Below are 279,459 nucleotides of genomic sequence, written 5' to 3' on the forward strand. Positions count from 1 at the left end.
AGTTTGCTCACCTCTGCTTTAAGGAGATGCGAAGCTGCTCTGGGACTCGGCCGCACCTACCCCCTTATCCTCTGCCCCCTCCCCATCAGTGTCTTCATCCCCCCTCCACGCATACAGACCCGCACGGCTCCCCCCATCAGAACCAGCTCTCCTGGGCTCCAACCCATCCCCCCCAGCCTTGCCCTGCAGGGACCCGTCCTCCTGGGCCCCGAGAGGGGAATTCCCTCCATTTCGGTGGCTCATGAGGTCCGTTTACCGGCTGGGGCTGGCGGTGGATTGGGTGGGTCCCCTCAGCGCCGGGCTCCTGTTCGGGATCAGCCGGGGAGATTTTCCTTTGGGGGCTACCCCTCAATTGGTTGAGGATCCCTATGGAGATCCTCTGGCCCATCCCCTCCCACACCCGCCGTCTGTTTCTCTTTGAACAGGAGGGTTCTTAGAACATCGGGGTGTCCCATGACGCCGATTGTTGGGTTTGTCCTGCAACACGAAGCCGCCGCCGGCCGAGCACCCCCAGGCACCCCAGAAGCGCCCCAGGGGGGCCAGGAACTGCCGGGGCTGCTTCTTGCCACTGGAGTCAAGCGCCTTTTTTTTTTTTAATCATCTCTTTCCACGCGTAAACTATTTGTTTCAGAAACAACGTGGCAAATGTCGCTGCTCCCCCACAGCCGCTGGCGCTCAGATGTCAGGGTGACGTGGGCCCCAGAAACGCCACAGATTGTTCTGACTCATGGGGCAAGTCGCCCCATCTCCCTGTGCTCGGTTCCCCCATCTGTACACCGGGGCGACACATGCAAATCCAGCTTTGTAAAGGGCCGTGAGGTCCAGAGATGACCCCGGGCAAGTGTCACCCCTTTGGAACTGAGCAGTTAGCTAAATTTGGGGTAGCGCGGGCAGGAGGAGAAGTCAAGGATAGCATCAGAAACACCTGCCTCTCCCTTGTTTATTTACGAAGATGATACAGAAAGTTCCGTTTCCCTGAACATAGTGGGAATCGAACAGCAGGAGACGCCGGTTCCTTTGCTCGCTGTTCCACGCCTGCCTTTCCCGCCTGCACTCTGTGCCCAAAAAGCTCGCTCTCTCTTTGCTTTCTCTCAGGGCCGCGTTACTGGCACTTCTGGCTACTTGGCTTTCTTACTGCTTGCCACTCACTGTCCTGCTTTTCACTCGCCCAACCTCCCACCCCCCGCCCAAATGATGCCCAGCCAACCCCTGCCCCCATAGTTCCAATCCCTGGACCCTGAGTGGCCCTACATGTCCCTTTGGTTTGGCCAGAGATATGGGCCTGCTTAACTGTTTCAGCCCCTGGTTACAGCGGGCATCTTTACATGGAGCCTGATTGTAAAGCCGCAGCCAGACTCGACCTGGAACAAGACTTAACCCATTCCACCCCACTCCTATTATTACCTACCTGACAGCTGGAAAACCGGAGACACCAGAAATTGCCTGGCTCGGTGCGCATTGCAAAACCGTGTCTCATGTTGTATCTGAGAACGGGCGTGTGAGATTACATAAGTGTTTCCTGCTAGGGAGGTTTGCTAGGCTGCAGGATAGGGGAATGGTTTGTGAGAAAATCAGGACGTCAAACTTATTTAAAACTGGCTGTGCTGGCCAGAGTGGTGGAGAATACCTCTCAGGAGGGGGCAGTCCTGCGCTGGAAGAGATGGACTAGGCCAGGGGTGGGCAAACTTTTTGGCCCGAGGGCCACATTGGGGAATAGAAATTGTATGGCGGGCCATGAATGCTCACAAAATTGGGGTTGGGGTGCAGGAGGGCTCTGGTTGGGGGTGCGGGGCTCTGGGGTGGGGCTGGGGATGAGGTGTTTGGGGTGTAGGAGGGCACTCTGGGCTGGGACCGAGGGTTTGGCAGGCAGGAGGGGAATCAGGGCTGGGGCAGGGGTGCAGGAATGGGTACAGGTTCTGGCTGAGGGTGCGGGATCTAGGGTGGGGCTGGGGATGAGAGGTTTGGGGTGCAGGAGGGTGGGATTGAGGGGTTTGGAGAGTGGGAGGGGGATCAGGGCTGGGTTAGGGGGTTGAGGTGTGGGGGGAGGCTCAGGGGTGCAGGCTCCAAGCAGCGCTTACCTCAAGCGGCTCCCGGAAGCAGTGGCATGTCCCTTCTCTGGCTCCTACGCAGAAGCGCGGCCAGGCGGCTCTGCACGCTGCCCCGTCTGCAGGCACCGCCCCTGCAGCTCCCATTGGAGCGCATAGGAGCCGGAACGAGGCCATGCCGCAGCTTCTGTGAGCCGTGTGGTGCGGCCTCGACGCAGTGCCCCAGCGGGAGCGCTGGAGGGGGGCTGAGCCGCGTGTTCCAGCCCCCGACCCAGCGCCCCGACGAGAGGGCTGGAGAGGGGCCGAATCGCATGGTGCGGCCCCCGACCCTGCTCCCCAGCGGGAGCTCGTGGGCCAGCTTAAAACAGCTCGTGGGTCAGATTTGGCCTGTGGGCCGTAGTTTGCCCACCCCTGGACTAGGCGCTGATTTGGGTCTTTTCCATTTACACTGTTTGCTTGACAGTTCACTGGGGAGTCCTTCGTTGGGCTCATGTAGCCAAAGATCAACAAGCGGCCGATTAATGAGCAGAATATTTTTATTGAAGCAAATTCCGAAGCTGAGCCCAAACTGGCAATATACTTGCCCCCAACGCATGCAGGTATTTGCACAGGCAGTTACTAGCGTTGCACGCACAGCCGCAGTAACTGCGCATGCCGGTAACTAACTGGACGTGTAATTGGTCAGTTGGCCCAGAGTCACAGACGTTATCTACACACATCGCAACGCTTGGAGGTACAAAAACCTGGCCTCAGCTTTGCAGGAGGGGCGAAGAGATGGAGGTGGAGACGGAGCATTTGCAGAGTGTCTTGGGAGGTCATTTTAGACATCCATTCCCCCACGTGACTGCTGCTGTTTTCATTCCCTGGCTGGCACCCCTCACCCCCTTTCTCCTATGTCCCCCCACAAGCTCTCCCTTCTCTGATCTCACCTCTCTCCTGGCCACCAGCATGTTCTCCCTACAGCAAAGGTGGCCAACCTGTTAATATGCGGCTCCTTGTACAGGCACCGACTCTGGGGCTGGAACTACAGGTGCCAACTTTCCAATGTGCCGGGGGGGCTCACTGCTCAACCCCTGGCTCTGCCACAGGCCCTGCCCCCACTCCACCCCTTCCCCTCCCCTCCCCTGAGCCTGCCGTGCCCTCGCTCCTCCCCCTCCCCCAGAGCCTCCTGCACGCCACAAAACACCTGATCGGGAGGTGTGAGGAGGGAGAGGGAAGTGCGGATCGGCAGGGCTGCCGGTGGGAGGGAGGCGCTGGGAGCGGGGCGGGAGGACTGATGGGGGGCTGCCGACGTATTCCTGTGGCTCTTTGGCAATGTACATTGGTAAATTCTGGCTCCTTCTCAGGCTCAGGTTGGCCACCCCTGCCCTATAGCTAACCGCATGGGCCTGAGGTGGGGGGCTGGCTTGTCTGTGCCTCTGGTCTCCTTGGTCTGCACACACCCTCCGGAGGGCGCTTGATTCAGCTGCTTCCTGGTTGAGTTTCTGGATCCCCTCTGTCCGTGACTGGGGGGAGGGGATGCTGTTTTCACGGTAAGAGCCTGGCTAAATATAATACGTTTTCCGGCTGGAGTGGGAAGAATTCACAGCACGTGCGGGAGGGAGACGTTCTCAGCGCAAAGCCGCGTCCCTCCCCTTTAGCACTGGATCTTCCGCACCGCCCGGGTGAATTTCTTCAGCTCCCTCTCCCCTCGCTGCCACCTCCTCACCCAGGAGATGACCAAGCGGCCGGCTGCCTTGTGGCCCATGGCCAGGACCACGGTCCCCTGCCCGCGGAGTTCTTCGCAGGCGCAGGTCTCGCCATGTGTCAGCCAGAGGACTGGCTTCTTCAGCTCTTCTTCCGACCAGCCTCCCTGCTTGTAGAGGGTCCGGCTCTTAAGCTCCGGGGTCACTTTCAAGTCTCCGTCCGCGCTGGACAGCGCTTTGATGCTCATTTTCAAGGCTGCGGGAGAGAGGGAGTCAGTGAGTGTTGAACAGAATGCAGGGAAACAAAGGGGGCGCTCGGCCAAACGGAAGCGGCTCAAAGGAATGACAAAAAACTCATCTGTGGAACTTGCTGCTGCAGGAAAGTACAGCGGCAGCCAGCGCAGTGAGAATTTTAGAAGGACTAGATGTTGCTAAGAGGAGCGTCTGACTCTGCAGTGACATGAGCTTAGGATATAACTGTAAGGGCGACTGTAGTTGGCCCATTTAATGAAGCAGGGCTCAGTGTGTGCCCAGCTGGGCTAATGAAGAGGGCAGGGCTGCACCCTGGGGCTATACGAGGCCTCAGAGAGAGCTGCTAGAGACAGAAGGTGGGTCCTGGGAGAGGGTGGAGGCAGGAGAGCGGCAGACGGAGATGCCCGCTGGCTCTAAGTCGGAGAGCTGGAACCAAGGGCCAGAGAAGGCTGGAGGTAGGGGAGCAGCAGAGGGGCTTACCCACTGGATCTCCTTGCTGCGGGGCTGGGTGCCAGAGGAACCCTGGGAGGCTCCCAGCGGAGAAGCTGTGGGGTTTCCCGCTGGGAAGAGTGGGGCTGTACCCCAGAAGGAAGGACTGGGGTGGCTGTCCCAGCAAAGGTGGACTGTTAAGAGTCCAGGTCTGGTGGGAGACACCAGGATGGAGGAGGAAGCCGGGTTTTAAAGCCCACATGCACAGGTGGTGACATGGACGATGCTGGCTGTGGACTTAGGCACTGCCTTCTGCTAATAACCCGTGATGGACCGGAGGGCAGGCTTGTACTGAAGTTACTGGGGTCCAAGCGGGAAACTGAGGCGAGGGGCCGCTTGCAGAGCTGCCCTGAGGCCATGAGGTGCCCGGGAGGAGCGACCATCCCACGTGCCTCTGGGCGTAACGTGACCACGGGCAGGGATCAGGAAGGAGCTCTTCCCCACCCCTGGTGGAGACGCTGAATCAGGCACATCGCAGGGATGCCTGCCTTACGATGACCAGTCTGGGACCAACTGCTGCTCTAGGTGGACACTGGTCTGTTCCAGGAGGGGACAAGTTGTTTTTTGCCCCTCGCCCCCAGCCGCCCCCTCTCCTCTCAGCTGACGAGTCTGATTTTCCAGCTGACAGCTGCGGGGGAGCCCTGACGTTTTCGACTCACCAAAATCTTGGCTGCAGAAGTTTTCCAGGAACTCCTTTTCGCTGTGCCCTCGGCTGATACAGGCTGTGCACACTGCGTCTGGCAGGGAAAGAAACAGCTGCATTGAGAACAGCGAGCAAGGAACTGTCTGTGACAGCACAACCCAGATCAGGGCTGAAGAACGTTTCTTCGGTTTTACATAGAGCAGAAATCACATCTGCCTCTCCTGGAAGCCTCTATGGATGACTGGAGAGCTGGTCTCTGTGCAATTCAACCTGATTAACGGAGATGCAAAGGGATTTTAACTCAGATTTTGTAAATCTTTTTTTTTTATTTTGGTTTTCGCTAACAACCAGGGCCGGATGAACCTTTTGTGGGCCCTGTCAGCCCGGTCCGTGGCCACGCCCCACACTCTGCCCCAAGGCCCCACCCCCGCTCGGCCTCTTCCCCTGAGGCCCCGCCCACTGCTCACACCGGGAGGAGAAGGCAGAGAGGAGCAGGCAGCGGTTGGGGGGGCGGGTAGAGACGAGCAAGTGGTGGGCAAGGCAGGGAAGGGGCAGAGAGGAGAGAGCGGGGGGCGGTACCTCAGGGGGAAGAGGCCGGGCGGGGGCGGGGGCGGGGCCTCAGGGCGGAGCACAGGCAGAGCAGTGGGCGTGGCCACAGTCCGGGCACCGGGGCCCCTTCTGAGTGTGGGCCAGACGCCACTGGTGCCATTGTAAACCCGCTTCTGCTAACACCTAATTGTGGGGTTACCAGATAGCAACTGCGAAAAAACGTGACAAGGGGTGGGGGGTAAAAGTCCCAAAACACGGGACTGTCCCTTTAAAAACAGGGCATCTGGTCACCCTAGCTAAGGGTCTCAACTGCCTGAAAACACTTGGAGGAAACCTCTCTTTGTTACGGATCCAGCACCTCGGGGCTTTCAGACACAGCTTGAGAAAGCTCACAAGCCACATTCCTGTGCCCTTCAGTGACTTTTCCCGGCAAAACCAGAACTGACGTTCCTGATATTTTAAGGTAAAACACAAAGTGAGAAATCAATCGTTTTTAAAAGGCACTTTTCAGACCTTCCTTATACATCCCAGAGAAACAAAAACTGGCATCAAGAAGCCAGGCTTTCCCTTTTGTCGGTCACCCGTCACTGAATTAAGCCTGGAAACACTGGAGTTCAGAGTCGGGAGGAAAGCTCCGAGAACGAGTCATGCTCTGAAAAACACCCCTCCCAGCGCAGTCTATTCAGCTTCTCAGTGAGACGCTTGAGATGCGGGACAGCTGTGACGATCAGTCGCAGACCCATCGGTGGCATCTCTCAGCAAGGCCTGGGGGATTTCAAATAAGGGACAGGTGGGCTTCTCAGCCTCGGCAGGCCGCTCACTTAGGAGAAGGAAAACTCCGATTTCAAACCAGAGGGTCAGGTGTGGCCAGATGACCTGTACAGCTCACCCAGGGGATATGCTCGTTGGCCTGGCGTATGACCGGGAGTTTTAGAAGAAGGCTATAAAAGTCGCCAGCCCCGACCAGGGCCATGTGAGGAGAAGAGGAATGAGAAGGTAGATGGGTGAGTTGATCATAGGGTGACCAGATGTCCTGATTTTATAGGGACAGTCCCGATTTTTGGGTCTTTTTCTTATATAGGCTCTTATTACCCCCCACCCCCTGTCCCTATTTTTCACATTTGCTGTCTGGTCCCCCTAGTTGATCATGGTCTATAAGCACCTACATGCGGAGAAGACTGCCCATGCGGGAGGACTCTTTAATCTAGCAAAGCTCCAACAGCCAACGGCTGGACGCTGAAGTCAGCAAAGGTCAAACTGGAAAGGGGACACAGATTTTTAACAGTGAGGGTCATTAACCATTGGAACCGTTTTTCAAGGGACGGGGTCCATTCTCAGAACCGTCACAGCGCGCCTACAAGTTACGCTCTCATTCCACCGCAAGGCATTTGGTCCTTTGCAGGAATCGCTGGATGGAATTCCATAGCCTGCAGGAGCTGAGACTGGATCCCGGCTAATCTTAAAATCTATAATCTACGCTGGCGACGAGGGTGATATAAATATATCTAGACCAGGGGGCGGCAACCTTTCAGAAGCGCTGTGCCGAGTCTTCATTTATTCACTCTGATTTAAGGTTTCGCGTGCCAGTCATACATTTTAACGTTTTTAGAAGGGCTCTTTCTATAAGATACAACTAAACTATTGTATGTAAAGTAAATACGATTTTTAAAATGTTTAAGAAGCTTCATTTAAAATTAAATTAAAATGCAGAGCCCCCCGGACCGGTGGCCAGGACCCAGGCAGTGTGAGTGCCACTGAAAATCAGCTTGCGTGCCGCCTTTGGCACCCGTGCCATAGGTTGCCTACCCCTGATCTAGACCGAGAGACCAGGGCATTTCTTACAGACGCGCTACGTTTCCAGGCCACTGCGCTCTGCCTGGCCCCTGGCATTTGGAGAGAGACTTAATCAAATGCTTGAACTTTTGGGGGGGCAGTAACGTGATACACAAGCATGCAAACAGCTGCAGGCCGCACAGTTAAACAGGAACAGGCATCCAGCGACCCTGAACCGGAGCCAAAGCTTGATTGTGATGACCTGACGTTGAACCTTTGGTGCCTTTGCCAGGATCTCCAGGCTAAACACCGAGCGCCGCCTGGCTGCTTGGCCTCACCTTCCTTCGTGAGCTGGAGTCGGTCGTCCGGGCCGGCCAGCGGGACGCACAGTTCGTTCCCCTGAGGGAACCTGCTGCAGTCGAACATCTCAGGCCAGGGGAAGCCAAAGGCAGCCATGACAGGGGTGCAGCCATCTCTCACCGCCTCGCAGAGGGACCTGCAAGGGTAGACGGGATCCTCCAGGTCGCTGATGCACACGGGGGCGAAGAGGGAGCACAGGAATTTCTTGGTGTCCCCGTGGCACTGCTTGGTGAGCAGCGGCACCCAGGAGGCGGCTTGCTGCAGAGCTTCCTTCATGCTCTCGTGGCCCAGCAGGTTGGGCAGACGCATCTCGTTGTACCCGACCCCGTGGCAGAGGGTCATGCTGCTGGGGATGGGCTTGCAGCTGCTCCGCTGGGAGCTGAGCCGGGCCAGCTGGTAGGTGAAAGGAGCAGCCAGAGAAGGGGAGCGCCACGTCCACGCCACGAGGACGAGGAGCAGCAGGACGTCCATCGGGAGCCGGGACGGGGACTCTGCAGGAGCAAAAGGAGGCCTCGTCACTGAGGACAATTGCAGTTCGCTGGAGCTGCTAAATCTGGGCGGGAAGTAAGATTCATAGATTCATAGATTCTAGGACTGGAAGGGACCTCGAGAGGTCATCGAGTCCAGTCCCCTGCCCGCATGGCAGGACCAAATACTGTCTAGACCATCCCTGATAGACATTTATCTAACCTACTCTTAAGATGGGACCGTCCTCCCTAGAGCACCAGCCCCAAAGTCACCTCCGTCGTGTGAAATGTGTCAGGAGGCCTCAGTCCAGCCTGGTGCCCATCCCCACAACTGACTCCCTCCAGGCCCCCCACTGCTGGCAATCTCAGGTGAGCAGGCCAGGCTAGAATAGTGACTCTGCCCCTTCCCCCCTGAGAGGTCAGAGGTGAGGCACGTACAGTGCCTAGCGCAGGTGGGGCCTGGCCTGGGACTGGGGTTCCAGGCGTGACTGCAGTAATAGATGGGACAACCCTAGGGGAAGCTTGTCCTAGATACTAAGGGTGAAATCCTGGCCCTACTGAAGTCTATGGGGGTTTTGCCATTGACTTCAGTGAAACCAGGATTTTGCCCCTGCTGCTGTCATGCGTGGGGAGTATGTCAATCAAACGCCACCTCCGGTAACTCCTGGCATTACGGAAGCTCCCACGGCCTCCTGCACTAGCGCGGAGGTGCTGGTGGGGCAGGGGAGCGGCAAAGCAGTTTGTTTCATCAACACTCTTAACTTTGCTCCCCACTGAAATGCAGTCACCTCTGGGGCGGAACGCGCCAGCCGTTTATCAGCAAAGACTGGCACTACGTTGACGTTCAGGAAAGGAAGGGAAGAGTAGCCCTGGAGCCACATGAACCAGCCAGGAGCACCTGGAGGCTAAATCCAATCACCCAAATTGCAATCAGGCCAGGACCCCTGGGCTTACCTGCCCTGACTCTTGCAAAAAATGTTCTGGGACTTTTAACCACCATTAGTGGTAGCCAGGAGCTCAGCGCTTCCAGTAGCACAGCTCCTCCTAGCCCCCCTCCACAGCCCGCCTCAGGCCTGGCTCAGACGGCCGTCTCCTCACCCACCAGAGCGACTGGTTGCCGCATGTTGGTGGTTCTCGCCACCGCTTGTGAAGCAAATCTCCCTTCACAAAGGCCTTGTCTGTGCGAGGAAAACGAACACACGTGCTCAGCCAGGGGCAGCCGCACTGGTGCTCCCCGGGGCGCAAGTGCCGGCAGAGCCTGGGCTCAGGCCCTGCGTGACGGGGGGGGGGAAGGACACCTGAGCCCAGCTGCACCAGGGCGGGGACAGGGACACTTGCCTCCTAGGCGAGGCTGAAGGGAACCGGTTCCCCAGCAAACCTGGGCTTCCTGGGCTGTGCAGCAACATGCTCTGACAAGGACCTCGCTCCCTCTCCCTCCTCCGCGCCCGCAGAGCGGCCCCTCTCTTTGTTTGTCTCCTTTCAACCAGGAACGATGAAAGAGGGAGAGCGTCAACGATGTGGACTCCCAGGGTCTGATCTTAGCTCTGCCACCGACTCCCTGTGAGACCGTGGGCATGGCCCTGCCCCTCCCCGTGCCTCAGTTTCCCCCTCTATAACAAGCGGGAGAGTATATTGATCCCCCCACCTCCCTCCCTGGGGATCTGCGAGGATTAATTAGCTCATGTTTGTAAAGAGCTTTGAGAGTCTCGGGTCAAATGGCTGGAGAAAGGCCACTTATTATTGTTCTGAGCAGGACAGAAATCCCGCCTCCTCGGCTTTTCGCTTCTCCCAGCTCTGTTCTAGTCTCAGCTCCCACAGTTGATTCCCAGGGGGATTGTTTCCCTGTGGAGAGCAATGCACCTCGCCTGGCCTCTTGATCTCCACTCTGCTCTCCCGCCCAGCATCAACGGAGGGGACTCCCAGCCTCGACCCCTCCTCAGCCCTGTTCCCTTCTGGAGTTGTTTCATGCATGCAACTCCAGAAATTAACCCAAGGCAAAGCCATTTCCAGCCCTGACGGTACCTTCTCTGCTGGGATCCAGGCAAGACAATCTGGAAGCGGATCGGCACCTTTAGCCTCTTGCTTTAGATCCTTCCCCTCCTGGGCTTGCAGGGCTGGTAGTTCTAAGTGTCTCCTGCAGGAATTCTGACCCTCTTATAAGAACCACAAACCCTTACCTGGGAGCTCCGGCTGGCTTTGTGAGCCTGAAACCAGGATGTTTATCCTCCGAAAATTATAGGTTTCGGTAACAGGAGCGTAGACCACAGGGATGTGTTTGGTCATGACCACACAAGTGCATGAATTTAACTGCAGGAAATCCAAGGCCTAGGAAGGGGCTGTAAAATCCTACCATGTAATTATACCTCTTTTCTCCAGCACAATAAAAGCAACGCTGCAGGCGCTGCTTTCTCCAAGCCACCCACCTGCCTCATTGCTCCAGCCGCCCTGGCGAAGAGCCACAGAAATGTTCAATGGGTCCGATGTTAAAACCAAACCCTTATCTTCTCAAGCATCAGCGAGGGGGGAGGTGTTACCGCCATCCAGAGCTGCAAAGAGAGGCCAGAAAACAACCAAACACCCAACAGCATTGGGCTAAAGGCCCCTCGCCAGCAAAGGAAATCAGCAAAGAAACGGACTGAGGCAAATTGTTTGTAAGGGGGCGGGGGGATTTTTTTATAATGGTTTGTAAGCAAGTAGCCACAAAGAAATTCAGAACCAACTGTTGGTGGTGACCCCCGAGGCTGCTGAGGTATCTATAATAAAATATTTTGCATTTCTATCGCATCCTTCATCCAAGTGATCTCCAAGCACTTTAATCATCCCTGGGAGGGGGTCACACCACTGAAGTCAGTGGATGTCCACCAGGGGATGAATTTGGCCCATTAAGTGACAAAGGCAAGGAAGAGAGGATGGGCTTGTCGTGAAGTCACTGGATTGGGGGGGAAGTCTGGGCTCTGTTCCTGGCTCTGCCATAGGCTCCCTGGGTGACCTTGAGCTAGTCATTTTGTCTCTCCGTGCCTCAGTTTCCCCATCTGCAAAATGGGGCTCTGACTCTCCCCCCCCCAGTTCTGCCACGGCACCTCAATCCTGACTTGACCCCTAGCTGGGAACCTGTCCTGAGCTAAGCCTCCTCACTACACAGTCATTCAGGGACAGACGGGGACCAGCGTCCATGCAGGAAAGTGCAATTGCCCAGAGATGTCATTTACTGGGAATTTATTCAGGAGTCACCAGAGAGCCTGGCTGTGCAGAGCCGACCAGACCAGCGCACTGAACCCTGGCCGCCACCAGAGAGAAGGGGAAGTTTTAGCAAGGTTGTGCCCCTGCCCCCGGGGCCTGGAACACCCCAGGGGTCAGAGTAAGTGGCTCGGGGACAGAAAGGGAAGTTGACGGGAAGGGCTGCTGGAGGAGTAGGTCTGAAAAAGTCAGCTTTTAGAATTAGTCATGAACTTGAGCCAAGCCGTTAATTACACTCCCCTCCTCTTAGGCATCGTGAAACTGAAGTTCCAGGCAGAGGAGAGCTTTCCCTGGTCCAAATCTCTCACTCCCCGAGACTCACTTGGGAAACAAGGAGAACATTTGGGTAACTGCTTCAGACAATCACAGACCTTAGAGACAGAGGGGGACGAGCAGGTCGCTCGGGGTGGCCACAAGGGGGCCAGGAATAGCTCTCTGCAGTGGGTTTAACAAGGGATGGGGGTTGCACTGATGGGTAAAAAATCCATCTGCCTCTTTAGGGTGTGAGCTTCTAGAAGTATCCATGGCCTTGTGGGTGAGCCACTGAGTCAGGAGATCTGTGTATAGTGCCAGGCTCTGACACTGATGCACCATGTTGCCTCGGGCAAGTCATCTGAGGCCACATTTTCAGAAGCGGCCATTGATTTGGGGAGCCCAGCATGAGATGCTTTGGGCCTGGTTTTCAGAAGTACCCACCATTCTAATGAGCTTGAAGAGGGAGTTCAGTCTCCACGGCCTCTTCAGACATTGGCCTCGGCACAAGGCTGCCAGCTACAGAGCCTGACTTGCACCCGGGTTACACACACAAACTGGGGGAATGCCCCTGCAAACAATAAACCCCTTTGTCTGTCAGGTGCAGGACCTGTGTGCGGGGAAACCACACCGCTGGCTTTTTCAAACAGCCCACACTTTGGTTCCAGTTCTGCTCCTGCTGGCATTAGCAACTCCCCTGCGGCTCTTTCTGTTATTTACTCCATCCCCAGGAAGTAAAGCCCCTCCCGCTGGAACTTAGTTGACAATCTTGTTGACAGGGCAGGAGCCAGACTAGATTCCAGTTCCCGCTCCCATAGCTCTCCCAGGCTAGTAGGACTCAAAGCTTGTTAGCGGTAACATCAGCTCTGCAGGTGTGACTTGAAGACACATGAAAAGACGCCATTTTCTGACCACCATTGCCCAGCCTCGGGCAGCTGTGACAGCAAGTTACTGTCTGGAACCGCCTCCGATTATCATAACAATGCACAACTACTGAGGTAACTGCAGTACAAGGTGGTCAGCTAACTGCATGCACATAGTGCTGGGGAATAGGACTTGCAACCTTCGGCTCTGAGACTGTGCGATTCGTTGCAGTCTCCCGTCGCTTTGACGGACGAGCGTTCAGCCGGCTTGACTTGAGTTCTGGGTTTATTTGTGTTTATGGCTTCTCACGAGTCCGATCCTGGATTTGCAAATGCAAAGAGGTCTGTTGAGTGCCATCCAGGAGAGGGCAGTAGCGTGCCCGCTCAGCATATGCACCTGCCCACCCATATACATCTGACACTAGAGTCCTGATCCGAACAACCTCACTGCAAAACTAATGCTCAAAAATGTAGATTAACTCCCAATGAGCAGGGTGCAGCTTCCTGGGAAAGACAGATGAACATTAAGTAGCTAAAACAACAAGGAGTCCTTGTGGCACTTTAGAGACTAACAAATTTATTTGGGCATAAGCTTTCGTGGGCTAGAACCCACTTCATCGGATGCATGGAGTGGAAAATATAAGAGCAGGTATAAATACTTGAAAAGATGTGAGTTTGCCTTACCAAGTGTGAGGTCAGTCTAACGAAACTATTCAATTAACAGCAGGATACCAAGGGAGGAAAGATAACTTTTGAAGTGGTAATGAGAGTGGCCCATTTCAGACAGTTGACAAGAAGGTGTGAGTAACAGTAGGGGGAAATTAGTCTTGGGGAAATTAGGTTTAGGTTTTGTAATGACCCAACCACTCCCAGTCTTTATTCAGGCCTAATCTGATGGTATCCAGTTTGCAAATTAATTCTAGTTCTGCAGTTTCACGTTGGAGTCTGTTTTTGAAGTTTTTTTGTTGAAGAATTGCCACTTTTAGGTCTGTTATTGAGTGATCAAGGAGGTTGAAGTGTTCTCCGACTAGTTTTTGAATGTTATGATTCCTGATGTCAGATTTGTGTCCATTTATTCTTTTGTGTAGAGACTGTCCGGTTTGGCCAATGTACATGGCAGAGGGATATTGCTGGCACACGATGGCATATATCACATTAGTAGATGTGCAGAACAAGCCCCTGATGGTGTGGCTGATGTGGTTAGGTCCTATGATGGTGTCCCTTGAATAGATATGTGGACAGAGTTGGAACCGGGGTTTGTTGCAGGGATTGGTTCCTGGGTTAGTGTTTTTGTTCTGAGGTGTGTAGTTGCTGGTGAGTATTTGCTTCAGGTTGGGGGGCTGTCTGTAAGCGAGGACTGGCCTGTCCCCCAAGGTCTGTGAGAGTGAGGGAGCTAAGAGTAAGTGGCTAGAGCGCTGCAGATCCCCACACAGTAACATAACTCCAGGAGATTATTCTGTGACAGTGAAATACTCAAAGCACCAGCAGGACTTTGCCAGTTACAAGCTGGAAATAGAAATCAAGAGACTCAGCCCACATGGAAACCCAAAGAGGAACAGCTCTGTAGCTCATGTGATGGAAGAGAGATTAAAACTGAAACGCATTTTCTACTCGACTGTTCAAAATATGAAGCAAGAGGGGAAAGCAGCTTCCTCAAATCCTCTCAGAAAACCCTAAAAAGCCAGGAAGAAAAATGGAGCTGAGTTTGGTTAGGAGAAGTGAAAGAGACAGAAAAATCCTAGGCTGGCGCCTCACTGAACTTCATTTCATTTTGGCAATTTCATCCCTAACTGTAGGAGTAAATACATCAGAGGGGTAAATACCAGGGAAGGGGGAGGAGTTATTTCAGTTATGTGCCAATGTAGACACAAGAGCAAACAGATATAAACGGGCCACCGACAAGTTTAGGCTTGAAATGAGATGAAGGTTTCTAACCATCAGAGGAGTGAAGTTCTGGAACAGCCTTCCAAGGGGAGCAGTGGGGGGCAAAAAACCCTAACTGGCTTCAAGACTGAGCTTGATAAGTTTATGGAGGGAACGGTGTGATGGGACTGCCTACAATAACATATGGCCCATCGGCAACTGCTAGCAACAAATACCCCCAATAGCTGGTGATGGGACACTAGATGGGGAGTTCTCTGAGTTACTACAGAGAATTCTTTCTCAGGTGTCTGGCTGGTGGGTCTTGCCCACATGTTCAGGGTCTAACTGATCGCCACATTTGGGGTCAGGAAGGAATTGTCCCCCATGTCAGATGGGCAGAGATGCTGGAGTTTTTCTCACCTTCCTCTGCAGCGTGGGGCGGGGGTCACTTGCAGGTTTAAACTAGTGTAAATGGTGAATTCTTGGTAACTTGAAGTCTTTAAACCGTGATTTGAGGACATCAGTAACTCGGCCAGAGGCTAGGAGTCTATTACAGGAGTGGGTGGGCGAGATTCTGTGGCCTGTGATGTGCAGGTCAGACTAGATGATCATGATGGTCCCTTCTGGCCTTAGTCTGTGAGTCTATGCTGGAGCTGGATGAATAAGGTGTGTTGAGTAACTTTCCCAACCTGCTCTTATAACACAGGCCACACAACAAAGTTCAAACTTTCCCCTGTTCTGGGATTTGGTTTATTAACAACGAAATTAATGATAACAAAATATATAGCTCAGTTCAAACTTTCCCCTCGCCTGGCATGCTCTTACGGTTCCTCCTGCTGCATTGCTCAGCCCACACCTTTGGTCCTCTCGCTCTAGAGAGCCACACCCACTTCCTGCATGTCCTGATGAAGTAACCAGTCACCAGAACCTACTTGATCCTATTGGGAAAGGGTTAACCTTTGCTGACAGGATGGAGCGTGCCAGGCAAACGGACCTTGTGCCTACACACAAAAGTGCTGTGATCAGTTATCAGCTGGGAAACTTGTGCAAATGGAGCCACCACCATTCATCAGCGCAGGTGCAGTCCACTGAGTGGCAAACAGTCCTCCCACTGGTGTCCCACGGCGCACTGCACAAGTGGCCTGTCTGGCCATCTTTCTGCATGTCGCTGCCCAAGCGTCAACATAGCTGAAAGCTCCGGACAGTCAGTGCTGCACAAAACATGGGGCTCTGCTACACATCGTTTTCAGAGCAGGCTGTTTCATCTGGAGACTGAGCTTCCCCAGCCACGCCAGTGAATATTCCCCATAACCCACCTCACTCAAAGGGCTTGGTGACCCTTTCGTGAATGAACTAGCACGAGGATATTTGTTTTAATTATTCACCCAGCACAGCTCATCCTGCTGACAAGGCTGGTGGAGTTGGACGTACATTTCATCTCGTAGCTGACAGTCATGTGAACACAAACCATTGCATTGTTTGGGTTATGAAGAAAAAGGGAAGTGTGCATATAAACCCTAGGGCCACTGCAGCTCAGGTTGTGTGCGACGGGTCTGCAACAGGCAACACCACCCAACGAGAGAGGCATTGGCAGTGACTCCACAGTTACCGCTGCACTGAGATTTGCACTTAAAACAGGACCGCGGTCCCTCTGTTACAACACATGTTCACGAGTGGGCTTAAATCTCTGCATTTCCCACCCTGACTCTCCAGGGGTCATGTGAATTTTCTATCCTGTTGTGCGAGTTATACTTTGACTCTTTAGCAGAGGAAACGTTTTAAAATCATCCAAAACGTGGCTCTATCTGGCTCCCTCTCGCTAAGCAGCTGTAGAAGGCCAAATCCATTGGCGCAACAGTGACACCAACGTACACACCAGCCGAACAGCTGGCTGGGCTCCATTATACTAACAGCTCGTAGATAAGGGAACGGCTCCGTGTTTTTACTGAAGCACCAAAATGGCTGTTTTCCTTGTGCCGGAGTTTTTATCTCCAGGAAAAGCACCTGGAACTGCTCAGATCCTTCAGCTGCTTCCCTTACCGATCATGGCCCCCCCACCTCACGAACTCTCCTCCCTGGCTCCTGGCTATAGACCTCACAGCAGCTCACCCTAGCTACCTCCGGACTCCCCCCTTCCCTCTAGCTCCGGCAGCCTTGGCAGCTGAGTCCAAGGCAGGCCTTTTTGTCAGGCCTGGATCCACCTTCTGGCAAAGGACAGGAGTTTCCCTTGAGCAAAGCAGCGGGGCTCTGCCAACTTGGGCTGCAACTTTTCCCATCTCTAGGACTGCAGTAAATTACCCCCCCCCCCCTGCAACTATCACAGCCATGAGGAAGGAGGCTGCAGGATAACCAGAGTCCACCGTGCGGTCTAGTGGTTTGGATTCAGATGTAGGATTCAGTCCCTGTCTGAGACAGCGGGAGATGGGGGGGTCCAGTCCCCCTGTCTGAGATGGGTGGTTCAGTCCATGTGTCTGAGCTGGTTGGGGGATGGGGAGATCTGATCCCCATGTCTGAGCCCGTGGGGGGATGACAATCCCCATGTGTGATGGGGAATCCTGGCCCCGTGTCTGGGATGGGGGGATGGGCGGTTTGGGCCCTGTGTCTGGGATGGGGGGGTCCAGGCCCCATGTCTGGGATGGGGGGGTCCAGGCCCGATGTGTGAGGTGGGAAGATGGGGGGATCCCGGTCCAGTGTCTGAGATGGGGGGGTCTGGGCCCCATGTTTGGAATGGAGGGATGGGGGGTCGGAACGGCTACGGGCCCCGTGTCTGGGATGGCGCGGCTGTAGCGCCACCAGCCACCGGTGCTCCAGGCAGCACGGTAAGGGGCCAGGGAGTGGCGGGGGGAGTTTGGATAGAGGGCAGGGGAGTTCGGGGTGGTGGTCAGGGGGCGGGGGTGTGGATGGGGGCAGGGCAGAGAACAGGGGTTGAATGGGGCACGGGTCCCAGGGGGGCAGTCAGGAAGGAGGGGGGGTTGGATGGGGCGGCAGGGGACAGTCAGGGGCAGGGGTTCCAGGGCCGGTCAGGGAGAAGGGGGGGGTGAATGGGGCAGCGGTCCCAGGGGGGCAATTAGGAATGAGAGGGGGGGATGGGGGTTCTGGGGCAGTCAGGGAGAAGGGGGGTTGGATGGGGTGGCAGGGGGCAGTCGGGGCGGGGGTCCCGGGGGCGGTGAGGGAGGAGGGGGGCAGTCGGGGCAGGGGTCCCGGGGGCGGTGAGGGAGAAGGGGGGGTGGATGGGGTGGCGGGGGGCAGTCGGGGCGGGGGTCCCGGGGGCGGTGAGGGAGGAGGGAGGCAGTCGGGGGTGTCCCGGGGGCGGTGAGGGAGAAGGGGGGGGTTGGATGGGGTGGCGGGGGGCAGTCGGGGCGGGGGTCCCGGGGGCGGTGAGGGAGAAGGGGGGGGATGGGGTGGCGGGGGGCAGTCGGGGGGGGGTCCCGGGGGCGGTGAGGGAGGAGGGGGGTAGTCGGGGGGGTCCCGGGGGCGGTCAGGGGCAGCGAGCGGGGGGGGGGGGTAGATCGGGGCTCCGGGCCCCGTGTCTGGGGCGGGGGGGGTCCGGGGAGCTGTGGAAAACGCCTCAGGGCAGCCTGCCCACGATCCACTTCTCGGTTGTTGCTTGTACTTGTCTGAATTCCCCCCATCTGAGCGCTGATTGGCTCCCCATACGCACGTGACGGCAGGGGGGCCGCTCTCTCCGGACTCCGCCCTCTCGCTGCGGCCCTCCCCGTCCCGCGAGTGTCACTCGGCGTTCGATTGGCTCGGCCTCCTCACGTGCGGCGGGGGCCCGGGTCCGCGCTCGCCATTGGCGCTCCGGGTCACGTGTCCGGAAGCGGGGAACGGGAAGGGCGAGTGAGTGGCTGCCCCCTCCCTCCCCGCAGGGTTGTTTGTTGGCTGGAGGGGCGGGCGCCGCTGCTCATGTGATCGGGGCGGCAGGGCCCCAGCCGGACACCGTAGCGCGTCCCTCCCCTCCCCCTCCCCGGAGACCGGCCCCGCCGCGCTCGGCCATGGGGTGCTGCTATAGCAGCGAGAACGAGGCCACCGACCAGGTGAGGGGCGGCGATGCGGGGGGATGAGCCGTGGGGCGGGGGGAGGCCTGGCTGTCCGGGGGGGGCAGGGTGTGTGGAGGGGGGGGTCCCTGGGAGGGGCTAAGTGGAGGTCTCTGGGAGGTGGGAGGGGCTGGGTTGGGGTGTCCAGGGGAGGGGGTTACTGTGGGGAGGGGCTAGGTGGGGGTGTTGGGGGTCTCTGGGAGGTGGGAGGGGCTGGGTTGGGGTGTCCAGGGGAGGGGGTTACTGTGGGGAGGGGCTAGGTGGGGGTGTTGGGGGTCTCTGGGAGGCAGGAGGGGCTGGGTGGGGGTGTTGGGGGTCTCTGGGAGGCGGGAGGGGCTGGGTTGGGGTGTCCAGGGGAGGGGGTTACTGTGGGGAGGGGCTAGGTGGGGGTGTTGGGGGTCTCTGGGAGGCGGGAGGGGCTGGGTTGGGGTGTCCAGGAGAGGGGGTCACTGAGGGGTCTTTGGGCAGGTTCAGGGTGTCAGGAGAAGCAGTGCTGTGGTGAGCGGGAGGGGAGAGAGCAAGGGGCTGGAGAAGAAGAATGACTGGGGGCCACAGTCGCTGGGGAAGCAAAGGGTCAGAGAGGAGCTATGGGTAGGGGTGGGGCCTGCTATGGAAGAAGAGGTCCTGGGGAGAAGGTGAGTGGGGTTTGGGGAGAGGGTGTCTTCTTGCCAGGCTGTGACTCCCCAGAGATGGGGTCACTCTCCCCACCCACCGGGAGTCCAAGCGGCATCGTGTTTGCTGGCTGGCCTGACCTCTTTCTGGGGGAGGTCCCAAGCTGGGGAAGAAAGTCCCAGCATGCAACTGAGAGTAGGGGCCCTGGGACAGTAGGGATTTCATGGGAGGGAGGAGGAGAGGGTGCTTTCTGTCTGATCTTTCCCCAGGTGGGGAGGGCAGGGGAGTCAGGGTGTTTGCGGGGAGGGGGCCATTGGGAAGGGGCTGTTACAAACCAGCTGAAGAATTCTGTTCCTGATGAGCATCTGTGACCGTCCCTTTGGAAGGTTTCTGGGATTGGTTCCCCAGCATCTGAACTCAAATGGTCCCTCTGGGGGGAAGGCAGAGGGCAAAGGCAGGGCACTAACTGGTCTATCCAGTTCCTGGGAAACTTTCCCTTGTTTGGTTCGCTGGCTCCTGGGTGGGGGAGGGAATCTGCCTCTGTTTTATGATTTGGCTTAGCTAATGAGTTACCAGTTCCAGAAAATGGGAAACCAACTCTTTCCAGGAGAAATTCCTGCCCCTGGGGCATTTGTCACCCTGTTTGGACTGGGTTTAATGGCTGTCTCCAGCCAGCGGCCAGGGTCTCCAGTAGTACGCAGTCACATACTGGTGATGGGTTGGGAATGAGATATGGAGCCTTTCTCCTCCAAAACCACCAAGTGCCATCTGGTGGTGGTCGGTTCATGAGCTATGCAGAAGGTTTAGCAACCTCATTTAGACTGCAGTTGACCTCCAAAAACCTACCAGCATAATTGACACTGTAACTGTTCCCCTTGCTGCTGGTCTCAGCAGAGAGGCCATAGATAGAATGATCCATGGAGACTGAATTTCCATCTCATGCTCACGGCTCGTTTTTCCGGAGAGGAACTGAGCCAGCAGACAGGGTGTGGGGCTGTGTCCCAGACTGTCTCCATTAGGTGGCTAAAGGGCTATTCACCATCTGGAAATGCACCCCCATGCAAGTGAGAGACTTCGGAGGACCACAAACAGCCACATCTCGGTTCACGTGGGGTGTGGGGGGGTTGTGGCTTGTTTCATTCTTTGGCTTGTTTCCAAACCATAATGGACAAAATACAGAGATGGAGTCATCAGTGACTCTAGCTTCAATGTAACTGGGTACCAAGGTATCCCTTGGGAGTTTCTGTATTGTTAAAATGTACATCAGTGTGTTTTAGTATGGGGCTGTGGTTAGACATGCTTTGGAAAGAAGCCAGGAAAGATCTCCGAAAATGCTGGAGTGTGTCTTGCCAGAAAGATGATAAAGGTGGGGCCTGGAGGGTGGGGTGAGGAGTGGAAGAGATTCCCCTTGTCCCAGCAGGGAGGGGGCTGATTTTATTGCCTGCAAAGCCAAGGGCCTCCATCATATCCTAAGGAAATGGGGCCCTATGGACTTGCAGTGAGCTCCCCACTAGGGGATGACTGGAGGGGACAATTTGGGCCCAGGATGATGGCAAACCCTTGGGACTAGTGAGGGTGTTTGTGAAAAGACATGGATGGAGCTTGGCCTCATCCTCTGGGATTTGAAGGACATGGCTGGGTTATTAGGAGTTAGGATTTAACAGTGTGGGCTCAGAACCAATATATTTGAGAACTTGCACGGCAGGGCAGTCTATAAACACGTGCTACGGTGATTAAAGTGAAGTCTAGGCACTCCTCTAGACTTCTACTCAACCATCTTAATGCGTGCTAAGCACAGCTTGCCTCGCCTATGCTAGCGTTCTCGGGTGCGCTTGCTGAGACTTTCCACCAACAGCCCTTTAACCCTAGTCTACACAGAGCCCTGGCTGTGAATGTAGGGCCAAGAGATTCAGGCCTTGTCCCCACTCAGGTGGTCAGTAACAACGTAGCTACATAAAAGCCCGGTTGTGGGTGTGTTGTATTAGTGTACGCCCAGAGCAGCGAGTGAGGCCGTCCCAGTGTGGGAATGAGAACCAGTCATTCTGCCTTCAAAAACTTTCGCAACAGTGGACAGGCAGGAGTGACTTGAATTCCAGTGTCCTCTTCTTTGTAGCTGTTGTTGTCAGTAGCTACCGGTGTGGTGCTCTGCTCTTGTTCGGTTATGATAACAGTCGGTTGTTTGCGTGTTCCCTCTGCGCGCTGCCCCAGCTCTGCGCAGATCGCTGACACAGCAGACCCCGCGAGAACCCCCAGTGACCACAGACTCTAGTAAGTGACAATAAACCTGGCTCAGGTTCCTTCGTACAACAAAGCACAGTAATAGTTTCCTATAGACTCTACAGGACGTATTACGAATCTGTGCCCCCGGCAATGGACACAGCTCAGTCAGTGGCAGGACTGTCCACTGCCCCCTAGGCTGGCCAAAGATGCGCACTCTGGGACGTACTTTTATACAGTTACAGGACAGATAACTCATCCCTACTGACGTATTGAGGTACAGCCCCTTGGCTCATTAGGGTGCTGTCACCCCCCTTTGATCATGTTTTTTCAGACAAACAGATCTATCCATCATGCTGTACTTTTGACTCTGTCTTTAAGATACACCAGCCTGTTCCTTGTTATGTCTATGGAGTGTCCTTGTATCGGACTGTCCAGGTGCCATCTTGGCACAAGTTCCTCTTATATGTTAAGCACCTGCTTCTAACGACCTTCTTCTCACCAACTTCTGTGAGCGGGGCCTGCCTCTGGCTCACAGCCCAGCTTTTGCTTAGCAGTGCCTGGAAGTACTTTGGTTCAGGCTTCAGTCCTCAGACTAGGCCTCTGACACAAGAATTTATATTTCAGGGCCTCATCTTACTACAGCTGTCTAGCTCTGTGCCATCCCAAATTGCCGTTCATCGGTTCTCAGCCCAGGCACCACTATACGCAGTCATCCAGTGGAAGCCAAAAGGTTATGGGGCTGCCGGTGGGACAGCTATTAATAGCTGAACTTTAATGAAAGAGTCTGATCCTTGGCCACAGCGTGAGCAGCTGCTCCTCAGACTTTGTTTACTTCCCCAACTGATGCTCCCTGCCCCATGGCCTTGGGGGTCTACAGGGAATCTTCTGTTTTCTAGTGTGTGTTAAAACTGTTTACTTTTGCTGGGGTACACAGCAGTCACCTGCCGAGAATGCAGCAGAATCACCACATTCAGCCGGGTAGAACTGGCTTTTTTTCCACTACATGGCAAACCGGATCTGAAATCAGGTACAGAAGCCTAGAAATAAGAGCAGAGGTTTGTGGGACACTTCCCGCCCCACGTGCTCTGGTCAGTGTCGGATTATTCTCTGCAGTGTAGTTGCTACTGTCTTGCCCGGTCTAGTTTATGGGCTTGTCTTGAGTAGGATGTAGCTAGCATGTGTTGGCCGAAACGGATCTTTTCCCTCAGTCAAATGAAACCTCAATTGTCTCAACACCGGAGTTGTCACTGCTTCCCCTAGGACACTAGTGTCCAGCTGACCAGATCTCATCCTAGGAAGGCTCTCCCTAAGATTCAGCCTAAATCTTCTTTCATGTCATTATTGTAGCCCTGTGGAATCACCACGGAAACATATCCAGCCAGGCACTCCCCCTTTGCCATGATTAAAAGCCACGGCAGCTTAGTTGATTGGCTGAGTCAGACGTGCCAGACAAATGGATGAGTAGAACTTCCCATGGCAGCTTTAGTCTGGGGTTGTAACCTCAAGTGCCTCTGCATTCCTGTCTCTCCTGGGGTGTGCACCGTCCATAGAGTTGTTTTGCATCTATCATGTGTACCCCCTGCATCCCCTTATTTAGCCAAACTGTGTGCACTTACGTGTGGCTCCTTCTCCCATTGAAGTAAATGGCAAAGCTTTCATGGATCTCGCCTTTAGTCTTTAATCTCTCCTCATAAACTAGCCTCTCCCTTAATCACCTTGTTCGCCGCTCTGTCCATCTTTCCGGCGTTGTCCAGACCTGGATGCAATCGCATTGGAACTGTTCAGACTGGGATGCTGGGGACTAAATTTAAAGTGCATTGAGCCCAGGAGTACTAAATGCAAAATACGGCACCACCCGTGAACTAAGGGTGCAAACAGGTGCAGAGGACTGGACTAGCCAGGCAGGTGTCGACAGACTTCTCTATTGCTCTTCAAACTCTCAGCCTTCATCTCTAAAACAAACAAATCTCCAGCTGGTCTGGCTGGGCAAAACCTCTCCAAACTGTGAGGTGAGTGTTACAGACATCTTCCTGAGTTTGCAGAAGGCCTGAAACAGGAGCTCTGAGGTGTGAGCTGCCCCAGGCATTCGTGGGGGCCGTCTCTAGTGCCACTGGCACTTTAGGGTAAGCTATTTCACAGCTCCACTGAGCATTGGAGGAAGGAGAGGGAGGAGCGTGCTATGAAGAGCTACCCCAGTGTTTCACAAGTGAGGAAGAGGAAAGACTAGTTATGGTGGCACGAAGGAGGTTTGAGATAAGATGGGTGGGTCTAGTGGGGGGTATGATTGCTTCAAACCCTCTTCTTACAGGTGGGCTCCGCTTTGGAAGTTTGGCTTTGGGGGCTGGCTGGCTCCTCTAATCACCCACTGGCTGCTCCAGACCAGGGATTTCTAACGCACCCATTGCTGTGCTCAGGTGGTGCTGTTCCCTCCCCACGCCGGGATACTGCCTGTGGACTGTGCTGCGAGCCTGCCTAGCCCAGGGTAGCACAGCCCTGCTCTCCCATGCAGCACAGCAAAGCTTAGGATCCACCGCCAGCCAGGAGATGGGGGAAGTGATGGCGAAGAGTTGCTGGTGCGTTTGTCCGTAGTAGCCGTGGTAACCCTTGACAGCTGACGCGCTGCAGGAGCCTGCGCTCAGCTGCCTGGTGGCTCGGAATCTTCCTTCTTCATCGTGTCGGGTTCTTGGCAATAACTTGAATCGAATCCAGAAGTCAGGCCAACCTCCAGGCTGGAGGAAACTGACTCATGGGAATTAGAGCAGAAAAAGATCTAACCGTTCATCTGGGCCAACTCCCTGCAAGCGCAGGACTGTTCCCTACAGCATGAATTCCCCCTCCGACCTCCTCCCTCATGTTACCCTTGTTCCACTAACCTCCCCGCTCCTTGGTGTCTACACCTCTTAGCTACCTGCCTCTTTCTCCCTTAGCCATTGCTCAGCCAAGCTGTGTTTAGCTAGCTTCACCTTCCTTCCTGTGGTCCCTCCTGCTCTCTGGTCACGTAGCCTCTCTTCTGCAATTTGTCAGTGTTTTCCTGGTAATGAGGTGCCCTGTGGTGGTTGCCTGCCTTTCCTGAACGAATGCCAATGCAGTGGTGCTGCTGGAGGTGGGGAGATGCCGCTCGTAGCTAGCAAGAAGCTGGAGGGGAAGGGAAAAATACAAAGCTTGAAGCAAGGCTAGTCGACGCTATACTGCGCTATCGCAGACCTGAAAATGGGTATTCTTCTTACAGCTTGACTGTGGGATTTGATATCCCAGTTTACACTAGGAATCCATCTGCCGCAATATCCCCTGATGCTTTAGAGCGGCGGAGGGTGTGGGAATATAATACAATACCATGCTACCAGGTGGGGAAGGGAGAGGGGGATGTCCACCCCTGGCCATCAGAGCAGCAGCCGAAGCAGGATTTGTTTATTCGGGCCATGTTATATAGAAGACACTAAATTCTCCAGCTGCAGTATCGGGCTCTGCATCCTGGGGCAGAGGGTTCCACAGGATAAGGAGTTAGAGGCACATCTGCCTTTCTGTCCCTGGCTCAGAGCAGAGCCCTGGACTTCAGCAGCTCACTGACTAATGTAAACGGATTTTATTTTTCAGCTGAGATTCAGCTCATAGACTCCTAGACTTTAAGGTCAGAAGGGACCATTATGATCATCTGGTCTGACCCCCTGCATGCTGCAGGCCACAAAACCGTCCCTACCCCTTCCCTTGACTCTGCTGTTGAAGTCCCCAAATCCTGTGTTTTAGTGACTTCAATTGGCAGAGAACCTTCCTGCTAGCGATCCCTGCCCCATGCTGCGGAGGAAGGCGAAAAACCTCCAGGGCCTCTGCCAATCTACCCTGGAGGAAAATTCCTTCCCGACCCCAAATATGGCAATCAGTAAGACCCCGAGCATGTAGGCAAGATTCTCCAGCCTGACTCCTGTTAGCCATTATACTATTTACCTGCCATTGCTTGGTATTCCTTGGCTAATATGTTTTACCATTAAACCATTCCCTCCATAAACTTATCTAACTTAATCTTAAAACCAGACAGGTCCCTCGCCCCCACCGTTTCCCTCGGAAGGCCATTCCAATATTTCACCCCTCTGACGGTCAGAAACCTTCATCTAATTTCAAGCCTGAACTTCCCCACGGCCAGTTTATATCCATTCGTTCTAGTGTCCACATTAGTACTAAGCTGGAATAATTCCTCTCCCTCCCTTGTATATCCCAGCTAAAGAGTGAGATCCAAATTCTAGGACAGTGGTTCTCAACCGGGGTCGGGGGCCTCAAGCAGGTTTCAGGGGGGCCACCAAGCAGGGCCAGCATTAGACTCGCTGGGGCTCAGGGCAGAAAGCCGAAGCCCCACTGCATGGGGCTGAAGCGCAGGTCCCTGAGCCCCACCACCTGGGGCTGAAGCCGAAGCCTGAGCAATGTTGGGGAGGGAGGTGTGTGGTGGGGGGGCTCAGAAAGAAAAAGATTGAGAGCCCCTGTTCTAGGACAGTGTTTTTCAAACCGTGGGTCGCAACCCACTGCTGAGTCGCTGGCTCGCCTTGCTCTAGTGAGCACCGCTGACCAAGACGTTAAAAGTCCCATTGGCGGTGCTGCCTGGCTAAGGCCGGCTAGTGCCTACACGTTCCGATACCGCGCTGCATCCCAGAAGCAGCCAGCAGCGGGTCTGGCTTCTAGGCAGGGGGACCACGGGGCTCCGCGCCCTGCCCCGAGCACCGGCTCCACACTCCCATTGGCCGGCAACTGGCCAATGGAAATTGGGGGGGTGGTGCCTCTGGGCGAGAGTTGCACGGAGCCGCTTGCTCGCCTCCACCTTGGAGCCAGACCCGCTGCTACGCCTTTGACCAGGAGCTGCCAGAGGTAAGTCCACGCCCCAACCCCGCACCCCAATTCCCAGCCCTGAGCCCCCAAACCTGGAACCCCTTCCTGCACCCCAGAGCCTGCACCCCCAGCCCCACCCCAGAGCCTGCACCCCAGCCCAGAGCTCTGACTCCCTCCCACACCCCAACCCCCTGCCCCAGCCCTCAACCCAGAACCTCTTCTTGAACCCCAAACCTCTCATCCCTGGCCCCACCCCGAGCCTGCATCCCCAGCCCAGAGCTATGACCCCCTCCTGCACCCTGACCCCCAGCCCAGAGCCCCCTCCCACACCCTGTACCCCTTATTCCCGGCCCCACCCTGCAGCCCTCATCCCCACCCCCTAACCCTCTGCCCCAGCCCTGAGCCCCTCCCACACCCCAAACCCCTCATCCCCAGCTCCGTTGGGTCGTGGGCATCAACAATTTTCTTCAACTGGGTCCCCAGGAAAAAAGTTTGAAAACCACCGTTCTAGGACACCTACAATCAAGGAAGCTGCGCTGCATTTTTAGAGAAGTGCGAGCGAGCTCCCCCTTGTGGCCCGCCTAGGAAATACTTCACCTGGGAAGTCAGCAGGACTCGCATGTTAGTCGGCTGCTGGGATTTCTAGGAGGGCGCTTTCCCTGGGCTCCATCTCCTCTCTGCCTCTGGCTAGTCACTGTCCAATACGTCTGAATTTCTGCACCCCTCTCGTCACTGGAAGAGCTTTCTGCCTTGTCCCCAATGAGAGGGGGTCTTCTACTGGCAATTGGCTTTTCCAAGTCACCTGTCTGTATAATTTAGGGCACAGTGAATGAGATTCATCCGTGTCAGTGGTGTGAAACATGCTGCCGCCAGCGTACTGAGCCCCCCCCTGCAATGGCCTCCCAGGGACCCTTCCCAGCAAAAGCCGCAGGGCTGGAGCTGGGTCATCTAGTGACTGCAGAAAAGGGATAGTTCAGTGGTTTGAGCATTGGCCTGCTAAACCCAGGGTTGTGAGTTCGATCCTTGAGGGGGCCACTTATGGATCTGGGGCAAGATCAGTACTTGGTCCTGCTGGTGAAGGCAGGGGGCTGGACTTGATGGCCTTTCAGGGTCCCTTCCAGTTCTAGGAGATAGGTACATCTCCATATATTCTAAAAGGCCCTTTCCGAAGGCAGAGCTCCCTGGGGAAGGAGGTGGGAGGCTGGGATAGTGCCAGCGTGAGCCCTCGAGGTGCTCCCGGCTGTCTTGCGCTAACAAGATTGAAACTGTGGGGAGAGGAAACCTGAGCTCCCCTCTGGAGCAGAGACTGACGAGCAGAAAATCAGCTCCACACAGCAACTAAGGCCTTGGCTGTGCCAGTTGGTTTAGAGACTGATCGAGGTCGGAGGAAGCCAGGTGAGAGCCCCCCTGCGGCGGTCAGAGGAGTCTCATGGGAGAACAGGGAAGGAAAAGCAGACGGGTGGGCGTGCCCTCCCTCAGAACACAACGGGCCCAGCCTGTCGCTGAGGATCACCTGGGTGTCCGTTCTGGGCGGAGGGGCTGCCTCGCTGACGTCCCGATTGTTCCCTTGGCAGGGGCCCGCTCTGCCTCTGAGCTCCTGGGGAGAAGGTGCTGCTGCCCCACGTGCTGTGAACGCTGCCCTGGCTCCCCTCTGCTCCCCTTGCTGCTGCCACAGCCTGGCCAGTCTCCTTTTCACTCTTCTCCTTCCCCGACCCCAGCCGTGCTGTCTGGCAGCCGCAGGGCTTTCTGCTTCGCCCATTGCTTAATCCCTCCCTCGCTTGCCTCCCTTTCCTCACCCAGCCCCGAGCAACACAGGCCTGATCCCAGTGAGGCCTGAGATCTGGGAGTGAAGGATGGTGTGTGTGGGCATTGAGCTCCAAGTCGGTGGAGGAAGAAACTGGGGATGTGGTTACTACACTGTCGGTCTCGCCGTCCCCCAGGGGAGGGGGAATCTCCCCCTCCCAGAGTTGGACACAGTCAGGAAGGAGTTTTGCTGCATCAGATTTGATGGGCCAGAGGCTGCTGAACAAATCAGACCACAGTCCGCGCTGGCAAAAGGGCTTGGATTGCGTTCCACAGGAGCAGCTCGGGGGCAGTGTCTCTTCCCAGTGCTGAGTGGCCTTTTCTGGAGCCCGCGATCTGCTTGCTAGCGGGGGTGTGGAGCTCTGGCCCAGCGGCGCTCGAGGCAGAGGAGTGAGACGTTCGTTTCCAGTTAGAATGGCAGCGTGTATTCTGACCCCTCTGGTGTTTGATTTCCGTCCCCGGAGACGTGGGGAAGCTTGGCGTGAGGCCTGAGGTCATGAAATCCCGACGAGTAGGTTGTGCCACTCCTTTTGGTGGCCTTGGCTCATCAGTTATGCGCAGCTGTGCCTTGGTGGAATGTACTGTCATTATAGCTCCCCTTCTCCCCTTGCTAGGGGTGGGACATCTGGGGATTGGTTGTGCTCTGAGCAGGGGGTTGGACTAGATACCTCCTGAGGTCCCTTCCAACCCTGATATTCTATGATCCGCCCAAAGGCCCAGTCACTGCTGATTAACCTGGCTTCCTTCAACAAGATCATGAGAACCTGGATGTGGGGCAGTCCCGTCCAAGGCTGCCTAACTCCCAGTGGTAGAAGGACCCAGGGGGCCATTAGCGCAATTGTTGGTGTCGCTGGATATGAACTATTCAGTTACCCCAATGGGCTTTTTCCATTTCTATCTCCCAATGAGTGCCGGATTGTTCCATGCAGTCTGCTCTCCAGCGTCTTGTCTCGCAGCTCAGGCTGACACCCGCTTTAAATTTCCCTTTCTTCAGTTTTTCCTCTACTCCTGACGATAGTCTCACCCCAAATTCCGTACGCCCTTCAAAGCTTACCAATGCTTCTAGCTGGCTGTCTCCTGCCTCCTTGTTGTTTTTGCCAGGTGAAGTACACCTCTAATCGCTCCCACTCCCTGAGTGGAATTGCTCTGTGGTTGTGCTCTGGTCTGTTTAATCAGATTAATCCGACACCAGTAGTACAATTGCCTGTTCTGCCCCCTGCTGACTGCAGGATGGCCCTGCTGGATACTTACTAGGGCTTTATCCAGCCTTCTTTCAGCTATCTCCAGGCCTTGCCTTAGAACGAGATGCTCTTGGCCATCTGAACTCTCTGCAGTGTAATGTCGGAAGCCCTGTCTGGGCTGAGGAAATCAGTCATGTTTAAAACATAGAATTGTAGGACTGGAAGGGACCTCAAGAGATCTTCTAAGTCAGTCCCCTGCACTCAAGGCAGGACTATTATCTAGACCATCCAACATGTTAACTAGCCCTTTTAAAACACTACTTTACAACTGGTGTAAGTAGTTGAACACCCTAAAATGTGTTATCTGGTCATGGCTGACCCTAGGACAATCTGGTCATGGCTGATCCTAGGACAACCTTTCTCCTCAGTCTAGACAGGGCTGTCTTATTGCCTGTAACTGCCCTGGTCCGATTCAGATTCCCACCCTGCATTCCCTTGCATAGACGTAGGCTTCTCTCAGATACGTGGGTGCGTTTGCTTAACTCTGTGATCTGCTTATGTGCCTAAGAATTACAGGGTCCCGAGACAGCCTGTTAACACCAGGAGTGGCTACTCCGACTAGCTGCATTCCTCGCTGCTGTAGGCCTTGGATCAGCCAACAAGCGAGGCCTCCTCTCCCTGGGGGACACGTCCCCATTTGAATCAGTGGAGGGTCTCTGGGGAGGGGCCCCCACTTGCTGGCCCTGGGATGCACTTGCCACAGGCTGCAAGGTTGATCTGGCAGGGGTGGCTGCAGGGAAGGGAGGCTCTTGGTTCATTGCTTGTTGGGCTGGTGCTGTGGGTGGGTTGGGGCGTCTTTACGTTCTAATTGAGAGCGCTGAGCGTGCAATGGGCTGGTCCCAATCAGAGTAAAACACAGTAGCGGAGAGCAGGCACGCCGCCCTCGACTGCACAATCACTCCAGAGCAGCCGACAGAACACTCATCATTTCTTTAAACAGCTGCTGGCCCATGTGGGGAAGCAGCTGATGGAACTGGGACTTGCACCAAACATGGCTGCTATCAAACCTTCGCAGGTTAGCCGAGAGTCTTCAACAGTTGTGTTCCCTAAAGGTCTCACTTCGGGGAACGGCCTACGCAGGGTTTGGGGAGCTGGCCCCTAGTCATGCCCGTTGGTGGGGCACACTGTTCTGTATCCAAGCTAGAATGAGCCTTAGAAACGGGCTGGATTCACGTCAATCAGCAAGCAGGAAACTTTAAATCATCGTAAGTACATAAGAATGGCCATACTGGGTCAGACCAAAGGTCCGTCCAGCCCAGTATCCTGTCTACCAACAGTGGCCAATGCCAGGTGCCCCAGAAGAAGTGAACCTAATAGGTAATGATCAAGGGGGGAGGGATAGCTCAGTGGTTTCAGCATTGGCCTGCTAAACCCAGGGTTGTGAGTTCAATCCTTGAGGGGGCCACTTAGGGATCTGGGACAAAATCAGAACTTGGTCTTGCTAGTGAAGGCAGGGGGCTGGACTCAATGACCTTTCAAGGTCCCTTCCAGTTCTAGGAGATGGGATATCTCCATTAATAATAAAAGTGATCTCTCTCCTGCCATCCATCTCCACCCTCTGACAAAGAGAGGCTAGAGACACCATTCCTTACCCATCCTGGCTAATACCCATCAATGGACTTAACCTCCATGAATTTATCTAGTTCTCTTTTAAACCCTGTTATAGTCCTAGCCTATAGTCCTTGCTTTGCATTTGTATTTTTGAGTTCTTTGCCAAAAGAGGCTGATGCTTGTTGACTGGTAGAACCTGGTACTTTTGGCTATACTCTCGACACACTTATTTAAGCAGTTCTATAGCTTAACATCAGTTTATTCGGTGTCCTAGTTTTTACTCTGTTATACTAGAAGCTAGTGAATAACCTACTTCATTTTTATCTGTGTCGAGCTGCATTTGGATGGAAATTGGATTTCAGTTAATTCCATAAACAGTCTTTTCAAATTGTTTGTATTCAGCAAAACTACTTTGAATATCCTGGATACGTAAGAGGAAAAATAAGTGTCAAAACAACTTTTGCACTTAAAGGTCCTTTTAATGAAAGGAAATATGGTATTAACTGTAGCCACTGAAAAAACAACGAGGAATCCTTGTGGCACCTTAGAGACTAACAAATTTATTTCCTGGTCACCCTGTTCTGCAAGTTTTTAAAGCTGGCAGGTCTGATCTCATCTCTCTCCCCTTGTTTCTGTTCCGAGACGGGCAGAGGGAAAACAAGCTTTCTGCCTTTCCAACCCCCAATAGGTTTCTGGACTTTGAATGAGCTGATCATTGAACTGCATTAATTGAATGAACTGATGAGAATATTCTCCCTGCATCTGCACAAGAGGCGACTGCTATCAAAAGCTGGTTTAACGCTTCAGCCAACTCTGGTTCCAGGTGCTTCGCTGGTGATTTCCACCAGTTCAGTGGTTTGAGTTTGGCAGCAAACGTGCTGTTTGTTGGATATTTTTTTAATGCTTTGAACAAGTTTAGGTGGTAAATTGTCATAATTTCATTTTAAATGGGGTTATTTTTTAACATTGAAATAAACCTTTTTTTAAATCTGTGGTTGCCTGCCTAGGAAGTGTCCACGGAAGGAGGAAATGTCTCCATGTGAGAGTCTGTGCTTCCTAGAGTCGTTTTCCCTGGAGAATGCGAGATTTGGGATTATGATGCGGTTTTATATGCCGGGAGGGATCTCCCCTCCCCTCCTATTGGGTCCTGTACAGTCTTTCCCTCTAATTTTTCCCACCCATGTGCGGAATGAATTTGTTATTTGCACCAATGGTGCAATGTGTGACACCTCACCGCAATATTGGTGCACCATAACAAAATTCATGTGGTGGGGCCGAAGGGTTCGGTATGTGTGTGTGTGTGGTGCGGGGGGGAGAGACAGGGCTAGGGCAAAGGATTAGGGTGCAGGGGTGTGAGGGCTCCAGCTGGGGGTGTGGGCTCTGGGGTGGGGCTGGGGATGAGGGGTTTGGGGTGCAGGAGGGTGCTCCGGGGCTACGTCAGGGAGAGAGGACTCCCCCCTCAGCGCTCTCTCCACACAGCAGCACCTGAGCTCGGGGGGAAGAGGTCCCTCTCCACATTGCGGCAGCTCCGTGTCTGGGGCTGCACGATAGGCACTCCTCTCCTGGCAGGTGCAGGCCAGGGGAGGGGTGCCCCGATGGTGGCTGGGGCCGGGTTGCCCCAGCTCCAGCAGGTTGGGGACCGGCTAGGTTAGGGGCGGAGAAGGGGCACTCCTCCCCTAGCCTCAGGAGGTCCCCTGGGTGGGTTCCCTGAGCGCCTGCGTGACACTAAGAAGTCTGCTGCACGGCCGCGCAGCTTACAGGGAACTTGGGTCCTGTACTGTTAGGGCTGCCAACCCTCCAGGATTGTCCTGGAGTCTCCAGGAATTAAAGATTAATCTTGAATTAAAGACTGTCATGTGATGAAACCTCCAGGAATACAGCCAACCAAAATTGGCAACCCTGTACTGGATAGTGCTTCCAGATCACTGCCGCGCCGCGTCCCTCTGAGCCTAGCGGGAGAGGGGAATCTGGCTGCTGGAGCTTTGGTTGTCGCTGTACAGGCTGGGACTGCCTGGCCAGCTGGTCTGTTCCAACAGGCTTTTCGTAGAAGCCACATCGGTGCCAGCAACGTGGCTGGCGCAAGGACTGGACTGACGTGGGGCTAGTGGAGCTTTTCGTTTGCAAGCCCCCAGCCCAGGTGCTCAGTGAAAGTTAGAACCATCTGTTAGCTTAGGTGAAGCAAGTCAGGCTTGACAAAGACCTGGCTGGGATGATTTAGTTGGGGTTGGTCCTGCTTTGAGCAGGGAGTTGGACTAGATACCTCCTGAGGTCCCTTCCAACCCTGGTATTCTATGATTCTAAGTCGACGATCTCCGTCCAGGTGGGGACACATCCATTGAACAGGGGGTGGGAGGCTTGCTCTCTTGATGCCCGTGCTGTATCTGAGCTGTGGGTACTGGACTTGAGTCTCCAGAGCTGTCAGCTGACCCCTTTCGCCTCAAATCACTGGCTGAGGCGGATCTACAAGTGCTGATTCAGTGATGTCTGTTAGAGGGGTGATGATTTTATCAAACAACACTTCACACAGGCGAAAGCTCTAGTATCGACCCAGCAAAAGAGTGTGGGTGTAGTTATACCGGCCAAAACCTCTTCTCGTGTAGCTCACTCCAGATCACTGCCCCTCCTGCGTGGCGTAGATAAGCAGTGATTGTCTGAACATCCCATCTGGCTGGCCACGACTGCTCCTGTAGCCTCCTAGACAGATTCAGACTGGAAATAAGGGGTAAACTTAGAACTGTGAGAGCGATTAACCATTGGAACAACTTACCAAGGGATATGGTGGATTCTCCATCACTGGCAGCAGTTAAATCAAGACTGGCTGGTTTTCTAGAAGATCTGCTCTAGGGATTACTTTGGGGCAGTCCTCTGGCCTGTCTTATGCAGGCGGTGAAACTAGATCAGTGGTTCTCAACCTGTTTACCATCATGGGCCACATATGCAGTTCCCTGAGTTATGTGGGCCACATCCACAGGATATATATACTATCTGTATGGCCTGGAGGACGTCACATGGGCCACAGTTGTGTGCTGAGTGGTTGAGAACCACTGGACTAGATGATCACCATGTTTATCAGGCCTCCCTGGGGACTGCATGGTTCATTACTGGCAGTGGGGGCAGCCTGGTATGGATTGCAAAGATCTCCAGGTACCCAGAGAGCGTGAGAGTAGCTTTCTTCCTGCCACTGAAACAGGTCTTGGGGGCTGCTAGAGAAAATGGCCCCAGCAGAAGGTAGGATGGCAAAGTGATTCTGGGGGCAAGGAGAGAGGCATTGGACATGTTGGGGTGGTCGGTGTAATCCAACTGTAAATGTCCTTAGTATAAAGTAACCCATTCAAGCAGCCCTGGGAGGGTTGCTTCGGGATCTAAGGTGTTACTCCTGTCTGGAACAGGTGAGTTTCCTCTGAAACCAGAGCTGATTCTCCTACTCCCCTTCCTCCCCACCAGGAAGAGGAGACGAAGCGGCTGCTGGAGCCTGTCAGCCCCCCCAACAAGGTGTTAAATGGAGCTGATCAAAACTATTGCAGTGTCCCGTCAGCCCGCACGGATGAGCAGGCCATGCTGTCGTCCATCCTCGCGAAGACGGCCACGTGAGTCGTAGCCGGGAGCCGCGGCCCTGCTCGTGGGGTAGAGGGGTATGCCAGCTTGTGGGGCAGTGGTGGAGGGGCCTGTTCCGGCAGCAGCCAGGGCATGTGCCAATGGGGTGCTTTCCTCTGCCCCATCAGGGAGGCTGAATGCTAACAGATGGCTGAGTGCTCGGACATTATACCCACGTCCCTCTGTGGCAAGTCACTTAGTTTGGTGTCAAAATGCCATCGGGACACGTCATCCTAGCATGGTGTGGTTGGAGCCAGGATGTAGGTTCTGGTCTCACCTCTGCCACTGACTTGTGTGGTCTTGAGTATGTCAACCTGTCTGTGGCTCAGTTTCTCTATGTAGCCAATGGGAGATGGGGAGAGGTTGACACCTATAGGGGAAGTCGCATTGACCGATGAATAGGGCACTGGTCTGGGAAAGAACAGGTTAGAGACTAGTTAGATGTATTCAAGTCGGCAGGGCCTGATGGAATTCACCATAGGGTAATAGCTGAAGCAATCTCAGAACCATTGCCAATCATCTTTGAGAACTCATGGAGGACGGGTGACATCCCAGAGGACAGGAAGAGGGCAGATATAGTCCTGGTTTTCAAAGGGAGGAACAAAAATGACCTGGAGGATTATAGACCGGTCATCTTAACTTCAATACCTGGAAAGATACTGGAACAAATTAATAGACAATCCATTTGTAAGCACCTAGAGTATAAATAGGATTATAAGGAATAGCCAACATGGACTTGTCAAGAACAGATTATGCCAAGCTAACCTAATTTCCTTCTTTGACAGAGTGACTGGTCTAGTGGATGGGGAGGGAAGCAGTAGAGGTGGTAGATCTTGATTTCAGTAAGGCTTTTGACACAGCCCCACATGATATTCTCATAAGCAAGCCAGGGAAATGTGGTCTAGATGAAATTACTATAATGTGGTACACAACTGGTTGAAAGACCGTACTCGGAGTAGTTATCAGTGGTTCATTGTCAAAATGGGAGGACTGCTATCTAGTGAGGTCTTGTAGGGTTCAGTCATGGGGCCCGGTACTACTCAATATTTTCATTAATGACTTGAATAATGGAGTAGTGTGTATGCTTATAAAATTTCCAGAGGACACCGAGCTGGGAGGAGTTGCAAGCGCTTTGGAGGACAGGGTTAGAATGCAAAAGGGCCTTTCCAAATCAGAATTGGTCTGAAATCAACAAGATGAAATGCAGTAAAGACAAGTGCAAAGTCCTTCACGTAGGGAGGAACAATCAAATGCATAACTGCAAAATAGTGACTAACTGGCTTGGTGGTAGTGCTGCTGAAAAGGATCCTAGGAGGTTATGGGGGATCAGAAATTGAATGAGTCAACAACGTATTGCAGTTACAAAAAAGGCTAATGTAATTCTTGAGTGTTGTATGTACGAGACAGTAGGGAATTGTCCCACTCGACCCAGCCATAGTGTAGCCTCAGCTGGAGTACTGTGTCCACTGGAAACACACCTGCTCAATGACCATTCCGCATTAAGTCTCAAAATGTAGTTTTGTAATCAAAATGTCGTGCGGCATAAAGTCAAAGTATCTTATGTCAACGTCATTACCTTTATCAACCAACTTTGTAATGTCTTTTATATCAAATTAGTTTGACAAGATTTATTTCCCTGAACTGATGATTTGCACTAACTACATTACCCTCCTTCAGTTCATAATTAATTGAGTCCCGTATCAACTGCTTCAATATCTTACCCAGAATTGATGTCAGGCTGACAGTCCTATAATTACTCAAGTCATCTCATTTACCCTTTTTAAAAATTGGCCCAACATTAGCTTTCTTCCAGTCTTCTAGAAGGTCCTCAGTTCTCCAAGATTTACTGAAAGCGAACTCCTCAGCCAGACCTCTTAAAACTCTTGGAAGCAAGTTATCTGGACCTGTTGACTTTAAAGTGTCTGTCTTTAGTAGCTTCTGGTTTAACATCCTCCAGAGATACTAGTGGAATGGACAGTGTATTATCTGCATCATCTTTCTTCCCCCAAATACAGAACAGAAGTATTTATTGAACGTCTCTGCCTATTCTGCATTAATATAGATAATTCTACTATTTCCATCTAGTAACTGACCAGTACCATTGTCAGGATTCTTTTTATTCCTAATATATTTTTAAAAAATCCTTCTTACTGTCCTTAACTCTGCTGGCTATAGATTTCTCCTTTTTTTCCCCTTGGCTTCCCTTATCAATTGTCTACAATTCCTAACTTCTGATTTATATTCATTACTCTCAACATCCCCTTTCTTCCATTTGTTATATATACTTTAAACAAGCCCAACCTGCTCTGCTTCAGAATGACATCCTTACTACTTTATAGAAGCTTAAATTGCACAGAACATAGAAATTGTGCAGAGACCCTACAGTTCTCTGTAACTTCCCCTCTAACTGTAACACAGTCTTCCAAGCTGGGTCAGACCAAGCCCATGGAATGTGTAGTGCCTGACTCTGATGCTGACAAACACCTGTCACAGCCTATGCTAATAGGCTGCCGAGCTCCTTGAGTGTATGGAAGGGAGTTCTAACCCAGCAGAGATGCCCATCTGTGTATCAGTCTAGCTATAATGTTGTCTCCAAGGTGCTTTACCATCAAAAGCAACAACTCTAGACAATGTATCAAATACAACTCCATTGTGGGCTACAAAACTAGGGCTGATTTGGCTTGTCGCACTGTGTCTGGGGGAGGATTTTATAGCTCCGGAGTGTAGTCACTGAAGGTTCTAGACCATTTCGGCTTGGTAAGCAGGGTTTACTCGCTGGATCCCCAGCTACCATGGGGGGATAAGGCAGCCGAGTGGCTGAGCTGGGCTCTGTGCTGTTCACGCAGGCGCTCACGGTCCCCCAAGAGCAGGCTTTCTGCAGGAATCACTGGGCAGGATTCTCTGGCCTGCTTCCTGCAGGAGGTTGGACTGGATGGTCGTGGTGGCCTGGATCTGTGAATCTCTTCCACAGTCCTGGCCATGGTGCGAGAACTAATGAGGTCTGGGAGGCAGGAACCCCTGAGCCCCTCTGGCCTTGGCGAGTTGCTTAACTCTTCCCAGCCCATCCGTGAAATGGAGGGAATCTGAAGATGGTCCTGGCTCAAACAAAAGCTTGTCCTTGGTTTAAAGCACCCCCAGCTGCCAGGCTGCCAATGCAGGGGCTGGGGGGCGTAATATGGTCACAGGCATCCCTCTGCTTTCCGCACTAGCTGCAGGCGGCAGAGAAGCCCTGCTGCTAAGAGGACGGCAGGGACTAAGCCTTGGTGCTCGGCTCCCTCTTAGTAAGGAACTAGAGAGTGGGAGCTCGTCACTGCCCATCTGTACCGTAGCACCTTCCATCTGAGGATCTCAAAGCGCTTACTCCTTACAACCCCTGTAAGGGAGAGAGGAGGATCTCTCCCCACTTTACAGTTGGGAAGCTGAGGCAGAGGTTAAGTGACATGCCCAAGGTTACAGCACTAGGCTGTGTTAGAGGCTGGAGTAGAACCCAGATCTCCTGACTCCCAGTGCTTTAGCCTTCTCGGCTGAGTCTGACTCCAAAGCTAGTGAGACGTGCAGGCGGCTCAGTGACGCGTCCATGCAGTGAGCTCGTGGACTGGAATGAGTCTCGGTGCGATTCAGCCGACTACCGTGCCACTTGGAGACACTTAGCTTCATAGAATCTTAGACTATCCGGACTGGAAGGGACCTCAGGAGGTCATCTAGTCCAGCCCCCTGCTCAAAGCAGGACCCCCCCAACCGATGGGGTGGGTCTGTGCAGGCTGGGGGGTTTGGGGTGCAGAAGGGTGCTCTGGGCTGGGATCAAGGGGTTCGGAGGGCAGGAGGGGGCTCTGGGTTGAGGCAGGGAGTTGGGGTGCAGGGTGGGGGACTCAGGGGTGCAAGCTCTGGGTGGGGCTTGCCTCAAGCAGCTCCCGGAAGCAGTGGCATGTCCCTCCTCTGGCTCCTATGCGGAGGTGTGGCCGGGCGGCTCTGCACGCTGCCCCGTCCGCAGGCGCCGCCCCCGCAGCTCCCTGAAGCAGTGGTTCCTGGCCAATGGGAGCAGGGGGCGGCGCTTGGGGCAGGGGGCAGCATGCGGAGAGCCCCCTAGCTGTCCCTATGTGTTGGAGCTGAAGGGGGGATGTACCGCTGCTTCCAGGAGCCGCGCAGCAAGCCCCTGACCCTGCTCCCCAGCAGGAGCTCAAGGGCCAGATTTAAAGGCCTGACGGGCCAGATGTGGCCCATGGGCCGTAGTTTTCCCACCCCTGGTTTATAAAGTCATGTGAGTTACCCCACCAAGTCTGTTATTCCAATCACTGCATAGTTCCTTGACTGTGCCAGGACTTGGAATCCTTCCTGGTTGTTTCGCAGGGTGCTCGCATTCATGTACAGGCACCTAGGATAACTAGCCGATTGTTCTGCTTTCTCAGTATGAATCAGGAGACCTCCGCTCTTGCACCTTCCTCCTTGTGTTTCCTCCCAGTATCCCACTTACTGCAGGGCTTAGGTCATCATCCCTTGGTTCATAACAGAACCAAGCTGCCCCTGCCCCATCAGCGATGCCCCATCTTCAAAGGGGAGGGTATTCACCAACTGTGGTGCCTGGCTCTCTGCACTGGCGAGGGTTTGATCCAAGGGCGTGGGTGGGCCGTGATGTCTCAGGGAGTTGGGGCAGGAGACGAGAGCCACCCACTAACAGCCGAACCTGCATCTTGTATCTTTCCCCAGTAACATCATTGATGTGTCGGCTGCAGATTCCCAGGGAATGGAGCAGCATGAGTACATGGACAGAGCCAGGCAATACAGGTAAAGGACTGTCCCTGGGTGGGGTGACAGGATCCAGGGCTGCCCGGTTGTAGGTGGAAGAACTGGGGGTGTAATGCGCCCTGCGTTCCAGCCGTTATTCACTCCCGAGGCACCGTGGGGAGCAGTGGGTGTCTGGCCAGGGAATCCCAGCTGTGTGTCGGGCCCCAGGGTAGTGGGGAGACATCTAAAAGTGCCAGCAAAACCTAACGTATGGCAGGTGATTGGGGGTGGGGGTGGGAAAGGGGCCCTCCCATCTAGCATCCTCACCCACCCGGCCTCATGTTGAAGAAGCCAAAGGTTGCACTGGCCTGTCTTTCTTGGGCCCTTTACAGCGGGCTCTGATACTGATGAGACCCAGGCCCTGCCGTCTTCCATCAACCTCTGTCCAACCCACTGACGCTCAAGCCCAGCTCTACTGGGCGTCTTTCGGATGGAAGCAAAGGCCCTCAGGTTCCTGAGCCATCTAGCTCCACCCTAATGAACTGGGTATTTGGCAGCTGCGCTTGGCTGGCCCTCGGGACAGGCCTCGTGCCGGGTGTTGGGATGTTTAAACACTGCTCCTGCGTGAAGTATGTCTGTGTTCTCCGTCTGAGGGAAAGACGGGGAGGATCCAAGTGGGCCCCCTCCACAGCTGGAAGGCTGGTTGGGTGTGCGATGCCCCCCAATGATCCCCTTCCTGGGCCTGTCCCCGCATTGTGTGAGTGCAGTCAGCCTCCTTTCCCTCGGGCTGCCCTGCAGAGGGGGCGGTCAGTTCCGTGTTACCCGGGGGGGCTGACTGCACTGCAGGGGACTCTGCCCGCTGGGAGCTCACTGCTGGCTCTCTGCTCTCCCCTGGCTCTAGCACGCGACTGGCAATGCTGAGTAACAACCTGACGCACTGGAAGAAGCTCCCGCCTCTGCCGTCTCTGACCAGCCAACCGCATCAAGTGCTAGCGAGCGAGACTGTCCCCTATCCAGACTTACAGCAGGTGAGGAGCCTGGGGCAGGGATACCAAAGATCTTTGAGTGGCTCCCTGCCACTTCCCCCTGGGGTCTGTCCAGTTCTAACTCTCCAGGCACTGGGGATCACCTTGGGAGATGATTCCCCTGTCCCAGAGATCTTGCTCTTGGCAAGCTTTCCCTCCGCCTCAATTTCCCTTTGCTCAGTTTCATCCCGTTCCTAGTTTTACTACGTGAAAGCCAAACCTTCCACTCCTTCCCTGCTGGATACACCACCCCAGTACAGGTGGTGGCCCTGCTCCTCTTTAGATGCTTTGTGCTGGCTCTACAGATCCTGTTTCTGCTCATCCCTGCTGTCGTGTGTCCCCCCGCTTCTCCCTCCAAACTTCTAAATGTGGATCTTCTGACTGTAAAAGTGGCACCGTAGCCTCAGGGTTCCCTTCCGCTGCAGGTCAGATTTGTGCAGTTGAAAAGTTAGACGTCTCCGACTGCTGTCGCCACAAACTGCCCTGGGATGTGAGCACCGACGTGGGCTCCTTCCTCCTTGTGCCTCTTCTCCGCTGATGCAGGCTGAGCAGAGTCCGGTGCGGTCAGTGGGTTTGCACAAGTGTAACGGGAACTGGGCAAACGATTCTCTTGCTGATGCACAAGAAGGAACAGGCCCCAAAGCTGGATTGGCCCAACGGGCCGAAGAGGAAAAACACTGTGGTCGCTAGTCAGCGCCTCGGACCTGCTCCCTGTGTGTGACTTGGAGCTGGCGGAGTTACGCCGGTCCTGTTTTAATGCCTTCCCAGCCAGCAGTTCCATTGCTGCCTCGGTCAGAACACGCGAGCCCGTGTGATACGAACGCCATGGTGTCCGCGCAAACCTCCATCGGCCACATCAGGCTGCCTGGTAAAGCAGGATGACGCCAGCTGTTCCTGTGCTACCTGGGCCCAGAGGAGCATGTAAAAACATCCTGGCCCCCCACAGACACATTCGCATTTTAAAGTGAACCTGCCCATGCGTCCATGCATGGAGTAATGGCACTCCAGCTGCCTCGCCGCTCGGTGGGTTTTATCCCCTTCCCAGCTGGCTTAGTAAATCACCGTGCACTGCCAGTGCCCCCCAGCATGCCTGCTGCGTAGTGCCTATAGATCTCTCTTGATCTGTATTTAGGAGCAAGCACACTAGGAAACCACAGTCTCTCCTTTCTAAGCCCTGTTGCTACTTGCCACCAGCTGAGGTGGCAGCAGGAGCGAGGTGCTAGCAGGAGCGAGGTGCTGGCTTGTGAAAGGCCAGGGTTCAGGAATGTAGACGGACTTTCTTCCACTGAGCCCTCTTGCCCTCAGTCCAGCGAAGCAATGGGCCAGATTAGCCAGGGCTTCTAGAACTATAGACACGCTGAGCCCGTCCCACCTCGGGCTCTGCTCTGAGCAGATTTCCTACCTCACCAGGGTTTGGCCGGGAACAAATGGTGGTGCCGTCTCAGGAGACGGCCTTTGTTGCCTGTCGGTGCTGAATCAGTCCTCCAGCACGGAGTAAGAGGCGCTGTGCTGCTGGAGACATCTCCTTGGGGATAAGATATAAATGTCGTGGCTTTGACAAAAGATGAGCCGTGTGAGTGTTGGCGCCGATGTCTAGGGCGAATTCCAACTCTGGCAACTGCTTCCAGTTCCATTTGGATACATTGTCCCCCTCCTGTCCTGCGCTGTCCTATGCAGCACTAAATAGCTCCCCCATCCCACTCCAGAGGGGGCTGCATGCTTGTAGTGCGTGAATGCACTCCCTGGGGAAAGCTTGTAAGTTTGTAACGCCCTTGGGATGAAACGCTTAGATTATCTGTGGGAAAATGTTTCAAACTAAGTTGCTGCTGTTCCTTGGAAACGTAGCTCCAACGGAGTGGCAAGCTGCCATGGGATGTAGTCCATAATGAGCACACCTCTTGAGTTTGGGTCCAAGATCCCATCACCTTGGGGGTCTCTGCCTTTAGTGGTGGTTGGAGGCTCTCTAAAATGAGCCTCCAGGCACTGAGCTGTCTGCTAGTTTTGTGTGATGTGGGGTCAGTGTGGCTTACCACTGGAGCTGTCTAAAAGCTCCTGCCAAAAATCACGATAGTCTGTTTTTTACCACTAAACACAATGTTTTGCAGCAAATGTCTGCTTTCTGTGGGCAACTTCAGCTCTTGCTAAAAAGTCAAACACCTGAAAACCAAAACTTTCCATTCAGAAATGTCTAAACGTTATGTGACACTTTTTGATCAACACAGTGTTTGCAATTCCCAAATCAGGATGTTTCTTTTAATTCTGTTCTGAGGCTAAACCTCATTCTTCTGAGCTGCCACAGTGTCCATGGGAGTTGTAGTTTGAGTAGCTTGTACTCCCATTTTCCTCTATGGGATGAACTCCTTGGCTGGACTACATTTCCCAAGATGCATCACAATGGGTCAGCAAGAGGGAAGTCTGATGCATCATGGGAAATGTAGTCACACCAGGCAAGCCATCCCCTGGAGACAATGGAGTCAGGAGGCACCCAAACTGTAACTCCCACAAGGCTGTTCAAATGGACCCAGTCTAATGTTAAACTGACTTGAAACCAAGGTGGCGATTTGGTCTGACAAATGGAAGTGTTTTCATTCAGGTTGACGCAATAGAACGTTCACTCTGGTTTCCGGCACAGTTGAATTTTTCCAGGGGGCGGGAGGGACACTTGTTCTGACCAGCTCCACTAACCACCAGTAGAAGGCTCTAAGACTGCTGCGAGCCCCAGAATTTAAAGTGAGCGTCCGGTCAGCTTTGTGACTAAGGCCTTGGGTGGGTTCTCCTCTCCCTTGGTTCTAGGGAGCTCTGAAGGCCTCTTGGGCCGGTAGCTATGTGGAAACCCTGTTCAGTTGCCATAGCTGGAAGGTGGGGGATGGGGAGGAGGGTGCAGTGGGGCTTCCCCGATCAGAGCTTTGTGGGGCGATCCAGGTGCTGCCGCCGCCAATGGTATCGCTTGTTTTGTTTGCCTTTACTGTGGCAGCGTGTGAATGCTATTGGATCGCATGCGTGCGTCAGGAAGGGGAAAGGTGATCTCTGCGCCGGGAGCTCACAGCTGGGATCCCTGCCTCTGGGCTGGAGCAGTCTAACAATAAATGGAGCATCCCAGGGAAAAGGTGGCTGAGACGAGGGCGGCCGGAGCATGAGCAGTGCCGACTTCCCCCGTGCTGCCCTTCCGATGTGCCTAGAATGGCTTGGTCAGCGGCGTCTGCTGAGATTAAGATGGGGGGGCTCTTCGGGACGGGGTGTAGAGACTCTCTGTTCTGCAGGCAGTGGCTGTAATGGCTTTAGCAGGTGAGTGATCCCGCTCCAAGCTGTCACTCACGCCGCTGCCCCTGGTTCTTGCCCACAGGTCTCCCGGATAGCCGCCTATGCCTTCAGTGCGCTCTCGCAGATCCGAGTGGACGCGAAAGAAGAACTGGTTGTACAGTTTGGGATCCCGTGAGCACGCTCGCCCGAGAGCACCTCTTTCACTCGTTTTTTTTCTTTGCTTTTTTTCCTCCCTCCAATCGGCGTCTCGCCGCTACGGAACTTGTACATAGCCCAGATGTCCGACTAATCACAAAGGAGACAATAACCACCACTTAGAAGGCCAGCCTGCTCCAGGCCTTCCCTTTCTCTGGTGTGGGTGGGGTGAGGCAGGCCAGGCCAGTGTAGATGGGTTGGGGGGAGGGGCTTTATCACATAGGAAGCCTTTATTGCACAGTGTTGACCACAAAGGGAAGAATCTCTCTAGTCACTGGAGCGGCCCTGGGGAAGGAGTAGGGGCAGCGCGGCCTCCTGGCTCTTCAGTCAGGGCAGATTGCAGTATTTGTACCTAGCTGCCACCTGTTGCGTTATCGGTTGGGGGCGGGGGAAATGGTTGCGTTCACAGTGACACATTGGAAATTCACCCCACGTAGCATTGGTTTAAAAGCTTTCCCACGACGATCATGGTTAGTTTCAGGGTGGGGCAGGGCTGAGTTGTATTTTTAAAGGAAGCCCAGCAACGAATTGTGGCCACCGGGTCTGAGGCTCTGCTCGCAGGACTGGCTGTTTCTAACACCACTTGTTTTTACATGGTTGAACCTTTGTGTTTTAATTATTATTATTGTTTTTTTGCCACCATAGATAAAATACATTCATCCAACCCTCCCAGTCTCCTCTGTCCCTTCTTTCCAAGCCACATCCCACGAGCTTGTGTGGAGATCTTGGGGGAGAAGGAGCTGGCAGGGTCTGCCAGGAGGATCTGGTCTCGTCATCCAGCATAATGGAGCTGGGAACCAGTTAGTGGCCTGAGTTGTGGTCACACCCCATGCGATGGGCTGTGATTTAGTAGACGCGTCGAACAACCCATCTCCATTGCCGGGACTGTCCGACTCCCTCACCTTGCACTGTTGACTTGTTCCCTGACCTCTCTGCGATGAGCTCGTCTTATAAACGCCAAGCCTTCCAGCCGCATGGCGGTGACGAACGCCCCAGGTACAGTGGCGTAGTCAGGTGGAGTGATCAGAAAAAAGGTACCACCCGCTGTGGCGCCTGTACTCACTGGGTCTTCGGCAGCACCTCGACGGCGGGACCTTCACTCGCTCCGCGGGGCTTCAGTGGCGGGTTCTTCAGTGCCACCGAAGACACCCGGAGCTAGCGAAGGGCCCGCCGCTGAAGAGCCAGAGTCCCGCCCCGTCAGTAAAAGCGCCGCCGGGTGAGTAAAAGCGCCGCAGCGGGTGGCACCTTTTTTTGTGAGTGAGTTAAAAAGCGCGCGGCGCTTTTACGGACGGGGCGGTGCTCTGGGTCTTCGGCAGCACCGAAAGACTCACTGCCGAAGCCCCGCGGAGTGAGTGAAGGTCCCGCCGCCGAAGACCGCGCCACAGCGGGTGGTGCATTTTTTTTTGTTTTTGTGAGTGAGTTAAAAAGGCGCCACTTTTGGGGAATGCGCTCAGGGGGAGCGGCCGCTGCCCCCCCCCTAGTTATGCTACTGCCCTGGTATAATTCATACTTGGGGGGGCCCTACCAAATTCACAGCCATGAAAAACATGTCACGGACCGTGAAATCTGGTCTACCCCCGTGAAATCTGGTCTTTTGTGTGCTTTTACCCTCTACTATACAGATTTCACGGGGGAGACCAGCCTTTCTCAAATTGGGGGTCCTGACCCAAAAGGGAGTTTCGGGTGGTCACAAGTTTATTTTAGGGAGGATTGTGGTATTGCCACCACCATTTCTGCACTGCCTTCGGAGCTCGGTGACTGTTGGCCAGGCGCCCAGCTCTGAAGGCGGCGCCCCGCCAGCAGCGGTGCAGAAGTAAGGGTGGTAATACCATCCCAGGCCACCCTTACTTCTGCACTGCTGCCTTCAGGTCTCCTCACTCTGCCTAAACCAAGCCCGCAACCTGTCACAGCTGCCCTCGCCCATCCTCGTTGAAGGCAAAGTGACCCCCTGATGGGGGTACTTGGAGTTCAGAATTCAAGGCCAGCTTTCCCCTTAGGCCTTAGCTAGGCTGTGCAATAACAGGGCAATCCAAGCAGCTTTCAACTCCCCGCATGCAGTAGGTCAGTATTAAACACTTCATAAAGGGGAAACTGAGGCACTGGGGTTTAAGGGACTCGTCCAAGCACGCTGACTCCCAGTCCTGGCCGTGATTGTCCCTCCCCCCCCATTCTGGTCATCAAAGCAGGCAACTGTGGGCAATGTTAGTTTCTAGCACGGTTCTAGTCTCACAGGAAGGATTTTCAAATCTTCTCCTCTGACCCTGGCCAACTGCTGACTCTGAACTCTGTTTCCTGCCCAGCTGTGGGGAACTGCTTGTCAAGCTGCCTCAGAGTAGCTCCCAAACAACCCATGCTGGCTTCTTCACATGCCACCCTGGCGGCTTCTGCCTGCCACCAGAAATGCTCCTGCTATAAACGTGAGACCCAGAGGCGGTCCTCCACCAGTGACTCCAGCTATGTCTACGTGTGCTGCAGTCAAACCTTTGATTGCAGTCTAGACGTAACTGGGCTGCTTTGATCCACCTAGTTTGAGTAACAGGAGCATACCCCGTATCTCAGGTGGGTTTAGGCAGTCTGCACTGCCACAACTTCTCCCATAGGCTTTGAGCTAGCGTGATCAAAGCTAACTCAGGTACATCTATACGGGTAGCAGTCCTAGGTGCTGGAAGTAGGGGTGCTCCTGCACCCCCTGGCTTGAAGTGCTTTCCATCATATCCAGCGTTTACAGTTTGGTTCAGCGGCTCTCAGCACCCGCACTACCCAAACTGTTCCAGCGCCCCTGGCAGCAGTCACAGCTTTGAGTGCAACAGAGACATACCCTCTGTTGTACTCAAAACCCACGTTCTGTGGGCCACAATCAATCTAACAGGCATTCAGATTGTCGAGTTGATGTGGACGAGCTGCACTGGCTTCAGATCAGATCGTCGGAAACGAAAGAACTGCATTTATCTGTAATACCCCTCTGGGGTAATCTAGACGTGTGACTGCAGCAAAACAAGGGTATGAAACCGCATCTCCTCAAGGCGGCTGGAGCAGTCCCACCAAACGTTGTATTGTCTGAATTTTTTTCAGTCCAGTAAGATTCTTGGAATTAAAAAATTCACTGGTTTTTCACTCAGTTGCTCTGCTCACAATTTGGATCCCTGCAATAAGGTGCTGATTTTTAACAGAGGGGACGATTGGAGCAGCCTCCCTTGGGCTGCTGCCGATTCTCCACATCGTAATCTTTAAATGGCTATTGGCTTTCTAAGGCTATGTCTACACTACCGCGGTAAGTTGACCTTAGCTACGCCACTCCAGATACGTGAATAACGTAGCTGGAGTTGACATAGCTTCCATCAACTTACCACGGGGTCCACACTATGCTGGGTCGACTTACCTTACTCTTCTTGTTTGGGGTCGACTGGAGAGCGATCTGGGGTCGATTTGGCAGGGCTTCACTAGACCTGCTAAATCAACCCCGGTGCATCGAGCCGGGGGTAGTGTAGATATACCCTAAGAGATGCTCCACTCAGCCACACGTTACTGGCCTTGCTGTAGGACCAGGGGGTGCAATTCTCTAGCCAGGGCTGTGTGCGGCAGCCTAGATGATCAGTACCCCCCTATGGAAATCATGGAGCCGTGTCAAGAAATTGGACCACTTACAAAAAATGTAAACTCCACGTGGACGAGAGTTGACGTGTTTAATAGTGCGCCAGCAAAACCGGGGCAAGGAGCCCTCAGACCATTAACCCAGGAGCTTCTTCCATAGTACCCCAGAGTGTCTCTCCCACCTGCTCCTGGACTAGCTGGTGGAGTTCATTCCTGGTCCTACGGACAAGGGATGTGGCAGACCGTGCACAAGGGCGATCACCACCCACTGTCACTCTGATTTGTGGAGCTGGCCTGAGCGTCCCATGCAGCCATGGCTTTGGGAGGCTGGCACAGCAGCATTAACACATCAGGGTCTCCTGAGAGAGGATCACAACGCTCTCTCTCTGCCGCCCCCCCCCCCCAATACCATCACTAAAGGGGTTGTCTTCTGCTTTAGCAAGGCTGGCAGCTGCTTGGGTCTGAAGTGCACTGAAGCCCATGGGCAAGCGCAGGGAATGTGGGGGCAGGGGTTTGTGCTAAAGGAGAGCTGGGAGTGGGAGGTGCAGCTTTGGCAGGCTGAATTTCACCCCCTTTGGCACCGTTTTTCCTCAGTCTGAGGAGACATTGTCTGCTGCAAGGCGCATCTGCTGGGCTGCATATCCCTGCAGGTGGGACAGTCTTCAGGGGGGGAGAAACAGGTGCTGTGCCATTTTGCCCCAGGGTAGAGGGAAGCCAGGCAGGTGCTACACCTCTCCCTTGCATGGCCAATGGCTCCTTGGGCACAGTTAGCAGCTGGTGTCACTTAGAGCAGCCCTGAGGTTGCTCTCAACTATGTCAGACCCAGGGTAGACCTAGCTACAGCTGGAACCCTGGCTCCCTCCCCACACTGTACTTACGGGAGAAGGGAGCCCCTAGGCCTGATCTGTAGCTCCATCGTATTTACCCCTCTTGGGGCCTTACCGAAGCCTCTCTAGTCACGGAAGTGGCCCTGGGGAAGCGGTAGGGGCAGTGAACAGCTGGAGGGGGGGTGGGGGGGGGGAGAGGTGTCTGGGAGGGGAATAGGTCTGACACCATGGAACCACTGCTAGCCCCCGGCCCCAACCTAGCCCCCTGGGTATGCACTGTCAGTTAATGGTCAGGGATCGGATTCCTGCTCTACACAGCCGCACCCACGGCCTGGGATGGTTCAAACATGCTTTGCCTCTGGGCAAACTCTGCCTCGGGGAAGACAAAGAGCGAGGTGACAATTTCCTGTTGGGGCTGGAGCAGTTGTGCTCGAAGCCTCTTGGAAAGTGATGACAGTGGCAGGCAGGGACTTGCATGGGGATGACTTGACTGGCCTGGGGCACAAGGGAAACCTGGCTGGCTCAGCTGGGAACGACTCTGAGCATTAAGCACTAATGCCCAGGGGGCAGGGCTGAGTTGTCCCAGAAGCTGCAGGCCCTGTGACTGATGGGAGCCCGTGAGTTCAATCAAATGGTCCTGTGGGACAGTCACTTACCAGCTTTCTTCCCCCAAAGGAGTCGGGGGCCTTCAGGCTCATCCCACCCCTGCTAGTGAGGAGACTGAGCCTTTGGAGGTGGGCTGAGCGTGTGATGAGGTTAGTGCCCGCAGGAGCGACTGGGCTCACACGGCAGAGCCCACCTGCCGGGGCCAGGGGAGGCAGGTTCGTGGAAGGCGGACAGTCCTGTCGTATGTAGCACTTAGAGCTGTTTGCCTCCCCGGGGCGGGGCCCCTCTCTTTGCCCCTGGGCTCTAGCCGGGGGCTGTGTCGGGGTGGTTCTGTGCCCTGGCTGCCTTTGGGTCTGATGTGCTGGGGGTGGAGGGTTGCACTGTACAGTCTAGCCATAGAGAACCCCCCTGAGCAAGCCTGGGGCACAAGAGCCTCCGGGAGTGGTGCTGCCCCATCCTCCCCGCGAAGGAAGCAGCCCGCGTGGGATCGCGGGCACCTCCTTACCACAGATGGACTCTCCCTGGCACCTCAGCAGGAGAACGGGGCTGGGACACCTTAAAGGAGTGCAGTGGGCAAGGCCAGCTCCTCCGCTGCTGGGGGCACAACCACCTCCTGGGAGGCCCAGGGCCCCATTTCTTCCCCCACCAGCTGCCTGCTGATCTCAGGAGAGGAGATGGGGCATTTCCCAGCCCCTCAGGAGAGCGGGTGGAGCGAGCCGAGCAGAGACCCTCTGTGCTAACAGTGGCAGGTGTGTACCCGGCCCACTGCCACGGCAGCCCTCCCCGTCCGTCTCCAGGGATGACTGAGCCCTGCCCCTTGTAGCGATTCATCGTCCTACCCTACAGAGCTCGAAGCCTTTATTCCTACGCTAACACGCGGGCTTTACGCTGCCCACCCCCGCGGGGCGCTGGGCCCCGTTGAACGGTGCGGATGCTGCTTCAGCCCGTCCCCTCAGTAGTTGTTCCGCCTTTTCTTGACCACCTTGGGTTTGACGTTCATGCGTCTCCAGAAGGTGGCGGTGGAGCGGTCCTGCTTCGTCACGCCGCTGAAATCGAAGGACTTCAGCTGGGGCAGCACGGACAGCACATAGCTCCTGTGGGAGAGCGGCCGGTCAGGCCCGGAACGGGGGCGGCTATCAGGCCAGGGCTACTCCCTGGCCTCCCCACTGAAATGTCGGGGGCTGCTTCTCCTCCCCTGCCCCCAGCTCACGCTGTACGCCCCAGCCTGGGCCTAGAGAAGCCCTCGGTAGTAGATGGAGGCCCTGCTTCCTCTCCCAAGGGGGCCAGAACGAACTGCTGCAATCCGTACTGCCCAGGAGTCCCTGATCTGCCTCCTTGCAGCCTGTCTCCTAGGGCCAGTCAGCACAGGGTGTCGGCTCGGGGTGCCTTGGGGATCATATTGGCACTGGGCCCCTGGAGCAGAGCAGATTGTATAAAATCAAGGGCAAGACCAGCGATGGGCTTCCCATGGGCTCCTCCCTGGCTGGGTGGATCTTGGCACCTACTCTGCAAGGGACTAGACCTGAAGAACAAATACAGCTCGTCAGCACCTCCGTTACCTGCTGCCGCTGCTCTCGGACCCTACTGCCTGACTGGGGTCGCACGTCTCCCGAAAGGGAGCAGGGTTAACGAACAGCTGGTCGAGCCCCGATAGTGGCGGCATCATTGAATTTCAAATCCGATGGGCCGGCCTGCTCCGTCACGCGTCTCGGAGCGATGGCAAGTGATTCTCCGAGGACCAGTCCAGAACCACTGCTTGGGGCCTACACAACTCCAGCGTGAGCGAGGAGACCGGGCAGGGACTCAGGGGATCTGGATTCTCTGCCCTGCCCTGCTGGTGACCTTGGGTGAGGTCTGGGGATGGACTTTCGCTATGTGAACGTGCAGTGCCCAGCACGATGGGACCCTAATCCTGCTGAGGGTCTCTGGCCCTGGCTGTCCTCTGGCACTGAGGAGAGGATCTGTAGACGCACATGCATGGGGCAGGCTAGCGCGTGAGCAGGGTTGACAGGAGCCGGGCCCAGCCTTTTAAAAGTTTTCCCTTGGCATGGTCTGGTTTGTGTATCCCAGAGGGGGCATGTGGGGTCTTGGGCAGGGCGTAGCAGGAGTCTATTGACTCCAGTGGAGGTGGATGGGGCCCTGAGCGAGTCTCTCTGGGCACCTTGGCAGCAGAGGGCAGAGAGCTGTTCCCCAGGGCTGGGTTCTTCTCTTTGCCCACTGTCCTTCCCTCTCCCCGACGCACTAGCTGGCTGAGCCCCTCTGCCCCACCTGTAGCCTTTCTCCTCCTCGATGGGGTTTCCGTGCAGGGTCAGCGTGCGCAGGCGCGGCAGGACGGCCAGCTTGTCCACCTCGCCGAGGTTCTGGATGCTGTTCCCATGCAGGTTGAGGGCCCGGAGGTCGGGGTACATAGTCAGCACCTGCAGCCACAGACCCCCCCAGCCCCAGTGAGGGAGGGCGTGGAGAGCCTGGACGCAAAGCAAGCCTCTCCCAGGGTATAAGCTGGGCCATAAGACCCCCCCGTCAAAAGCAACCCCAGCCGGGCTTTGCCTTTCCCTAGCCTCCTTCACCCCAGGATTCCACAGGGCTTCATGAGCATGGAGCAGGGACCTTCCCACAAACAAACCAGGGAACTGCAACCTCGCTGGAGCTACTGTAAGGTGGGGGCATAACTGGTTGAAAAACCGTTCCCAGAGAGTAGTTATCTGTGGTTCTCAGTCATGCTGGAAGGACATAATGAGCGGGGTCCTGCAGGGATCGGTTCTGGGTGCGGTTCTCTTCAATATCTTCATCAGTGATTTAGATAATGGCCTAGAGAGAACACTTATAAATTTGCGGACGATACCAAGCTGGGAGGGGTCGCAAGTGCATTGGAGGATAGGATTAAAATTCAAAATGATCTGGACAAACTGGAGCAATGGTCTGAAGTAAATAGGATGAAATTCAATAGGGACAAATGCAAAGTACTCTACTTAGGAAGGAACAATCAGTTGCACACATACAGAATGGGAAATGACTGTCTAGGAAGGAGTAAGGCAGAAAGGAATCGGGGGGTCATAGTGGATCACAAGCTATATATGAGTCAACAGCGTAACGCTGTTGCAAAAAAAAAAAAAAAAACATCATTCTGGGATGTATTAGCAGGAGTGTTGTAAGCAAGACATAAGAAGTAATTCTTCTGCTCTATTCCACATTGGTTAGGACTCAACTGGAGTATTGTGTCCAGTTCTGGGTGCCACATTTCAGGAAAGATGTGGACAAATTTGAAAAAGTCCAGAGAAGAGCAACAAAAGTGACTAAAGATCTAGAAAACATGACCTAGGAGGGAAGATTGAAAGAATTGGGTTTGTTTAGTCTGGAGAAGAGAAGACTGAGCAGGGACAGGATAATAGTTTTCAAGTACATAAAAGGTTGTTACAGAGAGGAGGGAGAAAAATTGTTCTCCTTAACTTCTGAGGCTAGGACAAGAAGCAATGGGCTTAAATTGCAGCAAGGGCAGTTTAGGTTGGACATTAGGAAAAACTTCCTAACTGTCAGGGTTGTTTAGCAGTGGAATAAATTGCCCAGGGAGGTTGTGGAATCTCCATCATTGGGGATTTTTAAGAGCAGGTTAGACAAACACCTGTCAGGGATGATGTAAATAATACTTGGTCCTGCCTTGAGTGCAGGGGACTGGACTAGACGACCTCTGCAGTCCTGTGATTCTATACATAAGCACCGACTCCATGGGTGCTCCGGGGCTGGAGCACCCACAGGGAAAAATTAGTGGGTGCTGACCATCCACCGACAGCCAAGCTCCCCTCACCCCCCGCCACACCGCCTCCTCCCCTGAGTTCGCCACGTCCCTACTCCTCTGCCTACCTCCCAGCGCTTTCCGCCTGGCCGCAGCCAAACAGCTGTTTGCAGTGTTCGCATGCACCAGGAGGGAGAAGGAGGAGTGGGAACATGGCATGGTCAGGGGAGGAGGCGAGGCCGGGGCGGGGATTTGTGGAAGGAGTTGGAATGGGGGCAGAGTTGGGGTGGGGACTTTGGGGAAGGGGTTGGAGCGGGGGCGGAGGGGGGGGTCAAGCACCCACAGGAAAGAGGGGAAGTTGGCGCCTAGGATTCTATAAGTGGGGCAGGACCACTATCCCAGCTCTGCGGAGTGGGAAACTGAGGCACAGGGAAGAGCTGGGACTCACCCAAGGCCCCACTGGGACCCAGCTGGGAAAAGCAGCCTGATTTTACCCAGAGCTTAGGGGACACACAATAGGGCTGTGATTTCTGAAAGAGCTCACCATTGGCCTGTCAGCCCCCCTTGAACTCCGGGGGGCTTTTACAATGGCAGCAGAGTTAGGCCAACACTGAGTCCCTCCGAGCTCCCCGCAGCTCTGACTGGCGGGGATCCCCTGAATCGCCCGAGTTCCCTAAAGGTGGCCAGGGCATCAGCCCCGCTCCCCACAGCAAGCCTGCTCTGCCAGCTGTTCCCCTCTGCCACCGGGCTGCATCAGTGCAGGGGCAGGGGGCAGAACGGACCTGGCGGTGAGCAGCATTTGGGCTCTAATCCAAGTCTGGTGAGTCAGGGCTGCAGAGCAGTAACACCGGCATGGCCCAAGCACCCGGCGCCACCTGGGAGCACTTTGGAAATGGATTCTCCCAAACCCCTCCACTCCCTGCTAGCCCTGGGCAGGGTTTGCTCTTACATCCCATGTACAGGTGAGCAGCTGCAGTGTGTAATCCGGCTGTACTCACGTGGCTGTGGCGCTCAAAGGGGGTGGAGGGGTATCACCGTTATTTTACAGGTGGGGAAACTGAGGCACACAGAGGGGCAGGAATTTGCCCGAGGCCTCAGGAGGAGTTGGTGTCAGAAGCAGGGTTAGGAGCCTGCCCTGTTGAGGGCTAACCCCCTAAGCCACCAGCCCCCAGTGCTCCCGCTCAGCCGTACCGGGTCGATGGTAGACAAGTCGTTGAAGGAGAGGTCGACCCAGGAGAGCTCGTCGGGGTACTCCAGCAGCTGCTCCATGGTGGAGGCGAAGTCCGTCAGCTCGTTGATGGTGTTGTTATTCAGGCGCACCGCCTGGGTCAGCAGCTTCCCCCCGGCCGAGCGCTTGATGACCTTGAGGCCAGTGCGGGGCTCCTCTGTCAGCAGGTCTAGTGGGGAGAGTAGGGAGGGGGTTAGAGCAGCCTAGGGAAAGGGCACGACCTGCTGCTGATTCGGTCGGCGGCAGCAGTGACCGGCTGGGCAGCCACAGACCCCGGTCTATCTTGGTTCTGGTACGGCTCCCATCACCTTGGTATCTGGGCACGTCCCTGCACTCTAGTTAACCCACCCCGCAGCTGCAGGATCAGAGAGGGAGGGCGCCGCTGGTTCCCCGCGCTCATCGCCAGTGCCGGCACAGCGTGGTTCTCTGCGGCGGGTTTTAGGGACCCCTGTTGCTCGTTGCTCCGAAGCTGGTGGAAATGCTGGTCCTGTGGCTAAGGCAATGGGCCGAGGTGCAGCAGACCCACCTTCCACTTTTAGCTCTGCCACAGGTTCCTGGGTGACCCCGGGCAAGTCGCTCCCTCTCTCTGGGCCACGGGGAACAGGTCATGGTACGCCCTTCCTTCCACTTGCGTCTGGGCTCTTCAGGGCAGGGGCTATGTGTCCGAGCAACACCTCGGACAGCAGGGCCCGGAGTCTGGCTGGGGGCATTACCAGCGTTTTGCTAAGGAGGGGCCCAGGTTACCTGCCTGGTCACCCCAAATTTAGCGGTGCAACCTGGTGTACAGGGTCACCACACCACTCCAGGCTGGCCCGGCCGGCCCTCTGTCATGGCAGCAGGGAAGGGGCACCGCCATGACGCCACCCAGATCTGGGGGAGGGCTGGCCCCCTGTCACCCCCTGCACTGCCCCATTGCACCCCTGAGTACAACATCGCTTGACGTTGTCCCTGCCGTTGATGAGAACTTAGAAATTAATGGAGATATCCCATCTCCTAGAACTAGAAGGGACCTTGAAAGGTCATTGAGTCCAGCCCCCTGTCTTCACTAGCGGGACCAAGTACTGATTTTGCCCCAGATCCCCAAGTGGCCCCCTCAAGGATTGAACTCACAACCCTGGGTTTAGCAGGCCAATGCTCAAACCACTGAGCTATCGCTCCCCCCAGCAGTAACAGGACTGCTCTGCGAGAGAGCTCCCGGGATCTGACCCTCTTCCCTGGCCGGGTCTGTGAAGCCCGCGGCGGTGGGACAGCAGGGAGCCAGCGGACTAAGACTGAACCACCTGCCAGCGACGGGCACCTTCATCATGCATAACTCAAAGCAGCCCAGGCTGGCCCAGCGACACGCCCTTTGCAGGGGGACCCCGACACTGGGGACAGAGGCCCTTCGCACAGCCGTGCGCTTTGCTTGCTCTGGCTGAATCCCATCACACGACAGAGGTGGCGGCAGCATTGAAACATGCAGTTGGCTGATTTCCCGCTTTGCTCTCCGTCCTTTCCCGGTCACTCCCGGTGCCTCGTGCTGCAGCTCCGGAAGCAGCGGGGAAGGGTTAGAGGAGGAAGCGGGAGGCAGGACTCCCGGTTCTATTTCCAGCTCTGGAAGGGTGGGTGTGCGCTGCTGGTGGGAGGCAGGACGCCTGGGTTCTCCTCTCACCTCTGCCACTGACTCCTCTCGTGAGCCCGAGCAAGGCACTGGAGCTCCAGGCCTGAGTTTCCCCAGTGGTAGACTGGTCCTTGCATGAAACGGCCTTTCTGCAGGGCGGGACAGCTAAGGAGCCAATGAGCGACAGCTGTGGTGGGGACAGAGCCCTAGCGCCCCCCCATCCCCCCATGCCCAAAACAAGTCTGTGCTAGTTTGCTTTGCAGAGTAACAGCCGCACCTTGGATGAAGCTGATGCCTCGGAAGGAGTAGTCCAGAGGAGGCGCCTGCAGTGAGATCTTACAGCAATCCCATCGCACGCTCATCTTTCAGGCCACGCTAGGAAAAACCGCAGGAGAGGGATTTTAATAAAGAAACCGGAACAGCCCTTAAGGCGTCACAGCCACAGCCAGGACTAGAACACAGCTCCTTTTGGGTCCAAAGTCCAGGGCCCTTCCACCTCAACTAGCAGAGCCTCTTCTTTAGTAACGAGCAGTACGGGGCTCATGACACACGGCTGTGTAGTCCTAATTCCATCCAGGAGAGGGCAGTGGTGCACAGACACACTAGCTGGCTCCCAACGATATTTTGTGCTGCTGAGGTGGAGCACAAATCAAAGGACATTTTCGTCTTCAACCCCCCCAGCATCATCATTGCATTCCCCCCTTAAGCAACCAGACTAGTATGAACAGGGCTGCACCTGCAGCACCGCAAGGTAACGACGTCAAAACACCATCAGATGGCGCCATTCAACCCAGACGACCCCAGCGACTTTCACATCCGTGCCTCTGGAGTGCAGCCACCTCTGGGGTGGAACTGGCAGCTGTTTAAGAGCACGAGGCACATGACGGGTTAGGGTAGGAACAAGAATACCGCATCCAATCAAAAGGGCAGGGGAGCTGAGGTTGGCAACATTTAACGTCACGTTTAATTTTGTGGAGCGCAGGTCTCTGAATTCACTAGGGAGGGACGCACCTAGCTGGTTGCTGGCCCAGGAAGTACAGGCCTGCCCCTCGGAGCCAAAGAGCTCAGCCCAGAAGGGGATTTAACAATGAAGTTTTGTTCCCAGTTCTGCTACTCTCTCCTTGTACAAATTCCCTAATCCCACCGTGCCTCAGTTTCCCTGTACGGGACCAGAGAATGCAGGCCACACCTACAGAATGGGGGACTATCTTGGAAAGCAGTGACCCTGAAAAGGAGCTGGGGGTCACAGTGCATGAACAATATGAATCCCCCGTGTGACACAAGGGCTAGCGTGGCCCTTGGTTGTACAAAGAGGGGAGCAGGGTTCGAGAGGCGATTTCCCCTCTGTATCCGGCATTGGGGAGACTGGATACTGATCGCCGGACACCGGATACTGCCTCCAGTTCAGCTGTCCACATCTGTAAAAGGTTGTTTACAACTTGAAGAGGGTGCAAAAAGGAGCCCCCCAAAATGATTCAAGGGCTGGCAAACAATGCCTTTGAGTGAGAGACTTAAAGATCTCCGTCTGTTTAGCTTCTCCAATAGCCGGTTGAGAGGTGACGTGATTACCACGGGTAACTACCTTCCCAGGGGGACTACGCCGGATCACGGGCTCTTTAGTCTAGTGGAGAAAGGCAGAACCAGAGCCAACGGCTGGAAGTTCAAGCCAGACAAATTGAAATGAGAAATAAGGCACTAAACCAGAGGTGAGCAAACTACGGCCCATGGGCCACATCTGGCCTGTGGGACCCTCCTGCCCGGCCCTTGAGCTCCTGGCCCCTCCCCCGCTGTTCCACCTCCCGCGCAGCAGCTCGCTCTGCCGCCGGCGCAATGCTCTGGGCGGTGGGGCTGTGAGCTCCTAGGGCAGCGCCGCTGCAGAGCCCGGCCTGACCCAGTGCTTTGTGCTGCGCGGTAGCGTGGCGGGCTCTGGCCAGGCGGCACGGCTCTAGCGCTGCCAGCCACCAGTGCTCCAGGCAGCACGGTAAGGGGGCAGGGAACGGGGGTGTTGAATGGGGGCAGGGATCCCGGGGGGGGGCAGTCAGGGGCAGAGGTTCTGGGGGCAGTCAGGGAGGAAGGGGTGGTTAGATGGGGTAGGGATCCCAGGGGGGCAATCAGGAATGAGAGGAGGGGTTAGATGGGGCGGCGGGGGGCAATCAGGGATGGGGGTTCCAGACGCGGTCAGGGGACAGGGGGCGGGGAGGGTGGATGGGGCAGGGGGGGTTGGATGGGGCAGGAGTCCCGAGGGGGGGAGCGTCAGAGGGCGAGAAGCAGGGAGTGGGGTAGGAGGCGGGGGCGGGGGCCAGGCCATGCCTGGCTATTTGGGGAGGCATAGCCTCCCCTAACCAGCCCTCCATACAATTTCTGAAACCCGATGCTGCCCTCAGGCCAAAAAGTTTGCCCGCCCCTGCACTAAACACAATGTTTATGGAGGGTGATTAGCTATTGGAACAAACTCGCCAGGGAAATAAATGGTGGATTCTCCCATCTCTTCGATCCAGGCAGGAGGCCTTATGGAAGATGCTTTAGCCAAACACAGGTTATCATCCCCAACACAGCAGCTGGGTGAAATTCTCTGGCCTGTGCTATCTAGAAGCTCAGACTGGATGATCTATGAATCTGCGGAAGGGGAACCATGCTCGCCTCCCAGCAGGGTTAATTAGCTAATGTCTGGAAAGCCCGGAGTGTTACTATTCTCCACAGCCCTCAGCTGTTGCATGCCGGTGGAAATGCACGGCTGCCTCTGCCCTGGCACGCTGATTTCACAGATGTTGTTTTATCTTCTAAGAGCTGATTTTCTCACACTGCTTTTCAGTCCCCAAGCACTTGACAAGCTAACAACACATCTAAAGGGCCAAAGCTGTTTAAACATTCATTCACTGAGCTTCCCAAATGTCATATTAGGAAGTCAGTGTGGTTACCTCCATTTTACAGGTGGGGAAACTGAGGCACGTAGGGGGTTAGATATTTGCCCAAAGTCACACAGTGAGCCAGAGGGCAAGCCAGATATAGATGGTGGTCTCCTGACTGCAACTCCCCTGCATTTAACAAGGGCCCATGGCCCCTCCATTTTCCTATGAGGCGATCACTCTGCCTTTGAAACGCAGCCACCTGGCATACAGCACAAGAGGTGATGGTGTTAAAGGGGACGCTTTGAAAACGTCTACTCCACAAACAGCACCACTGGACTGGTAACGTCCTGAGTGCAGCGAGGCGCCTTCTGAAAGACAGAGTGAGTTGGTCCCCGACGCTGGAGCCAGATCTCTTTAATACAGGATCTCTCTGTGTCAGCAAACGGCTCCGTTCCAGGGGTGCTCACATCCGTCTCAAGGCTGTGAAAACAGCAACTACAGTACAAAGGACAGAGCCCCAGAGTGTGGGGCTGAACGGGACTCAGCGACGGCAGAATGCGGTTTGGCAATTGGGACACAGATGCCAATTCTGCCCTTTGCCGGGGGCCATTTGTACACAGTCAACTTGCAGGTTACAAGCACTTTAAGGCACCCAGCTACCAGGGTGATGAGGGCCGTATAAGAACCTGGATAGGTAACTAGAACCCGTCTTTCTTGGGAGCAGGGGGAGCTGCCTCAGTTTCCACTGAGCCATCCCAGGAATGGCACCCTCGCTGTAAGCGCTGCTTCACCGAAAGTGAGGCCCAGGGAACTGGGCGCCCCCTGCAGCTGCGCCCCCTGGTTGCTGCCTGCCCAGCTCTACACACCCAATTCACAGAGCTACACACTCAGTTCAGAGCGCCGCACTCTGTCACATCATAGGTTTACATTTACAGCACCGTATTTTCACACTCGGCCTGCCCTTGCACAATTACCACGCTCACTGCCCGGCTTTCCGTGTACGCTGTGCTCTTGCGTAGCTTTTCACACTCGTCAAGCAATTACATGGATTTTACACTCACCAGTGCCCTGCACAGATTTTCATGCCCACTAGGCCCTGGCCCCTCTTTTCACACTCAATAGCACCCTGCACAGATTTTCACACCCACCTTCCCCAGGCATCTTTTTTCACACTCACCAGTGTCCTGAACAGATTTTCATGCCCACTAGCCCCTGGCCCCTCTTTTCACACTCACCAGTGCCTGGCCCCTCTTTTCACACTCACCAGTGCCTGGCCCCTCTTTTCACACTCCCTGCAAAGATTTTTCACACTCACCATCTCTGCTCCTCTCTCTCTCTGTCTCTCTCCCCTCACTATATGGAACTCTCGGGGTAGCTATGGTAACCAGAACCACACCAAAAGCCTCACCCAGCCCGGACTCCGCAAGGCATGCTGGGAAGTGTAGTTACGGGGGGTAATTGGGAACTACATTTCCCAGAGGGGCACGCGGCGAGAGTTCCTCACCTCTCGCGAGATCTACTCCCGCCCCACCCTAGGGCTCCTGGGAGCTGTAGTTCCCCTCACGTAATATGCGTCAGATGACGTACACGCGGCCTGCAGCCAATAGGGAGGGTGGAATGGGGGGCGGCGCAGCTGTTTGAATCGGTGAGGGCCGCGCTGCCGCGCAGGGGCCAGGGGGAGTCACGGGGCATCGCCCGCCCCGCTGCTTCGAGGCAATACGGTAAAGGGGGGCTGGGGCCTGCCCCTGGCGGCGGCGGGCGGGGCTGCCGTACTGGGGACTCGCCCGGCCACGGGGCGGTGACCTGGGGGAGGGGCACAGGGGGATGGTGACTGGGGAGGAGCTATGGGGGGCGGGAGCTGGGGGGCAGGGGGTGCTGGGGGGATGGCGACTTGGGAGGAGCTATGGGGAGCTGGGGGGATGGTAGCTGGGGGGCAGGGGGTGCTGGGGGGATGGCGACTTGGGAGGAGCTATGGGGAGCTGGGGGGATGGTAGCTGGGCGGCAGGGGGGATGGCGACTTGGGAGGAGCTGGGGGATAGTGACGGGGAGGGAGGAGCTGGGGGGATGGTGACTTGGGGGAAGAGGGGGCTGAGAAGACAGTGGCTGGGGAGTGCTGGGGGGATGGTGACTTGGGAGGAGTTATGGGGGGTGGGAGCTGGGGGGGCTGAGCTGGGGGGAGCTGGGAGGTGATGACTTGGGGGGGATGGTGACTTGGGAGGAGCTATGGGGGGCGGGAGCTGGGGGGCAGGGGGTGCTGGGGGGATGGTGACTTGGGAGGAGTTATGGGGGGTGGGAGCTGGGGGGCTGAGCTGGGGGGAGCTGGGAGGTGATGACTTGGGGGGGATGGTGACTTGGGAGGAGCTATGGGGAGCTGGGGGGATGGTAGCTGGGGGGCAGGGGGTGCTGGGGGGATGGTGATTTGGGAGGAGCTGGGGGGATGGTAGCTGGGGGGCAGGGGGTGCTGGGGGGATGGTGACTTGGGAGGAGCTATGGGGGGTGGGAGCTGGGGGAAGCTGGGAGGTGATGACTGGGGGGGATGGTGACTTGGGAGGAGCTATGGGGAGCTGGGGGGATGGTAGCTGGGGGGCAGGGGATGCTGGGGGGATGGTGACTTGGGAGGAACTATGGGGGGCAGGGGGTGCTGGGGGGATGGCGACTTGGGAGGAGCTGGGGGATAGTGACGGGGAGGGAGGAGCTGGGGGGATGGTGACTTGGGGGAAGAGGGGGCTGAGAGGACGGTGACTGGGGATTACAGGGGGGATGGTGACTTGGGAGGAGCTGAGGGGAGAGGGGGAGCTGGGGGCTGGGAGGATGGTGACTTGGGACGAGCTGGGGGGTGGGAGCTGGGGGTAGGGAGAAGCTGGGGGGATGGTGACTTGGGAAGAGCTGGGGGTGGTAGCTGGGGGCATGGTGACTTGGGAAGAGCTGGGAGGGGGCAGTGACTGGGGTAGGGGGAAGCTGGGGGGATGGTGACTTGGGAAGAGCTGGGAGGGGGCAGTGACTGGGGTAGGGGGAAGCTGGGGGGATGGTGACTTGGGAGGAGCTGGGAGGGGGCAGTGACTGGGGTAGGGGGAAGCTGGGGGGATGGTGACTTGGGACGAGCTGGGGGTAGGGAGAAGCTGGGCGGATGGTGACTTGGGAAGAGTTGGGAGGGGGCAGTGACCAGGGGGAGGGGGAAGCTGGGGGGATGGTGACTTGTGGGGAGGGGGGCTGAGAGGATGGTGATGAGGGGGGCGGAGGGGACACTTGGTCTTAAGGGAGTCTATTTGCCTGTCCCAAGATTGGTGGCTCCCTGCCTCTCCTGTGCTCTGTACAGCACCTTGCTTGCAGAGCTAAACCGCTGCTCCAGCCCTGCCCTGCAGGTGCATCAGGACAGAGGAGTCCTCGGTGTCAGCCTTGGGCAGCAAGTGTCTGACCTTCCCCCGGGCTGAGGAGGGAGCGGGGAAGCTTCCTGCTGGCCATCTCCAGGCCAGGCAGCTATGCCCTGAGAGCAAGGAGCTGTCAGGTTTTCTCCTGCCAGCCGTGGAGCAGATGCTGGGGGTTGGCTTGGTGTGTGTGATTGTGCAAGAGTGGCCTGTGAGGAGGATGTGAGTGGTGTTGCGTATGAGTTTGCTGGAATATGTGCATGCACAGAAATGGACAGATTTACCCAAGGTTCTCCTGTGGGTGTCCATGATCTGAGAGGCTCCTGTGTTTTCGTGAATGGCTCCAATTTAATCTGTTTATTAATCTGTCTGGCCTTGCTTTGAGCCACTCCACTGAAGGTGCATCTGTCATGCACCTGAGGCTTATGTACCTGTAGCCCCTCACCCTTTCTCCAGATTGTGAGCACATCTGAGATGCCAAACAGTCCCTGAGAAAGTGCCATGCTGGCTTTCCTGTTCTCTCTCTTCCTAGCATGATTTTAATTAGTAGGCAGACTTCTTTTCTGCAGGGTGGATTTGATTTAAATCCAATTGATTTAAATCACTAGTCAGGAAGACTTGATTTAATCATGGATTTCTACATAAAAGTGCATTCTTGTTGGGTGTTATAACCTTAATACATATTCTTCACAACTCCGAGATAGATGTAGATTTCATTTTTAGAAGCTTTGAGCAGGGGGTTGGACTAGATACCTCCTGAGGTCCCTTCCAACCCTGAGATTCTATGATTCTAAGGTACACACTGTACATTTTTAAAGTGATTTATTTTGAAAACTTTTCAGATTAGTTTTACAGCTACATCAGAAACAGAATGATTGATTGGTTATTTCATTTACCAAAGGTAATTGCAGCAGATATTTATGAAGTCACTGGGAGGTTAACGATCTCCAATTCAACAGGTTAATCATTAATATTTGGAGATTTTTCTTGCCATGCTGTATTAGGAGGAGAACATCACCAGACAGACATTTAAATTGTTTTATTTAACTAAAACAACAACCTTATGTATTCTGGATTTTTTTTCTTCAACAGCAAACGTATTTTAACAAAATAAGCATATGAATGTTTGAATTTAGTTAAACATTCAAGTTTTTTAAAAATAGGTTTGTGTTTGTTAAAATTGTTTTAAACTAAAATAGTTAAATGAAATATTAAAAAAAAAAAACCAACAAAAATTAAAATCGACTATGTCAGCCAGGTCAGCATGAGAAACTTAAAATATTGTCTTCTACTATTAAAATATTAGCTGCTAACTCAGTCGTCTTCACCTTCATTTTTCTGTTTGTTCATAATCTGGAAAAGAAAAACAAGCTTTCCTGCTTTTTCAGGTCCCAAACAATTTCTCAATTTGGAACGAATTAGTCCAAAGGCAGAAAATATTCTTTCTGCACCGGCAGAAGACGCTACTGCTGTTAAAAGTGAGATGATCACTTCAACAGTCTCTGAATCCAAGTGCTTAAGTGACTTCCACCAGTTCACTGGTGTGACTTTCTTTAAAACATCATCAGCAAACATATATTTCTTGAATGGTTCTTATGCCCAAACTGGGCTTCTTTTACGGCCTGCTGCCATTATAGGTTTTCCCTTCTAGTGAGAGAATGGTATGGTAGATCTCAAATCAATTTATGTATTTAAAAACAATTTTGTTGTTAACAAGCATGTTATCTCTGGAGACATAAAGCCACAGTTTGAGAACTGCAAAACTAAGCATCTCTGATTGTATCTTCTAGACTGAGCCCCATTGGGTAGATAGAAAGAGTAACCTAAATAATCTCTACAGAAGCCCCTGGAACCCCATAAGATTGGGACCCTAATCCATGAACTATTGGAACTCCTTTACAAAACTTTTCTTAAACGTTACATGAATATATTGTCTCATACTATAGAATTAGAATTTATAATCCCTATTCCATGATGAGATATCATTGAGCTATAAAGTATCTTAATTAAAACTATCTTTAGATAGGTTTTTTCCCAAAAAAGCATTTTATCAAAAAAATCTGATTTAAATTAAAAAAAATCTGATTTTTTCTTTTAAATCATTGATTTTTATCCACCCTGCTTTTCTGTATCTGTCAGGAAATGCCTCAAGCATTACTGTATTTTGAATGACTCCCTCACACTCTCTCTCTCACTTCATTTGTTGGTAGCTCCTGCAAAGATCTGGTCTTGAGCCCTGTTTGGCGGGGATTCGCTGGGGGGCAGCATAGCCTGACTTCAAAACACAGACATTTTAAGTTGACCTCTCTGGTGGCACGCTCTCCTTTCTCTTTAGTTTTGCCAGTCTTCTGCTATGTCTCTTGTTCCTAGCTCACTTTCACTCTTGACTTGTGCATGTTGTACCTCTGATCTAGGAGTTACACTAGAGACCTGGAGTAGCAGAAGGCATTTCTGCTCAGTGTTGGTGTATTTTAGTGTCTCCTCTTGGAGGAGGTGGGCTCTCTAGACTTCCTTTTCTGTTGTGGGGAAAATTGTACATATTTAAAGCAATTGAAGTATTTTAACGAGGTGTTTTTGTGGAGGTGTACATAGAGTATTAATACCCCAACTTTACTTGTGCCTGCTAGAGATACTCTACCCTTTTCATATCAAGTCCTAAAATCTTTTCTCCTCCCACCACCCCCCATTTTCAAGTGTCTGCTGCTGCATATGTATGTGTTGAAGGTGATTGGTTGGGGTTATGCAAAACTGTGCGAGTCTCCTTCCATACAGCTTGGATTATTGGGCAGGTATGTGCAAGATCCTTGTTTTAGTTGGGTATCTTCCAAGCAGCTTATATGTTGGTGTAGAGCTATTCAAGAAACATGAATTAATGGATCCAACTCTTCAAACGTGTAAGTGCCACCCGAGTCCAAGCCTGCCCAACTCCTTGGGTCCGAGTTTGGGTAGCTAGCCCGAAGTGCCGTCTGTATCACAACTTCCATATGGCTGTTTTTAGCTTGCTAGCTTGAGCTGAGCCAGTGTGAGTCTGTGTACCTGAGTTGGGAATCACACATCCCAGCTGCAAGGTAGACATACTCTCCGTGCCTCAGTTTTCCCATCTGCAAAATGGGGATAAGGTGCTCCAGGGATGGGTGAGGATCTAGTGATCTCTGGTACTTAGCTGGCCGCGATCACTGGAGTATCTGAGCCCCTCACAATCTTTAATGTATTTTTTTTTCCTTTGCAACACACCTGTGAGGCAGGGCAGTGCTATCATCCTCACTTTACAGATGGGGAAACTGAGGCACCAAGGGACTTGCCCAAAGTCACACAGGAAGTCTGCAGTGGAGCAGGGAGTTGAACCCAGCTCTCTCAAGTGCTAAGCTAGTAACCTGACCACTGGACCACCTCTCCTCTCTGGGTGGCATTACAAACCCTGAAACAAAATATCGCTCTCCTCCCACGCTTTGTCTTGTCTACGTTAAGGTCTCTGGAGCAGGGACTGTCTCTTAGGCTATGTCTATACTACACAGCTTTGTAGGGTAGTGTAGCCACTGTTTGTTGGCTCTCCTGCCAACAAAAAACTTCCACCCCCAGTGAGCGGCATTTGCATTGTCTACAGAAGAGCGCTCCTGCTAGGGTGACCAGACAGCAAATGTGAAAAATCGGGACGGAAAAAGCCCCGAATAGCAGGACTGTCCCTATAAAATTGGGACATCTGGTCACACTAGCTCCTGCCGACAATGCGCTGTTCACACTGGCACTTGTCATGGCAAGACTTTTGTCTTTTGGGCGGGGAGGGGTTCAACACCTCTGAAAGACACAAGTTTTGTCATTCAATTGCCAACGTAGACATAGCGTTAGGCACGGCAGCTGGGAGGGGTCATTCCTAGCTTGGGTAGACGTGTGTGTGCTCACTCTGATCGAGCCAAGGGGATTGTATTCAGGTGGCTGGCCTGAGCCGCGGCCTGCACCACTGTGGCCACACTGCTATTTTTAGCATGCTCGCTTGATCAGACGTAGCACGTCTACCCAGACTGAGAACTAAACCTCCCAGCCGCAGCGTCTGTGGGCGCTTACAGCATCCGGCACAGCGGGGCACTGACCTCAGTTCTGCACTACAAATAACCTCTTTGTACAATTGTTTTATCTGCTATGTTACAGGTAACACCTCAGGCTGCCGTATAATTGAAAGCCTGCACCTTGTCTAATCAGGCTTGCTGTTTCCTCTGTATAGTCAGCCAGCTCCCCTGTTAGCTTTCATCTATCACAGCAACAGGGGGAGAGATGCACTTTCCTGTTTTTAAAGAAATGTAATAGTAAAGCCACAGAAATTGAAAGGGCAACTTGGTGGCCAGTTTTGGTTGCTTGTGTCTTTTTAAACAGATGCTGATCACACCTTTTCTTTTGTTGTAGTGTTTTTATGGCTGGACCCATCTAAGGGGACTGCATTGCCTTTTGTCTTTCTCTCGAAGGTAAGTCTCCTTTATGTGTCTCCTCTGCTTCATATTCCCAGTAACTACTTTCACTATTGTGTCATGCTTCTCTAGTATAAATATAATCTGTTTGAACGCAAGAATGGCCCTACTGGGTCCATTTAGCCCAGTATCCTGTCTTCCAACAGTGGCCAGTGCCAGGTGCCCCAGAGGGAATGAACAGAACAGGTCATCACCAAGTGATCCATCCCCCGTCGCTCATTCCCAGCTTCTGGCAAACAGGTTTGCCAACAGATGTCGGGGTTTCCCATTAAAGTTATGTTCTGAGGTGGTCAGGATGCTGCAGCTTATCCCCTAGGATAGAAATGGAGTGGGCAGGAGTTGGGTGGGATTTGTAGGCCTGACACTTCTTTATATCGTGATATGCCTTAAAGCTGTAGTGGTAAGAGGTAAGACTGTCTTTTTCACTGCCAAGGCTGTGCTCTGGGATTTAACATCCGATTGTCCATGTGGAGGCTGAGCAGGACTTGAAAAAACATATCCAACATAAAAATACTAACCCAAGGAGTAAATCGGCTAGTCAGGGTGAAGAAGACCCTGCCCTCCACTCCCCTGCTCCCAAAGCCACTTGTTCACAGCTCACTCCCCTCCATGAATTCTCTGCCTCCCTTCCCTTGCTGAAAGAGAAATCAATTCTGGGGCCTCTGCTCCTTCTTGGCCAGCCTCTGCTCCCGCTCCTCGGACTCCTGTGTGATGCTGTAGCTAAGAAGGCAAACATGATCCTTGGGTATGTACGCAGAGGAAGGTCAAGTAAGACTAGGGAGGTGGTATTACCTCTGTATATGGCATTAGTAGGACCATTACTGGATATTGTGTCCATTTCTGATGTCCACAGTTTAAAAAGAATGGTGAAAAATTGGAAAATCTGTAGAAAAGAGCAACAAGAATCGTTCACAGGTCAATCTGCATTGTAGTGTTTAAGAAGCTAAATCTATTTAACTTTGTCTTGGATAAGCTAAGAGGTGACTCGATTGTGGTCTACAAATACCTATATAGGGAAGAGGTTGTAGACAGCTCTTTAATCTAGCAGGAAAAGGCATAAAGAGAGCCAACAGTTGGAAAATTCTGACTAGAAATAAGGTGCAAATTTTTGACAGTGAGGAAATTAAGGACTGGAGCACCGTGCTGATTTTCAGTAAGTCTTGGAGCACTGGGGAAGTTCCAGAAGACTGGAAGAAAGTTTGATGGGCCAATTTTTAAAAAGAGTTAATGGGATGATCTGGGTAATTATAGGCTTATCAGCCTGACATCAGTCCTGGGCAAGATAATGGAGCAGCGGAAATGGGACTTGATTAATCAAGAATTAAAGGAGGGTAATGTAATGAATGCAAATCAACATGGGTTATGGAAAATAGATTCTGTCAAACCAACTTGCTTTCTTTTGATGAGATGTCAAGTTTGTTAAAGGTGTTGACGTAATATACTGTGTCTAGTTCTGGTGCCCGCAATTCAAGAAGGAAGTCGATAAATTGGAAAGAGCTCAGAGAAGAGCCACGAGAATGATTACAGTGATAGACTGAGCTTTCTGAGTCTATTCAACTTAACAAAGAGAAGGTGAAGGGGTGACTTGATTACAGTCCAGTCTGTGACACTGGCTACTCGCAGAAATCCCAGCTTCTCTTTCTTTCTTTGAGTATCTCCATGGGGATTACATAATGTTTTTAATAATGGGCTCTTCAGTCTAGCAGAGGAAGGTATAATATGGTCCAATGGCTGGAAGTGGATTCTTGACCAATTCAGACTAGAAATAAGGTGCAAATTTTTAACAGTGAGGGTGATTAATTATTGGAACAATTTCTGATGGGTGGTGGTGGATTCTCCATCACCGACAATTTTTAAATCAAGCTTGGATGTTTTTCTAAGAGAGAGGCACTAGGAATTGTTGTGGGGAAGTTCTGTGTCCTAGGTTATACAAGAGGTCAAACTAGATGATCACAATTATTCTTTCTGGCCTTGGAATCCATATACTTATCTAGGGGTTTGATGGATTCTCCATCTCTTGAAGTCTTTAAACCAAGACAGGATCCTGTTCTAAAAGAGATACTTTAATCCAAACAGTAGTTATGGGTTTGATGAAGAAGTAACTGGGAGAGATTCTCTGGACTTTGATGTGCAGGAGGTCAGAACAGACACTCATAATGATCCCATCTGGCTTTAAAAATCTGCAAAAATCTACCTCACGCTCTTCTGTAATCTTAACTCCTTCATGCTTTCTTCCCCATGGCTCCTCTCTGCCTCCCTGCACTTTCAACGGCCTGCAGCTTGCACACCCATCCAAAGTTCCCATTTGCCTGGGTGAGTGGGATTTCAAAGTTCTCTGTAAGACTGGGAACGGGCAAGGGGAGCAGGAAGAACGAAGCTTTAGCAGAAACATAGGTGTGAAAACAAACTCAGTGTTGGAAAAGGAAGGTGTTTGCTCAACAGTGTTTTTTGGCTGGGCTGGAGTTGAGAGAGGAGGTTGCAGTTGTTGGGGAAACTGCTTTTCTGAGCATATGGTCCATAAGAGGAGAGGGGAAATGGGGGCTGTCACAGTTTCAGGCTAACTGCACCTGTATCCCCCAATTCTTTGGTCTACTCCAGGAGTGCCCGGTCAGATCTCTGCTCTCTAGCAAGTTACCACAGAGCTCTTTCTAAGTAAGCACGTTTATTCTTAAGGAAAAGCATCACACATTAAAAACAATAAAGAGATTTAAACACACACTAAACATACCAGGAGTCACCCACAAGTCACCCATTTGGATTCCGTTGGGACCTATGGAGTCCTAATAATCCAGTCTTTCCAGCCCTCCCCAAGTGCTGGAGCCTGTCTTGGAGAGAAGGTCTTTTCCGTTTGCTGGATTAGAAGGAAGACCTTGTGTCAGTTCAAACTCACGTTTTATCCCAAAAGCCCTTTCTTTGTTTGAGTCTCTGGAAAACCCAGTTTGCAAACCACACCAAGGGGGTTGTACCTCTTGTGTTGGTCCTCAGGTACCCAGGACTGAGTTATCTTGTTACCTTTTGCCTCCCCTGAGCAAGAGTCTTGCCTATGGTGGCTGGCACTGTGGATTGATTTCAGTCACCAAGTGGAAAGCCTTGATTTAGATCATCGGTTGTAATCAACTTTTCCATTTGTACTTCAGTTATTTTCTAAAGAATGGTGTATTTTCACGTTGATTTTACAGCTAAACAGAGCCGTCGTACCAGATTTGGTACATCTTTTTTGCTACCTAGTAGGATATGCGATAGCTATCTATATTTAAGCAATTATATAGCTTAATATTTTCAGATTCTTATTAAATTGTGGACTTTTAGTATGTTAGAAAACGGTGAATGATATATTGCTTCTATGCTAGAAAATTCACTTTTTGCTCATGATTTGTCACGCTGCACTAGGATGGTAACTGGAATTTAAACACATACACAAGCATTTACAATTGATTTTTATTAAACCAAACCACTTTAAATGTTTTGGATACATAAACTTCTCATCAAAACATGTTTCACATTTACAACTGAATGATTTATTAAACAGGGGGATTAACTGTTATCAGTGAATTAAACTGATTATTTCAGCTCAGCTCAAATGATCCCCGTGAGATACATGATGGTATCTCCTGGAGTCAGAGGCCAGGTCCCAACCCCTGTGAGGACTTTGCCATCTGCTGCACTCACTAGCACAGCCCCTGGGTCTCCCAGAAGATCAAGCTCTTAATTCAGTACATGATCCACTGTGCCATGTTTATAACGCTTGGCCTCAAAAGTCAAATGTCTTTCCCTCATCCTTTGGCTAGGAAACTCAAGGTTTGATAGAGGATGGATTCAGCATTTTTATTTAAATGTTTGAAGAGATTATTATAAGTTTAGGCCTTGAAATATATTGCATTATATTCAGCTTTCATTTTAAACAGATGTCTTTTTAAAATTGAAAGACTTACTATGATTTGAACAAAATAAAAGAATCCATTTTTTTAAATCCTCATTTTGTTATCCTCCCTGGCTTCTGTGTCACACCTCAAAAGAGTTGTTTAGTCTCTGTGACTCGCCTTAATCACCCCCCACTGTTGGTTCCTGGAAGGACTGTGGTAACCCTCCCCCATGGAGTGGAACACAGTCCTACATAAATCATTCATAAATGTAATACAATAGTCCCTCCAAGATGCTGCATTAGGTTGCAATATGTGTCACAGGGGATTTTGTAGAGAAAAGCAGTAGAACCAGTTAAGCACTGCTCTTGCTAGCAAGGTGATATCACTGTTCTCCAAGTCAGCATGCACAGAGGCCAGCTGTTAAACCATTATCCCAAACCATATTCCAAACCTGGGGGCAGGGCACTTATACTCTCTGCCTGTGTCCGCTCTTAAGGTTTTGCTAACCCCATTTAAGTCCAAATGTAGACAGAGGCCATCTACAAAATAATTGCTACTCTGTTGGGAGAAATGAATCCTAGAATATCAGGGTTGGAAGGGACCTCAGGAGGTCATCTAGTCCAACCCCCAGCTCAAAGCAGGACCAATCCCCAACTAAATCATCCCAGCCAGGGCTTTGTCAAGCCTGACCTTAAAAACCTCTACGGAAGGAGATTCCACCACCTCCCTAAGTAACCCATTCCAGTGCTTCACCACCCTCCTAGTGAAAAAGTTTTTCCTAATATCCAACCTATACCGCCCCCACTGCAACTTGAGACCATTACTCCTTGTTCTGTCATCTGCCACCACTGAGAACAGTCTAGATCCATCCTCTTTGGAACCCCCTTTCAGGTAGTTGAAAGCAGCTATCAAATCCCCCCTCATTCTTCTCTTCTGCAGACTAAATAATCCCAGTTCCCTCAGCCTCTCCTCATAAATTGTGCTCCAGCCCCCTAATGATTTTTGTTGCCCTCCGCTGGACTCTTTCCAATTTTTCCACATCCTTCTTGTAGTGTGGGGCCCAAAACTGGACACAGTACTCCAGATGAGGCCTCACCAATGTCAAATAGAGGGGAATGATTATGCCCCTCAATCTGCTGGCAGTGCCCCTATTTATACAGCCCAAAATGCCGTTAGCCTTCTTGGCCACAAGGGCACGCTGTCAACTCATATCCAGCTTCTCGTCCACTGTAACCCCTAGGTCCTTTTCTGAAGAACTGCTGCCTAGCCACTCGGTCCCTAGTCTGTAGCAGTGCATGGGATTCTTCCGTCCTACGTGCAGGACTCTGCACTTGTCCTTGTTGATCCTCATCAGGTTTCTTTTTGCCCAATCCTCTAATTTGTCTAGAACCCTCTGTATCCTATCTTTACCCTCCAGCGTATCTACCACTCCTCCCAGTTTAGTGTCATCTGCAAACTTGCTGAGAGTGCAGCCCACGCTATCCTCCAGATCATTAATGAAGATATTGATCTAGTTATGACATGATTGTAATGTAGGTGGGATCTAACTCCGGTTCTGAACCATAACTAGAGCCATACAACTGTCCAGTTCAGAACAAGCTTAAATAATGGTTCAGTCCTGTGCACTGTGCAAGACCAGACTGTTTGGAGGGATTACCATGCTGTGTGTTTTACTGTAGGAATCCGTGTTGACAGGACCTCAGAGATAACAGGCAAATGTTTATTTGTATTACTGTCGCACCTCAGAATCCTAGTTACGAACCAGGACTCCATTGTGCTAGGTGCTGTACAAACAGTCCCTGCCCAAAGAGCTTCCAATCTCAGTATAAGACACAAGGCAACCTACAGATACAGGGCAGGTGGATACAGACACAAGGGGGATAATATTGGTCAGCATGATTGGCTGTAGTCTCAGCACACCAGCAGCCTGACCGTTGTCAAGGGTTTTATCGGCATTGCGAAAAAGGAGAATTTTGAGGAGGATAATGAGGAAAATCCAGCTGTGCGTTTCTGGTGAAGTACCATGATCTTCAGTGGAGAGTTGACCAGTGCTTGCACTTTAAAGCCTAAATATGTTGATTTAACAGGCCTTTGGAATGATTAGATGTTCTCTTCTCTAAGGGATTTTTGGCTGGAGATGTAATACTCAGTGCTTGTAGTCTTTGTCAGTTCTTCAGATGTTAAGTATTTAATCCTCCCGACACCTCTGTGCGATATCTCTATCTGTGGGGGAAGAACAGTGGGACTGGCCTAGTGCTTTAGATTATGAACCCTCAATAGATGAGACATGCCCTCCAGTTTCTCCTCCTCAGACCCACTACTATCACTTCTCTTTTTGTCTGGAATTAATTTTTCCTGGCAGGGCTAAAATTTGCTGACTAATGCCCTGGTGGCTGATGAAAGTATAGATGGTCTGATCCCGGAGTCTGAGGGAAACTGGCCCCAGTACTGCTTGCTATGTTCTCAGTGGCCTCACGTACTTTTGGGGTGGGGGATGAGACAAAACTGAGCCTTGTGGAACACTGCTCAAGAGTTCCTTGACCCCAGAGACAGCCAAAGATTCCTTGCCTCAGCCGTTGCAAACAGGGAACGTTGAAGACAAGTTGGTGTTTGCAGAGACTGCTAGCATCAAGAAATGGCTTTTCAAAATGAGGTCTAACACTGTCTGTCCCACTGTCTTCCCACAGAGAAGAGAGACAGACTTGAAGAATAATGGCCCCACTTGATTTTTACGATCAGTGCCACCATGGTTCTGGCTTGCAAGCCAGAACGTGTTCCTGGGATCTCTAGAACCTCAGCGAGCGAAACGGTCAGATTCTAGTAGAAAACACCTTGTTTGTTCTCCATCGGCTGCAGATCTGCCCCTATAAAGGAGGTCAAACTAATAGTCCAGAAGTGGTCATCCTAGTGGGCTGATTGTGACATGGTGCTAAAATGTGGAAGCTTCATTCTTCCGTAAGCAGATGAGTGATGGATACTTAGAGATTTGTTCCTTGGACTAGGGTCAGGTGCTCTGTATTATAAATAGTATTAATAAAGGGGCTGACCTGGGATTTCATGACTTCTAAAAAATTGTTGCTTATTTTAAATTCTGTTCCAAGCCAATTTTAATGCCTGGCGTTTTTAAGATGTGAAGTGCTCCAGAAATGCCAAGACTGGCGTTCTTGTATCCTTACTCTATTGTGCACCTTAGCCTGTTGTGGGAGGCTGGTGAGAGCTGAGCTGCTGTGGTGGCTATTTTTAGTAACACTCGCTTTTGCTGGTGCATAAAGAACTCTCCCAATCAGATTTAGGAAACAGATTTAAAGAGACATTGTCAGATGAAAAACAAATTCAGAGGTTGAAAAAAAAAAAACTCGTCTACCACGAAAAAAACCCACTGATGTTCTTTCCGTGACAGAAATCTGATTTACTCTTCGATATTGTGTAAGTTTGCTTTTTGCATTGCTCTTGGCTTGGACAAAATAATCAACTAGTCAATTTGCTTTTATTCTATTCCTTTTCATTTTCAAATTCTTATACGTTGCCTCAGTGCTGCAATATGTTGTACACACTTTAGGGAAAAATTAAATTGTTGATTAAACTTACCATTGGAATTAAAAGGGGCAATCATGGAAACTACAGTCTTGATCTGTGTAAAACCTTATTCCTGTAGAGCCTACGTTTCGTATTAGATGTGATCTGACCTTTTAAAGAGAATGGGGAGGTGATAAGTGACAGTCAGCAAAGAACAAATCATGTCAAAACAACCTGATAGCTTTCTTTGACAGGGTAATAAGCCTTGTAGATGGGGGAAAGTGGTAGACTTGGTATATCTTGACTTCAGTAAGGCTTTTGATACTGTCTCATGACCTTCTCATAAACAAACTAGGGAAATACAACCTCGATGGAGCTACTGTGAGGTGCGTGCATAACTGATTGATAATTACTCTCTAGGAATAGTTTTCCAATGGTTCAGTCAAGCTGGAAGGGCATATCAAAGGGGGTCCCGGAGGGATCAGTTATGGGTCTGGTTCTGTTCAGTATCTTCATCAATGATTTAGATAATAGCATAGAAAGGACACTTAAAGTTTGAGGACAATACCAAGCTGGGAGGGGTTGCAAGTGCTTTAGAGGATAGGATTAAAATTCAAAATGATCTGGACAAACTGGAGAAATGGTCTGAAGTAAATAGGATGAAATTCAATAAGGACTAATGCAATGTACTCCACTTAGGAAGGACAATCAGTTGCACACATACAAAATGGGAAACGACTGCCTAGGAAGGAATACTGCGGAAAGGGATCTGGGGGTCATAGTGGATCACAAGTTAAATATGAGTCAACAGTGTAACACTGTTGCAAAAAAGCAAACATCATTCTGGGGAGTGTTGTAAGCAAGACACGAGAAGTAATTCTTCTGCTCTATTCCACATTGGTTAGGACTCAACTGGAGTATTGTGTCCAGTTCTGGGTGCCACATTTCAGGAAAGATGTGGACAAATTGGAGAAAGTCCAGAGAAGAGCAACAAAAATGATTCAAGGTCTAGAAAACATGACCTATGAGGGAAGATTGAAATAACTGGGTTTGTTTAATCTGGAGAAGAGAAGACTGAGGGGGGATATAAGTTTTCAAGTATGTCAAAGGTTGTTCTAAGGAGGAGGGAGAAAAACTGTTTTCCTTAACCTCTGAGGATAGGACAAGAAGCAATGGGCTTAAATTGCAGCAAGGGCAGTTTAGGTTGGACATTAGGGAAAACTTCCTAACTGTCAGGGTGGTTAAGCACTGGAATAAATTGCCTAGGAAGGTTGTGGGATCTCCATCATTGGAGGTTTTTAAGAGCAAGTTGGACAAACACCTGTCAGGGATGATGTAGACAATACTTAGTCCTGCCATGAGTGTAGGGGACTAGACTAGATGACCTTTCGAGGTCCCTTCTAGTTCTATGATTAAATCTAGGGTCTCCTGACTTTGAGGATCAGGACACTGGACTTATACACGTGTAAGTGTTTACCTGATAAAGTCTGAATCCCTTGGAACATGGGTGCTGAATATGATGGCCTGTGGATAAAAACATTGGACAAGAGACGGGTTCAATTCCAGGCTTAGCCACTGACTACTTGTGTGACCTTTGTCAAGCCACTTTATATCTCTGTTCCTTAGTTCCATTGCAAGGTAGGATAAATTCAGCAAAGCTTGTGAGGCACTTGGGTTTATAAAAATATGGTAATAAGTGAATATAATGTAACTGGAATATGCTTCATGCAAAAGGTCTCTTGTAAGGTATCGTTACAAAGCTTATAATCTACTGAGTGTAATCATCCTATTTGTATAAATGTACCACTCTTGTATCTGGGACTAGAAATATGAAATATAACTCTCAGGGCCTATTGTAATTATGCAAAGTGTGGGCCATTAATGGTGGTTTGGAATCTTAATGGCTCCCATCAACCAGGACAATTGACTGGGGCTCTGTTTGCAAGCAAGCCTTCCTGTAAGTCAGGCTGGGAGGAATGAAGGCTTAGGGTCTTACAGTGATGTGATCATGTGACATGAACTGGAATCCATCTTTAACCTGGTGCTTTTCCAGTGAGGGGGTGGAAACCCAGAGAGAGACACAGGATTCCCGCCTTATGCAAAAGATATATAAAGGGGTGGAACAGAACAAAGAGAGGAGAGGGGCCATTATGAAGAATCCCCTAGCTACCACCTGAGCTGGAACAAGAGCTGTACCAGGGGAAAGAATTATGCCCAGGCCTGGAAAGTGTCCAGTCTGAGGAAAAAACTTACTGAAGCATCTCTGAGGGTGCGATTATCTGTATTCAGTTTGATTACATATAGATTTGCGCATTTTATTTTATTTTATTTTGCTTGGTGACTTACTTTGTTCTGTCTGTTACTACTTAATCCTACTTTCTGTATTTAATAAAATCACTTTTTACTTATTAATTAACTCAGAGTATGTATTAATACCTGGGGGAGCAAACAACTGTGCATATCTCTCTATCTGTGTTACAGAGGACGAACAATTTATGAGTTTACCCTGCATAAGCTTTATACAGGGTAAAATGTATTTATTTTGGTTTAGACCCCATTGGGAGTTGGGCATCTGAGTGCTAAAGACAAGCACACTTCTGTTAGCTGTTTTCAGGTAAACCTGCAGTTTTGGGGCAAGTCAGTCAGACCCTGGGTCTTTGTTGGAGCAGACGGGAGTGTCTGGCTTAGCAAGACAGGGTGCTGGAGTCCTGAGCTGGCAGGGAAAATAGGAGCAGAGGTAGTCCTGGCACATCAATTGGCAGCTCCCAGGGGGGTTTCTGTGATCCAACCCATCACAGTGGTCACTGAAATACCTAGACATAGGTAAAATGTCATTGAAAACTTGCTACATTTGTTACCCATCTGTCACGGAGTGTGGGGGCGACACAAGGCCCTGCACCCCCGGCTTCCTGCGATTCACCATGACTCTCAGCCAGCCAGTAAAGCAGAAGGTTTATTTAGACGACAGGAATACAGTCAAGACAGGTCTTGCAGGCACAGACAACAGGACCCCCCTCAGTTAGGTCCATCTTGGGGTCCCAGGGCGCCCCAGCCCCCTTGCGAGGTCAGAGCCCCATCTCCCTCCCAGCCATATCATCAGTCAGCTCCTGAAACTCTGCCTTCAGCGACCCCTCCCACAGCCTTTGTTCAGTTTCCCGGGCAAAGGTGTGACCTGGCCTCTAACCCCTTCCTGGGTTCTCATGTTACATGCTCAGGTATTCTCCGTAGGTCAGTCTCCCATCCCCCAATGCAGACTATCCTAGCCACACTCCCCTGTCAGCATTCAAAGACTACAGTAAGGAACAGTCCCAGTTTGTCACATCTCTCCCCCCTTCGAGACCGAACTGAGCAGGGTCACTTTAGCCAGTGACCCGGGGAAGTTCGAATCTACCCCCGTTCCCGTGGATGCCCGAGCATCCCTCCCATTCCTTGGTGAGAATTACACCAGGCCCCTCCAGGTTCACCCCCCCCCTTAGGTCGGGGTTGCTCGGTGGCACTCGTAGTTCGCATGTGGGAAGGTTTATGCGGCCTGTGCCCTTTTCCCACCCCAATACCCCTGGGGTTCCAACTGGGCTGGGGTCTTCTCCCAGTGTTCCAGTCTGGAGGTCGGTGATTCGGGCTCTCTTGGTTCAGAGCCCCCCTTTTAACCTTGGCCACCCTCTGGGAAGGCTCCTCTATGCTGGGCAAGGGTCCTAAAGCCATTTTCCCCTTGTCCCGGGCCTTCCTCCACCTCTGCCAGGGGTCACAGGATCGGCAGTACTGTCGGACAGTAACAAAGACCCCAGGCCAGTAAAAGCTCCGTAGCAGCCTCTGCTGGGTACTCCAGGTTCCCTGGTGCCCTGAGAGGGGAATGTCATGGTCCCGGTACAGCAGCTGGTGGTGATACTTCTGGGGTACCACCAGCTGCCTCCTGATCCCCCCCGACTCCATTTTCCCTGGGGGGGGGCCCATTCTCGGTACAGGAACCCTTTCTCGCACAGGAACCTTTTCCAGCCATCTCTCCCCATGGTCTGTACCGCACTGAGGTCGGCCAGGTCCCTTATCTTCCGCAAGGAGGGATCTTTCTGCACCTCGGCCTGGAACTCAGCAGCTGGGACAGGGATGGCCACCTGCTCTTTCTCGCTGGCTGGGTCTGAAGCCGCAGCCTCCCTGAGCCGTGTCCCTGGGTGTTCCCTCCCCACCAGGTTAGGGTCATGCGCCTCAGGCAAGGCACCCTCCCCAAGGTCAGGGTACAGTGCCCCTCGCCGGCTCTGGCTACAGGTCATGACCAGGGCACCCTGGGGGTTGCTTGGCCAGTCCTCCAGGTCCCCCCCCCCCCAACACTTCAGTGGGCAAATACGGGTGAGCCCCCAACTTCAGGTGTACCCTCACCACAGGTACCTTGAATGGGGTCCCACCAACCCCCGTCAGGGTCAGGTAGGTGTCGGGCACCACCCGATCTGGGGCCACCACCTCGGGCTGGGCCAGCGTCACCTCTGCGCCCATATCCCAGTATCCATTGACCTTCCTCCCATCCACCTCCAGGGGAACAAGGTACTCTCTCCGGAGGGACAGCCCCGCGCCCACCGTATAAACCAAAAACCCTGAGTCTGGAGCAACCAGCCCCCCAGAGGAGCTGGCCTGGAGCTCTCCTCCCTCCTTAGCAGGTGGTACTCTGCCAGCCCCCCTTCCCTGGGAATGCTGCCTCTCGCCTGGCTGGGTCTCTACCCAGTCAACCCTCTGTGGGTTCGGTCTACTCAGTCTGTCCCTGAGCCTGGGACACTGGGCCCGTATGTGGCCTCTCTGGCCACAGTGATAGCAGCCCATGTCCCATGGGTTCCCTCGAGTGGGTTGGATGGCCCTGACACCGGATGTTCCCCTTTGATAGGGTTTTTCCGTATTTTCCCGCTGGGAGGTCCTATGGTGACTCTCTCTCTGCGTTGTGGTGGGACTGTTCCTTTGGGACTCCTCCCTGTTATCCCCTGACCGGCTCTTCACAAACTCATCGGCCAGCCGCCCTGCGTGTCGCGGATTCTCTGGCTTTTTGTCCCTTAACCACAGCCTCAGGTCGGATGGGCACCGCTCATACAGTTGCTCCAGTACCTCCTTCGTCTGGGCCCCATCTGCCCACTTGCTGGCGTATCCCTCCATGCGGACGGCTAGTTGCAGATATGAGATCTCAGGGGTTTTATCCTGACTCCGGAACCTTTCCCGGTACATCTCAGGAGTCAGCCCAAACTCACGTAGCAGGGCCTTTTTGAATAGTTCGTAGTCCCCTTTCTCCGCCTCCTCCAGTTGGTGGTACAATGCCACGGCTTTGGGGTCCAGTAGGGGGGTGAGAACTCGGAGTCTGTCCGCAGGATCAACCTGGTGCAGCTCGCAGGCCGTCTCAAAGGCATCCAGGAAGTCATCCATGTCCTCCCCCTCCTTACGTGGGGCCAGGATGCACTTATCAAAGCTCCGTGCAGTCCTGGGTCCCCCCTCACTCACCGCAGCCAGGGGCTCGCGGCCCCTCAGTCTCGCCAGCTCCAGTTCACGATGCCTCTGTTTCTCACGATCCTCCAGCTCTCAGTTTTAGCTCTTTCTCCCATTCCAGCTCTTTCTCCCATTCCAGCCACTTCCACTCCACAGATGCCGTGCGTCGCCGGGAGGATCCCCTGCTGGCCGGCGAGTTTCGCCGGGAGGATCCCCTGTTGGCCGGGGGGGTCACGGCGCCCTCGGTATTTGGTGGGCTCCTCCCCACCCTTCCTCTAGGCATAGGAAGGAGGGGGTCTCGGGAAGCCCTCAGCAGCCGGCTGACCACTCCCAGATGGGACAGACACTGGTGCCTGCGCTGCATTTGCCAGGCTGCTTCCCTCTGAGACAGGAATCAGTTCATTCGAGCGATCTCCCTCCTCCAGCTGGGCAATAAGCTGTTCTTTGGTGAGCCTCCCACTGCGCAGCCCCCTCTGCTTGCACAGTTCCACCAGGTCGCTCTTAAGCCGCTTGGCATACATCTTCCTGCTGGCCATTCACAGGCCGGGGTGCTCACTGCTCCCTACAGTTTCCAGGGAGACCCCTAGTGTGCCAGCCCTTCTCGAGGTCACCACCTCTCTGCCAGGGTCAAGCTGCAGACTCCTCCGCCCCTGGGACCACTTGCTGCGATCCCCCGGGGGGCCCTGTTACTGCAAAAGTCCTTCTCGCTTGTCACACACTCCCAGGGGTGATAACCGTGTCTCTGACTTCAGCATGCCTGGTCCCCGTCGATCCCCCTTCGTTTTACTGCTCCCCAGTCACTTACTGCAGGAAGCACCGTCCACGGGGTGCAGTAGATCCCACCTCTGCCACCAGTTGTCACGGAGTGTGGGGGGACACAAGGCCCTGCACCTCCGGCTTCCTGCGATTCACCATGACTCTCAGCCAGCCAGTAAAGCAGAAGGTTTATTTAGATGATAGGAATACAGTCCAAGACAGGTCTTGCAGGCACAGACAACAGGACGCCCCTCAGCTAGGTCCATCTTGGGGTCCCAGGGCGCCCCAGCCCCCTTGCGAGGTCAGAGCCCCGTCTCCCTCCCAGCCAGCTCCTGAAACTCTGCCTTCAGTGACCTCTCCCACAGCCTTTGTTCAGTTTCCCGGGCAAAGGTGTCACCTGGCCTCTAACCCCTTCCTGGGTTCTTATGTTACATGCTCAGGTATTCTCCGTTGGTCAGTCTCCCATCCCCCAATGCAGACTATCCTAGCCACACTCCCCTGTCAGCATTCAAAGACCACAGTAAGAACAGTCCCAGTTCGTCTCACTATCACAGTGACCACACTCTGAAAGGCCATGTCTGTGCTGGGTATCTTTTTTGCACTGGGTCAGCTACACCGATGCAAAGCCACAGTGCGGATGTGCTGCACTGGGGTCAGAGGGGGCTTACAGTAGTGATTTATTCTCATTGCGCCAGTGAAATGTTTAGTAATTTCCCTCATCTGAGGTGACTCTGATCTAACTCATTCACTTGAAAAGTCAAGTGAAGACCGGCACGCTGCTTCTATCACACGCTAAGATGGTCAAGCTAAAGCCCAGGTTAGCATACGTTAAAGTATACACTGCCCAAACTACACCAGATTTTTCAAAAGTGCCAGAATGTGTTTTAATATCACACCTCTAAAGTCTAAGTCTAGACAAGGCCCAATTGATGTGAAAACTCAAGTTAGTTAAGGGGACAATGTCGACTTGAAATCTAGTCAAGTATCAGAGGGGTAGTCGTGTTAGTCTGAATCTGTAAAAAGCAACAGAGGGTCCTGTGGCACCTTTGGGTATGTCTACACTACGAGAGTAGTTCAATTTTACTTAAATCAAATTTTTGGAATCGATATTGCAAAGTCGAACGTGTGTGTCCACACTAAGGACAGTAATTCGACTTTGTGAGCCCACACTAACGGGGAAAGCGTCGACATTGGAAGCGGTGCACTGTGGGCAGCTATCCCACAGTTCCCGCAGTCCCCGCTGCCCATTGGAATTCTGGGTCGAGCCGCCAATGCCTTCTGGACACTGATAAAGAAAGAATGCTTCGGGAAAGCCTGCAAAGACCAGGGCCGTATGCTGCCATGCTCTGCAGGGCAATGATCCCGGAGTACTTGATTGTCTCCTGGCGCGGAAACGTTTCATATCACGGAGGACCCAATAAGGCCGCTCTCCCCAGGAACCTGATGCAAAGGCTTTCCAATTACCTCCAGGAGAGCTTCCTCGAGATGTCCCAGGAGGATTTCTGCTCTATCCCCGGACATATAGACCGCATTTTACTGTAGCTGCACTGGCAGGGACTAAACAGTAGAGCGGCTTGGGCAGAACAATCATGCTAAACCGGACATTGTTAGATTTTTTTTCAATAGTTGCACTGCCCAGGACTGAAACGTTAAGCGCCTAGGGCAAACTAATAATGAGAAACCCATTGTTGTTATTCTTAATATTCCTGTTCTGTTAAAAATAAATGTTTAGATGTTTAAAACACTTACTGGCTGATCCTTCCCCAGATTCTGTGTCCGGGTTAACGGCTGGGGACGGTTGGTAGGGGATCTCTGTAAGGGTGATGAAGAGATCCTGGCTGTCGGGGAAATCAGCGTTGTAAGCGCTGTCGATTGCCTCGTCCTCCTCATCTTCCCCGTCCGCTAACATGTCCGAGGAACCGGCCGTGGACAATATCCCATCCTCAGAGTCCACGGTCAGTGGTGGGGTAGTGGTGGCGGCCGCACCGAGGATGGAATGCAGTGCCTCATAGAAACGGGATGTCTGGGGCTGGGATCCAGAGCGTCCGTTTGCCTCTTTGGTCTTCTGGTAGCCTTGTCTCAGCTCCTTGATTTTCACGCGGCACTGCGTTGCATCCCGGCTGTATCCTCTCTCTGCCATGGCTTTAGAGATCTTCTCGTAGATCTTTGCATTCCGTCTTTTGGAGCGCAGCTTGGAAAGCACGGACTCATCGCCCCACACAGCGATCAGATCCAAGACTTCCCGATCAGTCCATGCTGAGGCCCTCTTTCTATTCTGAGATTGCACGGCCATCACTGCTGGAGAGCTCTGCATCGTTGCCAGTGCTGCTGAGCTCGCGATGTCCAAACAGGAAATGAGATTCAAACTGCCCAGACAGGAAAAGGAATTCAAATTTTCCCGGGGCTTTTCCTGTGTGGCTGGTCAGAGCATCCGAGCTCGGACTGCTGTCCAGAGCGTCAGAGTGGTGCACTGTGGGATAGCTCCCGGAGCTATTACCGTCGATTTCCATCCATACCTAGCCTAATTCGACATGGCCATGTCGAATTTAGCGCTACTCCCCTCGTTGGGGAGGAGTACAGAAGTCGAATTTAAGAGACCTCTATGTCGAACTAAATAGCTTCGTGGTGTGGACGGGTGCAGGGTTAATTCGATGTAACGGCGCTAACTTCGACATAAACGCCTAGTGTAGACCAGGCCTTTGAGACTAACAGAAGTATTGGGAGCATAAGCTTTCGTGGGTAAGAACCTCACTTCTTCAGATCTAGTGTATTTTTTAAAATTGAGTTAAAAGGATTTTCTTGATCTATATATAAAGACTCTTATTAGGGTTGTCGATTAATCACTGTTGACTCACATGATTAACTCAAATTAATCGTGATTAATCGCAGTTTTAATTGCACTGTTAAACAATATCTTTTTCTACATTTTCAAATATATTGATTTCAATTACAACACAATACAAAGTGTACAGTGCTCACTGTATGTCATTTATTAAAAAAAATTTGCACAGTAAAAATGATAAACAAAAGAAACAGTATTTTTCAATTAACTTTATGCAAGTACTGTAGTGCAATCTTTTTATCCTGAAAGTGCAACTTATGAATGTAGATTTTTTTGTTTGTTTGTTTGTTACATAACTGCACTCAAAAAAAAAAAAAGTAAAACTTTAGAGCCTACAAGGCCACTCAGTCCTACTTCTTGTTCAGCCAATCGCTAAGACAAACAAGTTTGTTTACATTTATGGGAGTTAATGCTGCCCCCATCTTATTTACAATGTTACCTGAAAGTGAGAACAGGCATTCGCATGGCACTTTTGTAGCTGGCATTACAAGGTATTTATGTGCCAGATATGCTAAACATTCGTATGCCCCTTTATGCTTCGGCCACCATTCCCGAGGACATGTTTCCATGTTGATACTTATTTAAAAACAAAACAAAAAGTTAATTAAATTTGTGACTGAACTCCTTGGGGAAGAATTGTATATCCCCTGCTCTTTTACACCCGCATTCTGCCATATTTCAGGTTATAGCAGTCTCGGATGATTACCCAGCACGTGTTGGTTTTACGAACGCTTTCACTGCAGCTTTGACAAAATGCAAAGAAGGTACCAATGTGAGATTCCTAAAGATAGCTACAGCACTCGACCCAAGGTTTAAGAATCTGAAGTGCCTTCCAAAATCTGAGAGGGACGAGGTGTGGAGCATGCTTTCAGAAGTCTTAAAAGAGCAACACTTCGGTGTGGAAATTACAGAACCCGAACTACCAAAAAAGAAAATCCACCTTCTATTGGAGGCATCTAACTCATGATGATGGAAATGAACGTGCGTCGCTCCGCTCTGCTTTGGATTGTTATCAAGCAGAACCCGTCATTAGCATAGATGCATGTCCCCTGGAATGGTGGTTGAAGCATGAAAGGACATAGGAATCTTTAGCGCATCTGGCACGTAAATATCTTGAAATGCTGGCTACAACAGTGCCATGTGAATGCCTATTCTCACTTTCAGGTGACGTAAACAAGCAGCAGGCAGCATTATCTCCCATAAATGTAAACAAACTTGTTGGTCTTAGCGATTGGCTGAACAAGAAGTAGGATCGAGTGGCCTTGTAGGTGCTAAAGTTTTATATTGTTTTGTTTTTGAGTGCAGTTATGTAACTGTAGTAGGTTTGTGCCGGGGCTCGACCCTCCTGGGCTGAGGGGAGCCAAACTGACTCACTACAAGCACAGACAGTCAACGTCCAGGCCCTTCGGTGCAGGCCTGAGTGGCCCACAGTTCAGGGAGCTCAGGCCCTCAGGCAGGGCTGGGCAAATAAACAGTTACTCCAGGGCCCAGGCCCTCTGGTGCAGGGGCTGAGCAACCGTCAGTTAAGGGGCTCAGGCCCTCGGGTGCAGGGGCTGAGCAACAACACCACAGTTTGTTTGGTAGGCCCAGGTTCCTACACCTGAGCGTTGGGTGAGGGGGAAACCTGCCACCCGAGAGTGGGGTGGCAGGGGGGGACGCAGGCCCACCCACTCCACTGCGTCCCAGCCCGGGGCCCTAGCAGCGGCTCGTGTCGCTGCTGGTCAGTGGGGTGTCCTGACCGAAACACACTGACATCGGCTCACATGTGTCTACAGCCTGACCGGGGTCGGCTATCCCCGGGCTACTTCAGTGTTCCCCCTCAGGGGCTACCTCGTTGGCGATGCCGGGTTCGGGCCAGTCCAGCAGCATCGGTTCCTCTGGTCCAGGGCTTGGGGTCAGGTCCGGCAGCTCCTCGGGGAAATCTGGCCCCTGGGGCTCGGGCGGCTCCTCCGGATAACAGCAGGGGTGGAGGGGCTCTGGGGGCTCCTTGCCTTCGTAGTTGGCGTGAGGCAGGCCCGACGGCTCCTCCCAATACCGGGGGGCTCCTGCGGCTCCTCCTCGTAGTGGGCTCTGGGCAGGTCCAGCCAGTTAGGGCAACGGTCTCGGGTCTCAGAGGTCTCCCGGCCGCGAGCTCCCGGTGGCACGTCTGCTTCCTGCGGCGGCTGGGCTCTGACTGAGCTCCGGCGGCCAGCCTTTATACTTCCTGTCCTGCCCCTTGACTTCCGGGGGGCGGGAACAGGCGGCGGTGGCTCCGCCGACTCGGGTGCCGGCAAGGGTGCTCCCTCTGCTGGGCAGGAGAGGAGCCACACCGACTCACTACAGTAACAAACAAAAATCTCCATTTGTAAGTTGCACTTTCACGATTTTTATTTTTGAGTGCAGTTTTTTTGTACATAATTCTACAGTTGTAAGTTCAACTTTCATGATAAAGGGATTGCATTACAGTACTTGTATTAGGGGAATTGAAAAATACTATTTCTTTTGTTTTTTACAGTGCAAATATTTGTAATCAAATATAAATATAAAGTGAGCACTGTACACTTTGTATTCTGTGTTGTAGTTGAAATCAATATATTTGAAAATGTAGAAAACATCCAAATATATTGAAATAAACGGTATTCTATTTAACAGTGTGATTAATCACGATTAATTTTTGACAGCCCTACTTATACCACTTGCCATCATAATATGTTAGTACCTGTCCATTAGTGCCTGTGCTAACTTCTCTGGTCTCACAACCACACTTATGAATGTTTTTTAAAAAAATGAGTCTCCCCCTTGCGTAAAAGGCTCAAACAGGAGAAACTGAACGTGGGGGAGAGGGGGAAATGAAATGGGCCATATACGAAGTGCTATAATTGGCACAAAATGAATGGAAAAAAGACCTTCTCCAGTCTTTCAATTATAGTTAAGATTTGCAGAATTCAATTTTTTTGTAACTTTGATAGATAATATTGATTTTTTTAAAGCATTTTATTTATTTATATCGATATATATTTTCACAGTTGTAGGAATTTAGGGCGTGGAGGGTCCAGAGGATTACTTAATGACTATAGATGTTGGGATTCAAAAAGTTAAAGCTTTATAAACTGCTAAAACACAAATTGTCTATCACTTGTCAAAATATACAAAGTAAATATTCTTAAATCAAAACAAAATGGTAACTTTGAGTGTGATATAATATCTCATTGAAAGGTGACATAGGGCCAGAAAGAGTTAATTAACTCACAGACTGACCTGACCCAGGACCGAACTTTAAAGACTGGTTAGGAAGATATATAAATGAATAGAGCTTTGAAATGCAAGTCTGCATTGTTAGAGATAGAAGAGTAGATGTTTGCTCAGGTCTTGTGATGTAAGCAAACAAGTCTTGTCTATTGCTATAGCTTTGATTCAAAGATCAAAAAAGGAGTATTAAATATTTAGGAAGACACTTGAGTGAAATATTATTATTGTCTCTGTCTCTTTGAAGGTTGTGATAACCTGTATCTGAACTGTTTAATGGGTAAATTACCCTGTGCTAATTGCCATGAGGTGGTAAAGTTTGCAGATGACTCTAAACTGCTCAACATAGTTAAGACCAAAGCAGACTGTGAAGAACTTCAAAAAGATCTCACAAAACTAAGTGATTGGGCAACAAAATGCCAAACGAAATTTAATGTGGATAAATGTAAAGTAATGCACATTTGAAAAAATAACCCCAACTATACATACAATATGATGGGGGGGCTAATTTAGCTACAACAAATCAGGAAAAAGATCTTGGAGTCATCGTGGATAGTTCTCTGAAGATGTCCACGCAGTGTGCAGAGATGGTCAAAAAAGCAAACAGGATGTTAGGAATCATTAAAAAGGGGATAGAGAATAAGACGGAGAATATATTATTGCCCTTATATAAATCGATGGTATGCCCCCATCTTGAATACTGCATACAGATGTGGTCTCCTCATCTCAAAAAAGATATACTGGCACTAGAAAAGGTTCAGAGAAGGGCAACTAAAATGATTAAGGGTTTGGAAAGAGTCCCATATGAGGCGAGATTAAAGAGGCTAGGACTTTTCAGCTTGGAAAAGAGGAGACTAAGGGGGGATATTATAGAGTTATATAAAATTGAGTGATGTGGAGAAAGTAAATAAGGAAAAGTTATTTACTTATTCCCATAATACAAGAACTAGGGGACACCAAATGAAATTAATAGGCAGCAGGTTTAAAACAAATAAAAGGAAGTTCTTCTTCACACAGCGCACAGTCAACTTGTGGAACTCCTTACCTGAGAAGGTTGTGAAGGCTAGGACTATAACAGCATTTAAAAGAGAACTGGATAAATTCATGGAGGTGAAGTCCATTAATGGCTATTAGCCACAATAGGTAAGAAATGGTATCCCTAGCCTGTTTGTCAGAGGGTGGAGATGGATGGCAGGAGAGAGATCACTTGATCATTACCTGTTAGGTTCACTCCTTCTGGGGCACCTGGCATTGGCCACTGTCGGTAGACAGGATACTGGGCTAGATGGACCTTTGGTCTGACCCAGTACGGCCGTTCTTATGTTCTTAGGAGAAGGAAAGTTAAGCCTATTGTTTTCTCAGGCCAAAAGGCTGCTGGAAATGTATAAAAACCCTGGGACATGACCCTTTGTCATCTCAAATTTGCTTTGGGTTTCAAGAAGGGGAAAACCTAAGCCATAAGAATTGAGATCCCCAGTCACTGACTGGAGTCACCCCGAATGTGACTCTTGCATCTGAAGAAGTGAGGTTCTTACCCACGAAAGCTTATGCTCCCAGTACTTCTGTTAGTCTCAAAGGTGCCACAGGACCCTCTGTTACCCTGAATGTGGACATTGGACTATAATCTATGAACTATTTCTAAAAGGACTTCTGGCAAATACAAGCTAATCTCTGCTATGTATCTGAACCTCAAAAATTGAGTTCAAGTCTGTATGTATATTGATCTTTTAACTAACTCTCTCAGTTTATAAGAATTGGCTATAAGTGTGTATTTTGGGTAAGATCTTAGTTATAATTGGACCTTGGTGTGTGGCTGATCCTTTGGGATTGGAAGAACCTTTTCTTTTATATGATGAGGTAAGCTTTTCAGTAATCATCATCATATCTGACGTGTGTCTGGATGGAGGCCTGAAACTGGGCACTTTAAAGGAACTGCATTGTTTGGACTTCTGAGTAACCAGTGAGATAATAGAGAAGCTGTTCTGTGCTGGTTTGGTAAATCTAAGTATTGGAATAACCACCAGCGTTTGGGGTTTGTCTGTCCTGTTTTGTTTGCAGTTCATCCTAATTAAGTGACCTCAGCTGGCTCCCACAGCCAGCATTGTTACAACCTGTTTTTACTGTTCATTCATTAGTCTGTTTGTAACAAGGCTAATTCAGAAGTCTAAATGACTGGATTTTAACTAATAAGTTCTCAAGCAGCATTTTTCTTACTTATCTATAATAGAAATATACCGATAGGCAAATATTTTTTAGTCAGTTGGGTGTATGGTGAAATAGATCTTTACCGTCATTTACCAATAAAAATTTAATCCTTCCAAGCCTAATTATAGTGATCTTGGGTGTTACTTGTACCAATAGTAGGCAAAATGCTTTCAGACAAGTGATTCTTTTACTTGTCAAGGTTGAACGGGACTAGAAATAGAGGGTGGAAATGGAGCAGAGGCGTTGTTGTTGTAACGGGAGCAGGAATTGGACTTCTGGGTTCTAGTCTGAGCTCTAGGCAGAAACAGTCTTTTTCTGTGTTTGGACAACATCTAGCACAGTGGGGTTCCGGCCTAAGACTAGGGCTCTTAGGTGCTAATAGAAATAATAATGGCTCTACCTGTGTGACCTTGGGCAAGTAACTAAACTGTGCCTTCATTTCCCCATCTGAAAAATGGGAGGGTTCTTGCTTCAAGTGTATTTGTAAGGCTTAATTAGGGGCTGTCTGCAAAGCACTTTGAGATGCTCAGAGGTCAGTAAAGCATTGTCCCTGCCCAGACATGGTAAGAACGCTCTGCAGCTTGTGTATATTGAATACTTTACAGACGCTAATGAAGTAAACCTCAAACCATCTGCAAAATAGGGAGAAGTGTCCTCATTTCTAGAGCGGAGAGAACAAAGGCTGTGACTTTCCCACTGTCATACGGTGAATCATTTGCAGAACCAGGAGCCAGAAGCAAGGTCTCGTGTACCCAGTCCTGTGCTCTGACCACAGGTCCACTCCAAGACACAAACTTCTGTTGACAGCTTTGTGTCTATTCCACCAGCCATGCTGGCCCTTCAGTCCCCCTAAAATGTATCAGCAGACATTAAGCTCACAGGCAAGTCTAGCTATACTAGACTGAATTTAGAAAGGAAGCTGTATAGATTGACAAGGTCTACAATGCTTATTGTATGCTCCAACGTGCATGCAAGGCTGTAATCTAGCTTCTGGGTGTGCAGCAACTGGGCAGGCTAATGCAGTGGCCGTTGTATACATTGCAGTGGCCGTTGTATACATAACAGCAGCTGTGGTATAGCTTTGGGCATCTGTTCCTGCTTTACTGACAGGGCACGTCCTAGGGCTGAAAGCTCTGCTGGGTTGGCTTCTGTTGCACATCCTGTTGGTATGCATTTGGGAGGGCCCTTTGAATAGCGGTAGGGGGAAACACTCTGACCCTTCCCCTCAAATTCCCCAGTCATTGCCAGAGCAGGCAGGCAGCTGGAAACCCTCTGGCCACTGCAGGAATATGCATAGGTTTCAGCAGCCATATTTCCAAGGGAAGGCTGGGATGTACTCAACCACAACAGAGAGGATCAGTTCAAAGATGTCTGCGTACTTCAGTCAGCAGTAGGGAAAGGGTTAAACACTGACCTGCCCAGGTTGAAGGACACTTTTCACCCTTCATGAATTTACAGATTCCCCCCCCCCCCCCCCCCCCCCCCACTAACTTCTTAAACCAGCCATGATTGGGATGTTTATCCTGTTTGGTTTTTTAAATCTGGTATCAGCTAGGTCCTTTTTTGAGTCCCTGTGTCGTGGAGAGTTAAACATGGAGCTCTAAAACCCGCTTCAGCATAGTTCCAGCTCCCCGGATTTCAGGTGGAATTCTGCCAGTCCACAACTGCATAAAACCCAGGTGCGCTTAAACAAGGCTTTTCCCGGGCACACCATCTGAAAAGCCAGGTTAGCTGGATCTGTGTCTTCAAGTCTGAATTGCAGAGTGTCCGGGCTCTCAAACCCACACTGAAAATGATTTTAAATTGGCACTTGGGTCCCCAGCCCCTTTTTGTGATGATCGTTGTGTTACAGTGGCAGAGTCGAAGTAATAGTCTCTGTGAGCAGGCTGCCTATTTTTATAATGCCCCATCACTAGCCCCACTCTGGTTCCAAGACCTTTTGGAGCTGAAAGGGGGGGGGGGAATTGCTCTTAAATGGCTAAATTGAAAATTACTGTCCATGGATCGAGGGCCAGAAGGGAACATTGTGATAATCTAGTCTGGGACTTTATAGCCAATTCCCTTGGTAAATTGTTCCAATGATAAATTTTTAACAGTGAGAGTAATTAACCCCTTACTGCCAGTCTGAATTTGTCTAGTTTCACATGAAGCTAGGAAACTAACACGGGTGCCTAAGGATTTCCCTTTAATGTCTGTGTGGCGCTGCGTAAGTGCCAAATCTGATCATTCCTTTTCTGGTGGAATGCCGAGGTATAAACCGGTCGCACCAAGCGTCTGTATCTAGGAAAAGGTTTAATGGGGCGGATCGGTTTCCTACAATGTGTCCATTTAGCATGACTGTCCATTTCTGAATTTGGTGGCAGCTTGCCACCTACTGGGGCTGCTCGTGCCGCGCATCTTTTGGTGCCGTGTGCCTTTAAAGAAAGCAGACTCCTTGCTGTGACGTCTCTCTGGCTGTGGGCCAGGAAGCGGGGGAACCATCTCCTGCCAGCCTGAGAAGAAAACCAACAACTTTTCTTTTGTGTGTGGTTACTCTCCCTTTTTTGGTCTCTTCCAAGGTTTTAAATGCTAATGGCGGATTAAAACCCTTACACAGATTGTGGCTTTAGAAGTCTGGTAAGGCCTCAGCGAAGACTTTCTCTATCTTCCTTGTTTGTTTAAACATGGATGGAGGGGGGTGGCGTGGAGGGGGGTGTTTTAAAAAATAATCATAAAATCACGGTCTCCTAGCTCCAAAGTCGGGCTGGATTATTGGGATTCTTTAAAATCAGCAGGATCAAGATCTCCTGCTTGCCCTGAAAGGTGCGAATAAGTAGCTAAACTCTGAAGCGACAGGCTAAGTTTGATTTGCCAACATCCGGGAGTTTTGGCTTCCCGTGGAGAGGGTGGGTTTTTTTTCAAAATAAGTGTCTTTGTACTGACTGCGCTCGGTGGTGGGGGGTGGCCCCTTTCATCAGGCCGGTGGGGGCTGGGAATAGACGCAAACCTGATTTTTTTGGTGGGGGGAGTGGGAAAGATGTACGTGAAAGACTGTGGTGTTGGTTAATGACCCAAGTGGCAAGCGCTCAAATTCAGGCAAATTGCTGCGTGCTTTCTGCAAAAGGAGCACCGCCCCCTGTTCCTCCTCTTTCCTCTAAATCCAGGCCAGAGCTCTGAGGAATAGGGAATCAGGGGGCGGGGGAGGGAGAATATAAGCAAGCAGCAGTGCTGGGGACTAGAGGAGTGGGAGTGGATCGTCTCTTCCTCTGGGTGTGTGGTTTGTTAGCAGAATTGCTAAATCCAAAGGAACATCCTTGCCTAACGTGGTATTTTGGCTGGGTTAGTCACTGCAGCAGAGCATAGTCCCTTGTGTTAAAACCAGTCCTGTCTCTGTCCATTGCTGCTGTAACTCCCCTGACCGGCCATGGATTGAAGCTTTAGTGCAGCGTATTCTGTCAGGGTTGGATTTTACTCCCCTTGTGTTCAGTCCAGGTGAGGATGCCGCTTCTGCAGCGGTGTGGGGCTTCGGGTGTCAGGGTGGTACCTGCAGTTGTAAAGAACTGGTAGCAAGACTAAGGCTTTGGTTATGTCACATTTGAAAGCTTTTATTCAGGTATCGCCAACACCGATTCCGCCACCGTGCGCGCGGCCTTGCAGTGGAAATTAAATGTTTCTTCCCTTTGATACTTTGAGCTGCTGACCTTTCTTCCCCATCCCTGAAGTGAGGGAGCCTAGAGGAAGAGAGCAGCAAGCATATTTGCCTAAAGCATGGAAGATCGCTGGCTGGCATGTCTCCTACTCCAAGGGAATATATGGTCCCTACTCTCCCTAGGGAGTGAGCCACTCTGCCCGGCGTAGAACCTTCTGTCGGGCATCGGCTGCACCACAGGCTGGCTGTGATATAGCTCAGTGGTTTGAGCATTGGCCTGCTAAACCCAGGGTTGTGAGTTCAATCCTTGAGGGGGCCACTTGGGGATCTGGGGCAAAATCAGTACTTGGTCCTGCTAGTGAAGGCAGGGGGCTGGACTCGATGACCTTTCAAGGTCCCTTCCAGTTCTAGGAGATGGGATATCTCCATTAATTATAAGTGGTCTGAGCACAAGGCTGAGAGCGGAGAATGCTGGAGTTCTAATCCCATCTTGGACACTGACTTCCTTTGTTCTTGGGCAATTCACTTAATTTACTATTTTATTATTTGCATTGAAGGGCTCACCCAGGTTCAGGCCCTTTTAGGCTAGGCATCCTACGCCTTAAACGAGTTCATGCCCTAAAGAATTTATAATCTAAACGGCAAGAGGAGACAAACAAGTGGACAGGAGGAGGAAGGACTAAGTAGTAACAGGATGTTTCACGCTGTGCCTCGCTTTTTCCATCTGGATAACGGGGCTAGCACCTCAGAGGTGTAGCAAAGATCAGTTACTTAAGTTAAAATTTTCAATCTTGTGTTCCAAAAGGTAAGTACCCAAATAAGAGGGGCCAGACTTTCACAGGTGCTGAGCGTCCCATTGACGTCAACAGGACCTGCAGGTGGGAAATAGGGCAGCTTATTGAGGTGCACAACTTAACGCATTCAAGTGAGAACTATAGCAGCCTGGAGGGTTTTTTAAAAAAAATGTGAATTTCTTGCAGTCTCCAGCAGCTTTCACCAGCAAGTCTCTACCCTGCTCCCACTGCATCTCAGTCCTGATTCGGAGGAACTACCTCCAGGGATGAGGCAACAGTTTGCCAAAAGATTGAATACCCCAGGGAATCTGCTGAAATTGCCAACAAAGAGTGCCAATTGTGATGGTAGTTTTTGTGATGTGAAAAGCTGCCTGCTAGGAATTAGACCAAGACTGTTTAACTCAGGTGCACTACAGATGCTCATCACCAGAGTATCTGGACGCTTGCGTAATCGCCATGACCCCTGCGAAGTTGGGAGCGGAACCCTGGACCGTCAGCTCTTGAATCTCTGCCACTTGAGCTCAAAGAGAATCAAAAAGCGTCTCCCTTCACGTACATCCAGCTGCTGTCATCAGCAGGTAAACGTTTGGCCCTGCCAACCTGAGCCAGGTTTGGACGAGTGAACCAAGCCAATAGGTTCTGTATCCTGTTAGTATTTCTTTGTGTGCTGGAATTTCGGTGGTAACAGGTGGCGTGTTTCCAGCAAAGCCATGGTTTGCGCAGATGTTCTCTGCCCTCTTCACCAGACGGTGGTGAGAAATGGCGTGGTCTAAGCAGACGCTGAAAACTCCAAGCAGTCACTCAACCAGCAGCGCGAAGGAAATCTTCCCTGGTGACTGAGGGTCTAACCCATGACCTCCTGCAGCATCGATTCGCTTTTATCTTTTAAAGCATATGTTCCAAGTCCTTGTGGCTGCAAGGAAAGCTCTCCCAACGGAAACGGAGTGTGAACTGCTGCAGTGCTGTCTTTGAGTCTGTAGATAGACTGCTCCGTTATCGCTGCTGCTGCCCCAGGCTCTGGCAAACAGCAGCTGGATGTAAATGAACCAGACCGGCCCATTTCACTGCTGGTGTTTAGAACCTGTGAGTGACAATGCCATGGTCAAGAATCAGGTCACTTGGTGCTCTTGCTTGGGAGAGCTCTGAGGAGGTGCAGCTAACCTGGGAAGTGGAGTTATCCTGGTGAGGAAGGCGACAAAACAAGTCTGAAGGAGAGAATTAGAGAAGACCTGACTTGCACCCCTTAGAGAAGCCAGGGAGCTCTGGAGCGTGGAGCAGAGATCTAGCTTGGCTTTTCCAACAGCAAGAAGGGGCCTGTGGACCTTCCTGTTCTGGCACCTATTAGCCAGAGGCTGATATGAGTGTCCCTAAGCAGCCAGGAGGGACAGCATGCCGGTAAAAAGCACAGCACCCTGCCCTTCCCCGGCAGCTGGGTTTGGCAGTGGGCCTGAACCTCACTGGTGGGTGTCCCGCTAGCCTCTTCTTCCTTACGTGGCTAGAAGGTTTAATCCTCCGGCTGGTGGGTGTCTGAACTTCCTCTGAGCTCTGGTTATAACCACTTCTTCCCCCTCCCCAAATCTGAGTGGTGGCCCCCTTAGCCATCCGGTCTCCTTCAGCTCTGTACTGTAGTGCCTAGTATTACGCACGTTTTATCTGCGTTCGTTCTCTGCTGTGCTGTAACAGTGTGGCAACCCCACAGGAAGCAAAGGTCGCTGCGCTGCCGACGAGCTGCCATTAACCAAGTGAGACTGGGGTAAAGAGGCAGGCGACTCCAACGTGCTAGTAATAGGCTGTGGCACTGGGGGGGGTCTCCTCTGCTGGTGCTTACTGCAGCTTCCCCGGCTGGAGTTGTGCGAATTGGCATCCGAAGTCGGGGAGTTCGATTTCATCCCCTCCAGCAGGTGGTTTGTGTTGGCTCCAGCCACCAGAAGGAAATGGATCTGGCAGCTCTAAAAGTGACTGGCTCTTAGCACTCACTTCATGGTATATGCCAGAGGTAGGAGTACAGCAGTGCGGTGGCGCTAGGGACGGGGTATCTCCCCTCCCTCCCAGGACAGCACTGGTGCTGCTGCTGCGATTCCCCAGAAAGAGTTAACAGGAGACCATGGAGAGGAGCAAGGGGAGGAGTTTCTTATCATGGTGTTTGAAATGTGAGAAGGGCCCAATACAGGAGCCCTTTCATCTCTCCAGAGAACAAGCCTCCCCAGCTCTCTCCGGAGCACCTCTTTCCAGGGAATCTGACCAATTTTGAGTGGTTTTTCTCTCTCCCTGAAGGAGTCTGATTCTTCCAAAGAAACCCAGGCAAGGAAGAGAACCTGAAGAACCTTAAAGGGTGTGTTTTAAAGCGCTGCCTTGGAAGCTTTTTAGGGGTGGGAGGCTCAGACGTGGCTAAGGAAAGTCAGAGATGTGCAGGTCTTAGCTTTCAGCTCATGCCACAGCAAAGCCTCTAGCATGCTCCGCTGGGTGCATTTCCACTGGGTGCATTTCCACGGGCATGTCTCTTGGGCGTGGCTTCCCTGGGATTTCAGAGGTAAGGGGAGGAGCCTGGGTCCCAGGAGCTCCTGATCTCTGGCCAGCACTTGCTGAAGCTAGAGTTCGTAGGAACGGTGCTGATTTCAAAGTAATTCATTAACCTTGCTTGCCTAGCTTAGGAGGACCATTGGCCAGGATCATCCCTGGCAGGTGCGAACCAGGCTCTGTGAACACCAAGAGGTTCTTGCTGACGCTTCCCTCCAGTTCGATTCCACCCGTGACGGAGCGAGAATGCTAGTGCAGACGAGGCCTTGGGGTCCATGGAGTTTCACCAGGGAGAGATTTAGCCTAGTACACGGAAGCCTGTGATCGTGCTCACTACAACTCTACAATCCGTTCCTTCCTCGATTGTTGTTCCCTCCGATGTTTCAGTGCAACCCTGGGGAGGAGGGAATCTCTCTTTTCAGATGAGATTTGAAAGGGAGGTCTTGAGAACTTGCGGTCACTACGAGAGTGTCCTAGCTAGTGTCTGGTTCGGTTAATTACATTCTGCTGACCTAAATTCCCTCTGCAGTTCCAACTGGCTACAGTGTTCTGCTGCCTTTCCTGACCTCTGGATTGTGTGGCGTATTGCCCTGTGCTGTTAGACCGCTGTGTTTTGCCCCTTTGATGGTTGCGTTTCAGCAAAGGGGGAAATAATCCCGATGTGCCCTTTGCCTGCCTTACCAGGCTGCTGTGAAGCACCGAATTGCTCCCGCCTCTCCTGAAGCCTGGCTAACATTCAAAGGCCTCAGAGTTGAGCCACGCTTTGCTTGGTTTCAGCTTAGCAGTTCATTTTTAGATCTTCTCCGGGTTTTCCTGGGATCCTGCTCTCTTCCAGATAGAGCAGCCGTTGACGAGGGCCATCACCCAAGCAGAATCAGCTGCTGCTGACGGGTTGCCAGCTCCTAAGCTGAGAGCCTGCTGGAGTAAAGAGAAATCCTCCCTCTGCTGTGATCTAGCAAAGCTGGGGGGGGAGGAGAGAAACAGAACCAGCCATTTAGTGGGGGAGCTGTGGGTAGGAAGAACCAGAAGTGGCCGCTGCTAGCATCTATGCTGGATGCTGTTAGAAGCCCCCCTTCCACCCCCCGTAGCTTCCCCCAGTGGGCTCTCAGTCTCAGCAACGGGTGTGGGGCGAAGAGGCTGCCTTCGGGGCGAAGGATGGGAGACCACAGCTGCCACTAGCAGTGAAGGAAACCTGGCAGTCTGCTGCAGAACAGGTCGTTTTAGGCCTTTATGCCACTGACTCGAGGGACGGATCTGATGGGGAAACTGACTCCCCCTCCTTCTCCTGATGGCGGAGCCTTGGCTTTAAACGTTCAGGGTGGGTGGGGAGGAGCCGGTCTGAGATGTAAGTCTCTAAGGACCAAGCTGCTTGGCTGAAAGGCGATCTAGAACACCGGCTTGCAGTAGCTGTCTCTGGGGTCTGAATGAGGACGTCCTGCACCGGTAGCATGCACCGACAGAATGACTTTCCATCGCATTTCACAAACATCAGCTACTCCTTGCGATCCCCCTGGGAATCAGGCAGCTCTAGCCCCACTGCCCAGATGGGGAGATGAAGGCAGAGTGTTTTCAAGGCCAGAGGAAGGGCTGGTGTCAGAGCTGGGTTAGAAATTGGAAGTCTTTGACCCCAGTTCTCTGTTTAGTCCTGTACCTACTGCTGTCAATGGAGCTGCTCCTCAGAGTGGCAGTGAAATGGGGGTCAGACAAAACGTAGGAGTTGAAATAGAAGGCACTGTAATGATTAGGGGGCGAAGGGGGGTGCTGGGGAACAGGGCTAGTCTAAAAATGCTTGGTCTCTGCCTTACTGAGTTACAGTGGCAAGTCCGGGTTCTGAGTGGGGACAGCACACGCCTTTGGGTACTGAAATACTCCAGTGTTTGTACTTGTCCAAGATGTGGTAATGACGCTTCTCCGCTAGTCTCGGGCCATACAAAGGGAAGGCCCTGGGGGGATCCAGGGCAGCCCTGCTTGTGGTCCTTCGGACTGTGTTATAATTCGACGACTCCTGCCCCTACCGTAGTGCTTGTCCCTTAACAGATTTCAGTGTAGCCGGGTTAGTCTGTATCCGCAAAAAGAGCAGGAGGACTTGTGGCACCTTAGAGACTAACAAATTTATTAGAGCATAAGCTTTCGTGGGCTACAGCCCACTTCTTCGGATGCATATCGAATGGAACATATATTGAGGAGATATATATACACACATACAGAGAGCATAAACAGGTGGGAGTTGTCTTACCAACTCTGAGAGGCCAATTAATTAAGAGGAAAAAAACTTTTGAAGTGATAATCAAGCTAGCCCAGTACAGACAGGTTGATAAGTGTGAGAATACTTACATGGGGAGATAGATTCAATGTTTGTAATGGCTCAGCCATTCCCAGTCTCTATTCAAGCCTAAGTTGATTGTATCTAGTTTGCATATCAATTCAAGTTCAGCAGTTTCTCATTGGAGTCTGTTTTTGAAGCTGTTCTGTTGCAAAATTGCCACCCGCAGGTCTGTTAGTGAGTGACCAGACAGGTTAAAGTGTTCTCCTACTGGTTTTTGAATGTTATGATTCCTGATGTCAGATTTGTGTCCATTTTATTCTTTTGTGTAGAGACTGACCAGGTTTGGCCAGTGTACATGGCAGAGGGGCATTGCTGGCACATGATGGCATATATCACATTGGTTGGGGAGCTGTCTGTAAGCGAGGACAGGTCTGTCTCCCAAGATCTGTGAGAGTGAGGGATCATCTTTCAGGATAGGTTGTAGATCTCTGATGATGCACTGGAGAGGTTTTAGTTGGGGGCTGAAGGTGACAGCTAGTGGTGTTCTGTTATTTTCTTTGTTGGGCCTGTCTTGTAGGAGGTGACTTCTGGGTATTCGTCTGGCCTGTCAATCTGTTTTTTCACTTCAGCAGGTGGTTACTGTAGTTTTAAGAATGCTTGATAGAGATCTTGTAGGTGCTTGTCTCTGTCTGAGGGATTGGAGCAAATGCGGTTGTATCTTAGAGCTTGGCTGTAGAGAATGGATCATGTGGTGTGTCCTGGATGGAAGCTGGAGGCATGTAGGTAAGTATAGCGGTCAGTAGGTTTCCGGTATAGGGTGGTATTTATGTGACCATCGCTTATTAGCACAGTAGTGTCCAGGAAATGGACTGCTTGTGTGGATTGATCTAGGCTGAGGTTGATGGTGGGATGGAAATTATTGAAATCATGGTGAAATTCCTCAAGGGCTTCTTTTCCATGGGTCCAGATGATGAAGATGTCATCAATGTAGCGTATTGAAATCCTAATGGAATTCCTCAAGGGCTTCTTTTCCATGGGTCCAGATGATGAAGATGTCATCAATGTGGCGCAAGTAGAGGAGGGGCGTTAGGGGACGAGAGCTAAGGAAGCGTTGTTCTAAGTCAGCCATAAAAACGTTGGCATACTGTGGGGCCATGTGGATACCCATAGCAGTGCCGCTGACTTGAAGGTATATGTTGTCCCCAAATGTGAAATAGTTGTGGGTGAGGACAAAGTCACAAAGTTATCTTAGCAGAAGATCCCACAGCCCCGAGGAGATTAGTTCCTTGTTTGGAACCCCGGTGCTCCCCCCCAAGAGCCAGAGGAGGTGGCACCAAATGCTGTGGGGAAGGAGGAGACCCTGCAAATTTCTGCTAAATCTTAACTGGTGGCTAGTTTGGAACCTGATTCTGTAAATGGATATGGAGGGTTAAATCCAGGCCTACTGTAACTCCAATTTGTGCTTACAGCAGGGCTGGATCTGGCTGATAGAGCGCCGAGTAAATCTCTCTGGTCTCCCCATCACCGTGGCATTCACCACCTGCTCCCCACATCAACAGTGGGGAGACACCTTTAACCTAGAACCCCAGCTCTCTGCATAACTTACAATGCCCAACAAAGATTAATGTGCTGTGACGTTATTGACATAATCTGGGACCATATAGAACATGGTTGCAACCAAGGTCCTGTAGTGGCACCAAATCTTGTATAAAGGGGATCAAACGAGGTGTCTAAGACAAGGTTATGGTTGGCTGGTTATGATTATGCTGTCTGTGTGCATATATCATTTTTTGTATTTAAAGTTTTATAAGTATTGGCTCTATACTGTCTGTATTTCAAACTTATGCTATGCTTCTGGGTGACACCCCAGACAAGTTGGTGTCAGCTCTGCCTAGCCTGCTTGATGGCCCATTAAGGACCATCAGCTATACAATGGACCCATTGAGAGAAGGCAGATACACCTTGTAACTCAAAGTATGCAGGGACTTGCCCAGGTAACTCCAGACTCCATTTTGCTGTAATTTTCCCCAGTAAGAACAAAGAGGTGTTCTTATACATGGAAAAGACTATCCAGCGCCCAGCACGATGGGACTCTGATATTGGTCAGTATCTAGACACTACTGTAATAAAATGTATTATGCCACAGAGAGAACAGCTTGGGGAAGTGACATAAACACACTGTAGAACTTTGAATGGCTTTCAGCTGAGACGTAAACTTCAGGCCCTGACCTCTCTTAGACAACATAGGTCCAAGGCATTTTTTAATTGATATCGGAGCAGTGTTTCGACTCGGAGATTTAGGTCCTCAGACTACTACTTCACTGTGCATTCAGGTGGATGTGGCATTCTTTGCTACTCCTCCTAAACAGTTGTAACATCGTTGTGTGTGGCAGAAATGCATCTGTTCTACCCCAGAGGTGGCTGCACTTGTAGGCTGGATAAAGTGATTCCCCCGGACTAGTTCATAAGGAACTTTGAGATTTTTCAGGATGAAAGGTGCTAAATAAATATCTGGCAATACACAGTAGCAGGGGTCTGGGAGGGATAGCTCAGTGGTTTGAGCATTGGCCTGCTAAACCCAGGGTTGTGAGTTCAATCCTTGAGGGGGCCATTTAGGGATTTGGGGATTTAGTTGGGGATTGGTCCTGCTTTGAGCAGGGGGTTGGACTAGATGATCTCCTGAGGTCCCTTCCAACCCTGATATTCTATGATTCTAAGCCAGGAGACCTGGGATGTATTTGGCTCTACCACAGCAGAGCCACTTAACCTCTGTCTTCCTGCCAGTGAATTGAGATGCTGTCTTACTGCTTCTGTAAAATGTGCTGAGATACTCAGAGGAAAGGGGCTATGGAAGCCTTTCATTAGTTCCTCTCTTACCCGAATCAATGTTGGGTGCTCGTTGTGCATGAATCTGCATGTTCCATTCAGGCTTTAACTACTTTTTTTTTTCTTGTCCCTTTTAGGTTTGGAGGGTAACCTGGCAGCGTCACAAAGATGTCTCTTCACGCTACGAGGGCCAGTGCTCTCCTGGCCTGGGTAAAGTGTTCATGCCTTACTTCTGCGTGCCTTGTAGTATGAGTGGATAGGCTCTTCTCCCCTTGGTGCAAGGCCTTCTTAATTGCTCCTGCTTCTTTGAGCATGCACTTCTCCCTGGGGATGTGGGTAGGGAGCAGTGGGGTGGGGAACCTCCTCTGCAGCACTGAACAGGGATCAACCATTCGAGTGAATGCAGTTGGATGGGCACTGGTGGGTCTGGAGCCTTCGTGCCTTGTGTTGTAACCTTCTGGGCTGCTCTCTGTAAGGCTCTGAGTTCTACAGATTTGACCGGGCAGTAGGTGGGGGGGGACATTTGCTCACAATTCCTGTGAATGAGTACAGTAACTCCTCGCTTAACGTAGTAGTTGTAGTTCTGTTCCTGAAAAATGCGACTTTTAAACAAAATGATGTGAAGCGAATTCAGTTTCCCCATAAGAATTAATGTAAATGGGGTGTGTGTGTTAGGTTCCAGGGAAAATTTTTTTGCTGGACGTGTGTGTGTGTGTGTGTGTGCGCGCGTGCGCACACTCTATAAGTTTTAAACAAACAATTTAATACTGTCCACAGCAATGATGATTGTGAAGCTTGGTTGAGGTGGTGGAGTCAGAGGGTGGGATATTTCCCAGGGAATGCCTTACTGCTAAATGATGAACTAGCACTCAGCTGAGCCCTCAAGTGTTAACACGTTGTTGTTAATGTAGCTTCACACTCTACAAGGCAGCACGAATGGCGGGAGGGGGAGACAGCATAGTGGAGAGAGACAGAGACGCACACCGTGTGTGTGAGTGACAGAGACACTTACATTGCCACTTTAAGTACACTGACCGCACTCTACGTACATTGCCTTTTTAAGTAGATCAGCAAGTTGAGACAGCAGCTGCTGCCAGCAGGTTCCCTCTAAACTGAGACGTGTTGTGTCGTGTTCTTCCCCTCCCTCCCCCCCCCCCCCCCGCTCTGTGGAGATGGGTTAAAGGAGCGGGGGGGGCAGGGGAACACCCTGACAGGCTCCCGGGAGCAGCTCCAAGGCAGAATGCAGGAGCAGCACACAGCAGTGGGGGGAGGGACAGCTGAACTGCCGGCAATTGATAGCCCGCTGGGCGACTGCCGTACAGGGAACTGAAGGGAGCTGATGGGGGGCTGCCGGCCCACCCTGGTTCCAAGCCCCCACCAGCTCGCTCCAATGGGCTGCTCTTCCTGCAAGCAGTGGACAAAGCAGGCGGCTGCCAAACAATGTTATAAGGAAGCATTGCGCAGCTTTAAACGAGCATGTTCTCTAATTGATCAGCAACGTGACACGGTTAACCGGGACGACGTTCAGTGAGGAGTTACTGTAACTGGAAACACTGGGTCCAGTGAGTCCCGCCTTGGAAACTTGCCCTGAAACCAGTGCAGGGGCCACGTGGCTAAAGCACAGCGGGAGGCCAGCAGGGACTTGCTCTGGGGTTTCTTACTGTGCAACTGACACGACTCTGTCCGGTCAGTCTAGTTGTAAATGAGGCAGAATGTCCTTGGCAAACTTTATGCTGCCTCTGAGCATCTCTGGGGAAACACATTATGAATGAGGCCCATGTTAGTGTCTTGTCTTTGGCTGTGTGACTGTCTTGTCACAGAGCGCAGGAGTCGTATTGGACATCCAGCTTCAGGGCTTGAATTGGACCAGCTCCTGCCCTAGAATCTAAGCTTTCAAGGCCAAGTCACCCAGTCAGTCATTGGCAGAGCTGGGCGACATGTGCTTGCTAGCGGGTTCCTAGTTTTTGACTGCCCTGTCCTGTCCCCAGGTGAACAGCCTGAAGGTCGACAATCCCCTGAGTGATCTGTCACAGCTCCGGGACTGCAGTGTCTTCCTCAAGATCATCGACAAAGTGTGAGTGGAAGCAACTACAGAGTTTCCCTTCGAACTGCCTTGCTGGTCTCCAACCAAGAATTAGAGGGTTTTAGGCTGCTACCCATCACCGTAATATCTGAGCACTGAGCCTATCTGCCATGGGAAAGGCCAGTGGGTCCCGAGCCGGACTCTCAGCTGGGGAGCATTAGGGAGAAGTCCCCTGGAGGTCTGATGGGAAAGGTGTGGCTGTTACCCTGGTTCCTTGGTGCACTATGCTCTCAAATCCCCCGTTCTGCTGCCTGTTTGCTTTTCATTCACAGTCGTTTTTTCTGGTTGCAATTCCGGCTGCCCCAGCACTGAAGTACCTCCCCCACGGCGGGAGAGTTTGAATCCCCTGCACCTTGGTTCCTTAGGTTATTACAAATCCAGTCCCTTCTAAAATGGAGTCTGTCGCCGTGCTGCCGAACCCTGTGAAACTGCAGTTCTGTCCTGGGAAGCAGCATGACACGGGGGGGGGGGGAGGGGGGCGCACAGTACTGACTGTGCCTCCAGTACTTCAGCATCAATCCTCTTGGTGTACGCTTTTCACAAAATGATCACTCCATGTTCGACTTCTTAGCCCTCCCTCAAGGGAAACCTGCACAACACCTTCAGCAGACGAGCCTGGGAGCTTAAATTCCAACCTTTGCTAGACACTAAACATGACGGACTCCATAAAGGCACTGGATTTATGGCTCATTACAACAACCCATAATCCACTAACCCCCCCTTTGCCCTAGACTGCAGAGGGAGTTAGCTGCCCACTTCACCTGGAATGATCTCTTGCAAGGCATGTTAACTCTTTATGCTTAACAATCTGTTCCCCCTTGTATTTAGCCATGACTCTGAGTGTCTTTCCCAGACCTGAAGAGGAGCTCTGTATAAGCTTGTCTCTCTCACCGATAGAAGTTGGTCTCATACAAGATAATTACCCCCATCTCCACCTTGTCTCTCTAATATCCTGTGACCGACACAGCTCCACCGACCCAGCAAACAGAGTCAAAGGTGGCTTTTCTAACTGGCAGCCCTGCAGGCTCCCCGGGAATCAAGCAGGGTCCTTTCTTTCTCAGACACTGCTCCGCAGTTAAGGTTCTGCTGGCCAAATCCTGCCTACAGTGACGCCTGTGCAACTCAGTTGCCTTCGTCAGGGCCGCACAGGTGTAACCAGGGACAGAATTTGGTCCTGCAGTTGGAACTCTGGTAACTCCTCTAATGATGCACCATCCACAATAGAGTCCAGCCTACCCTCCCGTAGCTGTTGGCTCTGAAGGGCTAATGGGAGTGTTTCCCCCACAAGGGCGTTTGGCACCCCAACCCATTACCCAGTTCCTAGGGGTCAGGACCTAAACTTCTATAGGTTTGCAGGGCCTTTTGCTAGTGAAAGAGCTTTACCCAGTAATATTCTTAACAGTTACCAAAACCGAATACACACACTAAGCACACAGTGCTCGCCACTCCCAATAAGAAGAAGAACAGGAGTACTTGTGGCACCTTAGAGACTAACAAATTTATTAGAATATTTATTTATTCTATATGCATCCGAAGAAGTGGGCTGTAGTCCACGAAAGCTTATGCTCTAATAAATTTGTTAGTCTCTAAGGTGCCACAAGTACTCCTGTTCTTCTTTTTGCGGATACAGACTAACACGGCTGCTACTCTGAAACTCCCAATAAGGCAGCTGAACTTTTCCTGGTGGCCAGTTAGGATCAGGTTGTCTGGGGCTCCTCCAGCTTCTGCATGATGTGGTTGGCAGGGGGGTGAGGTCTGGCAGCTCTGATCTTGGGCTGTGTCCTGCAGTTGGTTCCCAAAGAACTTCCTTTTGGACCCCAGTTTATATAGTGAAACTTGAGACCTACTTCGCTCTGCCTTAACCAAAGTACTACAATATCATTCTCTGTCCAGTCGTAAGATACTGCGAAACAATTCTTTACCCGGTCATACCCCACCACATTAGTTGATTTAAATCTTGCAAAATTAGCTATGCAACAGACAAACAATCAAAGAACCAGACAAACAAGCGAGAAATAGGGACCGTAGAGGCAAAACAATAAAGTACACATTTCACAACCACAACTCTTGATAAGTGATTCCTTGCCAGACAGTTGAAGATCTGGTTCTTTGTCTGGCGATGGTGGGTATTATTAGGACAGGAGTGCCTTCTTAACAGCCCAATATTACATCGTTTTGATGGAATGTGAGGATGTGACTTTCTACTTTTTAGCTGATGGTTGCTGATGTCCTAATGTGGCTGCAGAAAAAGGCCTCAGACCTTTCAGGTGTCAAAGCTGCTAAACTCCTCCTCCTTGCTGAAATTGACACTGGTGATGCTGGAATCACACAGGACAGCTCTGTGCAGTAAATAGGTGCCGCGTCCCATAGACACTCCTTACTTACCCGTTCCAAGGCTGGGAGCTCCCCTGTCAATGCCACTTGGAAGGGAGTAACTTGGGGAAGCCCTGGCAGTGGTGAGGCAGTTCTCCAGCACAGCGCCAGGCTCCTCCTCCCAGTGCCTGCCTTGCTGCCCCCTGGGAATGCCAGGTTTGCTTCTGTGTATCTGCAGGATTGAGGAATTTCCCCCCCCCCCCCCCCCAATCGCAAAGGGCTCTGTATTCATTTCCATAAGTGAGGGGTGCAGAGACCTGTGGGGGAGGAAGTGCTGTTACTCTGGGGAATGGGTTTGTAGGAGTAGCTCTTCTGGGAGCAGTGTTTATTGGCTGCGAGTTGGAGTGATCGTGTCAAACATAATGGAAGCTGAAATAGTAGAACTGAGCATGCGCCAGGATTTAATTCTATGTGATTATTGAACTAGAAAAGGAGTCCCTGGTAGGAGAGGGTGCAGTGAGACTCATTTACATTTAGACATCGCACTGCATTTCAAATCCTTCCCTCAGGAGTCTTTTTGTGGAAGCCTGTGATCTATAATTATCTCTCGTACTTCATAAGGAGAGCCCGCTCTCGAGCTGGGCTCTGATTGTGTGGGGGGTGTGGAGGAAGGAGCTGCCTGCAAGGGATATATTTAGTCAGCCCTGGTTAATCTCCTTCATCTCTAACTCAGATCAACAAAGGAGCGGCGCAAGGAGCATGGGCTGTATGTACTGACTGGGCCTGGCGGTAGTACAGGATCATAAAGGGGGGCGATTTGCCGGGGAACTCTCTGAAGTATGAGGAGACTGGTTTGAAAATCCCGGAGTGCCGACGCGCCACATGCAGATTACAAAATTCCAAATGCAAAATCAGCATCCAACATTCTGTTTCGCTACCGGCCAAGCCACTGAGTTCAAGGACCTCCGGTTTCCCCTGCAAGGGCCGAGGATGTCAGACAAGCCTGACACTAGCAAGGGTTGCAGACATGTGAGCAATTCGCGCATGAGCTAATGCAATCGACTCTTGTAGGGGAAACGTGGCATCTTGAACTGGGCCTTGGCAGTTAACTCCCAATTCCCCTTCTTAAAAATTTGGTGCAATTTTTAAATGCAACTATCTAAGACTGTAAAAAGCGAGAGAGAGTCCTGTGGCACCTTATAGACTAACCTGGCTACCCAACTGATACACCAAGCCTGCATTCAGTCTTAGATAAAGTAAGAGTGCATCTCCACTGGCTCCTACTGGTGTTTGCAGGTGCATTTCCATGTCCAAATTTGGCCCGTAATCTGTTCATGTTTGGGTTCTTAACACAAACCTCCTTTAAAGCACCAGAACGGTCAGACCCATGTGACCAGCTCGGAGCCATTCCAGCAGAGCTGTGTACCACAAATGGAGACGCTTCCAAAGCTTTCCAGGTAGCAAGAGGCACTTTCCACACTAAATCCTATTGTGGAGCTGTGTGCAAATGGTTCTAATCGGCGAGCTGCTTCCCACCAGGTTAGAAAGAGCTGTAGGGGTGGGGTGCACTCTTTAAATCCACTACGTCATTCATTTAGTGGAGAAATATATATTTGAGAGCTCCCTCTGCTGGCTAGTCCACCGCAGTAACATTAATTCCCAGAGCTGTGCTGTCCGGCTGGTTCACAAATAAGGAAATAAACAAAACCACGTGAATGTCAAGCTCCTGCCCAAACAGGGAGGGGCGGGTCTGTGTTTACCAGTTGGACCTAGTTGGAATCTGGGGTGGCGATCGAGAAGCGATTGTGTTTCATGGAGGTGGTCAGGGGCTCCAGCCAGTCTTGTCAGGTCTGTAACCTGCATGATGTGGGTGGACTCCACGATCTTGGCTGGGCTTGTTACTCGAGCTGACACAGGAAACCGGCGAGGCCTGTGGTCTACTGCATAGCAGCCAGCCTGTCTGTATTAAAGCAACACCCCCTGTATAAGCAGCATCTGCCTCACTTGAGTATCGGAGTAACCCGTGTGCACTCTTTCAGCCATGGCTCTGAGGAGGGACGGTCTGTTCTGCAGCAGCCCTTGCCGGAGAGGATCGAGTTCATCCGGAGCTTTCTACAGAGTAAGAATCTCGCAGCTGTGTCTGAGCTCACCACCTCCCCTGCATGTTCCACCCCTGTGGTTGTGGCCTAATTCCAGGTTCTTCTAGGTAGAATAGGTCAGGCTCAGGGTCATCAATGTAGCCTAGGCCCCTTGGATGTAAGTAGTGCTACCCTGAATCCATGGCATCAAGCAGCAGTACTTCTCGTGGGCGCCTGCAAACGCACACCCTAGAGGCATCCTGCTGGGCAGGCTCCCAGAGGCGAGGGTGATGGTGGGCTCCAATGGCCAGTGCCAAACACAAGGTGCTAATGTTTGGTGTTCTAATGCCACCTGACCCACTGATGGGCTGGACCTTTGGGACGTGTCAGTGACGCCTTGTGCCTCAGCCAAACCCAGCTGGAAACCCTGTGCCGGCTAGCTGCTGAGCTGAATAGCCCCAGGGGACGTGGGGACTGAGCTGAGAGTTGATGGTTTGCAGGGAGCCGGTGGTAGAAGACTAAAGGGAACAGAGGGATCCCAAAGGTGGTGCGGGGGAGTTTAATTGGAGGAGTGGGTTGCAGGAAGCACACTAAAGGGTGAAGCAGAGGAATTTTTGGCAGGGGATGGCCGGGTTACCGTTGCTGTAGATATGAGGCCTGGCTCTGTCAGTGGGCCTGCTGCCATGTTTCCTAGTGCCTATGGAGTGAAGGCAGAGATTCCCTTCTCCTGGGGTTTCAGATCAGTGGTGTCTTGTTTACGCGGCCCCTCACTCTAATGGTGGGTGAGTAGGGGCTGGGGTGGGAGGTTGGCCCACAATGGCGTTGGACACGGAAGATGAGGGAGGAGACCCGAGGTCCAGACTAGTCCATCCCCCAAGGGTCAGCACAAGCATGTGTGCCTAGAACTCTCTGGATTCTCGTTGCAGAACACTGCAAGCACAAGTCAACCATGGAAAGCCCCGTGTCCATACCGAAACTCTTGGAGGGAGAGGAACTGGAGCTGGCCAAGGTACCTGTCTTTGCACCTGGACCAGCACTCAGTAAAGACAGGCCTATCCGGGGATGGCAAGTCTTATGGGATCTTCAGTGTCACAGCCATCCTATCTAAACTTGGTCCTAACAGGGACCCCATAGCCCCCTGAAGAACGTATGCACTCCAAGGGGTACAGAGTGCAAGGTGGAGGTTCCAGTGCACTGGGGAGTTCCTGGTTGGAGAGGAACAGCTTAGCACTTCCTTCCCCTCCCAGATCCACTCTGTGAAGGGCATCTCAACCCGCCCCTTGTTCCAGAGTGCTTGGGGTCTGAATCTTAGCGGGATTGAGAACTCTGGGCAGGGGATCCTGCCAGATGCCCCTGAGCAAAGGGGTGAATATCTCCGGTGTCTCCAGACACATCTCTCCCGGCAGCCTGGTAAAGGCAGCAAGGCAGCACTGCTGGGATAGTGGAGTGACTCTGCATTTGGATGTGTGATTGTGAGGCGTGTTTCGCCTTTGTGACGCTGCAGTGTCTGTTTCCAGGTGACCATGCTGCTCCTGTACCACGCCTCCATGAGCACCAAAAGCTCCAGGGACTGGAACGAATTTGAATACAAAATCCAGGTAGCCCTCGCCAGCTGCATGCGGACTCCTGCTGTAGGCTTTTGCATGACGTCCCCCTTCCTCTGCTGCAATCCGGTTCCCGGCTGGGTTCTCCCTACAGCCACTGCCCAAGCAATGGGCTGGCCTTGTGGCTCAGGCTTGGGGTGCTAGTCCCATCTCTGCCATTGAGTTGCAGTGTGCCCTTGGGTGAGTCACTTCACCTTGGTTCCATCATCTGGAAAATGGGGCTAATAATGACCTGCTTCACTAAGGTGTTGAGATGGATGGTCTCCAAGGAGGCATCTTTCTCCTTCTCCCCTTCCAGTGGATCCACAAACCCCTGTTGTTGATGGATAGACTTGGATATGGATTCTGTGTTTCAATGCATGGAGAAAGACCCCCTCAGATTTGGCCAGGCTTTAACTTCTGGGTCACGGTGTCAGCTCCCCAATACTTCCCCTTCCCGGCACGACAGATTGGGGTATGGGGAGCTGGCATAACTACTGAACTGCCTTCCCAGTGCTTGCACCGTCGCTAAGCAACAGCTGCTCCTTTCGAGGACAGGGGCTGCAGCCACCGCATATCTGCTAACACTGATGGGTCTGTGTCTCAGGCTGAGCTAGCGACAGTCCTCAAGTTCGTGCTTGACAACGAAGAGAGCCTGAATGAGAACCTGGAGCTCTTCCTGCAGAAGAAAGGTGAGTGCTGTGTGTACGGAGGGTTAAAAGCAATGAATCGTTCAGGCTGGCTTGGATGGAGTCACCTAACCCAAAATAGCATGCACTGCTGGCACCAAAGCTAAGTAAGCAGCCAAGCCCTGGGTAGGGGGCAGTAGTCGTTGGACGTAATGTCAAACCCTGCTGGCATATCTCCAGAGCCTCACTAAGTCTGAAGGTTAATAGAAAGTGATTGGCCTGGATGATGAGAGCAGTGAGAACTGTTCCTGAATGCCCCAAGCGTTTGGCACCATCCTACACTATTGTAACGCCCCCCATGTTAATGCTGTTGCTTCTAGTCAGTAAGGGAAACGTTTTCTAGCAGCATGAAAACTGAAGTGCTGAAACTAACCAGCGGCTGCAGTTCAAGAGAGAAGTAGATGCAGTGCAGACTTCCCCAAATGGTTCTGATGCAAGCCCGAGATGCAAGACGGAGCTCTCAGATGGCAGGGTCTGCCACGCACAGGCACGACTCCATGTATGCGCTCTGTTCTAGTGACCGCTCCTTTCCCCGGGATCTTGCACTGATGTATAATGCTTCTACGGGGCCTGTCTTCTCGGGGAGAGTCTCTCTCCTTGTGCTGCAACAGAGCAGGCCACAGCTACCAAATCTTCAGAGAAGTGGCGCCGTCTGTATTCCCAAAACCAGAGCTCCTGGCTGCCACAATAACAGGCAATATAGAAATCCTTGACACAGCTAAGCGCTTGGTCTCTGGCCGGCTCTGAAAAGAATAGGCTGTTCTGCACGGGCATCTCACGTTCTGGTGGATCCCAACCATTTGGCAAACAGCACAACCTACAGTGCGTCTAAAAGGCAGCCACCTCTGGGGAGGTAGCTAGGCGGGATGCCCGCAGCACAGCAGTGGGGGAAGGGGATGTTTTGCCTCAGCCACCAAAGCAGGCAGGGTAAACCCCTTACTCTTGGGTTCCCATGTAGAGCGACAAGACCGCGTGGGGAGGAGGGTTTTAAGGCCTTATCTGGATACCCCCAATAACCTGTTTGGAAGGATGAAGGGCTGGGCTAACCTGTGGTTCCTAGAAATGTAGGTATTTCAAACATGAGGCTTTATGCTTCGAAGCCGTCCCCTCTGGCACTACAGCAGGCAACTCAGGGTCTCACGTTTGCTCTCCCCAGTGCCACTTTCATCCTCCAGCATCTCCAGCACCAGCTCCGAGGAGCAGTCTCCCGTGTTCTCCCGCCAGCACAAGCGAGAGGTGCGCTTCCTGGAGCTGCAGAAGATCGCCTCCTCATCCAGCATGAACAAGTACGTCCTCAGCCTTCCTGGGGATCCTGGCTTTCAGGGGGGCAGCCCAGCTTTAACGGCGTCCTGGGGCCCTAGGGCAGCGTGTCTGCTCAGCAGATAAAAACTCCTTCCTGAGTTGGGCCTTTCCTATTGCAAACCTCTCCTATTCAGTACAGGAGCACAGGCATTGCCAGATCAGCTCAAACCACTGGTCCGTTTAGCCCAGTGTCCTGTCGCTGATCGCCAGGAAACCAAGCGCATCCCCCTGAAGCAGCAAGTTCTGAGATTCTGATCAGCCTGCCCCCATGGCAAAGGCCAGCCTGCAGCATCTTGTGAAAGGCTGGGAGAGCAGCAGAGATCAGAGACAGCTCAGCAAGAACTAAAATCCCTCACACTCTGGTGACTCTGACTGCAGTATAAAGGGAGATTGAAGGGACTTGGTCCTGGAATGGAAGGTATTTCTGCACCCCTCCCAGGCCTGAGCCCCGTTCAGTGAGTGGGGTTGAAGTAAGGGTCCTCCTTTTCACACTGGTGTACACTACTAAGTGGTCACTGCGATAGACATTGTTACCATAACAGGTCTGAGATTCTGCTTAAGGAGTAAGTGTGAGGTGACTGCTCCACCTTCTCTGGCCTGTGGTATCAGGTGTTGTATGGCTGGTGCTTTCTTTACAGCTTCCTTCCTGTCTCGCCCGCCTCCCCCATGGGCGACATCATGCAGACCCCGCAGTTCCAACTGAGACGGCTGAAGAAGCAGCTGGCAGACGAGAGGGAAAACCGGGATGAGCTGGAGCTGGAACTGACAGAGAACCGCAAACTCATCACAGAGAAGGGTCAGTAGCTCTCGGCGTGATCGGGGGAGTCGGGGGGAGAGGGGGGTTCTGGCTGACAGTGTGTATTGGCGCACCCCCTTCCTGCTGCAAGTACCGCCAAGCCCACAGTGTTGGTGCAGTGGGTTGGAGGCTGAAGGCTTGCAAGTCTTGAGCATCTCTGCTCTCCAGTGTTGGAAGGGAGCCCTAGAGGGCTACCCAGTCCCTTTCCGTACATGGTGGCTGCGCTGTGTTTCAGGAGCAGGGCCCCCAGTGGTGCTGGCTGTTTGTCAGGAGTCCAAGGACTGCATTGAACTTGCCTTGCAGACAATCAGTACGGCCAGTGGAGCAGGCATGTTTTGGAGCGGATGTGGTGTGACGCTTCCCGGGGGTACCCAGCATTGCGAGGCACCTTGCTACCACCTGCCCTTAGCGTGAGGAAGCCGGTCTGTGGGTCAGCTTTTCAATTTAACTGGCCACAGGCAACACTAGCATTATCTAGGCACTGCAGGCCCCGCTGTCACTTTGCAGGTTAGCGAGAGGCACACTCGAGCCCTCTGAGCGTTTCCCCAGCCCTGTTCCACTAGATACTCGCAGTATTTACAGTTTCGCTGCCTCCAAAGTGCACCTCCGATCAGCACTCCACGTAACCCACCGATTTCCAGTGAAATGGAATATAAACTTGTTTTAACAAAGCACGGAGATTCAAGCCAGTAGCAAGTAAGTATTGGAAACAAATGATTACGTATAAAATAAACCATAACATGCAGTCTAGAGCGTAGACTTAATTAACTGGATATCCTTATAGTTAATAAAATATCGCTCATCCCCAAATCCTTGCAGCGTTGTACAGCCTGGCTGGTTGTGACTCCCCTTTCATGAAGCAAACACACGAACAGTTTGCCTCCTAGGTTGAGGGTCCTGTGTCTCCTTGCATCCTCCGATATACCCTAACGATCCTTTGTCTTTAGTCGCAAACAGCCCGACACCCGCTGATTGGGTTTTTTCCTTGTAGGATTTGCAATCGTTAGACCAGTATTCGGCTTAGTATGCAAACAGGCCTCCATTGTAAGACATACAATATGCACATAGCCAGAGACAGAGATAAGCAACTGTTGCCTCCTAGCTGAAAAAAACCTGTCTGAGGTTTATCACCTCCTGGTGGCCTACCTTAACTCCAGGATTTTAAGAACATACTTTTCAGTGTAGATACATAACTCCTTAAATATCATCCACAGAGACCTCCCATGCCACCCGTTGGAGAACTGTTATGCATATATCTGACCCAGGGGATCCCTGTAAAAACCCTGATCCCAAGGGATCCAGTGGTCTCATGCGGGTTCCCCCCCGTCCAAGTTCTGACCGGAGCAAATAGGCGACGCTGCACGGTCTGTATTTGCAATGAGCTCAATATCTTGGCGGTTTCTCTGTTGGCTACGTGGCTCTGCATGATGGTGGTTCCCCCTGCTACGTTACCAGCAAAAACTCGCTCCAGCACAGCCATGCGAGTAATCGAACTCCTCCTGGGTCTGGGAGTCAAGCAGCAGCTGCAGGCCATGCTCGGGGCACCCCTGGTATGATCCGTGCTGGCTGGGACGGGGTTTGTGGTGTGGATGCTCACCCATTAGGAAGTGGACTAAGGTCCAGCTTGTCCTTTAGGCTTCCAACCGGCTAGTAACAGTGGCTTCTCTTCCACCTCCCCAGAGACTCAAATCACCATGATGCAGCAACGGATCGACCGCCTGACTCTCCTCAATGAGAGACAGACTGCTGATCAGCTGGAGCCAAAGCCGCTGGAAGAGCTGCGGGAAAAGAACGAAAGGTAACTCCTCTGAAGCAGCGTCTTTCTACTCGGGCTCCTGGTAGGCTGGTGCCCAGGGCTTGTGGGTCCCTCAGATCGGTGTGACCCATCATTTATCTAATGCATGGGCCAAGCATGATTAGAAAACATCGCCTGACGCCCTACTCTGCATCCTCTGCTATGGGGATTGGTCCTGCTTTGAGCAGGGAGTTGGACTAGATGACCTCCTGAGGTCCCTTCCAACCCTGATAGTCTATGATAATGCAGGCCCATAGAAGTACCGTAGATAGATAAAATGAGGCTGCAGCCCATATTGTTGGAGTCTGTGGGCTCTATTGTAATCTCCCCGATACCAGGGAGGAGGTGGATCTCTGCCACTGTGTAGTTTTAGTGTCTCTGTTCCTTGGACTGCTCGTGAGCCCTCACGCGTACATGTGCTGTAATCAGACTCGCGCTGGCTCTGTGGGGAGGACCTGGGTACTCACCAAACTCCAAGCCTACCGTTGTCTTCCTGTCCTGCCAGAAAACTGGCCCTCAGAGATTGTGCAGCAGCTCCTCAGCGGGCGTAAATTGGTGTTGACTTACCCCAGTTCTAGCTCTAGAGTGTGATGCACCATGAACAGCACCTTCTCCCTTTGCGGGGCATGCACCATCCCTCCAGGGTGACCAGCGAGAGGGAGACAAGGCTAGTGACTGTGTTCCCAGACTCCATGGCATGCTGCCTCGTCTCTGAAGTCCTGGCAGAAGCTGCTCACTCTGCAATGGCACATTTAGGCTGAGGAAGTACCGGAGAAATCTGTCTTGCTTCAGCCTGGAAAGGGTGATCCCTGCCGGGGTGTCTACCAGGTGGAATCCTGCAGCAGCCTCTAAGCTTCCCCTTCAGAGTAGACATGATACGTTCCATGGAAGTCTGAACATAGGGCAAAGCAAAGGTCAATCTCCATTCGAGACTTGGTGGCCGGGCATAGTCTGGCTGTGGGGCTGGGAGACAGGAACTCTGAGTCCTAAACCAGGCTCTGACCTTTTATTGTGACATCGAGGTGCCAAGAGAATACGGGATGTGCCTCGTTTCCCCATCAGCGTCCTCAGGAGGATTAAGTGACGCTGTCTGAGGCCTTGGCTACACTTACCCGCTAGTTCGGCGGCTGGCAATCGAACTTCTGGGTTCGACTTATCGCGTCTAATCTGGACGCGATAAGTCGAACCCGGAAGTGCTCGCCGTCGACTGCGGTACTCCAGCTCGGCGAGAGGAGTACCGCGGAGTCGACGGGGGAGCCTGCCTGCCGAGTGTGGACCAAGGTAAGTTCGAACTAAGGTACTTCGAACTTCAGCTACGTTATTCACGTAGCTGAAGTTGCGTACCTTAGTTCGAATTACGGGGGTAGTGTAGACCTGGCCTGAGAGCAGCTTCCCAGCTCCTCTCTCAAGTCGCTCTTCTGCTAGGCAGACGGTGTAACGCCACCTCCTCTCCCACAGCTTGATCCTGCGTCTGCACGAGGCTCTAAAGCAATGCCAGGACCTGAAGACTGAAAAAGGCCAGATGGACCGAAAAATCAACCAGCTCTCCGAGGAGAACGGGGACCTCTCATTCAAGGTACGGGGCACCCCTTCTTCCACCCGGTAATGGTACAAACCATTGCAGTCAGAGCATGGAGTAGCATCAGCAACAGCTTTGCATCTGTACTGTAGCTGCATTTATAATGGCTAGTTTTATACCAGGCCTGTGTTTTGGCCTGACCTTGCCCTGACAGTGATGTCTGAGAGTAAATTTGCCGTCCTTCGTTTGAATCTGCTGGTACTGGACGCTTTGCCATTCAGCTCCTTTTTATAAAACGTTCCTGTTAGTAAGGAAGGGTTGGCAGCGTAGGTTGCGTTCAACTGACCCCTCCAGAATGATGCTTTCGGGGAAGAACGTGGGCCGGGTGTTGCGATGAGATGGGAAGGAAGAAGGGTGTGGTGATGGTAAAGCCGTGGACTGGGATTCACGAGTTACCAGCTCTGCCACCCGTTTCCTGAGTGACTTAAACTACCCTGCACCTCCATTCCCGGTCTGCAAACTGTGGCTAACACTGATCTCGTTACGCTTGTTTTTTGTTTTCGTTTAGATAATTCCCTTTCTTTTATTTTCACTTCTTTTAGGGTATTTTTGAGAATGTCTAACTGCCTTTGGACCCCAGTGGCCAGTATTTTTTATTTATTCATTTGTTGTTCAGATACACGGAGTTTCTCATGCAGTGTGGCGTTCTCCTCCTGGCAGCTAGCCAAGCGAAGGAATGCCTCATTGCGTGCTTCCCACAATAGCCAGATTGCAGCCAAGTCTCTCTTTATCGGGGCCGATGGCCTGTAGACCAACAGCTATTTTGCCAATCTATCTTCCAAATCCACTCTAGTATGGACATCGGGTAATGCTTGTGCAGTCCATGGGCTGCGCCCAAACTTTTGCAAAATTGTCTTAAAAGGAGTAATTTCCTGTAGGAATGGCAATTTTTTTCTTCTCTTTTTGAATTTTGTTTTTAGGGGACTCCTTTCGCCTAAACACATTTCTTTATGAATTTCTTTTACCTTTACTTTTTTGTGCCCACGCTCGTGCTGGGACTTACAAAACACAAAAGTCTATACCCACTAAAAACTCTTCCTGACAGAGCAGGAGGGGGAAATGCTAAGCCCCTTCCTTTTGGGCTTGATCCTGCTACGACCGAGGGTATATTCCCCTATGCAATTTTTTCCCGACAGACAGGTAGGACCGAGGACTCTAATTCTCCCCCTTATGGCCTGGCACGTCTACGGCTGGGGCTGTATATACCTAGACAGTTTGTATATCTTATCTGTATAGTTTTCCCCGACAGATGGGTCGGAGTGAGGACTCTAATCCTTCCCCTATTGCCTGGCACTTCTACAACCGGGGGTGTGCACGCCTGAATGATCGATCACTTTATACGTATGAGCAAAAAGAACGAGGAGTACTTGTGGCACCTAAGAGACTAACACATTTATTTGAGCATAAGCTTTCGTGGGCTAATGCTCAAATCATAGAATCATAGAACAAGGTTGGAAGGGACCTCAGGAGGTCATCTAGTCCAACCCCCTGCTCAAAGCAGGACCAATCCCACTAAATCATTCCAGCCACGGCTTTGTCAAGCCTGACCTTAAAAACCTCTAAGGAAGGAGATTCCACCACCTCCCTAGGTAACCCATTCCAGTGCTTCACCACCCTCCTAGTGAAAAAGTTTTTCCTAATATCCAACCTAAGCCTCCCACAATGCAACTTGAGTCCATTACTTCTTGTTCTGTCATTTGTTACCACTGAGAACAGTCTAGATCCATCCTCTTTGGAACCCCCTTTCAGGTAGTTGAAAGGAGCTATCAACTCCCCCCTCATTCTTCTCCTCTGCAGACTAAACAAGCCCAGTTCCCTCAGCCTCTCCTCATAAGTCATGTGCTCCAGCCCCCTAATGATTTTTGTTGCCCTCCACTGGACTCTTTCCAATTTTTCCACATCCTTCTTGTAGTGTGGGGCCCAAAACTGGACACAGTACTCCAGATGAGGCCTCACCAATGCCAAATAGAGGGGAATGATCATGTTCCTCGATCTGCTGACAATGCTCCTACTTATACAGTCTAAAATGCCGTTAGCCTTCTTGGCAACAAGAGCACACTGTCAACTCATATCCAGCTTCTCATCCACTGTAACCCCTAGGTCCTTTTCTGCAGAACTGCTGCCTAGCCACTCGGTCACTAGTCTGTAGCAGTGCATGGGATTCTTCCGTCCTAAGTGCAGGACTCTGCACTTGTCCTTGTTGAACCTCATCAGATTTCTTTTGGCCCAATCCTCCAATTTGTCTAGGACTAAATTTGTTAGTCTCTAAGGTGCCACAAGTACTCCTCGTACTTTTTGCTGATACAGACTAACACAGCTACCACTCTGAAACCTTTCTACGTATGGTATACCTTTTAGCAATATTTAGCAGTATTTTCAACAATCACAGTGCATGTCTTCCCCCTTTCGCAATTCTCCACCAAAAATGTTATGCTTATAAGAAGCACATGGGATCTTTTCAGGGGAAAAGGCAATACGCCACGTTTATTGAAGATACAATTAGCCTATGCATTCAATCACACACCACACACACTGTCCCGCCAGTCGATGTTATAGTTACCAGTCCAGAATCTGGATCGATCTAGTGGCCAGCTAGGTTGATCACGGGTAGGGAGGAGCCGGGTTCCATCAGTTGCAACACGATGCTCCGGGGAAGTCTTGGCAGGATGAACCCAAAGTTTCATAGCAAGGCACCCTGTTTATATAGTGATTTTCCTTTATTGGGACCAATGAGTTTTGCACCATCATGCTATAATCAATTGTTTGACGAGTGCTTGTTTTCTTAAATAGTCCTTCTCATTCTTTATCATGTTCTTTTATTAAGTTCCTTAGGGAGTTATCCTAGGCTGGTTTTGATCACAGCTATCCTGTCCCCGTTGATAAGTACCTGTCTCCTTTTTAGAATCATCAATCTGCCCTCTTCTGACATTTCAATAGGGGCGTGTTGCAGCCTCCTGGCGCCCTTGCGTCTGTCTCCAGCTCCTTCCTAGACCATCTGGTTCAGCGATGTCTTTCACCCTTATTTTTTAACACACCCATTCCTCATTCACACACACAACAATTAATTTACACAGAGCATTTTGAACAGGAACATCAAGTTGCAATGCAAAAGCAAACAATCACGGCATTCTTTTACTGACTTCAAAATGCTAAACCTACCACAAAATGGTGACCCTCAAAGATCTGTTACTGCCTTGAAATCAGTCCAGACACAAATGATGCATCTCTACCAATGGCCCCTTAGGCCATTCCTTTCTGCTATTCAAAAAGGGTGGCTGGCAGGATATGATCAAATCCTGCCTCCATACATTTAATACATGCTACGTTATTATCTCCGTATTTTTTATTTTTCATTCTAAATTATACAAAATACAAACCTAAAATCCGACTACTACACTCTTCCTCCCGGTGGGATTGAGAGAATAACCGTGTGTGTGCAAGGCTGCCGGATACAGCAGTGCCAGGGGGCATGCAGACGATGGGAAATAATCCCCTGCATGCCGCTGAGTATGTGGCTCTTGTGTCGAGGAAGGCTGAGCTGAACACCTGCTCTGCGTGCACTTGATAACCAGGTGGTGTTTGGGCGTCTTTCATTTTGGTCCAGCTGCGGGAGTTCGCCAGCCACTTGATGCAGCTGCAAGAGGCTTTGAACGAGCTCTCCGAGGAACACAATGCGGCACTGGTGGAGTCGGGGGAGAAACAAGCCCACCTGGAGACTGAGCTTCACACCACCCTCCATGAGAAGGTAGAGAACGTTGTGCGGTACGCCCGACAGAACCAGGCAGTTCCTCTATGTCAGGAGCCCTACTGGGTGGGTGATCGGGACCCAGCACGCCGAACCAATCCTCTGGGCTAAGGAGTAGTGTGGAGGCAGCTTGTCTGTCTCTGAGGGAGGAGTGCCTTGTGTGGATCAGCAGTAATACCAACACACAGTTGTGCGGAGCGTTAGCTACGAGTCCTTTCTGTCCTGGTGAGAAGAGGTCAGCAATGCAGAGCATGAAGGGGGGTGGGGGTCTGGAATCCCAGCAGTAGGAAGAGGAGCCTTGGAGCGCCAGACAGGGATGCAGGGCGCGTTATCAGCTAGGGTGAGAAGTTTGCTGCTGCAGGTGGAGACCAGAGAAGCACCAAAAATGATCAGAGGTTTGAGAAAACCCGACCTGTTAGGAAAGGTTAAAAAACCTGGTCTTGAGAGAACTAAACTGAGGCGGGGACCTGATAAGTCTTGGTACATTAAGGGCTGTTATAAAGAGGACAGTGATCATTTGTTCTGCCTGTTAGGAAGATTTTCCTAAGCTCTAACCTAACTCTCAGGGGAGTTAAGTTCTGCAATAGGCTTCCAAGGGAGGTTGTGGAATCTCCATCACTGGAGGTTTGTAAGAACAGGTTAGGCAAACACCTGCCAGGGATGTTCCAGGTTTCCTTGGTCCTGCCTCTGGACAGGGGGGTAGACACTATGACCATCTCAAGGTCCCTTCCAGCGCCACATTTCTATGATTGATTGTTCCCCTTCCACTTTTGCTACGTTCCTCACTCTTGTGTCTTGTTCCCCAGAAATGCTTGGAAGAGAAGATGGAGATTCTGCAGGGGAAGATCTCTCTGCTGGAAGACCAGCTGACAAAGCTGGGGGAGAGTGCCACGCAGGAGAAAGGAGAGGTTATGGGGGACATCCTGAAGGTATGGCTTCTTGCACAAGTCAAAGGAGGAACTACAGTGGAAGCAAGTGCAGAGGACTTCAGAAAAATGCCCTGATATATTGAGGAAAGCAGAGCACAGGAAGCCCTGCCTAAATGTGTGTGTCCGTAGAGATTCATAACCAGCCCCTTGTTGAAATGGGGTCTGCAGCCAACACAGCAGCAAGAAACTAAGGAGCTGAACGCTTGCATGCCGAGGAGAACCCCAGTCCCTTTGAGAGTGATTCTCCATTTCCCAGCTCAGAAGTCACTGACAGCTCTTCTGACTTGCCGAGCAGCACTGGCAGGGACATCTTTCTCCCGGCTGGGCGGGGGGAAGTGGTAGAAGGGTGAGGCACCCCTGGTTATGGAGGGAGGCTGAAACAAAGATGGCTAAGCTACAGTTCTCTCCCGCTGCCGGGCATGGTGAGGGAGAGAGATTCCCAAGCACGATCCCTTTCTGCATAGAACGTATTTCAGAGGGGGGCTCCTGATGTGCTCGCTGGCTGCTGTGGTCTCCTGTTACCCTATAGTGGTGGTGCTGGCAGAGGTCTCAGCTCAGTAAAGGCAGTTTTCTCTCTGGAGCGTGGCAATGGTGGGAGAACTAAAAAACACACAGGAGCCAGGTAGAGTTAATGAGCGTTGGGTTTGCCATGAATGTGCTGCAGCTCGGGGGAGGAAGAGCTAGCAGCTCTCTGTGGGGCAGACGTGTCTGGATCTCCTGAACTGTTGTGGAATACCGCTGATGAGTGTTTCCTTTCTCTCATCAGCTTGAAGAGTTAAAGCATGAAGTGGCCAGCCTCTCTGCTAAAGGGATAGAGCTCCAAGCCACGATCCTTCAGCTGGAAGAGGAGAAGGGCCTCCGTGAGGCAGATCTTCAGTCTGAACGGAGCCGCTTTGAAGAGGAGAAACTTCAGCTCACGGGCCTCATCGCCAACCTCCAGAGCTCAGTCTCTGAGCTCCACCTGGCTAAAGAGAAGCTGGAGCAGGACTCCAGAGCGCAGGAGGAGTGCCTGACCGCCCAGGTAAACACACTCACCACAGAGATTGCAAAGCTAAATGGCTTCCTCCTCCAGAGGGACCAGGAGCTGGTGACTCTTCACCAGCAGGTGGAGGAGGAGAGGATTCAGAAGGGACAGCTGGTCGAAGATCTCCAGAAGCAAGAGCAATCCTCCAGGGAGACCATCCAAGGACTGAGCCTCCAGGTGGACCAGCTCAGTGACACCCTGAAGCAGAACGAGGAGAAGCTGGTGCAGTTCACCCAGCAGATGGAAGCTACAAGCGAAGGGGAAGCCAGACACCTGGCATCCTTGAGAGAAGAGCATGCGAAGGCCATGCAGGAAAGGGAGTCTGCCCTGCGGCAGCTACAGGAATCCCAGCAGGAACAGGAAGCGGAGCTGGCAGCCCTGACCGCTCAGCTGCAAACGTTGGAGAAAGCCAGAGACGCCAGCCAGGCCTCTGCCAGAGAGATCCAGAGGGAAAAAGCTGAATTGAGCCGGAGAGTCCAAGAGCTGGACGCCAGAGTCCTTGAACTCACTGCCCGGTGCTCGCAGAGCGAGGCCCAGGCAGCAGCTGCGGAGTCACTGAGAAACCAGCTCCAAGAACTAGAGAACCAGCTGAAAGACGGTCAGCAGAAACTCTCCGACAAGGAGCGGCTGGCCAAGGAAAACGCCCAGCTCCAAGAGCGGCTCCTGGCCATGGAAGAGTCCGTCCGGAACACAGAGGGGATCTTGGAGGATGAGAAGAGGAGAGCTTCAGAGACCCTTGAAGGGAATCTTAAAAGGATAACTGAGCTGGAGTCCCGAATGCAGCAGCTGGCAGAGCACCGAGATCAGGCTATGCAGGAGGTGGGCGAGGAGCAGGCTAAGAGACAAGCGCTCACGCTGCAGGTGCAGCAGCTGGGAGACGAATACAGGGCAAAGTCAGAGAGGCTGCAACGCCAGCTGGCAGAGATGTCTTCGGCCGCTAAAGAGGGTGAAGGAGAGCGTGAGAGGCTGGAGGAGGCAATAAAAGCTCTGAGTGGAGACCACAAACAGGCCTGCCAGCAGCTCCAGGCGGAGCAGGGCAAAGTGGCGGAGCTGGAGGCGCAGATGAAGCACCTGACCACAGAGCAAGAAGAGAGGCTGGCACTGCTTCAGACTGACCTTGCCAGCGCCGTCGCACAGGTGAAGGAGAAGGAGAGTGTGGCGCTAAAACTCAGGGACGATCTCGCCTCTCTGCAGGAGAAGACAGCGGCGTCCCAGCAGGAAGCAGCCCAGCGCATAGCTCGGCTGGAGATGGATGCACGGAAGGCAGCTGAGGCACTCAAGGTTGTCACCAAGGAGTTGTCCGATGAAAGGCTCAGGACGACAGAGCTTGAAGCGACGGTGAAGCGTCTTGAGGAACAGAAGCGTGAGGAGCTGACAGCTACGGAGTCTGACCTCTCCAGAGCAGCGCTGGTTCTGAAGGAGAGAGAACTAGAAGCGGCGAAACTCTCCGGTGAGGTTAAGCTGCTGAGCACCAGGCTGGAAGAAACACTGCAGAAGCAGAAACAGGCGCTCGCTCTTCGAGACACGGAGATGAAGCATCTGACAGGGGAGATGGAGCAAGCCAAGGCAGACCTCGCAGCAGAGAAAGCCAGCAAGGCAGAGCTGGAAGTCCAGCTGCAGAACTCCATCAACGAGCAAAGAGCCGAGCGTTCTGCTCACCAGCAGGAGCTGGCCAGGTCCCTGGAACTGATCGAGGAGAAGGAAGGGGAGCTGGACGAGCTCCGTCTGAAAAACGTCTCCCGTAACGAGGAGCTGAGAGACCTGCAGAAGACTGTTGTCAAGTTGAAAGGGGAGCTTGCCTCCGTGGAGGCACTGAAGGAGCGGGCGGCCAAGATGGAAAATGAGCTGCAGGGCTTCCTAGAGGTTGCCAGGACCCGAGAAGCCGAGATTGACAGCATCAAGTCCATTGTGTACTCCAAGGAGATGTCTCTCAAAAGCTTGGAGGAGAAGATCCGACACACGGAGCAGGAATCCAGCTCCAGCCAAGACCTCTACCAGGAGAAGCTGAAGGAGAGCGAGATGCTCCACTCTGAAGTGGAGAAACTGGAGCAGAAGTGCAGGGAGCAGCGAGACACCATTGCCAGCCTAGAGAAAGCAGCAGCTCAAACTAAAGCAGCCACTTCAGAGCATCAGGAAGCCCAGCTGGAGGCCCTGAGGGGAGAGGTGACGCAGCAGAAGCAGAAGGTGTTGGAGCTGGAGAAACTCCTGGAAGCCTCTAGGTCAGCACAGGCTGGGCAAGACGGCACCATAGAGATGCTGAAGAAAGAGCTCTTGGATAAGGGGAAAGAGCTGGTCCAGAGTAAAGACTCCATCGCCGCAGCAGAGAAGGAGCTGGCGTCTCTACGCTCTTCAGTTCAAGAGAAGGGCACGTCGGAAGACAGCTGGAAGGAACAAATTTCCCAGTGCTGTCAGGAAGTGGAGAGGAAAAACAGCCTGATTGGCAGCTTGGAGCAGGAGGTGTCCATCCTCCACCTGCAGGTCTTGGAGAAGGAGGGAGAGAGCAAGGAGCTGAAGCGCCTGATCATGGCGGAGTCGGAGAAGAGCAAGAAGCTGGAGGAGAGGCTGCGGGTGCTCCAGACTGAGACGGCCACTGCCGCTTCTCGAGCCGCAGAGAGATGCGCTCGGATGAAGGCCGAAGTTCAGGCCTACGAGGAGGAGACTGAGAAGCAGAGGCTGTCCATAGAGGCCCTGAAGAGGCAACTGAGCTCCCAAGGCGAATGCCAGGAGGAGCTCCGCCAAGAGGTGAAGGCCTGGCAGGAGAAGTGCTTCCAGAAGGAACAGCTCTTGTCCTCTCTGCAGCTAGAGCTCACGAATGCCCAAGCCTTGGTCGGGGAGCTGATGCCCGTGAAACGCCTCTACCAGCAGCAGCAGGCTGAGCAGTCCTCCCTGGAAAGCAAACACCGCGAAGAGCTGGAGCAGAGGCAGAAAGCAGCCGGTGCTCTGCAGGCAGAGCTGGCCAGAGCCAAGGGGGAGCTGGCAGATCGCACCTCCCTCAAGGAGAGGCTCTCCGAACAAGACCACGCTGTGCAGCGGCTGCAGGGGGAGAACGCCAGCTACGCAGAGCGGCTCGCCGTGCTCCAGCGGGCCAACGCCCAGCTGATGGAGGAGCACCAAGCGCTCAGTGAGAAGTCCAGCCAAGGGCGGCGGACGTTGGATGCCGAGCTCAGCCAGATGAAGGAGCAGCACTGCCAGGAGATGGAGGCCCTCAAGGCGGAGTCTGAGAAACTGGTGGCTGGGAGCCAGCGAGAGGCTGAAGACGCTGTGAAGAAGCTGGAGGCCATGGCCAACAAGTACGAGAACGCCAAAGTCAGGGTCCTCGAGGAGAGGCAAAAGTTCCAGGAGGAGAGGCAGAAGCTGACGACTCAGGTAGGGCCCCCGCTCCGCGTTCTGCTCGGCTTGGGCTTGCCCGGGCCGAAGGCAGGAAGGGAGAAGGCTAGTGACCGAGAAGGGAAGGGCAAGTCCTGACTCGCCTACTAGGACTCCAGCGGTTTGGACGTGAAGCCGCCCTGGGTAGGACTCTGTCAGAGAGCTTTGGGGTCTGCTGTTAAAGGCCAACTGTACCCTCGTCCCCCCCCCCCAGCTAAGTGCTCCCCGAGGGTGTCAGGGTGGCCAGTTGGGAGTGGAGAAGGGAAACAAGTTTCTCCAGACCTGCAGCGAACGGTGCCCCTAAGGCTTGCCGGCACCCACGAACAGCCCACTGAAGCCTCCTGGGCAAGTCCTTTGAGAGGTGGTCGAGCTGGTCGGCTGATTCCACTAGCTTGGCTGGTGACGCTGGCCTGGAAAGCAGCATCTCTGCTCCCGAGAGTTAATCTGTCCCTGCTGCTGGTCAGCTCTGCTGTGCAATTGCTCGAAGCACTGGTTAAGTTCCCGCTGAGCCAGTCGCACATGGATGTGATTTCAGAGGGATGGGGCCATTGGCACAGCAAAGCAGAGAGGCTGGTCCCCTCAATCTGATTCGTAGGGCCAGCAGGGCCCCTGGGTTAAGCTAGGCTGACCTTCTGCACAACACAGACTGGTTGGGATCTGGAGAGAGAACAGACTGGCACCCCTCTTGAGCTCTAGAGACCAACCATCCCTTTGCCGTAGCACCCAGATACCAAGGAGATGGGCGCAGTGTAAATCCCGCTGGAGATCTCCCTTGTAGAGGTTTAGCAGGGATGGTCTTGGTCGTAGGCGGTCTGTTTCTGGTGTGTGTGGTGTGTTCACTTGTGCCTTCGTTGCTCGCCCCGTTGTACAGGTGGAGCAGCTAGAGGTATTTCGGAAAGAACAAGCTAAGCAGGTAACGCATGCGAAGTGCCGGCTGCTTAAACGGTGACAGTGCATGATTCTAGCTGCTGCCGCTTCCCACCACCGCTGCCGTCTCCTGTTAACTGTTTGCAGTGGGGACGCTGGGCCTTCCCGGAGAACGAGCCGCGAACGCTGGTTTGCTCCACCGGGCTGCCCTCCCCGGAGCTGCGCGTTCACCCCTGTGGGGGGAGGACCCAGGCCGTGAAATCTCTCCCCAAAACCTACCCATGTAACAGCCTAAAACGCTGCACGGAACCGCACTGTGCACAGGTCAGCGTGTCTTTCGTTCCCTCCTCTTCCCTTCCCCGCCGCAGTAACAGCCACGCGCTGCACTGTGATCTGAACCGAGCAGCCAGGCATCTGCCTGGTGTTCTCCACCCCCAGCAACCCTCTAAGGAGTGCGGGGACTCTGTGTCCTGCTCTGGCCGGCTGGGTATCGGCTCCACGGTGCTCCCACCCCTTTCTGCTCTCCCAAGCAGCGAGGCCGAGATGCGGATCCTACACCTCAAGTGAATCCAAACAGCTCAGTCAGGCGCTGGCTGGAGGTGGGGCTCTCAGAGAGCATCTCCCGCATGAGGCCTTAGCACAGATCGGCTCTGAAAAGTGACTACAAATGCCCCTGCCTGCTCTGTGTGCAGCGTCAGAGTTGCTGGTGCACCACCCCAGAGCTGGTACTAAGCTCTAGGCCCAGTGAGGGCAGAGGTGTAACTTGGGGCGGGCTATGACCTGGTGCTGATGTGTGAGCAGGGCGGGTTGCAGCGTGGCATGTAGGAAAGAATATGGGGAGACAAACATGAAACCCCTCCCATGGTGCCATCTTGGTCCCTTTTCCGGGTAGAATTGCACCACCAGCCCTGCGTACCTTGCTTGGGTGCTTATACGCTGCATGCAAAGGGACTGCATGGCCACTAGGCGTCTGTTTTATAGAGGAGGGTCTCTGGCTGCTGGGAGACGGGGCTGGGGCTGGATCCTTGCCCCTTATCCTCTGGACTGCTCTGGCCCACCTTGTTACTGGGCCACGCACCCGCCCCTGCTAAAAAGCTGCAGGCTGGGAGAATCAACCCTACGCGTCCCAGAGGGCGGCTGCTTGTAGAATGCGGTGGCCCAGTATCCAAACTGATCTACAGATGTTAACAGCTGCCGATGCTGGGCTCCCTCTGTTGGGGTCATGCAAGTTACCTTCACGTTGATGCCAAGCCTTAGCCTCTTCAGCCCCTTCTTGACTTGGGATCTCTCAGCCCGGTGCCGTGCAAACCAGATACAGCTTTCCTCCAAAACCAGCACCTCGGAGAACATCCCCACGTGGCTCGTACCTGTGCGGGTGATCATCCACAAGACACCCAAAAAAGCCCCATTGATTTGGGTTCAAGACAAATGCAAGGAGGAGGACTCTTGGATTCCAAGGCCAGAAGGGACGACTGTGATCACCCAGTCTGTAGAACCCAGGCCAGAGACCTGCCCCACAATAATTCCTAGAGCAGGTCTCTCAGCAAAACGTTCAAGGGTTGATCTTGATTTTAAAATGGTCCGTGATGGAGACTCCGCCACGACCTTTAGTCAATTGTTCTGGTGGTTAAAATGGCCTTGCATCCTCCCCTCCTGTTGGTGCTTGGACGGCAAACAGTTCGCAACGGAGACAAGCGCTGAAGCTTAGAGCCGCAGGGGGCGCTCGCGGGGGGGACATTGCCTGTTTTTCCTTGCATCTAATGCCTTAATTCCTTGCTCGGGTTTCTCGTGCCCCTAATTGTCTTGGCTTAAGAGACCTTGTTTGCTTCTAGCATGTAGCTGCTCTCCTGCCTGCGTCAAGCAAACCCTTCTTCCGTGACAGACTAACTTAAGCCAGTTGTGAGCTGTCCGCTTGGAGAAGCCACTAACCAATCCCGGGGTTGCTTTGGCCTGGCTGTGAGGAGTGTCTGCGCTGGGTTCTGAGGATGGCTATACTGCCCCTGCTGGCGAAAGGGTGGGAATGCGCATCTGTAAAGGGCCTGGGATGCCCCTGAAACATTCCTCCAGGGGGGATTCGTTGAAGGAATATGTCCACACGATGGCCGGTGCTGACCAGGTCTCGCAACGCTGGTTAATCCCTGGAGCTGTTCTGTGACAGGCGATCGGGGAGGTCAGGACTAAGGAATCGAAGCGATGGCACTAGCCACGCCCTCTGCTTTCCTCCCCTTTCGAGATCTAGCAGGACCCTAGGGCTCCTCCAAGCTCACGCAATGAGGGTTTCCATTGCTAGGTGACTTGGCACCTGCTTTCCCCGGGCATTAAGGCTCAGCTGTCTGGAGGCCCTACAGTCCGTGGGCTTGCGGGAAGTGCATTGGCGCACTGTGGCAAGGAGGGGAATCCTGGGCATCCGAAGGGGTGGTGCTGCCTTTAGAGGGAAGGCTCCAAGCGGCTGGTGTAACTACTCTCCTGTTCCCTGCTAGGTGGAGGAGCTGCATAAAAAGCTGACCCAGAACGAAAAAGCCACCCGATCCCAGCAGGAGAAAGCGAAGGTACCGCGGCGGAGGCGGGAGGAGGACTGCACGGCCAGGGCAGTGTTTAATCTTGGGGACCAACCTGCCCAACTCAAGGCCACATAGGGGGCTTGCTGGGACCCCCAAGGGCTGCGCTGAGCTTGTGTATAATAGAGAGGGGGTGACCACAGACCGCTCGAGTACAACGCCTGCAGTGTGCCGTCCAGCTGACCAGAGGGCCCCTCCGCTGCAGGTGGAATACAGGGGACCTGTGTTCGGTGGGATGAGGGTAGATGCACAGGAGAGCTGCAGGAGCCTTGTTTCGGCCACATCTGCCCTGTAAAACTTCCCTGCCATGGCAGCCAGTCTTCCGAGGGGAGGAACGTGAGGGCCAATGGGCTGCATCTGCTGTCGGCCCTCTGCAGGTGCGCGAAGGCCGATCTGGGACTTTGGATAGTACTTCTGGTGCACCAAGTCCCTCGGTGTCCTCCTCAGCAAGCAGCGGCCACCCCCCTTCGGAAGCATGGCCAAAGAGCCGTCTCCATGATGCAGGTGGAGCCTGGGGTGACTTAGAAGCACTTGGGCTCCATTCAATTCTTGCTCTTCCCATCTCCCTCGGGCTCGGCAGGTGCGGGAAGGGGAGCTCCAGGCAGAGGCCGATCGCCAGCAGGTGAAGATCTCGGAGCTGCAGGAGCAGCTGGCCCAGAAGGAGAAGGCTGCAGAGCACTATAAAGGGCAGGTATGCACAGCTGGCTCCCTCGGCAGGGGCCCATCATCGTTTCCCGTGGACGCTGGAAGGCGGCGGTGGCGTGACTGTCTCCTCTCCTGCCAGGTGGAGAAGGCAAAAACCTTCTATGAGGCGAAGAAGCAGCAGAACCAAGACCTGGCGGAGAAGCTGAAGGGGATGGAGCAGCTGCAGAAGGAGAACAATGACCTCAAGGCCGAGTCGGAGCGGCTGGCCAAGGAGCTGCAGCAATCCATCCTGCAGGCCAAGGAGTCGGAGCTCAGCTGCAGGAACCTGACCAGCCAGGTCCGCAGCCTGGAGGCGCAGGTACGGGGATGCCGCACCTTGCGGGGAGTCGGGGGGGGGGGGGGGGGGTCAGAGATCTGGCTCCCTTCAGTCCACCCTTACAAGCACCCGGCTTAGGCTCTGGAGCCCGTCCGTCACTGGTGGGGAGAGTGGTGCATGGTGCTTCGTGCTACCCTACAGGACGAGCCGGGAAGCAAACGTGCTGGTTACCCCAGGCGTTGGCTCAGCAGAGAGCCGGGGTTTTAACGGTGATGGGAGTGTTTTGTTGGGGTACTGCGGCTGTCCGGCCTCCATCTTCACCCCGCTTCTCAAGCAACAACTGCCTACGGTCTTCACCAACTCCTCCCTCCGCTGGAGATCCTCTCTGCGGCAGAGCTGTTGCAGCCATCGCCCGGGAGCAATCAGCTGGCCCAGCTAATGTTGCTGAGGGTGGGGGGAAGGGACAGCAAAAAGGGCTGTTAGCGGTGGACCTACCGCTGCACAAGGCAGGGCACGGCAGTCGCACAAGAACCTGCGCACGCAGCCAGAGACCGTAATGCAGTAACCTTCCAGCCCGTCAGCTGGAGCTCAAAGCACTTCACAAACTAGTGAATTAGGCCTCATGACTGAGAGGGAGAAGACTTGGGGGAGAAACTGAGGTACAGGGGGGAAGTGATTTCCCCGAGGTCACCCCAAGCTGGAAAGGGAACCCAGCCCCTTTGAGCCCCAGCCCGTTGCTTTTGACAAATCCCCCTTGAGTCAGGCTGTGTTCCCCAGGGTTTCTTGCCACCTCTCCAGAGTCCGTTCCTGGAGCAGAAGTGGGTTTCTGTTGCACGTGTGCTGCGTGTCCAGTCCGACTCTTGGCCGGCCCTTGGTCCCCCAGCTTCACCCGGGCGGTGCAGCCTGCCTCACCGTGCCATTCCTCCCCGCCAGGTGGAGTTTGCCGATCGCCAGTTACGGGAGCTTGGCAAGTTCCAGGTGGCTACGGATACGCTGAAGAGCCGGGAGACCTTCCGTCAGAACCCAGCTGACGTCAGCACAGACAGCCTGGACCTGAGCGGTGATGAGATGCTGCCGCTCAACTCCACCAGGTACCTATTCCCCCACCCCAGGGCAGCCGAGAGCAGCTGGGCCCAGGCTCCGAAGTTCCCAGGGCCTCCAATGGGGGAGGGAGTTAGAGGCGATATCCTTCAGCTGGGACCCTTCCTGCCCAGCTCTGCAAGTTCGATCCCTGGGCTGGCATTTCTCGGCCAGCCTGGTAAATGCAGGTCAGGTGGCCGTGCCTAGCTTGTGCTCTGAGCCATCTGGAGCGGACAGGGCACCGTGACGCGCTGCATTCGCCTTTGCCCCGTCTCAGCAGGAAGCCTGGCCGATCCCAGTCGGAAACCTCGGCCATGCCGGGCAGCGTGGAATCGCTCACATCCCAACGGCTGCCTCGTAAAGTTGAGTCTCTGGAGAGCCTCTATTTTACCCCCATCCCCGCCCGCGCGCAGTCCAAACTGGAGAGCAGCATTGGCTCCCTGGGCGACCTGTCCATCGACTCGGGCTGCAAGACCCGTTCGGCTCGCCGGCGCACCACGCAGATCATCAACATCACCATGACGAAAGTAACCCCGGGTCCTTGGCGAGGGGAGGGGGGCAGGGCCCTCCGAGCCCAGTAGAGCAAGGGATCAGGGCTGCGCTGGGGACAGGTGCATCTGAAGATGCTTCTGCTTCATCACACCCTCCGCTCTTCCAGCTAGCAACACCAGAGGCAGGAGGCCCGTGGCGTGTTAGCATGGGAGCTCCTCAGACCTCTCCGCTCCAGAGGCCAACCCAGGTGTCGGGCCCTCATCCCACCAGGCTTGGCTGAGTCCAGCCCTGAGCTGCTCTTGGCCTCATTGCAGAGGGGGGGCTCTTGAGTCATGGCCCCGTGGTCAGCCGCAGAGGAGCCGTCTGAGTGCGGAGCCCCCTCTTGTAGTGAGTGGCGGGGACGGTGTGGTTTGTCTGTCCCCCCCTTGTGTCCGCCCCCCCCCACACACACCCGATCTCTCCCGTGCCCACCAGTGGCAGGGGAGGCAGCTGGGTCCATGGTAGGCCATTGCTGGGGGGCTGGTGCAGGCTGTCCCGAGCTTTGCCCACCCCCCCACCCACGCTGAGGGGGCTCTGCTTCTGGGGAGGGCTCGAGGTGGCTGATCTTCCTTGTGTTCTAACACGTCAGAAACAGGCCGAGGCAGAGGAACCAGACAGCGCCAACGCGTCCTTCTACAGCGTGCAGTCGGCCCAGGCCCACCAGAACGCCCCTGCACAGAACCCCGCCAGGAGCAGGCTGCGCTCGGCCGCCTCCACCCGCTCCGTCGCCAGCTGCCGCTCTCAGGAATCCCTCGCTGGGCTGGGAGCTGCCTCTCCCGAGGAGACCCCGGGCAACCCTGCACTGCTCAATCTACCCGGCTACCGGCCTGCCACCCGCAGCTCCTTGAGGCGCTCTCAGGCGGGCAGCAGTTCCAGCCTCAGTAAGTTCATGGCCTGGGGGGCAGGGGGCGGGGGCAGTGCAGTGAATGAGGCAGGCAGCCTCTTTCTCGCCTCCGGAGCATGTTTATCCATTTGAGCCTCCGCCGAGGGGAGTCTAGTCTGGGCTGCGGGTGCAGCAGGTGAGCAGTAGGGTGCAGAGGCTGTGCGGGGTCCAGGGCTGCGGGACAGGATCAGGGTAGACCAGCAGAGCTGGGAGCGGGAAGCTCTCCCTGTAGTCTGTGTGCGAAGGCGCGCCCCCGGCTGCGACGTTAGTGTGGCCCCAGTGGGGTCTCCCAGTGGGTCTTTCAGCTCAGACTCACTAGTTCTCCCACCTCTGCCCCCTGCCCTGGTCTTTAGGCCGCAGCAGCTTCTATCTGGGCACCTGTCAGGATGAGCCGGATCCGCTGGACGATTGGAACCGCATTGCCGAGCTGCAGCAGCGCAACCGGGTGTGTCCTCCCCACATGAAGACCTGCTACCCCCTGGAGTCTAGGGTAAGAGCTGGAGAGGAGATGGCAAATCCTCCCCCAGAGAAACAAACTACTGACTTACCTGCCCGAAGATCCCTCCACTCTAGGGCCAGGCCAGACCACCTGGCTCACCCTGCTACCCTCCCGCTGCAGTCGGCATGTACTCCCCCCACTGGTGGGCACTCTCAGCAGTCTGTGGCCTGCCAGCGGTCCGTCAAGAGACTTTCCTGGTAGGTCTCCCATGGCAGTGTCTTGAACGAAGCAGTGGGTGGGCCGGGGAGGTTGGAGGCCCATGAGAAGTAGCAGAAATCTGCAGGAGGGAAGGGACCCACCACGCCCTACTGCCACCCATGCTTAGCACTTCCTTTCTTAGCCTCGGCCGTTGTCACGAGCTCCCTTCCTTTGTTCAGTTGCTTCCCCTGGCTGGTGCTTGTGGCCTGCAGCCACGTTCTTCCAGATCGCGTCAGTTCAGTGCCCTTCGCCTCTCCTCTCAGGGGCCCTGTGGAGTGCTGACCAGTCCACCCTCTCCCCCCGCTCTGGGGGTAGGTAGCTGTTAGCCCGCTGGCAGGGAGACCCGCTGGTTGGGGCTGCAGCCTGGGATGCAGGACACCTGGGTTCTATTCCGAACTCTGCAACTAACTCTGTCACCGTCCGTGCCACGGTTCCACGTCTGTAACGGGGTGATATGAGGTAGTGAGGATGGAGAAATCCATTAACGACTAGTGCGCGGATACCAGGGCAACAGGCTCCCAGACTTTACGAGATGTGACAAGAGGCAGGAGCTGCGAAGTGACTTGCCCGAGATGTTGGGTCAGCGTCGGAGCAGGTAGCCGAGCTCTGGCTCTCAGACCTGTACTTACCTGTGAGCCTGTCTCTTCAGTGCTGGATTTATCAGCAGTCTGAGCACCTGCTAACTGGATCTGACTCGGGCAGCTGAGGCTGGGACAGAGGCTAAAGATAGTCTAGGCCTGGCCCAACACCTAAATGAATACCGTGCCTCAGTTTTTAATGAGGAGCGTAGGGGTAGCGGCAGGGCGGCTAATGGAAACGAGCGTATGGAAGTAGAAATGACCACATCCAAGCTGAAAGTCAAACTCAGTTTAATGGGACCAAATCAGGGGCCCAGGTAGTCTCCACCCGAGAATATCAAAGGAACTGGCACGTGACATTGCAAGCCCAATAGCGAGGATTTTTAGTGACTCTGTAAACTCAGGGTACTACCCAATGACTGGAGAATTGCTAATATGGTACCTATTTTTAAAAAGCGGGTCGGGGCGGGGGGGGATCCAAGTAACTACAGGCCCGTTAGTTTGACATCAATTGTATGCAAGGTCTTGGAACAAATTGTAAACGAGAAAGTAGCTAGGGACATAGAGGTAAACGGTAATTGGGATAAAAATACAACATGGTTTTAAAAAAGGTAGGTTGTGCCAGACCAACCAGATCTCTTTGAGAAGAGAACTGATTTTTTTAGACAATGGATCTACTGCATTTCCTAGCTACCTGGGTGCCAGCAAGGCATTGGATACAGTTCCACATGGGAAATTAAATTATTAGTTATATTGGAGAAGATGGGGATTAATATGAGAATTTAAAGGTGGGTACGGAACTGGTTAAAGGGGAGACCACCAGGGGTCATTCTGGAAGGTGAACTGTCAGGCTGGAGGGAGGTTATTGGCAGAGTTCTGCAGGGATCAGTCTTGGGACCGATCTTATTTAGGCTTTTCATTCATGACCTCGACACACATGTTGGAGTGTGCTAGTAAAATGTGCAGATGGCACAAAGGTGGGAGGTATGACCAGTACGGAGGAGAACAGGAGTGTTGTATAAGATCTGGACAACCTTGAAAACTGGAGTAATGAAAGTGAATAGTGCAAGGTCATGCACTGAGGGACTAACAACAAGAAGTTTTACTACTATAAGCTGGAGACCTATCAGTTGGAAGTGACCGAGGAGGAGAAAGACGTGGGTGGATAGGCCGATCACAGGATGACTATGAGCCACCAATGTGATGTGGCTGCGAACAAGGCTAATGCAGTCCTAGGACGCATCAGGCGAGCTATTTTCAGTAGAGACAGGGAAGTGTTCTTGCTGTTGTTCAAGGCACTGGTGAGACCTCATCTGGATACCGTGTGCACTTCTGGTCTCCCGTGTTTAAGAAGGATGAATTCAAACTGGAACAGGTGCAGAGAAGGGCTACTAGAATGATCTGAGGAATGGAAAACCTGCCTTCCGAGGGAGACTCCAGGAGCTTGGCTTGTTGTTCAACTGTTGACTTGTTTAAGGAAGGCTGAGGGGAGCTATGATCGCTCTCTATAAATACATCAGAGGGATAAACACCAGGGAGGGAGGGGAGTTATTTAAGTGAAGCTCCAATGTGGACACAAGAACAAACAGATATAAAGTGGTCATCAACAAGTTGAGACTCGGAATTAGATGGTTTCTAACCATCAGAGGAGGGAAGTTCTGAAACAGCCTTGCAAGGGGAGCAGTGGGGGGCAAAAAACAAAAACCTAACGGGCTTGAAGACTGAGCTTGATAAGTTTACGGAGGGGCTGCCTGCCTACAGTGGCATGTGGCGCCCCTGTGACAGCTAGTAGTAAAAAACCCCAGTGGCCAGGGATGGGGCATTAGATGGGGAGGGCTCTGAGTTACTACAGAGAATTTTTTCCCAGGTGTCTTTAAATCAAGATCTGAGGACGTCAGTAACTCAGCCAGAGGTTCGGGTCTATTACGGGAGTGGGTGGGCGAGGTTCTGTGGCCTGCAATGTGCAGGAGGTCAGACTAGATGATCACGCTGGTCCCTTCTGGCCTTAGTCTGAGACTGAGGTGCGTGAGAACGTGTTCGCGGCAGGCAGCGCGTCACCAGTCTCCTGTCTGTGCCTGCGTTTCCCCAGCCCTCCCAGTCCCTGACCGTCATCACGGACGAGGAGATGAAGACGGGCGACCCGAAGGAGACGCTGCGCCGGGCCAGCATGCAGCCCTCGCAGATCGAGAGCGCAGCCGCCCGTCGCAGCACCCTCAGCACCGGCTGGGCAGGAGGCATCGCCACGCGGCAGCAGAGGAAGCGCAGTTCAGACGAATCTCACCAGGGCCCAGACACCCCGGAGGTGAGTGTCCAGCTGAGCCCTGCCCCGCTCGGTGCATGAGTGAGCCCAGGGGCCGGTGCTGGTCCGTTGACTTTCATGAGCACGCAGCGCAGGAAGGGGTGAGGCTGCGATGGGCTCGCTGTGGGGGGGTTCAGGTCCTGGGGGTCAGGGCTGCGTAGCTGGTGGCACGGAGGGCACTCCTGCTGATGCCACACAGCGTAACAGCTCCTGCCGGGGTTAGAGTGGCTGCTAGCTCCTGCTCGGAGCAGGCCCAAGCGAGGGGAGCTCTCCTTTCGCACACCCCCATTTAAACAGCCCCCAAAGTGCGGAGGGACCGGGGGTGTGAGGCGTGTGGCTGCCTGGGGTGGGAATGCTCTTCCTGGGCAGGCAGCAGATGGAGAGATCTCTAGCAGGGAATACAAATACCAGCTGGGGGATTCCCAAGCCCTGGGCCTGCTGTCTGCACTCCGGCAGCGCTGCAGGACCCTCCTCCTTCCTCCAGTCGTCTCTGGTGCGGTCGGCTCCCCCTGGAGGATGGGGCACGTGCAGCGTCTCCTCCTGGCCCGGATGCACGTCCCCGCTGCAATAACGCGCTCTCTCCTCTGCCGCTGCTGGGCTGGGGAGCAGCCAGCCAAGGTCCCAGCTCTGACTCTCTCCCTCCAGTCCAAGAAGCCAACCAGCTGCTTCCCACGGCCCCAGACGCCCAGAGAGCGGAACGAGGAGCGCAAGCGTGGCGGCAGGAAGGGCGAGCCCCAAGCGACCGGCAAGCAGGTGAGCAACTCCTCTGTGCCCCCGGAGCTGACATGGCTTGAGGCCCGGGGACATGGCTGGTTAGCAAGGGGGGTTCGGGGTCAGGATCGAGGGCGTCCTCCCAGCTGAGGGGGGATGGGCCGCCGCACCATGCCCTGCTCCGGACTCCGGCCAGCAGCTAGAGCGTCCGTCCCCTCCACGGCTTGCTGGGAGCGAAGTGACTCTCCAGGCCGGTGGGGCCCTGCCGTGCCGTGTGCAAAGCCCCAGCCATCCACCGCCCGGCTCTCTCTCTCTCCCCGCAGCCCGACCGGCGCCAGTCCATGGCCTTCAGCATCCTGAACACCCCCAAGAAGCTGGGCAGCAGCCTTCTGCGCCGGGGCACCAACCGGAAAACGACACCCAAAACCTCGCCCCGTGGCAGCGCTCGGCGGTCCCCCAGGATAGCCACGGCCAAGTCGCCCAAGGGGAAGGGCAAGGTATGGAGCAGGGCGTCTCCCCACCCCCCGCCTTGGGCTGGCGGTCCCTGTAGGCCGTCCGTTGTTCCCGGCCAGGAGCCGTTCGGTCTAGCCTGATCTCCTGCAGATCCCAAGCGAGAGCACGTCCCCCGGGTACCCCTGTACTGAGCCCGGCTGGCACTGCCCAGAGCCCTGCACGCCCCCCGCTCCCACGGGAGTTCATTGCTGTGCAGCTGCTGGCGAGACGCCGCTGGAGCGGTGTCAGAGCACCCCCTGCTGGGCCCAGCGCTCTAAAGCCAAGCGCTGCAGGCCGGGGGACTGAACGGTCCGTGCCCGGACACTGACTGGGGAGCGACGGTGTCTTCGCTTTCCCGTCACAGACCAGGAGGCATGGCCTCGCGCGGTGCAGGGCTGGGTTAACACACACTGCCAGGAGCTGGCTGTTTGGGGTGGGACCTTTCACAGACCTTCGCGGCTGGTCCCGTGGCGAGGCAGCAAAGCCCGTCTCCCTGAGCGTTGCAGGACTCCCCGGCTGCCTGAGCCGCCCACCAGGCTAGAGGTGCAGTGTCTCTAGGGGACCCAGGGGTCACCCCCCCCCCCATGCACTAGTCTCTGGCTGATGGTGTGGGGGGCCTGCCCTTGTCACGTACGAGCAGCCAGGCGGCCGGTCCCTCCCTTGCCGGGCTCTCGCTGTGGGCTGTGGTGACACTGGCTTAAAGATGGACTCAGCCCATGGACCAGCTGGTAATTCCCTCCCCTGATGCTGACCCTGCCTGGAGGGAGGCGTGGGGGGACCTCTGCTTCCCAGCCTGCCCCTGCACCGAAGCCAGTCCACTGCTGGTGGCTGCGGGCCCTGGGGTGGCCCGTGCATGGATCTCTCTGCCTAGAGCGAGGGGAACTGGCCTTTCCTGGTTTTTCCTTTACCCTGCTTCCGCCTGGCAGGGGAGACTTTGGTTGGTGAACATCCGTGCCCAGGTCTCGGGCTGCCTTACCCTTTAACCCTCTGTCCTTCAGCTGCCCCCCCCCCGAAGGCCTGGCACACCCACTGACCTGCAGTCGCTCTGGAGGGGCCCCCCAGTGCTGAGACTAACTAGATTGCCTGTTCCCTGCAGGCCAGCCGCAAGTCACCCAAGAACATGAAATTCTAACTCTCCTGGCCGAGCCCCGCTCTGTGCTGGGTCTGCCGGGGGCGAAGCTATCCCGACGGCGCCATCCTGCTATGAGCTGCTCCATCCGCCACTTTGGATCAAGCTTTTGCCCTTTCTCTCCCTCCCTGCTCTGAAGCCATCGGTGTGTTCCCGTAAGACCCCGGTCCCCAGGGCAGAGCTGGGCAGCGCAGCTGGTACCCGAGTGCTTGGGGAGGACTTCCAGGGACTGAGTCTGCTCGCTGGGCACGCTGCCAACAGAGGAGCTCTTCGGAGCTGGGGCAGGAAAACCTGGGCACTTCCCTGCGGGTGGTGAGCTGGCTGGGGAGGTGGAAGGGGGATCCTGGAGAGAGGGGAGACCTCCCCAGTGAGCCCCGAGCAGAGCCCGCAGGAAAGGATCCCACCCTTTGAGGCGTGGCCGTGGGCTATCTCCAGCTGGGTGGTTCAGCAGCCATGTCCCCCTTCCCGAACTCCTGACGTGCCCCCTTCCCCCCATGGCTGGGCTCCCTGGGCTCCCCTTCCCCTCCAGCTTAGCCAGCCCCCCGCAGAGCACAGAGGTACCTCACGCAGCCCATGGGCTCTCACTTCTCCCCATGGAGAACACCAAAGGAACCGCTCGGAGTGGGTCGCTGACCCGCCTGGGGGTGCGCGTAGCTCGGACTCTGGGGACGGGAGGCACCGTTGGCTCTTAATTGGCTTAGTGGGGAGTGAGGGTTCTTACGGGGTCTCTCTTGCATGTAACTCTAGTTTGGGTTGTTCCCTGCAGGGGGCTGCCTTCCTCAAACACTAGCATCCGGCCGGGGGAGGGAAGTGGGGACTGCAACCGTGTGGCACTAGCGGCGTGTTTCCTATGGGGTTTGGGCACGAGGATTATGGCCAGGGGAATTCCTCCGTATCATTCTGATCACACCCGTCCGTGGGGCACTGGTCAGCTTCTTGCAGGCCCTGCACTGGACATAGGGAGGGCAGCCGGGGTCCCTGGCCCAGGGCAGGTGGGGGTGGAGGTGCTTCCTCCACTGTACAGACAGGGTGGGGGTCCAGCAGACAGCATCCCCTCCCCCTCAGCTGTGTTGTTTTGGGTTGTATTGTAGCCAGCTGGGGCTCCCCTGCGAGGTGGGAAACAGGCCAGGGCCGGGCTGTTGCGCAGGTGGGCTCTGCCCCAGCCCAGGCTTAGCGCCGCTGGGCTAGGAGGGGTCCCACAGCCAAGGCCAGCTGGCGTGGTGGGGGCTGCCAGGGGAGCTGGGCGTGTGCAGCCTGGGGAGTGGGTGTCTGACCCCCGCAGAGCTGGATGGCCCACGCCCCGTGTCCATCGCAAGGCAGGGCAGCGTTTTAGCCTCGGCTCCCAGGGCGAGCTCTGCTGTATCCCCCTGCGGAGCCCCCACCTCACCTTGCGCTCAGTCCCCCCGAACTAAGGAACCGGGGCTTGCTTCCTGGAGCCCAGGTTACAATGGGCTGGGCCTCAGCAGCTGTGTTAGCCCCCCCGCCCCCCCACGGTTTATCATGGTTGAAAGCTGCTCTTCTGAGGCCTGCAAAGTCTCTGGCAGCTGAGGAGCGGCTGGGCTGGGTCAGTGCCGGGTGGCGGGACGGGGCTGCGGGGCGCTGGCAGAGCTGGCTGGGAGGCTGCGCCCACTGCCCCGCCTGGCTGGGGCTCCCTCATTTCTACAGACGCGGTAATGACGTCTCGAATCCTCTTGGCTTTCCGGGGGGCTGTGCCGGGAGGGGACCCGCCGAGCGCTCAGCTGAGGCTGTCTGGATGTCAGTGGAATGTGTCATTTTTAAACCCTTTCTACTTGTAAATAAACTGTATTTTTCTCCTGACGGCTGCTTCCGAGGCCTCGTTTTGTCTCGAGTGAGTTCCTGCCACCAGAGCAGCCCCGGCCTGGGGCCGGCCAGGCCCAGAGAGCCACCGGTTCAGGCGGGAGCTGAAGGCTCGTCTCCCAGTCCCAGCGACCACGGCCGGCTGGCTGCTCTCGGCTGCAGCGCCGCCTGCTGGAACCTGCAGGCGGCTTCAACCGCGCAGAGGGCTGCAGTCTGCTGGGCACACACGGGGTGAGCTCTGCTGCTGGCACGAGGGTGAGGGGGGCACACAACCCCCTCCATGGAGCGAGCGGCTTCTGCATGTCAGCAACCTGTTTTGTCCTCTCCTACCATCCCACGCACCTACCTCCTCTCCAGCCCGTCCCCACTCCAGGAGCTCACAGCCTGTCTCCCCTCCCCATCACACCCAGACACCAGCACCCATCCGGGTGTCCCTCACCGGAGTCTCAGGCCTGCTGCTTCTATAATGGCTGAGTTAAGGAGCCCTCTCCTCACCCAGCTGCATCTCCCCCAGCCCCTCCTCCTGCACCCTTCCCTGTGGCCTCCCCTCACCCATCGCATTCTCCCAGAGCTGCCCTCTGGCTCGCACCATTGGCTTCCCCCTCCATCCCGTTCAAGCTGCTCCTCTTCCCCCTCTGGCACTTCCTGCCCCCCCAATTGCTCTCCTGTCCCCTCTGTTCTGCAAGCCTTCACCCCCAAACTTGGCCCCCCTGCCCTGACCCACAAGGCCGCTCCCCTCTCTGCCTCTCCCTCCAAGACAGTGGCTGAGATGGCTACAAGAAACTGGCCCAGCCAGCACAGAGCATTGTATTTTTATTTAATAGAAACAGTGCAAAGTGGGAGGAGAGCTGGCAGCAAGAGGCCTGTGGTTGCTGGTCTCCTAGCTCCTGCCCCAAGCAGGTGCTGCCCTCCTGGGCATATAATGGGCAGGGCATTGCTGGCAGCTGTCGAAGGGACCCTGCCCCCTTCAGTCGTAGGCTGGGCTGGCAGCAGGGGGCGGCTTTGGTCACCCCACTTCACTAGGGGAGAGAGTGACCCTGCCAGAGCGGTGGAAGAGGGATGGGGTGGGGGGCAAACGTGGGCCTTTCCCAGCCCCGTTACTGCCGCCTTGTGCCCGTGTCCAGAGGGCAAGTCCTCTGGGAGCCTCCCCCACCAGTGTAATGTGTCTGGGGTGGGGAATGTAACAGACAAGCAGAGGGCTGGGGCTATATCCAGCCCTAGGCCTCCGGGGCAGCCAAGCCATGGCCCGGCCGGGCGGCAAGCAGACACAGGAAGAACAGAGGGGGCAGGGGAGGGCAGCGCAGCTCAGCTGTGTTGGCCATGGAGGGAGGCTGACATGGCCTTGGCAGCCGTAGACCCAGTATCGGTGCCTCTCGCAGGCTGGCGCTGTTGTCCCCACGCTCAGTCCGTGCTCTCGGTGCTGGAGAAAGCCAAAGTGCGGTTAGTGCCAAGCTGGCAGGTGCCTGCCGTTCCCGCCCAGGGGCCCTGCAGAGTGATGGTCCCCCCCCCCCCCCCCCCGGGCTCCAGCAGCTCTTGGGGTGCAGGCTGATTCCCTGCACTCTGAGCGAGCCCCTTGCTTTGCCCACCAGTAACATGCAGCTGTCACTGGGGTGGAACCCAGCAGCTCTCCACCCGCTCACAGCGAAGAGAAGGGGTGGGGCTGTGGCAGCACCGTGCTGAGCATGGGGCAGCTCCCACCCTACCTCTTGGGAAGTGCTGTACAGCTGAGACTGGGGCGGGGGCTGGGCCTTGGTGGCTCCAACCCCTTAAGAACATAAGAATGGCCAGACTGGGTCCGACCAAAGGTCCATCTAGCCCAGTATCCTGTCTTCTGCCAGTGGCCAATGCAGGTGCCCCAGAGGGAAAGAACAGAACAGGGAATCATCAAGTGATCCATTCCCTGTCGCTCATTCCCAGCTTCTGGCAAACAGAGGCTAGGGACAATCCCTGTCCATGCTGGCTAATAGCCATTGATGGACCTATCCTCCATGAGTTCATCTAGTTCTTTTTTGAACCCTGTTATAGTCTTGGCCTTCACAACATCCTCTGGCAAGGAGTTCCACAGGTTCACTGCACTGTGTGAAGAAATACTTCCTTCTGTTTGTTTTAAACCTGCTGCCTTTATTTCATTTGGTGACTCCTAGTTCTTGTGTTACGAGAAGGAGTAAATCACACTTCCTGATTTACTGTCTTCATGCCTGTCATGATTTTATAGACCTCTATCATATACTCCCTTAATCGTCTCTTTTCCAACCTGAAAAGTCCCAGTCTTATTAATCTCTCCTCCTACAGAAGCTGTTCTATACCCCTCATCCTTTTGTTGCCCTTTTCTGAACTTTTTCCAATTCCAATATATCTTTTTTGAGATAGGGTGACCACATCTGCACACAGTATTCAAGGTGTGGGCGTACCATGGATTTATATAGAGGCAATATGATATTTTCTGTCGTCTTATCTATCCCTTTCTTAATGATTCCTAACATTCTGTTCACGTTTTTGAGTAGGGTTCCCATATTTGAACATTCAAAAAAGAGGACACTCCATGGGGGGGTAACCTTCGCTGTTGCAGCTGCCCTCCCGGATGTTTTTAGATATTTAAATAGGGTTACCATACATCTGTATTTTCCCAGGAGGAATTTTTAAAAATTCCTCCCAGATGGCGATTTAAGAACCAAAAAGCCTGACCAGTCCAGGAAAATATGGACGTATGGTAACCCTACCTAAAGTTCTTTTTTAAAAAGATGGGCCTGAACTAGAAATGAGCTCTGTTTCACATGTATGGGTCCCAGGTGCTCCCTGCCCCCCTCATTGAAGCAGGTGTGCAGCGTTACTACCCTGGGAACTGCAGGGCACCAGTGGATGTGGGGCGGGCTGCAGACAGGGGTGTGGGGGTGGCTGCAGGCAGGGCAGGGGGTGCAGAGCTGGCTGGAGATGGGGGGGTGGGGCTGGCTGGAGGCAGGGCAGAGGGTGTGGTGTGGGGCTGTCTGGCTGCAGGCAGGGGGTGGGGCAGGTCTGGCTGCGGGCAGGGTGGCGGGTACTCAGGGGGAAAGCAGCTCAGGGTAGGGTGACCAGACAGCAAGTGTGAAAAATTGGGACGGGGCTGGGGGGTAATAGGAGCCTATATAAGAAAAAGACCCCAAAATCGGGACTGTCCCTATAAAATCGGGACATCTGGTCACCCTCGCTCAGGCAGCAGCACGTGGGGCAGCCTGAGCGGAGCAGCAGGACTCAGCCCAGGCCAGCAGAGCAGCGGCAAGACCCCCAGGGCCAGGGGAGCAACACCGCAACAGGGCCCAGGGCCAGGCGGCGGCCCGCATGCCTCCCGCTCCCACAGCGCCGCGCCCCTGGCCGGGGTGGGGCCGGAAGAGGAATGACATCACTTCCTGGCCGGCCGGAGCCCATCAAAGCCACAGTGCCCCCTTGCACAGCGGGGGGAAGCGGGTTACACGTTTGGCCGGGGCAGGGCGAGCATCCCAGACACGCAGCTCCTGCAGGGAACTCTAGGCTGACCGTGCCTCCCTATTTTCCCCGACATGTTCGGCTTTTTGGAAATTCCTGCCGGACGGCGATTTGAGAACCAAAAAGCCGGACATGTCCGGGAAAATACGGACGTATGGTAACCCTATTTTGACTGCTGGTGTTTTCAGAGAACTGTCCCCAATGACTCCAAGATCTTTCTTGAGTGGTAACAGCTCATTTAGACCCCATCATTTTATATGTATAGTTGGGATTATGTTTTTCAATGCGCATTACTTTGCATTTATCAACATTGAATTTCATCGGCCATTTTGCTGCCCAGTCACCCAGTTTTGTGAGATCCCTTTGTCGCTCTTCACAGTCTGCCTGGGACTTAACTATCTTGAGTAGTTTTGTGTCATCTGCAAACTTTGTCACCTCACTGTTTACCCCTTTTTCCAGATCATTTATGAATATGTTGAAAAGGACTGGGCCCAGTAGAGACCCCTGGGAGACACCACTATTGACCTCTCTCCATTCTGAAACCTGACCTTTTATTCCTACCCTTTGTTTCCTATCTTTTAACCAGTTCCCGCTAAGTGAGGGGACCTTCCCTCTTCTCCCATGACCGCTTACTTTGCTTAAGAGCCTTTGGTGAGTGACCTTGTCAGAGGCTTTGCAATGTGGTTGGCCCATGCCCGTGCCCCCCTCCGTATAGCCATTAAAGGGTCTCACCAGTCCATGGTGGAGGTGCTCTCTGGGGTCTGGACATCCTGCCTTGTCTCCTGCTGCGGCTCGGAGATCTGTGCTGGCCGTTTAGGGTCCCAGTGGACAAGCACCTTTTCGAGCCCGGCCGGGTTCCTCACCATGCACAGGAACGAGGTGCTCCAGTCCCTCCAGGAGAAGGAGCGGAAGTGCAGCTCCCGGGTCAGGAGGACCTTGGTGCCCCGGAGCTCCCTTCTGTGAGGGAAGAGGCAGGGGCCGATGAGCTGGGTGGAGTGCTTGACTGGGTGTCAGTGAGGGCCCCGGAGAGCTGTCATGGGCCTAAACAGCCGCTAGGTGTCACCCTCCCCCCACCCCAGAAACAGCTGCAGGGGCATGGTTGCAGGGGAGCGAGGGGGGTGAAGCCATGGGCACTGCACTGCACCAGGGCTCTGATTCTCAGCTGCAGCGCAGCCCCCTCCTGGCTGTGAACCACAGGGGCTCAGCGCCACTGGGCACCTTCACGGGCAGCCCCCGAGCCCGGACGCTGCCAAACTGATCCTTTAGCTCCAGCGGTTGGGACCCAAGTCCTTGGCCCGAGCTTCTCCCTCCCCAAACTACCACTGCTCAGAGCCTGTCCCTGCCAGAGCCCTGGATCCAAAGGGGTGAGCTCCTGGGGGAAGGGTCTGGAGCCAGGGCCAGGCCCCTAAGTCAGCCCCGCTGCCGGCTCTCCCTGTGCTGTCGGGCTCACCACGCTGGGAGCTGGGGGTATTTACTCACACGACGTCCCCTTTGCTCACTGCCCCGTCCGGGTACCGGTCCTCCACGAAGGAGCCGTTTGCCAGCCAGTAGATGAGGGTCATCCTCGGGAAGGAGCTCTGAGCCTGGCAGCTGACACTGAAGCGTTTCCCTGGACAAGGAGGCAAAGCGCCAGGAAGCTGCGACGTCAGGGGCCAAGGCAAGGGCATGTCCCCGTCAGGGCCTGGCTCTGGGGTCCCCTGGCGGCAGTGGGACAACGGCCCCGCCTGCCAGGGGAACATCGCCATGGGAACTGTATCCCCGCCAGCGCGTACATCGCCATGGGAACTACATCCCCGCTGGGGGGAACATCACCAGGGCAACTGCATCTCCATGGGGTGGGCCCCGCTCCTGGAGGGAACGCCAGCCCTGCTCGGAGATCCCAGAGCCCCCCCGGGGGCTGGACACACAGTGCCTGGACACCCTCATGCTGCTCAAACCAGGGTCTCTCCTTTAGTCTGGCAGGGCCTGCGTTCGGCTGGGCCCCGTGGAGTTGCTACAGGTGCAGAGTGTCTGGTGTGCGAGTGGGAGTCAGGGCTGCTGGCCTCCCCCCGTGTACGCTGGGCTCGGCCCAGGCCCTACCCGCCCCCAGCCCCTCGCTGGCACTGCACGGGGGCTAGTGAGCACGGCTGGGAGCCGGTGTCCGGCGTCGCCCTGCCCCCAGCTCACTGCGGCTTGAATAAAGCTGGGGGACGGCAGGGCCACGTGTGCTACCCCGAGCTGCTGTGATTGATTCCCCCCCATGCCCGCACAGTACCCGCTGTGCGTAGCTGGACAGAGAACATCAGTTACCTAGGGTGGGACTTTTCACGGGCTTCAGGGGGCTGATGATCTCTGGGCGCAGGCTGGAAGCCGCATCTGAAAGCGGAAGGGTTTGGTGAAAGGCAGTGGCGGGGGGGCTCCCTGGGGCACAGACTGGCACCTGGGCAGTGCACAAACAACACGAAGGAGGGCAGAGCACTTGCTACACATGGGGAAACTGAGGCACGGAGCTGTCAGGTGACCAGCCGTGTGGTGATGACTAAATCTGGCAGAGGCAGCAGTAGAGCCTCCAAGTCCAGGCTCCCAGCCAGGCCTCAGGCCGGTGGCTGCCGTACACGTTGCAGGGGTCCCAGCCCTCCTCACAGCAAGAAACAGAGCTCAGAAATGATGAACGTTGCCAGGGGACAGCAACATGGACATAACTTGGTGGGGGGAGGGGCGGAGGGGGAGCTGAACCCTTCCTTTTAAAGCCAATGAACTGGTCCCTCAAGCCCCCACCCGTTAGAGTGTTGGCACAGCAGTTACTTTTTAACCTGTGGAACTCACTGCTGCAGGAGATTATTGATGGGAATTCATAGAGTTTTAAGGCCAGAAGGCACTAGTTCTGCTCATCTAGCCTGCCCCTCCCCACCCCAGCTGACACAGGCCAGAGAGCTCATCTCCCCCCCCCCCCCCCACAGGCCCAGTAATGTGTGGCTCATGGAGGGATAGTCTTGATTAGCCTCCAGGTGCTGGAAAAGTCAAACAGGTTAGACAGCTCCAGTAAAAGCACCACACTTCAGGGGGGGGGTGGGTGTGTGAGTGAGAGCAGCATCTGCAGGGGCCTGGGGACCATGGCAGAGTTGCAGCACACGGAGAGCTCACACCGTCCGTCTGTCCCCACCCCACTACACCGGAATGGGGACAGAGCTGTTTGTCCCACATGTTCACGAGCACAAGGACCCTACACCGCCCAGCCACCCTCACCTTACCTGAGCTCTGGAAGTGGCTGCAGCCGCAGAGGAGGACTAGAGGGAGCCAGGGAACAGCTCCCATCACACCTGGGAGCACAAGAGAAGGCAGCATTAGCATGGGTGGGGAATGGGAGCAGCCCGCCCCGCCCACGGGGCGCTCCGAGCCACAGCGCCCCACCTAGAGGCAGGGGGGAATTAGCCCATTTCTATGGGAGGGCGGCCTGGGTTCTCATCCTGCCTCTGCTACTGCCTGGCTGTGTGATCCTTCCCCTCACTGTGCCTCAGTTTCCCCATCTGTACAATGGGGTAATGATACAACAGGGGGCTCCATGCTCTGCGGCTGGGGCTCAGCTTGCTAACAGGTACCATAAATACCCTCGGCCCCCAGCCTTGCATTCACCCTGCTGCTCCTTTCCTCTGCCTCACCCCCACCCCCAGGCTCCGTCCCAGCACTGTGCCCCCTACTGGCTGCCCCAGGCTCTTACCCTCCAGACACAGGTGAGCGACACAGGACAGAGCCTCAAAGGACCGAAATCGACGGCAGCTCGGCGCCTGAACCCCTTGGAGGATCTGGACCATGCAACCAAAGCAGCCACCTGCCTCCCCGCCCCGACACCCCCCCACCTTCACGGCTGTTGGGCCTCACACTCGGGCTGCGTGCAGGGCAGGGGATGGAGAGTTCCCCTCAAAGGCCTCACAGCTGAGCCTGTCCCCCCAAACCAAACTGCAGGAGCAAGGGGGCCAGGAACACTTCCCCCAGCCCCATCACTCTTGCCTTTCAGAGGAGTTTGGCACCGTAAGATTTCCCTGCTGCCCCCAGATCCCCCATTGGAGCACAGTCACTGACCACCTATAATTCCCCATTTCACACAGAGGGAAACTGAGGCACGGCAGGATGGGCGAGGCAGCATGGCTAGAGCACTGGGCTGGCAGTCAGGGGTCTATTTCCGCCTCTGCCCACTCACTGCCCCTTGGTGCCTCAGTTTCCCCTCCCACTTTTCCTGGTTTTGCTTGGAAGCGCTGGGGGGGGGGGGGGGGGGCAGGGACCCTGGCATACAGCACTGAGTGCAACCACTGCGCTGACCCCACAAGCAATTAAGCGCCGTGGCAAAGGCCAAAGCCAGGCAGTGCCGGCTGGAACTGACCCGCCAGCTCCCCAGGCCAACCGCAAAAGCGCCCGTCCCAGCCTGCCCGTCAGCGAGACAGAAAGTCACCAGCCCGTGTTAGAGCCACTGAGTTTTTTTGGGGGGGGCTCTGCTCTGGGGACCCCCCAACATCTCATGTTGGGGGGGGGAGGGAATCCCAAGAATGGAGCCCCCAGCAAATCAGCCTCTTTGGGGCAGGCTGACAAAAAAGCTGCCTTGAAAGGAAACATACCAGGTGGCTTCCCCCCCATCCACCCACCCATGCCCCCAGTGCGAGCAGCTGCTCTTTACCTAGACGTCTGCGGGCTGTGGCTGGGTCCATCCTGTCAGGCTGGGCTGTCTGCCCGGAGCCGCTCGGGGAGGAAGTATTTATCCTGTGGGTCGCTCAGCAGGGGGAAGTCCCCAGCCACTCCTAGAGCGGGGAGGGGATGTGTGTGTGGGGGGGTTGTGTGTCACACATGGCGTGTGCGTGGGAGTTCTCTGATCACCTTTGACACAATCCCCACACAGCGGTAGGACACCCAGCCCCACACCCCCCGGACCTAATGGCCCCATAGCTGACCACCCCTCGGCTCCTTGAGACCCACCCCAACATCTCCTGAAACCCCCCACTGCCCCGAGACCCACCCTCCCTAGCTGCTGACACCCCCCACACACACACACTTCCCTGAGACCCACCCCCCTGGCTGCTGACACCCCCCCCCCCCGTCCTGAGGACCCCTCCCCAGCTGCTGCCCCCCAAATCCCAAGACCCACTGCCCTGACTGCTGTTCCCCCCCAACCACTGCCCTACAACCCCCCCCGGCTGCTGAAGCCCCCTGCCCCCCTGAGACCCACTCACCCAGCTGCTGATACCCCTCATCTTTCCGAGACCCATCCACCTGCTAAGCCCCTCCCCCTCCCGCAAACCTCCCCAAGAGAAGGGCTTTTAATGGGTGAAATACAACAGTGGCTTTCCAGTCAGGCCCCTGTGTCTGTTCATTTCATAGTCAGGGCTACTGATTTTACACCTCTGCCACACACTGAAAGCACAGAATGGCCATCGGAGCAGTTGTTGGGGGAGGGAGGAGGTGGCGTTTTGGGCAGTGAAGCAAAATGCATAGACACAGTTTAGACTTATGGGCTCAGTCCATGTAGCTGGATGGTTCTGCTAAAACACGCAGCAGCGACACAGCGAACCACGGGGCGAGGGGAGTAATCATTAGGTTTCAGGGTCAACATTACAGTGACAGGCACGAAGATAGCACACACCTCTCACAAGTCGTGTTTCAGGCTGGCGGCAGACAACACTGCATGGATTACATGGGGCGAAAGGCAGAGCTTTTTCTTCCCAACCATAAATAGTTGGAAGTGTAATTTTTAAAAATTAACTCAGGTGAACTGGATACAGGGAGCCCAGGGCCGAGCCAGCGGGCCGAGGGGCGGGCCGGGATCACGGGGCAGCGCCGTGTGTACGTCGGGAGCCCACGGCCTGGCCGGCGGGCCGAGGGGCGGGCCGGGATCCCGGGGCAGCGCCGTGTGTACGTCGGGAGCCCAGGGCCGGGCCGGCGGGCCGAGGGGCGGGCCGGGATCCCGGGGCAGCGCCGTGTGTACGTCGGGAGCCCAGGGCCGGGCCGGCGGGCCGAGGGGCGGGCCGGGATCCCGGGGCAGCGCCGTGTGTACGTCGGGAGCCCAGGGCCGGGCCGGCGGGCCGAGGGGCGGGCCGGGATCCCGGGGCAGCGCCGTGTGTACGTCGGGAGCCCAGGGCCGGGCCGGCGGGCCGAGGGGCGGGCCGGGATCCTGGGGCAGCGCCGTGTGTACGTCGGGAGCCCAGGGCCGGGCCGGCGGGTCGAGGGGCGGGCCGGGATCACGGGGCAGCGCCGTGTGTACGTCGGGAGCCCAGGGCCGGGCCGGCGGGTCGAGGGGTGGGCTGGGATCCTGGGGCAGCGCCGTGTGTACGTTGGGAGCCCACGGCCTGGCCAGCGGGGTGAACAGGATCGTGGGGGATCAGCAGCGCTGCATAGAGGGAGCCCGGCCTGACAAAAGCAGGGGGCTGTGGGGTAGGACGGACTGACCGGTGTGGGGACTTCAGTAAGGGGCATCGCCGGGCAGGGGCAGAGCTTTGCAGCAGAGGGGTGCTGAGGAGCCGGTTCAAGTTACATGGGTAGCGCTGTGGGCTCTGCCTCCAGTCCCTGCAGCTGCCTGCGGGCAAGACAACTGCTGACTCACTCGGCACTAGAAAGCAGTGGGGCCCATGCTGAAACCACACACGCGCTGCCTCTCTCGAGCCCTGCCCAGAAGTGGGCTCCAGGGAAAGCCCCCAGCCGCGCTGAGCTGGTACATTTTAGGAGATTGTTCGGTTATTTATCGCTTACAAAGAACATAAAGCAAAACACGCAGACTAAGTTTAAGATCTTACAGAGACTGTCCCTAAACCTCTGACTGGCAGAAGCTGAGAATGGGCGACAGGATGGATCACTTGATCTGTTCTGTTCATTCCCTCTGGGGCACCTGGCATTGGCCACTGGCGGATACTGTGCTAGATGGACCATTGGTCTGACCGAATGTGGCTGTTCTTATGTTTGAAATGGGCCCATTTTACCAAGTGAATCGGTTCAAAAAAGAACTAGATAAATTCATGGAGGACAGGTCCATCAATAGCTATTAGCCAGGATGGGCAGGGATGGTGTCCCTAGCCTCTGTTTGCCAGGATCTGGGAATAGGCAACAGGGGATGGATCACTTGATGATTCCCTGTTCTGTTCCTTCCCTGTAGGGCACCTGGCACTGGACATTGTCAGAAGACATGAAACTGGGCTAGATGGACCTTTGGTCTGACCGAATATGTCCGTTCTTCTGTTCTTAGATTCCTCTGCATGCTGGCCCTCTCCCCCGTATTTACTGCTGCGCCAGCCTCGAGCTGCTGCAAGTTTTATCAACGGTGATTTTAGATGCACTTCCAGCTTGTTGAGGAAAATGCTGAGTAAGGTCAGGAGTGGCATCGCTCGCTGCAGAAACCCACTGGAAACACCCGCATTGGATGGTGAAACCCCACCAACTTCATCAGATCTAGCAGCTGGCCTCTCCATTTAACATTTACTTTACTGATACTGGAGAGGGCTACGTTGTTAGTGATAATCTGAGCAATACGGGTTTAAGAAGAATGCAAGAACCCCCCCCCCCATCTTCCATGGGGAATAAAACCCCTCAGAGCCTGGATTTCTGCATCAAAATATTTACAACTCGGATAAATTTTGAGTAAGGGCAGTTACACAAATACTAAGTCAGGGGTCAGCAATCTTTCGGAAGTGGTGTGCCGAGTCTTCTTTATTCACTCTGATTTAAGGTTTCGCGTGCCAGTCATACATTTTAATGTTTTTAGAAGGTCTCTTTCTATAAGTCTATAATATATAACTAAACTATTGTTGTATGTAAAGTAAATAAGGTTTTTAAAATGTTTAAGAAGCTTCATTTAAAATTAAATTAAAATGCAGAGCCCCCCGGACCGATGGCCAGGACCCAGGCAGTGTGAGTGCCACTGAAAATCAGCTCGCGTGCCGCCTTTGGCACCCGTGCCATAGGTTGCCTACCCCTGGACTAAGTATTACAGGGGGAGGGGAAGGGTTTAGCCTGGTTCAAAGGGAGACCCCAGCAATAGGAAATACAGGATTAATATCAGAAACATCAAACAGACTGAGGAATAATCCTCCACAGACCAAGGTGGAAACGCCATTGCTTGAACAGAATATCTAGTCCTTTTGAGGGTCGTGCCTCCCCTCCCCCTGTCCATGCCCGCCTGGAGCCAGGGCTAGGAGTGGGGCTGTGACTTGGGGGGGGATGGGGACAGGGGCAAGGGGGCCCAGGGCCGGGTGGGAAGCCGGCCCAGGGATGGGGCCCCTAGGGGGGCACACCCCACAGTTTGGGGACCCCTGATTAAGCACTTACAACAGAATGCAGAGAACAAGCCTGCATGGGGAATGGAACCAGGTGACCCAACTGGCCCTTTCCACCTCCCCTTTCTATCATCACTGTCAGCTGCTGCCTTGCAGGTCCTGGTGGAAAGAGCGACTGAGATCCCTGCCCTAGAGCTGGGGGCTGGGAATCTGGGCTCCTGGCTTCTTTTCTCAGCTCTGCCATGGCAAGCATCCACCCTGGGCAAGTTGTGGCTTCTCTGGCTCAGTTTCCCCACCTATAAGAGGAGGATAATACCTATAGGGGGTCACGAGGCTTACCGTGTAGACCGACTACTGGCAGCTAAGATGAGTGGCATGTGTGCCTGTATTTTGGATTTGCTTCTGCTTGCACAAGAGAGTGGAAAGAAGGGGAAGTCGTGAGTGCTTAACGGCATGGCAGAGGCACAGCAGCTGAGGCCCCGCCGCAGGAATTTGGTCCTGACACGGATCTGTTCTATTGCGGGTGTAGAGTTGACAGGGGCTAAATTCTGTCTCTCCTTCTTGAGAGCCCCATCTCCCTCCCTCGCTTCAGTGTGTTCTCCAGTGGATTGTCCAGGCCCTGCTGTGGTAGGGCTTCCACCGTTTCCTAGGGGAGATATTCCACAATGTCGCCACTCAAGTCCTTTCCCCTACAGACTCTTAAGTTTCCTGTTACTCATTTGCATTTCCAGTTCCAGTTCCATGCCCTGGAGTCACCCCCAGCACTTCCTCTCCCCTGCTGGTTTTTATACACTACAAATATTTATACTTGTTCTCCCCTTGCTTAGCTCAAGTGCAATTTAAATTCCATTCTTTGAAAGTCAATGGCTCCTGCCTCTTATCCAGCTCCATCTCCCTTCTCCAAACTCCGACCAGCTTCCAGTAAGAAGAAACCACGAGAAAACAGGCAGTGTTCCAAGTGCCATTGGGATGTCATGAAAGAGGAATGGGGATCCTGGTGCAATCCTTCTGAAAACAGAGCCCTGAATTATTCTGGCTTTTCCCTGTCATGCTACTGCTACCCCTTCACAGAGCAAATGAGCTTACTGCCCACTACCACCATCCCATTACTGCTTTCCTGTTCTGCACGAGGCCCCATGAAGTAAGATGAAAGGCTGTGGCTTGCGTAGACCCCAGATGAGTCGAGTGGTCACTTCACATAGCTATGGAATACTTCCCTAGTTTCCACCCATTATGCCCACATATTAATAACCTCTGAGGGTAGGATAACAAGCAATGGTCTTAAATTGCAGCAAGGGAGATTTAGGTTGGACATTAGGAAAAACTTGCTGGCTGGGTTGTTTAGCACTGGAATAAATTGCCTAGGGACATTGTGGAATCTCCATCATTGGAGATTTTTAAGAGCAGGTTAGACAAACACCTGCCAGGGATGGTCTAGATAATACTTAGTCCTGCCTTGAGTGCAGGGAACTGGACTAGACTAGATGACCTCGAGGTCCCTTCCTATAGTTTCTATGTTTCTAATGCTTCATGCCGTCCAGGCACTGTGTCAGGAACTGGAACCAGGTTAATCATCCTCCAGCAAAAGGCTCCTGCTGCTCACTGGTCATGGGTCTGTTACAGAGCGATTTAGGGGTGCGTACATAGGAGGTGTCATTACCTCCTGTCCGGTAGCTCTACCTTCCAGCGTTTGTAAGTACCACAATCACTCGTTTAGTAGCAGCACAGCTGCTCTTCCCCAAATCCTCTGGCTCTTCTCCAGTGCCTGCGAGACTTTTCAAGAGTCAGGGTTAGGAGCAGAGGTGCAGTCACCTACGACATGGGGGAAGAGCTGGATGCAGCTTCACTGAAGAGGACAACAGGCTCTGGAAGAGAGAATGAGGGGGTGAGGAAGAATACCCTCCCCCTACCTCTCTCACAATTGCGTTGCATCTCTAGGCGATGTTCAAATCTGGCTAGCTCTTCCTTCAGAAGATTTCTAAGAGCAGCCGCCTTCTGCCTGGCCAGACGCTATCGGCTGTGATCTTTAGGTGCTACTGTTTTACAAGTGGGAACAAGACCCCATTGTTCTAGGTGCTGCACAGATACATGGTAAGAGATGGTCCCTGTGCTGAGGAGCTAGGCAAGACAGACCAAGGGTGGCAGGGGAAACAAAGGCATGGGACGAGACATGTCCCGGGTCACACAGCAGGTCGGCGGTAGAGCTGGGAATAGACCCCAGGTCTACAATCTCTCCTAGCCCCCAGACCACATTGCCTCTCCGACAGCAAATGCTCAGCCAGAGCTGCCTCCTCCTCTCCCATCTCGTTTACTCCTTCCTCTCCTGCCTCCCATTGCAGGCTCATACAAAACGCAGCTGCCAAAACAGGTCTTCCTCCCCCACCTTGGCTCTCATCCCAAACGACCATCCCTTGAGGAGCTTGAGGACACTCTGAAGAGTCTGTAGCCGGCTGTAGTCGCCTGTGGCCGAAGGCACCCACCCACCCCGGGTAAGTCAGTCCATAGTTTAGGAGTGGGACTGGATTCCTTGCGGACGCTAAGCTCTTGCATTCTACCACTGCCGGTTGGCAAGAGGACTCCATCCCACCCTGGTGGACAATGACCTGTCTTGGGGATACGCAACTCTCTGCTGGACCACAACAATACAATATACCTGGGCAGGAAGCCGGAGCTAGACTGGCTTCTGCTGTCGCTCTCCCTTCCCAATAACGGGGCAATGCTCTATACCGCCTCTGCACCCCAGATTCTGGATACAGGCTTTCTAAGCAGCACACCATGTTGGGCCCGCATGGTTCCGCAAACACATCTTGTCCACACTCGTGATCTGTTGAGAAACAGGTGCTCCTGGTCTTCCCTCAATAGATACTGCGGAGAGTTGGTTGTTAGTGTAGACAGAGCCAAATCATTTCCAGCTGGAGTTGAGGGTGAATAGCCACCATTCTTTATTTTTCAGTGTAAATAAATAAAAAATAAATGCATGTTGTGCCCACTAGGTACATGTACAAAAAGCTAAAAACACCATTAACACAGCAGCCGAGACAATCACTGCTGACCAGTCCGAACGATCTCCCTCGGCCACAACCCAAACTCCTGTCAGGAAAAACCCAAGAGTGAATGGATTGATTTTTAGACCACGTTGCAAGGTCTGACCCTGGCTCTGTCAAAGCCAGGGGATGCGTGCACATTGCGAGGGCCCAAGCAAATTCCAAACCTGAGGTCTGTCCAGCAAGAATGGGCCCCAGCCATACTGTCTGCTCAAGTATCAGGATGGGAAGAAAGAGAGAGTGGAGTGGTTGGTGGAGTGGAGCCCAGAAATAGCTCTGGACCAAAGGGCTTTGCGCTACAAAGCCCCAGCACCTTAAGCTGCTGAAGCAGGTCGATAAGCTGCCAGTGCAATCTCTGGTGCACAGGTGTAACGTGCTCCACATGGTCAGCACTCTAAGGAAAGAGGCAATGCATTCTGCAGTAGCTTATGTCTCTGTGTAGTCTTCATCTGTAGCCCCAGGCCCACAGGGGTGACAAAGGAATGAGACACAGTGGTGAGCAGTCGGCCTCCTTAGCCAAGTGAAGACTGCAAAAAAGTATTCTTGGCTGTCCCTGTGGCTTTTCTGGCTACCTAGAATGCAAAGGGCCTCCTGGACGATGGACAGGGTAACAGGCAGGCCCACACCCTCAGCCACAGGGGTGATACCAGCCTCTGTTTCCAAACACTGACCAGTAACACCTATGTTGGGATTCACTTGCTCATCCAAGCCCCGTCTGCAGACACTGGAAGAGCAGGAGATCCAACTACCTAGGTCCAGTGAAGCAGAACTGAGATCATCAAAAAGAACAAGGAGTACTTGTGGTTATGCTCAAATAAATTTGTTAGTCTCTAAGGTGCCACAAGGACTTCTCGTTCTTTTTGCTGATACAGACTAACACAGCTACCACTCTGAAACCTGAGATCATCAAGATACCAACTGAAAGATTGTTTAGCCTGCAATTCTCTTGCCGCTTACACAGACATATCAAGAACCACATGAGTCCTTCTCTTAGGGTAGATGCACCATGAAGCGCGCAGCAGATCAGGTGCGGCTTTACGTCTCCAGAGGTGGCAAGCTGATCTGGAAAAGGTTAAATCTTGAATTCCCCAGCTGTGGTCTAGGTTACACCAGGACCACTTTGAGAAGCCCTTGGAATCATAGAAGGTCACCAGGAACCATTACAATCTGCTGTGCTCGCCAGAACAGATATGGACAGAAGTCCTCCCTACTAGGTGTTCAGTTTAACAATGTCTATTGCACAGAGGAGTGTGCAAACACTTCTCTGAAGAGCCAGACTTTTGACTGCAACGGCCCCATCTCTGTGAGCCCATGAGACGGCATAATCAGCGTGAGAATGGGACGTGTACAGTGCTTAATTTGTACCAAGGCTTTCCAGGGTTGAGCCCTGGCACTTCTAGGCTTGGCAGTTCATAGCCCCAGCACTGTTGGGCTTGCTACGTCAGTTATGAATGTAAAAATATCGCTTAAGGCCTGGCACGTCTCTCATTACAAATTAAGCACTGGGCGTGTATCCGAACGGATTACAATTAAGTTACTTACTATGGACAGAGCCCCATTTTCAAATGCGGATACGAGGACTTCGATCAAAGAGGGCTAGATTAGTTTTTGCTCTTGAGTAGCCATGCCAGTCAGTGCACAGGGTGTTCCTGCCTCCTACCTTCCAGAGCAGACCAGCCCCTCAGCCCCGCCAGTCCCAATTCCAAAAGCGTTCTGGAGCCACCCGGGCCAAACAGTGGTCTAGATTTTCGAGAACGGCCTAGTGATTTTGGGTGCTCCACTGGAAATGCCTCAACAGGGCCTGGTTTTCAGCGGCTGGGTTCTCAGCCCTTTGAGCCTCTGCCCCCATTAAGGCATTTGCAGTTGGGCACCTAAAAATCACTAGTCACCCTTGAAAAACAGGGCCTAAGTGGTAGCACACAGTTATCTGAACACTTTATATTGCTCTGGTTCTTTGAGATCTTCAAGGGCTTTATAAAAGGGTGGCTAAGTTATCTCTACCACACAGCTGGGAAAAACGGAGGCACGTGGAGAGGAAGTGACTTGACCAAGGTCACACAGCAAGCCCGTGGCAGAGGTGGGAACAGAATCCAACAGCCCTCTGCTGCAGCCCTATAGCACATGGCCTCCTAGAGCTCAGAAAAGTCACACTTTACCGCAACTGAACATACAGAGACAAGCCAGCCAGCCAGGACTGGCTGTAAAACTGGTCCCAGACCGTGAGACATGCGGAATTCACTTAACAGGAGTAAAACTGACAGGGGCAATGGGCGTGGCCTGAACAAGTGACCCCACCCCATGTACTCACCAGAGCTCTTGCTAGGTAGTCACCCAAACAATGGATTTTTGAGTTACTCAGCCAGCAGCTGAGATCAGAAGCCAGCCGTTCCCTGGGCTGAACTGCTCTCAGAGTTGTCCCTCGGGTAGGTCGAATCGGGCGACTGCCCCAGGCCCCGCGCGTCGATAAAAACCGGCACTGTCCCGATATTTAGCCCTTTGTCCTGCGTCCTGACTTATGTACGACCAGGATGCCATTTGTCCCAATAGTCAGGTGAGGAGACGGGCGGGGTGAGGAGGCGAACGGGGAGGTGAGTGGCGGGCAGGAGGGGGGTGAGGAGGCTGGTGGGCGGACAGCGAGGAGAACGGCGGGCGGGTGGATGGGGCGCCAGACGGAGAGGAGACTAGCAGGGAGGCTGATTTGTCTCGGGCCCCGCATCCCCCTTGGGACGGCCCGGCTAGCTCTAGTGTCAGGTGCTGTTCAGTCACCTACTCGTTAACAGCAGCAAGCAGCAGAGGGCTTGGGGAAGGTGACATGTTTATGACCTAACCTAACAGCCCCCTTTTCGACAGTGTAAATACCTAGATAGATCCTAATTCATATGGATAACGTGACCTGGACCCATCACTATCTGCCCTGTTACTTTACGTCCCCCCCATCTATGCTACAAGTAGAACTAGGGTTTGACATCCAGCTTGTGTCACGCATACCTGGTGAGTCGGGGCCACCAACCATTCTTGTAACAGCCACATGTCATCCGGGCTTGTGACTCTGCATCTACACATTGCATGATCATGTTCACATGGGTTTAATGGGAGGAAAAAGGGGGAAGCCAGCCAGCCAGCCAGCCCAGAGTGGGTAGGTGATCGATTAGTCAGAGGACGTTCATACAGAGGGACATGAGCACAGTCTAGCGGAGAGAGGGAAGACATCTTTTCCAGCCATGTGACAGTCTGGGCCGCCACTAGGGGAGACATATGGTTAGCTGTCAATGGAATATTAACCACACGTGGGGTGGACACAGGTCGTTTACAACCAGTTATTGGCATGGTTGGCTAACATATCAATCCGAAGGCCTATCATTGTCTGATCTTTGAACAGAAACAACAAAAACAAAACACAGCACTACTCACTATCAAGGACTCTATTTTGGTTTTTGGCACAGAATTTCCAGGGTTGAGATTTCACTTTAAAAAAATAAAAATAAATAAAACCTCGAATCAACGGTGAGTAGGGTTACATTCATGTCTGATTCCTTCCAGAGCAAATAAAAGATACAGTTAACGTTGCTTCAGACCGCTCACCAAGAGCTTGGGGAAAAACATGGCTTCTGTTCAGAGGGAGATCTGCTGCGGCTGCTCCCGGACTTCCCTTCTTTCCGCACCGTCAGGTCTGACCGTCACTGATTAGACCCCGTTTTGCTCACCCCAATTTGAATTCACCTGGTTTCCCTGCCCCCAGAAGTAACAATACATCCATGTTCAACGGGCAGATTTAGAAACTATTTGTTTTAACCCCCCCACAATATGTCTGTTAGAACAAACATCTGTGGAAGTGCTCTATTTATATATACAGTACGTGCATGGAGTAAGGTGAATATGCAGCCCATGTAACAATAAGAACCAACCTGGAGTGAACTGAGTGTCCATGAAGGAGTAACAGTGGTCTGAGTAGAACATTCTTCCCAAGAACCCTGCCAATGCACCTCAATAACCCTTTGTGGCTGACCATGCGTCTGCTGATCCTGGGACCTCCGCCTAGATCTGCCAATGTACCTCAGTCCTGAGGCACCATCCTTCGCTTCTCCTGACACTGCCAGTCTTATGGGAATGATCATTAGCCTGGGGAACCATGCAGCAAAGAACCATTGATCTACTGAGAGCCACCTAGCACAGAAAGATGTGCAGCCCTCCACACGCCTGGGCGACTGACCTAACTCTCCGGGCACTGAAAGACATGCTTGCGAGCATCAACGCTTTGCAATTGTGTCGCGGTAAAGACGAAGTGGAAGATAGCAGAGCTCATTCACAAAGCCTAAAACAACCGTAATATGTCAGGACCTCACGTTGCCACAACCGGTCACATGCTGCCTGGAGAATTGCAGGGTCGGGCTGTGGAGCATACGCAGATGGGATACATCCAAGGACTGCTGTCCACGTCCCTATTCTCCAACACGCGTCAAAGTTTTTGTTCCAGAGAAGCTTCCAAAGACCTGTCCCCATAGACCTACCAGATCCCTGTGTAGAACATTCCTGCAGCTGTATTGCAACCAGATTGCTGTACCCAGCTCCTTTGTTCCTTATTATTCATACACTTGGCGACGATGTTAACTATTTCTTTATAGAAATTAGAGGGCGACAGGGATCGTAACCACCACAAATAAGGGTATATTTAGCTGTGTTTCCAGCAAACATCAAATTTGTTGGTAGACCTTGCAAGCCCATTCATGTGCTGGGGAGGTTAACATGAAAACCCACCAAACACCATGACTCCTGGGCTGCGCATCGAGGATGCCCAGGCTTTCACAGAAAGTCAGTGTGGCAGGAAGATGTTGAACTGATTCCTGAAGACGTCTCTTTAAATCACGAGCTCATTTGTATGCCGGCGTAAGGCAAGCTCCAGTCGAAGCTCACTCACTGTGTGCCATGCCACCTCATCCCCATCTGCCACTGAGTCAATTGTTGCAGCAAGGTCTCCAGTTTCTAAGACACTGCTGCTTTTACAATCTGTAACTCACATGTCGCAACACGCTGGTAAAATGACACTTGTCAATTAGGGCCCGATTCTGACCCCCCGACTCAAGATGAGTAGTGCATTACACCACAGAGGGTTCCCTTGAATTCGATGGGACTGCTGAGTTAGCTAGTGAAGAGTCATCATCATCCGGCCCTACATGAACAGAATATATCGATAAAGCCTTTTATTAAACTTGACAAATAGTAAAAGGCAGTCGCCCCCAGTGGGCACCCCAGGCAGCCCGAAACAAGGTTCTGCTGTCCTCCTAAAGAAGAAGAGAACATCTCTTTAAACGCCCTTTGGTAAGAAGTTTGGATTTCAACACACCAAACAGGTTTTTCCCTCCAGCCTCATTCAGAGAAAGCTCAAAAAAAAAAGGGAAATTTGACACTTATCCCTTAAGTAGGTTTGTCTGTTCTGAGCTGTTGGGAAAAACAAACAAGCCCCAGCAGTCTGTCCTACCATCCCCTTTTGGGATGTCAGTTTGAGGCGGGGGAGTGGGGGGAGGGAACTAACCCAAACCGGGCTAGGTCTGCGCAGCGGGTAGAAAATACACTGCCATCGAAAAATGTTAAAGTAGCCTGAACATTCCAAAAAAAGGGCAGAGTGCGGAAAGAGATGGCTTGCCACACTAGACTGTGTCCATAACAGAGGTCAGACTTGCGGGTTCATTTCCTCGGTTTAGTACCTGGCTTGCCAGGTTGGGAGGTGAAGACGCCCTAGTTCATCCCTTAGTGTTGTGCACTGGAGGCAGCTGCATGTCCCAGGCGTAGTCTCTCCCCTGTGCACTGACCACACGATGCAGGCTGGGATGTTACCCTCCCTTCGCCGTAGTCGGCTACCTGACTGCCTTCCACCTTTGTAGTGAGCCCCTCAATCACGGGCTCAGCGCTCTGCATCTGTTCTCCTGGGCAGCGCCAACCACAGGGGGATTCCTAGGTCCTTCTGCATGTAGATGCATTTGACAGGGCATGAGTTGTTAAGTCCTAGGTCTCATGCCTCCAGCTACACAGTTCTGAGCTTTGCTCGCAGCAGGTGCCTTTTCTCTGATTAACTGCATTTACGCTTTCAGAATCCTGCCCTGACTACGGGGGAATCCAGCTGGCTTTTACAGCGATCAAGGGCCACAGGAGGCCCACAGAGTCGCTGGCAACTGCTGTGAAGAAGAGACCTGAGCAAGTGGCGAGGGATCTGATTTAGCCAGAGCAGGTGGGACGGTACCTAGCAAGCTGCCGTGGGTTTCCGCGAGAGGTCTCTGCTAGCTTCCAAAACCAGCTTGGCTTTCTTTGTTCTAGGGGAATAAGACAACTAAGAGGAGAGGTGGTTGGAGGAGGGAAGTGGGACAAACATTAATTTCCTTTTTAATCGGCAATATAAAGTTTTAAATACGCTCATTAAAATAATTGTTTTAAAAAAGAATATCCTTCCCCCGCCCCAGCATAAACCCGCTTTGCTGGGAGCTGGCCAGCGCCAAGTCTTTCCCTTAGTCCCCGGAGACGTGTTGTAGGCGTGTAAGATCCTGAGAGGTGAATGATACAAGCAAGTCTTCCTGGCCAGCTGCTGCCCTCCGCCACTGCTGTCGAAGTCCTGCTGTGATGTCCCCGGCTTCTGGCCGCTCAGCATCTATTCCAGCCCCAGGATGTAGTTGATACCTTGCACCAGTCCAATGATAACGGGTTGCCAGGCCACCAGGTAGCGTAGCCAGTCGAGCAGCTGCCCGTACATGACGTGGGGCCTTTCCCAGCTGTATGCGGAAAGAGTTAAAGCAGCAAAATGGGGAAACAGAGAGAGAAACGTGGGGCTGGCTCGGAAGGCTGCGGGCAGGTGCCTTACCTAGCTGAAGCCTTCTGCATGCAGCCCTGTTATTTGCACCTCTGACTGGAGGATGGCAGAATTATAGGTTATGGCAGAAAGGGTAGAGGAAGTGGACCTATTGATACAGTATCAAGATGACAACCGGAGATAATAGCACACAAAGCCGGGCCTTCCAAAGCAGGGATCACACAGCTGGGCTTTCATTTCCTGGGGCTACGGGCCCAGGGTAGGCAGTGCCAGTGGGGGAGAAGGGCAATGCTGGGGTCTAGGCTCACCCTTGGTAACCCTTCCTGTGTGTCCAGAACAGTGACCTGCTGATGGAGTCCCTGGCACTAGCCCCTCACAATGGCATTCAGAATAGTGCAATCCATGTGCTGAGGCGTATCTCCACCCCACAGCTCAGTGTTGGAATGGAGGAAGAGTTGCTGGGCTGGAGAACGACAAGGAAAGTACTGGGGGGGGGGGGGGGGAGGGGGTGTCTCACCCCATAAGGCACTATGCTACATGTCTGCACAGTGATGGGCTGGGTAGTATAGAATATCTTTAGGCCCTCTTTCAACCCAGCTTTGCAGCTACAACGGTACTAGGAACAAGCAGTCAAAACCTGACATTACAGCAAGCAGCCAATAGCCCACATACATCCGACCTGCTGAGTAAGATGGGGCCACGTTTACCAAGTCAAGCCAGACCTAAAATTCCCCCAACTCTTACCTGACAGAATAAAAGCAAAGCACTAATGCGGGTGGGGGGTGGGGGGAGAGAAGAAGTACTTGCCTCATCCCTCTAAGCAGCCTGCAGAGGGGGTGTGATAACAGGGCACACATTGAGTGTGGGGGTAGGATCTTTTAGAGGATGTCTGACAATTGGCCCCTCAACTTTACCTGAAGTGGGAGCTCACGTGCAAGATGTAAACGTTCATAAGAGGATACAATAACCTCTAATAACCCATCTTGATGGGAAGAGGTACAAACGGGAGACAGACAGAATCAGTCCAAACAAAGAGGTCAAAAATGGTGCTGAAATGATGCTTGTTAAAAACAGGAGACATGGAGCTAGAAGTTAGTGAGCCAGATTTGGTGTACCGCGGGGGGGGGACGACCCACTTTTTGGCCCGAGGGGCACATCTGGGGATGGAAATTGTATGACGGGCCATGAAGGCTCACGAAATTAGGGGATGGCGTGCGGGAGGGGGTGAGGGCTCTGGCTGGGGGTGCAGGCTCTGGGGTGGGGCCAGAAATGAGGCGTTCAGAGTGCGGAGGAGGCTCTGGGCTGGGACTGAGGGGTTCAAGGCTGGGGCAGGGGGTTGGATGTGGGAGGGAGTCAGGGGTGCAGGCTCCAGATGGCGCTTACCTCAAGCAGCTCTCAGAAGCAGCAGCAGCAGCAGCAGCATGTCCCCCCTCTGGCTCCTACATGGAGGCGTGTCCAGGTGGCTCTGCACGCTGCCCCATCTGCAGGCACCACCCCTGGAGCTCCCATTGGCCACAGTTCCCAGCCAATGGGAGCTGCGGAAGCGGCACTTGGGGTGGGGGCAGCATGCGGAGCCCCCTGGCTACACCTACATGTAGGAGCCGGGGGGGAAGAGGGGGGGAGCGTGCCGCTGCTTCCGGGACCTGTGTGGAGTCATGGCACACGCCGAGTGGGGCAAGCCCCAGACCCTGCTCCCCTGTGGGAGCTCGAAGGCCGGATTAAAACATCTGAAGGGCCGGATGTGGCCCCTGGGCTGTAGTTTTCCCACCTCTGGTGTATTGGCTAGTAAGCCTGATTGGTGGACAAAACAGCGAGGGGAGGGGCTATTCCAGCCACCCCTCCCTGTTTGGGTCCGTGAGAGAACGGCTTGTGGGCAGACACAGATGGCAGGCAAGGCGGTGACTAGCGGAGTGAGCTTCACCATCACGGCTGACACTTGCACCATTTCCTGGGAGCCCAGGCCTTCGTCATCCCGATCCTGAGCAGACCAGAGAGAGGTGCCCAGATGACATCGTCACCCTACCAGCTCCCGCTGAATCCCAGCCAGCGCCTGGACTGAAAGGCCTTTAAACAGCAGCAGCAAGCGCTTCAATACCATCTAAGAGACTGTCACACAAGGGGGTTTTCCCATTAAAACTCCCTCCAGCCAGCAGGAAAGGGCACGAGGGATGCTGTTAAAATAAAGGCCTGACTTAATACCTCACATTGCCACTGCTTTTGTCCGTTTCCCTCCGTTTCTGTATCTTTAAGAAAAGGTTACAGGGATTTTTAACCGTGTGTTGGCCAGGGTACTAAAGAGGCTGAGGTCTCGGTATACCAAACCCCTTCCTTGTTTAAAACTGGGTTACTTTAACACCTGCAGCCCATTTATTCCATCTACATTCATGCAACGGGAGAGAGGGGAGCCCAACCCTCCCGACCCCACCTCCAGCGCAGGGCTGTCATGTTGATTGGTTAATAAGTTTGCAGATCACCTTTAAGGTGCAAGGCAAACAAAAAGAGACGAAGTTGCTAGGATTTGGTCACAAGGCCAGAAAAGGATACGGGTTACTGAACATTCTCTTGAGATCCACCTTCTCTTTGCAGTATGGACACGTCTGTTTCTTCCCAACGATGCACCAGCCTCGGATGCAGAACTCGTGGAATCTGAAGGGTGACAAGTTAAGGGAAGCTGCGCTTGGGGGGGAAAAACAAACAAACAAAAAATAAAGAACAGCAAAAGAGCGGGAACACTGGGATTAGAACTCAGCACACCCAGATACACAAGTCACTGCTCTAATCACAGAGGAAGCCATTCAGATCTGCATGAGCAACCACGTAGTTGTTCAGTCTACTTAAATACATTTTGGCAGCCACATTTATACATGGGAAGTAATTCTGCAGGAATTTAGACTTGCTACTATGCACTGACCTCACTCCTGGGGCAGGCGTGCTCTACTGTTCACATCACCCTCCCCTAGGAGATAACAGTGCCACCCGAGTAGCCAAGTCACCGGCAGAACCAAAAACATAAACCTGGCCAGTTAATCCATCAGGATTTGGCGTATAGGACAGGTTTAACAGTGGGGTAGCTAGTGGGACAGTCACTATGACTTGGTAGTTACAGGTGGTGCAGGTAGACACACATAGTCAAGGATGCCCCACAGTTTTCATTGTAAGACTGTTTTCAGTTGCTTATAACTACACCAGACCTAAATCATCCGGGATGAAATTAAGGCGAAGCATGCATGGAACCGGTGATACGGACAGGCTGGAAGGCCAGGGGCAAAAGGGCCACTACAGAATGCTCCCCTCTCAAACCTAGAACTGAGCCCATTATTCCCAAATCTCCACATTCCTCTGCTGTCTAGCAACTAGCTGTGAAACCCATACTGTGTGGGCCTGACATGAGAGGAACTTGTGAACTGCGCCAGGTTCACCCACATATTCACAGCTCCGCGAAGGAACTGCCAACTACTATCCCCAGTGGGCCATGGAACCAGAGTGAGTACAGACTGGCCTTTCTCAGGTGGCAGCAGCTCCCCGCCACCTGGTTTGGAAGGAGTGGAGTTAATGAGGCAGAGGACAGCTGGAAGATAAAACAAAATGCTGATTTATCTATGGCTCCTTGGGGCACCTCATTAGCCTCTCCCACAATGTTGGAAGTTGACCAGTTCTTCCTGCTACTCTCTGAGCCAGATTCCAGACCATTACAGCCTTCTACCTCTTACCCTACAACATCGATTCTTTCACAGACTCTTGAGGGATTTTATCAAAGGATTTAGAAAGTTCCAATTATATCTACTGATGCTCCCTTATCTTCTATTTTGTTGACTCCATCAACTGGTTCTAAGTCTGCCTGTCTAGCACTTGGGCCACCCCTCTTGTCATGGCTTTACGAGTGCACGATCACACTCCAGGGAAATTCTAACCAGGACTAACATCCCATATTTCTAGAAGTTCAAGATTAAATTACAGAACGGAAGTTAGAGTAAGAAAAATATACGGTCACCTCAGCAATGGTCCACTCAAGGTCAGATTGCTGCCTGTGGTATAATCTATTTCCACCCCACCACACGAGTACAAAATTTCCTTCTAAGAAATTCTTTGTTTCTCTTTTCCTTCTAACTTTCGGTCCAATGTCAACCGCAGTAAGTCTGTGGTCACGAATGACAGATAACATCGACCTCCACATCACTAATTACATCTTATGGAGCTCCAAATGAAGTCACGTGCTGCTTGCTCCCTTGTAGTTTCTGCTTTTTGTTTTCACATTTCAACACCCATAAATGATGACTCAAACGTCCTGTTCAGTTTGAGCCTACGTACAGCAAGCCACCATGCCTCCGGGCAGCTGAAAACTCCCACTACCACCGCCTTCTAATGACGGAGTTCAAGATGCTGCTTCTTGCTTACCCATTGTTCACCACACTGCTTATGCAGATCACGCACTTTATAGAACAGATAACATCTGCAGTCCATGCCCAGAGAAACTTACAATTGAATTAAGTCATGACACGGTGTGAGAACAAGCAGTACAAAGGGAGAAAGGGTAAAAGGAAGATGAGGATTCCAATAAGATTACGTGGCATTTGCAAGGCTTAAATTCAGTCAGAGCTGTCCGGGCAGAGCCCTGGTGGGAGTTGCGTGACCCATCTACTCCAGTTTTTATTCAGGCCTAATTTGATGGTGTCCAGTTTACAAATTAATTCCAGTTCTGCAGTTTCTTGTTGGAGTCTGTTTTTGAAGATTTTTTGTTGAAGAATGGCCACTTTTAAGTCTGTTATTGAGTGTGCAGGAGACTGAAGTGTTCTCAGAACCCAATACTTTATTTGCTAGTAGTATTAAAAAACTTCCCCCAAAACTGTAGAGATCCAGTGTTATTTTTAACTCAAACTAACAAACTTACTTGGAAATCCTCAGAAAATTCAATCTACTCTTAGATTAAGTGCTGTAGAGATTGAGGAGGATGCACTGTATTGATACAAAACATTGGATACAGCCTGTAAGCTTCAGGATGTTTTTATTTGTATTGTGGTAGCATCTCAGCGCCCTGGTCCTGGACCAGAACCCTGCAGTACTGGGCCATCCCAGCCTCAAAGATCTGACAATGTAGGCCAGTGACTTTTTTATCTTTCAGAGCGGTAGCCGTGTTAGTCTGTATCAGCAAAAAGAACAGGAGTACTTGTGGCACCTTAGAGACTAACAAATTTATTTGGGCATAAGCTTTCGTGGGCTAAAACCCACTTCATCAGATGCATGGAGTGGAAAATACAGTAGAAGATTGTGTATACACACCTCTACCTCGTTATAACACCACCCGATATAACATAAATTCGGATATAATGAGGTAAAGCAGCGCTCGGGGGTGGGGGGGAGGCACGCGGGGCTGCGCGCTCCAGCGGATCAAATCAAGTTCGATATAACGCGGTTTCACCTATAATGCGGTAAGATTTTTTGGCTCCCGAGGACAGCGTTAGATCGAGGTAGAGGTGTATATATCACACACACACACACACACACACACACACACACACAATGAAAAATTGAGGGTTGCCATACCCACTCTAATGAGACTAATCAATTAAGGTGGGCTATTATCAGCAGGAGAAAAAAAACAACTTTTGTAGTGATAATCAGGATGTCCCATTTCCAACAGTTGACAAGAAGGTGTGAGTAACAGTAGGGGAAAAAAATTACCATGGAGGAATAGTTTTTAGTTTGTGTAATGACCTATCCATTCCCAGGCTTTATTCAAGCCTAATTTAATGGTGTCCAGTTTACAAATTAATTTCATTTCTGCAGTTTCTCCTTGGAGTCTGTTTTTGAAGCGTTTTTTGTTGAAGAATTGAGACTTTTAGGTCTGTAATTGAGCGTCTAGGGAGATTGAAGTGTTCTCTGACTGGTTTTTGAATGTTATAATTCTTGATGACTGATTTGTGTCCATTTATTCTTTTGCGTAGAGACTGTCCAGTTTGGCCAACGTACGTGGCAGAGGGGCATTGCTGACACATATCACATTGGTAGATGTGCAGGCGAACGAGCCCCTGATGGTGTGGCTATTAGGTCCTATGATGGTGTCCCTTGAATAGATACGTGGACAGAGTTGTCAACGGGCTTTGTTGCAAGGATAGGTTCCTGGGTTAGTGTTTTGGTTGTGTGGTTGCTGGTGAGTATTTTCTTCAGGCTGGGGGGGCTGTCTGTAAGCTAGGACTGGCCTGTCTCCCAAGGTCTGTGAGAGTGAGGGATTGTCCTTCAGGATAGGTTGCAGATCGTTGATGATGCGCTGGAGAGGTTTTAGCTGGGGGCTGAAGGTGATGGCTAGGGGCATTCTGTTACTTTCTTTGTTGGGCCTGTCCTGTAGGAGATGACTCCTGGGTACTCTTCTGGCTCTGTCAATCTGTTTCTTCACTTCAGCAGGTGGGTACTGTAGTTTTAAGAATGCTTGATAGAGATCTTGTAGGTGTGTGTCTCTGTCTGAGGGACTGGAGCAAATGCGGTTGTATCTTAAAGCTTGGCTGTAGACAATGGATCGCGTGATGTGGTCTGGATGAAAGCTGGAGGCATGTAGGTAAGTATAGTGGTCAGTAAGTTTCCGATATAGGGTGGTGTTTATGTGACCATCGCTTATTAGCACAGTAGTGTCCAGGAAGTGGCTCTCTTGTGTGGACTGGTCCAGGCTGAGGTTGATGGTGGGGTGGAAATTGTTGAAATCAGAGTGGAATTCCTCAAGGGCTTCTTTTCCATGGGTCCAGATGATGAAGATATCATCAATGTAGCGCAAGTAGAGTAGGGGCGTTAGGGGACGAGAGCTGAGGAAGCGTTGTTCTAAGTCAGCCATAAAAATTTTGGCATACTGTGGGACCATGTGAGTAACCATAGCAGTGCCGCTGACTTGAAGGTATAAATTGTCCCCAAATGTGAAATAGCTGTGGCTGAGGACAGAGGTCTTCACTACCCGCCATATCGGCAGGTAGCAATCGATCCCCGAACGTGCTCACCGTCGACTCCGGAACTCCCAGAGCGAGCGGCGGTAGCGCAGTCGACGGGTGAGCCGCGGCCGTCGATCCCGCGCCGTCTGGACCCCAGGTAATTCGATTCAAGATACACAACAAGAAGTTGTGTAAGTATCTTGGATCGAAACCCGCCCCCCCCCCCAGTGTAGACCAGCCCAAAGTCACAAAGTTCAGCCACCAGGTTTGCTGTGACATTATGGGGGATACTGTTCCTGACGGCTTGTAGTCCATCTTTGTGTAGAATATTGGTGTAAAGTGCTTCTACATCCATAGTGGCCAGGATGGTGTTTTCTGGAAGATCACCAATGCATTGTAGTTTCCTCAGGAAGTCAGTGGTGTCTTGAAGATAGCTAGGAGTGCTAGTAGCATGAGGGGCTGGCGGAGGCCAGGGGTAATGGGCAGGGAGCCCCGCAACCAGGGGTTGGAGTTCCGTGGCCAGAGCCTACTGCTCGCGAACCCGGGGCTGGAGCCCAACCCTACTGTCCCTGGGAAGGTGGAGAACTCACTAGCTGCCTGCTCCTCCAGCATGCGTGTCTCGGGGGATTGGGGGGGAGGGAAGGGAAGTGTGCATGGCAGGGTCCAACCCCTGCTGGTGGCCCTGGGGGAGGGACTACTGCTTTGCCTCCCCCAATCAGTGCCCAGGAGGGTGTGGCAGGAAGAAAAGACCTTGGTGGCCGCATTTGAGAAACGCTGGCCTAGATTCCTCCCAAACTGCTCAGCTCATGATAGAGTGTCATTTATTCAAAACAAATAAATTCAGAATGGTGATTATAGCCTTAAAGACAAGTGCAGCTTCAGACGTGTTTTCAATGTGGCCCTTATTTAGGGCCAAGTTTAGACACCCTGGCTCTAGGTCAGTGGTTCTCAACCTGCAGCCCGTGGGCCACTTGCGGCCCATGTGACATCCTCAGGGCCATACAGGTAGTATTGGATGCGGCCCACAATGGTAAAGAAGTTGAGAACCACTGCTGTAGCCCACAAGATTATTTTGCTAGCTATTCTATCCTACTCATCCAGCCAGCCACATCAAATAATAGGTTTCTTTTTCTGAATGAATCCATTTCATTCTTCTATTTTATCAGTATTAATTCCTTTGAATTTAGGATGTGTTGAGGCACGTGTTTCCTAATAAGAAGTTTTGCTGAAATGCAAGAAGCCTACTGGCCTGTAAGATCCGGTAAGAAGTGCTATATAGCTAAAAGTATAATCAGTTAAGACTAAGTCAGCATAAAAACTGGTAACCTTTGGCATAGATGGGAGTGGTCCCTAAACTTTGGGGGAAACCAAAGGGAGGAACTATACACAACACTGAACAGGTTTATCCAGCATCTACAACCAGCTGGTTGTACACCACAGGGTACACCACAACTTGGAAGTCACCGAGAGAGCCTAGGTTGGCAGTTTTTGGAGTGAGATAATCCTTATTAATATACAGAAAGTGTCATAATCCACTAACCTATAGGATAAGGGTACCCATAAATTTCTTAGGGTATGGAACTAAGATTTGGGTATAGTAGGTGGGGTCTGAATTACATAGCGTCAGGGTCCTATAAAATACCTTGTACGGAAGAAGTCTGGAGCATTCTTCTAGCTTCTTTCTATTTAGCAGCCTTTAAGCTTTACTTCTAGCTCTCTTTGAGCTCGCTCTTTTAGCGCTTCTTTTAGTCTTTAGCCTTTGTTCTCCTATATTCTGTAGAGTATCTTCTATGATGCTCAGCTTGTGCATTATAGTATAACTACTCAACATTTCTAACGATTGGGGAAGCCAGTATCATCGTGTTATGGGGCATGACAGGAGTGAGGCTAGTCCTTCACCTCCTATTACCGGGTCCTCAAGGAAGGCTGTATGTTAAGTTAAAGGTATTTATAATAGGAATGTTACCACTGGGAGTTTTGGAATTCTTTTATTGTTTTGCAGTTATAAGTTTCATAGCATTTATTATTCTTTTGTTAATCTCAAAGTTATCAATTTGGTATTGTCCTCAGTGTACGTGTTTTTGCTAGGCACTCCCACTATAGAACTCTGAGTTCTTGAACCCTGCAGTCTGAATTGGACAAGAACCTATCAATCTTCTGGTTGGATGCGATCAGTGGCGAGCCATAACAACTAACCCATCACATTCAGATCAACACTGTGCTGGTAACCTAGGCAGCGTGTCAGGTTTTGAATCGTGCCATCAGCAGAAAACCCACAAGACCTTTAGCAGAGACAGCCGCACAAAGTGTTACACGCACGGGACCAGGAAGCCCAGCATCACTGCGGCACTGTAGGTGGTTAATGACTTGCAAAGTAAGGTGCGCTCTGAAAACCACAGTAGTTTCAATCTGATCTGTGTGTTCTGAAGATTTCCTCAATCATCAACTACATCTGATGCACACAAAGCAAAACTGAACCATGACAGAAGCAAGTAGGACAAGCCCTCTTGCCCAAGAAAAATCAAAACACAGGAAGAAGCAATGGTGCAAACTCCTCCAACGCTGTCCTCTCGGACCGGCCTTGAGGGACAACCTCTATTGGCTGAATGGCTCTCCCCAAGCTTTGGCCTCTGGGCAAAGTGCATCATCAACGAGGATCTGTTAATGCCTGTTTTGATGGTGCGGACACTTATCCACTAGGAACTGGACCGAGACCAAATTTGTTTCCCATAGATGACCACACAATCAGATGGCAATTACTTTCTTGCTGTCAGCTTGGCTGGTTTAGAACTGGTGACCCAGAGGTGGAAGGTTCTCCCTTCCACAGGCAAACCCCTTAGTGACTCAGCTGTCCGGTTCCAGGCAAACTTACCCTGTGCCTGCTCCTAAAGGCACAGAGACGGGGGAAGCAATTCCTGGAAAGGATGTATGCCTCTCCGTAGCTTAACCCGTTCCTGAAACGCAGCCGCTTCAGAATAGAGCTGCTGCCACGCAACTGGTTCGTGTTTGTTCCTTTTCTAGAGACATGAAGTCAGGAAAGGGGGAATTCTGGGAAGCAGAATGAAGTTACCCAAACAGTAATTCTAACCAGATTCCAAATAGTGACCCACAGTAGGTAGCAGGCTACCTGAGGTGCTAGCGCTCCGGTCGCTCCAGGAAGAGAAAAGGATACACATGATTGCAGGAAAGCCTGTATGTGTTCTCTATGATCCCTTCTTCGTTGACATCTACAATGATCTGTTGGCCACACACGGCGCAGACGCTGTCAGAAAGGTGCTTCGTTGGCATTCCTGATGCGCTGTAAAACTGAATAGGATGGCGGGAGGGGACAACACAAGACAAGAACTAGTCAGAATTAATGTGCATTCACTAACCAAGTCTTGCTCCTCTACAGTTCAAGCTAAAGGAGTCTGCTGCAAGATTACAGTTTAACTGGCAGAGAGAGTGATCCAGTGGTCACAGCAAGGACCTGGGAATATGAACTTCTAACTTCAGCCCCCCTCCCCGGGTTCAGCCCCCCTGCCATGGGGCTTCAAGGGTGGACTTCAGATGACCTGCAACACTCCAGATGTGGGGCTCTGGCTCTGGGCTTCAGCAGGGCTGGCCTTACTGGACACCATGGTCAAGAGGCAAGGAACAGGGTGAGCCTGGGGTGCGAGGCGGCAGAAGGGAGCTGGGGGGCAATTGAGGGGGGAAGCAGTGGGGATCAGGGGCACGATGGGGAGCCTGGGCGAGTATTGGGAGGGCATGGGGACACAGCGGGGGCCAGGGACACAAAAATACAACTGGACATTATTACTGAGTCTGCAAAAAAAAATTCCTACATAAAATTACAATGATTTATTTGGACACGTATATGTGCATATTTATTTTTTTCCTAAGTTAATTAAGTATTTTAGGAAAATCTGTGAGAGCCGCCTCCATCAAAAAATGTGTTGAGAGAACCATAGAATATCAGGGTTGGAAGGGACCTCAGGAGGTCATCTAGTCCAACCCCCTGCTCAAAGCAGGACCAATTCCCAACTAAATCATCCCAGCCAGGGCTTTGTCAAGCCGGGCCTTAAAAACCTCCAAGGAAGGAGATTCCACCACCTCCCTAGGTAACCCATTCCAGTGCTTCACCACCCTCCTAGTGAAATAGTGTTTCCTAATATCCAACCTAGACCTCCCCCACTGCAACTTGAGACCATTGCTCCTTGTTCTGCCATCTGCCACCACTGAGAACAGCCGAGCTCCATCCTCTTTGGAACCCCCCTTCAGGTAGTTGAAAGCAGCTATCAAATCCCCCCTCATTCTTCTCTTCTGGAGACTAAACAATCCCTGTTCCCTCAGCCTCTCCTCATAAGTCACGTGCTCCAGAACCCTAAGCATTTTTGTTGCCCTCCGCTGGACTCTTTCCAATTTTTCCACATCCTTCTTGTAGTGTGGGGCCCAAAACTGGACACAGTAATCCAGATGAGGCCTCACCAATGTTGAATAAAGGGGAACGATAACGTTCCTCGATCTGCTGGCAATGCCCCTACTTATACAGCCCAAAATGCCATTAGCCTTCTTGGCAACAAGAGCACACTGTTGACTCATATCCAGCTTCTCGTCCACTGTGACCCCAAGGTCCTTTTCTGCAGAACTGCTACCTAGCCATTTGGTCCCTAGTCTGTAGCAGTGCATAGGATTCTTCCATCCTAAGTGCAAGACTCTGCACTTGTCCTTGTTGAACCTCATCAGGTTTTTTTTGGCCCAATCCTCTAATTTGTCTAGGTCTCTCTGTATCCGATCTCTACCCTCTAGTGTATCTACCACGCCTCCCAGTTTAGTGTCATCTGCAAACTTGCTGAGAATGCAGTCCACACCATCCTCAAGATCATTAATAAAGATATTAAACAAAACCAGCCCCAGGACTGACCCTTGGGGCACTCCGCTTGAAACCGGCTGCCAACTAGACATGGAGCCATTGATCACTACCCGTTGAGCCTGACGATCTAGCCAGCTTTCTATCCACCTTACAGTCCATTCATCCAGCCCATACTTTAACTTGGCGGCAAGAATACCGTGGGAGACCGTATCAAAAGCTTTGCTAAAGTCAAGGAATAACACATCCACTGCTTTCCCCTCATCCACAGAGCCAGTTCTCATCATAGAAGGCAATTAGGTTAGTCAGGAATGACTTCCCCTTGGTGAATCCATGCTGACTGTTCCTGATCACTTTCCTCTCTAAGTGTTTCATAATTGATTCTTTGAGGACCTACTCCATGATTTTTCCAGGGACTGAGGTGAGGCTGACTGGCCTGTAGTTCCCCGGATCCTCCTTCTTCCCTTTTTTAAAGATGGGCACTACATTAGCCTTTTTCCAGTCATCCGGGACCTCCCCCGATCGCCATGAGTTTTCAAAGATAATGGCCAATGGCTCTGCAATCACATCCGCCAACTCCTTTAGCACCCTCGGATGCAGCGCATCCAGCCCCATGGACTTGTGCTCGTCCAGTTTTTCTAAATAGTCCCGAACCACTTCTTTCTCCACAGAGGGCTGGTCACTTTCTCCCCATACTGTGCTGCCCAGTGCAGCAGTCTGGGAGCTGACCTTGTTCGTGAAGACAGAGGCAAAAAAAAGCATTGAGTACATTAGCTTTTTCCACATCCTCTGTCACTAGGTTGCCTCCCTCATTCAGTAAAAGGCCCACACTTTCCTTGACTTTCTTCTTATTGCTAACATACCTGAAGAAATCCTTCTTGTTACTCTTAACATCTCTTGCTAGCTGCAACTCCAAGTGTGATTTGGCCATCCTGATTTCACTCCTGCATGCGTGAGCAATATTTTTATACTCCTCCCTGGTCATTTGTCCAATCTTCCACTTCTTGTAAGCTTTTTTGCGTTTAAGGTCCGCAAGGATTTAACTGTTAAGCCAGGCTGGTCGCCTGCCATATTTACTATTCTTTCTACACATCGGGATGGTTTGTTCCTGCAACCGCAATAACGATTCTTTAAAATACAGCCAGCTCTCCTGGACCCCTTTGCCCTTCATGTTATTCTCCCAGGGGATCCTGCCCATCTGTTCCCTGAGGGAGTCAAAGTCTGCTTTTCTGAAGTCCAGGGTCCGTATTCTGCTGCTCTCCTTTCTTCCTTGTGTCAGGATCCTGAACTCGACCATCTCATGGTCACTGCCTCCCAGGTTCCCATCCACTTTTGCTTCCCCTACTAATTCTTCCCTGTTTGTGAGCAGCAGGTCAAGAAAAGCTCTGCCCCTAGTTGGTTCCTCCAGCACTTGCACCAGGAAATTGTCCCCTACACTTTCCAAAAACTTCCTGGATTGTCTGTGCACCGCTGTACTGCTCTCCCAGCAGATATCAGGGTGATTAAAGTCTCCCATGAGAACCAGGGCCTGCGATCTAGAAACTTCTGTTAGTTGCCGGAAGAAAGCCTCATCCACCTGGTCTGGTGGTCTATAGCAGATTCCGACCACGACATCACCCTTGTTGCTCACACTTCTAAACTTTATCCAGAGACACAGGTTTTTCTGCAGTTTCATACCGGAGCTCTGAGCAGTCATACTCCTCTCTTACATACAATGCAACTCCCCCACCTTTTCTGCCCTGCCTGTCCTTCCTGAACAGTTTATATCCATCCATGACAGTACACCAGTCATGTGAGTTATCCCACCAAGTCTCTGTTATTCCAATTGCATCATAGTTCCCTGACTGTGCCAGGACTTCCAGTTCTCCCTGTTTGTTTCCCAGGCTTCTTGCATTTGTGTATAGGCACTTAAGATAACTCATCGATCGTCCCTCTTTCTCAGTATGAGACAGGAGTCCTCCCCTCTTGCGCTCTCCTGCTTGTGCTTCCTCCCAGGATCCCATTTCCCCACTTACCTCAGGGCTTTGGTCTCCTTCCCCCAGTGAACCTAGTTTAAAGCCCTCCGCACTAGGTTAGCCAGCCTGCTTGCGAAGATGCTCTTCCCTCTCTTCGTTAGGTGGAGCCCGTCTCTGCCTAGCACTCCTCCTTCTTGGAACACCATCCCATGGTCGAAGAATCCAAAGCCTTCTCTCCGACACCACCTGCGTAGCCATTCGTTGACTTCCACGATTCGACGGTTTCTACCCAGGCCTTTTCCTTGCACAGGGAGGATGGACGAGAACACCACTTGCGCCTCAAACTCCTTTATTCTTCTTCCCAGAGCCACGTAGTCTGCAGTGATCCGCTCAAGGTCATTCTTGGCAGTATCATTGGTGCCCAAGTGGAGAAGCAGGAAGGAGTAGCGATCTGAGGGCTTGATGAGTCTTGGCAGTCTCTCCGTCACATTGTGTATCCTAGCTCCTGGCAAGCAGCAGACCTCTTGGTTTTCCCGGTCGGGGCGGCAGATAGATGACTCAGTCCCCCTGAGGAGGGAGTCCCTGACCACCACCACCACCACCCTCCTCCTCCTCCTCTTGGGAGTGGTGGTTGTGGAACCCTCATCCCTAGGACAGTGCATCTTTTGCCTTCCAATCGGTGGAGTCTCCTTCTGCTCCCTTCCCTCAGATGAGTCATCTAGTCCACTCTCCTACAGACGTTACAGAAGGAAATGGGGAGGCTGCAAGCACATGCTTAGACACCCACCTCAGTTACAGCCCTCCCTGCCAGAAACACCACACTGGGGTCCCCTCAGGCAATGCACTATTGCCATTAGAGCTGGTCAGAACATGGCTGCTCTCTTCTAGCAGCAGCAGGTAGAATTTGGGGAAAAAGGTAAAAGAAAACCAACCCCCCCCCCCAAATATTTTGATTCTGGAATGCCACTGCAGTGCCCCATGGGCTAGTTGGGATTCTCCTGTATAGCTCACACTCACTGGTCAGATTACATCTCCCATGAAGCACCACGGTTCTCTCCTGTTGGTGAAGGGAGGTAGTGCAACATGTCTGCAGTGTATCGGGGAGATTACGGGCTGGGCTCCCCAGCTGAATTTTGAGGCGAACGGGAGCATGAGGCACCACAGTGGCATTTCGGAATCAAAATATTGTGGTTGTTTGGTATTTTGGTCAGTTTTCCATGGAAGCCAATCACATTTCAGAAAAGGTTTCATCTAGTCAAAAAAGAAGCAATTTCCATCAAACACTTCTGACAGAAAGTTTTTGACCAGGCCTATCCTAAAGCATGGGCAGTAACCAATTATCACTACTGTGGACTCCATACAGAGTGCAGGCACCGAGATCTTAAATGACTAGTGATTTTGGGAGCCCAACTCCAGACAGCTTAGAGGGGAATGATTATTAGAAAATGCCAAGCATCAGCTCTTGAAAAATCAGGAGTCATGCTAGATACCCAAAGACCACGCTGCCCATAGTCACTAGTGTGTCCCTTTTGAAAAAATCTTGGCTGGTTAAATATAAATTGGGCACTTACGCAGAGCGATGGTCAGACCTAGAATTTGATATAAAGTGCTTGAGTTAAAAAAATAAAATAAAAGGTGCTATTTGCAGGTAAGGTTTAACATGAAGGCCAATGATCTTTATAAATGCCATACACAGCAACCACTGGAGACAGCCATCTCTAGGCTGGCAGCCATCTCTAGGCTGGCATAAGGCAGCCATTTAATTTAGGGAAAGAGGTGAGCCAAGTTACCAAATCCAACTGAAACTGCAGGTGGGGTTTGTGAGCAGCTGTGACCACCCACATAGGAAATAAGGCAAGACACCCCTAGTTCTGTGGAGAGGGCCATGGGAGCTTTACTGGCCACAAGTGGGCAGGACCACTGTCTGAGCAAGACCTCAGACCCCTCGTCATCAGCACAGCTCCCCCCTAGCACTATGCTGGGGCATCAGTCAGGGAAAAGGCAGCCTACTAAGTCACCAACACAGGACGTCCCTTTTAGCTATAGCTAGGCGTGGATATGAGATCAATCACTGTAGCATTTGAATGGCCGACTGCCTTGGGAATCTCCCTTCCCAATACTAATCAGGCCTGCAACTCTTTAGCTGATCAAACAACAGCTTGAGCTGTATGTTGGCAGGGAAAAAAACCACCACCACCACCACCCTGAACCAGCACGCTGCCTTTTAACCAAGGCCACACTTCGTTCATCACTTTAGCTGCGTCTGATCGGACAGCGTCTCTAACCCCTAAAGAAGTGGGAGACTTGAACCAGAATACTATTTTTAGGGCCTTTGCTTTCTCCAGAGAAAGGATCCAAACCCAAGTCACAGAATAGTTCTTGAAGCAACAGAAACGTGCTTGACAACACAGCCAGTACAAGTTGTTTCAAGGAAAGTGGAAACCCTGCAGCAATTATGCAATGGTCTTCCCTTGAGGAAGTTTCTTCTTTACCTCATCAGAGAGCAGCTGGCTTATATCTTGAGAGAGAGGTTTGTAAACCTTCTAACCATTTCCTAAAGTTAACCTTTAGTCAAAATGCAGATCAGCAGAATGCAAGAAAGGATTAATCATATCGAAAGCTCTTGGTCTTAGTGGTAGGGAGTTCCAAAGGTTAATTATTCTGTGTACAATATGTTCCCTGCTCTCAGTTTTAGTGTTCTGCTTTTCAGTTTGATTGATGTGCCCATATTCTTGTATTATGAGAAATGCCCAATTTGTCTTCTCTCTACCCTGTTCCCTCTTATTTATCTCCTCTCCACACCAGACAGTTCTGATCTTTTCAGTCTCCTATGTGAAGTCTGTCTGTGCCTCTAGCTACTTTTGTTATCTGTCTCTGAACCCTTTTCTCTGAGGAAGGCGCCCACCACTGAACATGCTATTCCACGGGGGCAAAAAAACGGATTCATACAACCGCACACTCGCTTTACTATTTATTCCACTCCACAGGCATCCTAACCTCAGTGGCTGCACACTGAGCTAGACTTTTTCACTGAACAACCCGCATCTCCTCCCAGGCCTTTTTCTGTCCCTTCACAGACAGACTACTACCTGACGACAGGCTTGGGCTGGAAAGGCCTTCTTGGAAAGGAAGGGAGGAGCCTTCGTTCCCTAGCTCTGTGGGCTCACGATGTGAAGGTCTAATGCAGTGATAGGAGGAATGGTCTGTCTCCCCGGAGGATGGAGTCTGTGCACATACATCTGGGAAAGTGGAAAGGCACAACATACTGACTAGAACCACCCTTAGATTCTTTGGAAGCTGGCTGTGGCCTATCAGAGCAGCCCAAGGATCCTAATCCAGATAAAGTTAGAAGCCACCTCAAAAAGGTGACTTAATTTTGAGAGCCAAGATGGTCTGGGACATAACCCCATGTTCTGGGTGTCCCTAAGCTTCTGATTGCCAGAAGCTAGGACTGGATGACAGGGGATGGATCAGTGGATAATTGCCCTGGTTCTGTTCAATTCCTCTGAAGCATCTGGCACAGGTCATTGTCAGGAGACAGGACACTGGGCTAGATGGACCATTGGTCTGACCCACTATGGCCATTCTTATGTTCTTATGACAAGGGACCCTTATGACCACAATCCCAGCAGCCAGTTTTCATGTTATTAGATCATCCATTGGAGAAGCTGAGGTTTTAGGACCCTGCTCGTTCTTCCACAGCATCTTTCATAACATGACCTCAAAGCACGTCAGATATAAATGCAAACGTCACACCAGCACAAGAGGGGGTTTTCATCCAACACTGAAGAGGAGCAACTTTGAGAAGAAACACAGGTTTAGGATTGGAGATGGAACTCAACACTGTAGGCAAATGAAACCACAACATAATTAGGCCTGTGCTTCCCACTGCCATGCTAGAGCCTCTGCATTTTTTTATTGACAAATAAAACTTGCAGAAGTTTTAATTTTTTGGGGCAGAATGCCCTCAGGAGTAGCACCTCCAGCAGCACAGCACAGATTAACACCATGCTGAACATTGGTTTGGTACCAACTCAGAGGGCAGAATGCTACCTAAGGTTCACAGCACTATTCCCTGCAGAACCCGGATGTTCTTTAGGGAGGTCTCAGAAGCGGAGCGACTCACAAGTTTCTGGGTTCCCAATTAACTCAGGGAAAGACAGGTGTCATTGTGGACAGCTCAATGGAAAGCTTCTGCTCAATGAAAAAAAAAAAACCCAACCCGATGTTGGAATGTGTGTGGAATAGAACAGAAAACACGGATTGTGAGGCCATTGTACAGATCAGCGGCATGCCTTGCTCTGGAATACTGTGTCCAGTTGTGGTTTATCAAAAAGAGAAATAAGCACTTCCCTGTATCACAGAGCCAGCAGGGCTCAGAGGAAAACACGAAGAGCGATTAGAAACATGGAAATACTACATATGAAGGGGCAATATGCTACAACACATAATAGGGACTTATATAGAGAAGGTACACGGGGTGGTCTTTACTCATAATCCAAGAACAAAGGACATGCTATTACAGTGAAAGGCAACAAGTGTAAAACTAATAAAAGGGCTTTAATAATCCCTGCCACAAGATATCATTGAGACAGAACTCAGAACTCAAAGAGACTGGAGATGTAAATGGGTGATTAGACAGCATAAAAAGACTCCAGAAGAGATATAAACCCTCAGACTTCAGGGCATACATCAACCGCTAACTCAGGGGTTGGCAACCTTTCAGAAGTGGCGTGCCGAGTCTTCATTTATTCACTCTAATTTAAGGTTTCGCATGTCAGTAACACATTTTAATGTTTTTAGAAGGTCTCTTTCTACAAGTCTATAATATATAACTAAACTATTGTTGTATGTAAAGTAAATAAGGTTTTTAAAATGTTTAAGAAGCTACATTTAAAATTAAATTAAAATGCAAAGCCCCCAGGACCAGTGGCCAGGACCCAGGCAATGTGAGTGCCAATGAAAATCGGCACACGTGCCATAGGTTGTCTATCCCTGCGCTAACTGATGGGGGCCAGAAGGTAGCTTCCTACTATGGTTAAGTTCTTCTATATTTGTCCACTAGACAGGTGGTACTGGCCACTGGCAGAGACAGGATACTGGACTAGAAGAACACTGGTTTGATCCATTACTACAGTTCCTATGTTCCAATCCAAATACTGACCAAGCTCAGTTCTGTTCAGCTTTTGAGATCTGACTGGATCATAATATAACTGTTATGGCAACAAAGGGGCTTAATTCTGGACACTTCAGTATTTAAATTCCTTCCGGTTTACCTACACCTTTGAAAGAAGAGCAACACATGATTAAGGAGCTAGACAGACTGATTTATGATGACAAACGTAAAACCATGGTTAACTCCACAAATCTTTGGTAGGGTGGAAATACCAAAAAGGGAGAGATCATTTAGGTTGGTACCTAAGTAATATGAAATTAAAGATAAATTCTGAGTTTCAAACCAGACTTGCTAAAGTTGAAATCCACAAAGATTGTGGAACGGTCTCCCAAAGTTGACAATGGCAGGGTCACTGCTGTGTCACTCAGAATGAGGCTGGACAAACCACTAGTGGATAAAACCTATACAAGTAACCAGGGAGGACAGACTAGACCCATTAGTTCTTTAACCATCTCCAACCACATTAAAAAATCAGTTTCAATTCCAGGCCTGTCACTGTTGCTATGATTCTTCAGGTCTGAAGAAGAGCTCTGACTAGCTCAAAAGCCTCTCTCTTTCAGCAAGAGAAATGGGTCCAATAACAGATATTACCTCATCCACCAGGGTGGATAAAAATCAATTATTTAAAAAAACAAAACAAAAACAAAATCAGATTTTTATTTAAGTCAGATTTTTTTGATAAAATGTTTTTTGAGGAAAAATCCATCTAAAGATACATTATAGTTCAAAGATGGAATAGGGATCATATACTATAAAATTAGAATTTGAGACAATATATTCATGTAATGTTTAAGAAAAGTTTTGTAAATGAGTTCCAATAGTTCATGGATTAGGGACCCAATCTTATGGGGCTCCGGGGGCTTCTGTAGAGATTATTTATGTTAATCTTTCTATCTACCCAATAGGACTCAGTGCTTAGTCTAGAAGATACCATCAGAGATGCTTAGTTTTGCAGTTCTCAAATTGTGGATTTGTGTCTCCAGAGATAACAGCAAAAATGTTTTTAAATAAACAAACAAATAAATGACTATATAGAGGTGAGAAATAATAGACCTCAACCCTGTTGTGTCTCTGCAAATTTGTGTACACAGAGTCAATCCCTTACCTCTCTCTAAAAAGTGCAAAGTTTCAAAAAGTTCAATGAGTAGAAGATTGTTGGGGGCAGAATAGATCTGGACAAGGAGAAGAAGTCTGGAGATAAATGTGAGAAGGGAGGGACAGGGAGTAGAAAAAAAAAGTGAAACTGTTTGGGCAGCATATTCCAGAAGTCTTAAGGTCTGAGTGTAGCCTTCATTGATTTGAGATCTACCATACCATTCCCTCACTACAAGGGAAATCGTATAATGGCAGCAGGCCATAAAAGAGACCCAGTTTGGGCATAAGAACCATTCAAGAAATATATGTTTGCTGAGGATGTTTTAAAGAAAGTCACACCAGTGAACTGGTGGAAGTCACTTAAGCACTTGGATTCAGAGACTGTTGAAGTGATCATCTCACTTTTAACAGCAGTAACTTCTTCTGCTGGTGTAGAAAGAATATTTTCTGCCTTTGGACTAATTCATTCCAAACTGAGAAATTGTTTGGAACCTGAAAAAAAAAGCAGGAAAGCTAGTTTTTCTTTTCCAGATTATGAACAAACAGGAAAATGAAGGTGAAGATGACCGAGTTAGCTGCAGAAGCCAATATTTTAAGTTTCTCATGTTGACCTGTCTGACAGTCTAATTTTTTTTTTAAATGCATTTAACTATTTTAGTTAAAAACAATTTTAACAAAAATAAACCTGATTTTAAAAAGCTTGAATGTTTAACCAAATTCAAAAATCCTTATGCTTGTTTTGTAAAAATATTATATATGTTTGCTGTTGAAAAAAATCCAGAGTCCTGGATGTTCTCCATGGCAAGAAAAATCCTCCAAATATAAATGATTAACCTGTTGAATTTGAGATAGTTCACCTCCCAATGACTTCATAAATATCTGCTTCAATTACCTTTGGTCAATGAAATAACCAAACAATCATTCATTTTCTGATATATCTGTAAAACTATTCTGAAAAGTTCTCAAAATAAATCACTGTTTAAAAATGTATAGTGTGTAGCGTCTAAAAATGAAACCTACATCTATCTCTGAGTTTTGAAGAATATCTATTAAGATTATAACCACCAACAAGAATGCACTTTTATGTAGAAATCCATGATTAAATCGAGTCTTCGTAACTAGTGATTTAAATCATGATTTAAATCAAATCTTCCCTTTCACCCACCTTTTCTCACTGCTGCTCTGATTCATTCTTCTGACTAAGAAAGAGCTATACTGCCAGCTAGTGGAAGACTCTATGATGTACGGCAGCCTCACAAAACTACCCATGAAAACTTATGAAGCCAAGCCCAAGAAGTTCACTTGTCCAGCCTTCACAAAGAAACTAATGAGAACCCACTAGCCCCATCACCAAAAAAAAAAAAGTTTCCTTGCCCAGGACATGAAGAATTTTTCAAGACTGATTAAATTCCCCAGTCCAAAGGAAGTAACAGCGTTGTTTAAGATAGGAAAGCCCTCGGGCCAGCTGCATGAAGCGATGGGTTTCACAGTACAAAGACAGAGCCATAGCTAAAAAGAATTTGAATTGCTCTAGTGCACTGTGTGATCTGTGAGATCAGCTCTGGAAAGGGGGAACTATTTTTCTTTGGAACCTGCACATTCTCTTTTTCTTCTTCTTTCCAAATTAAGGACATGGTTAATATACCAAAGATTGAGAGGAGGGGTTGGAAGGAGTGACATTTAAAGGCAAAACTGTGGGAACTGAATATCCTCAGTTGGAGTCAACAGATCAGAAGGTAGGAGGTCACTTCCTGAAAACCATGGATTCTCATGCTAGCTTAGGAACCACAGTCATCCAAGCATCCTCCATAGATGCTTTAGTGCTGGGAGGCTGAGGAGAAAGACAACCATCCACTTTCCAAAAGAGGACAGAACTGCTGAGAATACAGCTTCTTTAGTACAGAGCTGTATGCCAAAAGAACTAACAGATTAGACATTACTGAAGAGAAGGAACTAGACTACATGGATGTGGGGTCTATTCCATCCCACATTGGTTAAGTTGCTAAATAGCATATGGCCAAGGTGGAAGAAGGAAGCGATGCTGAAGAGTTTATTGGGCTACTGGGATTCTTTGGCCTTGTATAGATGAATATATTAGACAGAACCTATCCATGAGGGAAACTCACAGGCTCTGCCCATTTCTTCAATGGCCTGTTCAGTTCATGTAGAAGAGAAACTGCCTGTAATTGTGGTCTTCAAGAGTAAAGTTCTCTTAAGGGAATGATCAGCCCCATCATTTATAAACAGCAGCTCTCAAACCTGTGGATTGGAATACAAGGGGTTAATGAGCATCCTCCTATCTCAGTTCGTCTGTTGAAGCAAATTTACTCCATCGCTTGCAGTAGGAGCCAGCCTCATGCCAAGAGCTCTCCCATAACCCCCTGTGTAGGCTCCTGTGGCACCTTCTTTGTGGAGGACTGGCTACTAGAAGTGGGGTGACTAAGAGGTGGAGAACCCTGACTCAGCAACTCTACTAACCACCTTCTCAGGGAGCACCAAAGAAGAAAGGAAGGTGTTGTAGGCCATAACGTGGAACAGGTACATGGGGAGGTGGTTGGAGTGACAAACTGAAGGAAAGGGTAGTCATTCACTTAAGGTCTAATAGTAATACCACGTGGACCTGCTTAGAGGCATGGTAAAAGTGTATGAATCAATGGTGGGCTCCACCGTAACATGAAGTCTTAAACCAGCTTTACCCATGTGGGATGCCAGAAAAGCAAGCAGCAGCCTTCAGAAGTGCACAGAAGACTTATGGAACATCCGTGCTTAGACACAATAGCAATAGGTGCCTTAGACACTCAATTTAGACAAACTTGAAGAAGCTGCTCTTTGGTGTCATCATTTCTGACCCCCCTTCCCCATGAAAAGATAGTGTTACAGAAGCAAACTTCACAAGAAGTCCTCTGGTGATTAAATGCTGCACTAAAGAGAATAATCACAGCTCTAGGAAATGGTGTGCCCATGCCAACTCACCCCTATGGTTGATGCCATGTAATCCGCACACATTTCAGCAAAGTCCCTCTCAAGTACTCCGTAATAAAGGCCGTAGAACAGGAGGGAAACACCAAAATCCATTGCATCTTCGGGTTTGATTCTGCAGTGGAAGAGGCAGAAAAACGTCAAACGAGTTCTTCAGTCAAACAAAGTCACTTCACTGAACTTGTGCAAAGCTAGCCTGCTGTAAAAACATAGCATGACAGGGTCAAAGGCCTCATTAGCAATATTTAATGGTGTGCTAGGAACCTCATCTACCACGTAAGAGTTCAGTCTTGAAATACACCGCTACCTCGATATAACACAAATTCGGATATAACGCAGTAAAGCAGTGCTCGGAGGGGGGGAGGGGGGAGCGGGGCTGTGCACTCCGGTGGATAGCAAGTTCAATATAACGTGGTTTCTCCTATAACGCGGTAAGATTTTTTGGCTCCCGAGGACAGCGTTATATCGAGGTAGAGGTGTATCCACACATAGTAGTGTCATGCACGACTGCCATGTCATAATCCCTGTAAATACCAGATCTTTGGGACTTTTGGCAAGAGTTGTCATCTTCTAAATGCAGGGATATGCATTAATGTAGCATCTTGTGCTGGTGAATCTGTCTTTTGTTTTGAAGGAGATCAGACTAGATGATCACAGTGGTCCCTTCTAGCCTTGGAATCTACAATCCTTAAATTGCCTAATGTGCATGGAGTCCATACCCTTCACTGCTACACTAGGACCACAGCCTCGCTTGTTCTAATGGTGAATTCTCAGGCAGTGTTTCATAGCTAGATTTAAGGGGTAGTTCTGAGAGACAGGGGCTTCAGTTGCTGTTGCAGGTTCTCAACATCTCTCAAGAAGAGAGAAAAAGATAGCCAGGAGTCTCCTTGATCATCAAGGCTGGAGATGTTACACAGTGGCAAATAACTTTAGAGCACAAAATAGAGAAATCACAGAGCCTAACTTCTCCATGCTTCTGTGTGTCCGGGGGGGGGGGGGGGGGGAGATATCGGGAGAGGAGGAAATCAGATCAGATCAGTACAACACAGGTAGAAAAAACCCACCACGCAACTCTAGATAGGGTGACAACTCAGACCCAGTTACAATGCTACAGTATCTTGGAGCTGGTTTTACAAGTGACATCAGGATTCCTGTTTCCCAGGAGGATGAACATTAAAAGGTACTTGGTACGGATATGCACAAGAGGAGGAGCTGGCAGAAGCTGGTGATGTTAACACTTAAGGAAAAGGAATGGATGTGTAGGACACCTGAGCATTCTTGCTGAAAGCGGAGTTCTGGGCAGATAAGAACATAAGAACGGCCGTACTGGGTCAGACCAAAGGTCCATCTAGCCCAGTATCCTGTCTGCCGACAGTGGCCAATGCCAGGTGCCCCAGTGGGAGTGAACCTAACAGGTAATGATCAAGTGATCTCTCCTGCCATCCATCTCCACCCTCTGACAAACAGAGGCTAGGGACACCATTCCTTACCCATCCTGGCTAATAGCCATTAATGGACTTAACCTCCATGAATTTATCCAGTTCTCTTTTAAATGCTGTTATATAGTCCTGGCCTTCACAACCTCCTCAGGAAAGGAGTTCCACAAGTTGACTGTGCGCTGTGTGAAGAAGAACTTCCTTTTATTTGTTTTAAACCTGCTGCCTATTAATTTCATTTGGTGACCCCTAGTTCTTGTATTATGGGAATAAGTAAATAACTTTTCCTTATCTATTTTCTCCACATCACTCATAATTTATATACCTCTATCATATCCCCCCTTAGTCTCCTCTTTTCCAAGCTGAAAAGTCCTAGCCTCTTTAATCTCTCCTCATATGGGACCCTCTCCAAACCCCTAATAATTTTAGTTGCCCTTCTCTGAACCTTTTCTAGTGCCAGTATATCTTTTTTGAGATGAGGAGACCACATCTGTATGCAGTATTCAAGATGGGGGCATACCATCGATTTATATAAGGGCAATAATATATTCTCCGTCTTATTCTCTATCCCCTTTTTAATGATTCCTAACATCCTGTTTGCTTTTTTGACCGCCTCTGCACACTGCGTGGACATCTTCAGAGAACTATCCACGATGACTCCAAGATCTTTTTCCTGATTTGTTGTAGCTAAATTAGCCCCCATCATATTGTATGTATAGTTGGGGTTATTTTTTCAAATGTGCATTACTTTACATTTATCCACATTAAATTTCATTTGCCATTTTGTTGCCCAATCACTTAGTTTTGTGAGATCTTTTTGAAGTTCTTCACAGTCTGCTTTGGTCTTAACTATCTTGAGCAGTTTAGTATCATCTGCAAACTTTGCCACCTCACTTTTTACCCCTTTCTCCAGATCATTTATGAACAAGTTGAATAGGGTTGGTCCTAGGACTGACCCTTGGGTAACACCACTAGTTACCCCTCTCCATTCTGAGAATTTACCATTAATTCCTACCTTTTGTTCCCGGTCTTTTAAACAGTTCTCAATCCATGAAAGGACCTTCCCTTTCATCCCATGACAACTTAATTTACGTAAGAGCCTTTGGTAAGGGACCTTGTCAAAGGCTTTCTGGAAATCTAAGAAAGATACTTGGACCACTTTGAATGGTCTATGTGCAGGCACATCGCTTGTGATTGCTCTAGCAGCCAGAAGAGAAACTAGTTAGCACTTTGTTTTCCTACGTTACTGATGACATGACTAGGACTATATGTGGCCGTACCTATTTCCCAGTATGTTTTAAAGAGCCCCACAGCTAACACTTGGCTCTATGCAGCTTTGCCATTTGCTAAGCAGCAAAGATTTACTCACCTGAATAATAAGTTAAGACCAAAAAGAGTGAACATTACAGCCATGTACCCAACAATTCCAGTGGCGTAGCTGATCTTGTATATCAGCAGAAACCATTTATAGACCAGTCTGTAAAACAAAACACACACCCAAAAGTGAAGTGATTTTACCGGTATTTTGAAGGGAGTTTCATGGAACACCTGAAGGAGTTTTAAGATTCTAACTCAAGCTAGTTTATCACTTAGGACATTTGAGCTGTTCATATGAAAGGGAGATAGTGGGCTGCCCATTGACTGGGGAGCCAGATTTTCAGAGTTCTAATCCCAGCTCTGACACTTACTCTCCCTGTGGCTCTTGGCAGGTCACGATGTATGGAATGTCATGACTTTCAAGTCCAGTACTTCATGACCTTCTAGGGATAGAAAATACCCCCACTAGGACATGGGTCCACATATAGCCCTGCAGGGCTACGATCTACCAGGCTTTCCACCTGTCGCTCAGATCAGCAGAGATTCTGGGGAAAATTAATATTTCAGTGACAGGCTGATTTTGTTTGAAGCTGATCAGTTGTCAGCGATGTTAGAAGCACTCCTGACAGAGATGATTAGTGGGCAGAATCCAAGTGAGACGGTCAAAGGAGTGTGATTAACGCAGTCCCATCATAGGGTCCCCGGCACAAGGTGGGAATATTGCTGGAGTTGGAAGCTGAACTGCAAAGCTGAAGCAAAGCAGTATGTCTGCTGCATGGCAATCTGAATAAAGCCAGCGAACTGCTGCTCTCACAGAGGCAGCCTGTGCAGAACCATGGCTAGTTTTTGGTTCATGTGGCTTATGAGAAGACGATCGTGCTCACCTCGGAGTCGTCTGCACAAGAGGTTTACGAGTTGCTCTGAAAGTGACAAAGGCTGTGACAGCAGAGAAGAGGACCCAGATCACCAGGAATCGCCACCAGTGCAGCTTCGCCGTGAAATAAAGGGGAACAACCCACATCTGGAAGAGGGTCACCATCTGCAAGAACAAAACAAAGGCCTTTCAACTAAGACCGAGCTCACACACTGAATGGCATTGAAACAGGCTACACCAATACTGGCAGCCCCTCTGTTCCCCCACGTCCCTCTTAAAGAGAATACATTCTTGGTTGTATGGCCCTGGACACTATGAAATCTGAATTAAATAATATGTTACCCAACATTTTTTACGTGAGGGGCGAGATGGGACAGATTGTGGGGAAGGTTTAAACCAGAGGGAGAAGTCATTGGAATATTATAAATGAGCTACTGGGGTTTGCTCAACTCTGCTAGGAGAGACATATCTGCTCAATACTTGCCTCATCGTTTTTTGTAAGAGGGTCACAGCAATTTTCTCCTGTTCGGGGGTCTTAAGAGTTTACCCACACATCCCTCAAAGCAGATACTAAACAGATGTACACAATAAGCTTCAATTATTCCATACAGATCCTTTCCCAGCACAAAGTTTTTGCAATGCAAATGGAATTGTTTGCAAAACTGCCATGTAGGAAACAAGCCATTGTCTGGCACTGTTAATTGGCATCATGAGGGTTGGAAGAACCCCCTGTTCTTGAATGGAACGAAATTCCCTGATGTACAGTCTGATGCACCAGGATAGCAAAATCAATGGTGGCAGAGGGACCAACAGACTTGAGAGGATTCAGCAAACCAAGCGGTCGGACAAGCATCTGTGAGCATTCAAATGGCAAATGGGGTCGGCGACCATGAAATCCAGCTTCCATTCAAACGGTCTGCGTTATTCTGAGTAACGACAATGGTGAAATCCAGCTTCCATTTACATTGTTCTGAGTAACACCAGGGGTGAGATCTATTTGTTCCATTGCCTCCTTAAGGGCTAACACAACTTGGTATAAACTCCTTACTAGCAAAGAGTTACATATGCCAGTGGTTCTCAGCCAGGGGTCCCTGGGGAGCTGTGAACAGTTTTCAGAGGGCCCATCAAGCAGCCAGCATCAGACTCACTGGGGCCCAGGGCAGAAAGCTGAAGCCTCACTACATGGGGCTGAACCCAGCCACCTGGGGTTGAAGCCAAAGCCTGAGCAACTTAGCTTCACGGGGCCCCAAGCAACTGCCCTGTTTGCTACCCCCTAACACCAGCTCCGCCTTTTATATGCGGAAAATCAGTTGTTGTGACAGAGGTGGGCTGTGGAGGTTTTATAGCATGTTAGAGGGGGAGGGGGTCAGAAAGAAAAAGGTTGAGAACCCTGGACATATGCTACACTGATAAGGAAATTGTATTTTGTGGCCTATGTCTCTCATACAGTTCCAATGCGCACTGTTGGACAGGGAAGGCAAATGGGTATTTCAACATCATAGGGCAGTCAGAAAATGACATTACTACAACTGTTTATATAGCTAAATGCCAGCTCCATTTAGCACCTGCAGCCAGAGGGTGGATGAAACAGGGTGGGAAACGCTTACATTGTAGGAGCGAGGATGTCTCTGTTTCCACTGTACCAAGAGGAGCTGTGCAACCACTAGCGTGGCAATGAGGATGAGGACCATTTCGGCATGCATGGCCTCATGGCCACGGTGCTTGGCGTGCATCCGAGCATGCTCAACCCTGAAATGAGAACAAGGCAAGTCAAGTCTGGAGTGCACAGGCTGGGATCAGGAAGAACTTGGTATGTAGAGCAGCATGGCAGGGTTGCGGGAAAGTTTCCAGGTCAGGGGATGGAAAGTGATTGGGGGAGGGAGGGGGGGAGGAGAGAATGTACTGTGGGGGAGGCTAGCAGAGAAGGATGCTGCTATAATCAAGATAGGAAAGGCAGAGGAACACAAGTCTGGTCTGGCTCTCAGATTCTAAAGCTATAAAAAGCCAGGCATTTCTTTGGCTCAAGCTCTGTGCAGACAGGACAGATTAAGTTTAAAGTGTCTTCTTGGTGCTGTCAGCCTTTGGGAGCAAGGAGAAATAGATTGCATCTCTTGTACCTACAATCTTGCAGTTGACTAGTGCAGCATTACTGGCTGAAGAGGCTCCCTGCCATCATGGCTAGAAGGAGAGGCCAGAGCATATGAACTGATGCTCAGCAGAAATATAAAGGGCCAAAATAGAATGGACGAAATGTCCTTTCACTTCAGTTTTGCATAGCAAGAGGCATCCCTCTCCCTCCTACCCAATGAAGGGGACAGGAGCCCCAGCTCACACCTCATTTGCATGAAGTGCAGCAGATTGACATCACTTCTGTCTTTGAGAGAGGAACAGTCCTCAAAAACTGCAGGTCCCAGCATGCAGTGCTCCCTCTGAGGGCAGCTACCAGCTCATCTCAGGATAGAACTATAGGACTTGTAAGCTACATGGGCCTCACCACTATATTAAACATGAGCCCCACTGAGTTGTGTAACGCTCATGGCTGCTCTCATCTGGGCTACAAGTCATGCTTTGGGAGCAGGAGAAAATGCTCCTAACTCATGGTTCACTTAGGACCAAGAGAGCACAATGCAAACTGAAAATAGGAAACAAAGCTACTTCTATGAACCTTCAGGTCATTTCTACTGATTAACATTCAAGTAGGCTGAGAGTACAGTGAGGCCAATCCTAAACATCCAACTAAAACTGGTTCGATTAACAGAAGTGGTGGGACAAATAATCCAGTAACACTGTGCAAGGCAAGTGGGCTTAGTCCACAACTAGATGTTATCGCTATGCATTGACAACTACAGCAATCCAGCCTCATTGGATAGTAAGACTGGAGTGAAATTAAGATCTACACAGAGGTTCACCTCTCCCACACCCACTCCAACGCACCACTCACCTCCATCTCTCTTCGGGGGACAGTCGTGATAGATCAACCTAGGGAGGAAAAGCCATCAGTTACTGAAGTCCAAGAGTGGCAGTTAAAGCCTACAGGAGATCATTGCAATACTTTGTTTACACACTAGTTGAACAAACAAGCTTTTTTCTGTGTAAGAGGAACTGTCCCTGGCTAAATGCTGTCACAAGCAATTTAAAATCATAACCGACAAGGAAACCACCACTTAGTGCATGCCTCACGGTAATCATGTTGCAATTCTGACTAGGGCTGAAGGCAATGCAAGAGTATTACGTTAATTGCAAGGCTGTCATTAGAGATCCCAGGAAATCATGGTCAGAGAGTGTGCTTCTTAGAGTCAAGTAAGGGGTTCAGAGGAAGAAGCCACAAACCCATGTTCTAGCCATCTTGATTAGTCACCTTAGCAATCATCCTCCCAACATTAGCTGCTAGCAACCTAGGACTTCCATCTCTGCCCTATACCCTGGGCACTTGTGGAAGTTCCAAAGAATCTTTGCATCACTCCTCACGACTGTTAGATCACTTGGGTGTCTAAGGTACATTACCACACACCACTTTGACATCTCACCTAGATACACAACTTAGGACAGTTTGTTCTGAGCAGTGGCTGCAATCTCAGGTACAGCCTAGTAACCCCAAGGGAGCAGATGATTCAGCCCCCCTGCTTCATAGATGTAAGGGTCAGACGGGACCAGTCGGATCAGTCTGAACTCCTACATAACACAAGTCACAGAATTTCACCCAGTAATTCCTGCAGCAAACCCATCGTCCCTGACCATCTTTTGGGAAACATTCAATCTTGAGTTAGATGTCAGGGGATTGCGAATTTACCACATCCCTCGATAAATTGTTCTAATGGTTAATTACCCTGAATGTTTAAAAAAAATTATCAGTCTTATTTCTAGTCTGAATTTGCCTGGTTTCAGTTTCCAGCCACTGGATCACCTTATGCCTTTGTTTGCTAGATTAGAGAGTCCTTGTCAACCAGAAATCTCCTCCCCATGTAGGCACACTTGGTCAGAGGGCATACTTTCCCCCTATGGTAACACAAACACTGACGTGGCAGGCAAACAGTCACCTTGGGTGTGGTTAATGAAATCCTATAGATCCGACTTCATCTCAGCTCATCCTTAACTGAATTTATATTACAAACAGTTAAAACCAACAAAAGCAGGTTGCCTGGGGCCCAGACCAACTGACAGCCACGCAACTGTTTAGACATGCCAGCACACGATTGAAGTCAGGGAGTCAATGTGATATTTGTATTGGCCCTTGGCTTTTCCTCACATCATAGTATCCGTAAACAGCCAGGTGAGCTTGTTCCGAGTGACGTACATATGAAACGTTGCACCATTGTGAGAGACAGCCGCTCAGTTTGCAGACAGGCCGCATCAGGGACATAGCATGCATTTCCTCAGTGCAAACGGTGTAAAAAATGAACATGCAGCTCCTCTTTCCACACAAGCTCATTAGATTAACATTCCAAGTTCAGATTTAACCTTTACCCTTTAATCTTTTTATATGCAGCACTTAGATCGTGTGTGTGCAAGACTGCTGACTTCCCTCAATAAACCTGCCTTCAAACAAGATATAGAACTGAGTGCTCAACTACTTCTGACCATTAAAGATCTCACTGACCCTCTATCAAACAGGGACATGAGTCCCAGTGTCTTGATTAAATTCCATCTTGGCTAAAATTCTGGTTCCCCTGTAGTTTCTGCTGATAGGGTTTCCATCTCTTTTGTCCTAGGTTGCACAGTGCGCCTGTGCACTGTTAAAGAGCTGCTGTATTCCACCCCGGAACGGTGGAATTACAAGGGATTTAGTCCCTGCTGGCTTTGGAAAGCACTTTGATAAATGCAAGATACCGCCCTAAGAAAACTTTTATTTAAGGTTTAGGGTTTGCTTAAGAGACCGAGTAGGTGGTGATATAGGAGCTGAAGAGACGTATTCACATCAGTGCAACTCTCAATGCTACTTGTTCCTGACTATTGGATACTCTTTTCTTGAATCATGAGAGGAAGCCACAGGACTTTCAGTTACAGCAGAATTCAGTTTAAACAGTCAGGACCTGATACACAGCCAGAGTCAAGAAATTCAGTACGGCAGATAACCTGTTCCCAACTCACTGGGAGTGGGAGAAGCACAAAAGAATAAGGCTGATATTCCCAGCCTGACTCAGCTTCAAATTGCGGGTGTAGAAATTACTGACATTCTCCTCAGAACACTGGAAAACCAGTTACTTCAGCAAGCACAAGGCAGCTTCTCTACCTCAGTGTCCTTACTGGATTTCCATGCTGGTGCAAGTATGCTCCTGTCCCTCCCATATAGTCCATGTGCCCTAACCCACCACTGACCGTGTCTATGTTGGGAAATTTTTAGAACAGTTTCCCACTGTTGCTAAAACTGTGTAGATGGGGTTTTATCTACTGATTGTCTTGACAGGCGGAGGAATAATCCCGCAAATGATGGAAGCCCCATTGCTTGAGAAATTTTAAGAGAAGAGGAGACCTGGAAAATAAGCTATCGGAAAGAATCCTATGTAGACATGAGGAAGAATGGAAATGAGCTATTAGTCCATAGATCAAATGTGACCTCTGATTTCATAACGTCTTTTTTTTTAATCTGTTAAGTGCTGACAGATAAATTTTCTCAGCATTCCAAACAATAATACAATCTCTGCCTGCAGTAGCTTATAATCTAATTCGCAAACACAGGGGAGAGACCCAAAGGTTGGTGCCAACTTAAGCAGTGATCCAAGACGCACTGATTCAATAAGACTAGTCCTGTGCATTCCGAGATTCCCCATGTGTAAAGTTACTCAGGTAACCAAATGTTTGCAGGATCAGAGCCCTGCTGTATTTTAAATAACAGGGGTAAAAAAAATTAGATGTGACCATTAGTATAGTTAGGCTTTTTCAAAGTTAATCCTCACTGTAACGGAAACGTTTTTACTGAAGACTAAACTTCTCCAGTTCCCATCTGCAAACATCCCGCAGGAGAGGGACAAGCAGTTTCTCGTATAGAGTTATGCATCGACTAGACAAGAGAAGCTTTTAAGGGAACATTACAATAAGCATACCAGTTGTTTGAGAATGCTGGACAGCCCTTGTGTATAAATGGGTACCACCTGAGCAGAAGAGAGCTGCCTCTGGGGACAAAATGCATTTGGCAACTTAAAAAAAAAAAAATTACACACCTGAAAGGTAACCTGCAAAGGGGGGGAAAATGGGTTTGTGCCATTGTTGCTTTATGATGTAGAAAAGAGACCCCTTAAACAAATGTTCCCTTTCACTGTCAGAGGTACTAGGATTATCCAATGGTGCTCTCTCTCTCTTTTCCTGGAGGATTTCTTAGATGACTCAAACATGGACCAAGAGGTTTCTAAGAATTAAACTGAAGGGGTGGAGGCATTGAATCCTTAAACAAGAGGGTTTCGCTCCTAGGTATTCAACAAAACCAAACCAATTTGCATAAACTATGTTCAGCTAGCTATCGGTGAGTGGGAAGTACTTTGCTCAAGGTTTTTATTTGGAACCCACAATGAGCATCACTAAATTGAAGAGCTCTGAGCTATAAGAGGGCAATAAAGAGATCTCATGAAGATGGTGAACTCTTCTCTGTATGCAGCTATCCTTGTAATTTAACAAAGTTCACCCACGCTAGGAAAAAAATAAAAATAAAATCCACGTTGTCTGATCCAGAAAGAGGGTCAGCCTCACCCGAATATATGGTGCTTTGCCTGGCCAGCAAAAGCTTGTTAAACTTGCCTGAGACTAAGCCCTGGTCTACACTGGGGGGCGGGGGCGGGAAAAAATCGATCTAAGATACGCAACTTCAGCTACAAGAATAGTGTAGCTGAAGTCGACGCATCTTAGATTGATTTACCTCGCATCCTCACGGCGTGGGATTGACTGCTGCCGCTCCCCCGTAGACTCCGCTTCCGCCTCTCTGCAGTGGTGGAGTTCCGGAGTCGACGGCAGAGCAATCGGGGATCGATTTATTGCGTCTACACTAGATGTGATAAATCGATTCCCGATAGATCGATTACTACCCACTGATCCGGCGGGTAGTGAAGACCTGCCCTTAGTAAAGGGAAAAGGAAGTCGAGTGTATGTCATAACTATAAAGGGAAGGGTAACAGCCCTCCTGTGTACTATACTATAAAATTCCTCCTGGCCAGAGACTCCAAAATCCTTTTACCTGTAAAGGGTTGAGAAGCTCAGATAACCTGGCTGACACCTGACCCAAAGGACCAATAAGGGGACAAGATACTTTCAAATCTTGGTGTGTGTGTGGGGGGGGGGGGAGGAGAAGGCTTTTTTTTGTGCTCTTTGTTTTGGGGGGAGTTCGCTCTTGGGACTAAGAGGGACCAGACATCAATCCATGCTCTCCAAATCTCTCTGAACAAGTCTCTCATATTTCAAACTTGTAAGTATAGCCAGGCAAGGTGTGTTAGTTTTATCTTTGTTTTCTCAACTTGTAAATGTAGACTCAGACTCTAAGGTCAGAAGGGACCATTATGATCATCTAGCCTGACCTCCCGCATGATGCAGGCCACAAAAGCTGACCCACCCACTCCTGGAATAATTCTCTCCCTTGACTCAGCTGTTGAAGTCCCCAAATCGTGATTTAAAGATTTCAAGTCGCAGAGAATCCTCCAGCAAGCGACCCCTGCCCAGCAAGCGACCCTGCCCCATGATGCGGAAGAAAGCAAAAAACCTCCAGGGCCTCTGCCAATCTACCCTGGAGGAAAATTCCTTCCCGACCCCAAACATGGCGATCAGCTGAACCTCAAGCATGCGGGCAAGATTCGCCAGCCAGACCCTCCCGAAAAAGTTCTCTGTAGTAACTTTTAAAATCCCATCATTGACCATTGTTACTAATTACCAGCGATGGCACGTTATTGACCTATTGACTAAAATCACGTTATCCCATCAAACCATCCCCTCCATAAACTTATCAAGCTTAATCTTAAAGCCAGAGAGGTCTTTCGCCCCCACTGTTTCGCTCAGAAGGCTGTTCCAGAACTTCACCCCTCTGATGGACTGAAGCCTGAGCCCACTCAAGCTCTGTTGACCTGGGGGTGCCAAAGCCAAAGGGCTTCAGCCCCAGGCAGGGGGCCTATAACCTGAGACCTGGGCTTCGGCCCTGGGCGGTGGGGCTCAGACTTCAGCCCTGGACCCCAGCAAGTCTAAGCCAGCCCTCGTGACCCCATTAAAATGGGGTCCTAACCCACTTTGGGGTCCTGACCCACAGTCTGAGAACCGCTGATCTAAGGTCTAGCCAACACGGCAATTAGAACTCTGATGGTGGCTTGCCCCTTGCCTCCACTGTTGCTACATGGGTGTAGTACAGTCACGAGTGTTTTTTTCCTTCAGAAGTTTGCCACTGTAGACAAGGTACAGAGCCAGCAAAAGGCTGACATCACAATGGCGAAGCTGGAGCAACTGAGGCCTTCTCTACATTAGTTACCCATTTTAGGTACTTATACAGCTTCTATTATTCCACAGAATCTAAGCACCTCACAATCTTCGACGCATTTATCCTCTCAAAACCCCTGTGAGATAGAAGTGCTACCATTGTACAGATGGGCAACTGAGGCACAGAGAGGCTAAGTGACTTGCCTAAGGTTGCATAAGAAGTTTGTGAAAGAGCAGGGAACTAAGACTGGGTCCCCTGGGTCCCACAGGACCACCCTTCCTCTCAGCCTTAAGATGAGAGTTTTGGGGATTGTAGTAATTTGAGTTAACTGATTGCCAGGTCAAGTTGAATTTCACAAACATTTATCCCTGGTCATGATACCTAGAAGGCAAAAAAGGACAAAGAGTCAGTATTTTAGAAGTACTTTGCAGGTCACTTTTAATAACCATGTCACTGAAAAAGGTAGTTTAATAATAACACTAACACCTGAATCACAATTAAGTCAGATTTTAAAAAGTACTTTAAAAAAAGACTATATTCACAGGATTCAGCCTACACATTTCTCTTAGGGAAATCACAGCCAAATCCTTGAGACGAGCAATTCATCCTTCACTTCTATATTTTATGCAATGGATTGCTAGTATATGCAGCATATATGGTGGTGACTGAAGAAGAGTTTTCAAATATCCCTGAGGCATTTGCTTAATACAAAGTCTCCCCTTAGAGCTAGAAACCATACTTGACTGCTGTCTTAATTAATGGGGATAATTTTCACTCAATTCCTATGTTCAATAGTTATATGGTTTTATTACTATTCCTTAAAGTTACCCTGTGACATCTCACAGAACAGTTCAAAATTATAACAATGAAGATTTTAAGATATAAAGGAACCAGGAGAGCAAAAACAGCAGAGGCTCCAAGTATTTGTACTACAAAAAAGACCAAGACATTTGTTTCCTATAATCCAACAATAGTAGCGTCCAGACAGTGACAGAAAAGACGAGCAGAAGGCCTGAAACATATTCATCAGAATCACTTTATACTATTAGACTTAAAAAAGATCTAATGAAACCAATCTTCAGAATGGCGAAGTGGCTACTTGTTTAGATATCCAACTATAGATCCTTCTATTCCACAAGCAAGATATTCCTGCAGTATTACACGTACCAAAATTGACAGGTTTGTTCAGTGCCTGAAGAGAATGATGTTTAATGGTTAGAGCAAGGGAATAGCATTCAGGCTGCCTAGATTCTAATCACATATTCCTAGCTCCTCCAGACTTCAGCAAATGTTTTCAGATAGGTCCATTTTTGGATACCTGAAGTGAAACCTTGATATCTTTGGGCCTGATTTTCAGAAGTGCTGAGCACCCAGCAATCCTATTGCCTTGCAGGGCTCTTCTGGCACTTGTGTGACTTTGGGAAGTCCCTTAATCTGTTCTTCACCTTGCCCCGTAGAATTTCCCTGTCTCTCAGGATGTTGAAAGGCTGGGTAGGTATCTGTAAAGTGCTCTGAGGGTACGTCTATACTTACCCCCGGGTCCAGCGGTAAGCAATCGATCTTCTGGGATCGATTTATCGCGTCTTGTCTAGACGCGATAAATCGATCCCGGAAGTGCTCGCCGTCGACGCCGGTACTCCTGCTCGGCGAGAGGAGTACGCGGAGTCGACGGGGGAGCCTGCCTGCCGCGTGTGGACCCGCGGTAAATTTGAACTAAGATAGTTCGACTTCAGCTACGTGAATAACGTAGCTGAAGTTGCGTATCTTAGTTCAAAGTGGGGGGTTAGTGTGGACCAGCCCTGAGATCTTGAATGAAAGCTGTTAGAAAAGTGTGGAGTATAAGAAGACAATGTTAATGCCACATTTTTCAATGCATAATGAGGCACATATCAAATACTGATCCACTGATACAGCAATGACACACTATACATCCCAAAGCATCTCACGAGATCTATCTATCTATACACACACACACTGAAATGCAGCCACTTCTGGGTTAGACGGTGGCAACCAGTTACATGGCATGCTGCACAGCAGGAATGAAGGAAGAGGATATTTTGGTCAAGGACACTGGGCTTTTATGACAAGTGTTACAGGACTGTTACTATCCACAGAGATATCTGAGGTGTCCTGGGAAAAATTGACACATGGAAAGCTATCAATTCATTGTGTATGCCTTGGAAAGACAAATGGACTGAGCTGACCTGGCTGGGGTTTGAACTCAGAGGGAACTGAGGAATTTCAAACCTGAGGCTTACGCCACAAAGCCATCCCCAGTTAGACGAAGTATTTGCAAGACAAGGGCAGTCAATGAGACAAATTCTTCTGGACAACTCAGGCTTGTATAAGGGACAGTGGTTATTCACATACACATTGTTCATAGGTTCCTTTCCAGAAGCCGATGCCTATTTGTGCTGATCTGTTTGGCCCTCTCAGTACATTTCTAAGGCACTGCAAATGCCTTAGAGTCAGAAGGATCAACAGGATTTTCAGTTATAAGGGTCAGTCTGCAATTGATTTTCTTTCATGTTTTCACATGCAGGAAAAGCCTCATATCTCCTGAGTTCCACTCCGCTGCTGGTAAAAAAACAACAGTTGACCAGCTGGTGGGAATGCCAGTTAGAGGCTAGCTTACCCTGATTCATTTGCCTTCAGTGGTATAACCGCCCTAGTAAGGGGATGATTTTGCTTCTATCCAGGTCAAAGTTGTGGAGCTTATGATTTCAGAGCCCCATATATAGTGATCAACCGGATGCCATGAGCAAAGGGAGTAGAAGTGGGTGCATTTGACCTGCACAATCCTTAAGAGAGGATTCCAGCATACAGAGTACAGTGGGTCTTATTCTTGCCTTTTTAGATAAGGCTGAGATGGCACAGTCACAGTTGCTTGTAACTCAAATACTCAGCCCAGAAGTTGATTTTGCATGAAGAGCCCATTGCTGAAGTTATCCAGATGTAAAAAGAAAGCCTTAGAAATACAGTTCAGATGCTTCTCATGCTGGAATAACTAGCTGTAAGAGGCCAAACCTGATGCATACAAGGAATCATTCAAATCCCCCATCTTGCCTTCAAGGCACTGCATAGCTGTGTCCCCTACCAACATCTCTACTCCTCCCCTGGCCCCCATCTACTCCCTTTTCTCACTCTTTTCGTGCCTCTCCTACCACCCTCTCTCAAGTCTTCTCCCATGGTACCGCCACACCCTCGTGACAACATCCCACTCCTAAGGCCTCTCCATTTCAAGTCCTTCCCGAACATTTCGTACCCTCAGGTCCTCCAATGATGCTCCCTTCAAGACATGCTCTCCTTGATAGTAAGCACTAGCTTATTAGGTGCCTGCAACGTTGTCTGACCAATGGGAACTCTGAGGGAATATGTCATTTTACATGTTTTTACAGCACCTAGCACACTGATAGCACTCAACTGAGTGAGAGCTTGACGGAAAAAAGCTACCAGTGAGTGAAAGGCACGAGGCTTATTAATACACAAATGGATACATGGAAGTGTGACAAATGACAACAGAGACAGAGCAGCTCACTGCCAGTAAATATGGATCATTTAGGCCTAACTGATCCATTTTAATTAGATCAACCTACTCTACCAATCTGAGACATCTCTTGGCCATGCTACACCATTCATACTCCTTGTCAAGCCATTCCTACATATTGCAGCTGAGAGCATGACTGCCTCCCTTCTCGGCTTCAAGGAGCATCATGACTACAGGCTAAGTTCCCGCTGAGCTGCGCAGCAGGCTAGCTATCAAGGGCTGCGCAAGTGCGCAGCAGGGAGAGGCACCTCTCCCCCAGCCCTGGGCTGCTGTGGTGAGAGAGGGCTGGGGGGGGGGGGGGGGGGGGAGGAGTTCTCTCTCCCTGTCACAGCCCGCACCCCAAACCCCTCATCCCCAGCCTCACCCCAACCCTCTGCCCTAGCCCTGAGCCCCCTCCCACAACCCAAACCCCTCATTCCCGGCCCCACCCCAGAGCCTGCACCCTCCCACACCCCAACTCTCTGCCCTAGCCCTTGCATCCCAAACCCCTCATTCCCAGCCCACCCCAGAGCCCGCACCCCCAGCCAGAGCCCTCACTCCCCACACCCCAACCTTCTGCCCCAGCCCTGAACTCCCCCCCACTCCAAACCCCTCGGACCCACTCCTGCCATACATCACCTCCATACTGGTGCACATAACAAAATTCATTCCGCACACAGAAGTAAAAAGTTAGGGGGGAACATTGGCTACAGGATGCACAAATTTTGCTGCTGCCGCTATTACGTGTGCAGAAAACCTTTAGTCCCACTCTGCTCACAATTCAACTGGAAACCAAGGAAGTACTAACACACTTTCCAATATCACACCCTACAAATTACAAAAATTCTTCAATGCTAAAGAAAAAATTGGTCCCAAGGCAGGGGACTGAACCATGCAAGAACAAACATCTGTTACCATGATCCTTAGGCAGGGCCAGCAGCATAGTTAGCTATACTCATCTGCCTGATATGTAGTTATTATGTAAACATACTATGTTTTAAGGCAAGAGGTAGTTGTATTGAGTGCTACAGCTTGCGGCAATGTGAGATGCAAGCAGGACTAAAGGCTTTTATCTGCCTCACAGGCTGAAAAAAGGCAATAGAGTAGGAAAAGTAAGAGGTTGGCGGCTGCAAAGAGCCTAGATAGGAAGATAATGTCTGAGCAGCTGACCCTTTGATAGCACTGTATTATGATTGTGGATGCAATGATGGTTACTCCTGAGGCTATATTCTCTCTTGTAGAAGAAAGTGGAAGCATACCTGCTTTCTCATCTCAGCTAACGCACATCAAGGAGTTTGATCTTAACATAGCTTCTTCACCTGTGAGCCGGCTCTAGTGATTTATAAAGCAGGGATCTAGAAGATGGGAATCTCCAAGGTCTAATACTAGCACTGTACGATCTGGTGTCAATCCTCTAACCTTGCTGTGCCTCAATTTCTCCATCTACAACATGGGAATAATGGCTACCTGATTGTGTAGACCTGGAAGGCACAGTGCCTATACCTCGTATGAGAGTACAGAAAATTGTTGCGCGCAATGAATATTGCTAGCTCTGTTAATCTGCCCATACTTTCCGAGTACACCAGTTACTGTCACATACATGAGTCCCACACAGATGTGCATGACCAGGCAAGCTATTTTGGTAACAGAAGCACTGAATCATGTCACTGATAAAACTCTGTACATTATGTTACACAGATCAAGCCATCATTTCTAACGCCTCTCTTCAGTGAGCCAAGTTTGAACGGTCTGAGTCTTGGGGCAGCAAAGAGCTGCGACTTTAACAGCACCTGCCAACACATGCTGAAGCCTTGAAACCACTTGAGAGCCACAGCCTGGCTGCTCCCCCACTGAGACCGCCTAACCTCCCCCACAGGTCCCAGAGACCCTGGTCTAAGCTGCTCTCACTTCCCTCAGCACCCTGCTCTTCAAGGGGTCAGTCACACTTTCACTGCCTGGCTCTTCCCTCACAGAGCTCTTAGCTCTCTCCATCCCCACACCTGGCACAGAGCCCTGCAATGCCCCCTGAGAAACCCAGACCCACGCCCCCACCCCGTTCACTTCCCAAGGTGCCCCAAGCTCCCAGCGCCTCCAGGTCACCCACCCCCCACAGCCCCTCCCTACAGCTCACCCTACATCACCCACCCAGCCCCACCCAACTCCCCAGCCCCCCCAAACCCTCCACAGCCCCTCCCTACAGCTCACCCTACATCACCCCCCAGTCCCACCCAACTCCACAGCCCCCCCACATCCTCCATAGTCCCTCCCTGCAGCTCACCCTACATCCCCCCAGTCCCACCCAACTCCACAGCCCCCCCACATCCTCCATAGCCCCTCCCTGCAGCTCACCCTACATCACCCCAGTCCCCCCAACTCCACAGCCCCCCCATCCTCCCCAGCCCCTCCCCGCAGCTCACCCTACATCCCCCCCAGTCCCACCCAACTCCACAGCCCCTCCCTGCAGCTCACCCTACATCACCCCAGTCCCACCCAACTCCACAGCCCCCCCACATCCTCCATAGCCCCTCCCTGCAGCTCACCCTACATCCCCCCCCAGTCCCACCCAACTCCACAGCCCACCCACATCCTCCACAGCCCCTCCCTGCAGCTCACCCTACATCACCCCAGTCCCCCCAACTCCACAGCCCCCCCACATCCTCCATAGCCCCTCCCTGCAGCTCACCCTACATCACCCCAGTCCCACCCAACTCCACAGCCCCCCCACATCCTCCACAGCCCCTCCCTGCAGCTCACCCTACATCCCCCCCAGTCCCACCCAACTCCACAGCCCCCCCACATCCTCCATAGTCCCTCCCTGCAGCTCACCCTACATCCCCCCAGTCCCACCCAACTCCACAGCCCCCCCACATCCTCCATAGCCCCTCCCTGCAACTCACCCTACATCACCCCAGTCCCCCCAACTCCACAGCCCCCCCACATCCTCCACAGCCCCTCCCTGCAGCTCACCCTACATCACCCCAGTCCCCCCAACTCCACAGCCCCCCCACATCCTCCATAGCCCCTCCCTGCAGCTCACCCTACATCACCCCAGTCCCCCCAACTCCACAGCCCCCCCACATCCTCCACAGCCCCTCCCTGCAGCTCACCCTACATCACCCCAGTCCCCCCAACTCCACAGCCCCCCCATCCTCCCCAGCCCCTCCCCGCAGCTCACCCTACATCCCCCCCAGTCCCACCCAACTCCACAGCCCCTCCCTGCAGCTCACCCTACATCACCCCAGTCCCACCCAACTCCACAGCCCCCCCACATCCTCCATAGCCCCTCCCTGCAGCTCACCCTACATCACCCCAGTCCCCCCAACTCCACAGCCCCCCCACATCCTCCATAGCCCCTCCCTGCAGCTCACCCTACATCACCCCAGTCCCACCCAACTCCACAGCCCCCCCATCCTCCCCAGCCCCTCCCTGCAGCTCACCCTACATCCCCCCCAGTCCCACCCAACTCCACAGCCCCCCCATCCTCCCCAGCCCCTCCCCGCAGCTCACCCTACATCACCCCAGTCCCACCCAACTCCACAGCCCCCCCACATCCTCCATAGCCCCTCCCTGCAGCTCACCCTACATCCCCCCCAGTCCCACCCAACTCCACAGCCCCCCCACATCCTCCACAGCCCCTCCCTGCAGCTCACCCTACATCCCCCCCAGTCCCACCCAACTCCACAGCCCCCCACAGCGCACCAGCTCCCCCATCACCCCAGCCCCCCGCCGCTCGCCCCTCACAGCCCTGGGGTGACCCGTCCTCAGCACCCTCCCCCCCCCCGCGCCCCTCACACCTCAGCCCCCCCCCCCCCAACAGCCCGGGGGTGCCCCCCCCAGCTCCCGCCCACTCCGCGCGCGGCGCCGCCTCAGGCCGCCCTCACCTCCTCCACGTCCCGCTCGACGGGGCCGCCAATCTCCACCTCCAGCACCGCCGCCATCTTACCCTGCCTACCCCCGAGCCGGCCAGCTACTTCCCCCCGGCCCGCCAATCACCGGCCACGCCGACCTAACGTCCACCAATCAGCGAGCACGACGCCCCGCCAATCGCCAATCAGAGAATGGAGGGGCGGGACGGCTCCCGGGCCGCCGGCGAGCTGTCACAGAGTGAGAGGGTCATCTGACATTTACAACCACCAGAAAGAAATGCAAAATCCTTTAAAAAAAACATACATTGCCCGGACGCCTCCCGGATCAGAGAGCACAGTGGTTCGCTGATGTCACGCTGTAAAGATCAAGCGTCCTCCTCACTAAGTTCAATTTACGTTTTTTTCTGGGGTGATGAACTTGGGAGACGCTCCCTGCTCTTGTCCCGCCTCTAAGGCTGGGCCCTGGACGTGACGAGGCGCTCCCGAAAGACTACAATACCCGGCATGCCGTGTGCGGCTCCTGACCTTTAACCTGTCCTGCTGCTCCCCTCCGAGAGAGAAAAAAAGCATAATAATGATGGGAGCATCATTATAATTAGCGTTATAATTGTGGGGCGAGGGAGAAATAAATAAAATATTTACAAATAGCCCCAGCGGGGGGGGTCAAAGGTCAGGCGGGTTTTGGCGGGAGAGAGCGGCTTCGTTCCCCCGGCCCTTCGCTCCTGCCTCAGGTGCGACTCGTGGGTAAAGGGGGGCGGGGTCGGTGGGTACGGACCGGGGTGGGGGTTTGGGTATGAGGGGAGCGGGGGAGATTGTGTGGTTGCGGGCAGCTGCCTGCCTCTGTGCCTCAGGCTGCCCTGGTGGGCCAGGTGTGGGCACGTTGCACCAGTGGGGGGAGCCGAGGCCTTCCATGGTCTGGGAGGGGTGGGGCGGGGACAGGCGGTGGGGGAGGGGGCTGTGGGGTGGCAGGTGCACCGGCCTGGGACAGGGAGGACAGTGGGGTGGGGGTGGGGGGGATTGGGGAGTGATGGGCGTCGGTCGGTCGCTGTGGGCTAGCGCAGGCACGGGTGTCTCAGGGGCTTGTCGGGGGGAAGAGGAGGCACAGCCGAGAGTGTGTGGGTGGGTGTGTGGGGGGGAATACGGGGTGGCCGTGGCACAGACCTCGTGCTGTGTGGGGGAGCGCGGTGCTGTTGCCTGCACCATGCTCAGGATGGCGTAGGTGTAGGGCAACTTTGGGGGCCGTGGTGGGCCCCTGTGGTCCATTTACCATTTTTAATTACAACACTGACCTTATCGTGTTACTATTAAGTGACACTTTAGAGCAGTGGTGTTCAACAAGGGGTACGTGTACCCCTGGGGGTATGCAGAGGTCTTCCAGGGGGTACATCAACTCATGTACAAATTTGCCTAGTTTTACAACAGTGTACATAAAAAGCACTAGTGAAGTCAGTATAAAGTACAGTTATTTCATACATACAATGAATGAAATGACTTGTTTATACTACTTCTCTATATACTATAGACTGAAAAGTGGGGTGCTGCAGCACGCCGGGAAAGAGTTCAGACAAAGGCCTCCCCAGAGGGGGGAGGGGCAGATGCTGCTGCATGCAACAAGTCACACTCTCCTCCCCCCCCCCCAGGTCCTCACAGAGTCCTTGTAATGTGCATGGCTGGTGGGGGCCAAAATCGTGGACATTCTTGGCCTGGTCCACCCACTTGACACATCAATTCCCATCATGTTCAGGCTAGCCTGTCTTGTCCGCAATTTTGAGGTTTATCCAATGCTAGAGGAAAGAGCACAGTATGGAGCAGCAGCAGCCAAGCATAAGCAAATGGGCGAAGTATGGAAAGAAATACAGAAAGGAATGGGAAAAAGAAAACGAATTAAAGACTGCTGAAGCCTGCAACTAGCGACAACGCAAAGCTTTTTGCAGATATTGCAAAGCCCTAATCCATGCACATTGTGCAGACCTTGTGCAAAATGCAGCAACTGAGAAATATAAATCAAATACAGAACCATTTTCTGTGATGCACCTGACAAATATTGATTTCACTGTCTCAAGATTTTCAGTCTCGACGATGCACCAAGCGGGGCTGAAACTGGCCTGCTACATTGCTTGCCACACAGCTTTGTGGATCACCTCGGTGAGCTTGCCAGATTAGCTTTTGAAAAAGATATCCACCTCCATCGCACAAAATGCAGGGCATGAATCAACAATGTTATTGCTCTCTGCATGTTCTACGACCTCATCAAAGACGTTGGTGAGTTCCAGTAATCACTGGTGATAGATGAGAGCACAGACGTTGTTGCAGTAAAGAAGCTTTGCGTTGTAGAGCGGTACTTCAGTCCCTCCTTAGGCAAGAGTGTCTCCATGTTTTTGGGACTAGTCAGTTTGGAAGGCGAAACAGCTGAAGCTATTGCCACAGCACGGCTTCAGTTTCTTGTCAGTGTTGGTCTAGATTTCAGCAGGTGGATTGGGATAGGGACCGACAGCTGTAGCGTCATGGTTGGCCATAAAAATTCCGTGTACACGCATCTGCTCGAAAAGAATGACAGGCTCAGTCTCATCAAATGCGTATGTCACTCCATCCAGCTGTGTGCCAGTAAAGCGGTAGAATGCTGCCATAGCATCTAAATTTTTTTTAGTCTCCCATTCCATGCAGCTGGTTCTCTCACAGCCCCCAGAGACAGCGTGCATATGCACAGCTATTCCAGGTAATGAATCCTGGTAACATGCCACTGAAGCTTGTTCAGCTGTCAGCGATGACATGGCTTTCCATTCACGAGTGTTGTGTGCGCATACTGGATCAGTGGGATGCGTTGAAGCTACACTTCCAACTGAGCAAAGATAAGCAGTGATGCTATGTAGCAGAAGTTCTGTATTGCGACCCTGTGAATAAACTGTATTTACAGTTTCTAACACTGATTCTGCAGGAATTCTCCAGAATCAACAAACTGTTCCAACTGGAATCTGGTGGAAATGCCTTCAAGATGTTGGACGCCCTCCTGTCTTTCTTTTGGGGTCTTTTAGCTAGAATATTGTTTCCAAAGAGCATCCTGTATCGGACGCTAAACTCTTGGAAGTCCATTTGAGTGATACAGCTAGCCACTGGTTCTTAATTTCAGCGTAATGTTCACCATAGCTCTAGGAGCCGCAAAGCTCGACAAAGCTGTTCAAGACGGTATAAAGAGTAGATGCTGAGACTTCATTCTTGAAGCAGCTAAACAAGTGCAGCGCAGACTACCAGCGAATATCGATCTGTGGAACTCTGTTGGTGTTCAGTCCATTGGTTATTCTGTCACTGGCAAAACCTTAAGTAGCGAAGATCTCAATGATAAACATTTTCAAAGGTGACTTGGGGGCCTTTGATAACCAGTATCAAGCCATCAGCTGACAGAAATGGAAGAACACAGATGACAAACAAGCAGAGCAGTTCTGGGTGGAGGTCTACAACTTTGAGGACTGTAGTGGCGAACGGTGCTTTAAAGAGGTAGCCCTGTTTGCGCTCCCTCTACTTGCCATGCCTCTCAGTAATGCTGAATGCAGAACAAGTGTTCTCGCAGATGAATATTCAGTCCAAGCACCGGAACAGGATGGGTCACCAGGCTCAGAGCAGTATACTGCCTATTCGGTATGAGTTAAGATGACGGGGGCTGTGCTGTAAGGATTTTATTCCAATCCAGGATATGCTTCAATGCTTTACCATGGGAATGTACCACACACAGGGAGCTGATCCCACCACAGATGATGTAGAGACCGAGGATGACGTTTAACTGAAGTTGGAGTCCCACCACTCTACCTCATCCTTGCTGAGCTCCCGTAGCTTGTTCTTCTGTTCCCGGCTCAGGTCTTCATGATTCACCGGACCAAAGCGGTTCCTGCACACCTTGGGGGAAAAAGTCCTGCTGTCTCAGAGGCTTGCCTGGTGGGGCGGCCAGGGGTGGCGACCGAACTGGCGGGAGGCATGTGCCTGGTGGGGCGGCCAGGGTATTTAAAACCAATGTTAAAGATTGGGACTCAGTAATGCCTTTGCTAAAATGGATTCCCAGTGCAAGGGGAAACAAAAGCAAATCAAGTACCTGGGTCAAACAACATGATGTCTTCAATTTGCACACCAAGAAAAGACATTATGAAGTAATGTTATTTTGTTAAAATAACGACCCAGTTAGCCATCAAAGTTTGTCTAAATGTAAGCTTGTATAGGATTTTCTTTAGTAAACATGATTGTTTAGAGAGATTCTTATTGAAACATTGAACGGATGTTATATTTATGGAATAGTGCACTGGAATTCAGCTGTGGGTCAGTATTTTCACAAAATAGGCAAGGATTGCTGTTGGGTAAAGGCTTTTTTTGTATATTTAGTCTTGCCACCAGAAGAGCACCGATCATTTGGGCCTGAACACGCGATGCAGGACTGAGTCATCATTGGATGAGACCGAGATTAAGGTTCTCCGCCGAGGGTCACCTGGCGGGGCGGCCTAGGACTGTCAATGCTGAATCTTGACCTGCCTTGCCACAAGAGCCGCTCTCCTGGAGATAGATACGTCATGAGAGTACAGTGCATGCCACAGTATGTTCTCAGGACTCTCCAGGAATCTTCTGCTGGGGCGGCCAGAGGGGCAGCGCTGCCGAGGGCTGGCCCCCGTGTTGTTGTTGTTACTGTTCTGGGTCTTGTTGGCACCGCCACGGGCTCCGGCCCCGCTCATCCTCCTTCAGCTTCTTCAGGTAGACGGGGTGGCTGCTCTCGGTGACCAGCCCCAGGGGAGAAGATGAAGCACCTGAGCTCCAAGAACAGCTCCTCATCAGTGAGCTGCGTGGCCGCTGCCCATGTTCCTCTGCTCCGCCACCGCGGTGTTTCCTACAGTCCCCGGCTAACAAAACACCAAGCATTGTCATCCGCACATCATGAAAAATATGTGATTCAAGTCCAGGCAGCAAAAGCAAGCAGCCTGAAGTGATAGGGATACAGTGACGAGGAGGGGTGGTGTGGTGGTCGTGGTGGCAGAGGTTGCGGAAAAGCGGGAGCAATGGCCAATCTCTTAAAGGTTGGGGGGTTTTCTCTGTAAATCCTTCAAATGCACTCAAAATGTTTTATTTTATACACATATATTTATAGTTTTCCCATCAAAGTGTTGTTGAAGAAAACCGCCCTGTATATTTAATCTGTCCCTGTTTGCTGCAGTCTCTATCTGGCAGAATGGTTACAAGTTACAACGTACCTTTTTGTTGTGTGCATTTTAATGCTAAAAATAAATTATGGCATTTTGAAGTTTGTGGCTTGTTTTGGGCTTGTTTAACCAAAGTGGATTGGCTTGTTTTGGGCTTGCTTGTTGGCATTAGGTGTCGCCGAGCGGAAATGGATTGGGCTTGTCTTGAAATGAAATTGGGCTGTTTTGGGGCTTGTTTTGAAAGCCAGGTTGCTTATTTATCTTGTGAGAGTTTGGGGGCAGCCGTGGGTGGGTGGGGATCTAGGGCACTGGGGGGCTAGGGGTCTGGGAGGTAGGGAAGCAGGATGTTGGGGTTTGGGGGGAGTGGGGGAAGTATGGGGTAGGTTTGGTGAAATTTGGGATTGGGAAGTGGGGATTGGATGGGTTGTGGGTGGGAGGGGTTTTGTCTGGCTTTGGGATGGGGTCAGGCTGTAAAGCTTTTTGAGATGCTGGGAGGGGAAGAGCTGAACGGATCCAAAGTCTTACTTTTCTAGGGGATGGGTGGTAAGGTGTTGTACTGGGGTGGTTGGGTTGGGGACTATGTGCGGATGTGGGGTTGGGGATCATCTACACAGGAGGGCTGTTGGGGATAAGGGATGATGTGAAAGCAAAGGAGGGTTTGTGTCTGTTCCAGGTTCCCATGGAAAAGAGATGCTGTAATTTGTACATGACTCCCCCCCCCCCCCCCCGAAGAAGTAACAGTTGAGATTTTTTTTTTGTTACAATTATATTGACTTGGTTCCCACAACCCATAGAAGTAGAATTTGCTCTGGGAAATAGATTAAAATTGTCTTCTTTAACTATTTTCACAAGCTTTTTAACTGATCTGTGCATGGATGAATTTCTCATTAGTGGAAAAGCCTAGATGTCATTTTTTTCCTTGCTGAAGTTTCACTTGTTGTTTGTTTACACACCTGTAGCAGTGCGCAGACTCACCCCTGCGGCGTCTCCTGCTGGTCTCTCAGGGAATTAGCTCAATCCAGCCTCCGGCGCGCCCTCTGCAGGCTGGTGATCCGCCTTGCTGCTTTGGGCCCCCGTGTCCTTCCCAGGACCCCGGTGCCCTTATCTTGGGTGCTGCCACCCTGGAGGTTTGTACTGAATTGATTAATCCAGTCATGACTGTGATGGAGCAGGGAGCGGGGCAGATTTGACCTGGGAATGTTGCAGGGAGGTTGCATTGGCCGGGGATGGGGGACTTCCCTTGAAGGAAGCTACCTGAGCTGTAACCTGAGCCAGGAGGGGGGTTGGGAGAACTGACACCTTCTGCCCAGGAGACTGAACAAAGGAGAGGAGGAGCAGAGGGGAGGGGGGAGAAAGCTGCTGGAGGGAGGAGTTTTGGTTTGGTTTCAGTTTGGGCTGGGTGGTGCAACGCAGGGAACCCCAAGCTGGGGTCTAAGCTCCCTGAACCCTCCAGAAGGACTTGATTGAGGGGTTCTGGTTGTACCTACACGCTCTGCTTGGAACAGTGTTCCTGTCATCTAATAAACCTTCTGTTTTACTGGCTGGCTGAGAGTCACTGTGAATCCCAGGAAGAGGGGTGCAGGGGCTTGACTCCCCCACACTCCGTGACAATGACATTCACACCTGAAGTTAAAACTGGGGCATCTTTCCCATATACACAAGGCCTCTGATCTGGTGGAAAGGAGGGCGCAGGGGATTCAAACAGGCGTTTGACTGTGCGTTGTTGAGGCTTGGTCTGGCCAGCACAGAGTGTAATATACAATATCCATCTCCTTCAGTGAAAGCAGAGGGAGGATCATAAATGTTCAGTGAAATTCAAATCCACTTTTATTGCTGGCTGCAAAAACACAGCCCTTGGCAAATGTGCCCGAAGTGAGACCAAGTGGAAACGGCTCCAATCTCTGTAAAGAACCAGATTCTGTCTGTGTTTCTGCCAGACGCTGACGGACCAGATGGAGTGAGAGTGTGTTTCCGGGAAACCCAGAGGAACCTTGGAGCAGGCAGCTGGGAGTTTTCTGAAGAATCAGAAATGGCTCCAGTTAAAATCAACCATGTGGTGTCCTTCACCTCTCAGGTAATAATAATGCTTTTCATCTTCAATTGCAGTTCTTTAATTGGACACAAGGGGGTGCTACATTTCGCTGCAGAACGCTGCATACCCTAGTACTGAGAGATCCTTGAATGGAATGCCTTATAGAAATTGAGGGTCTGATCCTCCGTTGGTATAAACTGACATAGATCCAGATTTCCCCACTTTACACCAGCTGAGGATCTGGCCTGGAAAGTGTTGTGAATTGGATACAGTATTCTTCCTGCCGTAAACTGTTGTATAATGTTTCTGTGTGCTGGTAGGCATCTACCACACTTCACCCCAGCAGTGGCTGCATTTCAGCAGTAGGTAAGGTCTGATCCTTTTGTAAAATCTGTAATGTGCTTTCAGATCATTACTAGAGAACAGTAACTATTGCTGACCCCCCCCCACTTCTATCCCCACCCCTCTACTAAGCACCGTGCTTCTGCTTTCTCCCCTCCCCACTGGTTTGGTGCAGGACCCCAGGTATCCAGTGGAGAATCTGCTGCGCGACGATGGCATTCACCCTTGGCTGAGCTGCCCCCAGGATCGGAGCAGGCAGCTGAAAGTGGAGCTGCAGCTGGAACGGGCGAGTCCTATTGGCTACATAGACGTAGGTATGAGAGAGGGAGAAACCGAGACCCTGACACCTTCGGGGCGTCTAACCTGCAAATCTCTCTGGGGTCTCCTGCAACGCCACCGTGCTTGTTTCTACCCTTGAAGGGCTTGTCTTCCGAGGAATCCAGAGGTTTCTAGCTACTTCCCCATACTACCATGGTAACACTGTGCACTTGTCTCTTGTCACAGCTGTCCCTGTTTTACTGATGGAGAAACTGAGGCACGGTGAGGGGAGGTGACTTGCCCAAGTGAGACAGTGGCAGGGCTGGGAAATCGCCTGACTGCTAGTCCCTTTTCTAACTAGCTGGCCACAAGGGGAAAGTCTCTCCCAGTTAGCAAAATGCTCACCCCATATTTCATGCCAGTGGGTGAATTCCAGTCAGTCCCTGTCCCATGCCGGGATCCTGGGGTGCAGACTAGAACAACATCCCTCCTCAAAGCCGCCATTGCTGCTGGTGCCTGGCGAGCCTCTTGTGGGTGCTCCCCGCAGAGAATGAACAGGCCACGGAGACTGAACAGCCCCGCTCGCTTCCCATTGCGCCGGGTGGCTCCCCAGCCGGCTCTTTGGGGCTCCAGTATCAGTGCCCAGATCTGGCTGATCAGAGCTGAGGGAGGTTCAGCTGCTCCGACTGGGCCTGACCTTTGCCCCTCCACCCGCAGGGAACTGCGGCTGTGCCTTCCTCCAGGTGGATGTGGGGCGCTCCTCCTGGCCGCTGGACCAGCCCTATGTTACCCTGGTGCCCAGCGCTACGCTGATGACGCCGGCTGACTCGAAGCTGGACAGGAACCGCTCCGGGGTCCGGATGTTTAAAGAGGGTAAAGGGGGTCCCGCTCGCAGGAGTGGCTGCGGGCACTGGTTGGGTATCATTTTGATTAGGGCTCATGACTGGTGGTGCATCATGCCTGCCCTTCTAAGCCCTGTTCTAGCAAGTAATCACATTTCATGATGGGATTTCATCCCATCTCCAGGGCTGCCTTCTCTCCAGGTATTCAGTCGGGCCCCGCATGATAGGATCCGGGTACCTGAACTGGTCATCCCTGTGCCTGTACGTGTACAATTGCCCTGGGGCGTTATTTTTTCTTCCTCTGAATCAACAAGTATTGGCCACTGAGACAGGATTAGGTGGACCATTGGCGGGAGCTGGGAAAGTAGCCTGGATGGTCCTGATGCGTTGATCTGGTTTGTCATGTGGGGGGAGAGGGGGCTCAGTCAGGGTGTTCCCAGGATGGATTAGGTGTGGTGGCGAGCTGGGGTCCCTGTGGTTGGATCTGGCGCTGTGGGGAGTGGAGGTCCCAGCGGTTAGAGCTGGGGTGGTGGAGTACCAGTTGGGACGGTCCCAGTGGTTAGATCTGGGGAGCTGTGGTCCCAGGGATTGGATCTGGTGTGGCGGGGCAGTGGACTCCCAGGCGGGACGGTCCCAGTGGTTGGATCTGTGGAGCTGGGGCCCCATGGTTGGATGTGGGGTGGCAGGGCCATGTTCCTGTGTTGACTGCAAGGCCGTTAGAAGGTGGCAGCGTCTAGCTCCAGGAGTGAAGCTGCCCATCTGCTCCTGCTCTGTCCGCAGGGGATTTCCTGGCGGCGGCACTGGGCGAGAAGTGGGATCGCGTGAGGATCACCTGCAGCCAGCCCTTCAACAAGCAGGTCCAATTTGGCCTCTCCTTCATCCACATCCGCACCCCGTTGGACCCCGATCACAGCCAGGCGACTCCAGCTCCGCCCCAGGTCAGGGCCTGCGAGGGATCCCCATGCTCCTTGGGCGAGGGGGTCTGGGGCGGCAGAAGGAGTTCTCTTGTTGCTGCTGAGGCTGGTGCTCTCGCCCCTTGGTCACAGTGGGGATAGGCCAGTGGCCTGCTCAGCCCGCCCGGCCCGGCTCCTGGGTGCTGCGTGGCCTATGCAGTCGAGTGTGCCAGGTTCAGAGGGGGAGGACGCCTGTCCATCCTCTAGCTGTCTGACGGGGACCAGTGCAGGATTGTTCCTGTGTTATGTGCTCTAGGGCACTGGCCATGGGGGTGGGCTGGATGGGACTTGGGGGTCTCTTCTCTCTCTACTGCTACTGGTTCTCTGCGTGCGCTGGCTCTGGAGGGGGCTGGGGGAAATCTCCCGTGAGAGCAGGGCTCTGAGCTGTGTTTCCCTCTCCCCCAGATGGGTCTCGAGCCTGCAGCCAGCCCCTGGCTCTCCAGCCCCGCCTTTCGCAGGACGTTTTTCCCGGAGGTGCAGCCGTAAGTACCCTCGGGGGAGCAATCATCCTTCGGGGGGGGCCGCGCCTCGGAGCTGTGGGGCTGGGCCAAAGGCAGTGGCATGCGCAGCTTCCCCTCCCTCCTGGGGCTGTCACGATGCCAGTGACACTTGCATGGGAGCTGCTACTATGGGTCCCAGCTGGGGGCTTGCCAACCCCCTTCCAGTGGCTCAGGCTGGGAGGAACCCTCGGTCCTAGTGATTGCTTCCCCTCCCAGGATCCCTCTCCTCTCCCGGCACTGCCTCTCTCGGTGCGCTGTCCCCATCGACTGGGCAGGACGGCCAGGCTGCCACTCGGGGCTGCTCCAGGGGGCTGTTCTCCGCCAGCTGGATCTAGCCCTGTGCTGTGTCCTGAGCTGGACAGGAGCTGAGGGCCCGAAACACCTATGGAAGCTCATGGGCTCTGTGCCCACTTGTTCCGCTGCCGCTGGGAGCAAGCCCCTAGGATGTCCTCCAGGCCAAAGCCGTCATGAATGGCAGCTCCTTCCAGCTGGAGTCTCCCACCCCTCCCCACGGACAAGCCCCTCCTGCTACCATTGTATCCTAGCTCGGCGTCACCGCATGATAGACTGACCCGCACGCCCAGCTGTGGGGTGGGTGGGTGTCCGGGCCAAAGTCCTGATCACTCCCTGAGCTGCTGCTGGAAGGGATGTGCTATTGGCCCTGGGGGAGATCCCTTCCAGAGTTGGGAGCAGGGAGTGTCCGTCCCGTTCAGGGTGTTCCCTGGCCAGTTGGCAGGAATCACTGGGTCTCTGGCTCTCTCTGCCCAGGAGCAAGGGGGAGGAGGAGGAACTGAAGAGCCGACTGCAGCTGCTGGAGCCCAGCTGTGGGCCTCATCCCCGCAGCCCGACCTGTCTCAGCCGGACAGCCAGGATGGTGCTGTCAGCGGCCCAGTCGCGCAGCCGCACTCTCCAGCCGGGCCCCAGCGCCACCTCTTTGGCTGCTGAGAGATCGGGGAGCAGCCGGGGACAGCAGGGTGAAGATCCAGCCGTGAACCGTGAGTCGGTTGCAGCCATGTGGGGACTCGAGTGGGATCCCCCAAGCTCCTTCTCTGCCCAGCTGAGCTGGGGATACTGCAGCCCTCTCCAAAGCTGTCCTGCCCCCTCGGGTGGGATCAGCAGCTGCTGTTCTGGCACGCGCTCCCGTAATGATCCAGAGAGCGATGGGCATCTGGGAGGACCTGGCATGGTGCCCTCTGCCCAGCTGGCGAAAAGCACTCACGGGGCCCCACTGCTGAAAGTGCTGCCTACGGACCCGAGGGGCCTGGTTGGATCCTGGGCTTCTGGAATATGCCCAGGCAGCTGATGGGGAATGTCCCCCTCTGCCCCGGGTAAGGTCAGTTCTCAGCCAACAGAGGGATGAGCTCTCACCGTTGCTGGGAAGATGAGCACTATTGGTCCCATCCAGGCTGACCCTCCCCACAGCCAAGGCAGGACTGGCCCTACGCTCTTTGGTGGAGCCCCCAGCTGGCCCATCTCTTCCCTAGAGGCAGGCACCAAAGGCTGTGAAACCGCTCTGATCTCTGGGCTGGTGACAGCCCTCAGAGATGGGCTTTCCACCGGGAGACTGTCCCACAGGAGGAGCTCTCGCTGTTGGCAGCTTCTGTTCCATTTCCTCCAGTTGCTCTTCGTTCCAGCCCCCTCCTGCTCTAGCCAGCTCCCCTCTCTCCTTGGGGTCTCAACCCTCCTAGCGAAGAGCTCATGCCCCCCCAAGATAGCTAAGCACCATCAGCCCCTGATCCCCTGGTGCAGACTCCATGGGCTGGGCTTACCTGGTGTCCATCTCAGCCAGTGAATCATGTCCCTCCTCCATGTGTTCGTGGCTCAGCATCGCCATTCAAAACTGCTGCTTGTTGATTCTGGAGCATGGGAAGCTCTCCGTCTCCAGTCCCACCAAACCGCCTGCCAGCGGCACGACTGCATGTGTTGGTGCCAACTTGGCTTGGCTGTGTGGCCTGGTGGGCAGAGCCTTGGCCTGGGACTCAGGAGACCTGGGTTCTATTCTCAGAACTGCTGCTGGGTGACCTTGGGCAAGTCATTTTCCCTCCTGTTGCCTCAGTTTCCCCATCTGTGAAATGGGGACAGCGATCCCGACCTGCTTTGTAAAGCTCTATCCAGGAGCTAGGTACAGTGCTGCTGCTGGTTATTCTCCAGGCCCTGTGCAGGATGTCCATGACGCTCCAGCCCTGAGGAGGGTCCGGGTGAAGCCAAGCAGGAGACGAAGATCGCAAGGCACCGCAGGGAGGTAACGGATCAGCCCTGTTGTGTTCCCCTTAACCCTCCAAATGTCCCAGTTCCCCCTTCGGAGCCCAGCTGGCAGCTCCTTCTCTGAGCCAGTGTCCCAGCCCACGCAGAGCCTTCCTGGGGCTCTCCTCGGGGTCTCCATCACAGCCAGTGGGTGCGTAGGACGGGATAGCAGGAATGGGGCGATCCTGGTCCTTCCAGCTGCCGCCTCTGGTGTGTCTCAACAGGCAGGGCAGCTTCTCTGAGCCTGGGCTACCCTTTGGGGTGCGAGGGCAAAGGATGCTGCAAACTGGAGAAACAGCTGCTCCTGAAATCTCTCTCTGCAGGTCAGTGCCCAGGCCTGGTACCCAGGGAGGAAGAGCCAGGAGCCGGGGAGGAAGGCCTGGCAAGCTGGATGATGGTGGAGAGGCAGGCGGGGAGATGGGCACATGCCCCATCTGTGCAGGTGAGTGTTCTGGGGTGCGGGCTAGAGCTGCTGCCAGCTATAACGAGTACCTTATATGAGCATGTCCTCCTGCCTAAATCGCTCTCTTTGGAAGGCCCTTTGGGTCTGTCGCACACACGCTGGATCTGTGTGGCTCAAAGGATCCACCCTTGAGATGCAGCCGGCTCTTGGGTCGAGCATGGGAGGCCCCTCCATTAACTCAGCTGGTCGTAAAAAAGAGTGATCTGATTCCTGCCCATCTGGTGGGTTTGCGATCAGTGGGGTGTTCAGCTTGGTGTCTCGCCTGATTCCGTCTCCAGAGCTGGACTCAAAGAAGAGGATGAGCATAGACTTCAAGGCGAGAGGGGACCGTTGTATCTGTCTAGTTTGATATGCAAACTGGCCAAAGAACCTCACCCCAGGGGTCTGGCATCCAGGCCAGTAACTTGGTATTGACCTAGAGCAGGGTACTCAGACCTCAGTGGTTCAGGAGCCAAATTAGTGACCAACATTACCCAAAAGAGGCACCGTCGTGTGAATTCAGCTCTTCCTTTACTTCAGTACTATAGAGTCAGATTTAAACAGCGGGATGGGGAAATATTTAGCTTTTATCTCTATATATTATTCTCCCAGCAAAATGACTGACCAAATGTTGTTATTTTAACAACTACAATTGGTTAATAACCTAATAAAAGCATCCTGATGGGTTAATAACGTAGATTGGTTAATAATTCAATCACAGCGTTTTAATATCGTGTGCTGCACAAAGCCGCAAGGGACACATTAAAGAGCCAGTTGTGGCTTGCGAGCCTCAGTGTGAGTATCTCTGAACGAGCGTGTATCTCTAGGGTCTGTTCACACTGCCAGGGGAGGTGTGACGGTAGCGTGGGTAGGCAGACCCGTGCCATCTTTAATCCAGCTCACGTGAGTAACAATAGCAGTGAAGATCCAGCAGCACGGGCTAACGACTGGGGATGTACTCTCGCTGCTAGCCCCTGCTGCCGTGTCTTCACTACTGTTATTACGCGGGCTAGCTGGATGAAAGCTAGCGCAGCCTGCCTACGCGTGCTACAATCACACCTTCGCTTGCCGTGTAGATGGGCCATTAGAGAGACAGCCAGTCTGGATTGTTACTCCTCTGACCACCATGGGGTGTCTCAAAGGCAGAGGCTCACACGCCGCCCTTAAAACACCAGTAACAGCTCAGTTCCACTTCCATCACCTTTTACTGCTGCGAGGGATTTCCTTTCGCGCTCTCTCTCCCGTCTTAGTCGCAGCCTTGCCGCCTTTATTCACAACTTTGCAGGGATGTGGACTAGAAAGATGACCTCCTGAGGTCCCTTCCAGCCCTACGTTTCGATGATTCAAACTTGGGCCTGGTCTACACTGGGAGGGGGGGATCGATCTAAGTTACGCAGCTTCAGCTACGTGAATAACATAGCTGAAGTCGACATACTTATATCACTTACCATGGTGTCTTCACCGTGGTGAGTCGACTGCTGCCGCTCCCCTGTCAACTCTGCCTGCTCCTCTTGCCGAGCTGGAGTACAGGAGTTGATGGGAGATCGCTTGGGGGTCGATTTATCGCGTAGAGACTAGATGCAATAAATCGACCCCCGCTGGATCAATCACTGCCTACCGATCCGGCGTAGTGAAGACATACCCTTGCTTACCTAAAAAGTATCCACTTACATCCATACTTGGGCGCCCCAGTGGCTTGATTTTCAGAGCAGCCAAGCGCCCAGCAGTTCAGACGACTTCAGCCACACCTGCTTAAGGAGACCCAAAGGGGCGTAGGGAGGTGAGGTTGGTTTCAGTGCCCACGGTTTGTTGGCGGAGGTTGTCGAACACATGGAACCAGGGTTTGAGCTCGGAGGCAGGCTGCAACTACACTCCACTGGCCTGATTCTCCCCCAGCACTTTCAATTGGCTATGGGAGCCTTCGCTGCTGTTCAACAGCTGACGGGGTGCCACCCCAGAGGTGGCTGCATTTCAACGGCTGGTGAATGTGTACGGTGGCTTGGGCTCCTTCAGAATGAAAGCTCTGCTCTAGGAATTATTTTGGGACAGTTCCCTGGCCGGTGTTATACAGGAGGTCAGAGCAGGTGATCCCAATGGTCCCGTCTGGCCTTGGAATTTATGAGAAGCACTGTATACATGTTGATTGTTGTAAAGTAATAAATTGCACTCTGTTCATGCTACTGCCCTCTCCTGGCTGGAATCAGAACTGCCCAGTTATGCAGTAGGCCCTATACTAGGAACAGCTGACAGAGATCGAGTGGCAAGGGCCTGGGGTCCCAAGTTCTAACCTTGCTCTCAGCCTGAAGCCCCAGGTGGCCCTGGGTTAGCTCTGCTGTCGTCTCTCCTCGCTGCAGGCTGCTTCAGCACAGATCTCCTTCCCGTTCACGCCTCCACCTGTGGGGAAGATGGCTCCCTTCCAGACACCGCCTGGCCATCCCCGCCACGGGAAGATCCCCGGCGCGAGGAGCCCCCCGAGGCTTGGGTGCCGTGCCCCATCTGTGAGTTCCGGTTCAGCACAGCAGAGGTGGAGAGGCATGCCAGCACCTGTGGGGAGCAGGCAGGAACTCTGGAGACCCCCCACTCCTGGCTGTGGGTGGAATAGGGCTGGCAGGGCCAAGCTGGGCCATAGAGGCACAATGCTGGCACACACACCCCTATCGCCCCATCAGCCCCGTATTGAGGTATCCCTGTGTCTGAGCCTTAGGGTCACTCTACTCAGCTGGGTTGGAGCCTCCTTTGGACTACAGGGCCGTCGCCGTCATGGTGACACTGGGACACAGGCCCCATGCCATGGGCATCCTGGAATGCGTTCAGCCCTGGGGCAAATCCATTGACTTCAGAAGGATCACAGCAGGGATGGTCTAAGAGCTTTACGGCACAGAACAAAACGATGGTCCTGCCCCAAATTGCTTACAACCTAAGCGTACGACAAGAGACAACAGACGGAGACAGACTAAAAGGGGAGCACAAGGAAACAAAGACTGTATTAGCCAGCACAGCAGGCGGGGGTCTCAGCACATCAGTTGCCTGACCACTGTCAAGTTTTTTGTCAGCCTCACAGCAAAGGAGAGTTGAGGGGGGATTGGAAGGAGGACAATGATGACTCAGCCAGAGCCAGGCAGACGGACACATTCACATACACCTGTGATGCAGGGATGGACTGTTTGCAGTGTTGGTGGAGCTATGTAGGTCCCATATTAGAGAGACAAGGTGCGGGAGGAGCTACCTTTTATAGGACCAACGTCTGGTTGGGCAGAGAGACAGGCTTTCGAGCCCCACAGAGTTCTTCTTCAGGTCTGGGAAAGGCACTTTGAGTGTCACAGCTAAATACAAGGTGCGACAGGTTGTTAAGCATAAGGAGTTAACACATGTTGGAAGAGACCATTCCAGGTGCAGTGGGCGGCTAACTCCTCTGCAGTCACATGCCAAAGGAGTCTTCGCGGGTTATGGATTGTTGTAATGAGCCATAAATCCAGTATCTTTATCAAATCTGTCATTTTTGGTGTCTAGCAAAGTTAAGAACATAAGAACGGCCAGACTGGGTCAGACCAATGGTCCATCTAGCTCAGTATCCTGTCTTCCGACAGTGGCCAATGCCAGGTGCCCAGAGGGAATGAACAGAACAGAGCAATTATCAAGTGATCCATCCCCTGTTGCCCATTCCCAGTTTCTGGCAAACAGAGGCTAGGGACGCCATCCCTACCCATCCTAGCTAATAGCCATTGATGGACCTATGCTCCATGAATTTATCCAGGTTTTTTTTTTTTTTTACCCTCTTAGTTTTGGCCATCACAACATCCTCTGGCAAAGAGTTCCACAGATTGACTGTGCGTTGTGTGAAGAAATACTTCCTTTTGTTTTAAACCTGCTGCGTATTAATTTCATTTGGTGACCCCTGTTCTTGTGTCATGTGAAGGGGTAAATAATATTTCCTTATCTACTTTCTCCGCACCAGTCATGATTTTATAGATCTCAATCATATCCCCGCTTCATCATCTATTTTCCAAGCTGAAAAGTCCCAGTCTTATTAATCTCTCCTCATATGGAAGCTGTTCCATACTCCTAATCATTTTTGTTGCCCTCTTTTGAACCTTTTCCAATTCCAATATGTCTTTTTTGAGATGGAATGACCATCTGCACTCAGTATTCAAGATGTTAGGAATTTAAGCTCCCAGGCTCGCCTTTGGAAGGTGTTGTGCAGGTTTCCTTGGAGGATGGGAATTGAGAGGTCAGATACAGAGTGAATGTTTTATGAAAAGTGTCTCATTTCCCCCATGTAGTTGTTATGGGGGGCGAGCTTGGGTGGCTAGCCTGAAGCATCCACGCTGCTATTTGTCGTGTGCTGGCTCTGGTGAAGCTAGAGCGCGTCTGTCTACCTGTCTGTCTACCCTTAGATACCAAGGTGACAGGTAGGTGGGAACAGAAGCAGGGATCCCACTTAGAGGGAGGACAGCCTTGTGGTTAAGGCACTGGCCTAGGGCCCAGGTGCTCTGGGTTCTAGTGTCAGTGCTCCTGCCTTGGGTCTATCACGTTATCTCCCTGTGCCTCAATTCCCATCTGTGAAATGGGGATGACAATAAAGCTCTTCAGGGCAGGGCAATGCCTGTTAGCATGTGCAGTGCCTAGCACAGTGGGACCTTGATCTCAGTGGAGGCCTGTAAGTGCTACTTCAGTACAGGTAATAATGGCTCCCATTCCCTGCCTGTAACTCGTAGGACGCATGTAGCAGCTCACACTGAACTGAATTCCCAGGGGTAGGGGATCTCCACCCCATGTTGTTACAGGTAGATCCTGATAGGGATATCCTGCAGGGAGACTTGAATGAACTTGTGAATTGGAGTATCAGAAATAGGATGAAATTTAATAGTGAAAAGTGTAAGGTGATGCATTTGGGGATGACTAATAACAATTTTAGTTACAAGATGGGGACGCATTGGTTAGAAGTAACGGAAGAGGAGAAGGACCTAGGGGTCCTTGTAGACCGCAGGATGACTATGAGTCGACAATGTGACGTGGCGGTGAAAAAAGCCAATGCTGTCTTGGGATGCATTAGGCGAGGTATATCTAGTAGGGATAAGGAGGTCCTGCTTCCGTTGTACAAGGCGCTGGTGAGACCTCATTTGGAGTACTGTGTGCAGTTCTGGTCTCCCATGTTTATAAAAGATGAACTCAAACTGGAACAGGTGCAGAGAAGGGCCACTAGGATGATCAGAGGAATGGAAAACCTGTCGTATGAAAGGAGACTAGAGGAGCTTGGGTTGTTTAGTCTGACAAAGCGAAGGCTGAGAGGGGATATGATTGCTATCTTTAAATATATTAGAGGGATTAATACAAGGGAGGGAGAAGAATTATTCCAGCTTAGTACTAACGTAGATACGAGAACGAATGGATATAAACTGGCCGTGGGGAAGTTCAGGCTTGAAATTAGACGAAGGTTTCTGACCGTCAGAGGGGTGAAATATTGGAACGGCCTTCCGAGGGAAACGGTGGGGGCGAGGGACCTGTCTGGTTTTAAGATTAAGTTAGATAAGTTTATGGAGGGAATGGTTTAATGGTAAAACATAGTAGTCAAGGAAAACCAAGCAATGGTAGGTAAATAGCATAATGGCTAAAAGGGGTCAGGATGGAGACTCTTGCCTATATGCTCGGGGTCTTACTGATCGCCATATTTGGGGTCGGGAAGGAATTTTCCTCCAGGGCAGATTGGCTGAGCCTCTGGAGGTTTTTCGCCTTCCTCCGCAGCATGGGGCAGGGATCTCTAGCAGGAGGGTCTCTGCGGATTGAAGTCACTAATAACAGGATTGGGGACTTCAGCAGCAGAGTCCAGGGAAGGGGTAGGGACGGTTTTATGGCCTGCAGCATGCAGGGGGTCAGACCAGATGATCATAATGGTCCCTTCTGACCTTAAAGTCTATGAGATCCGGAATGGTTCCCTGCTACTGCCCACTGTTCACTTGCAGAAGGGCGGTCGGTAATTTACAGGCAAACACACAGACACAGCTGCCTCCTGATTCTCTGGGGAGCCGACACGTCTCGTTGGCACTGGCAGAGAGGAGAGAAGGAAGCATTGAGAGACGTTCATCCTACACTGCGAAGCTGACGCGGTTCAGGCATGGCTGATTAGTGCTGATATTTAGCAGAGCTAAAGCATTGTGTCTCTTGTCCTGTCCCATGCTAAGCCAATCCATGTTAGGACCTAGCTGGCCCCCAGACATTTAAGAGCCTTGCTTTACCTCACAGACTAGTTTTGAAAGATCTGGGGAGCTGCAGGGTCCTGCTAGGGCATCGGCAGCTGTGTCTCTGGTAGTGCAGTCGGTCTCCAAGCGGGGATGCTTTTTGTCAGCTCTTGGCCAGTCCATGGCTCTAAGATTCCAGAGGCTAAACTAAGAGAACCAAGCACCTCTCGGATTGCTGAGCAACTGCTTCACGTCTGTCAGCTGTTCTTTGGCATCAGTCCAACCACGATCAAATTTCCAGATGATGCAAAATCAGGGGATGGGAGCAAACGTGCAGGTGGCCGGAACCCAAACTAAAGTGATCTGGAGAGATCAGAGCAGAAGGGTCTGCAGGCAGTGAGGGGACACTTGATCCTAGTAAGAATAAAGTCCTTCAATCAGGGAGGAGCTCACTGGGCCATTAATACTGATTTTCAATAAGTCTTGGAGCACTGGGGAAGTTCTGGGGGAATGCAAGAAAGCTAATGTTGGACCAATATTTAAAAAGGGTAAATGAGATGACCTGGGTAATTATAGGCCTGTCAGCCTGACATCAGTCCTGGGAAAGAATGGAGCAGCTGATATGGGACTCAATTAATAAAGAATGAAAGGAGGGTAATGTAATTAATGCCCATCAAATAAATGGGTGTATGGACAATAGATTTTAAACTAACTTGATATCTTTTTTTTTTATGAGATTACAAATTTGATTGATAAAGGTAATATAGTGTTAGGCGTTTGACATGGTACTTCATGACATTTTGATTGAAAATTAGAGTGCTATAAAATGAACTTGGCCCACATTAAATGGATTAATAGTTGGCTAGCTGCTAGGTCTCAAAATGTAATTGTAAATGGGGACTCATCGAACGGGTGTGTTCCTACTGGAAGCCCGCAGGTATTGGTTCTTGGCCCTATGCGATTTAAGATTTTTATCGATGACCTAGAAGAAAACATAAAATCATCACTGATAAAATTGCAGATGACCCACAAATTGGAGGCATGGTACATAATGAAGAGGACAGGTCACTCATACAGAGATATCTGGATTACTTGGTAAACTGGGCACAAGCAAACAATCTGCATTTTAGTAAAGCTAAATGTAAATGTCTCCATTTAGAAAGAAAGCATGCAGGCTGTACTTCCAGGCTGAGGGAAGCAGTGACTCTGAAAAAGATTTGGGGGTCATAGTGGATAATCAACTGAACATGAGGTCCCAGTGCGATGCTGTGGCCTGAAAGACTAATGCAATCCCTGGGATGTATTACCAGGGGAATCTCGAGTAGGAGAAGAGAGGTTATTTTACTTCTGGTGCGAGCACTGCTGGAATCCTGTGTCTGGTTCTGCTGCCCACAATTCAAGAAGAATGCTACATTGGAGAGGGTGCAGAGAAGAGGCACGAGAATGATTAAAGGATTAGAAAACCTGCCCGATAGTGATAGACTCAAGGAGCCCAGTCTGTTTAGCTCAACAAAGAGAAGGTTAAGGGGTGACTTGATCACGATCTATAAGTACCTACGTGGGGAACAAATATTGAATAATGGGCCCCTCACTCTGGCAGCAGCCTAAGGTCTAACATGATCCAATGGCTGGAAGTGGAAGCTAGACAAATTCAGACCGAAAATAAGGCATGAATTTTTAACAGTAAAAGTAATTAACCATTGGAACAATTTACCCAGGGTCATGGTGGATTCTCCATCACTGACGATTTTTAAATCAATAGTGGTGGTTTTTCTAAAAGCTCTGCTCTAGGAATTATTGCGAGGCAGTTTTCTGGCCTGTGCTATCCAGGTGGCAGGCAAGGTGATCACACTGATCCTATCTGGTCTTGGAATCTGAGATAAACCCGGATACCGAATGTGAGGGATGTACCCCAGCAGCCAAACCCATCCTCTTCATGCTCTCCGGAGAGGCCTGTTGGATCTAAGCAAGGAGTTCATTTGCTGCAGGGAAAGGATTAGGGTGTGAAAAGGGGAGAGAGAGAGAGAGACTGACAGAGGAAAGAAAAACAACCAGAGGAAAACACCTGTAGTTTCCCCGCAGCAGCGTGGGAGGGCGGTTGCTGAGTTGCTGCTGTCCTCGTTAATTTCGCCCTCTGGGTGCCTGGAGCGGCCCTTTGCTCTCTGGGGAAGGGGCAGGTGGGTCCTGCTGCTCTTACCTGGTCATACCCATGCCAGGGACAAACAAGACTTCATCTTGTCCTGGAGGGTGAACGGAGGGAGGAAATAAGACGCCAGCTGCTGCCCAGGTGGAGGGAGAAGGGCTGGAATTGGAGCTGCCTGGGCTGAGCCGTGGCCCAGTTTGGGACTTCATCTTGTGGATGTGAATGGCCTTGGGCAATGGCTCTGAGCCAAAGCTTCTCCCACGGGTGACCAGGGCCCTGAGCATCCTCCAGCCCTCTCTCCAGCTGGCTGCTTCTAGGCAAGGAGCGACCGGCACAGCGGAGTGATCTGCTGACCAGGGCTGGCCATGGAGAGCGTCATGGTGAGTAACAGAGTTCTCTTTGGAGTAACAGCCCTGCCATGGTGAGACCCTCCTTGCTTGCCCTGTACCAGCATTGGGCCCACACGGTGCCCCGTGAGGTAATGCTCCGAGGAGGAGCAGAGAAAATTGGTAGGAAGGTTGAACAGCATGGTGCTGGCCACTTAAGACAGGGGCTGCTCCTCAGAGAGAGGGTCCTTGGCTCAGGTCTCACCCAGTCTATGGCATGTGGGTGGCACACGGAGATCACGCGCGAAGGGGCTTCTCAGCCACTGTGATCTTCAGAGCGGGTCCCTCTGCTTTCCCCACAACCCCACAGCTGGCTGTAGAGCTCCGTGAAGGGCTCCATGGAGCGGCCAGTGACCTATGAACCGGAGCAGGAGAACCCTGGGGCGAAGAGTTGGTAAAAGCTGATGGTGTGTTCAGAGCTGCGCAGGGAGGGCACGCAGGAGAGTTGGGAAAGCATTGGAAAGCACAAAGCAATCTGTCAGACTGGGCATGAGGGGAATGCAGTTGGCTGGGCAGCCAGGATCACCTCTCCTCCCCATTATATCCTGGGTTCCCCTGCCCTACTCTCCCACCTTCCCCGGGGATTCATTTAAAGAAGCACGCTTGGGCATTTAAAAGATGGAGTGGGGCAAGAGAGAGGCATGGATGATTCCGGGATGGGCGATGGTTTCTGCACCAAGTCTGAGACTGCACGGGACCAAGCCATCATTGGAGTTGCAGCAGGCGTGGTCTGGCCCCTCAAATCCCTGGCTTGAATCATATCACAGCTGGCTCAGCCCTGTTGGGGGAGGGATAGCTCAGTGGTTTGAGCATTGGCCTGCTAAACCCAGGGTTGTGAGTTCAACCCTTGAGGGGGCCACTTAGGGATCTGGGGTGAAAATCTGTCTGGGGATTGGTCCTGCTTTGAGCAGGGGGTTGAACTAGATGACCTCCTGAGGTCCCTTCCAACCCTGATATTCTATGATTCATCCTTCCAAGGGGCTGCAGAGATACTGACTTCCAGGCAGTGTGTGGCTGGTTCCGCCTGGGTTTTAAGGACCTAAGGGGAGGGAGGTACAGTCCGTTGATCTGGGAGCTAGGAACTCCTGCCTTCTAATCCCATCTCTGCTGCTAAATCATTTGCCTCTCTTGCACCTCAATCTCCACATCTCTAAAATGGGGCCAATGAACTAATGTCCAGGCCTGGGGTGAATTTTAAGGATTTGATATTGGTAACATGCTTTGAATTCATGCTTGTAAGTGGTGGGGATTTGCTCGGGAACCCTTATCCAAAATATCCCCCACCTCCTAATGCACACAGTTGTACTGTGCTCTGCTCAGCTGCTTCCCTCCACCCCAGAGGTGGCTGCGTTTTAGTGGTGCTGTATGTTACACATCGAGGTGCTTTGGAGTCCATCTGGACAGGAGCATCTAGAAATATAAAATGAATATGTTGTCCTGTGTATTTAGTTACTGTTAATAACCCAACCTCAGAGGTGAAAATATTAATCGGTCACACTCGAAAGAAGCGGAGGACACTGCAGAAGTTCTGGGGTTAACAGGAAAGCTACTTCTCTCTCTCTCTCTCTGTTTGTGCAACAGGTAATGATGCAACAGCTTAGCCATCTGAGCAGCTGCCCCCTTGAACATGGGACATTCTTTTTGCAATCCCAGACTGTACCGCTGTCCTTCCCCACAGACCTGCTTCTATGTCATTTGCAAGTGACTGAGATCAGGTATACTGAGGTTCTGGACGGTGAGAAGTCTATGGAGGGCTGGTCTGATGAGATGGCTCATGTGCCACTATAGGCAATCTTGACAGGTTTCAGAGTAGCAGCCGTGTTAGTCTGTATCCGCAAAAAGAACAGGAGTACTTGTGGCACCTTAGAGACTAACAAATTTATTGGAGCATAAGCTTTCGTGGACTACAGCCCACTTCTTCGGATGCATACAGAGTGGAATAAATATTGTAGGCAATCTGTGACTGCTAGTAGCAAATGTCCCCAGTGGTCGCTGATGGGATGCTATACAGGGAGGGCTCTGAGTTACTACAGAGAATTCTTTCCCTGGTGTCTGGCTGGTGAGTCTTGCCCATATGCTCAGGGTCTAACTGATCCCCCTATTTGGGGTCAGGAAGGAATCTCCCCCAGGTCAGATTGGCAGAGACCCTGGAGGGGGTTTCACCTTCCTCTGCAGCGTGGGGCATGGGTCACTTGCTGGTTTGAATTAGTGTAAATGGTGGATTGTCTGTAACTAAGCCAGAGGTTCGGGGTCTATTCCAGGAGCGGGTGGGCGAGGTTCTGTGGCCTGTGATGTGCAGGAGGTCAGACTAGATGATCATGCTGGTTCCTTCTGGCCTTAAAGGCTGCGTTAATTACAGTGATCTCCCCATGCCACATTTCTGTGTAGTGTTACTATAGCCCATTTAGATCTCTGACATTCGCTGAGTTTAATTCCCCCCTTTTTACAGATGGGAAAACTGAGGCACAGAGCAGGGCCGTGACTTGCCCCACAACACCTAGTGAGTCAATTGCAGAGCCGGGAACTGAACCTAGCTCTCCTGACTTCTCCGATCTCTGAGATCACTTAGCCAATGTGACAGGCTGAATTATTCTCCAGCCAGAGCTCCTTTGCAACTAGTTCCTTGCAAATGGTCGAGTACCAAGCTGAGTTGGTTGGTTCCAAGTGGGTGCTGAAGTCACATGGCATTGTTTCTCTTGCCTGATTGAATGAGCATCACTCTCACCATCAGGTGCCTGGTGCAGATAGTCCCGTGGAATTCACTCCTTCACCTCTTCTGTTCCTTGTATGTATTTTTAGAATGTGAGCACGACAGGGATTTAGATATGAACCAAATCATACAGCCTGCTCCCATCCTGCCAGCAGGGTTTGAACCTCAGAATACCAGTGCCACAGCACAGCCCCCCTACCACTTGAGCTAAAGGAGTGACTCCATTTGCTGGCAGTGGTAGTAGGTTGTTATCTTTCAGGTGAACCAGCCTCTAGAGGGGCTGTACCCAACTCTGCCACTGTGAATGCTCTCTGAACTGTTCTCCCCACCGCAGGCTGTTGCTGTATCTGGCAGGGCCCTTCTGAGCAGCTGTTCCTGAGCCCGGCACCCAGCCCCCACCTTGTTTTTTGTTCTTTAAAGAGCATCACTGGCTGGTTTCCAGCCCCATTTGGCGCTAATGCAGTCGAGGTGCTGTGAAATATCCAAGCTGTGAATTCAATCAGGCATGCTTAATGAAGCCTGGGGAGCTAATTAGCCAGCAGGTAATTAGTCAGTGCCACCACGTTTCTCCCCAGGCAGTGTGCGTTATGTTAAGCAGGGAGCCTGGAAGGGGAGGATGAATGGAAAGAGGGGTTCCCAGCCAGCAGCAGGTCTCTCTCATCCCCCCTTCCAACATACTTCTGCTTCCCGCCACTGCTGCTGCTGCTGCTCGGTGGCTAGAGTGGCAGCGAGGAGCCGAGGGGGCGAGGCTGGGTCTGAAAAGAGCTGCTGGATCCAAAATGAGAGAGCGCGGTGGGTGAGGAGGTGGCCTGGGACGGCCTGGCTAGCTGGGGGAATTTCAGATCCCTGACTCGGGTTCTGATATCTTGTGTGCAAGGCCCTGGACAGGGGTTTGCCTCGGCTGCAGACTCCGGGGGCAAGACCTCGTGCACGTCCCTTAATCTCTCTCCCCATCTGTAAAGGGGAAGAATAAAACTTCAGCTTCCTCTCTCTGTCTTGTCCCTTTAAGCTGTAAACTCTTGGATGCAGGGACTGGCTGTGGGTATGTATAGCACCGGGGGGGAGGGGGGATCTCACCGGGGGCCTCTTGGCACTGAGGTAAAAAACAACAACAATCCAATGGTGGCAAGGGCTGACGGTATGGGGGACAGAAGGGAAAGTTCAAGCCAGCCCAGTCTCCCCCCGCCCTCCTAAATGGGAAAGAACCAGTGGGCGCCAGAAGCTCCAGCCTGTATCCTTGAGCCGAATTCATGGTTGGGTCGCTCCAACCAAGTGACAGCCACAGGGAGGGGCTGGGTTCTGCTCTCCGGTACGTCCCTGGAGTAATTCCACAGACCTCAATGGAGCGACTTTGGCTTCGCTCCAGCATAACTGAGAGCCAGATACATCCAGGTTACCTCGGTTTGCGAGTTCTCCAGGCATAGCCGCCCTGCAGACCTCAGGATGCTACTAGCTACTCCTAGGAGGGACGAGATCTGATGGCTAAATCGGGACTGAGATTCAGGACGTCTGGGCTCCTCTCTGGGAGGAAAAGTGCTCTATTGGCTAGAGCAGGAGGTGGAATTCAGAACACCTGGGTGCAGCTGGCCACACTCCAGGGATTTGGGTTCACCGGGGATTTGGGGTTTTGTTCCAATTTGGAAAGAAAGCAAATTTCCTGAAATTTCCTGGCAAACTGGAGAGCCCTAAAAATGCCATTTCCAAACCCCCCCACTACGGCGTTTGTGAAAGACACATGTGAAATTGACTGTCTGTGACTGCTATTGCCTAACACGCGTGAAACCGGGGAGAGCATCAATTTTGCTCAGCAGAAAGGAGCCTGCCATTCTCAGGCAGCCCAATCCCCAGCTCTAGCCAGGGCTCCAGCAGCTTGTGGGCTCCTTTCCAAGGAGCTGGTGCTGTGAGCCTGCCAGCGGCAGAGCCCTGGCTCCAGGTGGGGGTTACATAGAGGCATGCCCACCACTGTGCCACTCTCTGCCCTTCGCAGCATCCCAGCTGGAGGGAGATAGTCAACAAGAAGCTGAAGTTCCCCAGCGAGCTCCTCGACGCCATCCAGGAGGGGGACCTGTTGCGGGTGCAGCAGCTGCTGCAGGGAAGCGACGGGATCCTGCAGCAGCAGGCCGACAGTGAGGACCGTGCGTGGCGGGAAGCCCTCAACCTGGCCATCCGCATGGGCGGTGGGGAGATCGCTGGGACCCTGCTGCGCTACGTCAAGTTCGACTTCCGCCAGATCCACGAGGCCCTGCTGGTCGCCGTGGACACCAACCAGCCCCAGGTGGTGAAGCTGCTGCTGGACCGGCTGGACCAGGAAAAGAGCATCAAGATGGACATCAAGTCCTTCTCCTTGGCCTTCTTCGACCGCTCCATTGACAACGCCCGCTTCGCCCCCGGCGTGACGCCGCTCACCCTGGCCTGCGAGAAGGACCTCTACGAGATCGTGGACATGCTGGTGCAGAAAGGCCACGCCATCCCCCGGCCCCACAAGATCTCCTGCACCTGCCTGGAGTGCAGCAACGGCCGCAAGTACGACCTGCTCAAGTTTTCCCTCTTCCGCATCAACACCTACAAGGGCATCGCCAGCCGGGCCTACCTCTCCATCGCCAGTGAGGATGCCATGCTGACCGCCTTCAAGCTCAGCCGGGAGCTGCAGCGCCTCTCCTGCAAGGAGCCGGAGTTCAAGGTGAGGCTCTCTGCGGTCTCCATGCCGAGGCTGGGGTCTCGGTTCCACTCTCCGTCCATCCTTGTTCTGCGGGTAGCCGTGGTTCTGTGCTCAGAATACAGGGTTCCATCTCCCCTGGGGTGACGGGTCTGCAGGACTCAGGGAACGAAGAGAGGCAGGTGCAACATGCTAGATTTCAGTGGAGTTACACCTGCTTCTACCAGCTCTGAATTTGGACCCTGGGGGTTTAACACAGTCATCGTCCCTCCCCAGTGTGAGCCAGGGAGAGGGGAAGGGGGAGAACGAATTTTGCCTCCCCCGTAGGTGTGCAGGACTCCGCTGCGGCGCCTCCTGCTGGTCATCTCGGGAATTAGCTGTTCCAGCCTCTGGAGCACCCTCTGCAGGCCGGTGTCCCGCTGCCGCTGGCCCCCATGTCCCTCCCAGGACCTGGTGCCCCTTTACCCTGGGGCTGCCCTCTGGCAATACCGCCACCAGTCTTTATGGGTCTCCCCTCTCTGGGAAATCCCCAACCCTCTATCTCCACCTTGCCTTAGTCTGGGCTACTGCCAGTCATCACCAAGCCCCTGGTCCCTGGGGCAGACTACAGTGTAAAAGCCACTCATCATAGGCAAGGGGGTTCGAACCTGCTGCCTTCCTCTGCCTCCCAGTGTCTCTATGGGACCTTGGACCAGGCCCTGCAGCCTGGGGAGTTGCCAACCTGGAGCTCCCCTGTTCCTCTGGCTCTCCCCAGCCCTGCCTCACTCCCAGTACCCTTTCTGCAGGCAGCCAGGCCCTGCTCTCTCCCAGCCTGGAGAGAGACTCCTCTTGGGCCTCCGGCTCACAGCCTTTTTATACAGGCCAGCTGGGCCTAATTGGGGTGTGGCCCAGCTGCGGCTGCTTCCCCAATTAGCCCAGTTTTTCCCCTGCCACAGCTCTCTCCCAGGGCTGTTTTAAGCCCTTCAGGGCAGGAGCGGGGTAACCACCCCGGTACACCCCTGATTCCACTCCAGGGAGATGTTCAAACATGTGCATCCTGGAACCCAAGGGAGCCGAATCCTCTATTGAACCTGGCTGAGATATTTGCCGCTCTCCCACCCTGCAGCAGGGAGTTCCATGGGTTAATTGTACATATGTAAATTTGCAGCCCTCTCATTCTGAGCACCCCTTGTTGCCCTGTTATGAGAGGGGCCCCACAGAAATGGCCCCTCTTGACTACGGTCATACAGTCATAGAAATGTAGGCCTGGAAGGGAGTTTGAGAGGTCAGCAAGTCCAACCCCCTGCACAAATAAAGGAGGCAAAGCCGTGACTGACTAGAGACAAAGAGCACAAGGAAAACCCTTGCAGCAGTAGAAGGTGATGGGGCCTGTGCTCAGGTACTGTCCCCTTGCCCCACCCGCCTGTCCCCCTCCTGCAGCCAGAGTACCTCAGCCTGGAGCTCCTGAGTCAGGAGTTTGCCTTTGAGCTGCTGGGGATGTGCCGTAACCAGAGCGAGGTGACTGCCGTGCTGAACGACCTGGGGGACAGCGAGGAGGAGGAGGAGCAGCTGGACAGCCAGGCCTTCGAGGAGGGCATCCCCAACCTCGCTCGGCTCCGGCTGGCCGTCAACTACAACCAGAAGAAGGTGAGTCCAGGGAGGAGACTGGGAGGCTTTGGCGTCCCTAGGCGGCGCTCAGCACTGAGCCAATACCTCAGCATAAGACTAGGGGGTGCCACAGGCACGGTCTTTCAGATGAGATGTCACTAACAATCCCTGGGAGTCAGGGTGTGCACCCCGGAGTCCTGGTTCCAGGGTGCACCATTCCTCTCTAAATTCCCCCTCGGATATCACTTGGATGTGGGATCATCCTTCACCCCATGCCCATAGCCCTTGTGCAGTGCAGCTATGCAGCGGCTAAACCATGTGCCACCCAAGAGGTGGCTGCATGTCACTGGTAGGTCAGGGCTCCTTAGAAACAGAGTGCCTGTGTACGGCTTTGGGACCTTTTGGGCTGAAAGGGCTGGGGCAACAGAAAGCTACCGGTGGCTATAAATATTTTTGTTCCGAACCGCCTGACCTCCTCCCCTCTTGTCCTTCTGGATCAGTTTGTTGCCCATCCCATCTGCCAACAAGTGCTCTCGTCCATCTGGTGCGGGAACCTGTCGGGCTGGCGCGGGAGCAACACGCTCTGGAAGTTCTTTGTCTCCTGTTCCATCTTCCTGACCATGCCCCTCCTGTGCCTGGTGTACTGGATTGCCCCGAAGTCACGGGTGAGCAGCCTGCCAGGCCACGATGGGACCCAACAAGGGGGCAGATTCTCCCACATCTGCTACTGCAGGGTTCTTGCACCTCCTTCTGGTGCAGCTGGTGCTGGGCCCTCAGAGACCGGAGACTAGCTAGAGAGACCTCGGGTCTCATCCGAGCTGGCAATCCCTACGTGCCCATGGAAACTTGATTGCAATTCTGCTGATTTCTCTCCCTAGAACTGAGCCAACAGTGTGGGGGTGGGAATTATCCACCCATATCCCATGAATTTGAACTCCACCATATCTTTGCCCCTTCTGAGTTCATTCTCCATTGTTCCAGCACTTCAGATTTGCTGCTGCTGCAAATGCTCACGTAGGGGTAGTTTTATGCTTAAATATTCCCCCTTGCTCAACTGTATGTTGCATATTGGGCCCCAATCTGCTCGGGGAGATCCTTGCACAACACACTGGCTAAGAGTGTGTCATGGCCTCCACTAGCGTCTGCTTCACTGTAGGGTAACAGCCTACTATTGCTGTCTGCTAATAGAGTCCCTCTGTTAGCTCTACGTGGTGGTGCTGATGACCCAAGGAGAGGGGGTCACTGCGTCTGTGCAGCCCCCCTCAGTGAGTTCAATGGGTCCCTGTGCAGGCCAGGATGAGCATGGGGCTGTGGGTCTCTGCCCTCCGGAGGGGGAATTGGCAGCTGTGGGACTCTTTGCAGCCCTAAGGCGTGCCGCTGCCTGTGTACAGAATATCAGGGTTGGAAGGGACCTCAGGAGGTCATCTAGTCCAACCTCCTGCTCAAAGCAGGACCAATCCCCAACTATTTTTTTGCCCCAGATTCCTAAATGGCCCCCTCAAGGATTGAACTCACAACCCTGGGTTTAGCAGGCCAATGCTCAAACCACTGAGCTATCCCTCCCCCCATCCATCCCTGGGCAGGTTGGCAAAATGCTGAAGATCCCAGTGATCAAGTTCCTCCTCCACTCGGCCTCGTATCTCTGGTTTCTGATCTTTCTGCTGGTGGAGTCCTTGTTCCTGGAGCACAAGCATCACATCTTCTTGGGACGCAATCAGACCGTGTGGAAGAACTCCCTGCACATGGTCTGGGTGGCCGGTAGGTCGCGGGAAGAGCTGCCAGCCAGAGTCCAGCCGTCCCTGTCGCCTGGCAGGGAGGGGCGTTGGCAGGGGACTACATAAGCACAGGATTCAAGGAGAAGCAGGTGGCTGCTGCTGTCTCAAGTAGGATGCCTAGGCCCTGTGTCAACTGTCTGCACCCCAGGGAATCCCACCCTCTGGGCACAGTCCCCACTGCCCCCCAATCCCTCTGGGCACAGCCCCCCTGCCTCCCCCAATCCCTCTGGGCACAGTCCCCCGCCTCTGAATCCCTCTGGGAACAGCCCCCCCATCTCTCTGGGCGCAGCCCCCCTGCCTCTGAATCCCTCTGGGCACAGTCCCCCCCCATCCCTCTGGGCACAGCCCCCCTGCCTCTGAATCCCTCTGGGCACAGTCCCCCCCCATCCCTCTGGGCACAGCCCCCCTGCCTCTGAATCCCTCTGGGAACAGCCCCCCCCATCTCTCTGGGCACCACCCCCTACCCCCCCCCAATCCCTCTGGGCGCAGCACCTCTGATCTCCGAATCCCTCTGGGAACAGCCCCCCCATCTCTCTGGGCACACCCCCCCGCCTTCCTAAATCCCTCTGGGCGCAGCCCCTCCACCTCTGAATCCCCTCTGGGCACAGTCTCCCCCCCCCCCCCCCCGAAATCCCAATGCGTAGCAGCGGGGGCCGGGTCGAGAGGCGTGAAGGGGGTGTTCCATCTCCAGGGCTGATTGAATTCTTGCCGCCTCTGCTGAGACGGCCAGCACGGGGCCTGGTGGCGGTTCCTAGAGGGGCATGTGCCCATCTAGAGCTGGACCGAGACTTCACTGCCCGCGCTGAAGCCAGCACAGAGGCAGAAGCTGTTAATAATCTGCAGTCCCAAATCCAGCCCCCGGAAGGGCTTTGTGTCCCTAAGTCTTCTCAGCTTCGACGTAGACAGGAGGTTTCAGGGCAGACAGACGTGGGGAGAGAAATTAGCCTCCAGCAGGCAACACTGTCTGACCATGCCGGGCCCCAGGGCTCTGGGGAAGAGAGAACAGCTGGGTGGAGCTGGCTCTTCAGGAGTGAGTTGGGTGATGGTTTTCCTGGCTCTGGTATGATGCAATAATCAATTAGCTCCGAGGGGAGCCGCACTCTCCCATTGGAATCGGCTGAGCTGAGCCCCTAGGGTCGGACTCCTCCCGTGAGCACCAGCAGCGATCGCCTGCTGCAGGCTCTGTGCTCCCGGGGTTGTTTCTGTTTAAGCCCGGTGCCCATGGGGCTGCTGGATGCAGGCGGTGGAAGGGGATCCCGAGAAGAGCAGCGATGGGGATGAAAGGGCTGGAGGCCCCGATCCGTGGGGAAGGGGTAAGAGAACTAAGGGCCGGATGCTGCATCAGTTGCAGTCAATGGTGAAACCTGCCCCATGGGGGCAAGGCTGGGTGCTGGGTCAGTCTAGGGCCTGCAGATCTCTCCAGGGTGTGAATCCCCAGGGGGCGGGGAGAGAATTTAGGGGGGCATATGGGGGTATCGGTAGGAGTCGTTGTGACTTTTTTGGCAGAAGGCCACAGCTGCTATCAGGACCCCGCTGTGCCGGGTGCTGTACGAACACCCTGCATGGGGGAGCTGATGGGGCAGAGAGGCAAGGCAGACAAGAGGGGGAAGAAGGACGGATGAAGGTATCTAAAAGGGTGTCATAAGGAGGAGGGAGAAAACTTGTTCATCTTAGCCTCTAAGGTTAGAACAAGAAGCAATGGGCTTAAACTGCAGCAAGGGAGGTCTAGGTTGGACATTAGGAAAAAGTTCCTAACTGTCAGGGTGGTTAAACACTGGAATAAATTGCCTAGGGAGGTTGTGGAATCTCCATCTCTGGAGATATTTAAGAGTAGGTTAGATAAATGTCTATCAGGGGTGGTCTAGACAGTTTTTGGACCTGCCATGAGGGCAGGGGATTGGACTTGATGACCTCTCGAGGTCCCTTCCAGTCCTAGAATCTATGAATCTATGATTCCCCCCGCCCCCCGATTTGCAGAGGGGGAAGCTCTGCCCAGAGGCTGAATCCAACCCGCCCCCTGGGGAGGTGTCAGCCCGAGGGGGCTTGGTGCTCATGCTTCGCCCCGCCCCGGCAGGCTTCTTCTGGTACGAGTGCAAGGAGGTGTGGATCGAGGGGCTGCACAGCTACCTCCTGGATTTGTGGAACTGCCTGGACATCGTCATCCTCAGCCTGTACCTGGCCTCGTTCACACTGCGGGTGCTGGTCGCCGGGAGGGGCCACCTGCACTGCCTGGACGCCCCTTCCTCGCCGGAGTGCTACTACTTCACCAGAGCCGGTGAGCAGCTGCGGTCGGGACGCCCCGGCTTTGATCTCTGCCTCCTTCCGCCCCCTCCAGCCGCTGGCCTGGCCCCGCTCCTCCCGCTCGGCGTGTCTAGTGCTACACATTCATCCCCAGAATGGGTACTGCATGGCCCCACCCTGCCCCACTGATGGGCCTCGGCCTTGCCCTGCAGAGACACCTCTCTCCGGGGGAGAGGAGCGCTCTCTGGCCTATTTGCTCCTTGGCCTCTTACCAACAAGGAGGCCTGTCAGTGCTGGCAGGGACAGTGGCTTTGTGACCTGCTTTGGATAATTTCCCCAGCCCCCCTGAGCCATCCCATCCCCTCTGCACACCCTGCTTTGAAAGATTTCCCTTTCCAGCTCACGGCTGGACCTTTTCCTCCTCCGGAGCCTTCCAGACCCCATGGAGCACGTTCAGCCGCAAGTCACCTGGATGTGAACGGATCAGTAGGTGAGAGTCTCTGACCTGTGGTAGCTGGGTGATCAGACTCTGATCTCTCTGGCCTCACAAGCTGGGAATCCGTCAATTCCCTGCCCAAGCGGAGCTCTGAGAACACATCACCTCCCCGTATTTACTGATGTTAGCAGAGAAGCAACATTAATGAAAGAAAACATGATCGTTATAATACAGGAAATTAACATACCGGCCGCTCAAATGAACCAGGAAATTCTCCCCTGCCACTATCAGGTGTCAGCGTCAGGCTGTTCTGTAGGGAGCGAATTTGCAGTGTTCTGGTTGTGGGAATCCGGCATAAAGTGGTAAGAGCCGGGCCTTGGTAGTTGTGATTGTTTCTTGTTGGCGAAGCACTGATGGAGGAGGGGGGGTTGAGGAGCCTGCCCTGGGGGCAGCGTTTGCTTTTTGGGAGCTAACTGGAGCATGGCTGTGACTCTGGAATGACAATTATAGGCACTTTTATATGGCAAGTCTGTGTCATTATCCTCATTTTACCGATGGGGAAACTGAGGCGCAGGACAGGGACTCACTCAGCAGGCCAGTGACGGAGCCAGGAATAGCCCTCAGTCCCAGTGCCCTATCCAGTAGGCCACACGACGAAGGCCCCCCCTCCCCCGCTTTCCGGCCCTGCGTCTCTGAGGTTCCTCTCCCCGTGTGCAGGACGGCACGAGTGGCAGCCCGAAGACCCCCAGTTCGTCGCCGAGGTGCTGTTTGCGGTGACCAGCATGCTGAGCTTCACCCGCCTGGCCTACATCCTCCCCGCCCATGAGTCCCTGGGCACCCTGCAGATCTCCATCGGGAAGATGATCGACGACATGATCCGGTAGGGGCTGAATCCCTTCTACCCCCCCCCCCCTTGGGGAATGAGCTGCTGGGCGGCCTGGGGGGCTGGCACCCCGTATTATCCACTGGCAGCTACCTTGCATGTTGCTCCATGTTGCCCTGGCAGGATGCCTTAGCCCCATCCCTGTGGATCCACGTCCATGGCTTGGTCTATACTTAGGTTGCCGTAGCTACATCAGAGCCAGCGTGTGAAAAAACCACCCCCCTGACCGAGACCTCTGTGCCAGCCTACCCCCAGGCACAAGTCCTGCTAGGTCCAGGGAAGAACGCTCGGGGCAGCAGTGTTCCTACGGCGAGGGAAAACCCCTTCCGTGGCTGACAGCCTCATCTCACGATGGGGTTTTGCGGGCAGAGCCGCGGTGGCGTAGGGGTCTAACTTACCTGTTCCCACTCAAGAGAGAGATCTTGGAGTCATTGTGAACAGTTCTCTGAAAACATCCGCTCAGTGTGCGGCGGCAATCAAAAACACAAACAGAATGTTGGGAATCGTTAAGAAAGGGATAGATAATAGGACAGAAAATATCATAGTATCGCTGTATAAATTAGGGCTGTCAGTCAATCACAGTTAAATCACGTGCTTAACTCAAAAAACTTAATCGTGATTAAAAAACTTAATCGTGATTAATCGCACAGTTAAACAATAGAATACCGATTGAAATTTATTAGGTTTCAGAGTAGCCGTGTTAGTCTGTATCCACAAAAAGAACAGGAGTCCTTGTGCACCTTAGAGACTAACAAATTCATTTGAGCATAAGCTTTCGTGGGCTACAGCCCACTTCATCTGATGCATAGAATGGAACATATAGTAAGATATATATACATACAGAGAACATGAAAAGGTGGAAGTACGCATACCAACTGTAAGAGGCCAATCAATTGAGATGAGCTATCATCAGCAGGAGAAAAACAAACAAACAACCCCCCCCCCACCTTTGAATCGATAATCGAGATGACCCATAGAAGGTGTGGGGATACTTAACATGGGGAAATAGATTCAATTAGTGTAATGACCCAACCATTCCCAGTCTCTGTTCAAACCTAAGTTAATTGTATCTAATTTACATATTAATTCAAGTTCAGCAGTCTCTCTTTGGAGTCTGTTTTTGAAGTTTTTTTGTTGCAAAATTGTCACCATCAAGTCTGTCACTGTGTGGTTAGAGAGGTTGAAGTGTTCTCCCACTGGTTTTTGAATGTTATGATTCCTGATGTCAGATTTGTGACCATTTATTCTTTTGCGTAGAGACTGTCCGGTTTGGCCAATGTACATGGCAGAGGGGCATTGCTGACACATGATGGCATATATCACATTGGTAGATGTGCAGGTGAACGAGCCCCTGATGGTGTGGCTGATGTGATTAGGTCCTAAGATGATGTCACTTGAATAGATATGTGGACAGAGTTGGCATCGGGCTTTGTTGCAAGGATAGGTTCCTGGGTTAGTGTTTATGTTGTATGGTGTGCGGTTGCTGGTGAGTATTTGCTTCAGGTTGGGGGGTTGTTTGTAAGCAAGGACTCGTCTGTCTCCCAAGATCTGTGAGAGTGAGGGATCATCTTTCAGGATAGGTTGTAGATCTTTGATGATGTGCTGGTATGGTTTTAATTGGGGGCTGAAGGTGACGGCTAGTGGCGTTCTATTATTTTCTTTATTGGGCCTGTCTTGTAGTAGGTGACTTCTGGGTACTCTTCTGGCTTGACAGATTGACAGAGCCAGTATCCTCACACCTTCTATGGGTCATCTCGATTATCACTTCAAAGGTTTTTGTTTTTTTTCTCTTGCTGATGATAGCTCATCTCAATTGATTGGCCTCTTAGAGTTGGTAGGGCTACTCCCACCTTTTCATGTTCTCTGTATGTATAAATATCTTCTTTCTGTGTGTTCCAGTCTATGCATCCGAAGAAGTGGGCTGTAGCCCACAAAAGATTATGCTCAAATACATTTGTTAGCCTCTAAGGTGCCACAAGTATTCCTGTTCTTTTTGAAATTTATTAAATATTTGTGAATGTTTTTCTACATTTTCAAATATATCGATTTCAGTTACAACACAGAATACAAAATGTACACTGCTCACTTTATATTATTTTTTATTACAAATATTTGCACTATAAAAAACAAAAGAAATAGTATTTTTCAATTCACCTCATACGAGTACTGTCATGCAATCTCTTTATCGTGAAAGTGCAAGTTACAAATGTAGGTTTTTTTTTGTTAAATAACTGCACTCAAAAACAAACCAAGGTAAAACTTAAGAGCCTACAAGTCCACTCAGTCCTACTTCTTGTTCAGCCAATCGCTCAGGTAAACAAGTTTGTTTACATTTGCAGAAGATAATGCTGCCCGCTTCTTTTACATTGTTTTATTTTTGAATACAGGTTTTTTTTTAACATAATTCTACATTTGTAAGTTCAACTGTTCTGATAAAGAGATTGCACTACAGTACTTGTATTAGGTGAATTGAAAAATACTATTTCTTTTGTTTATTACAGTGCAAATATTTGCAATAAAAATAAATATAAAGTGAACACTGTACACTTTGTATTCTGTGTTATAATTGAAATCAATATATTTGAAAATGTAGAAAACATCCAAAATGTTTAAATAAATGGTATTCTATTATTAAGTGCGCAATTAATAGCATGATTAATTGTGATTTATTTTTTTAATCGCATGATTAATTACAATCAATTTTTTTAATCACTTGACAGCCCTAATATAAATCCATGGTACACCCACATCTTGAATACTGCGTGCAGATGTGGTCACCCCATCTCAAAAAAAGCAATATTGGAATTGGAAATGGTTCAGAAAGGGGCAACAAAAATGATTAGGGGTATGGAACAGCTGCCGTATGAGGAGAGATTAATAAGACTGGGACTTTTCGGCTTGGAAAAAGAGGACTAGGAGGTGGGATAGGATAGCGGTCTATAAAATCATGACTGGTGTGGAGAAAGTAAATAAGGAAGTGTTATTTACTCCTTCTTATAACACAAATACTAGGGGTCACCACATGAAATTAATAGGCAACACGTTTAAAACAAATAGAAGGAAGTATTTCTTCACACAACGCAGTCAACCTTTGGAACTCCTTGCCAGAGGATGTTGTTGTTAGTATATAGGTCGGTTTGTTAGCCGGGGATAGAATTTTGGGTTTGACTTTTTGATACTCTTAAACTAAAATGTGTAAACAAGGGACAAAGACACTGTGGTGTTACTTCTGCCTAGTCAGCTGGAATTGTTAGTACAACGGGAACAGATACGAGCAGTTAAAGTGTTACTTGAGAGCACACTTTAAGATTGCCTCAACCCCTATCTCAAGACAAAGTCAAGCAACCAGTCGGGAGGGGCAAAGGGGTTTTGGGGCAGGGAGGTATAAAACACTAGAAGACCAAAGAAATGCCCACCCCTGACCACAGTACAACCTCACTCCTTACCCCTCCCATGGGATACAAAAGGGGTGGGATGAAGACCCCAGACCCAAAATGGAACATGACCCTAAGTTGCAAGGGGTGGGACTGTGGGTGTGCATTGCAGTTATAGTTGGGCCTGCTAAGAAGGAGGAGGTGGGAACAGGGGAATGGGGAACGGGAAATGAGAATGGGAATGGGGCAAATGGGAACCGGGGACACAGACAAGGTTCTCTGGCATCAGAGCTGGGAAGGAGGACACTGGGTAAATGCTCTGCGGTATCAGAGCTGGGAAGGGGGACACGGGGTAAATGCTCTGCGGTGTCGGAACTGGGAACGGAACACTGGGGAACAGGCTCTGCCGGTGTGTAGAGCTGTGGACATGTTTGCTTGGAACTAACCCCAATAAACATCACATTGCCTACACTTCGGACTTCTGGTCTTCTGCTTTCTGTCTGCGTGACAAGAACCAGGGGAGGGGGTGAAGGGAAAGCCCTCTAACAATTGTGAAGGCCCAGACTATAACAGGGTTCAAAAAAGAACTAGATAAATTTATGGAGGATAGGTCCATCAATGTCTATTAGCCAGGATGGGCAGGGAGGGTGTCCCTAGCCTCTGTTTGCTAGAAGCTGGGAATAGGTGGCAGGGGATGATCACTTGATGATGACCTGTTCTGTTCCTTCCCTCTGGGGCACCTGGCATTGGCCACTGTCAGAAGACAGGATACTGGGCTAGAATAGGGCCGTTCTTATATATGCTGGCACAGTCTCTATATAGTGTCAACGTACCAAAGGAGGAGAGGGGTAATTGGCTGGCTGAGACTGTGCCAGTGCTGGGGGGAGGCAGTGGTGGGTTTGTGCGCTAGGCCCATCTCCACTTTGAACAGGGCTTATCAGACTAGGGTCCTCCAGGTCAGGCCTCGCGACTCCCTGCCTCTCTGATCTCCTCTCTGCGCTTCCCACCCCTCCCCCCACAGGTTCATGTTCATCCTCATGATCATTCTCACTGCGTTCCTGTGCGGACTCAACAACACCTACGTTTACTACCAGGAGTCCCAGCGGCTGGGGAAGTACGTCCTTGCGCCAACCAGGGCTCTCCCAGGGCCTCCCGGCTCAGGGCAGGGCTGAGCTGGGCCCGATGCTTTGCGTAGCGATGCCTGAGGCTGAGAGAAAGGGTCAAAGGCCCCTGCCTGATCCAGGCGATCCCTGGCCTCTGGGCACGTGCCAGCGACGTGAACAGGGGTTGTAGCGTGAGCAGGGAGCCGAGGGGCAGCACTTTGGGGTGCTCTGCGGATGGAGCCTGTGGTGGAATTGGGAGGCCTGTGGGGAGAATGAAAGGAGCTGAAGACAGCGATGAGGACTCCGAGGGGATGTGATCAAGTGTTTGGGATGTCCGGGCACTTCAGGAGGGAGCGGCGTTGCGTGGGGTGCTGGTGGGGATTTAACGAGGAATAATGGGGTGAAAATATAGGTTGCATCTCAAGCAAACCTTGCTAGGGGCCCAGGTGGGTGCTGGCAGGTGCCTCCTGAAGGGTCCTGTAGGAGTCAGGACTCGCCCAGGAAGATCTAGTGGACCCACAGGCCAATCCTGCCTCACCTGGGGAGCGGCTGCTGCTGTCAGTGGGGTCAGGATCGGGGCTGTCTCGCACACTTGTTAAGGTGGGGCGCGCCCGGCTTGTAACCAGGCCCCGCTCTTTGCCGCCCCCTCTCTGTCAGCTTCAACGAGACGTTCCAGTTCCTGTTCTGGACCATGTTCGGGATGGCGGAGTACAGTGTGGTGGACATGCCCCAGTACGGCCTGGCGGAGTTCGTGGGGCGGGCGCTCTACGGGATCTTCACCATCGTCATGGTCATCGTCCTTCTCAACATGCTCATCGCCATGATCACCAACTCCTTCCAGAAAATCGAGGTGAGGGCCGCTGGGAGCCCCGCCGGAGTGCCGCTGGGCCCTAGGCCCTGCCCTGGAGCAGAGTGACCCCGTGGTGAATGGGCCTCCTCTTCCGCAGCTTCTCTTCTCCCTGGCACTCCCTGCCCTGTTAAAATAGCCAGCAATTCACTCTGCTTCCCCTAAATCTCCCTCCTTCGTCCTCCCCCAAGCCCTCATCAAAATACAATCCCTGTTGTTTGTCGTATTGCTGTGCGCTGTCGAGAGGGCTGTGGTGCCCCACCCCAGAAGTGGCTGCATTTAATCCTGTTGTGTATAGTATTGCTGTGCCCTGTCTGGTACCCCACCCCAGAAGTGGCTGCATATCTCCCTCACACATGCACTGGGGACCCTTCGTGTACAAGGGTGAAATTCACCTCTGTGCAGCAGTTCAGTACGAGACCCTCTGCTGACGACCCTGCACTGGGCACAGCTCTTGCAGGACAGCCAGTTTCCCCACTGGGCCTAGCATGTGTCCTTTGGCTTGAGAGTCCTTTCCTGTCACCGTCACCGAGTAAGCCCACTCCGGCCCAGCCCGGTTGCAGAACAATGGCTGGCGCATGCTGGGGAACGGTCCCTGGGTGCATCCTTAAGCGGATCAGGCCCCACCCACCAGCTGGGGGTGCCCAGGCGTTGCACCAGCTAGCGCCATACCCGTGATCTCGATGAGTTTCGCAGCCAGTGCCCAGGAACCGAGCCGGCTCCATCCCAGAGCCTCAGCCCCACAGCTCTCCCCGGTGATAGAATTGTCCCTCTCCCCTGCATGTGCCGATGCCGTTCAAAACCATTTCACCCGTTATATGGCACCAAAGTGCGGGGGGAGGGGGCAGGTCGTGAGACCCCAGCTGGCCATGCTCTGAGGGAATGGGGGCGACCGTGGGGTTTCTAGAGGGCGGGTGGGACAATCACAAACGGCCTCAAAGGTCTCTGATGGCCGCCCAACGCAGGAGGCGGGATTGGTCCCAGCGTAGATCACAACCTGCTTCCCCTCCCTTTGCTTTGCAGGACGATGCGGACGTGGAGTGGAAGTTCGCCCGCTCCAAACTCTACCTGTCCTACTTCAGGGAGGGCCTGACGCTGCCTGTGCCGTTTAACGTCATTCCCACACCAAAGTCTCTCTTCTACTCAGTCAGGTGATGTCAGCTCCGCAGCCCGCGCCATGCGCATTGGCAACGAGTCACCCTAGTACCTGAGCACCTCAGAGATGTTAGTCAGCTCAGCCTCACAAGCCAGGATAACCCCATTGTACGGGTGGGAAACTGAGGCACAAAGTAACTTGACCAAGGTCACACAGGGAGTCTATGTCGGAGTAGGGAATTGACTCCACATCTTTTGAGTCCTCATCCAGGGCCTTAGCCACCAGGCCATCCAGCCACTGGCCTTTCCCAGCCTGGGGATCAGCTACTTTGCAAAGCAAATCACCGGGAGGGAGGGATAGCTCAGTGGTTTGAGCATTGGCCTGCTAAACCCAGGGTTGTGAGTTCAATCCTTGAGGGGGCCATTTAGGGAATGGGGGTAAAAATCTGTCTGGGGATTGGTCCTGCTTTGAGCAGCGGGTTGGACTAGATACCTCCTGAGGTCCCTTCAAACCCTGATATTCTATGACTTCTGAGCCAAGCTGGCTGAACTGGTTTTGTTCAAATCTATTTTCAACCCAAAATACCCTTTTTTCAACTATGAAAAGTTGTGAGGAAAATATTACGGTGGGTTATTTTTTTAGAAGTTTTTCAGATTTTTTTTTTTTTTGACCAAAAAAACTCTGAAAACCAGAAAACTGAAAATGTTTTTTTTTTTTTTTTTTTGCTGACTGGCTTTTCCCTGTTTCTCTCCCTTTCCCCTCATTTCAGTGGCAAAAAGGTGGGGGAAAAGAGTGAAAAAAGTTAAAAAAATTGGAACATTTGGGAAGTTTTCATGAACCATTTCAAGTAAATAATTGTTTTTCTTCGGAAATGTTTCTCCAAACGTACCTAGCCGTTTGTCGACCAGTTCTCCTGAGGAGACCGAGACAGGTTTGGAGAAGGGAACTAATGCAGGGAATGCTGGAGTGTTCCACAAAGGAAAAGTTGCTCCCTTGGTGCAGCAGGTTAAGGAAGATGATTAATGTATTACTAGATTTGAAGGCCAGAAGGGATCATTAGATCATCTAGTCTGACTCCAGTGGGGCAGTTTCTCTTGACCTTTTTGATACCCGGGACCGGCTTGCTGCTGTGGGTCAGGGAAATCTCAGGGACTGGCGCCTGGGAACGGACTGGTCGTTGACACTGCTGTATGGCATAGGGCAGAGGCTTTAGAATCATAGAATATCAGAGTTGGAAGAGACCTCAGGAGGTCATCTAGTCCAATCCCCTGCTCAAAGCAGGACCAACCCCAACTAAATCATCCCAGCCAGGGCTTTGTCAAGCTGGGCCTTAAAAACCTCTAAGGAAGGAGATTCCACCACCTCCCTAGGTAACCCATCCCAGTGCTTCACCACCCTCCTAGTGAAATAGTGATTCCTAATACCAACCTACACCTCCCCCACTGCAACTTGAGACCATTGCACTGTTAAACATTTGGGCCTTATTGCTACTTTGATTTGACCCTGTCTGATGGGCTCTACAGAGTGTGCCGGTTCTGTCCCCACGCAGCCAGAGGGGAAAGCGTTGGTTGCATCGATAACGGAAAACACTGCTGCCACCCACTGACTCTTGCCTACGTTAGAGACACAGAGTAGGGCTGCCACCTGTCCGAGTTTTACCTGGCCAATCCAGTTTTGGGCTTCTGGGTCCGGGCGCCGTTTAGGGTTGCTAGGTGCTCGGTGGAAAGTCCGCTCCAAAAGGGGACCTGGCAACCCTAAATGGCACCGAACCAAAAGTCCGGTTACCGCAGGGTGGGGGAGGCACCAGATTGTTAACCCGTGCCAACCTTGCTCAGCTGGGGCCGCCTCCTACCTGCAGGCAGCTCCTTGAGATGATCCAGTGATTGCCTTGGATGTGGGGGCGTGGGAGAGGAGTGAGCGATGGGGCGGGGCCTTGGGGGAAGAGGCGGGGCAGGGGTGGGACCTTGGGGGAAGAGGTGGAGAAGAGGTGAGGCATCAAGGGATGAGGTGGGCAGGGCCTTGGGGGGAAGAGGCGGGGCAGGGCCTCGTGGGGGGCTGGTTACCACCAATTAGAAAGGTGGCAACCCTAATACAGAGGCAGTGGCTAAAAGGCTCCTATTTGCAGCCCAGCGCCCAGCACTCTCGCTGAGAAGATCCCTGTGGAGTGCAGCGTGTCCCCCTGGGCTCTGGCTCTCAGGGCGGGTTGGCTGCAGTGCAGCGGGGGCTAGCAGACCGTCTCAGATCTGCGGCTTGGTAGCTGTCAAGGTTAAAACTTAGGGGATAAAATCTCTTCTGAAGCGTGATGGGCCTGAACTTGAATCCCGGAACGGTTCGGATCTGAACATGGTGCCTGGGGCTCATCTCTCCATTGGGCCAGAACCAGAAACCGGCTCCAGACTCCCCCCGATTTTGCATCCCTTTGGATCTGGATTCAGATTTGAACGTAGCGTCCCCAGGGCTGGCTGTACTTGAGTGACACCCCTCTCCCCCAATAACACATGTCCTTCTGCATTCCCCAGGGGCATCGTCAGGTTCGTTTGCTGCTCCAAACCCAAGAGGCAACAGGATTACCCCCCAATTCCCACCATTGTAAGTTCCCTGACTGTCTGTCTGTCTGTCTGCAGACCGAGCCCTGGGGAAAGCTACCTTGGCAGTGAGACTGCTTTATCCTCAGGCTTATGCTCCCCTGGAGTCCGTTGCAAACAACTTCTTTTCCAGTCGTGTCCTGGGATATCTAGAGGACAGGGGCTTCCCAGAATTCCATCTGCCTGACTAGATCCTGTCTGGGTGATTTTCACCCACACGGACTGTAAAATGGCTGCATGAAGAGGGTGAGCGAGCCCCCTGGCGCCAAGTAAATGCTAAGCCGTGCTGGTACCTGGCGCCCGCATAACCCTGTTTCCCACCCTCTTCAGGCTAACGCCACCCTGGAGGACGTTGGCCTGGGCGGGGAGAGCCGCCGTTCCTATCGGCTGCAGGTCGTCAAGGCTCTGGTGCAGCGCTACATCGACACGGCCAGGCGGGAGTTTGAGGAGAGCAGGAGGAAAGGTAACCCTGGCACTGCGCAGGGTCTTGGGCACTGGTGAACCTCAGGGCCTCCTGTTCGCTGCCTGTGGCACGTCTAGCCGAGTCCGCTGTGGGCTGGGATACTCCGGTCTCATTTGGTTGCCGGGCTTAATGTCTGGCTGGTGGCCTGTGATCCACGGCAGCTCACACTGGATGCTCTAGGGTCCTTTCCGGCCTTAAATTCTGTGACTCTAACTGGCAGCTCTGGAAAGCCCCCTCCACCCTAGCAAACAAGGAGGGCCTGACTGGGACTCCATAATACAGTGGGGAGGGGAGGGGAGGGAAGGAGAAATAGAGGGAAGAAGGGGGCAGGATGAGGGTCAGGAAGAAGCAGGTGTCACACCCCGGCAAAGTGTGGTCCACATCCCCGTCTAGTGGCCATTTCCCAGAAGGATAACTGCCTACTACTGCTGCCATTCAGTGGAGTTACTCCTTTAGCTCAGGCAGTAATGGTCTGTGCTACGCTGCAGAAGGTCCATGCGGACGCCCCATGTGGTAGAAGAACAGTGGCACCTGGAAGTTGCAGCCCAATGTGCCCACGCTGCTCGCCCACCCCAAGAACCGGCTCCACACGTGGGTGTGTCTAAGGGCAGAGATGGGGATCCTTGAATCTCATGAATGCTCTTGAGCCCTAAGAGAGGTGATGGTTACCCGTGGGCTGCTGTGGGCGCAAGGCGGGCTGGCTCTCCCCATAGCCCTGCCCTCACCTGGCCGGGCCTGCGCTTTGTTTGCAGACCTGGGGAACCGTATCACCGAGCTGAACAAGTCAGTGTCGCGCCTGCACACGGAGGTGAAGCGCCTGCATCACAGCCTGCCCGCCCACCCTGCTCCCGCCAGCCCTCTGGATGGGGCCAGCGTGCTGCACAGATACATCCTGCGGGTCCAGGACAACTTCCAGAACTTCAGCCAGGCTGCGGGCAGCTCCGGGCCGGGCTCCCCCGCCCAGGTGATGGTGCATCAGGATGGGGCTGCCGGGAACGACCCCCAGCCCTACCCCAAGGCGCTCTTCCTTGGCCCCCAGCACGCGATGTCTCCTGGGGACGGCGCCGGGGAAGGAGACCAAGCAGTAGAGCCGAGTTCCCATCCAGCAGAGGAAGCCAACTCCGGCCCCAGCCTCTAGTGGCTCAGGGCGGCGTTTCCACGGCGATGCAGAGCCAAGCAATAATAGCAACGCTCGTCACGTCTAGGGCAGCCGAAGGATCCCAAAGCACGTCGTATGCTGCTCCTGCTGGCTTGTGCCCCACCCCAAGCAAGCAGGGAGCTCGCTGCCTCTCCCACACGGGGTCGGGGGCTGACGGCCCAGTCAGGCTCTCTGTCCAGGGGCAGCTGCTTTGATAGAGAGCAGTGTCTGAGTAGCGGAGCCCAGTCATTAGGCAGATGGGCTGTAGCACCAGCTGAGTTTCTTTTGCTTTGATTCAACGTTTATGTCAAGTCCTTGGGTGTTACAGACTGGGCCCCTGCAACTTAAATATAAAACCCCGGAGAAAATACGTCCAACCACTGTGCCCACCACTGACATGCTTCCCCCTCTGGGGCGCCACGAGGCAGCTGATTGACAGCGATTGTTTGATCCGAGGGCTGCCTGGGTCACGGTGGAAAGAGAGGGAGAGCAGGGGCCAGGAGATCTATTTGAAGTGTGTCTGAGCAGGGGGCTGGCCCAGTGGCACAGGACTAGCACAAGGCACTGTCATGCTGGGGATCCTGCCTCTGGGCCAGGCTGGGAGTGCTGCAGGGTGCTCGGAGCCGGGGGTTGACTCGTCCTCTAGGGCCCAGCTCCATGTGATGCTGGAGTGGGACAGACAGGCTGCGCAGTGAGCTATGTGCAGCCATTGTATAGACTGTCCCATGTATCCATCTGGGAGGGAAATCAAGGGGACTCCTAGAGACAGCGAAGCCAGTCCCTGCCTTCCTGGCCTGCCAGCTGAGGTCTTGCTCATAGTCTGTTGTAGGTGCAATTCTGCGATCAGGAGGTAGCCAGTTAATGAACCCAGGCAACTGCAGCCCTGAAGTGTGGTTCTGCTCTGATACGTGACTGGCCGTGTGTGTTGGGGGGGAGGGGATCCGTGCTTGTTGTGGCTCAATGACTCCTGCTCAAACCGTTCCATTTGCGATAAGAAGAATATTTTGCTTTGGGTTTTTTTCTCCCCTCCTCTAATCACCAGCTCCACAAATTCCCACTGTGATCTGAGTGTCAAGCTGGGTTCTCTTCTGCTTCTGCGTGCTCCCGGGAACATTTCCATGAAGGTCAGTGGGCGTAGGATCAAAGCCTTCAGCACATTTCTCACGCCAGTTTAGTTAGTGCCCAGCTGTGTCTGCTATAGAAGATTGACTAGCTAGATTCCTGAAGCCTGGGAGCTGTCGGGAAGTTTCAAAGATGTAATATTCAGACAGGCTCTGTCCTGGCTTCCGATCTGTATCTTAGTATTTGCAGCCCAGAAAGTGTAGTAGGTTCCGCCTGGGTCTTTAAAACAATGCACAATGGAAAAGGGTCTAATAAATATCCTATCTCACGGTGGAAATAGGAATGAATCAAGCCCATCTTTGTGTCTTTAACGCCTTGTATTCACATTGTAGAATAAACTATTGTTTCGTCCCAATAAATACAGCAACCCTGTCTTCCGCTGCTGTGTCATTCATCGCTGGGGAAGATTCTAACGTTGCAGAAGTGGATTCTGCAGTCCTAAAGTGAGATCTCCACTGGGCGTGGAGGCTGGGGCGTAAGGCGGGGGCTTGGTTTGGAAGACCATCTCCCAACCCTTTGAGCTCAGCTAGGACCCACTGTGAGCAGATTGATGCAGGATCTGTGAGAGTGACAAGTTAGGCCCAGTGATGAGGGCCCTAGGCTGGGAATCAGGAGACCTGCGTGATTTTCTCAGCTCTTCCATTCGCCTGCTGGGTGACTGGGGCAAGTCCCATCAGTTCTGTGGCTATTCCCCCATTACTACTTGCCTTCCTCTGTAAAGAGCTTTAAGAGCCGCAAAGAACATTGTATGTAAGCACTAGGGCTGTCAAACGATTTAAAAAAATAATCACAGTTAAGTGTGAGATTAAAAACATATAGTTGCGATTAATCACAGCTTTAATTGCACTGTTAAACGAGAATAGAATACCAATTTACAATTATTATAAATATTTTTGGATTTTTTTTTTTACATTTTCAAATGCATTGATTTAATTACAACACAGAATACAAAGTGTACACTGCTCACTTTATATTATTTTTTATTACAAATATTTGCACTGTAAAAAAAAGATAAAAGAAATAGTAGGAGGGGGAATTGAAAAATACAAGTACTGTTGTGCAATCTCTTTATCGCGAAAGTGCGACTTACAAATGTAGATTTTTTTTTTTACATAACTGCACTCAAAACCAAAGCAATGTAAAACTTTAGAGCCTACACGTCGAAGCATGAAAGGGGATATGAATGTTTAGCATCCCTGGCACGTAAATACCTTGCAACACCAGCTACAACAATGCCATGCGAACGCCTGTTCTCACTTTCAGGTGCCATTGTAAATAAGAAGTGGGCAGGATTATTTCCTGTAAATATAAACAAATTTGTTGTCTTAGCAACTGGCTGACCAAGAAGTAGGACTGAGTGGACTTGTATAAGGTGAACTGAAAACTACTCTTTCTTTTGTTTATCTTTTTTACAGTGCGATTAATTGTGACTATTCTTTTTAATCTAGTTAATTTGTTTTGCATTAATTGCATGCATTAACTGTGATTAATTTACAGCCCTAATAAGAACTAAGTGTAACTACAACAACTGGTGCAATACTCCAAACCTATTTGAATAAAGCCCCGAGTTACACAGGAAGAAAGATTAAATCCAATCCAGCTGAGCTCTTCATAGAACTGTAGGACTGGAAGGGACCTTGAGAGGTCTTCTAGTCCAGTCGCCTGCACTCAAGGCAGGACCAAGCATTATCTAGATCGGGGCGATTGGAAGCTCCCTAAAAGTGGGGGGAGCACCAGCGCCTGAACCGTGGCCCCGGCCCTGTCCTTCCTCTTCTCCCCAAGACCCCACCCCCTTGCTCCTCTCTGCCACCTTCCCCCTGTCGCTCGCCCTTAAGCAACCTAAACCACCACTGCTTCTTGTCCTGTCCTCAGACGTTAAGAAGAACAATTCTTCTCCCTCCTCCTTGTAACAACCTTTTATGTACTTGAAAACTGTTATCATGTCTTCTCTTCTCCAGACTAAACAAACCCAATTTTTTCAATCTTCCCTCCTAGGTCATGTTTTCTAGACCTTGAATCATTTTTGTTGCTCTTCTCTGGCCTTCCTCAGGTTTGTTCACATCTTTCCTGAAATGTGGTGCCCAGAACTGGACACAATACTCCAGCTGAGGCCTTATCAGCGCGGAGCAGAGCGGAAGAATTACTTCTCGTGTCATGCTTACAACACTCCTGCTAATACATTCCAGAATTATGTTTGCTTTTTTTGCAAGTGTGACACCGTTGACTCATGTTTAGTTTGTGCTCCACTATGACCCCCAGATCCCTTTCCGCAGTACTCCTTCCTAGGCAGTCATTTCCCATTTTGTATGTGTGCAACTGATTGTTCCTTCCTAACTTGAGTATTTTCCATTAGTCCTTATTGAATTTCATCCTATTTACTTCAGACCATTTCTCCAGTTTGTCTAGATCATTTTGAATTTTAATCCTATCCTCCAAAGCACTTGCAACTCCTCCCAGCTTGGTATCGCCCACAAACTTTATAAGTGCACTCTCTATGCAATTATCTAAATCACTTATGAAGATATTGAACAGAACAGGACCCAAAACTGATCCCTGCGGGACCCCACTCATTATGCTCTTCCAGTATGATTGTGAACCACCAATAACGACTCTCTGGGAATGGTTTTCCAACCAGTTATGTCCCCGCCTTATGGTAGCTCCATCTAGGTTGTATTTTCCTAGTTTGATTATGAGAAGGTCATGCCAGACAGTATCAAAAGCCTTACTCAAGTCATGGTATACCACATCTACACTTCTCCCCCATCCACAAGGTTTGTTACCCTGTCAAAGAAAGCTATCAGGTTGGTTTGACACGATTTGTTTTGGACGAATCCATGCTGACTGTTACTTATCACTTTATTATCTTCTAGGTGTTCGCAAATTGATTGCTTAATTATCCTACTGATCAGTGAAGGCTGAGTGTGCAGAGCGATAGACCAACCCCAGCGTCCATCTCCAGCAACAACAAAAAATAAATTAGGAGCAGAGCATTTAAGTTCCAAAAGAGAGCCAGGGAGTGGCACGGGTCTGGTAGAGATTGAGCTCCGCATTGTTCCTATTTAAAAAAATAAACAAGGGAATTCCCAGAGAAAAAATACTTTGGCCCAGACCCTCAAAAGTATTTTGGTTCCTAATTTCCACTGATTCCAATTGCAGTTAGGAGCCTAAATAAGTTTGAGGCTCTGGGCCTTTGTTACCAAGCAATGTCAGATCTAAAGTCTCTTTAAAAGTAACGGACCCCAGCTGAGTGTCTGTGTCACTGCCTTGTGAGCAGTAGCTGGCCTCAGAGGTTAGCTCCTCCTGTAGGTCTGTGGCTAACGCTGTCTTGTCACCCCACTCTGATCGTTCTCATTTCCACTGCATTGAGAAGGATGTGGCTACTTGGGGGAAGTGGGGGCTACTGGTTTCACACCTCCTTGAAGATGAGAGGAATGAGCAGGAACTGAGTTCACACCTTTGCTGCTGCTGTTAAGTTTAAGGTGACTTGCAAAGGGGGACAACAAACTGTGTTTGTATTTTGTTTGTCTTTCGCTTCTTTAAGATGGACAAAGGAGACCTGAATCTTTTAAAATTCTGCTTGGTTCTTTTTGTACTTCAGAAACATGGAGAATATGAAGACTTTTTGTTGTTGTTGCTAGAGAACTCCTTGGAGGAGGGAAGAACTAGATTGGGAGTATTTTTATCCCTCAGTGAAAGGGCATCACGATTTTCACACGCAGAGTTTTTCTCCCAAGTGTCTGTCAGGCATTTGAGTTAAGTAGGTTGTCATAAACGTATAGCTAAGGGTAGCATAAAATCCCTCCTTTACCTGTAAAGGATTAAGAAGCTCAGATAACCTAGTTGCCACCTTTCCAAAAGGACCAATAAGGGGAGAAGATACTTTCAAATCTGTGGGGGAAGGTTGTTTGTTTTTGTCTCTTTGTGTGTTCTCTCTGGGTCAGCGAGGAACCAGGGCAGGGAAAATACATCTCCCTGAGCCATATCTGAACTAAGCATCCAATATTACAGAAATAGGAAGTAATAGCAAGGAAATGCGTTAGATTATCTTTTGTTTTAGCTTGTGAATTTTCTCTGTGCTAAGAGGGAGGTTTATCCCTGTTTTTGTAACTTTAAAGTTTTGCCTAGAGAGGAAATCCTCTGTGTTTTGAATCTGATTACCCTGTAAATCACCTTCCATCCTGATTTTTACAGAGGTGCTTCTTTTACTTTTTCTTTATAATAAAGTACTGTTTTTTAAGAATCTGACTGGGTTTTTAGTGTCCTAAAAACCCAAGGGCTGGTCTGTGCTCACCTTGATTACGCTCAAGCCTCCCCAGGAAAGGGGATGAAGGGGCTTGAGGGGATATTTTGGGGAAACAGGAACTCCAAGTGGTTCTTTTCCTGAATCTTTGTCTAACTCACTTGGTGGTGGCAGCAGTACTCATCCAAGGACAAGGAAGGATTTGTGCCTTGGGGAAGTTTTTAACCTAAGCTGGTAGAAATAAGCTTTCATGCAGGTCCCCACATCTGTACCCCAGAGTTCAGAGTGGTGAGGGAACTCTGACATAGGTGTAGAAAAATTAGGCCTTTGGGCTTTTATATTAAGTCCCCCAATGACTTCAGATGGAGTTGGGGGCACCCAGCTCCAAAATTAGACTAAAGGAGTTTCAAACCGTCTCTATCAGATTTCACTTCCTTGGTTCATGTGTTGTCAGAAATCTCTCAATTCTCCTGTGGCCAAGACCTGAATTTCCAACGTAAAACTAAAATAGGAAAAACCTTTGCTAATGAGGGGGTGAAGGATAACCCCCTTTCCCCCCTCCATGATAAAGGGTTTGTTCTGCTGCTTATTTTCCTTTTGAGAGTCACTTTCAAAGTTTATTTGGAATGGTTTTTTTTCTCCCTTCCACGTTCCAATTTGGTCAGTGTTTTCATAAATACAGTCCATCAAACTACCAGATTTAATCTCACAGACAAAGGTGCCATGAGACCCACTGCCTGGAAGCTGAAGTTAGCAAAGGTCCAACAGAAAAGAAGACACATTTTAATAGGGAGAGCAATTAACCTTTGGAACAGTTTGCCACAGGCCATGGCAGATTCTCCTTTTAAATGGAGCCTGGATGTGTCTCTAAAAGACATGCTGTAGTTCAAAGAGAGGTGATTGATCTCAATGCAGGAATCACCGGGTGAGACTCTGTATGTAGCGTCACAGGTCAGAGTCTGATCAAATGCTCCCGTCTGGCCTTCAAATCTGTGAAGATGTGAGCTAGAGCAGCAGATGAAGAGACAGAGCCTCCATGAAAGCCACTAGGGACTTCACTATTACCTCACTTTTATGAGGGATGCGCTCACGCAATGAGCAGCGGGAGGAGACCTTACGATCGATAGAATCTGGCCCTGTCATTCTGAGTGGGCTCTGTTGCATTGATAACAAATTGCATTGATACATGTTGTGATACTTGGGCTTAGAAATTTACCTAGACCGTGATCTCAACTTTGAGAAAGGTCAAGAGACGTAAGAACAACTGAGAGCAACAAATGTTAATGGGAAAAGGTGCCAAAGGGACACACGCCGAATTAGTCTAAACAAAAAGGTGTCCTGATATAATTCAAAGGCTGTGTGAAGATCATGCCTGGTAAACAAGAAAAGTGTGGGACCGATGAACCAGAATTGGTGTGTTGTAAATTAGGCTTAGTTCATGGACCAAACAATGATGGATGGGCTATTCCACCCACCAGTTCCCTTTTGGGGCCTGCCACAAGATGTTGTGGGGGAAAGACTGTGGTGGCTACCGTGACACTGGCTGACTGAAAGAAGGGGCTGGAGCGAACTTCACCATCACAGCTGCCACCCCTATGATCTCCTGGGATCCCGTGTGCCTCTTTAATTTTAAACCTTGCAAGGAAAAACGTATGTACATGTAACCCAGGCCTGCTTGGTGGGCGCTCTGTCTCCCTCTAGTGGCAGCTAGACCAACTAGTGATTGATGAGCCTGCTACTGCGTTGGCTAAGTGACATGGGTCGTTAGATCGTGCCGTAAAGGCACCTGCATTAAGCTCCAGAGATCCCACATTTGATCCTCGCTGATGACGACCGGGGTCTGCCAGCGTTACACGCACACTTGCCTTCCCCTTCACTGGGGTCATCCGTGCTCAGCTGGCTAGACTGTGACAGAGTCTCAGACCGGTCTGGTGGAACCCCCTGCTGCATCTCTCGCCTTCCTCTTTGCTGTTCAGGAATAGGTGGCTGCACCGCACCTTACGTTGACCCAACTGCGTCGTGTCAAGCAGGCCTGAGTGGGCAGGGCTTGGCCATCTAGGGGGCAGAGGTAGGACTTGTAAATATTGAAACTGTTACACTGAAAGATGCGAATGGCTGCCATCATCTGGGTCTCGGATCAGAGACAACCACGGACCTCGTTAAAGCCAATGGGTGCTGAGCACCCCCACGCTGACAGCAAGAGCAGGCAGACCTCTTTAGGGAGGAGAAACAGCTGAGGATGATGGGGGAACCGCCCAAGGCATGAAGCCGTGTGGCAGGTGGCAGCTAACCCATATGGACTGAGGGGGTCTCCCTGCCTGCCAATGCAAGGGCTAGGAGACCTGGGGTCAGCTGTGTGTGCAGGAGGGCAAGAAACTGAGAGCAGACAAGAAGACTGGAAAGAGGGACAGTCTAAAGGAGCAGCTGAAAGCCGGGTAGCAGATCCTGGTAGAAACCCAAAGAGAGGATTTTGGGTCCTGGGTATGGGCTGCAAGGAGCATTTTTGGTGCTGCAAGCCAAAGAAATTGTTTCGTGCTGTTTGATTCCTTGTGCGTTCGCAGACACAGGACTTGGGACAGTCTTTGGAAATCAACAGACCTGACTGCCAGCAATTGCTACTCCCAGCTGGAATGCCCTGGGGGGCCCCAAACTTTAAATCAATGGGAAGGCTCCCAGGGGCTGCAATGGGTGTCTGTCGGATCCGCCCCTTGGAGCAGGAGGATCTGAGTTCTGTCCCCGGTGTTGCCATGAAGTTCTGAGGGGCCGGGCTGGGCAGCGCCGGGACGCTGGCATGTCCTGTGTAGTGCTGGCTGGGCTCCCAGGTGTATTGGAATCTGGTCAATGTGATCTCTCTCCCCCATGACAAACAGAAGGCTGTGAAAGGCAGCGAGGTGGTTTCCTGTCTGAGGGTGGGGAAGAAGTGCGTAGACTCACAGGAACAGTCTCTGCAGGGACAACACAGTATAAGAGAGCGAGTCCCTTGGTCTGAGCTTCACTCCCAGGGCCATCCAGCCTTTGGACCTGCAGGTATAGTCACATCTTTAACTCTTTGGGTCAAGTCCATCCCTGGGGTAAGCCCCCTGGGGGGAAGCATGGCGACAGGTCAACCTTGTCTCTTCACTCAGACCTAGGGTTTTAAGAGCGGCTCGTGATTTGGGGGCCACGATTTTTGGAGACCCGACTGAAAAGAACTGAAAGGGGTCAGATCTCCGAGGGGGTGTGTGTGCTCTGAAGGTGTCTCAAGTTACACTGCTAAAAATCACTTGTGACTTCTGAAAATTTAGTTGTAAGGAAATGAAACGTCTGTATTTTAACTTCAAAAAGAAACAAAGGAAAGCTTTTGCCCAACTCTTGCCCCAGCCTGTAAAGGTCTTTGCTTGTTTACAAGGGTTCCTGCTCTCCTCTCCTGCGGTGGCTCAGGGGATTCTCCATAGATGACCCCAATCACCTTGGAACAAGGGAGTCAGGGCAGGCATTTCTCTTGGTTGATGTTGAGATTCTCGTGGAATTTTCTTCCTGTCCCCCAGGTGAGGATGACATTTCTGCTGATCACCGTGACTTACCTTTGTGCTCACACATTGATGGACATCCCTCAGGTAATTCAATCTATGCTGTAATGTTGGTAAGACCCAATGCTGTCTAGTTATGTATCTTAGAGCTTTGTGCTGACCCTAGTACCTGACAACTTTCCATCTAAAAGAATTTGGCAATGATGAGGTCTCTTGGGGGACTTCCTGGAGTCTCTGGCTCCTCTCTCTTCTGGGGTTATAGAAAGCTCTGTTTGGAGCAGCGTTTTCTCTTAGTTTATTGGTCGGGGGAGCACTGGAGGAGGTAGAAGGGGCTGGCTGACACTGTGAATGTTGTCCTGGGTTTGGTGGAGAAGTTCTGTCCAAGAGGAAGGTATGTTTGTGTTTCCTAATGGTGGTCAGACCTGGATTAGTCTAACCTCCTCTGGAAGGTCACTGCGGAGCAGATGCTCTCGCCCGGGAAATGCTTTGTACCAGGGATTAAATTTAGCTGGAGCTGTGGTCAATATTTTCAAACCCGTAGGAGCCTCGGCATGCCCCGTGGAGCTGAAACGCTGAGCCCGTGTCCCCCACCCCCATGGGGCTAAAGTCCCAGCACCACCCCCAACACATGGCTGAAGCCTCAAACCCTGGTGATCCCCCCACCCCCACTGTGGGGCTAAAGTCCCAGCGTCCCACCACCACACAGCTTAAGCCTTGAGTCCTGGAGCCCCCCAGTAGGGCCCCGAGACCCCTCACCCCGCAGCTGAAGCCCGGAGTCCCAAATGGGGGTAAAGCATAGGGGGCTCCAGGAAAGTCTCTGAGAATTTAAGATCTTCTTTGTGCCCGGATCTCATGCACATTGTATTCTGCTGTGACTACTGAATATCTTAACAGTAATACTATATGTGTGGCGGGGGTGGGGAGGTTAAGGGGAACAAGGCTAATGAGTAGGGCCCTACCAAATTCACAGTCCATTTTGGTCAATTTCACGGTCATAGAATTTTAAAAATCGTAAATTTCATGTTATCTAGGGTTACCATATTTCGAGCCTCCAAAAGGAGGACACTCCACGGGGCCCCGGCCCCGCCCCCGCCCCCAGCCCCGCCCACGCCCCCCACACCCCAACTCCGCCCCTTCCCCAAAGTCCCCGCCCCAACCCCGCCCCCTCCCCTGCTTCCCGCGAACATTTGATTCGCGGGAAGCCTGAAGCATCTAAGGGGAGTGTGGGGGGAGGAGGCGCGGCCCAGTCTGGCCCCCCCGGCGTCTCCAGCCTGGGTCGGCTCGGGCCCTGGGGTGCCAGCCCTGGGCCCGGCCCCCGGCCGAGCACCCCCGGCCCGCCCAGCACTGCCGGTCCCCGGCCCGGTCCCTGGCCCGGCCCCCGGGCCCCCGGCCGAGCACCCCCGGCCCGCCCAGCACTGCCGGTCCCCGGCCCGGCTCCCGGCTGAGCACCCCCGGCCCGCCCAATCAGGGGACAGCTGGCCAGGAGCCCAGAGACTCTCTCTCTGCCTGTAAAGAGAGAAGGGGGCCTGGTTGCCGGGGAGCTGAGCAGGGTACTGAGAGTGGAGCAGGGCTGGGGGGAGGCTAGAGGACCTAGGGAACTCCAGCCTGGAAAACCCCCAGGCTGCGGGCCTAACTGAAGGCCTAAGGCAGGTACGGGGGTTGCAGAGGGCAGCCCAAGGGTAGGCAGAGGCAGCTGGTCCAACCCCCCCCTTGCCTATGATGAGTGGCTTATACTGCAGTCTGCCCCAGTGAGCGGGGGCTAGTTGGTGACTGGCAGTAGCCTATGACTGAGGCGAAGCGGGGATAGTGGATGGGGGTTCGCCTGAGTGAGAAGACCTGCAGAAACTGTGGGGGGTACAGCCTGGGGGCAGCACCCAGGAAAAGGGTCATCCGGGAGGGACATTGGGGCTAGCGCAGGGCGAGACACCGGCTGACAGAGGGCGCTCCGGAGGCTGGAGAGCTAGTTCCCGGAAGATAGCAGCAGGGGGCGTCGCTGGGTGAGTCTGCACCGTTACACCTCACTTCTGTGCTGCTGCTGGTGGCGGCGCTGCCTTCAGAGCTGGACAGCTGGAGAGTGGTGGCTGCTGGCCGGGAGCCCAGCTCTGAAGGCAGAGCCACCACCAGCAGCAGCGCAGAAGTAAGGATGACATGGTATGGGATTACCACCCTCACTTCTGCGCTGCTGCCTGCAGAGCTGGGCCCTCAGTCAGCAGCTGCCACTCTCTGGCCACCCAGCTCTGAAGGCAACAGTGCAGAAGTATATATAATGGAGATATCCGATCTCCTAGAACTGGAAGGGACCTTGAAAGGTGATCGAGTCCAGCCCCCTGCCTTCACTAGCAGGACCAAGTACTGATTTGGCCCCAGATCCCTAAGTGGCCCCCTCAAGGATTGAACTCAAAACCCTGGGTTTAGCAGGCCAATGCTCAAACCACTGAGCTATCCCTCCCTCCCACATTCTTCACCATCCGGATGTGCTTCGGGGTCCCCATCGCAGACTTCTCTTCTATCCGAGACGAGGAAGAAGTGCTGATTCCGGTCTATGAGAAATTTAGGGTGTGCAGCTTCACCCAGGACAAATAAGGGTAGTCTCGTATGGTATTGCCATCCTTACTTCTGTGCTGCTGCTGGCGGGGTGCTGCCTTCAGAGCTGGGTGCCCGGCCAACAGCCGCTGCTCTCTGGCTGCCCAGCTCTGAAGGCAGCAGAGAAGTAAGGGTGGCAGTACTGCGACATCCCTAAAATAACCATGTGACCCCCTGCAACTCTCTTTTGGGTCAGGACCCCCAATCTGAGAAATACTAGTCTCCCCCGTGAAATCTGTATGGCATAGGGTAAAAGCACAGATTTCACAGTCTGTGACACGTTTTTCATGGGCGCGAAGTTGGTATGGCCCTACTTATGAGTTTGTTTGGTAAGGGTCTCTCTCTCTCTCTCTCAAGCCTTGTTTATACCAGGGAAATTCAGAAAAAATGTCCCATGGTGGCTGGCCCAGCCCAGTTCCACTAGTGCTAGCCATGCTGGGAGCCCGGCAGCCATCCACCCCTCGTGTTTGATATGCTGTGTTGTTCCAGGTGAATTGCCAGCCGGTGCTGGACATGGCATTCAATGCTTTTGATGACCAGTATATCGGCTGCACAGAAGTAATGGAAAATATAATCAAGTCTAAACTGCTGCGGCAAGAGAAGTCAAGGCACAAGGTGTTTAGCAAAAGATGGGAAGCTGCGAAAAAACAATGGAATAATAATAAGAAAAACCTCTCTCTGCCTAGAGGGTTTAAGGATGAGAATGGAATAGCAATCCTGGCCTATACCAGCGGAGGTGAGATACCTTTGTACCAGGAGTTCAACAAAGCCGTGAGAGAGGCTGGTAAATCCCGAGCATATTATCTCAAACATTTCCCATTCAAAGCCCTTCATTTTTACTTGACCAGAGCATTGCAGCTCCTGAAGAGAGACTGTGCTGAGATGTACGAGATGGAGGTGTACAGGGGAGTCCGTTCTCTCCGCTACCAACCCAGTAAGAGAGGTGGCATGGTCCGGTTTGGGACGTTTGCCTCTTCATCTTTAGACAGGAACGTAGCTCACAGATTTGGCTCAGCCACATTCTTCACCATCCGGACGTGCTTCGGGGTCCCCATCGCAGACTTCTCTTCTATCCCAGACGAGGCAGAAGTGCTGATTCCAGTCTATGAGAGATTTAGGGTGTGCAACTTCACCCAGGACAAGAACAGCAACTTATTTGTCCTCCACAGCACAAACCGGACCTTCAGCCGTTACAACTGCGTCTACATAGAAGGTCAGTAGGAGATTTTGGGTCCAATTCTCCCCACCCTGGGTTGTCACTTCAGTGGTTTCATCTCTTGGGTTATTTTTATCACAAGTCTCATGCTAGTTGGGTTTCTTCTTAAAGCCCCTGCTCCTGGAGTCAGGTCATTATGGCACAAGCTCAGGTGGTGCAAAAGGGCTGCGTCCTGGCTGGTGGCGGCCAGCAGAGAATTTCTCTTGCTGGTGTAAAGGCAGCATAAGACGCTGCTGTGTCAACTGCTCCCACCCCACATCTGCTGGGCAGGTGGGGTTTCTGAGGGCAGGGAGGGGGCAGGGGAGAGAAGAACAAGTGTGGGGGGTGATGAATGTCCCTCAGCTGTCACTAAGCCGTCTCTCATTCTGGTGCTAGGCAGGCCGGGAGAGAGGCTGGACATGTTTTAGAATTGATTGGGCAATTCATGAAGGGGCCTTTCTAACTCCAGGAGCCAGGCTGGGAAGAGATTTTGTTACTGCCCGGGCAAAAAGAAGAAAATTATGATCCGTATTCTAGTAGTGCATAGAGTGAGATCAGGGGCCGGTTGTGCTGTACAAACACACAGCCTTGCCCTGAAGAGCTCACAGTCTAAATGGACAAAACAGAAAAGAGGTGGGAGAAAGGAAGGATCCTTGCTCCTATTTTACCAATGGGAAATGGAAGCACCGGCTAGATGAAGTGACCTAGCCGTGATCTCCCAGGGAGTCCAGTGCAGGGCCAGGGATTAAACCCAGATCTCCTGAGCACCCACCCATGGTCTTAGCCACACACCCATTTTTCTGTTCCTCTGCTGGGCTAATGGAGTGTGTCGATGCTACAGCACGTGGTGACACCTCTCTGACAGGGTTAGACGGGAACCCCTCCGCGTGGCTTTTTCTGCTCTCCCAAAGGGCATTACGGTTCTCCTCATATACACGGCAGTCGTAATCCACTGCCCTCCTACCACACCTTCCTTGCAAGGATTCGGCGCATCCCAGCAGCACCCCGGGGATGTAGGCAGAACCCCCATTGCACAGGTGGGGGAACTGTAGGTCGCTAATCAATGGCAGAGATGGTGACTCCCAGCCTCATGCCTTCACCACAAACAATAACCCTTCCTCAGTGGGTGGGCTGTTCCTTATACCCCTGCAAAGAGACGTGGGCGCTCCTGGTATCTTCAGCGCGCTGCTCTCCAGCGTCCGGCTTGTTCTAGCTCTCACCTACCGAACCCCAGTGACCATTTTACTGTGAATGCAACCCGGCCGACTGGCAGGGGAGCTGCCGTTTCCGGGGCGTTCTGTCCCAGGGGGGTTCTGAATGAAGTCGCTAAGCAGGCTGAGTGAGACTGCAATTAACACAGGCCTTCTCTTTGTGTTCCAGGAAAGAAAGGGCGAGGGTGGGCCTAGTGCTCCGAAAGATTTTACGCAGAATCTGACATCCGGAGCACTTCGGGCTGGGCGTGCCGAAGCAGAAACCATGTGAAATGTTTGCTTTGCTCCTTTTCGGTCCCTTGTGCAGCCCACTTGTGTTCCAATATGCTATTAAACAGCCAGGGCTTGATGGGTAGTAAACTGACCTTCCTCAGCTTGGGAACTTGCAGCCTGCCAGTGATTTGTCAACAGATCACCACTAGAGGGCATGGGAAACCTTCTGCTGGATTCCCTTGCTGCATTTACAGCCAAAGCCTCCTGCTTTGCAGTATTTACTGTGCGTCCATCCCATGTTATAGGTAACTCTGAACCCCGGCTTTATGTCATCTGGGTGGCAGACATGAGCAGCTGCTGGGATGGTTTTGCTGAGCTGATGTTTGATGCCACTTATTTAATAAATTTGCTATAATGAACGAGAAGTAGAGAGTCCCGACACCCCATTTTGTCACAAGTTCTAACTAGGCTGCTATGTCGGTAGCCAGACTTCCCCCCACTGTCTCTTGGGGTGGGCCCCAAAAGGGGACTGGTGGGTGGAATAGCCCATCCATCATTGTTTGGTCCGTGAACTAAGCCTAATTTACAACACACCGATTCTGGTTCATCCACGTCCAGTCCCACGCTTTTCTTGTTTACCAGGCATGAACTTCACACGGCCCTTGAATCAGGGCCGGCTCTAGGTTTTTTGCTGTACCAAGCAAAAAATTTTTTGGCTGCCCCCCCCCCCCCCCCCCCGCGCTTTTTTTGGCTTTTACACATGTTTGCACTTTGCAGTTTTGTTTTGACTGTTTAAAATTTAAAAAAAATGAAAACAGAGAATTTGTAGTTAGTGAAATAAAACAATTTCCTACTAGTGTAATTTTAACATTTAATTTTAACAAAAACACAATAACAAACAATTTGAGTTCAACTATACACTGTAATGAAAAACTTTAGTGTCTTCCAGTTTCTCATAAATTAAAAGAATTTATATGAACTGAATTTTTCTGGTTTTTATACTTGCGTAGTCTTTTAATAAGTCAGTGAAATCTAAATTTTTTGCAATAGTACTTTTAATTGAAATTAATGCCAGTCCTGACATACGATTTTGAGACATGGTGGACCTCAAATAATTTTTTAGTAATTTCAGTTTTGAGAAACTGCGCTCACCAGAAGCCACTGATACTGGTAATGTTAAAAGAATGCGTAATGCTATAGCAGTGTTTGGAGTGAAAAAATCATTTCTTGCTATAAATTCTAATACTTTTAGAGGAGAAGTTTTAGGACTTATTAGCTCAGATAAAGCTATTCATTCATCATACAATTCTACTGCATCCATGTCAGCAGCGTTATCAGTACTGAGCGCTAAATGTAGGTCTTGGCACTGCTTCATGAGGTCTTCTTTGGAAAACTGATTTTTAATATTTCCAATATCGTATAAAAATTCGAAAGTTTCACAATGACCATGCAACTGACAAAATCTTTCTTCAATGGAAGTTATAGCTACATCCGAAATACAATAGAAACATTCAACTTTAAACCTTTCGTTTGGATCGAGAATAGGATCATCATGAGCCTCATAACAAAACTGTCTTGTTTTTTTCCGAGGACGAATGAATTTGTGAGGTGCAAACGTTGGTTCAAAATCAAGATCCTCTGCTATTGTTGTTGCTTCTTCAAATCCTTCATCTGAACGGTATTTTTTTAAATATTCCAGCGTTTTATTCAAAATCATCTTTGCCTCGGATATGTCTATGGTTATGTTCTGCATAACTTTGCTGGTCAAATTAATTTGATTTAGAATATTGTGCCAAATAACCGTGCAACATGAAAATTGAAACTGCATCATTTTCTGAGCCAATGTTTCAGCTTCATGTTGAAATGAAGGATCATACTACAAGTCCTGGCTTATTTCGAATAGTGCATCGTAAATCTCTCCTGATGAATATCGGAATGGTCTAATAGCTTCTATCCTGCTTTCCCATCTAGTTTGACTCAGAGGTTTAAGTGTGAGTTTTTGTTCAAGATGCTTCTTCAAGACTGCCCAACGGTGTGTGGAAGCACTAAAAAAGTTGTAAATTGCTTGCACTGTGGTAAAATATGAAACGGCATCTTTAGATGATTTGGCGGCATCACTGACAACCAGATTGAGCAAATGCGCATGGCAAGGAATGAAAAAAGCTCGATTGTTTAAATTCAATATTCTTTGCTGTACACCTGCATGTCGTCCTCGCATGTTTGAGCTGTTATCGTACCCTTGGCCGCGCATATTTTCTAAAGGTATTCCATAGTGTTCCAATCTCTGAGAATTACATCTGTGAGGGCTTTCCCAGTAGTTTCATTCACTGGTATAAATTCTAGAAAGTGTTCACAAATTTTCACTTCTGCATTTTCATCAGTTTTCAGAAATCGTAAAACTATTGACATTTGCTCGGTTTTGCTCAGATCTTGAGTACAATCAACTATAATTGAGTAATATTTGGCATGTTTCAAATTCGATAAAATTTCATTACGCACTCCATTAGAAATTAATTCTATTATCTCATTTTGTGTATTTTTACCCAAATAATGGGTGTGAATCTCTCCATCTTTCACTCTTCGTACATGCTCAGCCATAACATTATCAAATTTTGCCAATAACTCAACCAATTTTAAGAAATTTCCATTGTTATTCTCATATAAAATATCCGAGGCTCCACGGAATGCGAGGCACTGTTCGGCTAGGAAATTAATGATTGCCAGTAAACATTCCAACACTGCTTGCCAACGTAGAATTTCTGAATTTAGTTGACGTTGCTGTACCGCATCGATTGTTGTACCGGTACGTAATCTGTTTGACAGCTCAATCCAATTTGTCAATGAGCGTAAATGATTTTTTGATGTTTCATGTTCTTTCAAATGCTGATGCAAATTTCGCCAGTCATTAAAACCTGCAGTTGCCAGAAAAATGTCCGAGTTACAGAACAGTTTGCAGCAAAAACAAAAAACTACATCTTTGGTCTGTGAATACACTAACCACGATCTATTAATTTGTTCCCCATTTTTCATTTTTTTCTTCATACTGGATGGCATAAATCGACGATTTGACTCATTAAATGGATATTCAAATGTAGGATCTAGTTTTGAAGGACCTTTTTTCACAATAATAATTCGCATTGTATCAGTAATTATTGTCGGCCATGTACTTGGATCCGATCCTATGTCAGTCTCTCCACCTTCCAATAATTGTTCTTCAGTTTTAGATTTGGATAACAGTTCTTCATTTCTGGACTCTTCAGCTGAAGTAGTAAATCTTTGGATGGATTGTGATTGTTCATCTTCATCAGTTAGTGAAGATAATCTTTGGTCAGATTGTTGTTCATCTTTATCAGTTGATAAAGGTAATCTTTGGTTGGATCGGTCTTCATCAGTTGATGAATAATCACCTTCAGTGCATTGCTTAGAGCTTTCTCCTTGATTGTCAACTTTTTAAAAATACTTTTTTGAAGTATGAGAGAGTTTTTCTAATTCTTTTTGCCGTTTCTCTCTTTGTTGCCGGTAAGCAGCACCAGAAAGTCGTTTTCGTTTTTGTCCCGGCATTTTAGCCCTATAACCACTGGCACCGACGCGAAATGGAAATTAGCGCGAATGGCGCCGATAGGGCAGCACAGTACACACACGTAATCGTGATTTGAGTGACCGTGTCACAACATGACATGATATTTTTCACGTCACACTCCTATTGCACTACTGTACTTGCCGTAGATAAGGCGCTAGTCACTGGGGCGAGAGAGCTCCCCACGAGCTCGGATACACACTGGACCCAGCCCTGCTGGCGTTTTCGCAGCGCTGAGGCCGCCCAGCTGGGAGCCCGAGGGGCATGCAATGGAGAGAGCTCTGTGGCTGGAGGAGCCAAGGAAGAGGTGCTGGGCTTGCTGGACAGATGCTGCTCCTCTCTGCCAGGTCGCTCACCCCCTGCAGGGGGGAGGCAGAAGGAGACTCCAGGCACCGGCACCCTGAGGCCACCCTGCTGGGAGCCTGAGGAGCATGCAATGGAGAGAGCTCTGGGGCTGGAAGAACCAAGGAAGAGGTGCTGGGCTTGCTGGCAGATGCTGCTCCTCTCTGCCAGGTCGCTCGCCCCCTGCAGGGGGTGGGCAGAAGGAGGCTGTGAGGGGCTGAGGAGGGAGGCAGCAGCCTCTGGGGCTCCAGCAGGCAGAAGCTCCCCAGGGGTCCTGGGGACCCTCCCGCCTGGCCCGACTCTTACCTTGCTGCAGATCTGGCCTGAGGTGGAGTCATCTCTGGTCACCGCCGCTCCCAGGGCCAGGGGTTGGGGCTGCTGCTCGATCCCAGCCCTGTTCATCCTTGGGCTTCGCCTTGGCCCTGGCACGAGCTGGGCTCAGCCTGGGCTGCCGCTCCGCTCCCCTCTCCCCTCCCCTGGCAGGAGGCGGCACAGGGAGGAGGAGGAGGAGGAGGCAGAGGCGGGGACAAGCCGAGGAGGAGCGGACCGCCCGGGCGCCATGTTCCCCTATCTTCTGCAGCCGGAGCAGGGCCGCGCTACCGGCTCCCGCCTGGGGGGGGCCTCTTCCCGCTGCCCGCGGGAGAGCGGCGCGAGCAAGCCGAGGAGCGGCCCATCCTCTGAAGCCGGGGCAGGGCTGCGCTACCGGCGCCCACCGCCCAGGCGGAGCCGGTAGTGCGGCCCTGCCCCGGCTGCAGAGGACGGACCGCTCCTCGGCTTGTTCGCGCCGCTCTCCCGCGGGCAGCGGCCACTTCCCCCCCCAGCATTTTGCTGCCCCATACATTTTGCCGCCCTAGGCACCAGCTTGTTTAGCTGGTGCCTAGAGCTGCCCCTGCCTTGAATTATATCAGGAGACCTTTTTGTTTGGACTAATTCAGCGTGTGTCCCTTTGGCACCTTTTCCCATTAAAATTTGTTGCTCTCAGTTGTTCTTACGTCTCTTGACCTTTCTCGCAGTTGAGCTCACGGACTAGGTAAATTTCTAAGCCCAAGTATCACAACACGTATCAGCCCCTGTTATCAATGCAACAGAGTCCACTCAGAATGACAGGGCCAGATTCTATCGATCGTAAGGTCTCCTCCCGCTGCTCATCACATGAGCGCATCCCTCATAAAAGTGAGGTAATAGTGAAGTCCCTAGTGGCTTTCATGGAGGCTCTGTCTCTTCTTCACAGATTTGAAGGCCAGACGGGAGCATTTGATCAGACTCTGACCTGTGACACTACATATAGAGTCTCACCCGGTCATTCCTTCATTGAGGCCAATCACCTCTCTTTGAGCTACAGCATGTCTTTTAGAGACACATCCAGGCTCCACTTAAATGGAGAATCCGCCATGGCCTGTGGCAAACTGTTCCAAAGGTTAATTGCTCTCCCTATTAAAATGTGTCTTCTTTTCTGTTGGACCTTTGCTAACTTCAGCTTCCAGCCAGTGGGTCTCGTCGCACCTTTGTTTGCGAGATTAAATCTGGTAGTTTGATGGATTGTATTTATGAAAACATTGATCAAATTTGGAGCATGGAAGAGAGAAAAAAAAACCATCCCGAATAAACTTTGAAGGTGACTCTCAAAAGGAAAATAAGCAGCAGAACAAACCCTTTGTCATGGAGAAAGAAAGGGGGGGGTTATCCTTCACCCCCTCATTGGCAAAGGTTTTTCCTGCTTTAGTTTTACATAGGAAATTCAGGTCTTGGCCACAGGAGAACTGGGAGATTTCTGACAACACAAGAACCAAGGAAGTGAAATCTGATAGAGATGGTTTAAAACTCCTTTAACCTAATCTTTGAGCTAGGTGCGCCCAACTCCATCTGAAATCATTGGGGGACTTAATACAAAAGCCCAAAGACCTGATTTTTCTACACCTATTTAACTCAAATGTCTGACAGACACTTGGGAGAAAAACTCTGTGTGTGAAAATCCTGATGCCCTTTCACTGAGGGATGAAAATACTCCCACTCTAGTTCTCCCCTCCTCCAAGGAGTTCTCTAGCAGCAGCAACAACAACAAAAAGCCTTGATATTCTCCACATTTCTGAGGTACAAAAAGAACCAACCAGAATTTTAAAAGATTCAGGTCCCCTTTGTCTATCTTAAAGAAGTGAAAGACAAACAAAATACAAACACAGTTTGTTTCCCCCTTTACAAGTTACCTTAAACCCAATAGCAACAAAAAGGTGTGAACTCAGTTCCTGCCCACCCCTCTCATCTTCAGTGAGGTGTGAAGCCAGTAGTCCCAATCCCCTAGTAGCCACATCCTTCTCAATTCAGTGGAAATGAAAACTGGGGTGACAAGGCAGTGTTAGCCACAGACCTCCTGGAGGAGCTATCGTCTGAGGCCAGTGGTGACCATTTTAGATGGCAGTGCTGCTGCTCACAAGGCAGTTTCTTTACCAAGACCTATTTTCCATAAAACCAGGTTGAATGGCAAGAATACCCAACCTTTAATTCTTTATCAAGAGAACCTCATATCAGTTTTTCTGTTATTTGCCTGGGACTGATGTCAGACTAACCAGCCTATAGTTACCCAGGTCATCCCACTTGCCCTTTTAGAATATTAGCACAACTTCCAATATTCTGGAATTTCCCTTGTATTCCAAGATTAAGATCGAACACCAGTGGGCCAGAGATCTCCTCAGCTAACACTTTGGGACTCTTGGATACAAAAGTTATCCAGGCTTAATAAAGGGCCTAGACCAGTGTTAGCATTTCTTGTGTTCCTAATGACAGGTTTCAGAGTAGCAGCTGGGTTAATCTGTATCCGCAAAAAGAGCAGGAGTACTTGTGGCACCTTAGAGACTAACAAATTTACTTGAGCATAAGCTTTTGTGGGCTGCTAATGTACTTTAATGTACTTTAAAAGCTTATTATCCTTAGCTCTGCCGAACAGAGTTTTCCTTGATGTCTTAGCATCCCTTATCTATGGTCTACACTTGATAGCTTTTAATTTATATTGATTGCTATCTATTTCCACTTTTCCCATTTCTTATGTAGTGTTTTATTTCTAAATGCTGCCTTCACTTTCTCATTGAACCAGGTTGGGCTTTTAGCCCAAGTTCCCCTCTTTGATTGTGGCTTTTTGGCCATCAAATAAACTCTTCTTAAAGAGCTCCCAATTTTCATTCAGATTTTTCTGTCTACACTTCCCCTCCCCCCCACAATTAATTTCACTCACTTTCCTCAGCTTTGGGAAATTATTCCTTTTTGTTTGCCTATATTGAATGCAATCAGATCACGTTCCTTGGGCAAACACCAACTTCCAGACCAGTGATTAATTCATCTGTATCTACCACAATAAAGTCCAAAACAGTGTTACACTGTATTTGGTGCAATACGTGAGGGTTTAGAAAATCATTGTGTACATTTTTTAGAAACTGAAATGATGTTTTACTACTGGCTTCATGAGACCTGCAGCACCTATCTCCCGAGAGCCAGACCCTTCCAGTATTTCTAGCAGAGCCCAGCCAATAGCAGAGCCCCTGGGTTTTGAAAGTAAACAGCTCAGGCCCAGGCAGCGGGGTGGGCATGTGCAGCAGATGGCGGCTGCTACCGATCATGTGCCCACCTGGCTGGCACCGTGCGTCCTCTGGCGCTGCAGCCGCAGGGCAGCTCTCTGGGCTGCCAACACCCTTCCCACTTCAGAGAGGCTGGAAATCAGCTGCGGGGCAGGAGTGGGTGGGGGAAGCTGGGAGCATTTTCTTCTCCCTTCAGTCCCCTTGCAGGAGATGTTGGGCCAGGACGTCAATTACAGAGTCTGCCTGGGACCCAGTAGGGCCTGAGGCATCTCCAGCTTGTGGCAAGGCCGATCTCCCCGCTGTGGAAATGGGACAAATGGGGAAGGGAAGCCTCAGTTCACAGCTGCGTCCTGGGAGCAGGCCTGTGTGATGTTGCCCCCCTCTGGGTCCTCTGCACACTGCAAACACAGGAGGGGAGGCAGGGACCCACCCCCTCATCCTGCCCAGCAGCGGGGGGTTGCGAGGACCAGGGGCAATGGCTGGGGAGCACGGGGTGACTCAGGGCTGGGGGTATTGAGGGGTCACGGGGATACTGGGAGCCAGTGGCACCGTCTAGGCCCTCGCTGACGCAGAGCAGAATCCAGAAGCTCAACAGGAGCTGAAGAGCATTTTGCTGATCAAAAATTCATGTCTTATGTCTGAGGCCTGGGGAGGGAGAAGGCCGGGGCTGGGCTAGGGGGACTCTTAGCCAGCACTGCCCCTTGGAAGCTGGGTAGCACGTCTCGCTCATCCTGGAAGCGTGAGCTCCCGCTGTAGCCTGCTCCGACTTCACTGCAGGGGCGGACCCAGGAGTCCTAGTACTTGTAACGAGAAGGTCGCGCCTCCCTTGTCACGTTAGCCTTGTGCACGCAGCCAGTGCCACTGAAATAGTGCTGAGTTGGACAGTTCACCCTTTGAGCAGCAGGGGCCAGCACGGCTCTTCCTGTGCCCGGGGAGCCGGGTCTCCCCGTTACTGTGGGAGCAGCACATGGCCCTGGAGGGGAGGGAGGAGTTAGTGCCTCTAATGCCCTGCGCTACCCTGATTCTAGGCACTGCCTGGTTATTGATTGAGCCTTCCTTATGGTTGTCAAATTCCAGGGAGAAAATATTTTGTTGAGTTTTTTTTCCAACCTGCTCTGGTAAAATAGTCCTGTTTAGTCCTTTGAGAGTGAGGCAAGGACCCCAGCTGGGGGTGTGGGCTCTGGGGTGGGGATGGGGATGAGGGGTTTGTGTCGCAGGAGGTGGGCTGGCTGGGGCAGAGGGTTGGGGTGTGGGGGGGTGCTGATGAATCCAGCTCCAGGTGCAGGCACTGGGGTGGGGGAGCGGGGACACCAGGCCACACAGCTGCCCAGACCGTACCACTTTCTCAGCCTGGGTGACACAAGGCAGGTGTCACCCAGGCCAAGGTGAGTCCCTGCCCCTCTGCCAGAGCCCTGGCACTGCCTGAGCTCTATCTGCACCCTGGGCTCTCTGCGGGGCGGCTGGAGTGGCAAAGCCGGAAAAAAACCCCAACAACCCTGCAGGACGGCCGGAGCGGCAAAGCGCACACACACACACACACACACATGCAGGATCTAGGGGGTGGGACCTTTCTCTCAGCATCACATGCCCGACCCTTCTCTGCACCCCACTCACAGTTGCTGTCCTTGGTCAGTGCAGACCCAGAGTTCAGAGGTGCACCTGCAGGGTTCACCTCCCACCCTGCTTGGAGGGGGGTATAGAGACACCCAGGGCCGGTGCAAGGAAGTTTTGCGCCCTAGGCGAAACTTCCACCTTGCGCCCCCCCTAGCCCTGCGGCAGCTCCCCGCCCCCACCCCGCCCTGAGGCGACCCCCCGCGGCAGCGACCCCCCTCTGCCCTGAGGTGCCCCCCCTGCGCCAGCTCCCCCCCACCCCGGCCTGGGGAGCCGTGCGGCAGCTCCCCACCCCAGCTCACCTCTGCTCCACCTCCTCCCCGAGCACGCCGCCCCTGCTCTAATTCTCCTCCCCTCCTAGGCTTGCGGCGCCAAACAGCTGATTGGCACCACAAGCCTGGGAGGCGGGAGAAGTGGAGCAGTGACGGCGTGCTCAGGGAGGGGGCGTAGCAGAGGTGAGCTGGGGTGGGGAGCCCTGCGGCAGCTCCCCCCCTCGCCCTGAGGCACCCCCTCCCGCGGCAGCTCCCCACCCCTCCGGCCCGGGGAGCTGTGTAGCATCTCCAGTGAAATGTGATTCCTGGGCCAATTTTACCTTTGCAGGGACCCCCATAGAGAGAAGACTTGCTCTACTAGGACCTTGGTGGTGGCTTTTGCAGTATTGGCTTTAAGAGGAAAGGCCTCTACCCACTTTGAAAAAGGATCGATAACCACTAATAGGTATTGGTTACCTCTATGAGTCCTTGGCAAAGGACCTACAAAGTCAATCTGCAAAGCCAAAGTGCATTTCTCTTGTACAAAGGATTTATTTTTAGCGATCCTTCTCTTTTTGTTTTGGAAAGCTCTACGGTTACTTTCCCTATGTTTTTATCCGATTTCTGCATTTCTTTATAATTCGGTATGAGGTTTACCTTGATGGTAATAACTAGAACCGTCAACAAGAAATGATACCTATTAACAGAATTTGTTTCCTGGATCAATGGTTGGAAAAGCTTTTGTTTTTCCTCCCCCCTTAGATCCAATTGATTTAGGCTGGGTCTACACTACCCGCCTGAATCGGCGGGTAGAAATTGACCTCTCGGGGATCGATTTATCGCATCCTGATGGGACGTCACAATTGATCCCCGAATAGACGCTCTTACTCCACCAGCGGAGGTGGGAGTAAGCGCTGTCGACGGGAAGCCGCAGAAGTCGATTTTGCCGCCGTCCCTACAGCGGGGTAAGTCGGCTGCAATACGTCTAATTCAGCTACGCTATTCGTGTAGCTGAATTTGCGTATCTTAAATCGACCCCCCCCCCCCCGTAGTGTAGATGTAGCCCAAGATTGGGACACACATGTGGCTTCCCTTGATACAATAGGGTAGTTGGTAACAAAGATGGTGTCCTAATAGGTTTTACTGCAATATATATCTCTTTTTTGCAGCAATAATGCCCATTGGACCAGGTGAGCATTTAAGACTTGCCCATCTCTTACCCTATTGGACAGTAAGAACTGAAGAGGAGTGTGCAATCAGTGTAATATGATTGGGCTGAGGCCAATTTAGAAAAGAAAAGTGTTGTGTGGCCCAACTGGTTGCCAATACGTACTTTTCACAATTGTCATACTTAAGTTCAATTGATGACATTAAACGTAAGGCATAGGCCACAGGTTTGATTTTTCCATGCCTTTCTTTTGAAGCCACAGCCACTAACGCATTAACACTCACCACTACCTTCAGATGAGAGGGTATCTCAGGATATGGAGTGATCAACATCGGAGCCTTGACAATGGCCTGTTCTAGTTGCGATATTGCTTCCGTGTGTTGCTTAGTCCATTTCCATCGGACACCTTTTTTTAATAGCTGGTACAAGGGAGATGCAATGGAAGCAAAATTGGGAATGAAATCCCTGTGGTACCCCGTTAAACCCAAAAAAGGATTTTAAAGGGTCCTGTGGTAAAGGCACTGTTTGAATTGCATCTACTTTTTGTTGCACCGAGGTTTTACCCTATTTTGTCAGGGTGAGGCCCAAGAAAGAGACACGATTGGCCATTAGCTGAGCCTTGGCCGGATTGCACTTTAGCCCTGCTTTCTTTAGGACTTGTAGGCGCTCATTAAGCTTTTTTAGATGCTCATTTTTAGTCTATGTTGCTAAACACAGGTTATTTACATATTGAAATAGAACAGTTGGTTTGAAAAATTGTGACAGTACCCACCTTATTTGCATACAGTAAAGCTGGAGAATTTTATACCCCCGGGGGAAATGTGTCCAGGAATATTGGACTCCCTGGAAACTAAATGCAAAATGGTACTGTAAAATGTGGGCCAATGATAATGTCCAAAAGCTGTTACTGCTATCAAGGATAGTAAACCACACAGCCTCCGGATTAAAGAACTTGATTAGATTTGGCATCTTGGCCACTGTAGGGGCACAAGTGGGTGTGACCTGATTCAGGAATCTATAATGTATTCTGAGATGCCAAGAACCATCTGGTTTCTTCACAGGCCAAATAGGGGAATTGGCAGTGGAAGTACATTTCCATAGTACTCCCTGTGTCAATAAAGACTTGATAGACATAGTCTTTTCTATGTATGGGTTTGCCTGGTCTGGGTAAGGATATTGTCTTTGGGCTAATATATTTCCTGTTTCTACAACAATAGGGACTACCGTACATTCACAATTATGGTTGTGTTTAGCAAAGGCATCCGCATGCTTCCGAAGTAATGCCTGTAACTCAGGTTGGTCTGCACGATTAGACACATTTTGTTTAAATCATACCCCTCAGGTTCAGAGTCCTGCACTGGAGATACCACGCCACACTTAGGTATGATTACTGATGAGTTATCCTTTGTCTGTTCTACAGTAAGACACAATAATTGGTTACCCAAATTAAGAACGCATCCCTGTTTGTATAGGAAATTAGTTTTATAGGCAATTCCTTCGGTTTGCTAATTTCATTAATGCAAAGATATAAACCTTTTTAGGTGACCTATCCGTACTTCAATGGGTATAGAAAGTGTGGTAACAACCTGATTAGTTGCAAGTGTTTTGAGGATCTGGGATCCTTAACATGGATAATACTAATTGCTGTCTCAGTATCTATAATAAAATTCTTGTGGCGGCTCCCTACCAGTGCAGATATTGTGGGTCTCCCACTTGCATCCCTGCCTAAAGGAGCTATGACTACGCACAGGGCCGATTGGTGTTATGCTGAGTAATTTGTAGAGTATGCAGACAAATAACCTTTGGGATCTCCTTATATCTCTCCAGAGGCTGTCCACCGGAGAGAAGGAAATGAGTTAACGGAGGCCATTGGACGGTTTGAGGTTGCCTTCCATCATCAGCTCATTCATGTGGGCTTGGAGTTTCCGGATATCCCATCATTGAGCCTTAAGCATCTGCTTAAACATCATACAACTGAGTCCTTATTTTTGACTTGGGTCTCTACAGGCGTGAATTGTTTTGTGCCGCATCTGAAAAGAAAGGAACCCGGTCCCGGGCCCCTACATGGGATTCAAATGCATAACCCTGTCGAGGGGCATGTCCAGTCCAAGGTTCAGGGTTACTATGTGGGTTAGGGTTATCTTGCTAACGCTGGTACCTAGGGAATTTGTTAGTCTCTAAGGTGCCACAAGTACTCCTGTTCTTTTTTTAGGGAATTTAGGAACACCTCGGCCTAACCCGGGGTCCCTTAATCTGGTACATCAGGTGATACCAGCATACACTAAGGGGGTGTAGAGGGTTCACAAAATTCTAGGGACAATGTGGATGATTGCCCAAATGCCAATAAATGTCCACCCAAAGGGGCTGGATCTCCTGATCTATATGGTGCCAATGCATCCTTTGGTTGTTGTATCTCTCTCTGTTGTAACCTAGAGATTGCTACATCACAGGCACTAGCTACTTGTGTCACTTGTGACACTGCATCTTCTAGTTCTTGAACAATTACAGTTTCTAAAGGCACTTTGTCTTTACTATCGGGGTGGACACTAACAGAGGAGAGGATATTTCCTCCCCCTTTGCTCTGCTCATCTTATCCTTTACATTACTAGTTCCTTTCTCTATGATGACACTTTGCTCCGACTTCTGTGGTGCCACCCTGAGGCTTCCTTTTTTATCTGCAGATGGCTGGTAGCTTCTGCACTGTTAACTTCCTCTTTTGACTCTCCCTGTGGCTTCTCAGACTTAATCTCCAATTCCACTTCTAAAGGTACTGTATCAGCCTGAGCTCATTTTCGTGCCCTACTTTTAGTGATTGGCCATGCAGATTTTTGTATCTCCATTGGTTTCACCATGCCAATGGGGTTGGGAACCGATTTTTTTGGTCGCCTTTAGCACATTTTTTCACTTTTCAACTCTTTGATTCTTTCAAACAGCCGACCACGGTTTGATTTATAGCATCAGAGGGGTAGCCGTGTTAGTCTGAATCTGTAAAAAGCAACAGAGGGTCCTGTGGCACCTTTAAGACTAACAGAAGTATTGGAGCATAAGCTTTCGTGGGTGAATGCCCACTTGCGTCTGATGAAGTGGGCATTCACCCACGAAAGCTTATGCTCCAATACTTCTGTTAGTCTTAAAGGTGCCACAGGACCCTCCGTTGGTTTGATTTATAGCGTCCAGCGATTTTAAGCTGGCATCCAAAGTTTGCTGTGCTTTCCTGAGTAACTTTAATATTTTTTAATTTAATTTCTTTCCCAGCGAACTATAAGCTACGAGCAGACATTACCCCAAACTAGTTTTACACCTAGTTCAATAAGTCCCAAGTAAATGATAGAGGGATGGGGGTGCGTTCCCCTCTCTCCCCTCGATGGCTCATAGCTGATCGAGAGGTCTTTTCCCTCTGTCGGGGCTCATAGCTGATCGAGAGGTCTTTTCCCTCTGTCGGGACCTGCCAAACAGCGGGGGAACTGAGGCAGATGGATCAAAGGTGCAGCCTGTGAGAGTTGCGGGGACTGAAGAACTATACAAGTTCTGAGTTATTGCAGCTCTTGGCGGCAATTAATACATATATTTATCAACTCCCTCGCCACCACTTAGTGTGGGTCATTGGGCCCGATGCTACTGCTTTATATCCTATCGGTACCATTCGTTACCACTTCAGTCTCCAACAAAGCCCCTTAAGCGCGCGTATCACATTAAATAACATTACTGTTACTTTAAATAATATCATTACTTTATCTTGCAAGATTAAATTCAAAACTTATAAGTTAAAACTTTAAGTTAAACCACAATACAGAACGGAAATACTGGGCTTCCTGCCAAGCCGCAGCCACAGGAAATCAGGTTCCTGTGCTCTTAAGAGTGAGTTAGCAAGACACACAATCTTGCTCTGTAACTCTCTGTAACTTTAACTCTTTACTTATGCCTCAGGTGAGATTTTCAGGGGTCTAAGAATGCCTGGAATCCCTGAAAATTCCTGTCACGCACTCCTCGAGACTCCTGGCTGGCTCACCAGCCTGTAGCCTGATTTAGGGTGTTCTAATAATATTAATGTAATGTATTTATTTAATTTTAATTTAATTAATTAATATTAACAATAATTAATATAATTAATATTAATAGTATGGGTTTTAGGCTCGCCAATTTGTTTGATCAGAAGATAAAAGTTTTTGTCCTGAATTAGGCTTCACAGAATTTATAAAGGACCCTCGGGGGTATGATAGGAAGCTTACACTGAGACAGATATAGCCTTAAAGACTTTTTATTAAAATTAATAATAATAAGTAAATGGTAAAATACGTAGAGTTACAAAGTTACAACTGCATTACTGCTATTTAAAACATACATATGATATGACCAGCCTTGCAGTTCAGGTTTCTCAATTTTTGAGCGAGGGATGCAGTGCTTAGAAGAATGTAATGCTAAAAGCTATCTAAACTAAATTAGGGTTTACTTGCCTAACTTAAACTTAAAATCAAAACCTAATAAACAAAGAATAAAACTCAGGGAAACCAAGCTTGGCCTAGTTCCCTTGAAACTTAAAGTTTAAGAAGAACAAGTATAGCCTACTGATAGTAGCAGTCATCATAGATAGATAGATAGAGAAATAGAGTAGAAATAGAATGTAAGTGAGAATGATAGAGCAGAGTAAGAAATGGAGTAGAGTGAGAATGGAGTAAAGTGAGAATACTTCAGCGAGGTGGGTCACCTCTTTTATAGGGCAAAGTGCTGGAAATCCTTCCTCCTATGCCCAAATGTTATTCCTCACCCACAAAATGTTAGGGTACACTTACCCCATAGGCTAGTATGTATGTGCATATGGATGACATGTATGTACACACTTGTGGTGTACTTGTTAAGTCTCTGTGTACAACATTAAATCCCCCCCCATGCCATTTTTCATTGTCTACTGGTTTAGATAAAAGGTCATAGACATAGGCATGGGTACTCATTTTGTTAGGTAACAAGATGTAGGTCAATTTTGCTTTCTGAGTAAAAGGCCTTAATATAAATGTTAACTTTGCCTTAGCTTAACATACAGGATATGGCCTGTAGGTCTCTTGCATTACAGCCAAACTTACTTTAATATACATTTATAAACCTATTACAATAAACCAAATACTTAAACTATAAGAAAAAAAATATATTCATAGATTCTAGGACTGGAAGGGACCTCGAGAGGTCATCGAGTCCAGTCCCCTGCCCATGGCAGGACCAAATACTGTCTAGACCATCCCTGATAGACATTTATCTAACCTACTCTTAAATATCTCCAGAGATGGAGATTCCACAACCTCCCTAGGCAATTTATTCCAGTGTTTAACCACCCTGACAGTTAGAAACTTTTTCCTAATGTCCAACCTAGACCTCCCTTGCTGCAGTTTAAACCCATTGCTTCTGGTTCTATCCTTAGAGACTAAGGTGAACAAGTTTTCTCCCTCCTCCTTATGACACCCTTTTAGATACCTGAAAACTGCTATCATGTCCCCTCTCAGTCTTCTCTTTTCCAAACTAAACAAACCCAATTCTTTCAGCCTTCCTTCATAGGTCATGTTCTCAAGACCTTTAATCATTCTTGTTGCTCTTCTCTGGACCCTTTCCAATTTCTCCACATCTTTTTTAAAATGTGGCGCCCAGAACTGGACACAATACTCCAGCTGAGGCCTAACCAGAGCAGAGTAGAGTGGAAGAATGACTTCTCGTGTCTTGCTCACAACACACCTGTTAATACATCCCAGGATCATGTTTGCTTTTTTTGCAACAGCATCACACTGTTGACTCATATTTAGCTTGTGGTCCACTATAACCCCTAGATCCCTTTCTGCCGTACTCCTTCCTAGACAGTCTCTTCCCATTCTGTATGTGTGAAACTGATTGTTCCTTCCTAAGTGGAGCACTTTGCATTTGTCTTTGTTAAACTTCATCCTGTTTAACTCAGACTATTTCTCCAATTTGTCCAGATCATTTTGAATTATGACCCTGTCCTCCAAAGCAGTTGCAATCCCTCCCAGTTTGGTATCATCCGCAAACTTAATAAGCGTACTTTCTATCCCAATATGTAAGTCGTTGATGAAGATATTGAACAGCGCTGGTCCCAAAACAGACCCCTGCGGTACCCCACTCGTTACGCCTTTCCAGCAGGATTGGGAACCATTAATAACAACTCTCTGAGTACGGTTATCCAGCCAGTTATGCACCCACCTTATAGTAGCCCCATCTAAATTGTATTTGCCTAGTTTATCGATAAGAATATCATGCGATATATATATATATATATATATATATATATATATATATATATATATATATACACAAGCAAGGAGGTTAGTCCTATAGGCTACAAAACTGTTTAGTCTTTTGGTATGTTTGGCGTAAGTCGTGCATGTTTCTGAGCCAGATAGAAGACTGGATAAAGCACATGTCTCACCAATACAGATTTTCACTTTAGTTGACAATTTGTTATTGTTCCAGGCTCTGTCTTGCAAAAGACCAAAGTTCCTGACAGTTTTGCCAATTGTACTAGTGAGCTCAGCATCAAGATCTACATTGCTGGGAACAGTAGAGCCAAGGTAGCAAAATTGCTTGGTTTTAACATCTGGGACAGGGAGGTAAAGAACCCTAGAACAGGAAGCACAGAGGATAAAACAGGGGTAGTTTTGTGGTTTTGACTCTGTACAGGCCTGATCCAAAGCCCATTGAAATCAATGAGAGTCTTTCCATTGACTTCAGTGGGATTTAGCTCAGGCCCTTATTTCCTAAAAAAACCCCAAACAAACGCCGTTAGTTCCGAAAGTGAAAGTCTGCAGGGAGGTTTCTCAGATACAGTCAAACTATTTCCTGTGTTATGAACACTGCAGATTAAGTTCTACAACTGCAGCCAGCTCTTGCTCGGGTCAGCAGCCTGCCAGGGACTCAGACACACTTGGGAAAGTCAGGTATTGTAACATCATTCAATTCGTACTCTTCATTATCCTAATTACAGACACTCCTGCTGCATTTCTCTCTAGACAACAGGTCGCACAGTGGTTTAGACAATGATACAAATCTGCCTGAAATTACATCTGTCCAGTACCTATGGAACCGAGGGAGAGGGTGGGCCAGGATAAGGCAGCTGGCTGGGAGTGAGGAGACCAAGCTCTGCCCCTGGCCTGCTGTGTGTGACAATGGGCAAGTCACTCTACCTCTCTTTCTTCTACCAACCTTTGTCTGCCCTAGATTGTAAGTTTTGGGGGATTGGCACAGCCTCCCTATGTACAGCCCCTAGCACAACGGGGCCACAATCTGGGTTGGGAGCTCTAGGCACTTTTGTTATGCAAATTGTAATATCAGAGGGTAGAATCTGGGGTGCACAGAATGAAAAGTCCAATATTTTCTGTTGAGTTGATTTTAGAGCTTTAATTTGTTATAAAATTATAAAAGCTTTTGGGACGGGGAAACTACAGAAATATTTAAAACCCTGTGTAGTGAAAACAAAAAAAATCTGCTTATTTTGCTCACATCTACATCATAACATACATTGATCACAACTATTTCCATAGAGTGCAAACATCCCTGATTGTTGATTGTAAAGATCCATCCTCTGTTGACACAACTACCCAGACGATCTGTTCATAACATCAGGCGAGCCTCCCAAGCAGAACGCTGTTCATCTCTTCCCAGAGATTGCCAGGATAGCTGATATCGACCTATCCCTAGCTACCACTTTAGGCATCTCAGTCCCAGAATCAGGCCCCCACCCCGGATTCATAGGACCCCTGCTCAGCAGCCCGTGAACGCTGTAGGCGCATAAACTCACTCGGCACCTAAATTTCTGCAGTAACCAATCCCCCGGGCTCCTATGTTTCTGCCTCTGAGCATGTGCATCTAGCCCAGTATCCTGTCTTCCGACAGTGGCCAAAGCCAGGTGCCCCAGAGGGAGTGAACCTAACAGGTAATGATCAAGTGATCTCTCTCCTGCCATCCATCTCCACCCTCTGCTCTGCTCTGGCGAGACATGACTACTCAATCCTGATGGTTCCAATTTAGAAGTTGATTTTTTCCCTCCTTTACAGTTATATATGGGATTTCCTTTTCCTCTTTTTTTCAAAGGAACCAGTATCTCCATTGTTTGGGCAGCTTCTACAATGGACAATTTAGATGGGGAATTTTGCTTTCACCTTTTATACCTTTTCTTGATTGGGGCAGGTGCCTGCACCTTCCGACGGTCGGGTATTGGCAGGTTTCTGTACAGATTCTGGTAGAGGTTCTGGTTTTAGCCCTAAAGTGGCTTGCGGTACAATGGGCGTATCAGATTCAAAATGAATTATGCCACTTGTTTTTTTCATTTTTCCTTCTGACTCAATTGACTTAAAGGTATCGAAATTACTTGCTGGAATTTCAGGTTGCAAAGACTTTCATCTTTCCTGAGAGGTCCTGATATCTAGGATTGCCTCCTTACAGGCCTTCACAGCAACGTCTATACTTCCCTGAGTTTCTTGTAGTGAGCGGCCCAATTGCGGATGGGTTTGTGACATGTCTGGCTTACTTACTCTTTGTCTTAACTTCTCACGAATCCCTTTCTCCAGGGATAAGGCTCGTTGTGCCTGATCCAACTGTTCTATTTTGCTTCTCAATTTTCTTTCTAAAGTGTTATCTACAATAGATAAATCGTCCCTTTCCTCCACCTCCTGAGATTTTCTCTTTAATTTTTCTTTCTCAAAAACGGAACACCTTAAGTTCCATGGATCCGGGTGATCTATGCAGATTTGGTAATTCAGCATTTTTGCTGACACTCCACCATAGGTTTCAATGTAGACTATCTCGACAAGCCACTTGCACCCGGATCCCCCCCCCCACTGAGCCCTCTCACAGCCAGAGTAAGAGCTGGCTCACTATGGAGCAAAATCACTGAGAGCCGTTCAGCATCTTTGTATGGGGACAGATTTGTAGCTGTTATTTTCACCTATAAGGGGCTCTGTAGTTTTTATGCTGATGTAGCTGAAGAGGGTTACCACTGCGTCCCCTCCCCCCACA

General features: G+C 51.6%; 10 protein-coding genes across 24 annotated transcripts in view; 6 read left to right on the top strand and 4 right to left on the bottom strand.

Moving 5' to 3' along the window:
- Positions 1-2,566: 2,566 nt before the first annotated feature.
- LOC101949311 (secreted frizzled-related protein 2-like) lies at positions 2,567-10,923 on the bottom strand. 4 transcript variants are annotated; one of them, XM_042840220.2, is made up of 4 exons: positions 10,687-10,923; positions 7,775-8,287; positions 5,131-5,208; positions 2,567-3,986 (listed from the first exon to the last, which is right to left on the bottom strand). In XM_042840220.2, exons 2-4 carry the CDS (start codon positions 8,265-8,267, stop codon positions 3,682-3,684), a joined length of 876 nt encoding a protein of 291 aa, XP_042696154.2. In that variant the 5' UTR covers positions 8,268-8,287; positions 10,687-10,923; the 3' UTR covers positions 2,567-3,681. The 4 variants fall into 4 exon arrangements, with proteins under 4 accessions (XP_042696154.2, XP_023965158.2, XP_005292246.3 ...); XM_024109390.3 differs by lacking the exon at positions 10,687-10,923 and adding an exon at positions 10,441-10,680; XM_005292189.4 differs by lacking the exon at positions 10,687-10,923 and adding an exon at positions 10,286-10,572.
- Positions 10,924-18,215: 7,292 nt separating this feature from the next.
- LAMTOR1 (late endosomal/lysosomal adaptor, MAPK and MTOR activator 1) lies at positions 18,216-44,215 on the top strand. Its single transcript, XM_065596692.1, has 5 exons — positions 18,216-18,515; positions 34,199-34,341; positions 39,053-39,130; positions 39,972-40,098; positions 43,439-44,215. The coding sequence occupies exons 1-5, from the start codon at positions 18,474-18,476 to the stop codon at positions 43,529-43,531; spliced, it is 483 nt and encodes a 160-aa protein (XP_065452764.1). The 5' UTR covers positions 18,216-18,473; the 3' UTR covers positions 43,532-44,215.
- A 2,987-nt stretch (positions 44,216-47,202) lies between these two features.
- Positions 47,203-59,429, bottom strand: LRRC51 (leucine rich repeat containing 51). Of its 3 annotated transcripts, none has more exons than XM_005292186.5 (5): positions 59,298-59,429; positions 55,411-55,508; positions 53,497-53,702; positions 50,844-50,992; positions 47,203-49,669 (listed from the first exon to the last, which is right to left on the bottom strand). In XM_005292186.5, exons 2-5 carry the CDS (start codon positions 55,493-55,495, stop codon positions 49,528-49,530), a joined length of 582 nt encoding a protein of 193 aa, XP_005292243.1. In that variant the 5' UTR covers positions 55,496-55,508; positions 59,298-59,429; the 3' UTR covers positions 47,203-49,527. The 3 variants fall into 3 exon arrangements, with proteins under 3 accessions (XP_005292243.1, XP_008170980.1, XP_065452755.1); XM_008172758.4 differs by having other exon boundaries at positions 59,247-59,341; XM_065596683.1 differs by lacking the exon at positions 59,298-59,429 and adding an exon at positions 59,218-59,239 and having other exon boundaries at positions 49,419-49,669.
- Positions 59,430-59,568: 139 nt separating this feature from the next.
- NUMA1 (nuclear mitotic apparatus protein 1) lies at positions 59,569-137,585 on the top strand. 8 transcript variants are annotated; one of them, XM_042840222.2, is made up of 27 exons: positions 59,569-59,703; positions 65,746-65,804; positions 99,837-99,909; positions 101,688-101,773; positions 106,135-106,214; positions 107,100-107,182; positions 107,691-107,771; positions 108,364-108,448; positions 109,602-109,731; positions 110,386-110,543; positions 112,224-112,341; positions 113,797-113,914; positions 117,522-117,662; positions 118,469-118,591; positions 119,358-122,981; positions 123,853-123,894; positions 126,329-126,397; positions 126,987-127,097; positions 127,191-127,409; positions 128,301-128,458; positions 128,725-128,974; positions 129,568-129,859; positions 130,215-130,351; positions 133,226-133,438; positions 134,081-134,188; positions 134,470-134,643; positions 135,735-137,585. In XM_042840222.2, exons 3-27 carry the CDS (start codon positions 99,868-99,870, stop codon positions 135,768-135,770), a joined length of 6,678 nt encoding a protein of 2,225 aa, XP_042696156.2. In that variant the 5' UTR covers positions 59,569-59,703; positions 65,746-65,804; positions 99,837-99,867; the 3' UTR covers positions 135,771-137,585. The 8 variants fall into 8 exon arrangements, with proteins under 8 accessions (XP_042696156.2, XP_065452651.1, XP_065452643.1 ...); XM_065596579.1 differs by having other exon boundaries at positions 128,725-128,809; XM_065596571.1 differs by having other exon boundaries at positions 128,728-128,974.
- A 796-nt stretch (positions 137,586-138,381) lies between these two features.
- Positions 138,382-145,812, bottom strand: IL18BP (interleukin 18 binding protein). The gene is made up of 6 exons (XM_005292184.5): positions 145,693-145,812; positions 144,275-144,343; positions 143,334-143,399; positions 142,524-142,653; positions 141,777-142,001; positions 138,382-139,005 (listed from the first exon to the last, which is right to left on the bottom strand). Exons 1-6 carry the CDS (start codon positions 145,721-145,723, stop codon positions 138,987-138,989), a joined length of 540 nt encoding a protein of 179 aa, XP_005292241.2. The 5' UTR covers positions 145,724-145,812; the 3' UTR covers positions 138,382-138,986.
- An 11,687-nt stretch (positions 145,813-157,499) lies between these two features.
- RNF121 (ring finger protein 121) lies at positions 157,500-201,623 on the bottom strand. 2 transcript variants are annotated; one of them, XR_010601428.1, is made up of 10 exons: positions 201,495-201,623; positions 188,646-188,683; positions 187,312-187,453; positions 185,715-185,869; positions 184,883-184,990; positions 182,072-182,192; positions 172,888-173,558; positions 169,196-169,329; positions 161,657-161,758; positions 158,655-159,074 (listed from the first exon to the last, which is right to left on the bottom strand). XR_010601428.1 is itself a non-coding variant. In XM_005292183.4 (9 exons), exons 1-9 carry the CDS (start codon positions 201,549-201,551, stop codon positions 158,954-158,956), a joined length of 978 nt encoding a protein of 325 aa, XP_005292240.2. In that variant the 5' UTR covers positions 201,552-201,616; the 3' UTR covers positions 157,500-158,953. The 2 variants fall into 2 exon arrangements, 1 of the variants encoding a protein (XP_005292240.2); XM_005292183.4 differs by lacking the exon at positions 172,888-173,558 and having other exon boundaries at positions 157,500-159,074; positions 201,495-201,616.
- A 329-nt stretch (positions 201,624-201,952) lies between these two features.
- Positions 201,953-217,747, top strand: XNDC1N (XRCC1 N-terminal domain containing 1, N-terminal like). Its single transcript, XM_042840228.2, has 11 exons — positions 201,953-202,210; positions 207,610-207,777; positions 208,588-208,724; positions 209,200-209,338; positions 210,000-210,155; positions 210,905-211,062; positions 211,483-211,559; positions 212,346-212,572; positions 213,729-213,819; positions 214,145-214,263; positions 216,618-217,747. The coding sequence occupies exons 3-11, from the start codon at positions 208,680-208,682 to the stop codon at positions 216,863-216,865; spliced, it is 1,260 nt and encodes a 419-aa protein (XP_042696162.1). The 5' UTR covers positions 201,953-202,210; positions 207,610-207,777; positions 208,588-208,679; the 3' UTR covers positions 216,866-217,747.
- A 5,200-nt stretch (positions 217,748-222,947) lies between these two features.
- LOC101930820 (short transient receptor potential channel 2-like) lies at positions 222,948-245,996 on the top strand. Its single transcript, XM_065584085.1, has 13 exons — positions 222,948-222,962; positions 227,627-228,358; positions 229,754-229,960; positions 230,422-230,586; positions 231,505-231,679; positions 233,771-233,971; positions 235,091-235,253; positions 239,652-239,744; positions 240,391-240,583; positions 241,604-241,731; positions 244,196-244,265; positions 244,592-244,724; positions 245,477-245,996. The coding sequence occupies exons 1-13, from the start codon at positions 222,948-222,950 to the stop codon at positions 245,860-245,862; spliced, it is 2,661 nt and encodes an 886-aa protein (XP_065440157.1). The 3' UTR covers positions 245,863-245,996.
- A 6,876-nt stretch (positions 245,997-252,872) lies between these two features.
- Positions 252,873-260,355, top strand: LOC101954002 (ecto-ADP-ribosyltransferase 5-like). Of its 2 annotated transcripts, XM_065581847.1 has the most exons (4): positions 252,873-254,251; positions 254,752-254,820; positions 257,806-258,529; positions 259,892-260,355. In XM_065581847.1, the coding sequence occupies exons 2-4, from the start codon at positions 254,758-254,760 to the stop codon at positions 259,915-259,917; spliced, it is 813 nt and encodes a 270-aa protein (XP_065437919.1). In that variant the 5' UTR covers positions 252,873-254,251; positions 254,752-254,757; the 3' UTR covers positions 259,918-260,355. The 2 variants fall into 2 exon arrangements, with proteins under 2 accessions (XP_065437919.1, XP_065437918.1); XM_065581846.1 differs by having other exon boundaries at positions 252,873-254,820.
- A 16,898-nt stretch (positions 260,356-277,253) lies between these two features.
- LOC101942897 (ecto-ADP-ribosyltransferase 5-like) overlaps positions 277,254-279,459 on the top strand; it is a 10,913-nt gene continuing 8,707 nt past the window's right edge. Inside the window, exon 1 of the mRNA XM_065581848.1 lies at positions 277,254-277,382. The gene's annotated coding sequence lies outside the window, so the exon portion shown is untranslated. The remainder of the gene's footprint in view (positions 277,383-279,459) is intronic.

Source organism: Chrysemys picta, chromosome 1 (assembly GCF_011386835.1).
Source record: "Chrysemys picta bellii isolate R12L10 chromosome 1, ASM1138683v2, whole genome shotgun sequence".
NCBI lineage: Eukaryota > Metazoa > Chordata > Testudines > Emydidae > Chrysemys > Chrysemys picta.

Coding starts and splice junctions, on each gene's coding strand:
- LOC101930820 (XM_065584085.1), top strand. Junction 231,680..233,770: donor GCACATGGTCTGGGTGGCCG/GTAGGTCGCGGG, acceptor CCGCCCCGGCAG/GCTTCTTCTGGTACGAGTGC. Junction 244,266..244,591: donor ACCCCCCAATTCCCACCATT/GTAAGTTCCCTG, acceptor CACCCTCTTCAG/GCTAACGCCACCCTGGAGGA.
- IL18BP (XM_005292184.5), bottom strand. CDS start 145,723: ATGGACCCAGCCACAGCCCGCAGACGTCTAG. Junction 143,400..144,274: donor CAGCCACTTCCAGAGCTCAG/GTAAGGTGAGGG, acceptor TTCCGCTTTCAG/ATGCGGCTTCCAGCCTGCGC. Junction 142,002..142,523: donor GTGAGCAAAGGGGACGTCGT/GTGAGTAAATAC, acceptor CTTCCCTCACAG/AAGGGAGCTCCGGGGCACCA.
- LAMTOR1 (XM_065596692.1), top strand. CDS start 18,474: ATGGGGTGCTGCTATAGCAGCGAGAACGAGGCCACCGACCAG. Junction 18,516..34,198: donor AGAACGAGGCCACCGACCAG/GTGAGGGGCGGC, acceptor CCTCCCCACCAG/GAAGAGGAGACGAAGCGGCT. Junction 34,342..39,052: donor ATCCTCGCGAAGACGGCCAC/GTGAGTCGTAGC, acceptor ATCTTTCCCCAG/TAACATCATTGATGTGTCGG.
- LOC101949311 (XM_024109390.3), bottom strand. CDS start 10,546: ATGACCAAACACATCCCTGTGGTCTACGCTCCTGTTACCGAAACCTAT. Junction 8,288..10,440: donor AAGCCAGCCGGAGCTCCCAG/GTAAGGGTTTGT, acceptor TTGCTCCTGCAG/AGTCCCCGTCCCGGCTCCCG. Junction 5,209..7,774: donor ACTCCAGCTCACGAAGGAAG/GTGAGGCCAAGC, acceptor TTTCCCTGCCAG/ACGCAGTGTGCACAGCCTGT.
- LRRC51 (XM_005292186.5), bottom strand. CDS start 55,495: ATGAGCGTGCGATGGGATTGCTGTAAGATCTCACTGCAGGCGCCTCCT. Junction 53,703..55,410: donor AGGCATCAGCTTCATCCAAG/GTGCGGCTGTTA, acceptor TCTCCCCACTAG/ACCTGCTGACAGAGGAGCCC. Junction 49,670..50,843: donor GAGGAGGAGAAAGGCTACAG/GTGGGGCAGAGG, acceptor GCTCTCCCACAG/GAGCTATGTGCTGTCCGTGC.
- XNDC1N (XM_042840228.2), top strand. CDS start 208,680: ATGGCTCCAGTTAAAATCAACCATGTGGTGTCCTTCACCTCTCAG. Junction 209,339..209,999: donor TATTGGCTACATAGACGTAG/GTATGAGAGAGG, acceptor CTCCACCCGCAG/GGAACTGCGGCTGTGCCTTC. Junction 211,560..212,345: donor TTTTTCCCGGAGGTGCAGCC/GTAAGTACCCTC, acceptor CTCTCTGCCCAG/GAGCAAGGGGGAGGAGGAGG.
- NUMA1 (XM_042840222.2), top strand. CDS start 99,868: ATGTCTCTTCACGCTACGAGGGCCAGTGCTCTCCTGGCCTGG. Junction 107,183..107,690: donor AGGAACTGGAGCTGGCCAAG/GTACCTGTCTTT, acceptor GTCTGTTTCCAG/GTGACCATGCTGCTCCTGTA. Junction 109,732..110,385: donor TCCTCATCCAGCATGAACAA/GTACGTCCTCAG, acceptor CTTTCTTTACAG/CTTCCTTCCTGTCTCGCCCG.
- LOC101954002 (XM_065581846.1), top strand. CDS start 254,659: ATGACCCCAATCACCTTGGAACAAGGGAGTCAGGGCAGGCATTTCTCT. Junction 254,821..257,805: donor CATTGATGGACATCCCTCAG/GTAATTCAATCT, acceptor GTGTTGTTCCAG/GTGAATTGCCAGCCGGTGCT. Junction 258,530..259,891: donor CAACTGCGTCTACATAGAAG/GTCAGTAGGAGA, acceptor TTTGTGTTCCAG/GAAAGAAAGGGCGAGGGTGG.
- RNF121 (XM_005292183.4), bottom strand. CDS start 201,551: ATGGCGGCGGTGCTGGAGGTGGAGATTGGCGGCCCCGTCGAGCGGGAC. Junction 185,870..187,311: donor GACATCCTCGCTCCTACAAT/GTAAGCGTTTCC, acceptor TTGTTCTTGCAG/ATGGTGACCCTCTTCCAGAT. Junction 184,991..185,714: donor CTTGTGCAGACGACTCCGAG/GTGAGCACGATC, acceptor TTTGTTTTACAG/ACTGGTCTATAAATGGTTTC.